The 264,205-nt window shown below is 40.6% G+C and overlaps 22 protein-coding genes across 33 annotated transcripts; 13 read left to right on the forward strand and 9 right to left on the reverse strand.

Moving 5' to 3' along the window:
• Nucleotides 1–52,221: 52,221 nt before the first annotated feature.
• Nucleotides 52,222–57,475, reverse strand: prkab1b (protein kinase, AMP-activated, beta 1 non-catalytic subunit, b). The gene is made up of 8 exons (XM_031743672.2): nucleotides 57,058–57,475; nucleotides 56,728–56,890; nucleotides 55,231–55,400; nucleotides 55,049–55,142; nucleotides 54,804–54,918; nucleotides 53,273–53,406; nucleotides 53,103–53,171; nucleotides 52,222–52,960 (listed from the first exon to the last, which is right to left on the reverse strand). The coding sequence occupies exons 2-8, from the start codon at nucleotides 56,872–56,874 to the stop codon at nucleotides 52,883–52,885; spliced, it is 807 nt and encodes a 268-aa protein (XP_031599532.1). The 5' UTR covers nucleotides 56,875–56,890; nucleotides 57,058–57,475; the 3' UTR covers nucleotides 52,222–52,882.
• A 2,426-nt stretch (nucleotides 57,476–59,901) lies between these two features.
• Nucleotides 59,902–61,860, reverse strand: LOC116323352 (transmembrane protein 233). The gene is made up of 3 exons (XM_031743675.2): nucleotides 61,654–61,860; nucleotides 60,581–60,715; nucleotides 59,902–60,500 (listed from the first exon to the last, which is right to left on the reverse strand). The coding sequence occupies exons 1-3, from the start codon at nucleotides 61,810–61,812 to the stop codon at nucleotides 60,489–60,491; spliced, it is 306 nt and encodes a 101-aa protein (XP_031599535.1). The 5' UTR covers nucleotides 61,813–61,860; the 3' UTR covers nucleotides 59,902–60,488.
• Nucleotides 61,861–63,558: 1,698 nt separating this feature from the next.
• msi1b (musashi RNA binding protein 1b) lies at nucleotides 63,559–81,678 on the reverse strand. 5 transcript variants are annotated; one of them, XR_005615009.1, is made up of 15 exons: nucleotides 81,338–81,678; nucleotides 80,969–81,009; nucleotides 80,373–80,454; nucleotides 80,148–80,232; nucleotides 75,390–75,431; nucleotides 73,993–74,085; nucleotides 70,906–70,954; nucleotides 70,327–70,409; nucleotides 70,124–70,241; nucleotides 68,902–68,982; nucleotides 67,935–68,031; nucleotides 67,583–67,642; nucleotides 67,026–67,180; nucleotides 65,431–65,476; nucleotides 63,559–65,325 (listed from the first exon to the last, which is right to left on the reverse strand). XR_005615009.1 is itself a non-coding variant. In XM_039620332.1 (15 exons), exons 1-14 carry the CDS (start codon nucleotides 81,394–81,396, stop codon nucleotides 65,435–65,437), a joined length of 1,047 nt encoding a protein of 348 aa, XP_039476266.1. In that variant the 5' UTR covers nucleotides 81,397–81,678; the 3' UTR covers nucleotides 63,559–65,325; nucleotides 65,431–65,434. The 5 variants fall into 5 exon arrangements, 3 of the variants coding, with proteins under 3 accessions (XP_039476266.1, XP_031599541.1, XP_031599542.1); XR_005615008.1 differs by having other exon boundaries at nucleotides 63,559–65,330; XM_039620332.1 differs by having other exon boundaries at nucleotides 67,975–68,031.
• Nucleotides 81,679–89,362: 7,684 nt separating this feature from the next.
• hnf1a (HNF1 homeobox a) lies at nucleotides 89,363–95,640 on the forward strand. Its single transcript, XM_031743641.2, has 10 exons — nucleotides 89,363–90,343; nucleotides 91,371–91,570; nucleotides 91,685–91,865; nucleotides 92,146–92,348; nucleotides 92,554–92,696; nucleotides 92,778–92,919; nucleotides 92,999–93,187; nucleotides 93,268–93,374; nucleotides 93,454–93,538; nucleotides 94,785–95,640. The coding sequence occupies exons 1-10, from the start codon at nucleotides 90,045–90,047 to the stop codon at nucleotides 94,913–94,915; spliced, it is 1,680 nt and encodes a 559-aa protein (XP_031599501.1). The 5' UTR covers nucleotides 89,363–90,044; the 3' UTR covers nucleotides 94,916–95,640.
• c12h12orf43 (chromosome 12 C12orf43 homolog) lies at nucleotides 95,432–98,696 on the reverse strand. Its single transcript, XM_031743642.2, has 6 exons — nucleotides 98,538–98,696; nucleotides 98,203–98,233; nucleotides 96,483–96,581; nucleotides 96,303–96,388; nucleotides 96,130–96,217; nucleotides 95,432–96,036 (listed from the first exon to the last, which is right to left on the reverse strand). The coding sequence occupies exons 1-6, from the start codon at nucleotides 98,665–98,667 to the stop codon at nucleotides 95,685–95,687; spliced, it is 786 nt and encodes a 261-aa protein (XP_031599502.1). The 5' UTR covers nucleotides 98,668–98,696; the 3' UTR covers nucleotides 95,432–95,684.
• A 973-nt stretch (nucleotides 98,697–99,669) lies between these two features.
• Nucleotides 99,670–105,537, reverse strand: unc119.1 (unc-119 homolog 1). Its single transcript, XM_031743648.2, has 5 exons — nucleotides 105,273–105,537; nucleotides 102,719–102,832; nucleotides 102,102–102,210; nucleotides 101,836–102,008; nucleotides 99,670–101,749 (listed from the first exon to the last, which is right to left on the reverse strand). Exons 1-5 carry the CDS (start codon nucleotides 105,505–105,507, stop codon nucleotides 101,637–101,639), a joined length of 744 nt encoding a protein of 247 aa, XP_031599508.1. The 5' UTR covers nucleotides 105,508–105,537; the 3' UTR covers nucleotides 99,670–101,636.
• A 233-nt stretch (nucleotides 105,538–105,770) lies between these two features.
• Nucleotides 105,771–109,307, forward strand: pop5 (POP5 homolog, ribonuclease P/MRP subunit). The gene is made up of 5 exons (XM_031743649.2): nucleotides 105,771–106,015; nucleotides 106,093–106,235; nucleotides 106,487–106,636; nucleotides 108,408–108,491; nucleotides 108,748–109,307. The coding sequence occupies exons 1-5, from the start codon at nucleotides 105,996–105,998 to the stop codon at nucleotides 108,855–108,857; spliced, it is 507 nt and encodes a 168-aa protein (XP_031599509.1). The 5' UTR covers nucleotides 105,771–105,995; the 3' UTR covers nucleotides 108,858–109,307.
• Nucleotides 109,308–110,880: 1,573 nt separating this feature from the next.
• On the forward strand, nucleotides 110,881–118,123 carry rnf10 (ring finger protein 10). Of its 2 annotated transcripts, none has more exons than XM_031743626.2 (17): nucleotides 110,881–111,445; nucleotides 112,080–112,264; nucleotides 112,378–112,583; nucleotides 112,666–112,756; nucleotides 112,861–113,045; nucleotides 113,334–113,470; nucleotides 113,590–113,744; nucleotides 114,064–114,189; nucleotides 114,313–114,553; nucleotides 114,662–114,795; nucleotides 114,898–115,015; nucleotides 115,097–115,198; nucleotides 115,282–115,419; nucleotides 115,554–115,639; nucleotides 115,726–115,792; nucleotides 116,365–116,529; nucleotides 116,649–118,123. In XM_031743626.2, exons 1-17 carry the CDS (start codon nucleotides 111,283–111,285, stop codon nucleotides 116,720–116,722), a joined length of 2,373 nt encoding a protein of 790 aa, XP_031599486.1. In that variant the 5' UTR covers nucleotides 110,881–111,282; the 3' UTR covers nucleotides 116,723–118,123. The 2 variants fall into 2 exon arrangements, with proteins under 2 accessions (XP_031599486.1, XP_031599487.1); XM_031743627.2 differs by having other exon boundaries at nucleotides 115,726–115,783.
• A 432-nt stretch (nucleotides 118,124–118,555) lies between these two features.
• si:ch73-138n13.1 (calponin homology domain-containing protein DDB_G0272472) lies at nucleotides 118,556–147,279 on the forward strand. 2 transcript variants are annotated; one of them, XM_031743635.2, is made up of 13 exons: nucleotides 118,556–118,781; nucleotides 120,668–120,761; nucleotides 122,751–124,099; nucleotides 124,194–124,278; nucleotides 126,228–129,614; nucleotides 131,315–131,440; nucleotides 142,152–142,261; nucleotides 143,855–144,020; nucleotides 144,183–144,345; nucleotides 145,040–145,173; nucleotides 145,309–145,451; nucleotides 145,533–145,620; nucleotides 145,718–147,279. In XM_031743635.2, the coding sequence occupies exons 3-12, from the start codon at nucleotides 122,766–122,768 to the stop codon at nucleotides 145,606–145,608; spliced, it is 5,724 nt and encodes a 1,907-aa protein (XP_031599495.2). In that variant the 5' UTR covers nucleotides 118,556–118,781; nucleotides 120,668–120,761; nucleotides 122,751–122,765; the 3' UTR covers nucleotides 145,609–145,620; nucleotides 145,718–147,279. The 2 variants fall into 2 exon arrangements, with proteins under 2 accessions (XP_031599495.2, XP_031599494.2); XM_031743634.2 differs by having other exon boundaries at nucleotides 118,557–118,781; nucleotides 142,146–142,261.
• Nucleotides 147,280–147,376: 97 nt separating this feature from the next.
• LOC116323345 (beta-crystallin B3-like) lies at nucleotides 147,377–149,945 on the forward strand. Its single transcript, XM_031743665.2, has 5 exons — nucleotides 147,377–148,128; nucleotides 148,384–148,502; nucleotides 148,609–148,741; nucleotides 148,952–149,094; nucleotides 149,195–149,945. Exons 1-5 carry the CDS (start codon nucleotides 147,994–147,996, stop codon nucleotides 149,436–149,438), a joined length of 774 nt encoding a protein of 257 aa, XP_031599525.1. The 5' UTR covers nucleotides 147,377–147,993; the 3' UTR covers nucleotides 149,439–149,945.
• Nucleotides 149,946–151,886: 1,941 nt separating this feature from the next.
• On the forward strand, nucleotides 151,887–154,800 carry crybb2 (crystallin, beta B2). Its single transcript, XM_031743680.2, has 6 exons — nucleotides 151,887–151,939; nucleotides 153,375–153,458; nucleotides 153,609–153,727; nucleotides 153,908–154,040; nucleotides 154,142–154,284; nucleotides 154,397–154,800. The coding sequence occupies exons 1-6, from the start codon at nucleotides 151,910–151,912 to the stop codon at nucleotides 154,563–154,565; spliced, it is 678 nt and encodes a 225-aa protein (XP_031599540.2). The 5' UTR covers nucleotides 151,887–151,909; the 3' UTR covers nucleotides 154,566–154,800.
• Nucleotides 154,801–154,905: 105 nt separating this feature from the next.
• Nucleotides 154,906–157,153, forward strand: ctu1 (cytosolic thiouridylase subunit 1 homolog (S. pombe)). The gene is made up of 3 exons (XM_031743657.2): nucleotides 154,906–155,092; nucleotides 155,654–156,154; nucleotides 156,270–157,153. The coding sequence occupies exons 2-3, from the start codon at nucleotides 155,659–155,661 to the stop codon at nucleotides 156,803–156,805; spliced, it is 1,032 nt and encodes a 343-aa protein (XP_031599517.1). The 5' UTR covers nucleotides 154,906–155,092; nucleotides 155,654–155,658; the 3' UTR covers nucleotides 156,806–157,153.
• A 246-nt stretch (nucleotides 157,154–157,399) lies between these two features.
• On the forward strand, nucleotides 157,400–179,543 carry LOC116323353 (paxillin-like). Its single transcript, XM_031743676.2, has 11 exons — nucleotides 157,400–157,579; nucleotides 171,219–171,427; nucleotides 171,562–171,647; nucleotides 171,753–171,892; nucleotides 171,968–172,148; nucleotides 173,125–173,239; nucleotides 176,437–176,598; nucleotides 176,696–176,869; nucleotides 176,949–177,030; nucleotides 177,126–177,274; nucleotides 177,376–179,543. Exons 1-11 carry the CDS (start codon nucleotides 157,567–157,569, stop codon nucleotides 177,640–177,642), a joined length of 1,578 nt encoding a protein of 525 aa, XP_031599536.1. The 5' UTR covers nucleotides 157,400–157,566; the 3' UTR covers nucleotides 177,643–179,543.
• On the forward strand, nucleotides 173,266–176,427 carry LOC120443106 (formin-like protein 20). The gene is made up of 3 exons (XM_039621027.1): nucleotides 173,266–174,649; nucleotides 175,513–175,779; nucleotides 175,902–176,427. Exons 1-3 carry the CDS (start codon nucleotides 173,462–173,464, stop codon nucleotides 176,313–176,315), a joined length of 1,869 nt encoding a protein of 622 aa, XP_039476961.1. The 5' UTR covers nucleotides 173,266–173,461; the 3' UTR covers nucleotides 176,316–176,427.
• Nucleotides 179,544–180,393: 850 nt separating the features above from the next.
• rnf181 (ring finger protein 181) lies at nucleotides 180,394–182,702 on the forward strand. 2 transcript variants are annotated; one of them, XM_031743647.2, is made up of 7 exons: nucleotides 180,394–180,479; nucleotides 181,177–181,278; nucleotides 181,362–181,498; nucleotides 181,634–181,749; nucleotides 181,850–181,924; nucleotides 182,022–182,103; nucleotides 182,452–182,702. In XM_031743647.2, the coding sequence occupies exons 1-6, from the start codon at nucleotides 180,451–180,453 to the stop codon at nucleotides 182,079–182,081; spliced, it is 519 nt and encodes a 172-aa protein (XP_031599507.1). In that variant the 5' UTR covers nucleotides 180,394–180,450; the 3' UTR covers nucleotides 182,082–182,103; nucleotides 182,452–182,702. The 2 variants fall into 2 exon arrangements, with proteins under 2 accessions (XP_031599507.1, XP_031599506.1); XM_031743646.2 differs by having other exon boundaries at nucleotides 180,395–180,479; nucleotides 182,022–182,702.
• A 603-nt stretch (nucleotides 182,703–183,305) lies between these two features.
• LOC116323343 (transmembrane protein 150A) lies at nucleotides 183,306–193,017 on the reverse strand. Of its 3 annotated transcripts, none has more exons than XM_031743663.2 (8): nucleotides 192,924–193,017; nucleotides 190,954–191,225; nucleotides 190,747–190,794; nucleotides 190,531–190,617; nucleotides 189,665–189,732; nucleotides 187,969–188,096; nucleotides 186,783–186,960; nucleotides 183,306–185,891 (listed from the first exon to the last, which is right to left on the reverse strand). In XM_031743663.2, exons 2-8 carry the CDS (start codon nucleotides 191,016–191,018, stop codon nucleotides 185,593–185,595), a joined length of 873 nt encoding a protein of 290 aa, XP_031599523.1. In that variant the 5' UTR covers nucleotides 191,019–191,225; nucleotides 192,924–193,017; the 3' UTR covers nucleotides 183,306–185,592. The 3 variants fall into 3 exon arrangements, with proteins under 3 accessions (XP_031599523.1, XP_039477029.1, XP_039477030.1); XM_039621095.1 differs by lacking the exon at nucleotides 192,924–193,017 and adding an exon at nucleotides 192,652–192,876; XM_039621096.1 differs by lacking the exon at nucleotides 192,924–193,017 and adding an exon at nucleotides 192,473–192,541.
• Nucleotides 193,018–197,243: 4,226 nt separating this feature from the next.
• LOC116323354 (potassium voltage-gated channel subfamily V member 2-like) lies at nucleotides 197,244–201,480 on the forward strand. The gene is made up of 2 exons (XM_031743677.2): nucleotides 197,244–198,597; nucleotides 200,180–201,480. The coding sequence occupies exons 1-2, from the start codon at nucleotides 197,263–197,265 to the stop codon at nucleotides 200,444–200,446; spliced, it is 1,602 nt and encodes a 533-aa protein (XP_031599537.1). The 5' UTR covers nucleotides 197,244–197,262; the 3' UTR covers nucleotides 200,447–201,480.
• A 2,589-nt stretch (nucleotides 201,481–204,069) lies between these two features.
• On the forward strand, nucleotides 204,070–207,095 carry atp5meb (ATP synthase membrane subunit eb). Its single transcript, XM_031743658.2, has 4 exons — nucleotides 204,070–204,225; nucleotides 205,892–205,946; nucleotides 206,131–206,229; nucleotides 206,340–207,095. The coding sequence occupies exons 1-4, from the start codon at nucleotides 204,190–204,192 to the stop codon at nucleotides 206,363–206,365; spliced, it is 216 nt and encodes a 71-aa protein (XP_031599518.1). The 5' UTR covers nucleotides 204,070–204,189; the 3' UTR covers nucleotides 206,366–207,095.
• Nucleotides 207,096–209,446: 2,351 nt separating this feature from the next.
• On the forward strand, nucleotides 209,447–211,265 carry LOC116323350 (purpurin-like). Its single transcript, XM_031743674.2, has 6 exons — nucleotides 209,447–209,539; nucleotides 209,737–209,851; nucleotides 210,218–210,354; nucleotides 210,446–210,558; nucleotides 210,641–210,853; nucleotides 210,963–211,265. Exons 2-6 carry the CDS (start codon nucleotides 209,738–209,740, stop codon nucleotides 210,971–210,973), a joined length of 588 nt encoding a protein of 195 aa, XP_031599534.1. The 5' UTR covers nucleotides 209,447–209,539; nucleotide 209,737; the 3' UTR covers nucleotides 210,974–211,265.
• An 816-nt stretch (nucleotides 211,266–212,081) lies between these two features.
• idua (alpha-L-iduronidase) lies at nucleotides 212,082–219,060 on the reverse strand. 2 transcript variants are annotated; one of them, XM_039620408.1, is made up of 15 exons: nucleotides 218,918–218,988; nucleotides 218,656–218,713; nucleotides 217,590–217,730; nucleotides 217,342–217,424; nucleotides 216,545–216,652; nucleotides 215,939–216,034; nucleotides 215,367–215,569; nucleotides 215,000–215,179; nucleotides 214,389–214,605; nucleotides 214,078–214,287; nucleotides 213,853–213,974; nucleotides 212,988–213,113; nucleotides 212,612–212,688; nucleotides 212,388–212,488; nucleotides 212,082–212,295 (listed from the first exon to the last, which is right to left on the reverse strand). In XM_039620408.1, the coding sequence occupies exons 3-15, from the start codon at nucleotides 217,610–217,612 to the stop codon at nucleotides 212,195–212,197; spliced, it is 1,647 nt and encodes a 548-aa protein (XP_039476342.1). In that variant the 5' UTR covers nucleotides 217,613–217,730; nucleotides 218,656–218,713; nucleotides 218,918–218,988; the 3' UTR covers nucleotides 212,082–212,194. The 2 variants fall into 2 exon arrangements, with proteins under 2 accessions (XP_039476342.1, XP_031599524.1); XM_031743664.2 differs by having other exon boundaries at nucleotides 218,656–219,060.
• Nucleotides 219,061–219,310: 250 nt separating this feature from the next.
• LOC116323322 (poly [ADP-ribose] polymerase tankyrase-1) lies at nucleotides 219,311–232,677 on the reverse strand. Of its 2 annotated transcripts, XM_031743632.2 has the most exons (28): nucleotides 232,162–232,677; nucleotides 231,384–231,608; nucleotides 230,122–230,217; nucleotides 229,956–229,992; nucleotides 229,647–229,722; nucleotides 228,089–228,109; nucleotides 226,458–226,552; nucleotides 226,312–226,378; nucleotides 225,873–226,059; nucleotides 225,621–225,742; nucleotides 225,384–225,475; nucleotides 225,001–225,079; nucleotides 224,739–224,910; nucleotides 224,553–224,632; nucleotides 224,221–224,366; nucleotides 223,898–224,063; nucleotides 223,573–223,792; nucleotides 223,139–223,248; nucleotides 222,743–222,931; nucleotides 222,347–222,593; nucleotides 222,093–222,175; nucleotides 221,837–221,957; nucleotides 221,629–221,726; nucleotides 221,417–221,491; nucleotides 221,104–221,209; nucleotides 220,811–220,997; nucleotides 220,561–220,717; nucleotides 219,311–220,475 (listed from the first exon to the last, which is right to left on the reverse strand). In XM_031743632.2, the coding sequence occupies exons 1-28, from the start codon at nucleotides 232,610–232,612 to the stop codon at nucleotides 220,389–220,391; spliced, it is 3,792 nt and encodes a 1,263-aa protein (XP_031599492.1). In that variant the 5' UTR covers nucleotides 232,613–232,677; the 3' UTR covers nucleotides 219,311–220,388. The 2 variants fall into 2 exon arrangements, with proteins under 2 accessions (XP_031599492.1, XP_031599493.1); XM_031743633.2 differs by lacking the exon at nucleotides 228,089–228,109 and having other exon boundaries at nucleotides 220,334–220,475.
• A 9,376-nt stretch (nucleotides 232,678–242,053) lies between these two features.
• piwil2 (piwi-like RNA-mediated gene silencing 2) lies at nucleotides 242,054–258,621 on the reverse strand. The gene is made up of 24 exons (XM_031743644.2): nucleotides 258,476–258,621; nucleotides 256,114–256,560; nucleotides 255,920–256,025; nucleotides 255,615–255,729; nucleotides 253,957–254,132; nucleotides 253,519–253,609; nucleotides 253,053–253,163; nucleotides 252,251–252,368; nucleotides 252,021–252,145; nucleotides 251,754–251,834; nucleotides 251,552–251,665; nucleotides 251,114–251,302; nucleotides 250,857–250,941; nucleotides 249,307–249,399; nucleotides 248,735–248,875; nucleotides 248,307–248,420; nucleotides 247,315–247,503; nucleotides 246,317–246,418; nucleotides 246,057–246,173; nucleotides 244,634–244,722; nucleotides 244,150–244,255; nucleotides 243,723–243,976; nucleotides 243,061–243,168; nucleotides 242,054–242,573 (listed from the first exon to the last, which is right to left on the reverse strand). The coding sequence occupies exons 2-24, from the start codon at nucleotides 256,534–256,536 to the stop codon at nucleotides 242,417–242,419; spliced, it is 3,204 nt and encodes a 1,067-aa protein (XP_031599504.1). The 5' UTR covers nucleotides 256,537–256,560; nucleotides 258,476–258,621; the 3' UTR covers nucleotides 242,054–242,416.
• Nucleotides 258,622–264,205: the final 5,584 nt, after the last annotated feature.

Genomic DNA, 264,205 nt, shown 5'->3' on the forward strand with positions numbered 1-264,205 from the left:
ACACACCATCACCTGACCTCCTGCCTGATCTGGAGACCATCACCATGCTGCCACACTACACACCTCTGAGACCATCAATGATGACTCATACTGAGGAAACTGTATTTCCTGTCAGAGATGCTCAGTGATCCTCAGAGCAGAGAGAGGTATGATTCTTTATCTTTGATTAAAAAATGTCAGTGCTTTTAATTCATTTAATTAATTTAAATCCTGTTTATTGCATAAAGAATTACACACTCAAATGATTATACTTGTTAACACTTTTGAGTTTTAATTCACATTATGGATTACAAATCTATGCTTTTTCTACTCTGTCTCTCTGTGCAGGTATTGCTGTCTTCTGAGTTCTTCACTGTCCCAACTGAAACATTCAAACCTCATTGCAGAGCTCATGTCTTTCCTCACCATCATGTGAGTGTGAGATTGCTCTGGATTCTGGTTATGTGGCCTGCAGCACCTATAAGGTATTTCAACATTGTTCATTTTATAACTTATTTCTAGTTAACACAAATAAAATGTTCCTTTTTCTGTATTTTTTAGAACAAGCTCGTACAGTGTGCCTGCATTCCAGCTTCTTAGACTCTACGCAAGTGGACAGAGTATCAGTGCTTGGCCACCCTTACAGACACCGACTTCTGTCAACTCACTGCTACTGATCAGGCACCTCACCCAGGAAGACAGAGGGCTGCAAGCCTGTTATCGCTTTCCAGTGTGGCTTTGTATTCTTGGGGTAGCATCAGATTTTTCCCACAAATATTCAAAGGTAACACTTATTTTAAGCTTAGTTATTAAATCAAAAGTCTTCCCTTGTGTTAATTGTTTTATTTTTTATTTTTATTTTTCTTTTACATTTATATGCAGTTATCAGATGTGGTGGAGCTTTGTGAACTGTGTGGAAAACATCTGTTTGTGATGATATTTACAATGAGGTTTTAAGGTGACAGTTTCCAAGTGATTTCAATCATTTGACTAAGCAAAAACATGTTTGCAATTAACATATTTTTTTCAGTTTTGTCTTTTGGATTTAACATTCCTCTGTGACAGGAAATACTAAACTGGTCCAAGTAACCAGCATATCATTGGTCAAAGACAAAAAGGACCACATGTCACGCTAGCAATGAATTTTTGACTGTGTTTGTGTCACCAGATTTAACAAACAATATCAGACATATGAAACTGAACTCTGGATTAATGTCTAGATGTTTTTGTGTGTTTTTTTTTATTGTTGAATAATTATTTTGTAGGACAAACCCATTTATTTACCCAAACAAGTTACATTGTTTGGGTAAATAGTGGATTAATATATCTAAGTCTATAAGTATAGCAAGCTGAATTCATACAAACACACAGCTCTAAATCTTGAATTGTAGGATGTACAAAAATGATCATGTGATTATTATGGACATTTAAATAACTATATCTATTGAACCATTACACATATTCTTTATAGAAATTACACAATCTCAAAATGTGAAAAAAAGAAAATGTTTAAGAGAATAAATAATGTGTGTTTGTATGAATCCTGCCTTAGTATGGGGTGTCAGTAACTACATTAGTATAGAGTAGGTCTAACAGTGGTTTTCCACATCTGCTCTAATATATATAGATAATGGGTCAGACATATAAAGTCATTTTGAAAAGTTCATAAAGGTCACATCCATTTATATGTGTTCCTCTTTATCATTTTATATCAGGTCACACAGCTGACTTGAGTTTTGATCAGAGTAGAACCATAACATTCATGCTAATGGTTCTACTGTTTACAGTTACTTTATGATGGATTTCATCCTGGTCACAGCACTATGAGAAAAGCTGTTAAAGGTAAAGTTAACCCAATTAATACCTCATCATAAGTCACTCTATAACGCAAAGCAGTGATTATTTTCACTGTAATTTATTCCACAATAATGTTCTTTATTTGATCCCTGTTTCTTTAAATATGCACATCGATTGTTCAGCTGTGTGACTCTCTACACCTCAAATATATCACAATGTGGACTTCATTTTTCGACAGTATTTTGTAGATTGGTACCACATTTATCATAAAATCAGGAAACTGTAAACTAATTGAAAAATGAAGCTTATGAAAATTTTTAATGTGGCATTGGAACATGTTGTTTATCCTTGCCAAATGGTATTTACACAAAACTCCAGCAAATCAGAGGATATATTTTTGTCTCTCACTTGCGTATATGCGCATATGTGTATATTTTGCAGTTAATAGCCTATCATGTGTCTGCGCATCTTAGGGCCATAAACATAAACATGGCAAACAAGGATATGTTCACAATTCCAACAGATGCTTCAATTGTTTGTATAGATGTTAGATTCATTTGATTTGCATTTTCTATTAATATTTTCTGTTTATCCCAAATGGGATTTTTATTTCTGTTTGCCATTATTGTAATCATTGGAAACAACTGAATAAATATTTTGTATCATATGTTTCTAAAAGTATTTGAATGTTCTACTTTTCTACTACTGGTTTTCTACTTTCTAAACTTTCTTCCACTCTTTGGCATTTCAATAACATTATTTTTGGGTGTTTTTATCTCTGACCGCAGCATCTTGTGCATTTATTACCTAAATGTTGTTTGTGTGGGTTTTCTTTTTTGGTTTTTGGTTTTTTTTGCCATTTTTAGATTTCACCAGCTGTGTAAACTCTGCAATTTTACCTTGGTTTTGTTCCACATCAGTTTATCTGCTGGCTGATTTTCTTCCTTTTCTAGTGTTTCTGGTAATTTTAACAGTTAAAAAGTAACTTTGAGGTTACTTCAGCCTTTTCAGCTGTTATCTGTTGACAGTTTTGCCTAATTATTACATTTCTGCAAAATTATAGCAGTTCTGATAACTTGTAATATTTCTGCTAAGTTTTTAATTTTCTACTAAATTATATTATTTTTGCTAGGTTACACTACTTTTGTTTGTTATGTTATGTTATGTTATGTTATTCTAAATTATTACATTTCTGCTAAGTTGTAGCTTCTGGTAAACTACAACATTTCTGCTGAATTGTGATGTTTCTTCTAAGTTATTGCATTTCTTCTAAGTTATTACATTTTTGTTTACTTGATGTTGTTCTGCAACGTTATTAAATTTCAACAACTTTTAAACACTGACTTTGATTTCTTCAGCTTCTTCAGCTATTTTCAACTATTTTCAGCAGACAGCTTCAGCTTTAAAGCATCCACACTGCATTTTCGCAGGAAATGCAAATTTTTCTAGTTATTATTCTAGTTATGCGTTCCGTACACTTTTGGCACTTAACTACTTCCACAATTTTCAGCCGATTTTCACCGTTCAAATTTTAAACTATTCTGCTATTTCTGCTAATGTACGCTATATCTTTTGATATTTTTAACTGTTATACTTTTTAAAATATTACACTTTTTCCTTTAATTTGTCCCATTGAAATGAATGGGAAACTTCCGCAATTCTGCTAAAACTTGCTTGTTTTTGAAACTTAACTACTTTTTCCTACTTTCACGTAGAACAACCATTCAAACTTTAAAATGTTCTCAAATTATTGGGCTATTCAGGAATAAATCAGCTTTTTCAAATCTTTTACCGTTTTATTTTTATCCTCTTAAAGTTTTGAGTTGCAAAATTGTGATTTTCACAAAATACATGCGTTGTTATGGTTGCTATGCACTTGGCTTCCAGTGTGCCACTGTAGGTTTCGCGGTCTTCTCTTCATGTCCGAACAACTTCTTGCTACTTGCTCAATTTTCACTCAACTTCCACAAATTATACATCAAAACGTAGGCATTTTTGCTGGCTTTCAGAAAATGTCACTATCATGGTTGTGAGATTTATAGAATTTTGGCAAATCTCCTCAGACCAACACAAAGTCTGAAAACTCTCCATAGAAAGTCAATGGAGAGTTTGTTCAAAATCACTGCTTGATTTCTGTAATGAGAGGCATATTCGAATCGTCATATCTCCTTAACGAAGTGAAGTTAAGACATGAGGCTTGTCCCGGTATATCTTCAGACACTCCTGACGCTCACAATTCAAGAATTTCTTTCTCACCTATTACCATTTGGCCATGAATTGGGTTTGTTTGAGGGTAGGAAATTCGTCCCTCGCTCAGATGTCTTCAGATTTCAAACTCTGGAAATGAGGCACTTTTTTCTCTCGTCATATCTTTTTGATGGATTTCCACACAGACCTGAAAATTTCCATGACTGTTCGCCAAAGCCTGCTGTCTCTTACGGTGAAAGAATGATATCGATACTCCAAATAGATTTAGAGTTAGAAAGCATTGTTTGAGGGCAAGTCAAGGCAGTTTTGCTTTGCCTCTACTCAGTTACAGTGTATTACAAGTCATATATCTTCAATAATTTATATTTTATCGCTGAATTATGAAGACCTGCAGATTCCCCCATCTCTTCTGAACAAAACGGTGTCAGAATGAGCATTCTAGCCCCTACGGTTAGGAAATTATGGCCATTTGTTCGAGGGGAGTCCTGAATGTGAGAAATACACTGAAGAAAACCCATAGCTCTCTCTGTGTCTGTCTGTGTAAGTGCTGATTACAGCAGGTGCAGCCAATTTAGCTGACCTAGATATGCCAAGCTCAGACTCTCAACAGCCTCTGCACACTTTGCTCTCTGTGTATGTGTGTGTGTATCAATATTTCTCCCATGTTAAAGTATTACTCCTCCATAATAGTATTTGTGCTAAATCAAAGTACTTCTACTACATCTTAGTACTTCTGCTCAATCATAGTATTTCTGCTGAATCATAGTATTTTTGCCATATCATGGTATTTGTGATAAAGCATTGTATTTCCACAAAATAACAGTATTATGTACTGTTATATTATTACTGCTCATAGTATTTCTGCCAAATCATAATATAACTGCAAAATAAAGATTTTTGAGCCAAATCATAGTGTTTGTGCTAAATCCTAGTAAATCTGCTCAGTGATATAACTTCTGCTATGCTGTAGTGCTTTTTGCTAGATTATAGAATTTCTTCTAAATCAAAGTATTTCATGTAAATCATAGAGCAGTTTTTACAGTCATCTTACTGTTAAGCCATAAATTACGTTTGTTTGAGGGGTGGAAATCTGTCCTCCTCTGACTTTTCAAACTCTGAAAATGAAGCCGTTTCTTCTCTCTTCATATCTCCGTGACGGAGGTAAAAGGAGCAATGAAAATCGCAGTGAAAGTTCAGCAAAGTCTGCTGATTCACCCAGTACAAGAATTGTGCTTCTATCCCACCTAGTTTTGGAGTTACATGACGTTTTGTAACTCCAAAAATCGGCGTTTTACGCCTCTCACCGCGATCTAAATCTGACAGTTCATCTCCCCGTTTTCCAAATCGCTGCTCTCTTTCCCAGTGGCACAGTTGGTAATGACGCCGGTCGGCAGCCTAAAGATCACGGGTTCAATTCCACCTTGGTCAAAATTTTTTTTTCCCCTAGAAATTAATACACTATCACAGACAAGTAATTCATATTCATCATTTATTACAATTCTGCAAAGTTTTATGATTTTAGCAGCTTTTCTAATATGGACCTCAGATTCTTCTTAACACTCCATGGCACAAATACTGTTCCCTTTAGGCTCTGTGTATCTGTGTGTGTATCAGTATTTTCCCATTTTAAAGTATTACTCCTCCATAATTGCATTTCTGTTAAATCAAAGTACTTTTACTACATCTTAGTACTTCTGCTCAATCATAGTATTTCTGCTGAATCATAGTATTTTTGCCATATCATGGCATTTGTGATAAAGCATTGTATTTCCACAAAATAACAGTATTATGTACTGTTATATTATTACTGCTCATAGTATTTCTGCCAAATCATAATATAACTGCAAAATAAAGATTTTTGAGCCAAATCATAGTGTTTGTGCTAAATCCTAGTAAATCTGCTCAGTGATATAACTTCTGCTATGCTGTAGTGCTTTTTGCTAGATTATAGAATTTCTTCTAAATCAAAGTATTTCATGTAAATCATAGAGCAGTTTTTACAGTCATCTTACTGTTAAGCCATAAATTACGTTTGTTTGAGGGGTGGAAATCTGTCCTCCTCTGACTTTTCAAACTCTGAAAATGAAGCCGTTTCTTCTCTCATCACATCTCCGTGACGGAGGTAAAAGGAGCAATGAAAATCGCAGTGAAAGTTCAGCAAAGTCTGCTGATTCACCCAGTACAAGAATTGTGCTTCTATCCCACCTAGTTTTGGAGTTACATGACGTTTTGTAACTCCAAAAATCGGCGTTTTACGCCTCTCACCGCGATCTAAATCTGACAGTTCATCTCCCCGTTTTCCAAACCGCTGCTCTGTTTCCCAGTGGCACAGTTGGTAATGACGCCGGATTTCAGCACAAATCCCAGCTTTTTCAGGTGTTTTCAACAGAAATCGCTTTTATTTCTGATTGCTGATGTCTTTGTTTTTCAGCTGCCCGCCCTCTTTCCAGGTGGCGCAATCAGTAATGACACGGCTCTGCAGCTCTAAGGTCGTGGGTTCAATCCCACCTTGGTCAACAACATTTTTTTCACTACAAATTTATACACTTTCACAGACCTGTAATTTATATTGCTAATTTTTTTCACTACAAATGAGTAGTGCAAAAACATACTATGTCTGCAACATCATAGTATTACTACTAAATCACAGTATTTCTGCCAATTCAAGGAGGCTGACTGTTACTAAGTGCATCAGTGTACATAGGTCATCTGTTGTGTTGGAGTGCCCTCTTGTGGCGCCTTTTGGGTAGTGCCTTAGTAAACATGAACGCTGCAAAGAAGTGGTATCAGACTGGTTTGTAGTGGAGGAATTTGGTGCCAGTTTCTTTCATCTTTAATCCGTATTCAAGTTGTAATGTGGTAACTTTTGTGGCACAAATACCACAATATGGCAGAAATACTATGTTTTGGCGCAAATACTTTGATTTGGTATACTTTAGCTTCTTCACCCCTTTTCAACAAAATTTTCATTTTTTTCACCCCTTTTCACCACAAATCCCAGCTTTTTCAGGTGTTTTCAACGGAAATCGCTTTTATTTCTGATTGCTGATGTCTTTGTGTTTCAGCCGCCTGCACCCTTTCCAGGTGGCGCAATCAGTAATGACACGGCTCTGCAGCTCAAAGGTCGTGGGTTCAATCCCACCTTGGTCAACATTTTTTTTTCACTACAAATTTATACACTTTCACAGACCTGTAATTTATATTGCTAATTTTTTTCACTACAAATGAGTAGTGCAAAAACATACTATGTCTGCAACATCATAGTATTACTACTAAATCACAGTATTTCTGCCAATTCAAGGAGGCTGACTGTTACTAAGTGCATCAGTGTACATAGGTCATCTCTTGTGTTGGAGTGCCCTCTTGTGGCGCCTTTTGGGTAGTGCCTTAGTAAACGTGAACACTGCAAAGAAGTGGTATCAGACTGGTTTGTAGTGGAGGAATTTGGTGCCAGTTTCTTTCGTCTTTAATCCGTATTCATGTTGTAATGTAGTAGTACCACAATATGGCAGAAACACTATGTTTTGGCACAAATACGTAAAAACGGCTGCACCTGTTTTGGCGGGAAAAAGTACACAGCCTCTCTGATTGGTGGATTCAAATTCAGCAGCTCCCAGGCTGCTTGACTGACCTAGAAAGTTTCTTCTCTCTCCTCTGTGTGTGTGTGTGTGTGTGTGTGTGTGTGTGTGTGTGTGTGTGTGTGTGAGAGAGAGAGAGAGAGAGAGAAGGCTTTTATGGGATGATCTCATTGTAAGATTCAAATTCAATATATTTAGACTGGTTGACTGAATTGGATCTTGTGTGTGTGTGTGTGTGTGTGTGTGTGTGTGTGTGTGTGTGTGTGTGAGAGAGAGAGAGAGAGAGAGAGAGAGAGAGAGAAGCCTTTTATGGGATGATCTCATTGTAAGATTCAAATTCAATATATTTAGACTGGTTGACTGAATTGGATCTTGTGTGTGTGTGTGTGTGTGTTTTAAATTCAATATATTTAGACTGGTTGACTGAATTTGATCCTGTGTGTGTCTGTCTGTGCATGTGTGTTACCATATGTGTACATATTTGTGGTTGTGTGACTGTTATACTTTTTTTTGCTGGTTTTTTTTTATTTAACAATTACATTTGAGGGACCCTTAGCATGTTCAGGATTTTTCAGCTGTCCATTTTGCTTTTCCAATTTTTCTTTTAGGTTATTACTATTGAGCTAAGTCATAGCATTTCTGCTGCTTTCCAGTATTTGTGCTAAATACAGCATTTCTGCTAAATCATACTATTTCTTCTATTTCATCAGATTTGTGCTAAATATAGTGTTTCTGCTACAAAATAGTATTTCTGCCAAATATAGTATTTCTGATTAATTATAGTTTTTCTACCAAATCATAGTACAGTTTTACTGCTTTTTATATGGCTTCTAAGACAACCAATCATATCCGAGGGCTTGCACATTCAAATTTGCATATTGTTGCCTTCATGGCTTCCCAGCCAGCCAATCATATCTTAGGCCTTGCACATTCAAATTTGCATATTGGGGCAATCATGGCTTCTAAGACAACCAATCATCTATGTCATATATCTATGATATTTCATATTTTTATTTTAAATGGTCAACATTTCAAGATTCTCCCATGTCTTCTGAACACAACGGTCTAAGAATGACCGTTTTAGCCCCTACGGTTAGGAATTTATGGCTGTTTGTTTGAGGAGAGTCCTCACTATGAGAAATAGACTGCAAAAATCCTGTCTCTCTCTGTGCTGTAAAAGCCTGCACTTGGTGCACCAGTTTTGGCAGGAAAAAGCACACAGCCCTCTGATTGGTGGATTCAAATTGAGAATCTCACAGCTGTTTGACTGACCTAGAAACATGCTGTTAACAGCCCCTGTTCACTTGCTGATGCTATGTGTGTGTGTGTGTGTGTGTGTGTGTGAGCCTGAGTGTGGGTGTGAGTGTTTGAGTGTGTGTGTGTGTGTGTGTGTGTGTGTGTGTGTGTGTGTGTGAGAGAGAGAGAGAGAGAGAGAGAAAGACACACACAAAGCCCTTTTTAGGGCAGCATCTCATTGTTGGATAAAAATATAATATATTCAGACTGGTTGACTGGCATAGACCCTGTGTGTGTGTCTCTCTCTGTACATTTGTGTATCCATATTTGATTTTGTGTGTATTTGTTGATTTGTGTATCCATATTTGATTTTGTGTGTATTTGTTGATTTGTGTATCCATATTTAATTTTGTGTATATCTGTTGGCTGTTCTTATTTGTATTTCTAAATGTATTTTTATTTTATTTTTTCACAGGTGAACAAAAATTAGTTTTGAGCAAACTTAACCATGTTCCTTTTTATTCAGCTTGTCATTTTACCTTTCCAATATTTTCACTTAAGTTATTACTATTCTGCTCAATCATAGTATCTGTTCTAAATCATTGTTATTGAGCTATATTGTAGGATTTCTGCTAAATCATAGTATTTCTACTATATTATATTTTTCTTCTAAATATATCATTTCTGCTATTAAGTAGTATTTCTGTAATGTTTAAGAATGTTTGGCTAAATATATTCTTTCTGTTATCTTATACTATTTCTCCAAAATTCTTGTATTTTGGGGAAGTTATCGTGTTTCTGGTAAGTTACAATATTTCTGCTAAGTTCTGCTATGCTATTGTATTTCTGCCAAGTATTATGTTTCCTCTAAGATATTACAGTTCTGCTAAGTCACTACATTTTAGCAAAGTTCCTTTGCTTCTGCAAAGTTTTTACAATTTCTGCAACTTTTCAGCTTTTTCAGCTAGTTTCAGCTGACAGCTTCAGCGTTCCAGCATCCACACTGCATTTTCGCAGGAAATGCAAATTTTTCTAGTTGTGTGGATGCTTTAAGCATCCACACTATTGAGTTCCTGTTTCTCTTTATTCTTTATACTTTATTATTATTATTCTAGTTGCCACTTTTTCACTTTTTTTGGCACTTAACTACTTCCACAATTTTCAGCCGATTTTCACCGTTCAAATTTTAAACTATTCTGCTATTTCTGCTAATGATCGCTATATCTTTTGGTGTTTATTACTGTTATACTTTTTAAAATATTCCACTTTTTTCCTTTAATTTGTCCCATTGAAATGAATGGGAAACTTCTGCAATTCTGCTAAATTTTGCTTGTTTTTGAAACTTAACTACTTTTTCCTACTTTCACGTAGAACAACCATTCAAACTTTAAAATGTTCTCAAATTATTGGGCTATTCAGGAATAAATCAGATTTTTCAAATCTTTTACCGTTTTATTTTTATGCCTCTTAAAGTTTTGAGTTGGAAAATTGTGATTTTTCACAAAATACATGCGTTGTTATGGTTGCTATGCACTTGGCTTCCAGTGTGCCACTGTAGGTTTCGCAGTCTTCTCTTCATGTCCGAACAACTTCTTGCTACTTGCTCAATTTTCACTCAACTTCCACACATTATACATCAAAACGTAGGTATTTTTGCTGGCTTTCCGAAAATGTCACCATCATTGTTGTGAGACTTATAGAATTTTGGCAAATCTCCTCAGAGCAACACAAAGTCTGAAAACTCTCCATAGAAAGTCAATGGAGAGTTTGTTCAAAATCACCGCTTGATTTCTGTAATGAGAGGCATATTCGAATCGTCATATCTCCTTAACGAAGCGAAGTTAAAACATGAGGCTTGTCCCAGTATATCTTCAGACACTCCTGACGCTCACAATTCAAGAATTTTTTTCTCACCTATTACCGTTCTGAGATGAGTTACACTTGTTTGAGCGTAGGAAATTCGTCCTTCGCTCAGATTTCTTCAGATTTCAAACTCTGAAATGAACCACTTTTTCTCGTCATAACTTTTTGTTGTTGATTTCCACAGAGACCTGAAAATTTCCATGATTGTTCACCAAAGCCTGCTGTCTCTTACGGTGAAAAAATGATATTGATACTCCAAATAGATTTAGAGTTAGAAAGCGTTGTTTGAGGGCAAGTCAAGGCAGTTTTTGCTTTGCTCTACTCAGTTATGGTGCATTAGAAGTCAAATATCTTTAATAATTCATATTTTAATGATACATTGTCAACACTTTAAGATTCCCCATCTCTTCTGAACAAAACGGTGTAAGAATGACCGTTCTAGCCCCTATAGTTAGGAAATTATGGTCATTTGTTTGAGGGGAGTCGTCATTATGAGAAATAGACTGCAAAAATCCTGTGTCTCTGTGTGCTGCATGCACCTGTTTTGTTTTGGGGGAAAAGTGCACAGGCTCTCTGATTGGTGGATTCAAATTCAGCAGCTCCCAGGCTGCTTGACTGAGCTAGAAACTTACTTCTCTCTCCCTGTGTGTGTGTGTGTGTGTGTGTGTGTGTGTGTGTGTGTGTGACAGAGAGAGAGAAAGAGAGGGCGAGAGAGAGTTTTTATGGGAGCATCTTATTGTATGATTTAAATTCAATATATTTAGACTGGTTGACTGAATTTGATCCTGTGTGTGTCTCTCTGTGCATGTGTGTTTCCATATGTTTCCATATTTCTGATTGTGTGACTGTTACACTTTTTTTTTGCTCAGTTTTTTTCATTTAACAAGTACATTTGAAGGACCCTTAGCATGTTCAGCATTTTTTCAGCTGTCCATTTTGCTTTTCCAGTTTTTCTGTTTAAGTTATTACTATTGTGCTGAATCATACTATTTCTGCTATTTTATAAGATTTGTGCTAAATATAGTATTTCTGCCCAGTATAGTATTTCTGATTAATTATAGTTTTTCTACCAAATCATATTACAGTATTTTTGCTTTTTATACCATTTTATAGGATTTTTATATTGCTTAATATAGTATTTCTGCTTTTTATAGGATTTGTGCTTTATAGTATTTCTGCTTTTATATAGATTTGTGCTTAATACAGTATTTCTGCTAAATGTAGTATTTATGCTTAATCACACTATTACTATATATTTCTGCCAGCTTCCCAGCCAGCCAATCATATCTGAGGTCTGCAGTTTCTTCTCTCGTCATATCTCAGCGACGGATGTACAAAGAGTAATGAAAATCGCAGTCAAAGTACACCAAAGTCCGCTGATTCACCCAGTACAAGAATTATGCTCCTAGTCCACCTAGTTTTGGAGTTACACGACGTTTTGTAACTCCAAAAACGGCGCTCTTTGCCTCACACCGCGATCTAATTCTGACTGCTCATCACCCTGTTTCCCAAGTGCTCACTGTCTTTCCCAGTGGCGCAGCTGGTAATGACACAGGTCTGCAACCCAAAAGTCGTGGGTTCAACTCCACCTTGGACAACATGTTTTTGCCCTACAAATTAATACACTATCACAGACCACTAATTCATATTCATCATTTATTACAATTCTGAAAACTTTTTACCAGCTTTTCTAATATGGACCTCACATTCTTCTTAACACTCCATGGCACAAATACTCTTCCCTTTAGGCTCTGTGAATGTGTGTGTGTATCAATATTTCTCCCATTTTAAAGTATTACTCCTCCATAATTGGTTTCTCTTAAATCAAAGTACTTTTACTACATCTTAGTACTTCTGCTCAATCATAGTATTTCTGCTAAATCATGGTTTTTGTGCCAAGTCATCAGAATCATGTTTATTGGCCAAGTATATGTGCATACAAATACAAGGAATTTGGTTCCGTAGATGGTGGCTCTCGAGCACAGCAATGTAAATCTCACACACACACACACACACACACACACACACACACACACACACACACACACACACACACACACACACACGCACCACACACACATATCTATATATACATTACACATGCATACACATACATACACAAAGCTGTGCAAACCAACTATAAATAACTAATCTAAACGTATATACATAAAATACAGAAATGAAATGAGGTGGAATGAATACTACAGAATGTACATAAGGTGCAGTTGCAGTCTGGCAGTGGGAGCAGTGTGACAGTTCAACTGTTTAGAAGGGAGATGGCGAGGGAAAGAAACTGTTCCTGTGTCGGGTGGTCCTGGTCTGCAGGCTTCTGTACCGTCTGCCAGAGGGCAGCAGATCAAAAAGTCTGTGTCCAGGGTGTGAGGGGTCTGTGATGATTTTCCCTGCCCGTTTCCTGGTTCTTGAGAGGTACAGATCCTGGATGGAGGGCAGGGGCGCCGATGATCCTTTCTGCTGCCCGTACAGTCCGCTGCAGTCTGCACCTGTCCTGTTTAGTGGCTGCACCATACCAGACTGTGATGGAGGAGCACAGGACAGACTCAATGACTGCAGTGTAGAACTGGATCAGCAGCTCCTGTGGAAGACTGTACTTCCCCAGTTGTCTCAGGAAGTACATCCTCTGCTGGGTCTTTTTGAGGATGGAGTTGATGTTGGTCTCCCACTTCAGGTCCTGGGAGATGGTGGTACCCAGCAACTTGAAGATCTCCACAGTCGACACAGGGCTGTCTGATATGATGAGGGGGGGCAGAGTTGAGGGATGTCTCCTGAAGTCCACTGTCATCTCTACAGTTTTAAGAGTGTTCAGCTCCAGATTGTGCTGACTGCACCAGAGTACCAGCCGCTCAACTCATCATAACATTTGTGTTATGTTATAGTATTACTACTAAGTGGAGGAATTTCTGTCATGTTACAGTATATGTGCTGATTACAGTATTTCTGCCAAATATAGTATTTCTGATTAATTATAGTTTTTCTACCAAATCATATTACAGTATTTTTGCTTTTTATAGGATTTTATAGGATATTTATATTGCTTAATATAGTATTTCTGCTTTTTATAGGATTTGTGCTTAATATAGTATTTCTGCTTTTTATAGGATTTGTGCTTAATACAGTATTTCTGCTAAATGTAGTATTTATGCTTAATCACACTATTACTATATATTTCTGCCAGCTTCCCAGCCAGCCAATCATATCTGAGGTCTGCCGCTTTCTTCTCTCATCATATCTCAGCGACGGATGTACAAAGAGTAATGAAAATCGCAGACAAAGTACACCAAAGTCCGCTGATTCACCCAGTACAAGAATTATGCTTCTAGTCCATCTAGTTTTGGAGTTACACGACGTTTTGTAACTCAAAAAACGGCGCTCTTTGCCTCTCACCGCGATCTAATTCTGACTGCTCATCACCCCTGTTTCCCAAGAGCTCACTGTCTTTCCCAGTGGCGCAGCTGGTAAGGAAATTATAGCCATTTGTTTGAGAGGAGTCCTCACTATGAAAAATAGACTGCACAAATCCTGTCTCTGTGTTGCGTGTGTAAAAACAGGTGCACCTGTTTTGGCGGAAAAAGTACATAGCCTTTCTGATTGGTGGATTCAAATTAAGCAGCTCCAAGCTTTTTGACCCACCTAGAAACATACAGGAAACACTGTATGTACAGCCCCTGTTTGTTCACTTGCTTCTGCTGCTGCTGTGTGTGTGTGTGTGTGTGTGTGTGTGTGTGTGTGTGTGTGTGTGTGTGTGTGTGTGTGTCTGTAGAGAGAGAGAGAGAGAGAGAGCCTTTTATGGGTGTATCTTATTGTGTGATTTAAAATCAATATATTTACACTGGTTGATTGAATTGGATCCTGTGTGTGTCTCTGTGCATGTGTGTTTCCATATATGGGGCGATCGTGGCTCAAAAGTTGGGAGTTCGCCTTGTAATCGGAAGGTTACCGGTCCGAGGCCCGGCTCGGACAGTCTCGGTCGTTGTGTCTTTGGGCAAGACACTTCACTCGTTGTCTACTGGTGGTGGTCAGAGGGCCCGGTGGCGCCAGTGTCCAGCAGCCTCGCCTCTGTCAGTGCGCCCCAGGGTGGCTGTGGCTACAACGTAGCTTGCCATCACCAGTGTGTGAATGGGTGAATGACTGGATATGTAAAGAGCTTTGGGGTCCTTAGGGACCATAAAAGCGCTATATAAATACAGGCCATTTACCATGTCCATATTTGTAATTGTGCAAGATATTACTATTATGCTAAATTACAGTATTTCTGCTACTTTTCGGTGTTTGTGCTAAATACAGTATTTCTGCTAAATCTTAGTATTATTGCTTAATCATATTATTTGAGCAAAATCATAGTATTTGAGCATATTCTTTCTATTTGTGCCATAGCATAATATATTTGCTGAATTACAGCATTTCTGCTATGTTGTAGTATTTGTCCTAAATCACAGTATTTGTGCAATGTTTAGGTATTTTTGTTTAAATAAAGTATCTATGTAATCTTGTACCATGTTTGCTAAAATCCTGTATTTCTGAAAAGTTATCTTGTTTCTGCTAAGTTACAATATTTATTCTAATTTCTGCTGCTAAGTTCTGCTATGTTATTGTATTTCTGCCAAGTATTATGTTTTCTTTACGTTATTGCAGTTCTGCTAAGTAATTACATTTTTGCTAAGTTCTTATGCTTCTGCAAAGTTATTACAATTTTTTGCAAAGGTTTTACAACTTCTGCAACTTTTCAGCTTTTTCAGCTAGTTTCAGCTGACAGCTTCAGCTTTACAGCATCCACACTGCATTTTCGCAGGAAATGCAAATTTTTCTAGTTATTATTATTCTAGTTGCCACTTTTTATTCTTTATTTATTATTATTATTCACTTTTTTTTACACTTTAACTACTTCCACAATTTTCAGCCGATTTTCACCGTTCAAATTTTAAACTATTCTGCTATTTCTGCTAATGATCGCTATATCTTTTGGTATTTATTACTGTTATACTTTTTAAAATATTCCACTTTTTCCTTTAATTTGTCCCATTGAAATGAATGGGAAACTTCTGCAATTCTGCTAAAACTTGCTTGTTTTTGAAACTTAACTACTTTTTCCTACTTTCACGTAGAACAACCATTCAAACTTTAAAATGTTCTCAAATTATTGGGCTATTCAGGAATAAATCAGATTTTTCAAATCTTTTACCGTTTTATTTTTATGCCTCTTAAAGTTTTGAGTTGCAAAATTGTGATTTTTCAGAAAATACATGCGTTGTTATGGTTGCTATGCACTTGGCTTCCAGTGTGCCACTGTAGGTTTCGCAGTCTTCTCTTCATGTCCGAACAACTTCTTGCTACTTGCTCAATTTTCACTCAACTTCCACAAATTATACATCAAAACGTAGGTATTTTGCTGGCTTTCCGAAAATGTCACCATCATTGTTGTGAGACTTATAGAATTTTGGCAAATCTCCTCAGACCAACACAAAGTCTCAAAACTCTCCATAGAAAGTCAATGGAGAGCTTGTTCAAAATCACAGCTTGATTTCTGTAATGAGAGGCATATTCGAATCGTCATATCTCCTTCACGAAGCGAAGTTAAAACATGAGGCTTGTCCCAGTATATCTTCAGACACTCCTGACGCTCACAATTCAAGAATTTCTTTCTCACCTATTACCGTTCTGAAATGAGTTAGACTTGTTTGAGGGTAGGAAATTCGTCCTTCGCTCAGATTTCTTCAGATTTCAAACTCTGGAAATGATCCACTTTTTTCTCGTCATATCTTTTTGATAGATTTCCACAGAGACCTGAAAATTTCCATGACTGTTCACCAAAGCCTGCTGTCTCTTACGGTGAAAGAATGATATCGATACTCCAAATAGATTTAGAGTTAGAAAGCGTTGTTTGAGGGCAAGTCAAGGCAGATTTCGCTTGCCTCTACTCAGTTATGGTGCATTAGAAGTCAAATATCTTCAATAATTCATATTTTAATGATAAATTGTCAACACTTTAAGATTCCCCATCTCTTCTGAACAAAACGGTGTAAGAATGACTGTTCTAGCCCCTACGGTTAGGAAATTATGGCCATTTGTTTGAGGGGAATCCTCACTATGAGAAATTCACTGCAGAAATCCTGTCTCTGTGCTCTGTGTGTGTAAAAACGGCTGCACCTGTTTTGGCGGGAAAAAGTACACAGCCTCTCTGATTGGTGGATTCAAATTTAGCAGCTCCCAGGCTGCTTGACTGACCTAGAAACTTGATTTTCTCTCCTGTGTGTGTGTGTGTGTGTGTGTGTGTGTGTGTGTGTGTGTGTGTGTGTGTGTGAGAGAGAGAGAGAGAGAGAGAGAGAGAGAGAGAGAGTTTTTATGGGAGCATCTTATTATATGATTTAAATTCAATATATTTAGACTGGTTGACTGAATTTGATCCTGTGTGTATCTCTCTGTGCTTGTGGGACTTTTTGCAGCTGTCCATTTTGCTTTTCCAATTTTTCTATTTAAGTTATTACTATTGTGCTAAGTCATAGCATTTGTGCTGCTTTTCAGTATTTGTGCTAAATACAGCATTTCTGCTAAATCATACTATTTCTGCTATTTTATAAGATTTGTGCTAAATACAGCATTTGTGCTAAATCATACTATTTCTGCTATTTTATAGGATTTGTACTTAATATAATATTTATGCTTAATTATAGTATTTCTGCCATTTTATAATATTTGTGCTAAAACATAGTATTTCTACTAAACGCAGTATTTCTGGGTAATCATAGTATTTCTATGTATTCCTGCCAGCTCCTCAGGAAGCCAATCCTCTGTGAGGACTGTAATTTTCAAATTGACATATCAAGTCATGCACGGCTTCCCAGCCAGCCAATCATATCTGAGTCCTGGCACATTCAAATTTGCATATTGGGACCTTCATGGCTTCCCAGCCAGCCAATCATATCTGAGTCCTGGCACATTTAAATTTGCATATTGGGACCTTCATGGCTTCTAAGACAACCAATCATCTATGTCATATATCTCTAATATTTCATATTTTTATTTTAAATGGTCAGCATTTCAAGATTCCCCATGTCTTCTGAATAAAATGGTCTAAGAATGACTGTTTTAGCCCCTCACGGTTAGAAATTTATGGCTGTTTGTTTGAGGGGATTTCTCACTATGAGAAATAGACTGCAAAATCCTGTCTGTCTCTCTGTGCTGCTGTGTGTAAAAGCCTGCACTTAGTGCACCAGTTTTGGCGGGAAAAAAGTACACAGCCTCTCTGATTGGTGGATTCAAATTTAGCAGCTCCCAGGCTGCTTGACTGACCTAGAACTTGATTTTCTCTCCTGTGTGTGTGTGTGTGTGTGTGTGTGTGTGTGTGTGTGTGTGTGTGTGTGTGTGTGTGAGAGAGAGAGAGAGAGAGAGGAGAGAGAGAGAGAGAGTTTTATGGGAGCATCTTATTGTATGATTTAAATTCAATATATTTAGACTGGTTGACTGAATTTGATCCTGTGTGTGTCTCTCTGTGCTTGTGGGACTTTTGCAGCTGTCCATTTTGCTTTTCCAATTTTTTCTATTTAAGTTATTACTATTGTGCTAAGTCATAGCATGTGTGCTGCTTTTCAGTATTTGTGCTAAATACAGCATTTCTGCTAAATCATACTATTTCTGCTATTTTATAGGATTTGTACTTAATATAATATTTATGCTTAATTATAGTATTTCTGCCATTTTATAGTATTTGTGCTAAAACATAGTATTTCTACTAAATGCAGTATTTCTGGGTAATCATTGTATTTCTATATATTTCTGCCAGGTCCCCAGGGAGTCAGTCCTCTCTCTGTAAGGACTGTAATTTTCAAATTGACATATCAAGTCATGCACGGCTTCCCAGCCAGCCAATCATATCTGAGTCCTGGCACATTCAAATTTGCATATTGGGGCATTCATGGCTTCCCAGCCAGCCAATCATATCTGAGTCCTGGCACATTCAAATTTGCATATTGTTACCTTCATGGCTTCCCAGCCAGCCAATCATATCTGAGTCCTGGCACATTCAAATTTGCATATTGTTGCCTTCATGGCTTCCCAGCCAGCCAATCATATCTGAGTCCTGGCACATTTAAATTTGCATATTGGGACCTTCAGGCTTCTAAGCCCACCAATCATCTATGTCATATATCTCTAATATTTCATATTTTTATTTTAAACGGTCAGCATTTCAAGATTCCCCTATGTCTTCTGAATTAAATGGTCTAAGAATGACTGTTTTAGCCCCTACGGTTAGGAATTTATGGCTGTTTGTTTGAGGGGAGTCCTCACTATGAGAAATAGACTGCAAAATCCTGTCTCTCTCTGTGCTGCATGTGTAAAAGCCTGCACTTGGTGCACCAGTTTTGGCGGGAAAAAGCACACAACCTCTCTGATTGGTGGATTCAAATTGAGAAGCTCACAGCTGTTTGACTGACCTAGAAACATGCTGTTAACAGCCCCTGTTCACTTGCTGCTGCTGCTGTGTGTGTGTGTGTGTGTGTGTGTGTGTGTGTGTGTGTGTGTGTGTGTGTGTGAGAGAGAGAGAGAGAGAGAGAGAGAGAGACAGAGAGAGAGAAAGAAACACACACAAAGACCTTTTTTTTAGGGCAGCATCTCATTGGTGGATAAAAATATAATATATTCAGACTGGTTGACTGGCATAAACCCTGTTTGTGTGTGTCTCTCACTGTACATTTGTGTATCCATATTTGATTTTTGTGTATTTGGTGATTTGTGTATCCATATTTGATTTTGTGTATCTGTTGGCTGTTCTTTTTTTTTTTTCTAAATGTATTTTTATTTTATTTTTTTTCACAGGTGAACAAAAATTAGTTTTGAGCGAACTTAACCATGTTCCTTTTATTCAGCTTATCATTTTACCTTTCCAGTATTTTCACTTAAGTTATTACTATTCTGCTCAATCATAGTATCTGTTCTAAATCATTGTTATTAAGCTATATTGTAGGATTTCAGCTAAATCATAGTATTTCTACTATATTATATTTTTCTTTCTAAATATAGCATTTCTGCTATAGAATAGTGTTTCTGCTATATTATAATATTTGTGCTAAAATGGAGTATTTTTGCTAAAACATAGTATTTATATAAAATTACAATATTCATAGTATATTACAGTGTCTCTGGTAAATCACAGCATTTCTGCTATGTTGTACTGTTTTTCTAAATCATAGTATTTCTGTAATGTTTAAGAATGTTTAGCTAAATATATTCTTTCTGTTATCTTATACTATTTCTCCTAAATTCTTGTATTTTTGAGAAGTTATCATGTTTCTGGTAAGTTACAATATTTCTGCTAAGTTCTGCTATGCTATTGTATTTCTGCCAAGTATTATGTTTCCTCTAAGATATTACAGTTCTGCTAAGTTAATACATTTTAGCAAAGTTCCTTTGCTTCTGCAAAGTTTTTACAATTTCTGCAACTTTTCAGCTTTTTCAGCTATTTTCAGCAGATAGCTTCAGCTTTAAGCATCCACACTGCATTTTCAAGCAAAATGCAAATTTTCTAGTTATTCTAGTTGCCACTTTTTCACTTTTTTTTGGCACTTAACTACTTCCACAATTTTCAGCCGATTTTCACCGCTCAAATTTTAAACTATTCTGCTATTTCTGCTAATGATCGCTATATCTTTTGGTGTTTATTACTGTTATACTTTTTAAAATATTCCACTTTTTTCCTTTAATTTGTCCCATTGAAATGAATGGGAAACTTCTGCAATTCTGCTAAATTTTGCTTGTTTTTGAAACTTAACTACTTTTTCCTACTTTCACGTAGAACAACCATTCAAACTTTAAAATGTTCTCAAATTATTGGGCTATTCAGGAATAAATCAGATTTTTCAAATCTTTTACCGTTTTATTTTTTATGCCTCTTAAAGTTTTGAGTTGCAAAATTGTGATTTTTCAGAAAATACATGCGTTGTTATGGTTGCTATGCACTTGGCTTCCAGTGTGCCACTGTAGGTTTCGCAGTCTTCTCTTCATGTCCGAACAACTTCTTGCTACTTGCTCAATTTTCACTCAACTTCCACAAATTATACATCAAAACGTAGGTATTTTTGCTGGCTTTCCGAAAATGTCACCATCATTGTTGTGAGACTTATAGAATTTTGGCAAATCTCCTCAGAGCAACACAAAGTCTGAAAACTCTCCATAGAAAGTCAATGGAGAGTTTGTTCAAAATCACCGCTTGATTTCTGTAATGAGAGGCATATTCGAATCGTCATATCTCCTTAACGAAGCGAAGTTAAAACATGAGGCTTGTCCCAGTATATCTTCAGACACTCCTGACGCTCACAATTCAAGAATTTTTTCTCACCTATTACCGTTCTGAGATGAGTTACACTTGTTTGAGCGTAGGAAATTAGTCCTTCGCTCAGATTTCTTCAGATTTCAAACTCTGGAAATGAACCACTTTTTTCTCTCGTCATAACTTTTTGTTGGATTTCCACAAAGACCTGAAAATTTCCATGATTGTTCACCAAAGCCTGCTGTCTCTTACGGTGAAAAATGATATTGATACTCCAAATAGATTTAGAGTTAGAAAGCGTTGTTTGAGGGCAAGTCAAGGCAGTTTTTGCTTTGCTCTACTCAGTTATGGTGCATTAGAAGTCAAATATCTTTAATAATTCATATTTTAATGATACATTGTCAACACTTTAAGATTCCCCATCTCTTCTGAACAAAACGGTGTAAGAATGACCGTTCTAGCCCCTATAGTTAGGAAATTATGGTCATTTGTTTGAGGGGAGTCGTCATTATGAGAAATAGACTGCAAAAATCCTGTGTCTCTCTGTGCTGCATGCACCTGTTTTGGCGGGAAAAAGTGCACAGGCTCTCTGATTGGTGGATTCAAATTCAGCAGCTCCCAGGCTGCTTGACTGAGCTAGAAACTTACTTCTCTCTCCCTGTGTGTGTGTGTGTGTGTGTGTGTGTGTGTGTGTGTGTGTGAGAGAGAGAGAGAGAGAGAGAGGGCGAGACAGAGTTTTTATGGGAGCATCTTATTGTATGATTTAAATTCAATATATTTAGACTGGTTGACTGAATTTGATCCTGTGTGTGTCTCTCTGTGCATGTGTGTTTCCATATGTTTCCATATTTCTGATTGTGTGACTGTTACACTTTTTTTGCTCAGTTTTTTTTTTCATTTAACAAGTACATTTGAAGGACCCTTAGCATGTTCAGCATTTTTTCAGCTGTCCATTTTGCTTTTCCAGTTTTTCTGTTTAAGTTATTACTATTGTGCTGAATCATACTATTTCTGCTATTTTATAAGATTTGTGCTCAATATATTATTTCTACCCAGTATAGTATTTCTGATTAATTATAGTTTTCTACCAAATCATCATATTACAGTATTTTTGCTTTTATACCATTTTTATAGGATTTTATATTGCTTAATATAGTATTTCTGCTTTTTATAGGATTTGTGCTTAATACAGTATTTCTGCTAAATGTAGTATTTATGCTTAATCACACTATTACTATATATTTCTGCCAGCTTCCCAGCCAGCCAATCATATCTGAGGTCTGCAGTTTCTTCTCTCGTCATATCTCAGCGACGGATGTACAAAGAGTAATGAACATCGCAGTCAAAGTACACCAAAGTCCGCTGATTCACCCAGTACAAGAATTATGCTCCTAGTCCACCTAGTTTTGGAGTTACACGACGTTTTGTAACTCCAAAAACGGCGCTCTTTGCCTCACACCGCGATCTAATTCTGACTGCTCATCACCCTGTTTCCCAAGTGCTCACTGTCTTTCCCAGTGGCGCAGCTGGTAATGACACAGGTCTGCAACCCAAAAGTCGTGGGTTCAACTCCACCTTGGACAACATGTTTTTTGCCCTACAAATTAATACACTATCACAGACCACTAATTCATATTCATCATTTATTACAATTCTCAAAACTTTTTACCAGCTTTTCTAATATGGACCTCAGATTCTTCTTAACACTCCATGGCACAAATACTCTTCCCTTTAGGCTCTGTGAATGTGTGTGTGTATCAATATTTCTCCCATTTTAAAGTATTACTCCTCCATAATTGATTTCTCTTAAATCAAAGTACTTTTACTACATCTTAGTACTTCTGCTCAATCATAGTATTTCTGCTAAATCATGGTTTTTGTGCCAAGTCATCAGAATCATGTTTATTGGCCAAGTATATGTGCATACAAATACAAGGAATTTGGTTCCGTAGATGGTGGCTCTCGAGCACAGCAATGTAAATCACACACACACACACACACACACACACACACACACACACACACACACACACACACACACGTCTATATATACATTACACATGCATACACATACATACACAAAGCTGTGTAAACCAACTATAAATAACTAATCTAAACGTATATACATAAAATACAGAAATGAAATGAGGTGGAATGAATACTACAGAATGTACATAAGGTGCAGTTGCAGTCTGGCAGTGGGAGCAGTGTGACAGTTCAACTGTTTAGAAGGGAGATGGTGAGGGAAAGAAACTGTTCCTGTGTCGGGTGGTCCTGGTCTGCAGGCTTCTGTACCGCCTGCCAGAGGGCAGCAGATCAAAAAGTCTGTGTCCAGGGTGTGAGGGGTCTGTGATGATTTTCCCTGCCCGTTTCCTGGTTCTTGAGAGGTACAGATCCTGGATGGAGGGCAGGGGGCGCCGATGATCCTTTCTGCTGCCCGTACAGTCCGCTGCAGTCTGCACCTGTCCTGTTTAGTGGCTGCACCATACCAGACTGTGATGGAGGAGCACAGGACAGACTCAATGACTGCAGTGTAGAACTGGATCAGCAGCTCCTGTGGAAGACTGTACTTCCCAGTTGTCTCAGGAAGTACATCCTCTGCTGGGTCTTTTTGAGGATGGAGTTGATGTTGGTCTCCCACTTCAGGTCCTGGGAGATGGTGGTACCCAGCAACTTGAAGATCTCCACAGTCGACACAGGGCTGTCTGATATGATGAGGGGGGGCAGAGTTGAGGGATGTCTCCTGAAGTCCACTGTCATCTCTACAGTTTTAAGAGTGTTCAGCTCCAGATTGTGCTGACTGCACCAGAGTACCAGCCAGCTCAACTCATCATAACATTTGTGTTATGTTATAGTATTACTACTAAGTGGAGGAATTTCTGTCATGTTACAGTATATGTGCTGATTACAGTATTTCTGCCAAATATAGTATTTCTGATTAATTATAGTTTTTCTACCAAATCATATTACAGTATTTTTGCTTTTTATACCATTTTATAGGATTTTATATTGCTTAATATAGTATTTCTGCTTTTTATAGGATTTGTGCTTAATATAGTATTTCTGCTTTTTATAGGATTTGTGCTTAATACAGTATTTCTGCTAAATGTAGTATTTATGCTTAATCACACTATTACTATATATTTCTGCCAGCTTCCCAGCCAGCCAATCATATCTGAGGTCTGCCGTTTTCTCTCTCGTCATATCTCAGCGACGGATGTACAAAGAGTAATGAAAATCGCAGACAAAGTACACCAAAGTCCGCTGATTCACCCAGTACAAGAATTATGCTTCTAGTCCACCTAGTTTTGGAGTTGCACGACGTTTTGTAACTCCAAAAAACGGCGCTCTTTGCCTCTCACCGCGATCTAATTCTGACTGCTCATCACCCCGTTTCCCAAGAGCTCACTGTCTTTCCCAGTGGCGCAGCTGGTAAGGAAATTATAGCCATTTGTTTGAGAGGAGTCCTCACTATGAAAAATAGACTGCACAAATCCTGTCTCTGTGCTGCGTGTGTAAAAACAGGTGCACCTGTTTTGGCGCGGGAAAAAAGTACATAGCCTTTCTGATTGGTGGATTCAAATTAAGCAGCTCCAGGCTTTTTGACCCACCTAGAAACATACAGAAAACACTGTATGTACAGCCCCTGTTTGTTCACTTGCTTCTGCTGCTGCTGCGTGTGTGTGTGTGTGTGTGTGTGTGTGTGTGTCTGTATGACAGAGAGAGAGAGAGAGAGAGCCTTTTTATGGGTGTATCTTATTGTGTGATTTAAAATCAATATATTTACACTGGTTGATTGAATTGGATCCTGTGTGTGTCTCTGTGCATGTGTGTTTCCATATATGGGGGCGATCGTGGCTCAAAAGTTGGGAGTTCGCCTTGTAATCGGAAGGTTACCGGTTCGAGGCCCGGCTCGGACATTCTCGGTCGTTGTGTCTTTGGGCAAGACACTTCACTCGTTGTCTACTGGTGGTGGTCAGAGGGCCCGGTGGCGCCAGTGTCCAGCAGCCTCGCCTCTGTCAGTGCGCCCCAGGGTGGCTGTGGCTACAACGTAGCTTGCCATCACCAGTGTGTGAATGGGTGAATGACTGGATATGTAAAGAGCTTTGGGGTCCTTAGGGACCATAAAAGCGCTATATAAATACAGGCCATTTACCATGTCCATATTTGTAATTGTGCAAGATATTACTATTATGCTAAATTACAGTATTTCTGCTACTTTTCGGTGTTTGTGCTAAATACAGTATTTCTGCTAAATCTTAGTATTATTGCTTAATCATATTATTTGAGCAAAATCATAGTATTTGAGCATATTCTTTCTATTTGTGCCATAGCATAATATATTTGCTGAATTACAGCATTTCTGCTATGTTGTAGTATTTGTCCTAAATCACAGTATTTGTGCAATGTTTAGGTATTTTGTTTAAATAAAGTATCTATGTAATCTTGTACCATGTTTGCTAAAATCCTGTATTTCTGAAAAGTTATCTTGTTTCTGCTAAGTTACAATATTTATTCTAATTTCTGCTGCTAAGTTCTGCTATGTTATTGTATTTCTGCCAAGTATTATGTTTTCTTTACTCAAAGGAGTTTGCAAACCTTCACAGACATATGTTTTCTTTACGTTATTGCAGTTCTGCTAAGTAATTACATTTTTGCTAAGTTCTTATGCTTCTGCAAAGTTATTACAATTTTTTGCAAAGGTTTTACAACTTCTGCAACTTTTCAGCTTTTTCAGCTAGTTTCAGCTGACAGCTTCAGCTTTACAGCATCCACACTGCATTTTCGCAGGAAATGCAAATTTTTCTAGTTATTAGTGTGAATGCTTGTAAAAGCATTCACAGTATTGTTGTTGTAATCTTTCTTATTAGTGTGAATGCTTGTAAAAGCATTCACAGTATTGTTGTTGTAATCTTTCTTATTATCTATTATTCCATATTCCGTACGTTTTTTGGCATCTAACTCCTTCAAAACCGTTCAACTTAGAAAAACCATTCAAACACCGTTAGATTCCTCTTCTTTTGGACATGACTGCTTCTATTTTTCTCATTTATAAAATTTATATTTTAAAATTATTCAACTTTTTCAACAAAAATTTCCCATGTATTTCAATGGGGAGACCCTTCAAATTCTTCTTCAACTTACTCCTCTTTAAGCTGTATCTACTTCCACATACATTGACGTAGAGCCACCATTCAAACTTTAAAACGAAGACAAGACATTCAACCATTCAACTTGTATTTATCTTTTCAATATCTATTATACTTTTCTTCAGTTCCACTTTAAATTTCATGATGTTTTTCACCCGTTTCAGATTTTATAATGGGTGTGTATGGGACGGAATGTTGGGGCTAGAGTGAGACAGCTCAACTGCTAGAGTGAGAGGAGCAAAAAAATTAATCTTAAAATATTTTTTAAAACTGCTGCTGTGTCCGCAGCGTTTGCTCTACAGGTATAATTTTACCCTCAAAACGTAGCCATCGCTGTCCTCTTTCATCCAATGTGTTTACTATTGTACTAGGTGTTATGGTTCTTTCATAAATGTCACCAATGCACAGCCTCCTCCTCCAACTCCTCCATAGACTCTAATGTTAAAATGGCTCAGAAGGTTCGTTTGAAAACCAGAAGTACAGGCTGTCTTTACACTGTCACCACGTCCATATAATAAACTCCACAAGCATGAAAACTGAGAATTAGGTAGACTGGACATTGCTGTCGCTCACGGTGAAAGAATTCTGTCAATAGGACCTGTACTTTTCATTTGGGAGCGATTTGTTTCGACCTGACTTTTCTGTTCATTTTAAGCAGCAAAAGTGAGGTGCATGTCTGTGCGCGTGTGTGTATGGAGCCAGTGGGTGCAGTCACTATAGCAACCAGGCTCACACCTGCCTGCCTAACGAGCTCTGTCTCTCACTGTGCCAAGATTCATCTTAAACACTTCTCTTTCAACTGCTGCTGTGTCCACAGTGTTTGCTCTACAGCCATCATTTTACCCTCAAAACGAAGCCATCGTTGTTCTCTTTCCAACAGCATGTCTTTCAAAGCTCAGAGATGTAAACCTTTAAAAGTGTGTGGATCCAAGTGGAGGGATTACACTTTAGTCATTCAGTGATTCAAAGAATATGAACTTTTAATATTCATTCAGATGTTTTCTGACTCTAAATTTTCTGTTCTCATTTCTTAGGTTTTCCAAATTTTAATTTAAAAACTTTTCAGCTATTTTCCAACTTCTTCTGTGTGAACATCAGCTTTCAAAAGTTCTGCACTTTTGTTTTCAGGTTAAAAACTCTGTATTTTCCAGCTCATTCAACATTTTTATTTTTAACTTAAAATTCAGCAATTAATTCATTTCAGTGCATACATTCAGATTCAAGCATTCACACTGCAGTTTCTTCAGAAAATGCACTTTCTAGTTATTATAGATTCCGTACGTTTTTTGTACTCCTACTCCTTCAAAACCGTTCAACTTAGAAAAACCATTCAAACACTGTTAGATTCCTCTTCTTTAGGACATGACTGCTTCTATTTTTCTCATTTTTAACATGTATATTTTTAATTTTATTTAACTTTTTTCAACAAAAATTTCCCATGTATTTCAATGGGGAGACCCTTCAAATCCTCATTCAACTTACTCATTTTCAAACTGTATCTACTTCAACATACGTTGACATAGAGCCACCATTCAAACTTTAAAACGAAGACAAGACATTCAACTATTCAACTTGTATTTATCTTTTCAATATCTGTTATACTTTTTCTTCAGTTCCAGTTTAAGTTTCATGATGTTTTTCAGCCGTTTCAGAGTTTATAATGGGTGTGTATGGGACGGAATGTTGGGGCTAGAGTGAGACAGCTCAACTGCTAGAGTGAGAGGAGCGAAAAATTAATCTGAAAATCTTTTTTAAACTGCTGCTGTGTCCGCAGCGTTTGCTCTACAGGTATGATTTTACCCTCAAAACATAGCCATCGCTGTCCTCTTTCATCCAATGTGTTTACTATTGTACTAGGTGTTATGGTTCTTTCATAAATGTCACCAAAGCACAGCCTCCGCCCTCCAACTCCTCCATAGACTCCAATGTTAAAATGGCTCAGAAAGTTCCTTTGAAAATCAGAAGAGCAGGCTGTCTTTACACTGTCACCACGTCCATATAATAAACTCCACAGGCATGAAAACTGAGAATTAGGTAGACTAGACATTGCTGCCGCTCACGGTGAAAGAATTTTGTCAATACGACATGTACTTTTCATTTGGGAGCGATTTGTTTCGGCCTGACTTTTCTGTTCATTTTAAGCAGCAAAAGTGAGGTGCATGTCTGTGTGCGTGTGTACTGAGCCATTGGGTGCAGTCACTATAGCAACCAGGCTCACACCTGCCTGCCTAATTAGCTCTCTCTCACTGTGCCAAGATTCATCTCAAACACGTCTCTTTCAACTGCTGCTGTGTCCACAGTGTTTGCTCTACAGCCATCATTTTACCCTCAAAACGAAGACATCGATGTTCTCTTTCCAACACCGTGTCTTTCAAAGCTCAGAGATGTAAACCTTTAAAACTGTGTGGATCCAAGTGGAGGGTTTACATTTTAGTCATTCAGTTATTCAACGAATATGAACTTTTAATATTCATTCAGAGGTTTTTGACTCTAAATTTTCTTTTCTCATTTCTTAGGTTTTCCAAATTTTAATTTAAAACTTTTCAGCTATCTTCCAACTCATTCTGTGTGAACATCAGCTTTCAAAAGTTCTGCACTTTTGTTTTCAGGTTAAAAACTCTGTATTTTCAGGCTCATTCAACATTTTTATTTTTAACTTAAAATTCAGCAATTAATTCATTTCAGTGCATACATTCAGATTCAAGCATTCACACTGCAGTTTCTTCAGAAAATGCACTTTCTAGTTATCTATTATTCCATATTCCGTACGTTTTTTGGCATCTAACTCCTTCAAAACCGTTCAACTTAGAAAAACCATTCAAACACCGTTAGATTCCTCTTCTTTAGGACATGACTGCTTCTATTTTTCTCATTTATAACATTTATATTTTTAATTTTATTCAACTTTTTTCAACAAAAATTTCCCATGTATTTCAATGGGGAGACCCTTCAAATCCTCATTCAACTTAGTCATTTTTAAACTGTATCTACTTCCACATACGTTAACATAGAACCACCATTCAAACTTTAAAACGAAGACAAGACATTCAATTATTCAACTTGTATTTATCTTTTCAATATCTGTTATACTTTTCTTCAGTTCCAGTTTAAGTTTCATGATGTTTTTCAGCCGTTTCAGAGTTTATAATGGGTGTGTATGGGACGGAATGTTGGGGCTAGAGTGAGACAGCTCAACTGCTAGAGTGAGAGGAGCAAAAAAAATTAATCTTAAATTTTTTTTTTAAAACTGCTGCTGTGTCAGCGGTGTTTGATCTACAGGTATAATTTTACCCTCAAAACGTAGCCATCGCTGTCCTCTTTCATCCAATGTGTTTACTATTGTCCTAGGTGTTATGGTTCTTTCATAAATGTCACCAATGCACAGCCTCCCCCCTCCAACTCTTCCATAGACTCTAATGTTAAAATGTCTCAGAAGGTTCGTTTGAAAATCAGAAGAGCATGGTGTCTTTCCACTGTCACCACGTCCATATAATAAACTCCACAGGCATGAAAACTGAGAATTAGGTAGACTGGACATTGCTGCCGCTCACGGTGAAAGAATTTCGTCAATAGGACCTGTACTTTTCATTTGGGAAGGATTTGTTTGGGCCTGACTTTTCTGTTCATTTTAAGCAGCAAAAGTGAGGTGCATGTCTGTGCGTGTGTATGGAGCCAGTGGGTGCAGTCACTATAGCAACCAGGCTCACACCTGCCTGCCTAATGAGCTCTCTCTCTCTCACTGTGCCAAGATTCATCTTAAACACTTCTCTTTCAACTGCTGCTGTGTCCACAGTGTTTGCTCTACAGCCATCATTTTACCCTCAAAACGTTGCCATCGTTCTTCTCTTTCCAACACTGTGTCTTTCAAAGCTCAGAGATGTAAAGCTTTAAAACTGTGTGGATCCAAGTGGAGGGATCACATTTTAGTCATTCAGTGATTCAAAGAATATGAACTTTTAATATTCATTCAGATGTTTTCTGACTCTAAATTTTCTTTTCTCATTACTTAGGTTTTTCTAATTTACATTTAAAACATTTTCAGCTATTTTCCAACTTCTTCTCTGTGCTTGTCAGCTTTTAGCAGTTCAGCACTTTGGTTTTCAGGTGCAAATTTCTGTATTTTTCATCTCATTCAACATTTTTAACTTAAAATTCAGCAATTAATTCTTTTCAGTGCATATATTCAGATTCAAGCATTCACACTGCAGTTTCTTCAGAAAATGCACTTTCTAGTCTTTATTATTATATATTCCGTACGTTTTTTGGCATCTAACTCCTTCAAAACCGCTCAACTTAGAAAAACCATTCAAACACCGTTAGATTCCTCTTCTTTTGGACATGACTGCTTGTATTTTTCTCATTCATAACATTTATATTTTTAAAATTATTCAACTTTTTTCAACAAAAATTTCCCATGTATTTCAATGGGGAGACCCTTCAAATTCTCATTCAACTTACTCCTCTTTAAACTGTATCTACTTCCACATACATTGACATAGAACCACCATTCAAACTTTAAAACGAAGACAAGACATTCAACTATTCAACTTGTATTCATCTTTTCAATATCTATTATACTTTTTCTTCAGTTCCAGTTTAAGTTTCATGATGTTTTTTCAGCCGTTTCAGAGTTTATAATGGGTGTGTATGGGACGGAATGTTGGAGGTTAGAGTGAGAGCTTCAACCGCTAGAGTGAGAGGAGCGAAAAAATTAATCTTAAAATATTTTTTAAAACTGCTGCTGTGTCCGCAGCGTTTGCTCTACAGGTATGATTTTACCCTCAAAACATAGCCATCGCTGTCCTCTTTCATCCAATGTGTTTACTATTGTACTAGATGTTATGGTTCTTTCATAAATGTCACCAAAGCACAGCCTCCTCCCTCCAACTCCTCCATAGACTCTAATGTTAAAATGGCTCAGAAGGTTCGTTTGAAAATCAGAAGAGCATGGTGTTTTTACACTGTCACCACGTCCATATAATAAACTCCACAGGCATGAAAACTGAGAATTAGGTAGACTGGACATTGCTGCCGCTCACGGTGAAAGAATTTCGTCAATAGGACCTGTACTTTTCATTTGGGAACGATTTGTTTCGGCCTAACTTTTCTGTTCATTTTAAGCAGCAAAAGTGAGGTGCATGTCTGTGTGCGTGTGTATGGAGCCAATGGGTGCAGTCACTATAGCAACCAGGCTCACACCTGCCTGCCTAACGAGCTCTGTCTCTCACTGTGCCAAGAATCATCTTAAACACTTCTCTTTCAACTGCTGCTGTGTCCACAGTGTTTGGTCTACAGCCATCATTTTACCCTCAAAACGTCGCCATCGTTCTTCTCTTTACAACACAGTGTCTTTCAAAGCTCAGAGATTTAAACTTTTTAAACTGTGTGGATCCAAGTGGAGGGATCACATTCTAGTCATTCAGTGATTCAAAGAATATGAACTTTTAATATTCATTCAGATATTTTCTGACTCTAATTTTCTTTTCTCATTACTTAGGTTTTTCTAATTTACATTTAAAACATTTTCAGCTATTTTCCAACTTCTTCTGTGTGAACATAAGCTTTCAAAAGTTCTGCACTTTTGTTTTCAGGTTAAAAACTCTGTATTTTCCAGCTCATTCAACTTTTTTGGCTTAATATTCAGCAATTAATTCATTTCAGTGCATACATTCAGATTCAAGCATTCACACTGCAGTTTCTTCAGAAAATGCACTTTCTAGTTAGTGTGAATGCTTGTAAAGCATTCACAGTATTGTTGTTGTAATCTTTATTATTATTATATATTCCGTGACGTTTTTGGCATCTATCTCCTTCAAAACCGTTCAACTTAGAAAAACCATTCAAACACCGTTAGATTCCTCTTCTTTTGGACATGACTGCTTCTACTTTTCTCATTTATAACATTTATATTTTTAAAATTATTCAACTTTTTTCAACAAAAATTTCCCATGTATTTCAATGGGGAGACCCTTCAAATTCTCCTTCAACTTACTCATTTTTAAACTCTTATTACTTCCACATACGTTGACATAGAGCCACCATTCAAACTTTAAAACGAAGACAAGACATTCAACTATTCAACTTGTATTTATCTTTTCAATATCTGTTATACTTTTTCTTCAGTTCCAGTTTAAGTTTCATGATGTTTTTCAGCCGTTTCAGAGTTTATAATGGGTGTGTATGGGACGGAATGTTGGGGCTAGAGTGAGACAGCTGAACTGCTAGAGTGAGAGGAGCAAAAAATAAATCTTAAAATATTTTTTAAAAACTGCTGCTGTGTCCACGGTGTTTGGTCTACAGGTATGATTTTACCCTCAAAACGTAGCCATCGCTGTCCTCTTTCATCCAATGTGTTTACTATTGTACTAGGTGTTATGGTTCTTTCATAAATGTCACCAAAGCAGCCTCCTCCCTCCAACTCCTCCATAGACTCTAATGTTAAAATGGCTCAGAAGGTTCGTTTGAAAATCAGAAGAGCATGGTGTTTTTACACTGTCACCACGTCCATATAATAAACTCCACAGGCATGAAAACTGAGAATTAGGTAGACTGGACATTGCTGCCGCTCACGGTGAAAGAATTTCGTCAATAGGACCTGTACTTTTCATTTGGGAAGGATTTGTTTGGGCCTGACTTTTCTGTTCATTTTAAGCAGCAAAAGTGAGGTGCATGTCTGTGCGTGTGTATGGAGCCATTGGGTGCAGTCACTATAGCAACCAGGCTCACACCTGCCTGCCTAACGAGCTCTCTCTCTCTCACTGTGCCAAGATTCATCTTAAACACTTCTCTTTCAACTGCTGCTGTGTCCACAGTGTTTGCTCTACAGCCATCATTTTACCCTCAAAACGAAGCCATCGTTCTTCTCTTTCCAACAGCGTGTCTTTCAAAGCTCAGCGATGTAAACCTTTAAAACTGTGTGGATCCAAGTGGAGGGATCACATTTTAGTCATTCAGTGATTCAAAGAATATGAACTTTTAATATTCATTCAGATGTTTTCTGACTCTAATTTTCTTTTCTCATTTCTTAGGTTTTTCTAATATACATTTAAAACATTTTCAGCTATTTTCCAGCTTCTTCTGTGTGAACATAAGCTTTCAAAAGTTCTGCACTTTTGTTTTCAGGTAAAAAACTCTGTATTTTCCAGCTCATTCAATATTTTTGGCTTAATATTCAGCAATTAATTCATTTCAGTGCATACATTCAGATTCAAGCATTCACACTGCAGTTTCTTCAGAAAATGCACTTTCTAGTTATTATATCATATTCCGTACGTTTTTTGGCATCTATCTCCTTCAAAACCGTTCAACTTAGAAAAACCATTCAAACACCATTAGATTCCTCTTCTTTTGGACATGACTGCTTCTACTTTTCTCATTTATAACATTTATATTTTTAAAATTATTCAACTTTTTCAACAAAAATTTCCCATGTATTTCAATGGGAGACCCTTCAAATCCTCATTCAACTTACTCATTTTCAAACTGTATCTACTTCAACATACGTTGACATAGAGCTACCATTCAAACTTTAAAACGAAGACAAGACATTCAACTATTCAACTTGTATTTATCTTTTCAATATCTGTTATACTTTTTCTTCAGTTCCAGTTTAAGTTTCATGATGTTTTTTCAGCCGTTTCAGAGTTTATAATGGGTGTGTATGGGACGGAATGTTGGGGCTAGAGTGAGACAGCTGAACTGCTAGAGTGAGAGGAGCGAAAAATTAATCTTAAAATCTTTTTAAAACTGCTGCTGTGTCCGCAGCGTTTGCTCTACAGCCATGATTTTACCCTCAAAACGTAGCCATCGCTGTCCTCTTTCATCCAATGTGTTTACTATTGTGCTAGGTGTTATGGTTCTTTCATAAATGTCACCAAAGCACAGCCTCCTCCCTCCAACTCCTCCATAGACTCTAATGTTAAAATGGCTCAGAAGGTTCGTTTGAAAATCAGAAGAGCAGGCTGTTTTTACACTGTCACCACGTCCATATAATAAACTCCACAGGCATGAAAACTGAGAATTAGGTAGACTGGACATTGCTGCCGCTCACGGTGAAGGAATTTCGTCAATAGGACCTGTACTTTTCATTTGGGAACGATTTGTTTCGGCCTAACTTTTCTGTTCATTTTAAGCAGCAAAAGTGAGGTGCATGTCTGTGTGCGTGTGTATGGAGCCCCTGGCTCAGTCACTATAGCAACCAGGCTCACACCTGCCTGCCTAACGAGCTCTCTCTCACTCTGCCAAGATTCATCTTGAACACTTCTCTTTCAACTGCTGCTGTGTCCACAGTATTTGCCCTACAGCCATCATTTTACCCTCAAAATGAAGCCATCGTTCTTCTCTTTCCAACAGCATGTCTTTCAAAGCTCAGAGATGTAAACCTTTAAAAGTGTGTGGTTCCAAGTGGAGGGATTACACTTTAGTCATTCAGTGATTCAAAGAATATGAACTTTTAATATTCATTCAGATGTTTTCTGACTCTAAATTTTCTGTTCTCATTTCTTAGGTTTTCCAAATTTTAATTTAAAAACTTTTCAGCTATTTTCCAACTTCTTCTGTGTGAACATCAGCTTTCAAAAGTTCTGCACTTTTGTTTTCAGGTTAAAAACTCTGTATTTTCCAGCTCATTCAACATTTTTATTTTTAACTTAAAATTCAGCAATTAATTCATTTCAGTGCATACATTCAGATTCAAGCATTCACACTGCAGTTTCTTCAGAAAATGCACTTTCTAGTTTTTAATGTATTTACATTATTATGTAAATAACAAAATAACTTAAAGCAAAAATTGGGAAACGTAAAGTCCGAAGTCTTTATATTAAGGGCCATCAGTCAAACAATACTGTTTGGTCTGGGTCTAAACAGCGCGTTGTGTGTGACATCTTCTTTTGCGCATAGAATAGAATAGAATGCCTTTATTAGTGTGAATGCTTGTAAAAGCATTCACAGTATTGTTCTTCTAATCTTTATTAGTGTGAATGCTTGTAAAAGCATTCACAGTATTGTTCTTCTAATCTTTATTATTAGTGTGAATGCTTGTAAAAGCATTCACAGTATTGTTCTTCTAATCTTTATTATTATTATTATTATTATATTTTATTATATATTCCGTACGTTTTTTGTACTGTATCTCCTTCAAAACCGTTCAACTTAGAAAAACCATTCAAACACCGTTAGATTCCTCTTCTTTTGGACATGACTGCTTCTACTTTTCTCATTTATAACATTTATATTTTTAAAATTATTCAACTTTTTTCAACAAAAATTTCCCATGTATTTCAATGGAGAGACCCTTCAAATCCTCATTGAACTTACTCATTTTCAAACTGTATCTACTTCAACATACGTTGACATAGAGCTACCATTCAAACTTTAAAACGAAGACAAGACATTCAACTATTCAACTTGTATTTATCTTTGCAATATCTGTTATACTTTTCTTCAGTTCCAGTTTAAGTTTCATGATGTTTTTTCAGCCGTTTCAGAGTTTATAATGGGTGTGTATGGGACGGAATGTTGGGGCTAGAGTGAGACAGCTGAACTGCTAGAGTGAGAGGAGCGAAAAAATTAATCTTAAAATCTTTTTAAAACTGCTGCTGTGTCCACAGCGTTTGATCTACAGGTATGATTTTACCCTCAAAACGTAGCCATCGCTGTCCTCTTTCATCCAATGTGTTTACTATTGTACTAGGTGTTATGGTTCTTTCATAAATGTCACCAAAGCACAGCCTCCTCCTCCAACTCCTCCATAGACTCCAATGTTAAAGTGGCTCAGAAAGTTCCTTTGAAAATCAGAAGAGCAGGCTGTCTTTACACTGTCACCACGTCCATATAATAAACTCCACAGGCATGAAAACTGAGAATTAGGTAGACTAGACATTGCTGCCGCTCACGGTGAAAGAATTTTGTCAATACGACATGTACTTTTCATTTGGGAAGGATTTGTTTGGGGCTGACTTTTCTGTTCATTTTAAGCAGCAAAAGTGAGGTGCATGTCTGTGTGCGTGTGTATGGAGCCCTGGCTCAGTCACTATAGCAACCAGGCTCACACCTGCCTGCCTAACGAGCTCTCTCTCACTCTGCCAAGATTCATCTTGAACACTTCTCTTTCAACAGCTGCTGTGTCCACAGTGTTTGCTCTACAGCCATCATTTTACCCTCAAAATGAAGCCATCGTTCTTCTCTTTCCAACAGCGTGTCTTTCAAAGCTCAGAGATGTAAACCTTTAAAACTGTGTGGATCCAAGTGAAGGGACCGTATTTTAGTCATTCAGTGATTCAAAGAATATGAACTTTTAATATTCATTCAGATGTTTTCTGACTCTAAATAGTCTTTTCTCATTTTTTAGGTTTTTCTAATTTACATTTAAAACATTTTCAGCTGTTTTCTAACTTCTTCTCTGTGGATGGCAGCTTTTAGCAGTTCAGCTTTTTTGTTTTCAGGTGAAAATTTCTGTATTTTTCATCTCATTCAACATTTTAACTTAAAATTCAGCAATTAATTCATTTCAGCGCATATATTCAGATTCAAGCATTCACACTGCAGTTTCTTCAGAAAATGCACTTTCTAGTTATTATTATTATTATATTTTATTATATATTCCGACGTTTTTTTGTAGTCTATCTCCTTCAAAACCGTTCAACTTAGAAAAACCATTCAAACACCGTTAGATTCCTCTTCTTTTGGACATGACTGCTTCTATTTTTCTCATTTTTAACATTTATATTTTAATTTTATTCAACTTTTTCAACAAAAATTTCCCATGTATTTCAATGGGGAGACCCTTCAAATCCTCATTCAACTTACTCATTTTCAAACTGTATCTACTTCAACATAGGTTGACATAGAGCCACCATTCAAACTTTAAAACGAAGACAAGACATTCAACTATTCAACTTGTATTTATCTTTTCAATATCTGTTATACTTTTCTTCAGTTCCAGTTTAAGTTTCATGATGTTTTTCAGCCGTTTCAGAGTTTATAATGGGTGTGTATGGGACGGAATGTTGGGGCTAGAGTGAGACAGCTCAACTGCTAGAGTGAGAGGAGCAAAAAATTAATCTTAAAATTTTTTTTAAAACTGCTGCTGTGTCCGCAGCGTTTGCTCTACAGCCATCATTTTACCCTCAAAACGTAGCCATCGCTGTCCTCTTTCATCCAATGTGTTTACTATTGTACTAGGTGTTATGGTTCTTTCATAAATGTCACCAATGCACAGCCTCGTCCCTCCAACTCTTCCATAGACTCTAATGTTAAAATGGCTCAGAAGGTTCGTTTGAAAATCAGAAGAGCATGGTGTTTTTACACTGTCACCACGTCCATATAATAAACTCCACAGGCATGAAAACTGAGAATTAGGTAGACTGGACATTGCTGCCGCTCACGGTGAAGGAATTTCGTCAATAGGACCTGTACTTTTCATTTGGGAGCGATTTGTTTGGGCCTGACTTTTCTGTTCATTTTAAGCAGCAAAAGTGAGGTGCATGTCTGTGCGTGTGTATGGAGCCATTGGGTGCAGTCACTATAGCAACCAGGCTCACACCTGCCTGCCTAATGAGCTCTCTCTCTCTCACTGTGCCAAGATTCATCTTAAACACTTCTCTTTCAACTGCTGCTGTGTCCACAGTGTTTGCTCTACAGCCATCATTTTACCCTCAAAACGTCGCCATCGTTCTTCTCTTTCCAACACTGTGTCTTTCAAAGCTCAGAGATGTAAAGCTTTAAAACTGTGTGGATCCAAGTGGAGGGATCACATTTTAGTCATTCAGTGATTCAAAGAATATGAACTTTTAATATTCATTCAGATGTTTTCTGACTCTAAATTTTCTTTTCTCATTTCTTAGGTTTTTCTAATTTACATTTAAAACATTTTCAGCTCTTTTCCAACTACTTCTCTGTGGATGTCAGCTTTTAGCAGTTCAGCTTTTTTGTTTTCAGGTGCAAATTTCTGTATTTTTCATCTCATTCAACATTTTTAACTTAAAATTCAGCAATTAATTCATTTCAGTGCATACATTCAGATTCAAGCATTCACACTGCAGTTTCTTCAGAAAATGCACTTTCTAGTTGTCACTATACAGTTGTACAATGAGATGCAGAGCATCTCCTACTCAGTGTAAACATGCTGGGGGGGGGGGTACAGTTCTCCAGCGCTATGTACATATGGGCAGTATTAACATAGGGGAAAAGATATATATATATATATATATATATATAAAATGTACAATATACAAGCCGTATTTTTAAAAAAGAAAAAAAAGTAATATGTAATAAATACTGTTATGTATATACAGTTGAGTTATTGCACATAGAATTGGTATTGCACCGTGGTGGTCCATAGAGGAAGTGGGAAGTGGGGGGCTGTGTTATCGGTGCATGTGTGAGTTCAGGGTGGTTATCGCTTTGGGGAAGAAACTGTTTTTGAGTCTGTGGGTTTTGTGCTGATGCACCTGTAGCGCTTCCCTGAGGGAAGCAGGCTGAACATGTTGAAACCAGGGTGGGAGCTGTCCTTGATAATGTTTGCTGCTCTGCTGAGGCAGCGGGAGGAATAACTGTCCATCAGGGAGGGGAGAGGGCAGCCGATGATCTTTTGTGCTGTCTTGACCACACTCTGAAGCCTCACTTTATCCGCCTTGGTGCAGCTGCCGTACCATACCGTAATGCAGTAGGTTAGCAGGCTCTCAATGGACGAGCGGTAGAAGGTCAGCAGCAGGTTGGAGTTCAGCTTGTACTTCCTGAGGACTCTCAGGAAGTGCAGCCACTGTTGGGCCTTCTTGACGACCGCTGAGATGTTTTCTGTCCAGGAAATGTCAGCAGAGATGAGGACACCAAGGAACCGGAAGGTGTGGACCCTCTCCACACACTCCCCGTTGATGTGGAGGGGGGCCAAGTCGGTGCTGTGTCTCCTGAAGTCAACAATGAGCTCTTTGGTTTGCGGGCCACTTTGAGCGTTCACACTAGAGCGCGTTTGCTGTCACATTTTATTTGTAGTGTGAACAAGCAGACAAAAAAATCGGATTTGATCAAAAAATCAGAATTGAGCATTAAGACCTGCAGTGTGAACGTAGCCGACTTTCCGGCTCGTTGAAACGTTGCGGCAAAATGTTGAGGAAAAGCACCAAGTTTTTTAAATGGACTAACAATGAGGTGGAGTTGTTGCTGCGAGTAACACAAAAGTACAAGGTTGCAAAAGCGAGTGAGAGTTAAAGAATTTGAAGAAAAGCTATCTGGAGCATGTACAAACTGATATTAATCTTTAATAGGGCTGTAAAATTGACCGCAAACAAAACAACTGCTGTATAATGCCCTCCGCTATCTTAGTTTAATTGGTCACATGACTGCATCATATGACTAACATGCATCATCTTTTCAGAAAGTCTGCATTTTCGCTGTTCACACTGCCACTCGAAATGTTTTCAAATGTATGCCTTTTCGAGAGTGTTTTGAAAACGCTGCGTTCTCCATCAGGGAAAACGCCGCCTCAGTGTGGACGGGAGGCCAAAACGGAGAGAAAACGATGCGTTTTCAAACGAAAACGCATTGATGTAGCCTTAGTCTCCACTTGTGTGTTTCCTTGTCTTGGTTTCTCTGTGCTTCCTATTGTTTCCTGGATGCATTCCCTGGGTTTCCTTTATTATTATTCCTACTGTTTCCTTGTTATTTGCATTTCCTGGCTCCACTGTTTTTTGGATCATGTTTATCTTTGAACTATTCAGCATTAAAGGCTTGCCATATTTTTACTTCTGTCTGCTGTGTTCTGCATTTGGCACCACAATAAAACTATCCTCATGCTACGCAGCTGATTGTGACAAAAATAGGACTGAAATCTGCAATTTTAAATGTCAGGGGCTAAAAAAAAAAAAAACATAGTTCATAACATGGCAGCATATCAAAAATGTATTTTTAAAGCAACAGGAGTTCTTTGAAATGAAGCTTCTTAGATCCTTACACATTGTGTGTCTCATTAATTAACATGACTTTGTTACTGAAACAATGCCTGTTCATCCTATTGAATTGTATCTTGGTTAATCAAGTAAATCTGAAGACAGTTCCCCCCAGCATGCTTGATGCCGGCCCTGTGAAACTTTTGTTTTGCTACAGTATGCCTTGGTCTTAGAACTTATCAGCTCATTGTTGTCTTTCAGATGCTTAATTTCTTCTTGTCACCAACACTTCCATGTGACCACACCCCGCCCACTAGTTTTTGTTCCCTCCCAAGTGGTTCTTGGTCATCTTGCCCTCCCACTCTCTGAATCTGTTACTAATACTCTGACACATCCTTGCAACGAACTCTCGGAACAAAGAAGTGTGATTTCTTAATATTATTTTAATGTGCCTTGTGCAATTATTTGATGGGTTGTTTTGTCATTTTTAACATCACATTACTTTGGATTGACGATAACTTTGGTAAATCTGAGGGTTTTTTTGTTCAGTGCACTTTTTTGGTCTTTATTTGGAACCACCAAGATTGAAATACTGCTGCTCTCCATGTTTCAGAACTTTACCTAGAGACGTCTCCATGTTGTGCTGTAGTTGAAATCTGACAGAAGACACTTGCTGACTATTTACGGAGTGTCTCATTCATCTATCTGTATTCACTGCACACTTTAAGGGACAGAAGTTCAGTGACTGCTGACACAAGAAGGTTTTTTTTCATATTAACGTATTTTTTATGTTATAAAATGTCTTTTATGCCTACAAATATAAGTTCAGTCTGGCTCATCACTAACTTTTGTGACTTGAGAGAAGAAAACTGTTCTGATTAACAATGTTAACAATAGTATAAAAAGATTGGGATTGGGATCCCAATCTTTTTATACTGGAACCCCCAGAATTCAGCTTCAGAACGGCACAAACTAGTCAGGCATTAATTGTCTGCTCCCAAGCCAGAAACCTCGCTCCACTGGCCTAAAGACAACTTTTGCTGTGGTAAGTTCAATTATTGTGAGAATCTGGTGAAAACTGACACTTTTAAAGGTGTTTTTAATCAATAAAAACACCTTTAAAAGTGTTTTTTTCACACCTGCATAGAACAAAATCTAACTGTTTTTTTTCTATGTAGGTGTGATTGCAAGTAGACTGAAGATTGAACACTACAAGTGTCAGCAGGTATTAATAATAATGGATTGCATTTATATAACGCTTTTCAAGGCACCCAAAGCGCTTTACAATGCCACTATTCATTCACTCTCACATTCACACACTGGTGGAGGCAAGCTACGGTTGTAGCCACAGCTGTCCTGGGGCAGACTGACAGAAGCGAGGCTGCCATATCGCGCCATCGGCCCCTAGGGCCAACACCAGTAGGCAGTAGGGTAAAGTGTCTTGCCCAAGGACACAATGACCAGGACAGAAAGCCCGGGGATCAAACCGGCAACCTTCCGGTTACAGATGAGCTTCCCAACCCCCGGAACCACGGTCGCCCCTATTGAATCTATTAGTCTCAGTGCAGGGGTGGAGATAAATTTGCACACCTCAAACAAAGAGAAGAATATTGGGTTTTGGTCCTAAGACCACCGGGACCCTACACCAGGCAGCTTGTTCAACAAACTGAGTTTAAAAATAAACTCTGAGTCTTGTGTCTGACTCATGTCCGAGTCCACCGTGCAAGCAAACCTGGACACAGTCCAGCCTATGACATCTTTAAGTGATTCTGGTTCTGGGTCGAGCCAATGGGACTGATTTAGGCGACTTTCAGTGAAAAAGATGTTGAAGTTCAGACTCTGACTGACTGAATCTCAGTCTGTGAAGACATTTCAATATCAAATGTAATCAGATTACAGTCAGACTGTCTGCAGCTGCTCTGCTTCCATTAGTGTGACCACTTATAATGGAACAAATGATTATTGATCAGTGCGTAACACACAGTACACACACACTCTCTCCCTCCCTTTATTTGTCTTCCCTCCCTATATCTCTATTAGTACGTACCCGTATGTGCTTTAATTTGTCCCACCCTCCCTCCATCACTATCTCCTTACTTCCTATCCTCTCCTATCCGATCCCCCTCCCTGTATTTACCCCTCGCCCACTTCCTCCAACTTTCTCCATCCCTATTTACCTGCATTTATTCCTCCCTCCATCCTATCTCCTCCCTGTATTTACCTCTCCCTTGATCCTCCTCCCTTCCTTCATTCCATATCTTCCTCATTCTCTCCTCCCTCTACTCATGTGTTATCTCTTTCCTCCCTTCCCATATTTCTATCTCCCTCCTACTCTTTTCCCTCCTTCCTCCAATCTTTATCCCTTTTTTCCTCTGTCCTTCATTTCCTTAATCCCTCCCTATTTCCCTTTCTTCACAGCATCTTCCCACTCTATCTTCCTACCTTTTCTCCCTCTCAGGCTCCCTCCCTTCATTTCCACTTCACTCACTAGTTTCCTATCTCCCTTCTCTCCCTTTCTTCCCACCATCTATTTAATTTTAACCTTGAGCTTAAAACTTTCCCTTTTGATACTAAAGGCTCACTCTGCTGATGGACTTGTGATGATGCAGTGAGTACTTCCAATGTGTTTATACTACTACTGCATGTCATTAACCTTTATCTTTTATCTCCCACACTGTGCTTTTTGTTCTGTCTCTATGCTCTCTTCTCTTTCCCCTTACCCCCAAACCAGTCACGGCAGATGACGACCCTACCAGAGGTTGCTTCCTATTAAAAGGGAGTTTTTCCTCCCCCACTGTGCTCATAGGGTATCATTTGATTGTTTGGGTTTTCTCTCTAATACTGTAGGGTCTATATCACATACTGTACCTTGACAATTACTGTTGTCAATTAGATTTATATAAATAAAAGTTTGAATTGAATTGATTATAAACTCTAACTAAACCCAGTCATTTAACACAGCACAGTAAAACACACGAGAATCAACCAAAAACTGAATTAAGGACTGGTTATCTAAAAGTTTCTTTGCTGATTATATTTTTTTTATTTAAGTGATGGTGGACTACAACTTGTTCATTTGACTACAGTAATAATATCATTTTGAAAAGTATTTTTGCACAGAACATGGTCTTCATAGCTTTTTTCCATCACAAATATTAATTTGCACGACCATCATGTTGGTATTTCATGTTTCCTTCTTTTCTCATCCAGGACTAAATGTGACAGTTTATCATTGTTCTGGAGTGACAGAAAATCCCCAGTAACACACACACACACACACACACACACACAAATGGGGCTTTTCAAAACTTAAAATTGCCTGTAAATTGTGGTGATCCTATATAGTTTGTCTGACAGGAGACATCAGTGATTTTCCTAAACTTCAGTGATCAGCCTCCACAAAGCCCTGAAACTACTAGGTTGCTGTTGTGATCAACTAAATCAGCCTCCTTAATTTAAAAAAGAAAGCCTTGGGTTGTTTAACCTCGTTTCAAAAGTTCAGTTTTGTTGCTGTGTCTGTAGAAGACCCCACATAGATTATAGACAGGATTCAATTCAAATCCTCAAGAGGACCAACATCTCCACCCAGCTGTAAAATTCATTGACAGTGCACATAACTCCATGAGAGTAAAGATGACAGTGTTAGTGGGATGACCCAAATCCCTTTGTTTCAGCTTTTTATTACCCCACCATTATACCACCGCTGTTTCAACTTGAGAACTACTGCTAACTAAATAAAATACTCATAAACGCATGCCTTATCATCTACACCAGAATTCCCTAAAAATCTGAAATCTGCAGCCTCTTATTACAACTTGCAGTTACGCACCAAGCCTACTGTCAGTGACATCCTACAGTAGGAAGGCTTCAGTATAGAGCGTTTGTTTGCTTTGCAGCTGATGAAGCAGCAGCTGCAATTGGGTGACAGAGAAGAACAGCCACATTTGAGTGGAAAGATCAATGCTAAGCTGACCGTCATTCACTGAATTAGAAGATGGTCCATGAATTTAAATGCTTGCGAGAATCACTGGAGTTCAGCCAGCAGCAGGTGGAAACGCTCGCTGCTGAAAATGCCACGCTAAGGGAGTCGGTGAAATGTCTCACAGACAATGTTACTGAGCTAAATAGAGAAAATAAAAAAATAAAAGAAACAGTTATTGATCTACAAGCTCGTAGCATGCGTGATAATCTGGTATTTTCTGGTATTCCAGAAGCCGCTGGAGAGGACGTGGAGACCACGGTAAAAAGCTTCATCAAAACCCACCTAAAGCTGCCGGAGGACACGGTGAAGAACATCGTCTTCGATAGGGTGCATCGCCTCGGCCCTATTCGACCTGCGGCTGGGAGACCACGTCCTATTGTGGCCAAATTCGGCCACTTCAAACAAAAGGAACATGTGAAAAGCCGCGGCAGGGAATTAAAAGGAACGGACTTCAGCGTGAACGACCAGTTCCCCAAAGAGATCCTGGAACGACGCAGGGTCCTCTTCCCAATCCGACGCGGCTTCATCCAGAAGGGCTCCCGCGCTGTCATCGCTGTGGACCGGCTGTACGTGGACGGACAGCTCCACCGCGACCCCGACACCACTCCGTGGCTGTATTAACTTCACACCAGATAAGAATCCGCTACAACCTTTCCCCATCCACTCACACTAATTTGCATTAACATCTGTCTAACTTAGTAGTATTAAATCGCATCTTAAGTGTGATATCATAGCAGAATTAACACCGTCACTCTCCGTCAATGGTTTAATTGGAATGTTTCCGTTTTTTGTTTCTTTTTTTCCCCCTCTCGTTTTTTCCTCTCTCTTTTCCCCCTCTTGTTTTTATGCTGCTCACCCTTGTCCTTGGTTTCTTTCTTTCTTTCTTTATTTCACTGCTTCGATCACCTGCTTCCACACTCATTCACAAACAACATCCTTTATTTCGACACATGCACAGCACGATCACGCACAGTCATGCGCGCAACGGCAGCACATTTACATCAGTCAGACAGCGCACACAGTCGTATAGGATACACACACTTAAACCAAGCATACTCATATTAGTAATTATGCAAACACATAGTCAGACTAAGGGAGCATCTCGCCACATATTCTTTCTCTCTCTCCCTCTCTTTATTTATGAACAAGTGATGTTTTCTCTCCACCTGTCTAAGCAACACACACAGCATACACCCCTAGTTATACACAGACATCTATGGGTGCACTAAGATTCGTCTCATGGAATGTAAATGGAGCTGGCTCCAGAGAAAAGAGGTTAAAAATATTTAACCAACTCAAAAAACTACAGGCAGATGTTGTCCTTTTACAAGAGACCCACAGACCTCTTAGAGGTTCGAATGAACTTAAAACACCTGAGTTTCCTAATGTGTTCTCAGCTTGTTATAATTCTAGACAAAGGGGAGTAGCGATTTTAATCCATAAAAAAATTAATTTCACAGTACTCGATACAGTTATAGATCCAGAGGGCAGATTCTTAATCATTAAACTATCTATACTTGATAAAAAGCTATGTATTGTGTATATGGTCCAAATGTTGATGATCCCTCATTCTTTCACGGTTTTTTCAGTGCACTCTCTGAACACTTAGATGGCACACTTGTTCTTGGAGGCGACCTCAACCTGGGACTAAATGAAGAAGTGGATAGGCTCAATACAGCAGGAACTCAGCGTAATTGGCAGTCCACAAATATAATCAAACAGTATATGAGCGACTTTGGTCTTTGCGATGCATGGCGCTCCCTTCACCCCAACAGTAAGGAATATACTTTCTTCTCACATGTTCATCACTCCTACTCTCGTCTGGATTATTTTTTGGTCAGCAGCTCACTGCTGAGTGACATTTCAGACACTGAGATTCACCCTATAGCTGTCAGCGACCATGCTCCTGTATCTTTAACACTAATGCAGAAGAATAATACCACACCAAGTAAAAACTGGAGATTTAATACATCACTGCTTAAAGATGAAGACTTTATTAAATATTTTAAAAAAGAGTGGACTTCATATTTAGACTTTAATGACACTCCCGAACATCAGCTTCTGTTTTATGGGAAGCAGGAAAGCTGTGATGAGAGGTAAAATAATTTCTTTCTCATCACATAAAAAGAAAAAAGAAAACAGAAATATTCAGGAATTAGAAAAAACCATCAAATCACTAGAAGAAGCCTACGCGTCTGACCAAGATCAGGAAACATTGAACAAAATATGCAAAACAAAACTAGAATTAAATGAGATAATTGATAAAAAAACAAAATTCTTAGTACAAAGACTACGCTTACAAAATTATGAACATAGTAATAAATCCGGTCAATTTCTAGCAAACCAGCTAAAAATAAATAAAGAAAAAACAACTATATGTGCTGTTCAAGATTCATCTGGGAACACAGTATATGAACCGAAACAAATAAACAACATTTTCAGGGATTTCTATAAAACGTTGTATTCACCACAAATAAACCCATCTAAAAAGGAAATTGATCAGTTTTTAGACAACATAACTCTCCTAAAATTATCAGACTCTCAAGCAATTGCACTGGATTCGCCACTGACATCAGGTGAACTCCAGGAAGCCCTGATAAGTATGCCCAATAATAAGGCTCCAGGTCCAGACGGCTTTCCTGCAGAATTCTACAAAGAATTCTGGACGATTCTAACACCAGTTTTTACAGAACGTTGTTGGAAATCAAAGAAAATGGCAGACTTCCATCAAATATGAATTCTGCAAACATTAATCTCCTGCTAAAACTAGGCAAAGACCCTGTATATCCCTCAAGCTATCGTCCAATATCCCTTATAAATGTAGACCTCAAAATTATCTGCAAAGCTCTCTCGAAGAGACTAGAGAAAATAACCCCCCTCTTAATTCATCCTGACCAAACTGGTTTCATAAAAGGTAGGCACTCATCAACAAATACACGTAGATTACTTAATTTGATAGACTACTCATACAGTAAAAACCTTGAAACTACAATATTATCTTTAGATGCAGAAAAAGCGTTTGACAGAGTTAACTGGAAATTTCTATTTACAACTTTAAACAAATTTGGTGTTGGATCTTCTTTCATCAACTGGTTAAAAATATTATATAATTCCCCAACAGCGTGTATCAGAACGAATGACCAGACATCCTCCAGCTTCTGTCTCCTGAGGGGCACCAGGCAGGGATGCCCACTCTCCCCTTCACTGTTTGCGATTTTTATCGAACCACTAGCAGCAGCAATTAGACAGAATTCAGTAATTAAGGGCATAAAATGCAAGAATGTGGAACATAAAATCAGCCTTTATGCGGATGATGTGTTACTGTATCTCCAAAATTCACAAACCAATATCTCTGGGGTGATTGAATTGATAAACTCGTTTTCAAAAATTTCAGATTACTCAATTAACTGGTCAAAATCTAACTAAATTAAACCATATCCCACTTTGTAGAAGGTGATCTGACTAGGTGGAAATGTCTACCCATATCACTCATGGGAAGGGTTGCCACTATAAAAATGATGGTCCTACCAAAAATAAATTATTTATTCTTAATGATCCCAACTAAACCGCCACAAGATTGGTTCAGATCTCTAGATTCATATATGTCCAAATTCCTTTGGAAAAATAAGCCACCACGTATAAGCTTAAAAACATTACAAAAGACCAAGGATAAAGGAGGATTAGAGCTACCTAACTTTCAGCATTACTTCTTAGCCAACAGGCTTCAGTTTATCTCAGGATGGCTAAAACATACCCTCTTAGATGAACCTTGGCTAGATGTAGAGCAAGCACTTTGCAATAATCTAGAGATTTCAGATCTACCATTTATCAGCTCAAACATCCAAAGACACGAATGCTTCAAAAGCATCAACATCAGCTCTTCTCTGACAGCATGGTGGGAGTTTCTGAAGTTGACAGAGTCTTCATTAATCCCATGCAAACGTACACCTATCTGGAACAACCCTGACATATTACAAAACAATAATATGATAAACTTTACAGATTGGAGTGGTAAAGGAATCAAATATTTAGAACATATACTAGAAGGAACAGAATTTATTTCATTTGACAGTCTAGTTACACAATATGGGATCAACAAGAAAAGATTTTTAGAGTATCAACAAATTAAATCCATAGTAAAAAAGAAATTTAAACCAGGTCAAGTTGAACTACAAACACCACCAAGTGTGGTTCAATTTCTTACTCTTAAAACCCCCAAATTACTGTCCAAAATATACAGAATGCTTTCTAAAACAGATGAATCAATATCACTTCCTATTGCAAAATGGGAAGCGGATTTATCAGTTAACTTAGACCAAAACTTCTGGTCTCAGATCTGCTTAAAAACCTTTCATCTAATTAGAAATCCCAGTCTTCAATTAATTCAATACAAAATACTACATAGAGTGCACTATACAGGTCATCGGATGTTCAAGATGGGCTTTACGTCTACCAACAACTGCTCACACTGCCAAACCAACTCACCGGACAATTATATCCACGCTCTTTGGCTCTGTCCACCAGTTCAGAAGTTTTGGCGCGAGATATGTGAAGACTTGTCAAAGTGTCTGAAATGTAACATTCCAACTTCCCCTTTAGTGTGTTTGTTGGACAGCTTAGATAATGTCACTACAGAAAAGAATATAGCCCATATGGTTTTCACTGCCCTATGCATAGCCAAGAAAACAGTCCTCATGAACTGGAAAAATAAAATAATCTTAATTCTAACCAATATAGAAATTATCTATTAGATTACATTAGTCTTGATACAGCCTCTGCCACCACATCAGATCAATTGCTCTGGGCTACTTTGATCAGCTCCATCACCTAGTGGGGGTGGGGGGTCATAGTTTGGTCCCGCCTTCACTGTTGTGATTGGTGTGGGGGTAGGGACGGGCTTAGGGCATTGGGGGGTTCCCCGGGAGCATCTTCCGGGGGGGGGCTCAACCCGGGTAGCGGTCATGGCCAATTGGGGCTCTGTTGGCTCTTAGGTGGCGCTTTCCTCGTGGCTGCGTGCAGCGGAGCTAGAGGAGGGTCTGTGCTGATGGACGTGGGTTACTGACCTGGTAGCCTGGCTGCCCCTGGGTGGGTCCGGGACGGGCGTGAGGTTCTGGGGGCACTCTGTCTCTGGGCTGGGACCCTAGCCGGGCCTCAGGGGCTTGGGTCCTGGTTGGTGTGTTGCCGGGGTTGTGGGCGGGTGGGTGTATGGGGGCCCGGCTCTGGCGCAGGGTACCGCTGGTGCATCGAGCCACCTTGGGGGGCTCTTCAACTGGTGGGGGAGGTTGTTACACCTCGCAGGAGCTTTCCTCTCTTCAGGAACTCTCTGCAGGAGGGGGAGATACAGGAGAGGTGGACGAAGATCTCAGCCTGGACGTCTTTTGTCTTGTGTAGTCTGGAAGATGAGTGGATGATGGGGTGGGTACAGTTTTCTCTGTGGTGGGGTCAGGTGGACTGTCCCGGGCTCTGTGGGGCCGGGCTGCGCTGCTGCACTGGGCCCCGGTCCGGATGTGCCTGGGCCCCCTTTCCCTGGCGGGTTGTGGAACATGAGGGTGCCTACTGGGGTTAGCGGGGGAGCTGGTCTCAGGGAGGGGTCACTTGCCCCTCCCTTCCTTCCCTCCCCATCTCCAGCTGCCTCCCTCTTCCCGCTCCACCACAATCACCCACACATGCAGGGCCTTGGGGTGGGGGTGATTCACCAGGGTGCAGAGGAGGCATCCCCCCCCTCTGTCCCCTTCTGGCTGCCTCTACCTCAATTTTATCCCACAACTTAGACATTCACATTACTCACACTCTCATTACATATACATATAGGATCTTGGGGGTGGGCACGCTATATGGAATCCAAATCACCATCAGGGTGTACACCTCACCCCTGGCGTCGTTGCCCACCTCTCAATTTTAACTACACGTAGACATTGAGGGCTAGCAGGAGGGGCTATGCGCTTACCTGCTGCTCTCTGGCAGGTAGCTCCATGCCCTCCTGGGTTTTAAATGCACCTTAGAACAAACATACACCAACACTACATATGAGCGGGTGGAGGAAGGTTTGGAGTCTTCTCACACCCCCGTTCTCTGCGGCCTGTTGGAGCGGGGGGGGGGCCAGGAGGAGGAGGAGTTGGCCGTCCGACTGGGGTCTGGTATGTGGGGCCTCCCTGCCGCTGCGGAGTCGGGGCGGTCTGCTTCTCCCCACCTCAGGGAAAAAGGTAACACCACCTGGGTCTGGGTGCAATTTCCTCCTCCAGGGGCAAGGGTACCTAGACCCGGTTCTTAGAGTACGCTTGGGGAGTGTGATTGTGTGTACAGCGTCTCTTTATGTCGGTCTCCATGTTGGTTGAGTGTGGAGTAATTGTTTATGAGAGCATGAGGGTGGGAATGGATGTTTGTATCTGTGTGTGCCTGTATGTCTGTGTCTATATGTCAGGTTGGGTATCAGACGCCACCTCTCTGGGAACATCTCAGGCCCTCCAAGGTTTGGAGGCCTATCTCCCCCCACCACTTCCCCTGCCGGTGGCAGACGCCCTCAGACATCGGTGCGTTGGTGGTTCTTTGTGTCTGGGGATGGGCGCCCATGCACACACCGGCTCACTCCTTGGCGGCTGCTCATTGGGGCCTGGAGCCTGGGGCTCGCTCGGGCCACTTCGGAGGCGGGTGCCCTCGGCCTCGGCCTGGGGCTCGGTCACTCAGGCACAGCTGGCTGCCGGCGGAGCCCACGGGCGCGTCACTGCAACCCCCTGGCTTCTGCTCGCGCTGCTGCTGAGTGACGCCTCATCTGGGACTCTCCTCAGCTCTTTCGGGGATAGTGGCGCTGCTGCCCTCTGTTGGTCTTCCTTGGTCTCTTGTGTTCTGGGGGCCCCTGGATGTCTGGAGTTTCGATCTCCTCCATACCTGCTTCATGCCCTGGAGGATGGGGCAGTGGCCCCCCACACCCTCTAGCAGATCATTACATGAAGGAACCTTTTAAAAAAAACAAGCGCGTCCATGCTCTCAGGTGTACACATGGGTGATCACACACACAAACTACACCCTTTTTGGCTCCTACCTCAAAGCACACTGTGCGCTGTCGATCTTACGTGCTGCACAATAATGTTTAACATTTAGTATTTACTGCCATATTCCCATATATTGTTGTGATGTTGTTTATCCTATTACTCTCGTTTTCTTCTGCTTGTTTTCTTTTTTCTTTTTCAACAGGTGATCCAGGTGATCGATATATGTATTTTTTTGTCTGCTTGCTCTGTTGGTTTTTGTTTTTTGCCCTTTTTCCCCCGTCCCTCTTCTCAGCTGTTTTTCTTTCCCCGTTTCTTTCTCCCAGTAAAGTCTGTCCCGTATTCAGCAAATGAAAATAAAATAAACAATAAAAGGTGAATCAAATGGACCATTACGGCAAGGCTGGGATGGTCAGTTTGGTAAAGTAAATCCGTTGGGCATCTTTCTTTGCCTTTAGACAATAATTCTGATGGCAAAAGAGCCAAAAAAAAAAGAAGATGGTCCATGATTGGAGGGGGGGGAATTAATTGCCTTGTATTGGCATATTTTGGGAAATGATACCGCTATATGGGGATACTAAATGCTGCATAACAGTTTTCACCTAAATATGTCATTTTTGCTCTCTTTTACATTTCACATGTGCCTTTCTTTCAAGTTGACCCCAAAATGTGTTCTGTCAGGTGTCAAGAGCTACCTAGTTGATTAGAAATATAGTGTAATATAACATTCTGTAATATGTCCATTTTATCCATTACCTACATGTTTGTGCAATAGAAGTAAACATCTGTCATGCTACCCTTACCTGATTTTCACTCTGCTAAACTTGCTTTATGGGTACAAACAACAGGACCAAAAAAAAAAAAAAAAAAAAAAAAAGATTTAAAATATATAATTGAAGAATTTTCAGTTTTTGCTTTTCATCATGTCTATTTTACAAGCAATAATTTGATTATGTGAATGTTTACCTGGGTGTAAATACAGTAGGTGCAGTGAATGCTTATGCTTAGAGTCAACATACCGTTGAGTATGTTGACTCTAATCATTCAAAACAAAAAAAACCAAACAAAAAACAAAGAACAGCTGCACAGGTGGACACTGATGCTCATCTCATTCTAAACTAAAAATAAATTGTGTACTCATGCAATTCACAACAAACAAGAACCTGGTTTCTAAAGCTCAGTGTGTGCACTGAATCATACAACCTCAAAAAAAAAAAAAATTAAAGTAAAATAAAAACCCACGCACAAACGCAGAAAGGAAAACTCATAGCACTAATGGATTTTTGCAGTCAACTTTTTTTTTTTTTTTTTTTTGAAATGAAAACTTCGTTCTATTTCTGATTTATAATGTGTCATGTGAAAAACATTGTATTTGGAAAAAAACAAAAAACAAAAACAAAAACCAACAACAACAAAGGAATCGTATGAAATACATAACATGTTACATTTCCACCTCTTAGTGTCTTTGTGTCCATTTCCTCGTGTAAGGAGAGCCGATGCAGCTGTGCTAGCCTCCTGGGTAGTAAAACTAACATTTTTCAAGTCTCAGTTTCAGGCAATTCCAGGTCACTTCAATACAAAGGTCAAAATTGAGGCTTGGCGTCAGAGTTCAACAATTACAGATCTCCCCCGTCCTCATCATTTTGGTCTCCATAAACCACACTTGTATTAATTAATTAATCAAGGTCAAGTGAAGTTGGAATGAAGTCATTTAAAACACCGGCCTGCTCATAACATACCACGTATTTGCAAACATTGAACATTTCAACATTTTCAAATTCTGAGATCATAGAACAGTTCAAAATCAATAACTTTATCAAATGTTTTAAACTGATATCAGGAAGATACTTTAGGTCCAGTTTCAGCAAAGCAGTCCAGTTAGCAGCTGTGTACAACAACAGATTGATTTCAAAAGAGGAGGAGGGAGCGCACCTCCGTGGATTATATCGGCTTGTACAGAAGAGTGGTCACGTACTTTTTCTTGTATCGGTGTGTTGCACTGAGAACCATCACCCCATCCTTTAAAAACAAACAGAAAGCAACCCACAATCACATGATGGCATGACATTTTGACACAGCACCGTAAGAACTGACAATCAAAATCTGAACTACAACATTAACAATTTGGGGGGCAAAAAAAAAAGTCTATTCAAGTTGTTACCTTGATGGAGAGGGCATACAGATGATTTAGCATCACATGGTTAGGCTCTGGAAGCAGTGTCGGGTCGCACTGTGGAAAATTCACAGCAGGATGAAGCAAACAAAATTAAACATATGCATATAAATAATTATATAATTAAATGTATATAACAGCTTCAAGCCTGGACTTACAGAAATTCCAGTGTCCTTGTTGAGCAGCACTTGCAGCAGGTGGGGAGGTAAGAAAGGAGGATGTTTGAGCTTGTCATCTGGCTTGGTTACATATGCGTCCTGTAGGTAGGGGCCAGGAGGAGAACTGGACAAGTCTGGGAAAGTGATCAAATGTAAAAATAAATAAATAATTTTGCCTTAATAAAGCCTTACAGAGAGATACGGCAGAGAGAATTATTCAAGGACCCTTTGTAAACAAATGCCAGTGAAAAAAAACCCAATATGCAATATTGAAATAAAAACCAGACTCCTCAAAAGTGTTGCAGCTGCAGTCTGCATATTTTTGGACACTGACACTACTTAAGTTATTTTACCTGTTTCAGCGCATGTAGACCATTATTTTCTGGGACAAGCGATTCAAAGGCTTTTCCATCAATAATCTTTATTAATCAGGCAGCTATAAAGTTTGGACTCTATTCCAATTATTCATCCACAGTCAGCAGCCACATTATTAGGTTAAAAACTGCTAGTACCCCTGTTGCCTTCATAATTGCTGTAATTCTTTGCTGCATAGACTCAACAAGGTACCGAAACATTCCTCAGATTTTGGTCCACATTGATATGACATCATCACAGTTGCTGTAGATTTGACAGTTGCACACCCATGATATGAATTCTTGTGTTGCACCACATCCCAAAGTGCTCTTTGGATTGACAATGGCCATTTGAGAGCAGTGAACCAACTCTCATATTAAAAAACAAAACAACAAAAACCAGTTTGAGATAATCTGAGTCATCTCAAACAGCAGCAATATTCAGGGTAGACTGTGGTGTTGCTCACTTTATTACACCATCAGCAGCCTGTACTGATACAAGGATTATGTTGTTTACATAATGGGGAGCCCACAGAAATTAGCTTCAGTTTCCTGTTCTTAGCTCGGTGTGGTCTTCTGCTGCTGTAGTCCATCTGCTTCAAGGTTCGATGTGTTGTGTGTTCAGAGATGTTCTGCTGTATACCTTAATTGTAACGAGGTGTTCGTGAGTTTCTAGTGTCTTCCTGTCAGCTTCAAGGAGTCTGGCCATTGTTCTCTGACTTGACATCAATGAGGCATTTTCTCCCAGAGAAAAGCCACTCGCTGGATATTTTCCCCCCCCTCCTCTCCTCCTTTAGCTAGAGACGCTAGAGGTGGTTTTGTGGGGAAAAAATCCCAGCAGATCAGCCATTTCTAAAATAGTCAGACCAGTGTGTGGCAAACCACCATGCCAAAGTCACGTAAAATCACTTTTATTCTCCATTCTGCATTTTTGTTTGAACCTCAGCTTCATGCCTAAATGTACCATGTTGTTACCATGTGATTGATATTTGTGTTAACAACAAGCTGAATGGGTGTACCTAACAAACTGGCTGGTAAGGGTACTATCATCAAAGCAATAATCAGCCAAATATCCAAAATTGTCAGCATACAAAGAAATATGGCCTAAGTCTGAACATGCTTTGGAGTTACAGAACCACCTCAAAGTTTTAGAGTTACAAATAAACAAGTTTCAGTACCTGAGATGTCAGCTGACTCCTGAGAGTCAATCCTGAGGGCATCAAAGACTTCAAAGTCTGTTCTTTTCACCTGTATGACATTATTGACTGTTCCAGTTTTAGACGTTACCACGGCCTGGGTGAGAGCATAAAAAATTATAAATCTTTAAAAAGGTAATGTAATGATACATACTTCCAAGTGTAAACCACTAATAAGAGTAAACTAGTGACACTTTTTACCTCCAAAATGTAAAACCTCCACTCACCCCAGCCGGATCCAAGATCCACTGACCATCCACACAAAACTTGTATTGGTGCTCTCCCTCAGGCAAGTCCACAATGGCCACGAAGTTATTCCGACTGGGTTTGAGAAACAACCGCTTGTTACTTTTTAATAAGTTTAAATAGTGAAGCATCTCTGAGGCTGCTTTCCCCTGACTCAAACTACCTTTTGTTGAGTGGGATCTTGGTAGACCAGTTGTTAAAAGAGCCAGACACAAAGACGTCTTTGGCTGCACCCGCCCACCTGAACACAGTCGGTCTGGCCTGTGCTAGATTTTTAGCGTCGCTGACCAGGTCCTGCTGCCAGGCCAAAAACTCCTGTAATTCCTGTGGAGACTGAGAAGCATGATATCACTGCATTACTGCCATGTTAGCAAGAGCACCTGCAGTCTTTAACCAGACTGAATGGCAAACTTAGAAAAACACTAAAGGACACAGAAAAGTGCTTTTTGTATGTGTAACCTCTTAAACATATCTTTAGCTTATGATATGTTCTTTGATGTTACCCTCCAATCAGATACAAAAAGTAAAGACAATTTACCTTTATCAGGAATTTGAGATAGGTCAGATAAATCAAACTGCTGGACAAATCTTTGTTTTAACATTTGACTTATGTACACATCACTAACAGAATATATAGCCTTCCTTGCATCCATTACACACAGTTTGCACATCCTGAACAGACCATATTTTACTGCTTTGACACATTACTGACACTTTGCACCAACTATTTTACAAGACACTAAGCTCTTTGGATTTATCTCCCTCCTCCAACATGTTGCCTCAGCATTAATTAAACTGGTTATCCTGCCTCTTGTTTTCCATTACACTGCACTCTGATCAGCCGTAAAAATAAAACCTTCTGGTTAATAATTCTAGTGTAGGCCCCTCTTTTACTGCCAATATCTGCAAAAATAAAAAATAAAATCCATGTGAATGCCAAGACCCAGTGTTTCCTAGGAGAACTTGGCATTGCAATCAGGTGATCAGTGTTATTCACATCACCTGTTAGTGGTTGTATTGTGGTGGCTAATCAGTGTAACTGTGCACTGCACAAAGATGGCACCATTTTGGGTACCAGACTGCTTAAAGGCTTTATGGTTGGCTGTTTAATACTTGACATTTGTATTCCAAATCATTTTTCAAAAAAAACTGCAAAGAATCTTTGTTTTATAGGGAAAATAAAAACGATCCAAACCATAAAAGGTTTAAGAATGATGTTTATGATCTGAATATTTACCATTTCATACATATCAGTGTAAAAACCATATATAAAAGAGGATTTGATTCAATTTTATTTATATAGCGTCAATTCACAACAACAGTTACCTGTTACAAGGTGCTTTATATCATCACGTAAGGACCATACAATAGAGAGAATATCCCAGCAATCACACAGTCCTGCTCTGAGCAAGCACGTGGTGACATAACTCCCTTTTAACAGGAAGAAACCTCAACCAGAAGAACCAGGCTCAGGGACTGGCCGCCAATCACGGCGACCAGTTCTGGTTGAGGGGAAATTGATTAATAGTACAATAATTGGTACCAACTCATTTAACAACAAATTTACGTGCAAAAACCTGCATGGCACTTGCTATCCAGTGCAATGGGACAGAGCAGAAAGCTTTATTTAAGAGTTCCTGGTGTAAACTTGCTCTAATACCTTTTGATCTTCTCTCTGGAAAAGGTCTGCATCATCTGCGCTGTCCATCATGATGTTAGAACGAGCCTCCTTCCCTCCATGATGTCCCTCTCTGTATGACCTCTCACCATGACTTCCACTGGATCGGTCACTGCTGCTGTTCCCCATCCTGATGCTTCAAACACTGCAAGAGAAAACACATTAAGTCAGCAGAGTATACCGGGAGCCCCGCAGTTGTCCCTACAATGACCACCAGGGGCCCTTAGCGATACAATTCACATATCCACTAATAACAACAGCAGCAGCAATGATTGCTGGACTCTAGCCAGCTAACAACTACAACTAACCCACCAAAAAACCTCCCAGTGGCGCCTCGGCTTGCTGCAGGCAAGATGAGCACCTTGGTCGGGGTGTTTTTATTCTTGTGTCCTTATCGTGGCTTTTTCCGTCTCCTGAAAGTTTTCCTCTGCCTGAAAACACCAGAGCTGAGCGGCGTCCTCCGTCCCCGCGGACTAACACAAAACAGCAGTCAAGTTTTCTCCAGGGCTTTCTTTCCTTCGTTTTTTACCTTCCGCTGCCCTTATTTTAGTTTTATTCCGTCTTAGTCAGCCGTACTCTGATGACTTTCGCCGTTTAGCAGAAACTTCAGCGTCTGGCGTTGAAGGCCTGCTGAAAACACACCTCTTCCGCCTCCTGTGCTCGTTTTCAAAGACGGTTTAACTGTTTGCTGCCCTGTCGTCACTGACCCGACCTTTTCGTTTACTGCGGCGGACTCATTAAACCTCTTTTTATAGGTCGTGTCCCGCCACGGGCGCGTTGAAAACAAGCTAATAACTCAAATACTCAGCTGCAGGTCTAAACGTGAAGCTAGCTTTAGGTTTCTAATATGAAATCATTGACATGCCCAAAGAAAAGGAGACATGGACGTTATCATATAGTCACAGTTTTTAAGGTTTTAAAGGTTTTCGAATGCATTTAGAAGAAAATGCACAACATAGTGTATGTATTCAAACTTTGAATCTTTTGGACTCAAACTATATGTGCCTATTTCCTCTTTTCTGCATGTTTTATTGTCAGTTCAATTTTATTTATATAGTGCCAAACAGTCACCTCAAGTTGCTTTATATCAGAAATTAATACGGAGAAATCCAAAACCATAAAAAAAACTCTATTAGCAAGCACTTGGTGACAGTGGGGAGGAAAAAACGCTTTAATCAGGAAGGAACCTCCAGCAGGGAGGGGCAGAGATCTGCCATGGCCGGTTGAGGGGAACGGGACGAAAACAGGACAAAAGACACACTGTGGGAGAGATTAATAATAAATAGTGATTAGTTGCAGAGCCTATAAACACAGAGCTTGAAAAGAAATGAGCGAAGATTAAATACTCAGTACATCATGGGAAGCCCCCGAGCAGCCTTGTGCAATTGCAATGTAACTAAGAGAGGGTTCAGAGTCACCTGATCCAGTCCTAACTCTAAACTTTATCAAAAAGTAAAGTTTTAAGCCAATCTTAAAAGTAGAGAGGGTGTTTGTCTCCTGAACCCAAAGTGGGAGCTGGTTCCACAGAACAGGCTGGAAACTGAAGGCTCTGCCTCCCAGTCTACTTTTAAATACCCATAGGAGCCACAGGTAAGCCCACAGTCTTAGGACAAACTGTTCTTTTGGAGTGATACAGTATTATGAGGTCTTTAAGCGAAGATGGGTTCTAATTATTTAATACCTTATATGTGGCGAAAAGGATTTAAAATTTAATTCTGGATTTAGTTGTAAATAGAGTCAAATTTTGTTAATTTGCATGGTTATAACTGCTAACAGCCTGCCAGGGACTGGAGATTAAAATTATTTATATGGCTAAATATGGAATTTTTAAATGATGGATCTAAGTGCTCATGTTAATTAATGTGCATTATCCCTGCTAAATAAAATAGTTATCGCCTTTTCTTTACTGACCTACTGCAAGTTTTTCTGTGTTACGATCACAGATCCATAGATTTCTGCAGCTCAGCACTCACATCTGATTCCTCTGAGACATTCTCACACCTCTCCGGTTTCATGTAATCCATATATCCGGGTGTTACTGTATGCACTCAAAATAAAAACAAAACAGAGTCATCAGTATTTAATAAAATCCATCTCTTTTTTTCTGTCTGGATTAGCAGAGAGAGAGCTACTGTACATGTAAATACAATCACACTGTTTGACAGAATGCATTTTAACGTGTATCAGCTTGTTCCAGCTCCCTGAATCAATATGATGTCCCGTTTTTAATGCTATTCCAAAAAATGAATATTTGATAGATGTTTTGAAAAGAATCCAAATGTAGCATAATAAATTTAAACATCCTACCATTTTATTTGAAATAAAATTCAGTGGGTCACAATGTTACAGTTTTAAGATTCAAAAAGAAAATCTTAAACAAAAAGCATTAACATTAGCAGTCGTTTCCACAGTGGTCATTTTTATTTTAGACTGTGTTGGAGAAAAAAAATCAGCAGCTTATTGTATTTCCACGGATATTCTCTATAAAATTTCAGTGCTTCATGTGCAAACAGATTACTTTCCAGTGTTGCAGCATTGGAAACTTGGTCCAAAGCACAAAAATCAAAATAATTCAAAAGATTTTAGCTATGGTTCATTTTCACCAACCAAGGTTTACAACCAGAGATGTAGTTCCTTCTTTTCTCTCTTGGGGATTTATATGGATTTGGAAAAGGGACTTCAAAGGGAAAACCAAGTCGAGATGACCTCCTTCTTCCACTGCTGTACAGAGTTTATGATCAGCCAAGAGGCATGGCACTCATGTTTTATGAGGTTCTGCCAATGGAAAATGCCAAAATCAGAGGTTAACATGGTTCACAATCAAAACCTCTTCATTAAGATACTTCTGGGTTCACGGCAATGTGCCAGCAGATTCACTGCTATAAGCTGGTGATTAGACTTTTCTTTTCTTTTTAATTAGCACAGTGATTAAACTGTAAAAATTGCATGCTGTATTTTTAGCCCTGTAATAGCGTTAATGTAACCTCTCAGATTACAACTACTCATACACGTAGTCAACAGCTTGCAGCAGGTGTCAAAGAAGGTGAAATGAGGCCAAAAGGCAAAGTAGACTGAGTATTGTGAAATCAACCTACTATAGTGTGGCAATATTGTTGCCAGATCATAATCATAGTATTGATTGTAAGGAGATCAAATGAGTTGAGTCCCTGTTTGAAATATAGATTTTGGTATTGGTTTAAGCTATGCCATCTGCACTTCTAAACTCGTTTTTATTCTGCATGACAGGAAATATGAATATTGTGTAATTTCCATTTTGTTTAACTGGCCATTTTTTTGAACAAAACGTTTAATGTTATATTTTTAAGCTCACATCATGTACAGTAAGATTGCAAACACAAGTTAACAATTATCAGTGGCTTCTTCAAACAATAAGATGTTTTCTGTTGATGTTATCAAGCAGATGTTGTCTGTTATCTGATAGCAGTTCATAATTTAGCCCTTTAGTTAAGAAAAAAAAAACCCTGGTCATTGATAGTACAGGAAAGGCTCCTTTTTTACCTTACATTCACATAGCCTATGAAAATGTAGTTACAATATCATTTACATAATAACTTCAGTCAGGATGTATGGTACATTAAAATTAGGTCCACCAGATCTTTTAAAAACCTCCAAAGCTGCTGATGACAGAAGCCAAACAGAGCTCCTTTCCACCACATGGTGCTCATCTCTCCATAACAGTTTCACCTTTTCGCCTCTTCCATCTCCTCTTTTCCCTCAAGAGGTCACACCTCATGCTGTAATGGAAAAAAAACAGATTGCTGAAATGTCTCGCTCTTTCTTTTTTAAACATCTCTTATATCTGGTGCATTCATACCGTGGTAAAGTGTATAATGATGTACGCAGTGATGATGACAGCACCGATGACAAACGAGGCGATCCCCAAGTGGAGAGCTTTCCGACCCAGCCGTCTGGAGCCATCATAGTCCTCGTGGGTATAGCTCTTCTGGGCCTTTGGGACAATTACGGACATTATCGTACATGCTCACACTGTGTGTGTAATGTTTTGTGGGCAAACATGTGCTGTGAGGAAAAGACTAGTTCCACTTTCCCAATAATAATAATCCTTATAGTGACACACAGCCTCGCCACGTGGCTTTCATGGGAATCTGCACCGAACATTTAGGAAATGATTATTAACTCCCTTCGTGCGTTACATCTGCACCTGCCTTTCATGTTGTCTCTAATTCATATTTGTATTGTAGCCAATGTCCTAAGCAGTGGTAACCACACGTTGCTAAGCCTGCATGCCTCATCTTATTACTCACGGCTACAGCAATGCAGCAGCTGCTGTTGGCACTCACGCCGTCTCATCTGACAACTCAAAGACTTGACATCAGTCTAAATGCATCTTTGCTATCTAATTCTTCAACTTTGTGCCACCCTGGCTGGTAATGGATGTTCTTTCCTGAGCTTTATCCACATCCTCGTCTGATAGCATCGTTGTATGGAGCATTACTGTAAGCGGTCCAGGGTGTGGTTGGGTGCTTGGAAAGACCATAAACAGGAGGTATATTTCATCTTAGCAAACATCAGCGGCAGCGTTAATGTTAGGCCACTCAGAAAAGTTAAGAGGGTTGGAATAACTTTACACAGTAAAGATGCAAATTTCTCACTTGACTTATGTTTACTCCATATTTAACAACTATTACCATCACCCCACATGGTCTGTAGAGTTTTTCCCAGCAGTGGCACTTTTCCCTCTAAAATATGCATTTATGCAGGATAACATATGCTTTGATTTTTTACATTTATTTGTTTTTTGGGGGGGTTTTTTGGACTGCCAGCAAACCTCTTAAAAACATTACACATTCTAACCCACAGCTATTAATTAAACTAAAAAAAAGACAGGATTCAGAAACTTCACATTTCCAGCTTTGAGCAACTTACCAGGACAGAGAAAACCAGCGCCACAATATTGATGGGCCACGCAGGACAGAAACAGGTGAACATGGTGAGCCAGAGGTAGCTCCTCATAGGGGGAATCTCCCGAGCCTCCTCGTTCTTCACAAACTCAGAGCTCCCATCCAGCGAGGGCTTGGTGTTCATGACTGGCTTCAACGCCCGCCGAGACAGTAGAAAGCAGAGAGGCGAAACAACAGCACTGAGACACTGGGAGACACTGGGAGACTGGAGGTGGAAGCAGGGGAGGGGAGGCAGTGGAGCAGTGATGATGGAAGATAGAAATCAGCCAGCAGAGATTATGAGAGAGATGCAGAGGAAGAGAGGCAAGAAGCCTGAGCAGATACATTTATAATGCTTTACTTCAGACTTGTAATCATGCATTTTTTTTGTAATAAATTATTTATTATCACCTATATAAAAGGGGGAAGTGAAAAAAGGAAGGAAAGGTACCATTAGCTTTGTCTCAAAAGTGACAGAGCAAAATAAGACACCAAAAAGTCCACCCTACACGTTTTCCTCCAACCTCATGTACCCCCATACTCAGAACCCAGATGGTATACGTTAATGTGGTCGGAGAGAGACAGAGAGTATATCAAAAAAGGAATACATAATGGATACATAAATAAAACATTAATTTTTAATAAACACATTAAAACTACGCATGCCTCTGTGCTCCATCCCCTACTGCTCATGTATCATGTGGTCATTACAGGCATGAACTAAAAAAGCTCAAGCACAAAAAGGAAAACAGACTTAAAACAATACATACATATTTCAAGTAATTTATCTAGTAGCCTATTACATTCATAGCAATGTGTTACCTGTAATTTATTATTATTGATGGCAATGAAATGCACATTTAAAGCAATAATAAATATAGCACTGTGCAAAAGCCTTGAGCCAGCCCTCATTTTAAGGTGATCTTGTGAGTTATTTTCCCAGGTTTTCTCAAGGTTTATTTGGACATTGGCTACTTTTTCACTCTTTTTCAGTCTAGTCCTTGTACCTGACCATTGTAGAAGGAATGTTTTTCTTTTGCAAGCCACTTACCACCGACCCCATCAATCATTCAAGCACAGAAAAGGCACCTATCTCAAGGGATGAACCAGTGTTGTTTCTACACGAACAGCTTCTTTGTTACTAGACACCAGGTCACAAAAACGCGTAATTTTTTTAGTCAAGTGTATGAAAAATGCCAAATACAACACAGTTTGAGTTATAAAATAGTATTTTCACCACCAAGGTGACTCCCAAAACGATTGGGTACATCTCAGCATGGTGTGCAGTGTGTCCTTAAAAAATTCAGAGGAAAGTGGTTAAGTGAAGGATAAAATTCTTGTCAGTGATGGATTATCCTCCTCAGAGCCTGGACCTCAACGTTATTGAAGCAGCGTGGGATTATCTTGACAGAGAACAGAACAAAAGGCAGAAGAGCTTTGAATGTCCTCCAAGAAGCCTGGACAACTATTCCTGAAGACTACTTCAAGAAATTAGAAGACATCTGCCTCAGATAGTTTAGACTGTGTTGAAGAATAAAGGTAGTCATACCAAATATTCGTTTTCAAGCTTATTGGGATCCTACAAACTCCATTTATGTACTTTTGTTTTTGCACATTTCAATACATCAATGAATCTATTTCTTATATTCCAATAACATATAAAGAAATGTTGGGTGGCTCAAGACTTTTGCACAGTGCTGTTTTTATGTAGTGCATTCTACAAATGAATTTTGTGCAAATTTAAAGCAATGTGGAGTAAAGCTGGTTCTCCTTTAGAGCATATAATAGTAAACAAACTTATAGTTTGTAATAGTAGTTTTAAATTAAAAAAAAAAACAAAAAACAAGTCCGTGTAGGAAATCAAGAAAAACTCAAACAGGACTCAAAAAAGTGGAATGTTTTAAAATAATTTATTAGGAATAAAAGTTAAAAAGTTTTGCTTTCCTCCAAAGGAATAAACATGAGAAAAATGAAAATCAGAAAATGTTACAGTGTTGACAAGATTGTTATAATGCAGTGAAATCAGCATCAGAGTTTGAAATATCGTGGTAGCCCGCAGCAGACAGAGCGAGTGTATCAAAATGTTTAAAAACCTGGTATTTTGTAGATGGGGAGTGCTTTTTTATTTTATCGTGACCGGCCAGTGCAAAATCCTAGTAGCTCTGAAAATAAGTGTTTTGGTCTAAAAAACAAACAAACAAAAAAAAACACAAACAAAAAAAGCAGTCACATTGCTACAGTCTGTGACCTCCAGTGGATATGCAGCGATGGATGGCTGTGGGGTGGGTATGACAGGTAAACAAGAGTTAATAAGACCCCACCTTTCTAAAAGGTTCAACCACCCACACTTTTATATCAATGTTAATGTAATAATAATAATAATAATTAAAAAAAGGGTCAGATTAAAATTTCACATTTGCAGCAGAGGTACCCCCCCCCCCAAAAAAAACAAAACAAAACAAAACAAAACAAAACAAAACGTGGCACATTGGAAACCAATGTGAATAAGACCAAATGACACGCAAACATCAACTCATCTTGCAGAGGAAATCAGTCAGAACGCAAACTGTGCACGACTGCTCCATTGTAACAGTCCTTCATTTGCCTTCACAATCATCACGTATTTAAAAATCACAGTTAAAACAACAATATGATAAAGTAAGAAGTCGTGTTTTTCCTCTCCCGACAGGAGCGCTTCCACACCCTTCGTCTCCAAACAGTAGCAAGTGTCGCTCAGTACGCAGCCCCTCGCCCGCTCAACTCAAAGTAAAACTCTGAGGCAGCTCCTCAATGTCGTAAGACTCACGTGACGCATCATTTATAAACGCCTGGAGAGAAATACAGTAACAGACAGACAAACTGAAATGTTCTCGACCTTCATGTGAAACTATCAGTCAAGATTGATAAAAGAGATCGTACCATTTCTCCAAAACGCCCCCGCCTCCCTGACGCAAATTTTGCAGAACCCTCTCACCTGCTAACCAGCCGTATTTACAAAATTTTACAAAATTGTACACCTCATGAAGGCTATTACGTAACAGTGACTAATGACCTTTGTCGTCTGACCATTATTAGTAACGAGTCATTGTTAAAAAAAAAAAAAAAAACCTACCAAGATATACACTTTGTGACACATTTGAGAAAAAGTATTAATCCCCAATGTTAAAATTCAGTATGAACTAGTGACAAATATACAGCTTTCCAGTACATTTTACATCTCCTGACCTTCAAACAGCCATCACCTGGAGATTAAACTCCTCCCATCTCAGAGAGATCAGATTAAAGAGGTCAAAGAAACCAATGAATCACAGCCAAAACAGATCATGAAATAACACAGCCATCACAAAAACATATCAGAGGAAAAAAACAAAGAAATACAGCATCTGAATGTGTTGCTATTACATGTAGTGATAAACGTTTTTGCTCCTTTTGAGAAGGTTTTTTTTTCTTTTAAGTCCCCCCCCCCCCCCAAAAAAAAAAATAAAATAAAATTGTGGTGGAGTTTAGTGTGGTGTCAGTAGGGTCAACTGGATGTAGCTGACACCAGGGCGGGTTGGCTACAGGTTAGGCCACCCCAGCCGGAGACGTGGACTGGACAGAGACAGGCCAGATCAGCTCCAAAGCAGCTTCAACTCCTTCCAGCTCTCAGTCTACAGCTCTGCACTGACACACAAACCGGCAGGATTACTCACAGGTTAGGCAGCATGAAGCACTCGTATGTGTTACACTTAAAGGATGACAGCTAGCAGGAGGACTGACTCACACTCTCAGTGATAGCCGTTAGTGAAGGCCGTGGCAATCAAAGGGCCCTGTGGGAGCAAGCATGCAAGGTCAGTATGATTTCATATAGCCCAAGAGCTACGCTGACTACTTTTGCCGTCTTGGCTAAAGGTGATAATAACTGGAGTTGGAAATCTACACACACCAAAATAAGCTGTTAAATGAGGGCCAGATTTATTTTTTTTAAAACACCAAACTGTAGTGTTGCTGAATCTGCTTCTAATGTTTATTTTTGTGATATTCACTAAACATGTTCATTTAATCACTCAACATTTTAAGAAAAGCACTTATTCGCATTCTTGTAGTGGCACATAAGATCAATACCACTCCTGCATCTGTCCATTCAACAGGAAGCAATTCCCACAGTTAGCTTAGCACAAAGGCTAAACCAGAAACCACCATTGCTAACCAGCATGTCTAAACTATTTTTGATTGCTTCAATGAAAACGGTTTAAAAAACCCTTCTGTATAAAAAGAATAACATTTTTAATGCTGTTTAGAGGTTCCAGTCTCAAGCTAAGCTAGCATGGTGATATATACAGCCGTATAGACTGTATACAAAAGACGGAAGCAGCATCCATGATGTCACTCAAAAAGTGACACTTAGTACCAAGTACCACTTTTAAGCCTCAAGATGAACCTTTTAGCCATGACAGTCTTAGATTTGGGTAAAAGGTTGTCAATCATAAATCATTAGTTAAGGAGTGGAGCCTGCTTTACACTCGTTTCCAACCCTGATCATAATTCACTAAATTAACTTACAGGAAAAGCAAAATGTAGAATAAAGTGACACAGGAGTCATGCCCTGCTTGCTTTTACTGGGAATGTGGATTTAAGGCACTTGCACATTCAGTAGAGCAGGGCCAATATTGGATTTTTAAGACCGTTATCAAGATGTTATTTTTGTGGTGGACTTCTTGCTGTGTGGCAACAGTGCTAACTGCTAACCACTGCGTCACTTATATCAGGATGTAGATACCATTTTTTGGATACACAAAACCCAAACAGATTAACTTAGCATTTGTTATGCACCCTGACCGACTCTTCTTGGATCAGCTGGTTGTTGTATTTGTGGGGTCCCAAAAGCGTATTACATAAAGGGAATTTGCATTTCTCTCTGGTGGCCAGACTATGCAACCACACAACTCATTTATCAGCCATTATAAATGCAGATGCAGATAAATTAGCAAATAGCTAATATTGGCCAACAATACTGGCCTGCAGATAAATCAAGTCAGATGAACCGGTTTTTAGAGACGGATGCTATGCCCATCTTCTATATACAGTCTCTGTATTTAATGGACAGACAAGAGTGTGATATTGACGTTTTACATAATATCTCAGCCTAAATTAATATGATAATTAAAATATTAGAAGACAAACAGTAGGATAATGCAGTGATGTACCAGTGTTAAGTAAGCGTTGCAGATGCTGCCTGCCTTCACCGGGAAATTAGCTTGTATGTCAGTTTTTTTTAAATTAGGACCAACACACTTGTTACAGCTTTAGTGATACTAAGGGTCAGACACGACTCAAATCAAAAACTGGAACACATAATTAATGGCAACAGTAACTTACCCCCAGACTATGGCTGAATCCAGTGCTTGGTGCAGGGCTGGCAGCGCTGAGGTAACTGCTGACGGCCGATTCCTGACTGGCTGTTCCATAAAGGTCTGCCATCGGACCTGGGCTGCTTGTACCTAAAAATCCAGCAGAACGAGACGGGGTGGAGCCTGAAAGTAAAAAATAATGACGTCACAATAACGGAGACATCAACCTGTCTAAACTATCATTTTAGTGCCAAGGTTAAGCGAGCAGAGGTTAGATTAATGAAGAGGACTTAACACAGATTAAAATGTAAATCTTCTAACCTACAGGGAGAGAAAGTAATTTCTCTGTCTCACACTGAATGAGAAAAATCTCATTTTTAGACACACTAGCAGCACGGTTCATTGATTAGCATTAACAATCAGGTGATTCACCACTTATGCCCACACTGACACTTGCAGTTTTGACTAAAACTTGATAATAATTTGATTGCTGATATTTTTTAAATTGACGATAAGTGCAGCTGAGGAGGGTGAGAATAGTATTTTGACCAGATGATGGATGTTGTGTTTACTGTCATTTGGTACCTCTGACTACTGCCGCTGCTGCCGCCGCCGCCATTGGTCCATATGCTGTGAGAGGAATGGCTAACAAGGCAGAGAAGAAAAGATTAAGTTAAAACATATGATAGAGCAAATGTTAGATGTAAAAGGAAGCTAACAACTTTCAATAAAGAACTGCAGATTCTAGGATCATTTAACTTAAAGCAGGGTCCATTGAGGTCACCAGAAGAGCCCTTTAAACCAAACACCTACTCCTTCCCCCACTACTGTCAGCAATCAGCCTACAGCTAGAAACCAAGGAGGACCGACAAACACAAACATGCAAACCAAAGAGTGATCATGTGTTGGTGCTATTGTGGGCGTGTAGCAGACTGACAACGTGCTGCTTGTAAAGTCCAGAGGAGGGACTGACTGACCTGTGAGCTCAGGGGGGTGGGGTGAAGTCAGAAGGGGAGTCCTCTCTAAGTGGAACTCTAAAACAGAAACATCAGAGTGCTGTTGAGACACACCACCACTGCCAGCAAGGACAACACACACATATACACGCACACACGAAGCCAAGGGGAGGGGCAAATCACAGGTGAGAGGAAGTACACGCACAGGGCAGGTAAATGCAAACAGGAATTAAAGGACGGAAAGATGTTTTACAGTCTAAGAAGTGGAGTTAAATGATACACAGTAATCCTGCTGAGACAGCAAAACAATAGAGCAAGAGTTACAGTTTGGTCGTCCAGGCGGATCATTTCAAATCATTCAGAAGAAAGCGTCGCATTTTCTTTTACTGGAATCGTTTCCGCATCACTAAAGTTCAATGTCATGCTAGCATGCACGCGCACACACTCAAGCAAAGCAGATGCAATTCCACTCCTTGATATTTACAAGCAGCCATTTAAACTCACTGTGTTTTATATGCTTCCATGGAAACATGTTTGTATTTGTGACAGTGTGTCTACTGGCTGTTCAACATGACACTACTCCAGCTACTGACTTCATTCAGTTGACTCACTGACACAACACTCCACCTCATTATTCAATACCTCCTATGGAACGTGCGATTTCACACAAACTGGGACCTTTGTGTGAAATTCCCCCCAGCAGAAGGCTGCTGGGAGCAAACTGTGCAAATCAGTTTGGATTATTTACCTGATGTGTCCATTATTTGTTTTATTAAACATGACCCTGAGCCACAGTCTTAAAAAGAGCCGTTTAGTGGGCACCAGGCACTTCCAAAGGATGAAAATCGACTAAAGATGGCTGTATCTTTATTCCCAGAAATAGGATTTACAAAAAAAAAAAAAAAAAAGTCCTGAGGGTATAAGGAGCATAAAGTGTATTGCGATTACCAGGAAACTGGTAGGTGTATCCAGGAGTGATGCCAGCATAGCTCCGACTGGTGTAGGTGGCAGTCTGAAAGCCTGGATAACCTGTGGGAAGAAAACTGGCGTTAATATGCGAACTTAGGTGTACATGGGATGTATCCCGAGTGAGGACAATTGTGTGGTGAAATGTGGTGAAATACTGAACACGAAATAGATAAACAGGAATGTATGCGTGTGTGTTGTTTTGCTGCCCCCTAACAGTGAAGCTTTGTACAATCTGTGACATGCAGGTGTGTGATATCCTACACCTGTGATCTGGATTTCCTCGCAAGGACGGGACTGGGCGGATTTCTGTCATTGTCTTCACTTACACTCTCAGCGGTGCTCATTACTCAGGGAATTTCTTTGTAATGCAACCTGACACCTGAAGAACCCACCTCAGGAGAACATTCAGGGGAATAACAATAATGTTATCCAGCATTAGCGCAACAGGATAACAAAAGTAAACTTTTTTTTTTAACCCCCACCTCAAAGAAAGAATTTGCCACTAAATCCTTTCTATGCACTGGATAATTAAAGAACTGAAACTGAAGAAAGTAGTTCTCAGATTGAACAGCAGGTGGTAGCACCAGCATGGTTGTCAGTACAAGGGTAAAGGGTGTATTGTACAGGATAATGTTCACAGTAATGGAGGTTTGAGACCTTTTTTAAAAAAAAGAAAAAGAAAAAAAAGGGCCATTTCACTCATTTTACAACCCAAGGATCGACTGGAAAAACCACTGGAAATATTGTCTTTAGCTGTGTGAGGATCCTCCCCAGCTGGTGAAGTTACAGGGATGTTGGCTTTAGTTCCAGTCCACAAAAACGTGACTACAGGTGCTACAAATCGGAGGAAACAGTGATTAAAAGGTGCTATTTGGTGGCATAAATGTAAGTGTATTTCAGCCACGTTACTGCTCTCCTTTACTGTATCCCTCGTGAGTTTCTAAACTGTACAGAAGTGTGGTATTCAAGCTTTAATATGTAAAGTTAACACATGTATTAAAGTGCCCAACAGGTCACAGCTTTAATGAGCAGCTTGGGGGAGAATTATAAGCCGAGGCGAGCAGCCGGCTGCAGTGGTCAGCCTTCTCCCCGCGAGGCGCCGCGTGACCTTTGAGGAAGCTGGGCCTTTAATGCTGGAGCAGTTACCGTTGGGTTCATGTGTGCCGCCACATCCTTCCTGTCCTGATCGATACCAACTTACCCAGCATACCGATGCCCAGCATGAAGGCGTCCATCCCATACGGCATCACCCGAGAGCGCCCCCTGGCCGAGCCGGTGGGGGACATCACCTCCTTGGGCTGCGCTTTCTTGCACTCCACCTGTTTTCCAGAAGAGAGGAGAATAATCACACCTTAGTTTCTATGTGTCGTGCTGATGCAAGAGTGGCAAATGTGGCCCTCGTACCATTTTGTTGTTGATCTCGTGGAAGTGGATCTCGCACACTTTCTCCACCACGTCTTCATTCTCAAATGTTACAAAGCCGAATCCTGACGAGCAGAAGGCACGTTTGTGAGTTAAAAAAAACAATAGATCATAATAATTCACACAACATGCTGGAACTAGACAATAGGCCTTTCTGTACAGTAGTACAGCTAATAGTCTGGAGTAATTAGTGCTGTAATAGCCGCTTAACACATTGCCCCCCTCCTTCTTTCAATGCTCCTTTTTCTGCACTCATCCTTCCTTCCCTCCCTTCCTGGCCAGAAGGCCCAGGCAAAGCTGGTAGGCTGTCATAATCGATCAATCCCAGGGTGGGGAGGAGGTGCTTAAGGAGGCTTTATCCTGATCCCGATTAACGGACTGGCTAATTAGACTAGCCCCGTTCGTCTCCTTGCAGCTCAGCCCACAGGAAGGAGGACGATGGGGGGTGTGGAGGGGTTGGAGAGGGATCAATAGACAACCAGAAATGGGTGGGGGAAGAGGAGAGGGAAAAAAAAAAAGGAGGAAGAGTTGGAGAGGAAAGGCGGGGTCAGTCCATCTCACCTCTGTGTCTGTTGGTGGTCTTGTCGAACATGAGCATGGCATCGTCGACCTGAGGGGCGACAAACAACACAGTTTTTTACTCAGAGCTCGCTCTCTCGCTCTCTCTTTCTCTCTCTCACCACGCGGCATATTGCCTGACCTCAGCCCTTCTCAAGTTCTGCAGGGAGGCTCAGCAACAGATGGACAGAAAGCGGGAGGAGTGGAGGGGGGAGGCAGAGGGAGGGCTGCAGACGAGCGACAGGTTACAAAGAGGAGGCCGAGGGGACAAAAACAGGAAGATATGTTGAAAAACTCCACAACAAGCTCACGTACGTAACGGGCCATACAAAAAGTTGGAAACTGCACTAGCTCCTTCTTACACAGAGAGCTAATAATCCACCCACCCACCCTCCGACCCCCTTATAAGAAAAAAAAGGGGGAAAAGAAAAAGAAAGGAAAGTTCAAGCCCAACATCAAATATGCTTTATGAATGGTGGGAGAGTGCCAATGACACAAAGAGGACCGCAAAGAGAGAAACACTGACACACACACACGGAAAAGTAGCGAGTCATAAGCAGAAAGGTGAATCCATCGGGCAGGTGGCGACTCGATGAGAGGGGAGAGCTGATAGTGAGAGGAATAGCGACAGGTGGAGATGTGGTGAAAGAGAGCACAGAGAGTCCTGTAAGAGGGAGAAAGGGGGGAAAAAAGGAAAAAAGAGTGGGTCAAAGTGGAAAGGGAGGAAAAAGAGGAGACAAAGGGAGAGGGAGAGGGAGAACAAAGAGGCCTGGAGGCTTTGTTTGTTGGCACAGTCAGCCATAATTCCTCCTCCTCTTCTCCCTTTGACCTCTCCCTCTGGCCCGGCCTCCCTTTATAGAGCAAAGACACAGGTGTCTGTTCCACACACACACACACACACACACACACACACACACACACACACACACACACACACACACACACACACACACACACACACACACACAGCTTCTTTTGTCAAAGTTGACCTACTCTTTAGCTCAGTCTCTGCTTTTATTTCTCTCGCTCTCAGTCTCTTTTGACATGTTTATACTTCAGAGCTCCACAAAAACATTTGGTAAGTAAATCCGTGCTCTCGGTCTATAATAAGTTTACTGGAGACAGTCCACCAAGTAATTTGTCATAGTGACATTGGAGTGTCAGTCCTTGCCCAGTGTCTGTGTATGTGCGTGCATGTGTGTGAGAACCCACAAGGGCAATTTGCCTACAGAAAGGTCAAAGGTGAGTGAGGAGTGTCAGTGTGCCTCTCAAGTCACTGCTTACTTCCAGCCTGACATTTACTCACTGCCTACAAGTCTCCATCTCTACACACAAAAAAGCAGCCTTTATTCTGGACACCAGTGGGAGAAACAGCCCAAAGTTACTACAAAGTCAAGCAGAGGAAAGGGTCGGAGTGCAGACTGGAGCAAGTGATCGATGATCAGACTAAAGCAAACAGAAAACCGACGTGGGCTCAAACCGCACACGTCGGCCTTTGGGATGCTATAAAAAAGATCAAAACAATATTTAATGGCGGAAACAGAATTAACTGCACAATATTTCAAACACTGAGCATTTTCATAGAGTACTGCCAAACAATATTCCCTCTCATCCTCCCCCCCCCCCACCACCTCTCATCTTCCCTGTTATCCCCTGCCCATCCCTCTCCGCACTCCTTTGTCCTCACCAGGACGGGACACAAAAGGTCCAGTGAGGCAGTCTAATCAGGAACTTCCATGGATGGCTGAAGCCTACATTTCACCGTCCATCCCTGGATATATCTCTCGGCAAAAATTCATCTAGACGCTATGATTGAGGAGGGAGCAACAGAGGAACTCGAGGCCAAACCTTTCGGCGCTGGAAATGAAGCGGCGCGCGGTCAGAAACGCTGCACCTCAGACCGAGTCTTTGCACCTTTGCCTTTAAAACATTTTAAAGGGCTTGAGGTGCAGATTGAAATCTGCTGGGAAAAAAAAAGTCTGAATGATAACTTTGCACAAGATCCCCGAAAAACTGAAAGAACTGAGTGTGTGAACGTAAACCACACGTATTACATGCTGTCAGTTTCACATCAGAAGACACACTGGATTGTAATTAATCCAGAAACAACCAGTATGCAGATAACTTCAGAACAAACTAGCAAAATATTTGCCCAGCTTTATACAGCAGTATAATGGTCCCCCCCCCCAACAGTGCACACACATACCCCACTTTGACCCAGTTCCCTCTCTTACCCCTCTGCAAACCTCCCTCAGTAAGGCCCTCCCTCCCTTGACGATGCCTTTGTCAGCCCACGGTCTATTTTTCAGCCTCCACGCCTTTCAGAATCTTGTAAAACACAAAACATCTTAAAAAAAAAAACTTTCAAAGTTTTCAAACATAATTCTTAAAAACACAGACGTACGAAACTTAAGGAAGAACGCCAAGTTTACAAGCTTTTTTACAACGACTCAACTTCTATTTATTGTTCCCAAACTCGTGAGTTGGACCCCCCCACACCCTCCACAACCAACACACTTATGCTAACGCCGCCTCATCCCTCCTCCCGCAGAACAAAACCCCCTTACCCGCAGAATTACTTGGGGACAATGGACAAGCCGGGTCACCACGGTAACAGGCCAGGAGGGGGTTGTGGGTAGGAGCAGCTGTTACATCAGATTAATTCAGATTCTGATAATCCCTCCTCCTTCCTCTCCATCACCACACACTCACCACAAAACTTTTCTCCCCCTTCCTCACACAACCTCCTCCTCCACTCCCCCCCCCCCCACCCCTCGCTCCATCTTCCAGTCCCCCTAAACTTCGCCTGCTGCTCCCAGACCCTCCTAGCTTCGTTATTTTTTTCTGTCCTCGTTGAGTCTTTTTTTCTCGCCCCCCCGCTCCCCCTCCTCGCAGTAACTCCTTCACTCCCAGTCAAGTCGCTTGATTCAAAGTGAAGTTTTTCTCTGAGAATCTGCTGTGAATCTGAACCTGCCGAGCTTGTGGGATGTGGTACTACGGGTTTTCTGAGCTGCTGATTTGTTTCTGCACCGGCAAACTTATGCAAGGACTGGCTGGTTTGAGTCCGAACTGCGTGGACCCACAACTCACCTTCCCAAACTGGTCGAAGTACTGCTTGACGTCCTCGATAGTCGTGTTCACCGACAGGCCTCCCACAAAGATTTTCTTGGTTCGAGTGACCAACTGGACAAAAGAAGGAGGGAAGAAAGGGCGGCACTCATGAGCCAGTTTCATTAGAAATGCATGCACATGGAGTTCAGTGTGAGGTACATTTGATTATATAGCTGTGTCACTAAAGCTGATCATATGAAGTCATGAAGTGTAATGGCAGAATTATCATCCATACGTTTTCTTTAGGCCGTTTAAGTACACAATACAAACTGCTGCCAGGCTTTACAAGAGCGCATGCCACATGTGAAAGTGTCTCACTGACTAGCCGTAATAACACTAAACAAGAATGCAACACTCTGTTTTAAAGGCTGTGAATGACTTTGCTCCTCTAAGTTTGATGTCCTCAAGCTGTGAAGATTTAAAAGAACAAAGCAATAAAAAGCCCTGATTTTTCAAAGATTCGCATGCTAAGGATTCAGCTTCTCGCGTGTTATTCGCTGACCAGCAATTCACAAAATCTTTTAATAAAAAGCAGGACTTCCTGCGTTCCTCCAATCGTGTGCACAGGAAGCATCAGACACCTGTTATTATTTATTTGGGCTTTTTCGTTTCACTTCCTCGCAGTTTTTTGCAGTTTGTCTGATGCCAGTGAGCGAAGTGAGTGAGTGAGTGATGCTGTATGACGTATTGCTGGCTTTCCATTAGTGAATATATATAATTTATTCTTAGCAGTCAGTGAGAGAAAACCAAAAGAATAAACAGGTTTGTTCAATTTCTGTAACTATAACACTACAAATGACTCACTAACATACAAATATGGGCAGTGTTATTGCTGTTTTTAATCTGTTCCAGCAGTCCAAAAGGAAAACCGCATTTTTTTACTAAACTGAGCCATCAAACATTCAGAGCAGAGAGATTGGACTCATCAAATTTTGGGTCCTTTGTTTTTTTAAAGACCTAAAAAAACTAACTGATTGCCAGAATTGCCGACTCATTTTATATACTTCAACTAACTGATTAATTAGACTAATCATTTGAACAGCGCTGGACACCAACTTAAGTCAGGGTTGGACTTTGGAGTACAACAGTAAATGCAATTTTTAAAAAGAAAAAGATCAGTAAAACTGAAATTCCAGCTATTTGTCAAAGCACAGCTACAAATTGTACATCATACAAAAGGAATACATTTGTTTTGATCATTATTATATCATTGCTTTGAAATGTAACACCGACATTCGGGCGAGGGTCTAAAAAGTTTTGAGGGTTTTGTTAACCTGTGCTCACATCAGCATTATGAGGCACTGTCCCAGACACGTGACAGAAAACACTCGACGCACGCTAAACCGCTACAAGCACGAGGAGGCCGCTCGACTCACCTTGGGCTGGGCTCTGCGAGGAAATGCGACCTTTGGATCGATCTAAAAGAAAGGATATAGAGAAAAGAGGACCTGGTTAGTGATGCACTGCTATAACCCGCCGCCTTCCCCTGGTGTATTCTGATATCAGACCCTCATCTTTCATTCTTTAGCAAGTCAGCAGAGAAGGTAGAACACATCCAGGTTATCCTGTCATGCCTAGCACACGTGTTCACTAATACCACACATCACTGATGTCTAAGAAACCTGTTTTTCACATCAAACTTGGGCCTCGCTGTACTAGAAAACGTGACGACACCACAACGAAAAATCTACAGATTTCTCTTTAAATCAGAAATCCGAATGCAGACTTTGGCCACTCAAGTGTCGAGTCTTCCAGGTGTGTGATGTCAGTGTGTGTGTTTACGTGTATCAACACTGATGTAGTAATTGCTTCTTATTTTTTACTGATCAGCTATTTGGCCACACCTCCAGCACCATCAAGTGTATAATAATCTGTACCAGACTCCAGCGAGCATCTCTTAATAAAGTACTTACAAATTGTTGATCATTTTCCATCAACCAAGACAAAACGGAAAAAAACTATGCCTGAAAAGGCCGACTGAATCGAAGTGAGCGCATGCTCTACATTCTTCTGCTTAAGCCACACATTGTCAGTGCGTGTGCAGCATGTGTGAGGGTGTGCTACTAGTTTGTGTTTTTTTATTTTGCATGGATTTGCCTGTGTGGTGCAGGCACATGCATCTCTGGCTTGATCCATCGTGTAAATCTCCGTGCATGCATGTGTGTGTGTGTGTGTGTGTGTGTGTGTGTGTGTGTGTGTGTGTGTGTGTGTGTGTGTGTGTGTGTGTGTGTGTGTGTGTGTGTGTGCAGGTGGAATGCCTGGGAATGTCCGGCGAACCCCGGGCCTCTCTCGTCACCACCATGTGACATGTGATCTCCTGGAATCTCACACGGACACCACAATCACAAACACACCTCACCTCAGCGAGGAAGGAGAGCCGGAGACGGAGGTCAAGTGTGTCAGAAAGACAGCAGGAGAAAACGAGGAAGGAGAGGAAGACAAAGAGCTGTCAATCACATCGCGCTGACAGCGGACACACCAAGTTCGTTTGCTTGTTTGTTTGTTTTTCGCCTCCTTGTGACGCAAGCGATGACAACAATAGAAACCATTCGACCTGTGTGCTTTTAGGTGATCTGGCTGGTCTCCCCTGCAGTCCCTCATCTTTACTTCCAGAAAAATAGAAGTACGACAAGACAAGACTTTTTTTTTTAGCTGAGTAACTCTTTTCAGATTAATACAACTCCAAAAAAACAACAACAACAAAAAAAAACCAAATTGATATGGACTAACCCCCCTGAATGTCACCAAGGTTAAGATTGGAGAGAGAGCCAAACCACACCATGAAGATGCAATCATAGACAGGCTGTAAAATTGGAATTTGAGACCTCTATATTAGTCTATACGATCTAATAGAGCTAGAGAACAACTAGACTACGCCACACTGTACTGCTGTTACACTAACAGATGGTGAGACAGTACAGCGCTAAGATTAGTCCGTAACCATGAGAGGGTAGAATTGAACTACAGTAGAGAGCTAGAGCCTCTATGGTAAACCGTGTGCATTTACCAGAGTTTTCTAATGAGAGTCGACATCACCAACGCAAGTTTCTGTCTCTTATTTATTTATTTCACTTTCGTTCTAGAGAGCAGAGTGAGAAGACTATAGGCTAACACTGGAGGATCAGATGCAGAGTCTACTGTTTAGTTTCTATGGTGGCTAGACTACTCTGATAGTCACCTCCGGTCACCAACCCTCCCGATGTCCAAAACTCCTGTGTACATTCAAACAAACAAGACACACACACACACACACAAAATCAAACACATGGCAGCACACGGCACATCCGTGGTGAGGAAATTGTGAACATTAAGCACATGAAGTGGCCGTGTTTATCGGACTCGTCACGTTACCTCAGGTGTTCAGAGTGTGACATAGAAGACCAGCTTCGCTTTCAGCTGCTGAGCGTTTCTTTCTACTTACTTAAAAACTGACCTTACATGCAAGAAGTGAACTTTACTGGGAAATTCCCAATACAGATATATACTGACTGGACTTTTATGAGGCTGGCGCATCTTGTTCTCAATGATTAACGTCTCTAAACAAATTAGTTTTGTTGGATTTTTTTGGGTGGGGGATGGCTTTAATTTTTAAAACTTTCACTCATGAGATTTTTATATTTAAAAAAAAAAAAACCCAAACATAAACATACGGGACAGAAATATCATGAATACATGTGAGGCCTCAGAGATGTAGTTTAGAGAGGAGTCTAACCTCACCGGACTCAAGGTAACAGGGAAGAAGCTGAACGTAATTCCAAGAGAGGTTTATGAAATCAGGGTAATCCCCTTTGACCGGCTACATCCCAGCTATGCAACAGTTGGCCGAGTGCGCTGCCTGTCACAGCCTGAGCTGGGAACACAGTTAAAGCAACGCGCCGATTGGGCCGCACTCAACATCTCAGAGGAACAACTCAAGCTTGTTGACTCCAATCCTATTAGTCAGGAGAGCCACAGTAATCACAGACAGGGTTATCCTGCCCCCACCACCACCTCAGTCTTTCCACTCATCTCAGTATGGAAATGGTTAAGGGGGGGGCGGATAACCCCTAATGCAACTCTAACTAAAAGGCTGTGTGACTTTGTTGTAAAACTCTCCACAGTTGCACCTTGGAGCTGCAGCTGAATGGACACTTTGTCCCACAAAAGGTGCCGTTTGCTTCGGCCGTCACTAACTTTACAGACAGTGGGAAGCCGGGAGGACACCCAGAGGGGCAGCTAGCAGAGCAGCAGTTGCATAAATCACAGTAAGGCCTGCTGCAGCACACTGGTCAAAACCGGACAGCATCTGTCCTTCAAACACAATAAGTACCAATAAATTCCTCTGCAGCACTGTATTCGCTCCTCAGCCTCGCGGCCGTGCAAAGCTGTGTTAATTCCAGTGCTGGAGCGGTTCAGTCGGTCACAGCATGGCACATTCTTTCTGTTGCCACTGGAGAACTTTTCTCTCTCTCCCCTCTCTAACAGGATAACCTGTCTGCATGAGAGAGGAGAGAGGGGGGCAGGGAGAGCAGCGGTCTAAAAGGGCTACTCTACTCACCATCCAACCCCTGTGGCTGATCACTGAGCCCTTTCCACACCAAACACACACACACACACACACACACGCTGCCACAGCACCCCTACCAAAACACCACAGACACTCCCCAAGTGCCAGCCACAAGGGGCCCCTCCATGGCTCGTGAGGCCGCACTGATGCACGAGCTGGGGTGGGGTGGGGGGGGTGTCAAATTAAAGACAAGGAATCATTATCGGTGGAGCCAGCGATGAATTAACTTAATAAGTTGCTTATCTGGAGGATAAACCGTCGGTGTCATGACCTCTTCTCTCTACACCTGCAACTGTTTGCGCAGTCTTGATTTCTGGTATCCAAGAAATGATTGTAAATGATGTGCATTGTTATCTTCTTTCTTTTGTGACAGAGCCATTCTTCAACTGTGAAGAAAGGGGGGGGGGGGTCACTATGGAAACAAACCCCATGGTGAGTTAGTGGCGTCCAACCATGATGGCGCTACTTGTCATAGCTGTTGTGCCTGCAAGTGACACTATAGCAGTCGGGCACTTGGGAAACCAACAAACTACGAAGAGCTGAATTCGGCTTAACTTCTGTATCAAACACCCCAACACACATCTCCAAAACTGTCAATTTTGAAGTCATAATAACAGAAATTTCTTATTTCTGTAACTTTCTACAGTGATCAACCATTTTTTTCCCTTCTTCATCTTCTCCTCCTCCATTTCCTTCTACACCACCTCCACTTATCTCCCAGAGAAGGTGAATCGTGCAGAGCACAAAAGAGGGGAAAGAAGAAATAGGCTTCCCTCATTTCAATACAGTCAGTAACCCGCAGCCATTACCACTCCCACTGAGGAGAGAGGCGGGGGCAGCGGTCCCTATGGCGACCAACGGGCCACATTGTTCCCAGGCCGGCCCACATTCATTACTGACAAAGACACACACGCACACACACACACACAGACACACACACTCACTCTGCAACACAGGCGATTAATACATTTGAAGTTAGAATTCACGCAGGTGAAAAAGGCCTGAATGTGCGACTTTCTCAAGGCTACATTCACAGTTTTTCCGAGATCAACAGGAAGCTCACGGGAGTCTGATTGTTGCCGCATTCACACCTTGATGGTTTCAGGTTGCATTTTCTCGTTCCATTGAGAAAGTTTTTTTCGGGGTCAATTCGACCCCTTAGGGGCAGGAGGAGAAGAAGGGGGGGAAAAAAACCAACAGCAGAAAAGAAAGTCTTGCTTTCCTCTTCCTAGAGGCCAAATCAAAGATTGGCAGTGAATTCAACCCTGTCCAGTCGCCCCCCCTTGTTTCTATGGAAATTGACACTGGGTAACATTTTGCCTGTTTGTCTGAAGAGAGCGAGAGAGAGGAGAGAAAGAGCACTTTTTTTTCCTCCCATGTGTCTCCAGTAATATCTTTGAGATGAACAGGTTCACATGTAAGGTGTGGCGGCGGGCAGACTCGAGCGACACCAACATGGTGGAACGATAGTAAACACACCAAAAATGGAGCAATGTTACACCTCTGTAGCGGATTATTGGAAAATCCACTAATCAAACAGTGAGCAATGGGATTATCCGGTGGTGGGAAGTAAATACAGAGAACTCACTGTTTTGGAGTCCAACTCGTGCCTGGTTTGAGCCAAAACTTTATCCACGCCAGCCTGATCGACAAAGGTGACGAATCCGAACCCTCTGTGGGCACCGGGGTGGGGGGAGGTGGGAGGGGGAGGGAGGGAAAGCATTACTGACACATGTTGATATGACACATTACGAGGAGCAAGAAAATCGCAGAAATCAGACAAACTTCCAAGCTCCGGGAACAGCTCCCTCACCTCGAGCGCTTAGTAACTGGATCTCGCATCACCATACACTCCTTCACCTCGCCGTACTTGCAGAAGTACTCCTTCAGACCCTCTGGGAGTCAAAGAAGGGAGGATAGAAGACACAGGAAACAAGTGGTCAACAAGCAATAAGTACTATAATATCAAAAAGTTAACCAAAGGGGTTGGGATGGGGGGGGGGGTTGATTTGCCTGCTGAGATTTGTTTCGTCAAACTTCCTGCATTTTTAGATTAAAAGTGACAAAACATAAAACGTGTTCACGTGTCAAAGGAAAATTCAGATCGCAAAAATCATTTCCAATCTCAAGAATTTAACACCTCCCCACCACCCCTTTAATGAGCTTAAAAAAAATCCACTATGGTATACGTGAATGGGGGCATTCATTCTGAGCGTGTTTGCCACTTAAAAACTAAAAAAAAAAAGGAGACAACAAATAAAAACAAGCCGAGTTCATCCCAACAGACACCGTAACAGACACAGCTTTTCCAATACGTTTCGTTTGGTTCCCTGTGATCCAAGCCAGGATTTTTAACGACATGGTGGCATTTCAGGAGAGCTAGTGTTGGAAAAAAAAAAAAAGATTTACCTTGTGTTGTTTGCCAGCTGAGTCCACCTATGAACATTTTGCTGCGGAAAAACAGAGAAAATATTTCTATTTAGGCTACACAGTCATAGCAGGAGTTTCTTTTAAAACCTCCGGTGAAATTAATGCGGCTACTCAGAAATGACAAAGTTGAGACTTGGAAAGTTTAACCGTGGAGCTTTTTTTTTTTTTTTTTTTTAAAAAGGTGGATGTTCAGGGAGAATCACCTCTGATTTTACACGAGAGCTGTGGAGGTGTGCGTGTGCGTGGGAGTCCTCTCGCAGGATAGCAGGTTTGTTTCAGAGGTGTGTGTGTGTGTGTGTGATCAGAGCTGCGAAAGAAAGTTTAAAAAACAAAGTTTTCTTCCATTACCAGGGGTCATGCAGGGAGTCCGCGGTGGACAGGCTGCTCTGGCTCCCTTCCGTCTCCATTCCGTGTCCTCGCGCCGTGTGTGAGTGGGTGCTCTGTGTGTGTGTGTCCGGGCCGAGCCGTGCGGGAAAACAGGCGGAGAGTGAGTGAGAGGAGCTGGGCGGGTTTGGCCCGGGGTGACAGAGAGGGGAGCGGGCCAGATGCAGGCTGGGACAGACTCCTCCTCCCCCCTCCAGTCAGTCCTCGCTGTTGTCTCTCACTCACGCTCTCTCTCTCTCTCTCATCCCACCACCGAGACACGCGGCTACGGAGTCAAAGCTGCTGCCATCACTACCACCGCTTCCGGGAATGCCTTTAAAAATAAAAGCATTGACTTGGTAACACCTGTACCGTTTTTACCGAGAAAAGTGTTTAGGTCTTTAAAAAACAAAACAAAACAAACAAAAACAGACGGATTGAAAGAAAAAAATCAAACAAGCATGCTCTTTTCTTCCTGCGCTAAAATCAGCTGATTTCAGTTTTTATGCAGGGAGGAGAGAAATGGTGCAGTGGTCTACAGCTTTTGAGGAGGGGAGATATCGACATTACCTTTATTTTTTTGCATGAAAGGACAAGAGTGTGATGATAAAATCCAAACTGTGTTCAGGACAGAAACAACTGCATTATCCTGCTAAAACAACATCAGACGGTATAGATAGCATGCTAAGTCAAAGCGAGCCAAGAAGTAAGTGGAAGCAGTCTTTGAGTCAAACTATTTGTCAAGAACTACAAATTCTTTTAACCTTGCACACATTTACTCTACTGTGTAGCGTGATACCTGTATCTACAACCACAGATAGCACATTTAAGGTTTCGGTATCCCTCATCAGTCCTATAATTAAGTTAATTAGCAGACATTTACACAGCGAAAAATTTGTTTCTTTGATTGAGTTCATTTCACATATCACACTACACTGCATTCAAAATTATGGAACATATTTGGTTTACACTGTTTTGACGCTGATTTATAGAAGTTGCATGAATTATTAATTTTTTTCCACCCATCCATCTTCTTCCGCTTATCCGGGGCCGGGTCGCGGGGACAGCAGCCCAAGGAGAGAAGCCCAGACCTCCCTCTTCCCCACCACCTCCTCCAGCTTGTCTGGGGGAACACCAAGGAGTTCCCAGGCCAGCCGAGAGTTATAATCTCTCCAGCGTGTCTTGGGCCAGATTTTTTTTTTTTCCCCTAGCTTTTTGAGTTATGTGTCAACTAGTACAGTCCTTGCTGGTTTGAGCAAAGAGGAGGCTCAGGGTGGAAATGGTTGAAATGCAAAGGCCACCCACATGGACTGAACCATCTGCTGTAACAGCATGAAGTTCTCATTACCTCCACCAAAGAGGTTAGCATTTGCATGCATGCGTATCATTCTGTCTGAAACAGGATACCTTGAAAAGTTTTGAATGATTTCTGATAAAAAATTGTAGGGTCTAGAGTGGGGTCATGTTAACAATTTATTCAAATTTAGTGTTTAAAGCCAACTCAAAGATTTATTGGTCAAAATCTGACAAAAAGCCTCATAACTTACAAGTGTGGTGTGTACTGTCAACGTATAGAAAGTACTGCACAAAGATTTAAAATATCATGTTACATTTGACTTCTGACCTCTCCTTCAAGGTCAATAGAATAATAAAGTCAAAGTAATAATAATGCTATGTAGAGGTATTTAAAACTGTTTCTTACTGCCTTTGTTTGTTTTGACAACAAATGGGGAATGAAATATGAGGATTGTAAATATCATGTTATTTTATCTTGTTATGTACATAACAGTAATATATTTTCTATATTATATTAATTATATATTAGAACTGTTTAAATGCACAATAATTTGAATACATGTACAATGTTCCTTAATAAGTTGAGGGTTTTTTGGACAACAAACTAAAAAAACCAAAACTTTTTGCTAAACATTTAAATGAATTTTAGTAAAGAATGAAATGCATGCTACACATGTACTATATCCATGTGAATAAGAAAAATAATTTAAAAAATGATCATAATCAGTATTATGGCAAGTACTTTAAAACAGGTAAATCACTAATCCTTGCACTTTGTACTTGTTTTAAGTGCCCTACAAATCTCTTAAAGTAGATTTAAAAAGGTGTAAATGAATATCTAGAAACTAAAATACTCCTGTTCCTTTAAACGTTAATACTTCACAGACAGTAAGCTACTGGTTCACTCCTTTAGTGTATCTGCTGAGTTCTCTAATTTGGTTAGATTAGTTTGATGAGTTAGTCTTTTTTGTTAAGTAGTGTTTTTGAGTAACGTTCTATTTTGACCTTTTTCAAGGTCCCACTTTTTTTGTTTTAATAACTTACTTTCATTGTTTTGTATTTTTGGACATTTTGGTCAAATTAAACCCGCTTTTTGAAAATTATACCTTTGCTTGTATTTTCATGTGGTCAGTCCCTTAAATGTAGCAATGCATGCATCGCATCAGCACATCAAGAACAGGAGAGCATTTCTGGGGGCAAAAATGGCATCGGATAGTTAAAATGAATGTATACATCTCACCCTTTGAGCCTCTAGAGGATGATTCTGGCTTATTTCACACCCATGGTCTAAACTAATTGTAGTTGTAGATTATATAAAAATGTAGCAGCTTGCAATAAATCAACTGGGATGCCAGACAAAAGTTGAAAAACATGTTTTATTGGAGACTCTGGTGCATTAAGGAAAGTGTTAAGTTACGCACGCCCTGCATCTATGGCAGCTGATTCACCATCTGCACTGACTTTTTAAAGATAGTGGGGTTTATCACTATACGGGTTGCTGCTGATAGGGGTAACACTTCTGACACACCCACACACAAAAAAGAAAGCTTACCTTAAAGCCCCATTGCCAACCATTGTGCCTTTTCAGTAAAGCAGTTTGCTGTTTGTCCCTGAAAGCACAGCAAATGGTTGTGCACGTGTTTCAGATCGAAAGTAGCCCCGGTTCCTCCAAGAGCCACTCTGCAGCTCAAGCACCACTTCTGTCAGTCAAATGGAGCAGGTGGTGTGGCTGGATGAAAAGGTAGGGGAAGGAATCAGCCAGAAACTCACAGGGAGACTTCATTTTGTTTCTGTTATTCTGCCTAAATAATCTACATGTCTATTTTTACTTAATACCATTTAATAAGAGGTGAGCCTATACAGATAAGCACCTCAATTAAGCTTGCTGCCTCGAGGAGAATATCAAAGCAGCTAAAATTACAGCGTGGCTAGAAAAGGAAAATGTATGCATGTAGTTTAATATTGCAAAATGTTATTTACTTATTTTAAAGTATTATTATTAATAGGACTGGTCAGCGATTAATAAGAATAGCTTACACTCATATTCCCTACCCATATAACCCCTGATTATATCCAACTAGTGCAATTTTTCATCAGGTAGCCAATTACAGCCCCATGGAAATAAAGAAATTGCCCTTTTAATACTCTAAATTGATTAACAGAGCCATGATTAGTGTTTTAGTAGTAGGCAATCTCCACTCTGACTGCATGTGTTAAAAAAAATTCTTACATTCATATTTTGGAATACAGTGTAGTGAAAAAGCATTCGCCCACCCTTTATGACTTATTAGGTTTTTGCATATTTGTTGCACTTACATGTTTCAGATCATAAAACAAATTTTAATATTAGATGAAGTAAATAGAAAATTCAGTTTTGAAATGATGATTTCATTTCTTACAGGAAAAAAGTTATCCAAACCTACCTGGTCCTGTGTGAAAAAGTAAATCATAAATTTACTGTGATTAACCACCGAGTTCAGTTTCACGAGCCACACCCAGCCCTTATTATTGTCAGACCTGTTGAATAAGGAAAATATTCTGTGAATTGATGACTCAAACTTTTTGGAAGGTTTTAGTCCAGTTACATGTGGTGTAAAACTTACACAGCATTTCAGAAAAAGATCATAGGAGCAGTCAAACATGGGGGTGGTAGTGTGATGGTCTGAGGCTGCTTTGCTGCTTCAGGACCTGGACCACTAATTGAACCATGAATTCTGCTCTCTACTAGAAAATCCTGAGGCTGTCAGTTCGTGCCCTGAAGCTGAAGTGTATTTGGGTTATGCAGCAGGACAGTGACCCAAAATAAACCCAACTTTTGATGAATCAATAGAAACAAAGTGAAGAAAATATGTGGCTCATGTTTGAAAACCCTCTAATGTGGTTCAGTTGAAACAATTCTGCAAAGAGGAGTGGGCCAAAATTCCTCCACAGTGATGTGAAAGACTCATTGTCGGTTATCATAAATGCTTGATTGCAGTTCTTGCTGCCAAGGGTGGCACAACCAGTTATTAGGTTTAGGGGGTAATTACCTTTTCACACAGGCCCATGTAGGTTTGGATAACTTTTCCCCTTAATAAATGAAATGATCATTTTAAAACTGCATTTTGTATTTACTCGTATAATCTTTGTCTAAAAGTAAAATTAGTTTGATGATCTGAAACATTTAAATGTGACAAATATGCAAAAAGAAGTCAGGAAGGGTGCAAATACTTTTTCACTGCACTGTAATTTCATGCATCAGAATTATTTACCACCATAGTTGGAGACTAGATGTGTATTTTGGAAATAACAGAATAAGTAATAAAGACACTCATTTAGGAGTATCACACTCCAACCATGTTATGTTACAGTCAAATCAGAATAAACCAAGTGTATTAGACTGCAGACCTTTAGTCTACCTCCTTTTTCTGAGTTGTGAATGTTAAACTTTTATTATGAAGGAAGAGTTTCAACTTCCTGTCACAGTCTGGCTAAGTGTGACTGACTTGTCGAAATTTCCACAGTTGGGAACTTATCTGCTGTGTTCTCTGTCTGGTTTAGCGTGGTTCTAAAAAGGTCCAAACATCAGATATGACAGGTGATAGACTAAAATAAAGTCTCCCAGAACGCTGTGAGTCATTTCATCTGTTCCACAACACATGTACATACTTTTGTCTTCAGGAAATGAACTTTGTGTGCTATTAATACAATCAATACCATACAGTATTCCTGATCTTGCTTCATCTAATAACTGTGGATTCATTAGCCTTTCATAGTCATGAATATGTCTGTGGAAATTTGATGCGTCTCAGTGTCCTTATTTGCAGGTAGAGTTAAAAATGTGTTTGTCTATCTTGATGCACCTTCCAGGCTGTAAACTGGCTTATGCAACGGGGTATAACAGGAGGTTTCTGTGCTGTGTGCTCATTCATTGCTGGGGTTTAAGTATTTAATTAGTACCAAAGCCAGCTCTGGCTAATCTTCTCAACACTGACTCAACATGTGACCTGGTGACTAATGTTAAGGCCAATCAACAGCCTGAGCAATTCAAACAAAGACAATGTCAGCTTTGACTCGCAGTAGGTATACATGGATGCGGTCCTATGCAATTGTTATGGTTTGAAGCAAAGTTTCTAGGTGGTTTCTACTAGCATGGTCTCTGTTGGTTTCTACCAAACTGCTTTAAAACAAGCAAAAACACAGCCTCCAGATCATGCCTCCACAGTGTTCCCATTCCTTATAGAAACACTTCATGCCCAGAGCGCGCAACCCAGCGCACATCCTGTGTTACACAGACACTGATTTAGATTTGCGATTGTCCTCTCCAGCACAGTTTATCCTCATTGAGTGCTGCAGTCAGTGTCCTGCCTGCAAACAGGCCTACTCTACACTCTGCAGATGAACAGATGAAGCTCTGGAAGTGGGACAGGGGCTATTTGGACAGGAATTAAGGGGTGTGTTAAATTTCTGCATGCATGATCAATGGGGTTGAATGGTGGGGTTGGGGGTGGGTGGGGGCTAACGCTAGGCAGAGGCAGAAACAGAGGGAGAGAGAGAGAGCTAGCGAGCAATGGCTCACTAATGAGAGATGGACAGCGTGGATTGTATCTCATTACCAATCAACATAGCTTTGAGTTCTCCAGAGAGGGAAAATGCAAGCTCTAATGTGTGCTGCATGTGTTCCTTTTTGATAAACCCAGCTTGTGTGGTGGGGTATTAGTCACAGCGGTATCTGAGCTGCTGGAAATCCACACACAACTGCCCTCTGTCCGTTTTGGTGAGGAGTTTCCTCTGAATAGTACAATGGGACTTAATTACAGGTCACTGGCATGTCTCAGGGAGATAGAGGCAGCTCTGTTACCCTTCCAAATACAGTATAATGCCATCTTCCCAAGGGTGGGGTGGGGTAACAGGAGCTCAACACAAAAAGGTGCTGATAGGCCGAACCTGAGAATAGTATTAGGTGATCCAGGCAGAGAAAGTGAGCATTTTACAGTGTAAAGAGAAAAGAGGAAAGATAAAAGACTACATTAACTCTCAAAGGTTTTCTCCCATTCAGTTTGCCCTCTTTCCTTTCCAGTTCAGTTCCAACTTAGTCTTCCTGCCAACTTATGTTGTCAAAAAACAAGAGGGTGGATTAAAAAAAGAGAGGGAGAGAGCGGGGGAGACAGGGAGAGGGGGGGAGAGAGGGGGAGAAGAAAATCTATGGAAACAATAATATTATTTGAATTCAACAGCCGAACAGTTTAAAGTTTAAACATTAGAGATGGGAATGGTGAACCACTTTCACGTTGTCCAGTTTACTAGAATCATATTTCTCTAAGCATATCAATTTCTTTGTCAACGCACGGATGTCAAACTCAGCAGAGTGATTTGCAAGCCTTTGTCCATCTATAATTTCCACAAAGAAAACTGATCAAGAATTAATAAGGGACTAAATAAAGAATCAGATCTATAGTCAAAAATCAATAAGACTGTATTCATATCAGAAATGCAAAATGCAGAATTTGCATAGGCACTGCACAGACCTACTGCTGTATTTTAAAAAGAAAATGTTTTGCATGCTTTGCATAGAATTTCAGCTCTCCAGCTGATGTCCACGTTTTCTTTGTTTCATTTCATAATGTGCTAAATATGCAAGCAGCCTGGTTTAGCAGCACCCTGCAGATGTGCAGGGTTGCACTGTCCTGCTGAAATAACCACGATGGCAGCAGTTGATGCTCTAAAACCTGTACTAATGTATACATCGTTCAGCATTAATGGTGCCCTCACAGGTGCTCTTAGTTACCTCATGCCATGTGCAGTCATGCGCTCCCTGTACTGAACTGCATGCTGAAAACACACCAGGTGGTCTCTCTCCTCAGTTTTGAATTTCGCAGCCCACAGGAAAGTTTTCCACTTCACTTGAGTCTGTCTTAAAAGCAGTAAGGCCCAGAGAAGGCAGCAGTCTTGTTTTTAGATGCATGGCAGAGTTGAACTTTTATTTGTGGATGCATGATGACTGTGTTCACTGGCGGTGGTTTTCAGAAGTGTTTCTGAGCCCATGCAGTGATTTTTTTTTCACTACATAATTATGTCTATTTTAATCACAGACACTCGACATCAGTTTTTGTCCTTATGCACAAAGAATGCAGAGATTTTTCCCAATTTCTCTGAAGAGTTTAAAGTAAGTTAGATTATTACATAGTTAAAACAAGGAATAAAATACACGTGGTCTAAACCCCTTCCCATATTTACTTCTACAAGATTAATCACTGGGGTGCTCTTTGGAAATTTTGCTAAGTAACCTAATTAAATGTAAGATATTAAAACAGGCGTCTGGAGCTTTTTGCATTATACAACTCCTATTTCTTGTTGCGCTTTTCTCAGCTCTTTCTGAGATGTGCTGCTGGAATCAGATTAAAAATAAGCACATATTTTTCAAACGAGGAAAAAAAGAGAAAATCTTGCTCCTTTTTTAAAAGTTTCATTTGTGAAATAGTCACAAGTAGTCAATAATGTCCAAAGTGTTTAACTTGTGCACATTGATAAAAAAAAAAGAGAGAGAGAGAGAAATGCACAGTGTTAGAGGTCGACCTCAAAGCACTCTTTCAATAAATGTGGAAATGTTTTAGGAAATTGATGTGCCAACATATTCCTTTCTTGTCTTGAACTCATGTTCAAGACAGAGAACACTCCACCAAGTCCCCTAACATGAAGCAACTTCCTGAAAGTCTAATGTAAAGATAACACAGCAGCGCCCTCTCCTGGCAGAAAAGACAAATCAAACTTTGTTCCTGCTTAGCTGATCTACTGCGCATCTGTACATTATTGACTTATTTATTTCTCTATTTTTTTTTACATATGCATTAACAAATAAAATGTGTATGTATAAGAAAGAATAAGAAAAAATAAGAAAGAAAAAAGCCCAAAACTATTTTTCCAAAATGTCCTTTCCATGTGAGAAAAAGCTATACGTAAAAAGCTCCCAACTTTCCAAGTCATGTTTTCCCCCCACTGTCTTATCAGTTTTCTGCTCTGACAAGTAGACTGTGGACTCTGCCAGTGCAACACCCCTCATTTTTATTTATTGTTTTTAAGATGAACTTTGGTCCCTGCTGAGGACTGAGGGAGAAGGGACAAAGTTCACAGGGCGCACGTAAGGAGGAGGGGGTGAATAGGAGGAAGGTTAGATTAAAACAAAATTGACCTTTGAAAGCAAAAACAACAAGTGAAAAGCTAAAACCGGACAGCTCTGGACACATCGGGAGGATTCGGCAAAGGAAAATGAAAGTTTACTTTCTCTTGAGCTGAAGAGGGACTGCAGATATAAAATAATGGGGCCTGGCACTGGCTGTGTGGCTGTCGTTTGAGCGTGGTAGTGCACATGAGAGCAGTGTTTGTTTGCGAGGCAGTAGTGAGGTAAGACATAAGACTAATGGAGGGAGAGGAGAGGGCTGAGGCAGCCAAAGCGGGGCCGAGCCGTTTGACGGCCCTGCAGGAGCAGCTGATCTGGGCCCTGCTGGAATCTGGACTGTCCCGGGAGGTTCTGATCCAAGCCATGGGGGAACTGGAACGAAACAAGGCAAGTGCTGGCAACGAGAGGGGAGAAAGAGGGGATGGAGAGAGCTCAGAGGAGGGAGAAATGGATTTCCCACCACCTATATTCCGAGAACTGGAGAAGCTCCTGCCAGAGGAGGCGTCCAAACTGAGGACTGAAGTCGATCACCTACTGCAGTAAGTAGATCCTGGCACTTCTCTGGAAGCTTAATGGCAACAGCGAAAATCATCCTAATGTCTCGGTAACTGCTATTCTCACTCAGCAGCTTTTCCAGTAGGACCCGGTCGGATAAATTCTGAAAATTGACGACATCCTCGCCACCGTTTCTGATTCTCCTCCTCTTTGTGTTACCTCCCGTGTGTCAAAAGCACACACTTGAGAGTCGAAGCAACACTTTACGCATTTACCTGTTAACACCACTATTCCTATTGTCTTCTTACACTCTGTCCCCATGTCTTTACCAAATCCTCCCTCCTTGCCATGCTTCTCTGACTCTCTCTCTGCAGTCTGGCTCTTGGGCGAATATAAAGAGGGTTCCTCCTTTGCTAGTTACTAATTACCCACCCTCATCATTATTCCCTGACCATTTCTTAATAAATAAGCCACAAGCCTGAGGTGAAGATTAATAGAGCAGAGCTGGTCATGTGAGACTGTGTTTGCGCAACGCATGAGTGATTTTTGTCCGTTCAGTTTTAAGACCTGATTCTGAAAATATGGAACACAGACATACAAACATTGGACATTATATCATAAACATTAAATGTTAAAAAAAGGGGGGGGGGAAGCTCTCTCTAAATAGGATTGTTAAAAAAACACAACTAATTTTTGCCCGATACCTGTACCAAAATGTTTGGAAGCTGACTGAGACTTTCAAAATAATTTGGTGTGCCTTTAACGACGTTTCCAACTTGATAATTAGGAAGTGTTAAATTAGGCTTCATAAATCTTTTACATGTTTTCCATTCCAGTGATCTGAAAGGGCTGGACTTTGTTCCCCCGTGCTCTCTCTTATCTCTGTCTGTCAACAAACCTCTCTTTACTTCCCACTGTGTGGTCATATTTTACGTCTCTACTGATGTGACAAACTGCCTGGTTAGCACTTCTACATATACTGGTATCTGTTAAGGAAAAGTCCACTAAATAAAAATGCACAAAACTAAAAGGTGGGCAGTTTTTAAGCTCGGGTGTCTGTCTGTCTGACAGTGAGGATCCCTGGCATGTTGCAAAAATGGTAAAAAGCTACATGCAGCAGCATAACCTACCTCAGCGGGAGGTGGTGGAGTCCACGGGACTCAACCAGTCTCACCTCTCCCAGCACCTCAACAAAGGCACGCCCATGAAGAACCAAAAAAGAGCTGCTTTGTACACCTGGTATGTCAAGAAGCAGTGCGAGATCAGCCAGCGTGAGTACACAAGCCGTGCAGGAGCTCCAAGAGCGCAAAAATAAGAGAAAAATGCGAGGTGTTTAAAAAACAACAACAACAACAAAAAAAATAATGCTAACTTTTTAAATGCAGAATTTACCAATGCCAAACATGGGCTTGCAACTGTGAAGGACCAAGGGGAGGACACCAAGAAAGGACGGAGGAACAGGTTCAAGTGGGGTCCAGCATCCCTGCAGATCCTCTTCCACGCCTACGAACGACAGAAGAACCCGAGCAAGGAGGAAAGAGAGGGGCTGGTGGAGGAGTGCAACAGGTGAGACAGGATTTTGATTTTGTTTTTATAGGGTTGCTGTGACACTTAACCAGACCCAAACTATTTGTGAGAAACTTTAACATGATTGCATCTTCTAAATTCTTGGCATCTGATCATATGTTTTTATAGATTCATAACAATTAACACTTCATTTAGCTATACAGCTTTCATAAATAATATTTATCTTGTTACTGGATCCAAGACTGCTGGATGGAGATAGAACATTTTCATGTAAAATCCTTTGATTGTAATAAAGAGATGTGTACTTTTCCTCTTTCAGGGCAGAATGCCTCCAGAGGGGCGTGTCTCCCTCCCAGCTTGCTGGCCTCGGCTCTAACCTGGTCACTGAAGTCCGAGTGTACAACTGGTTCGCTAACCGTCGTAAAGAGGAGGCTTTCCGCCACAAACTGGCCCTCGACACGCCTTTCACCAGTCAGACTGCCTCATCCTCCAACGCCAACCTTCCACCCAGTCCCGAGCACGGTAATAACCCATTCTCATGCATGGAAATTTGAGAGGGAAATCAGAATGGCTTAGAGACATGACTCTACTGGTTGTGCTGGTGGATGCTCATATTTCCCTTTATTCTATTTAGACTTGGAGCAATCGACCAAAGTCAGCTGTGATGGTGTAAACCACAAACCTTATAAATGTTCTGGGACTGACTAGATGATTGTTGTTTCCCCAGGTGTGAAATACAGCCAGCAAATCCCATGCGACACTGTGAGCTCAGCCAGAGGCAGCGGAGGGGAGAGAGTGGGGCGTCTCATGGTGAGTCCAGTCCAACTGGAGCCAAGCCACACACTCCTCGAGACCCATAACCCCAAACTGGTGAGAGCTCATGTCCGGATCCCTCGTGATTCAATACGCTAAATTACCAGCTGCCCTAAAAATGCCATCCTCTGGTTTCAGGTGTCCAGCGGTGGGCCACTACCCCCAGTAAGCACTCTAACCTCCCTGCACAGTCTGTCTGCCTCACCTGCATCCTCACAGAGCCTCATCATGGCCTCAGTGCCCAGCGTCATGAGTCTGGGGGAGTCCTCCCTTCTCATTGGTAACATTGGCTCCCTTTTTTTCCCCCATTTTGTAATAAGGTGAAAACTTGTCAGACCAACGTCAGTGCTGTTTCACAGGTTTAGCCTCCACGCAACCTCAGACTGTGCCTGTCATAAACAACATGGGAGGCGGTTTCACAACCTTGCAGCCCATCTCATTCCAGCAGCAGCTTCACGCCTCTCCCCAGCCGCCAATACCACAGCAGCTTCAGAGTCACATGGCTGCCAGTCCGTTCATGGCAACCATGGCACAGCTGCCATGTCACAGTAAGACTGCAGTAGCATGAAGACAAGAGCTCAACATGTCATTCCCGAGTAAAGATTCATTCATCTGTTTGTCATTCCAGTGTACAGCAAATCGGATTCGCCCCAGTACCACCCGTCCAGTTTGCTCTCTCAAGCCATGGTCATCGCAGACAGCAGCAGCCTGGCCAGCCTCACTGCTGTCAGACAGGTACTGGGACTGACCAGAGCTTAGTCTGTTCACAGCATCTAGTTTTAAAACCTAAATCATTGATTTTTGTTTCGGGCAGATTCTGACCACAGACCCTGATGAGCAGGAAGACGCACCTTTACAGGAAGACTCTCTAAACATGCAACCACACTCACCTGCACCAGGTACCTTCCTCATTCCCATCACAATGTGATGCACAGTTTGCACTTCATTTGGTGGTTTTAATAAGGCACAGCTTAACACGCTGAACATTTAAAACATATTCATCCAGCAGAATAAAACATGCTGCGAATAAAAGCATCAGTGAAAATGTGAAACCAAAACTTAAAACATAACCGGCTCCTGTCAGTTTGAGTTTTATTCCTTCAGCTGGAGACTGGGTGCCGTTTACAGCTTGAGTAAAGACTAAATATAAAAATAGAATTCAACCTTAGTGCAAATTTGATATGAGGTCTTGAAAAAATAAAATGGTTGTAAAATTGTTTAGCGCCGACAGGAATAAAGTTGCATCTAAAAATCTATATTATTTATTCATTATTACTGATGTTCGTGCATGGAGATCTGCCTGATTCCAGGGATACTGATGCTATTTTTCGGAGATTTGGTTGGTCAGGCGGTCCAGGTAAGGTTCACAGCGTAAGATTAGATTAGATGAAATTTTATTAATCCCTCGGGTGGGTTCCTCCGGGAAATTCAGTTTCCAGTAGCACAGCACCGACAGAAGTTGCATGTTACAGATACAATAAAGGGGAATGAGAGTAAGGATAAAAGCATAAGTTACCATGGCAAGAAGTGAACCACATGCAGTACAGAACATCCAGAGTTAACCCTGAAGTTATCTGGGTAAGCCAAAATCTGGCTTCATAGTACAGGCCTCAGGTGGAAGCAAACCAAAGCCATGAGTATTGGAGGTGGATTCAAGATGTTCTACCGTGCTGTAGACAGGAAGAGAAATGGATTAGGGGTGATCCTGAAGGAAGATTATGTGAAGAGTGTCAGACAGGCTCACGAGTTTGAAGCTGGAAATCAAAGGGGTGATGCTAATGCTTTGGAGAAGATGGTTTTGACAAAATAACAGGAGGCCGAATTGGTGTTAAGATTTTCATTGGGAGTGAGCAGGATGGACAAGATTAGACGCTGATTAGATGTTGAAGATGGAGCAGCCAGGGAGGAGGAACAGACAAAGAGCACAAAGAAGGTTCATGGATGTAGTGAAGGAGGACGTGCAGAGGGTTGGTGTGACAGTGGAGGGTGCTAGAGGTGAGATGGAGGCAGATGATCTGCTGTAGCAACCCAAAGATGATAGACTCTCAGATGCCTTTGTAGCCTGATCCTCACAAATGTCCCAACACAAACACTGTTTTCAAACAATCTGAAGCCTTTTTTTTTTTTGCTTTTTTAAATTAACAGTTTCGTCCGAGAGCCTCGAGCTGTATCCTTCCTCTCAGGCGACAGAAAGCCATCAATCTCACCTCCTCTCACCGTCCCCGACAGAAATCAGCTCCTACATCCCTGCACAAATGGTTTCCACAGCACAGTAAAAGTCTCCTGACTGTCAGCTGGATTCAGGAGTGTATCGGGTTGTATGCCATGTAAGCTTGGAGCCGGTACTACAAAGCAAGTTCAAAATATCCAAAATACTGGCTTCATCCACCCCAAGATCAGCACTCAGAATAAGCAGTCACCCGAAAGCTGTTATGAACTTGATACGTCAAGCCAGGGTCTTTCCAATCTAGATCTGACCAATCAGAAATGTGGACAAGCAGTGCAACTAATTTTACAAAAGAAGATAAAACTACAGTAACAGAAATACGAGCAGGTAAGGTCTGCATAGGTTACCATGAAGATGTACCCAAGTAAGAAGCGAGTCGCCTTTGTAACACTGAAAACCCAGCGTTGCGCCTGAAGTTACCTGAAGAGTCCGAATCCTGCTTTGTAGCGCAGGCCTCTGGAGTCAGAGCTTTGATCTTTCAAATACTGTTTGACTCAAACGTCATCAAACTGTCACTGAAACGAGGACACAGAAAATTCACTCGACACAGAAAATCAACGGAAGATTAACACCAACATGTATTTTTTATTCAAATGTTTGTAAATGTTTTAGAATTTAAACAAAATGTAAACTGATCTGAAACTTGTCAACAGTATGTCATCTGCATTTTTTTTTAACTCACTTTGAAATATTTTCACTTTTTTTTTTTACAGCATTAATGACAAAGTAAAGACTAATTCCAGCTTTGGAATAAAAATATTTTAAATCTTTGAATCCTCCGTGGCAGAAAGTCATTTAAAAAAAAAAAAAAAAAAAAATCAGTGCAATGCTTCTTCCTCTGCGTTTTCTTCTCGCCTCTTCTTCTTCTTTTTCCGTTTTACTTTGACTTGCATGTGTTCCTGCTCTGAGTTTGTGAGCTCACCATTGCTCTGAGCATCAGGAGTAGAACCTGAGTCCACCTGTTCCCCGTCCTCCTGATTCTTCTTCTTCTTTTTCTTCTTCTTCACAACGTGGCTCTCTTCTCCCTCTGTATCTTTCTTCTTTGTCTTTGTCATTTTTTCCAAGCAAGGAGGCTCCATCAAAGGGGGTGAGAGTGCTAACGAGGGTAACAGATCTTTGACAGACACCGCTGCCTCTTTCAGCCTCATTTCCATCTCATCATCGCTGTCGCTGAAACCGGCAGAGAGAGAAAGAATGTCATACAGAGGGAAATAAAAATGAATCAATAACACAAGGAAGAAAACATTAATAAAGATGAAGAACCTTGAGCTTGGAGCAGGCCGTCGCCTTATGGGGGCGGGAGGATCTTCAGCTTTCTTTCCTGGGACAGATGTAGAAAACAGACGAAATCCTAGAAGAAGAAAACTTTCAGGTTTACAGAGATGAACACAAGTTCCCATTGAAACAAAATCTTCTTAAAGAGCCGGAAACTTTACCTTCATCCTCCTCCTCATCATCATCTTTGTTACATTTAGCTGATTCTAAACAGGATGAAGTTTGAGGCTTTATCTCTGAAATACAACTGACAAGCAAATATAATGGTCAATAAGATAATCTTATGACTATCAATCATTATAAACAAAAGGTTTTTTTCTTTTTGTAGTCAGAGCCGTTACCTGTCAAGAAAGTGTCCTAACTTTCTGGCAACATGCGTCTGGAATCCTGGCGTGACCTGGAGCTCGTTGCCATCATGTTCATGGTCAGCGACAACGAGACTGTTGTACAAAAGAACGTTATGAAGCTCACTTCATTTCTGACATTGATATATTTAAAAAAAAAAAAAAAAAAAAAAAAAAAAACAGAAAGCAGATTACCTCTGTACTTGCCTACTGAGATAAAGGATCTACAGCTTTTGCAAAAGCCTCTGACTCTGAACTCTCTTAGGTAGCTTTTTTTTGTCATTTCCTTCAGTAGTCTGCAGGAATAGTTCTCCAGGCTTCTTGAAAGACATTTAAAGTTCTTTGGATGCTTCTGCAAGATTATCTCACACTGTTTCAGTAATGTTAAGGTCTGAGCTCTGAGGAGGCCAATCTATGACTGGTAGTGTCCCATTGTGTGTTTTCTGTGTGTAAGATTTTACTACATTGCCAGTTTTGACAAGATCCCCAACACCACTGGCTGAAACCCCCAAATCCTCTGTGTAGACACTCACTGCTGTACCTCTCTCCTGACCTCCTCCGTACATATTAACAATGATTTGAACAATAAAATTCAAATTTGGACTCTTCCCTCCATCAGATCTGTTGCCACTGATTTTCAGTCCAGTTCTTGTGTAATTTAGCATGGATTCTTGACAGCCGCACTTCCACTGAGACCATTTGTGATAAGGCTTCATGAACAACAGATGGATCAGCAGAAAAGCCAGATGCATCACTCAGATCAGGTCTTTGCTAAACGTTTTCCTATTTTTTAAGGGCATAATTTTCAGATACTGTTCATCTGTTGTAGATATTTTTAGTCCTCCATTTGTTTCATCTACTCATTTTTTTTAAAGACACACTATGAACCATGCCAAGTTTTTGGCTAATACCTTTTTATTAATCACTTTGTTGGTGGAAAAATGTTATTTTGTGCCTGCCAAACTGTGTTTTCTTGGGGATTTTTCATAGTTTCAACTAAAGAAATGGTAACAAGTAATTTGTTTTTGTGACAGGCTGCTATTAAAGTGACAATGAAGACACAATGTTGTGTTAATCAGTGTTAAGTGGCTCAACAAACAAACAAACAAGGAAAGACAACATTCCTCTGAAAATGATCAGGTACAATGACTGAACTGAAAGTGAGTGAAAAAGTAGCCAATGTCCAAAGAAACACTGAAAGACCTTCTGAAAAGCCTGAAGAACTATTGCTCAAGACTACTTTAAACAATTCTAAGCAAAATATAAAGAAATGAGGGCTGGTTCGAGTTAAAAACATTAACTTGAACCAACAAATTATTATTACGCAATGCGAGATTCATTTGCAGAACAGATGGATAGTCATAGCTTACAAAAACTAACTAATTTTAAGTACATCTGGGTTTTTTTTTCCATATTAATTGAATCTAATATCATTACAGTTTACTGCTCATATTGGAAAGACACAAAACTTCACATAGAGAGCTTTTGTGCGTGAAACAACAACAGCATGTTACATCTTTGTGGGTCAAACAACGTATCCAAATCTGCAAATACTCTAAACCTTCCATACATTTTCCCTCCTGTGCAGTAGTGAAAGGAACAACAATGTATTTTGTTGGAAAACTGAAGTAGTGAAAAGCTTCACAGCAGTTTTCACACTTGGACGCATATTTAACACTACAAGAAGTAAAATGATATTTTAAAAGGTAACACTTACCGCTTTGACTCTTTCACACTGGCATCCCCATCTTAAAACACAGAGAGTTAGTGTCTTTAACAGAGCTACACTGCAGCTGATGAAACTCACACACTGTGTTGATTTAGCAAGCTCAGGGGCTAGCTAACGGTGCGCTATGCTCTTAGAGTCTTACCGTAATGTTTATTTGTAACCAATTAAATAAATTTCATTAGAAAATGTTATTAACCGACAACTCTTTATGCATGGACTATAAATATTAGTGGAAACTTCTCCGGGGAACCTGTTGGGAACGACTAGCGGTGCACGTATGCTAGCTTGGCCCCTCGGTTCAAACAGAAGAGGCAAACACTAACCTTTGCTTTTGACAGCCTTCGTTTCCCAAACCGCCTCCTGACATCTTTTAAGTACTTCGTCGTCACTGCTGCTGGAGTCGTCCGAAACCCCAACCATCTTTTTAGCGGGGGCCGCCATGATGAAACACATGTGCAGCTACTAGTGTTATGTTTTCAGCTGAGGATTCTGGGTAATGTATTTTGTTACCCAGGTGAGAAAAAACACCAAAGCGTTCTCAGACTCATCACTACTTTCATTCCGTTTTAAGAAACGGTGGTAAATCAGGGTTAAATATTATTTATTATTCAAATGGAAATCAGAGTTACATTTCTGGGTCCTGTTTTCTTCCTTTTTCCTGCAGTCACTATCAAAACTATTCAGTGGGTCCTGGCATGTTTGGGGTTTTATGTGTGTTTATTTTTGTCTCAATATTTGGGAATTCTGTGCAGACCCACATTAAGTAGGACTCATGGCCACTCTAACTTGGACAGGTCTCACAAGCAGATCGCCTTGTATGCTTTTTGTTCAGCAAACTTACAATGTGATATTCAAGTTTCAAGGTGGAAAAACAACATCCCTTATAACTCATTTATATTGAGACTACCGTAAGAAGGAGACTAGTCACACCTCAGTAGAAAGGTGAAAACATCACTTTACCCTGCAGGTTGCATATAATTTAATCATGTGTCATGTAGTGGATAAATAGACAACATGATACAGAGAGTTTACCGCAATTTAGACAAAGTTGCACCTTTAATTTCACAAGTGCATTTAACACGACTCAGAAAGAGAAGCTCCAGGAAATGTCAGTAGGCATATCCACCATCAGTAATCTAGCATGGATTAGTGATGATCTGACAAGAGAGGCTGTGATATGTGAGACTGGGCAGTGCTGTGTCTGATTTGGTGATGTGCAGTATAAGAGCTCCACAGAGGACTGTGTCATCCTCTGTGCACGGGCACTTTCTCTAACAGACTGATTCAGCTCTGCTGCCAAGAGGACAGAAACAGTTAAACTTTCCCACCGCATCTCTTGTAACACAATACATCTGTCTGGCAGAGAGACATCTGTCACATATTATTAAAATATTAATTTGAAAGAATTTCCAAAACATAGGATAAATAAAGTACTTTCCATCTCATTCATTCAGCCATTTTTTTTTTTATTTATTTACAACAAATTGGATAAGACAAACATTTGCAAAATTAGCCAATATAAAAACTGGTGACCATGCAACAGGTGACAGAAAGAGTCCATGAAGTCCAACATAGAAAAAAAAAAGGGCACAGTTGACAAAAGGGTGCCTAATGTGATATCCCATTTGTTGTGGGTATTAACGGACTGCATAATATGTTGTCACCGACTCTTTCTCACTATATTCATCCTGTTTTATAGAAGGTAATGCTACAAGAATACAGAAAAAGAACATCAGGATGCAATTTTACATCCCTTCAGCTTACTGTCACAAGTGGACAGGAAAAGGAGACTTCCGCACATTAAAGGTGAAAAAAACAAAAAAAACTGATTCAAGGCACATAGAGTCAATAACAGTACAGTAGGAAGAAGCCCTGATGTGTGTATGCACGACTGAAATGCACATTAACAAATACACTTTAAACAACCATTTACAAGGTGTCATTATTATCTCCTGCCTTGCAGGTGTTCATTTCAGTAACCTAAATTTAAAAAAAAAACCAACTATGAAGTTATATCCACGTTTCACCTGGAAATCACTCTGCAAGTGGAGCCCAATTTCAAACTCTTAACTGCTGACGTTTTGAATAAATTATGGACAACTTTTCAGCATAATACAATTCAGAGCATCACAGTAAGTAAGGTGTTCCTTCTAGCAGGACTGGCATCACATGAAATTGTGCACACTGGAAACTGGTGACATGATTCGTATACAGATGGGTTAAAATTTGCAGTCACCAGTATCATCGATCAAACAGGTCAACGACTGCATCTACCCTAGTGCCTCATTAAAAATAGATCCAACTACCAAGTTACCTCCCTCTGTACTGTCAAGTTGTGTGCTACTGTGGTATTTCATTAGTAAACTGAGAAGGCAATCTCAAAGGAGAAGAGCATACTCCCAGTTCAATAGGTATACCACATGTTTGGCCAAACTCAGCTGCTAAAGAGTGGGATTCACAGCACTGCTGTGACAAATAAACAAAGGATGAAAGAACTATGCAATTGCACAAAGAAGGCAGAAAAACACTTCTAAACATGGGCGGCACATAAAAGAAAAACATTTAAAGTCTAGTAACTAGCTCTATCCCAGAGTTTTCATAGAACAAAGACACGGGAAAACTTTTGTTATAACAATCTAACCGATTGTAGCAGAAAGAATATCACACCTGGAATTATTTGTTTTAAAAAAAAAATCAAACAAACAAAAACAAAACAGGAAAAGGGAGAAGACCATTTTCGAATTAAGGGATATTCTACCAAAGAAGAAACTGGTCATCTTGTACTTCATAAAACAGACACCAAGCTTAAATATCTGACAAACAGTAGCAACTGCTCTCAACTTACATCTGAGGAAGAATCGAACTCAAACAAACACTAATGCTACATCTATTAATAAAACAATACCGAAACACCAACATAATGCTCGTTTTTCCATAAAGGAAACACAATTGTCACTTGCAAAAGGTAGTTCAACTCAAAAATAAACAAACTTATTACATCTGTAATTAAATGAAAGAAAACTAACGTAGTCTACACACGTTGCCACTATAGATGTGTTACTCAAAATTGTCCCTTTCCAGCAGAGACAGCAGGAAATTAAGGCAAAAGTGTTCAAGCAGTTACATTACACATGTATGACAATCCAAAAGGAGAACAGAAAGGTTTCAGTCAGATATAACAGCGAAATACTGAATTAAACATTCTCTCGGAGTGCCAGAAACTGAGCTCTGTTAGGTACTGATGAATTGATCCATGATTTCATATGAAGGCAGATATGGTTGGGTTTTTTACTGTTTCTGTTCTTTTTTTTAAACTATGGTGCTTTTTTTCTGCTAAAGAGTGAATACTTCTGTCTCTGCCCCCTTTATTGAGGGGCACAATCCAGAAAATCGGTCTCCTGGGAGCTACTGCATCCTTTTTATTACAGACCACCATTGTAGGCATAGTCTGCTTTGTTGTGCATGATGAGTTTATTATCCACAAAGTAGAAACTGTCTGATCTGGTCTCGTAAGGGTGTGCCACCATTTGACGAACTAGAAAAAGAGAAGGGGAAATCATCAACTAAGAAATAAAGATATATACAGATCTGGTAATATGAACAAAACAGAGTAGAACTTACTGAGGTCGTCAGGAAGCTGCGGGAACTCGTAAATGTGTTCACATGTGTTGCGGCTGTTAGGAATGCAAAAACCGAAGTCAAAGTCAAAATTCTTCAGAAGGCGTCCCTGGAAGTAATGCCGCTCAATCATACGGAAGCTGTTAATGGGTCGGTCACCCACTGTGAACTCCACTCTGCAGAGAGGGGAAAAGAGACAAATTAAAAAACTAAAAAGACACCCGAGGCTGATCGTGATGCAGTCACACCGTTGTAGTCCATTTACTCACGTCGCACCAACCGTGCGGAGTTTTAGGAAGGCTGGTGTAAACTGGTATCTGACAAAACGCCCCGCACTCGTGTCTGGATCGCCACCCTCCTCTTCACTCTCCACGGGTCCTGATACAGAAGACTAATTCAGCTGACTGGCATACATGCTTTACTGTAGTGCTTGAAATATACATAGGGTGTCTCTTTTCAAGTTATGATCATCCATCAAAAGGTTGTGATACAACTGAATGAGCACAGTTTGAGATGGTGGTGTCAAATCAAATCGGCATGTTAAAGAAACAAACAAAAAATCTAAATACATGCAGAGGGTGCGTTACTAGTGAAAAAGGGAAGCAATAGTGCTTAATCATGGGCCCTTCCTTTTAGAACTCATGTTTTTTTTATATATTTAGATTTGAGATAAAAGTAAGGATACCAATGCACAGCACACCCGCCCAGCTAGGCTGCGGCTCTCGTGCTTGGTGACAATTCATCTTTTTAAATGCATGATAACTAAACAGCTTTAACATTTTTGCATGGATGTGTGATCATTTCTGTTTTTCATTCAGGTCTGTTCTATATTTTTAGCAATTTTAAGCTTGGTAATATGCAGGCAAATTTTGAGTGTATCACTTACCGCTGTTAGGAGGTTTGGCGATTTCAAAGAGCACCGTTCCTGTCTCAAGATCTCTGATTTTGAAGCGTGTGAAGTCAATGTTGTAGATATTATCTTCAGGTCTGCAAAGATAGTCTGGAATGTGGAAGGAAAAAAGCAAGCTAAGCCAAGACAATCAACTTATATAGTAGATGTGAGGAGTTTAACCCTCTGCGGTCAAAGTCATTGTGTTTAGTAACACTGATGTTAACTTTACCCCACTCTGGAACAAGGCAAAACAGACTTTTGGGGAAAAAATGTAAATAGTTTTTGATGTGTGACAGTTTGAATGGTTTTTTTATCTGATTTCTGATTGCCACGATTTGGTGAAAAATTTAATGAGAAAAAAAAAGCACATTCTCATCGCCTAGAATTAAGATTAGTGTTATCACCGTTCGTAATCTTAGACATCAGATAGTTACCTGACAGGAAGCAAGCAACTACTAGAAAATAGAGGTCCCATTATTTAAATTCTTCTGTATTGAGGTTTCTCATTTGATGTCATGTTCACATTTTAAGAGATTTATCCACCTCATTGGATGTGATTACAAGCTCTGTTTGCTACATTGGATGCAAAGAAGGTGCACCAAAAACCTCCTAGTGATTGCTTTGGTTGCTAGCAGACTGCCATAGCTGCCTGACGTTTTTCATATTTGTCTGCAAACACTTGCAAACTACTAGCAAAGCAGTAGTAAAAGTATGACGCAAATGGAAATGGAGACGATTGGCATTCAAAGTAAAAGCTGTGGCTCTGAAGGCAATTTGGATTGCACTTTTTTCAGTTTTACTACATCTCAGAGAGAATCCGACCGTTACTTGCAAGGCCTCAATGACCAATCTCTTGGTATGTGTGACTGGGGCTTTAGTAATTACTTACTCAGCTACTACCACCAACCTCCAGCAACAGATCAGGGAATACTAATTTTTCTCATCATGACTGGAGTCTGCATTGTCACCATGATTGTCACACATAGTGAACACGCTAACGACATGTGGTTGCGCATCTGAAAAAACCTCATTATAACAACTTTGTGAAAGTCACACAACTGTTTGGAGCACAAACACTGACCTTTACTTAGAGAACTGAGACAGCACTTAAGGAGCAGTCAGGGTTTCAGTATCTGTTGCTCTGGCTCCTGCAAACTGCAGTAATGGTGACTAATGCAATAGAAAAAGGTTCTAGTGTTCAAACAATGGCAGTGAGATAGAGCAGAAGTAATGTCATTGTTGTCTGGGCGAGAAAAAGGCCAAAAAACAACTTAGTTCATTAGTCACTAGCTGCAGCTGTAGTCAACTGGGTGTCCGATGACAAACCATGGGATAGGGACGCAGAGGGTTCAAGCAGGTTACTACACGGGTGAAGGTGATGACGGTTAGGGGAGAAAATGAAAGAAGCCAGCAATCCAAATGAATGAATTACTCATTAAATAACTGTGTGGGAAGTTGGTCCACTATATTGATGAACACACAACAGGCACCATAACATTCAGAATTTATTCCAAATAAGACATGACCTGAGAGAGGAATCCTTATGTTTAGGAAGCCGGTAGTAAGGACTAATGTAAAATATCACAGCATTACAGTGTGTGGAACAACTGCACAGACAAACAAGTTTGTTCAAAACAACAAACTGCATGAATATAGGAAACGCTCCTCTCAGTGATTGAGTTGTCTCCTTATGTTCTAATGAAGCCTTGTCTTAATTTTCTTTTTTTAAAATCAAGGCAGGTAACCCAAGCTGAATGTATTCAGTAAGATTCTCCTTTTTGTGAAAAAGGACTACATCCAGAGAAATGTAAACTTCTACCTACCTACTGCTGTTCAGGTACAGTATCTACATTATATGTAGAATTTAAAATTATTTCATATCGTTTTTACATACTGTACATGAAGCCAAAGCATTGTAATTACACTTCCCATTGTTTTCACTGGACTTTGTTTTTGTTTTCTTGATATGAAATCATCCACTTGTGTATGCTTTACACATAATAAACTAAAACCAAACACAAAGGATCAACTGATCATTCACTAACAGCCGTGTCGGAACCGAAACTGTGTGCTTTATGATAACTTATAATAAACTAATGAACGTGGGTGAATAGAAGATTCTAAACCTAAAAGTTTAGTCCCTACACCTCCAGCTGTGAAGAAATGAGAAGAAACATAACTCTACATGTATCTGCCAAACACACTTACTAAAACAAGTTGTTAAAATAATAATAGGCTTTTAGCTGTTTGACCTCCCCAAGCCAGCGTGGGGTGCCCTAAATAATGCGCGCTTTGGGGCTCCAAAGTCCTACTTGCACCCTTGCAAATAGTTTCGCCCAAACCCCAATGAACCGTGTTCTCGCTGAATCACCAAAGTAACACATGTAGTATTTACCTTATGAACACATTTAGTAAACGTACCCTTTGGTCGACTGCTCTCAAACTTCTTTTCTTAACGTTAGCCACAATTAGCATAGTGCGTAGCTAGTTAGGCGACGCAATTTCGCAGCTTTTAGCAATGCGCAACTGTAAGTTGCCAAAGCATTACCTTCCGTAACAGCCCGGAGCCCGAGGACATGGTCCGGGGTAATATCTCTTCCTAGAGCCCGGAGTTCATCCTCTGTGACCACAGGCCACTTCTCCGTTTGGCTGCGCCTCGACTTCAGCTTCTTCAGCATTCCTCCGCCACTCTTTCTATCCCTGTGGTTGCTCTCCGTGCCGGTGTCTGCGTCCGTCGGACCCTTGCTGACTGTTTGTAACGGTTTGTTTCGGGAACCGTTCATTTCGGACAGCGCGGCAACAATGAAATGAGGAGCGGAGCCTATGAATTTGGGAGCGACTTAACAAACTAGGTAATCTCAAGATGGCGTGAAACGTGTTAGGGAGATGGGCAACGCGAGGTTGTGATTGGCTAAGATCGATGGAGGTTGTCATAGTTACCCCAGGGGTGTGAATGGTTTAATTCCCGGGCCTTTCCGTTTCCTTATGAGCTCCTTGCGTTGTTTAGCTTCTAACACACAGGAGTGATCTGATTTGACGACCGTTTTATCTTTTCTGAAAGCCACCTATCTACCAGGTCTTCCGCTTTTGAAATATATTACCCTTTATTTTTTTTTTGGTCGGATGTGTTGTTGGACTGGTATCTGTAAATCCTTGCTGCCCCCATGTAAGTGTCGAATATACATTACATACTTCTTTCCAGCGTGTGGCGCTAGTGCGCTTGTCCGAGTTTTGTTGACGGAAGTTCCGACGGAAGTAGAGTAAAGCAGCGATGGTGCGGCTGAAGTCGAGGTAAAATGTGCTATTCGTATACTGTTTCCTCTAGCATGTGTGGCCATAGTTTCTGACGCTACATATTCTGTCGGCAGGTATTTACTATGCGAAGTCAACGTGTCGGACAGGAGCCAGCTGTTGCTGCTGGACGACCGAGCAATTATGGTGGCAGTGAAGGCAGCGGTGGCCCGCACACATGGGGACTATGGGGCCGCTATGTGTAGCATTAGATTTTGTGGTAAGAAATGTTTAGATACTTTCCAAGGATCAAGCGCCAACACTTGAATACCCATAAGCACTAAAGTTAATTTTAAAATGTATTTAGCTGTTCGTAATGTTTGCCTGTGGAAGCTGGTCAAGTAAAATTAAACGAAATTATAATAGTCCCAGCCCTTTGGCTTCAGGGGTGACGACACTCTTTTGGCATCGTGCTAATGTAGAATGTTGTTTGACTTTTTTTTTTTTTTTTGTCTTTTTCCCCCCTTTTAGTTAAATATCTGAACGCTCACACTGGAATAGTATTTCTACGTTTTCCCAAAAGGTGTTACAAACTCCTGTGGTCTGCATTGCCTTTCATTACCAGTATTGAAACTCGTGGGCAAAAAATTCCCTGCTTTTTAAACTGTTTGCATGTAGGAGGTAAGAAAAAACTGTAAACTAATATTTCAGAATGAAAAATACATACAGCACTGTGCAAAGGTGTTGAGCCACTCATATATTTCTTCATTGCTAGAAAAATCTGAAAAAGGTACACTGATTTATTGAAACGTGTGCAATCATAAATTTAAATACTGTAAATAAGGCAAAAACAGAGTTTGTACAATTTAAATGAGTTTGAAAATCAATACAGGGTTTGACCACCTTTATTATTCAACACAGTCTGAACTATCTAATGTCATTTCATTACGTAGTCTTCAGGAATAGTTCTCCAGGCTTCTTCAAGCACATCCAAAGCTGTTCTTTGGTTGTTGGCTGCCTTTTTTCCCTTTCTGTGTCAAGGTGATCCCACACTGCTTCAGTGGTGTTGACTGGAGGTCAGTCCATGACTCTTTTTTTTTTTTTTTTTTAAATCTAGGTATGCTTTTACTGCGCCAGCAATGTGTTTGAGATCGTTGGTCACGAGGAAGACACTTTCCAGATGGTATTGCATGGTTTATCAAAATCTAATGCTTAATCTCCTGTGTTCAAAAGATCCCTCAAACCACAAACTACGACACAGCCTCCATCATGTTTTACAGATGGCTGTAGACACTCACTGTTGTACCCCTCTCCTAACCTCCTCTGTACTTACTGGAGACAGTTTGGGGGAAAAAAAAATCAACATTTGAGTCATTACTCCATAAGACCTGTTGCCACTGACTTTCAGTTCGTGTGTAATTTGACAGACTTCTGGTTGTTTCCCTTCCTTAAGAACGGCTTCTTGACAGCCACTCTTCCACTTAGATCATTTCTAATGAAGCAGTGATCAGCTGAAGGTTCAGATGCATCTTTCAGATTCTGTGTGAGGTCTTTGCTGGATTTTTTTTTACTATTTCTTAAGGACATGACTTTCATATACTGCAGATAGTTCATCTGCTGTAGATAGTCTTTTAGGTGTGCCACTTCCTCTTTTGTCATCCACTTCTCCAGTTTTCTGAATTTTTTTAACAATGGACTGCAGACCATGCTGAGATAAACCAAATTTCCATCTTACAATTCTTTGGGAATCGTCTTGTTAGTGGAAAAAAAATACTATTTTACACCCGTCACACTGTGTTATCTTTGGTATTTTTTCACAGATTAAACAGAAGAAGTGGAAGCAAATTATGTACAGTTTAAAACTGGTTCTTTGCTAAGTTAACATTTATGTGTACACCACTGATTCATACCTTGAGTTAAGTGCTGTGGTGTGAATGAGACACGGCGGGTCCAGAGATCACAGTTTTGAGCCATTTTATTTATTTCAACTCTCGGCTGTCAGCCGTACATGCATCACACCACAAAAACTCACAACAAACCCCAATTCCCCGTGTTTTAACTCACCGGGCATGATTGCGGATGCCGTGCAGGTGCATCTGCACAGCCCCGCAGACCACGCCCCACCACAAGTGCTTTTTTTAATACTTGAATGAATCATCAGTCAGTGTTAAGAGGGTTAAGAAACAAATAAGCATTGCTCTGAAAATGGTCAGGTAGAAAGACTGAATTCACAATAAGTGAAAAAGCAACCAAGAAAAGCCAAGAACAAAAAACTTTGAAAGACCTTCAGAAAGCCTGGAAAATTATTGCTCAAGATGATTTTAAACAATTATAAGGAGGTCTGGCTCCTTGGAAGGAAAATAGAAAGAAATTAGGGGTTGCTCAAGACCTTTGCACAGAACCATACATTTTAACTACATATAATTTAAGGTGGGTTTTTTGTTTGTTTCAGGGACAATTAGAACATGTCAGAAGTTTCTGATCCGATACAACACCCAGCAGCTCCATCGAATGCTTCCTAAATGTAAAAGCGAAGGTAAAGAATTGATTTGAACACTAAATTTTGCAGTTTTGGCGAGTGTGTTTCTTAACACTACACTAATATTATCCTCATAAAGTTGTAATGTTCTACATTTCAACTTTCATCTTAAATTATATAGGATGTGACCAAGCTCTTCAGTTGTAAATCTTGTAGTTCACTGAAGACAACAAACATTGGATCTTGGGACAATAAACACATAGTGAACAAAGAAAAATGCAGTTTGACTGATTTCTCCTCTTTTCATTTGCAGAAGAAAAACAGCAGGTTCGCAAAGCCATTCTAAGTTGTTCCCTAACAGAAAGCAAGGAAGCATTTGAAGAGGATTCAGAGAGTGAGGGGGAAGAGGAAGAAGAGGAGTGACTTGACCTCATGCTGGGGCCTCTGCTCAGGTTCAAGTAGGATGCCTGGTTGTGCTTGTTTTTTGTTGTGACTGAAAGAGAAGTCTGTATGAAGCATTTGAAGAAATGCTTTAACAACTGCAAGAATACCTTGTAGCAGGTTCTCAGTGCGTTTGTTACTTTAAACCCCGCCACCTCCTTCTTTCGATTATTCTCTGCACTGGAGGGACAGTTTACATGAATAACTTGGGGTTGCAGAGTTGTCTGATGGACTGTCTGAGTGTCTTTCATCAGCAAAGTCATGTGTTTGATCACATGATCATAAGTTAGTTAAATAAAACTGCATTTACACAGTGCAACACAGTACTATGCTCTCCTTCTGAAGAGTCAGACATTTAATTTTGTGTATTTTATTTGTATTGGTTCCTTTTTTGTCATAATATTTGTAAATTAAAGCCATGCTTTGAAGATACTGTGTTTGTGATGCTGTCCCAACACTTTTTTACTTCACATGCTCACATAGACCATCTAGATCATATAGGCAATCAAATAGGCACTTTCATAATTTTATTAAGAATATACCATTCATTATATAGAAAGATGTTCTGTAGTATGTATACAAAATTATGGATACTGATACATACAGCAGGCTGTATGTAAATCATGACATCACCCACTGGTTAGTGACGTCCAGAAAGATCTACTACAAAAGTTCAACACAGCCAGGCTTGCTTTGCATTAGCTGGGTTAACAAAAAAACCCGCAGTGGAAGAGATCGGGTATCACAATGATGGTTATCAGCTTTCTCGGTTAAGGTGAGTTTTCTGCCTTGGGCTCTGTGCATGCTTAAACAAAAAGGGGCATGCGATGTGTCGTGACGGTGCACAAAATGATCCCTATGAGTGCCGCCTATTCTAAAAAGAGATGTAGTCAGATGATGATAGGAAAAAAATTGTGATAAAAATGTAAAAGAACATGAAAAATACGGTAAAATACAAAACTTGCAAAAACAATGAGCTTAATGCTGCAGAAAATTGTTAGTCTTGAAATTTAGTGTGCAGAGAGGTAGATTAAACATTTTCATTTGAGTTAATTATTTTGATCCTGAGTACGCTCTCTGCCCTGCTGTTTATTTCAAAGGTGACGGCTGCAAGTTAGAGCTCTGAAGCTTAAAACTGGATCTATTTAAAAATAAAAGTTTTCATTGCCTGATGAAGAAAACATGAAGACGAGATTGAACGGGTATTCTTGGTGTGTGTTCTGTGTTCTAGTAGCTGCAATTTCAGCAGCGTAAAGGTCATCTTAGTGTTTTGAAGAGCGAAGGCTGGGGCTGAATGGAAACTGTGGACAGAGGATGCTGTTAGGCTAATGCCTTGTAACTGGTAAGTCATTAACCAGTGAACAAGCCTGGGCTAAATATCTACCTCAAGCTTGACCATGACTTATAAAATGAACTTAGTTTCCTAAATCTTAGTTTCTACATTTATGGTCTTATGAGGTGAGACCCCCGCTTTTACCCCTGTGCAGTATCCAAGCTGCATACTTAGATTTGCAGACAAGGTCTTCTTGTGATCCCATGTACCCATCTGAAAACTAGTAGGGTTTTGTACATTGAAAATCTTAATGTCAAAACTTTGTGGCATTAAAAACTTGTAATGTTTCTGGATTCTGGTTTATTTTACTTGGTTCATGTGTCTTCATTTTAAAATGTTACTTTTTTGGAGAGGAGCAGCCATTCAGAAACAAAGGCTATGGCTAGTTTGAGGCCCTAGTTAAATTGAGAGTCTGCACCAAGGCCCAGTATAAAGGTAACACCAATTATTTATGCCATCCGGGCACAGCTACTCCAGTTGACTCCATCAAAAAAAAGAACCCAAAACAAACAAACTATTAAAAAAAAACATAAAGTATGAAGAAAACAAAAGTATACTACACTTATTTTATCACCCTAAATCCAATAAACTAATCCTAATCTGACATGGTCGTTATTACTACGTCTCCCATGATCCCTCGCAGGGCCTATTCAAACAAATCGGCAGGCAGCACAAGAAACATCCGGGTCTCTCAGGTTCCTGTCTGGCGACCTGTCGCCATTAGTGCAAGCTCGTTTTGAAGGATATATTTTTTTGGCTAAAATCTCCGAACTTTTAGGTTTTCCAGCTCTTGGAAAACATTTATCGCCTTGTTAAGGGCATATTGTTTTCCTTAGCGAGTAAAAATCCTAAATTCGGGGGGTCTTGGCCCCGCGTGACGATTTTTCGTCCTCACTTCCAACTGCTCCGATAACTTGAGACGCCGAAACCGTGTCTCTTATTTTTTCTCGTGTTTGTTTTATGGTCAAGATGTCGCCGTGATGGGGTCTCCGCGTTTGACAGAAATGAATCAGGGCCTTCGTCGCCTGACCCGCACTCACTGCAGCCCGCTTTCCTTCTCCGTTTTTCCTTTTTATGCTAGAGAGCTCGGCGGCTCTCTGCCCGGAGCTCGGCCTCAACACCGCTCACTTCACGGAGACAAACATGGAGAAAAACCCCAACAACAGCAGCAGCACCAAGGTTCCGCCCCGTTCCAGCTCCACAGGCCCGGCACCGGGCGAATCTAAACCCAAAACAGGTGAACACATATCAGGAAACTGCATAAATATCACATGAGGTTGCCAAACACATTGTGTGCTCTTGCAGCTAAACACCCATTGCCCTGTGGCCTGTTGGGGCCTAGCCGTACTGCAGAGGTTGTTTACCTTGTATGGCTAAGGACCTGACGTAGCTGTCAAAACATTTGACCCACCAGCTGTCACAAAAGTACCCGATATTTCCATCCAGCATTGTTTTACTTATTTTTTATGACATGGTGACACATTTCCGCTACCAATCAAAAGCTACTCATGTGCTTAAATAAATATTTAGTTGTATAGTTTTCACAAAACGCGTATGTTTTCAGATGCATGAAAACTGGTATTTTGTTTGCTAAATCCTGAAAAAAAAATGCACTGAAAATCCATAACACACAAATTAAGATGTGCTCTAAACAAACACCACTGAGCTCTGTAAGAAACTGCATTTGCACTTTGTTCTTTATATGGGGTGGAAATGTGCATAAGGCTTAGTTTTTGCCTACAGACCCAATTAAAGGAGACTTAATCTACTGTTTTTAGACGTTGGGTCCTTCACATTACAAATCAGCTTGAATTGTGATGTTTATAAGTGTTTCCCCCCTAACACTTTTTTTTTTAAAATTTGGATTTCAGAAGGTAAAAATAATGGAGGCTCCAAGCGTTACAGCCGCAAGCGTGAGCCCTCCTTTCCTAAAGCCGACAGTTTCCCCGGCTCTCGCCGCACCAATTCACAGAAAAGCAAGAATTTTGACAAGAGACCCCCTCAGAGAGGTGGAGGACGACAGTATGGAGTTACAGGTGGAGGACGACGTGAGGAGGTGCGTGTTTCCAAAGGCTGATGTTCTACTGACCTCATTTAGCGGTGAAAAAACTTCAGCAATTGCTTGTTGACATGCATTTGGTCAAATGCGATCGATCCCCGTGTCTCCAGGTAGCAGAGACGCGCCGGGCCGAGTTCAGCCCGGCTCAGTTGGCAGGACCGAAAAAAATAAGCCTGAACCACCTGCTGAATTTCACTTTTGAACCCCGTGGAGGTAACGGTGGCGTTGGAGACGGAGGCCACTCCTGTTGGGGCCGTCGAAACAAATGGGGCCACAAGCACAAGCCCTTCAACAAGGAGCTTTTTCTGCAGGCCAAGTAAGCAGCCTCCCAAACGAAAATGATCCTGAATGCAGAGACTCGATGTTTGGGATTTGTCTCACCTTTGTGTGTGTTGCAGTTGTCAGTTTGTGGTGACTGATGACCAGGATTACAAGGCTCACTTCACTGATCCAGACACTCTGGTCAACTGGGACTGTGTGCAACAAGTGGTGAGTTATCCTCCATGTTTTGATGGGGAAGTGTTTACTTAACTACCTATATTTAATCAAATGAAAGTATGTCTCTTGACAAACCATTTCTGCACATTCTGCAGCGCATCTATAGCCATGAGGTGCCATCGTGCCCCATCTGCCTATACCCTCCTGTGGCAGCCCGCATCACCCGGTGTGGACACATCTTCTGCTGGCCGTGCATGCTGCACTACCTGTCTCTTAGTGACAAGACCTGGTCCAAGTGCCCCATCTGCTATGAGGCAGTGCACACAGCTGACCTGAAGAGGTAAATAAGAAGGAAGCAAAACATTGCCTAAAGGAGAAGAGGAGTTACTTACTTTTTTTTTTTTTTTTTGCCCATGGCTCATTTAGACATGATTAATCTTAGTATATACAAATGAGTTCTTTGCTGCTTGCTTACAAACAGCCGCCTGTCCCCGTCTTGCACCTGTGAGCCCTGCGCCCTCACAAGTTCTCCTGCTACATGGAGATATTAAAACAGGTTAATTTAGTTTGCGCAGGGTTTTTTGGTTTGGTTGTTTGGTTTTTTAATCACTTGCTTGTGTTGTTGCAGTGTGGTTGCTATGGAGACCAGACAGTATGTGGCTGGTGACAAGATCACCATGCGCTTGATGCGAAGAGAGAAGGGGGCTCTGGTGGCCCTGCCTAGCTCTCAGTGGGTGAAGGTGGAGGAGCCTGTCCGTTTTGGAGGCAAGTCTGTGCCAGTTTTACATAAAAGATCATTTTTCAGTTTTAAATTCGTATAAGACTTCATATACTTCATATAAGTTTAAAAGTATTTTTAAACTCTGTTCACATTTATTTTATAGATGCATGTTTGAGTCCATATTCCAAGCTGCTGCTGACCTCCCCGGCACAGGTCCTGAACCTGGTGGCAGAGGAGAAAGGAATTCTTCAGGCTCAGCTTAGCCAGGAAGAGGACGCTCAAGGGTGCTTCATCCAGAGCGCCCTTTGTCTTTTACAGGTAGAGCTACGTGCACATTTTTGGCAACTAAGACATAACAACATAGACATAAATAATGCAATAGACAAATTAAAGTGAAGACCAAATGCAAGTAAAGTGAAAGAAGCGCATTTAATTTGTATGAATAAACATGCAAAAGCATAAATATGCTAAATTGTTGGTTTGTTTTTGTTTGGGTTTTTTTTGCTATGCTGCTAAATCCATTTTCTCTTGGGTGTTTTGTTTTGTTTTTTTCTTTGATTTTTTTTTTTTTTTTGTCTAAGGAAGCCAAATAAGCAGTTAACTGATGATGTCTTTATCTGTATGTGTTTGTGATTAGGAACAAGAGGAAAAGCTTCTGGAGCAGCAGAAGGAGAATGCAGACAGCCTCAACTTGTCCTCTCTGACTATGAAAGAACCTTCTTCTCCTGTGGAAGAAGGGGTGACTAACATCAGCAGTGCCAAGGTGAGTCTAAACCTTCTTTACTCTTTTTCACATTGTTGTATCTCTGGTAATGGGATCAAATGTATCCTATTTGCGTGCTCCTGGTTATGGTTTTTTGTCACCTCTGTTTTGTTTCATCTTTAGCCTGTGCTGCAGTACGCCTCAGCATTTGATGACGAGGTGGCAGAGTTTCCGGAAGATGCTGATGCAGAACTGCCAGGCTTTCCCGAAGCCATTCTGGAGAGTGTGCTGGAGGAACCTCCTGCAGCTACAGGGGATTCCACCTCAGAGCTCCAGCTTGAAGAGGAGAGCCCGGCCATCCAGGCAGAGTCAGGCCGGCCCTCAGCCAGTGTGGTGCCCGGACCTTATTACTATTTCTACCAAGGTTGGTGATCCTCTGCTCCACCCATCTACCCAGGATAAAAATCATGCCGTAATATGTAAAATTTCCTCATCCCTATTTTTCTCCTGCTTTCCATTTTTCTCCATCAAGCTGACGACTGCCAGCAGATGTTCCTGCATCCCGTGAACGTGCGCTGCCTGTTACGTGAATACGGCAGCTTGGAGGCCAGTCCTGAATCCATCACCGCCACAGTGGTGGAGATAGTGGGGCAGACAGTCACAGAGGTCAGCGAACAAAGAAACAAAAGTCTGACGTCGTGTTGTTTAATGTAGTTTTAACTTAAGTCAACACATTTAATTTATTTATCCCCCACGTCCCTTTTGCAGGAGATCCGCCGCCGGCATCGCTATCTGGCTCATCTGCCACTCACGTGCGAATTCAGCATCTGTGAGCTAGCACTGCAACCACCAGTCCTGTCCCAGGAAACTCTGGACATGTTTGCAGGTTAGAACACTTAAAACTTTTTTTTAAGGGTTTTACTTTAAGGGTTTCTCAGATCAAATAAATTGTCCTTTAAACCTTTAGATGACTTGGAGAAAAGAAAACGCCTGAGGCAGAAGAAGGCAAGAGATGAGAAACGCAGAGAGAAGCGAATTGAGATTGAGGAGAACAAGAAGCAGGGTAAATGTAAGTATACCTGAAAATTACACCTTTTATGTACCTCATATTTTCAGATTGAGGTCTGTAGTACTTGCATTTTCATTCCCCAGATCCTGAGGTGCATATTGGACTGGAGAACCTTCAGCATTTCCCAGCATTCGGCTCTCCACCTCACAACAGCAGCCCCCCGATCCAACCTGACTTCACCTTTGCGCCTCCTTCGCCCCTCAGCAGCAGCCCTTCCTCTGGTAAGATCACCCCTTCCATCTGCCATTTATTGATAAGAGTTTCCTCCTGTCAGCTGCCTGCCTGGCTTTTGGTGATAAACGCCATGGCATAATCTAATTTTTTTTTTTTTTTTTTTAAACTTCTGTCATTTCAGATGGAATGAAATTCTCAAGTCTGAATACGCCGTCACCTGTCGTGGGTAGTGTGGAGGATGAGTCCCACTGCATGTCCTTTGCACAGGTGTGTGTAGGAACAGTATTCTTTGTGACTTAAGGAAGTGGTAGGCATAGCTCAGCAGTGCTTTAATTAGACTGTTTCCTGTGTAGATGCTAAGAGATGGGAAAGCAAGAGCTGATGCTGGGCCCAGGATCACTCCAAAGAAAGGTAATGCAGGTGTGTAGATACTGTGGTGCCTTGTTTGTTACAGTTAGGCTGCAGATGGGAATAATGAGAAATCTCACAGTTAAAATGGCAACTCCTGTTAAAATGAAATTGATTAGAGGTGCCTGGTTGGCTCGTGATAGTAGCTACAGCAGTAAGCTTGTAATTATGGGGAGAAGTTTTAGTCTGCTTTATAAACTGGTAATACTTGAGCAAAGAGCCAGATAATATACCCATGTTGTCATCAAAGGGTTTGTCTGCTTACATCTGCTTACAAGGTGGAATAACAGAGTCACACAGTTATTGCTAATTTATTCAAACCCAACTTGTCATAGGAATAAAATTCTGATATATTGAACCTTGGCTCAGAATAAAACCCCAGCCTCATCAAGGATACATTTCTATGTTTGTGCTTCCTGTCTATGTGGTTATATCAGTTGTTACAAATTGCACGTACCGAGTGGGTGTGTGGGTGAAAATAAGCAGAGCTTTGTGTGTTATTGTGCATTTCTGGTAAAACCAGTTTTTGGAACTGCAACACCCAGAGGCTTCCTGAACTCAATGTTGTGCCTTGTACCATGCAGATAAGCTGCTCGCTCCCCCAGCAGCGGACAGCGATGGTGAGAGCGACGGCTCAGACCGTGTCCCAGTGCCCAACTTTCAGAACTCCTTCAGTCAGGCTTTAGGGAAGGCACTTATGCAGTTGGACAGTGGTCCAGTTTCTTCTCCACAACCTGTGGTTGAACCAGGTCAGGAATCTCTGATCCCTCACATCTACTTAGCTGAAGCCTGATATTTCTGACTAGCCTCATTGTTTGTTCAGAGACGATCACACGCTCACTCCCGTCTGGGACTTTTTCTCTTTCAGATGAAAAAGGAGGAAAAAAGAAGAAGAAAAAGCAGAAGCTTCTGTTCAGCACATCCATGGTTCACACAAAGTAGACAACACTGAAGTTCATTTAATCATATTGTTTCTCCCCCACTGCTTGTGTTTTCACTTTCACGCAGATCTTTCTGGAACTATAAGCTATGGAAAAGGATTTGAGTTCATGCTGCTTCAAACATTGTTCCACTGGCTTCATCCCCTGTTCGAGCTGTTTGAGTGTCTTTCCATCAGTTTAACTTGCATACATTTCTGTTGTACAACAAGGCCAAAGCTTTGCACCATCATGCTCGTGTCACAATGAAAGCCTTATGAGTCAATTTTAGTTAACATTCTAAGTATTACACGTGCTTCAGGCTAATGTAACTTCCATGTACCTGAGTTCATCATGGGGTCTATTGTAGGAAACTGCCCCAGAGTGTTGCGTCTTGGGCCCTGTTCATGGCATTAACATGCGTTTTTGGTGATCCAATCACAAGTTGGCTGCCTGAGTATGTGTGTTCACAAATGCGGTGCTAAGAGTGCAACGTGTACCCAAGATGTATGTGCAAGACATTAGACCCATTAGTAATATAGACAGGGTAATTTGAGGGTGCTTTATACTAGAATAGCAGTCAGCCAGCTGCAGGTACGTTACACCTTTAAAACTTTCCAGGATACTCAGCACCCACACATTATCAGTCTGGAACTTAAATACAGAAGGAAGCAAGTGAGTAAATCTTTCAGTGTTTATCACAGGTCAAGTCTTGGGCTAGCTCTTCATATGTATAGATCTGGTGGATTGCCAGAGTCAAAGCCCTAGTATTTGGTAATGCCAACATTATGCCTACACATTAAGTTCTAATGTCAGGAAGTGAAAACACAGTATTGTGTGAAGTAGTTCTGTAGGTTCATCAGGACTCTTGATATATTCTGCCTGGATAAACATGAATAGCACTTTCTTGTCATTCACTTTCTTCTTAATTTCATCTTCTGTTGTAGAATGTTTACTCACTTTTAACATTATTTCCCCAAGTTTTATTTCAGTGTTGGAAATTTGTGAAGTTAAGAGAATTACTGGCTTAATGAGTGCTGGTGAAATGAGAACAAGTGGATTTGATTTTTTTTTTTTTTTTTTTTGGGAGGGCTCTTTAATTCACCTTTAATTTTGTGCAAGTTTATAGACTGGTAAGCATAACTAGTCTGTTGCAAATAATAATAAAAAAAAGATGCACAATCAAAGAACGGGCTGTTTGCTACACTTCTTTACCCATGTCTGGCAAAGTGAAACTCAAATTAGGTCAGTTCACACGATCTTATTAAAGCAGCGCCTTTTTTCTCCACAAGAGGGCAGTCTTAGTCCACCTGAGCTGTGTAATAAAATTTAAGTTATTTCAGACACTGTTTTGTATACTGACTGTGCAGTCAAAGCTTGGTTAAGAGTGTAGTCTGAGATGAAATAAATCCATAATGCCTCTGAAGTGCATGAATTATGCAGATTTCTTTATTGAAATAGGTGTCGGCATTCAAACAGAAAATAACCAGTCAGCCTTTTTTTAAACTGATGATTTGTGCTTTTTAACATGGGAATGGGTAATTAATGCCATAAAGTTGGGATGGAATAATTTTTGCCCGAGCACATCCTATACTCAGGTTCGTATCCAGTTAAAGGACAGTAAGTTATCCACATTCATCCCGGAAGTCGAAGTAATGCATATATATGCGTTACACCTGATGAGTTGTGCTATATACCAAAAATGATTCCTTTGTGCATACAGTATACAAACACTAACTGTGTCATTATCTCTTACTAGAACGACACAAGTTTATGTAGCAAAATCCTATTTTATGTTTTAGTTGCACTTTATTTTGAAAGCAATAGCCGGAAGTGCTATGTGGAGCTGGATTGTGCTGAAAGTACTCAGGCGGCTAGTTGCCTGTCTAGTCTATCCCTGTCAACAATACTGCAACCTGAGACGGGATAGCCAGCCAGCCAGTTGGCTAGCTAAGTAAACCAGCTAAGTTAGCTGCTCTGCTAACCAACTGTCACGACTCGTAATTTTTCCCTTAAGTTGGCGGGATACACTGTGTTAGAAGTTGTTTCGACAAGCGTGGAGGGAAAGCTGACTTTACGGTTTGGTAAGTTGTCTGCAGTTGGGATCAAACAGGCAGCGAAAGACAGGTTCAGTCAGTGTTTCCATTTTGTCAGTCCAGCTTCTTGAGTTGTTAGCTTACGGTTGCTAGCCAGCGAGCTGCTTAAGCGTTTGTCTTCCCTCTTGTTTGAAGTCTGTGGGAATTCCCAAACAACTGAATGCAACACGCTCGTTCAATGCGTCTGCACACTTCCTTTTTTTTCTTTTTCCTTCTGTACGTTAAATGTGCCCCCCTGCTGTTGGGAGCAAGCCAACTCTTATCTGTCGCTAAACTGGACCGGGCACTGTCGAGGTAATTTAGGTGAGCAGACACGACATGAGGAAGCACTAACACTTGTTGCTGAGATGGAAAACTACCAAACTTATAAAGCTCATTTATTAGCATTGTTGTTTAGATTTATTTGTATCATTACTTGTGTGTGTGTGTGTGTGTGTGTGTGTGTGTGTGTGTGTGTGTGTGTGTGTGTGTGGTTGGGATGCTTGGTTTTCTGTAGCATCCAGTAGGTCCACATTAAATCTGGATTATGGTTTACTGTGATATAAAACTGTGGTTACCTGCTTCACTGTTGTAGATTGCTTTTAAATGTCAAGATCACCTAAAAACCTGAGACTACTACATTATGCCCATAATAATACAGCAAAATATAACAGCCAGGCTAAACTCAATATAAAAATTCTTCTTAGATAACAGTATCACATATTTAACTGTTAAAGTCCAAGCCTGTGGATTTTGATTTATATTTTATGTTACTTTACCATAGGTGAGAACTAAATTTGGGTAATGCTCATCTTCTTTTACTTGTTTTGCTGTCTACGTAAGGAAATTTCCTCTGCATAACTGGCTTAGCCGGGTTATTGACTCATTGTCTTTAAAAAGTTAAAGACAGTAAGTGAGTCAGGGCTAAAACAAAACAAAACAAAACAAAACAAAACAAAATGCCTCTATGCCCTGTGCCCTACTGTCCTGCATGTATACTCTGAAATATGTCTCTAACATTCGCAGCATCTCTTCAAAGTTGACTATTTAACATCTCAGGCTTGAAGAAATGCTCTTTTCGATTGTTATGTGAGGCTTGCAGTAATGAGTCGGGCGTAGGATACTCGGTGGTGTGTCTAAGCCTATATAAGGCAGACGGCTCCTTAATCCCCCTGTGCTGCTCGTCCCACCATCACAGTGGATGTTTGGCATTCCATCTCAGCAAAGGTGTTTCCTGCCACTATCTAAAGTTCACGTTTTCAGCATTTTCAACAGTCTCTGTTAGTCAACCGCCTTCGTGGCTCTGCTTCCTTGTCTGTCCAGTTTTTATGTTTGTATGTTATTTTTTTTTCTCTTTTATGAATCATGGACTTGCCCACTGAGTATTTGGAGCTTATCAGCTGATGTGCTTGATAAGACACACAACGACAGGGGTGATCATGTAAAGACGTGACTGGCACAGAAAAGGACACCAAACAGCAGTGTTTATACTTCCAACATTTGCTGATTGAAGGCATTTAGATGCAGTAGTGTGAGGACTGCATTGGCGATGGCGTGCTTGTACTGCTCGAGGACATAATGCAAATATAAGTACGGGAAATCGCAAGCATATACGAGAGCAGAGTTGATGACTTTTGTTGTGCAAGTTGTTATATGTCTGGACTTAAGCCACTAGCACTAAATATATATGGGTGTGCCTGTGTTTACTGAAGTCTGTGTCAGTGTAAACATATCATCTATTTGCTGCTTTTTGAAGGCGTGAGAACACCACAGCAACGCATTTGGACTGCCCTGTTGTAGCCCTGCTGTGATTTCTCTACTGTGGCCTTCAGCACGACAGTCTTAACTAGTGAACAGCCTGTCTGCTTTGATGACGCGAAGTGTCTATCTCTTAGGCTCTTTCGACTCCTTCCTCCCGTGTGATATGACATCACGACTCGGTTACAAGAGAAGCTCGAGCTCAACAGCAGACGGTTGACATCTGGTCAGGTAGGATATTATATTCAGGATTTTGATCAAGCGTGCTATTATTTATATAAAAAGAAAATTCAGTTTCTGCATAGCAGAGTAACTCAGCACAACACGTGGAAAACATTATCAGCTGTGAAGAAGGAGTTTCTTAAAGGGCTAACACAAAAGCCTTTGTGTTCTTTTCTATCTTCATTATCGCTTTATAACAACAGATAAAGCTGTTTACCAGCATACTGTGTCAGAAATTAGTAAGTTGATCTTTAGTGATCTCATATTTATCACTAAACCTCCTTTAGACTGAATAAGCATTTCAAAATAGGCATTCAGAAGTTCATTAGGGGTGGAGCTGAATGTTTGATGGATGGTGGTCTGGTGTGAGTTTGCACTGGAATCTCCCATTTACTGTCTAAGAATGATGTGCATGTGTTAAAGCCTGAAGCAAAAAACAATGGCATTGTACAGTTGTCCGGTTCCTCCTTGTGTCAGTTGCCACATCAAAAGTATGCAGTCCTGATCACCACTACACCAGTATCTCAATTTAGTCACACACATTTTACAAGCTAGTTTGATTGCACTGATAACGACAGCCAAGGAGATAATGTTAACGTCAGTTATTAGAGTCGACCAACAGGTCAAACAAAGGCAACAATTGTCCAGGTTACAGGTTTTAAGTACAAGTAACATTAAAACATTTAAATCAAAACTTTAAGTAGCTAAACTAATGTTTAATGTGTCTTAAACTACAACAAAACACATTTAAATAGACATTGGAAATGTGTTGTAACTTTTCGCTGACACAGCTGCTGCTTTTTTCACATCAGGCATTTTCATACGTTTCATATGTTTCATATGTCACTGCATAAAAAGCACAGGCATAGTAACATGGCTTTTAGGCTCATGGAAGCATGAATGTTCAATGCATCATAATCAGAGTAAATGTTATCAGTCCCACCTGTGCTGCTGTGTGCTAAGCCATTATTAAATTCATAACTCAGACCTGTGTCACGTGAATGTACAAGACAAACACTCACCTTTTATTGGTGTCCGCTCTTATTTAGCACTAAATATGTCCCGCTTTAACCTAACAATCAATAACCTTTGGCAAAATAATATACAGTACTGTGCAAAAGTCTTGAGCCACTCACCAATTCTTTAGATTTTGCTTGCAAGGAGTTAGACTTTATTTATTTTTTTATTATTTTTAAAGCAGTAGTTTTCGTTGAAGGTATTTCAAAGTTGTTCTTTGGACATTTGCTTTTTCACAAATTTTCAGTCTAGTGCTTTGTATTTTCCAAAGAATGATTTCTTCAATTTTTTTTTCTTAGCACTTAGACACTTAGCACTGACCTATGAATCCTTTAAGAGTAACAAAAGCTGCCTGTAACTCATATGAACCAGTTTTGTGTTTTCACATTTCAAACAACTTGGCATCGAACCTGATTTTCCGCATGATAGTGATCCCAAACACACCGCTTATGCGCTTACACCTTACATGGATAGTGTTCTACTTTGGGTTTTTCTATCAGTCATGCATTGGCCTCCCCAGAGCCCAGACTTCAACATTATTGAAGCAGTGTCAAATCCTCTCGATAGAGAACAGAACAAAATGCAGCCAGCATCCAAAGACGAGCTTTGAATGTCCTTCAAGAAACCTGGAGAACTGTTTCTGAAGATTTATAAGAAATTACAAGAAAGCTTGGCTGAGAGAGTTCTGCGTGTGTTGTGTTTTTTTTTTTTTTTTTTTTTTTTTTCACATTTCAATAAATGACTTCAATTTTTTTCTTAGAAAAATATAAATAAATGAGATGGCTCAAGACTTTTGCACAATAAACTTGTGATGTAATATCAGACGCTCCCAAGTTTACAGTAACGGTTAGATGGGTGGATTTTTTAAATCCTTAAATTTTTAGATTTTGTGCAGGTACTTCTTTGTTGAGGATCTCAATAAGAAATATTAGTTTTTATTTTCTCTCTGATGGGATATTTTATCTTTATGCTTAACAAAAGGTGCCGTTCAAAAGGATGGCTGCTCAGGTGGAGGTTCACACTACGGAGGTAGGAAGGACAGTAGCAGGAGGACGACATCACCTGACTCCCCTCACAGACTCCAGCAATAAGAGCCTCATTGACATCCCGTCTGTCAATCAGCCGCATGTCATCGCAGCTGAACCAAACAAACCTGCCCCAAGCGCCAAGCCACGGCTTACTCCCAAACCTTTTTCTGTGGAGAAAAATCCTACAATTAAGCCCATACTCGCCCCAAAGCCTCAAACCAAACCCCGACCTGAGTCCACTCGCCTTGTTGGATACAAACCAGAGTTTCCAAGCAATCCAAAACCACAGCAGCCGGTTTCCAGCAGCAAACCCAGACCACTTTTAACCAACCCCAACCGTCCTGCCTCTACCTCCTTTCGATCACCCACTAAGTTGAACACTGGACAGACAACAAAGCCAGTAGCCCAGCCATTTAAACCAGCTCCTCCTCATGACACTGGAGACCCTAACAGACCCACCCCTCCTCCTGTGCCAGCACAGAGGCAGAAACCCTCAGCATCAAGCTTGGCCTACTCAAAGAGCTTTAAAAAACTTCCAGCAGCAGAGTGGTCTGGAACCACTAAAAAAGAAGATGAAAAAGGCCACGATGCACAAGGTAAAGTTGGTACCTCCCTTACTAGAGCAAAGTCCATGGGCTTTCTTCTTGATGCAGGGCAAGAAAATGAAGGAAAAGAAAAGGCTCAGCCTGAAACACCTGTGCCTCTGCGACCACATCCTAGAGGCACCAAGCCCAGACCTGTATCAGCCATTTTCCCCGGCAGTCCAACAAAGATGGAGAACCCGGTTCCTGCTCCTCGCTGGGCTGGGAGACGACCCCTTTCAGCTGATCTCACTTCCAAATTTGAGTCTATTGGTCTTTCACTGCACCGCAAAGTTCCTGAAGCAAATACAGTAGACAACACTCCAGAGGGAAAAGCACTACCACAAAGCAAAGAGGAAGATAAAACCTTTATGAGTACCACACCACAAAGTACTGATGATGTATGTAATCCCATCCTCTCAGACCAAAGCAACAAAAACAAAGAAGAAATGGCTGGGAAAGAGACCGATGAAGACAAGCGCAGGGTTAGCGTCAAGTCGCGAATAAGTCTTTTGCTCGATTTGCCGTCTTCTCCTGGGGTAGCTGCCACCGGCCATGGTTCAGATCTTCACTCTCCATTGCAGCCAACCCCTGAAGGTGAACCAGCAGTGGGTGTTAAACAGCTCATCAAGCAGCTGACAGAGGACACAACACCGACTCAGAGCCCTGTCCTTAAACCAGCACTGAAGCCCCGTCCCTTGCCCCTTGACCTAACCAAAAGGTAAGAGCTGCTCACACTGTCCATGTGCTTTGTTTTTTGTTCTGTGTTCCACTGTCATGCATGGCTTTTGTCTTGTGTGATATATGTCCAATAGGTTTTCAGCTGAGAGGTCACCTGACCCTGTTTCCCTCACTGAGACAGAGGACCATCATTACATCAGCAAAGATCCTCAGAAGAGGGTAAGAGAGGGCGTGAGCTTTGTAGGAACTGGTTTCTGTTGGGCTCAGTCTGTGTTTAACAGGCAAATGAGGGTAACAATGAGAAACTGTGTCACCGCGTGGTGCTTGGAAAGTTTTTCACATGGTGTTGCTCAGCTCAGTTTGATTTTAGTGTGTTTGTTACCATTTCCTGTTTGATTGAAACCCATGCAATATAACATAAAGACGGAAAATACAAAAGAAGCATAGGAGAATGGGCAGTGTGCAAATAGAGGTGAAGCCTCTGACGCAGTTTAAACTAGAAGTGAAGTAGGGAGACACACAAATTCAACTCATGCTTTAGAGCTATAGTTACTCTATATCTGTATACACAACTGGAAATTCATCTTTATTTACCTGTTGAAAAGCACTTGCATTTCCAGTGGACCAAAGCGCCTTTGCATTCATGAAGACATTTCTTTCAAAGAAATAGGACATTACAGTAAAATGAATTGCTGCCATAGACATGCAAAGCTGTGAAACCTAATACTGCTGAGACATTAAACATCCCCAGTGACTGCCAGTTATGAAACACACAAAGAAGAGATCAAATAGGAAAGGTCAATTCTGAGAGACTTTGATTACCACCTCTGCACCACACCCACTGTTATGAGCCCTACGTAGAACGAGAGGATACTGTTTGTGCCCTTCCAAATTGTTCTCTTGAACTGCTCTGTGTGCTGTATTGTTCCATGTTCCATTGCCAAGTCCCATTTATTCTTACTCATGGTTTTATAGCAGTAAATGGTACCTAAATTCATAACTTTTTTAAAAAACTTTTATTTCTTTCAGAAGATTCCAGCTGAAAGAAATTCTGTAATAGCTTATCACCAGTGTTGGTCAAGTTACTTGAAAAAAGTAATCAGTAACTAATTACTGATTACTTCCCCCCAAAAAGTAATCCCGTTACTTTACTGATTACTTATTTTCAAAAGTAATTAATTACCTAGTTACTTAGTTACTTTTTAAAAACACGATTTACAACCTGAATAGGTGATAAAGCGATAGATCTTTCAGCCCAGTTCTACTTTTTCTGCATAATCCATCATACAAAATGTAATCAAATGGAAAAGTCTCTTTTTAAAACTTGTTTTATTAGTTTTAATCTTTTAACTTTATGCATCAAGCAAAAATTAAATTATATACAACATTCTCTGACTGGAAGAAATTTGTTTAACATTTAAACCTATTTTCTGCACATTCCAGCACATAAAATAAAATATTTTTTTGTGTTTACACTCAGTCTTTCAAATAAATGCAAGTGAAACACAGCAGAAAATAAATAAAATCAAAGACTCAGCAGTCCTGTTGCTCTATTTTTACCTGTATAGCAGGCGGATGTTTGCCCTGGTGCAGGTGCCGCAGCGGTCAGTGGAAGAATCCGCGAGTTTCTCTGTGAATTTCCCATTCCGTGGTAGCGTACTCGGCGCTTGCTCCGAAGTTAAGGGTTTTTTTCGCTGTAAAAAGAAGTTTTCTTCCCACGCAGCGAACAGCGGACGCTAATGTTTTTGTCACTTTTTATGGAATCAGACTCAAAGTAAGGTCAGTACTTCCACGCTTTTTAACGCTGGACGCTCATACTCTCTCCCGCACTCTATATATTATCCATTGTTGATCTGCACACAGCTGTTGCCACGAACGTCGCGCTCGCTTACGTCATTGTCGTGAGACACTCTCGCAAAAAAAATCACGGTTTTAGTAATGCAGTAACGCAGCGTGCTTACGGGAAAGTAACAGTAATCTAATTACCGTTTTTGCAATAGTAGTCCCTTACTTTACTCGTTACTTGAAAAAAGTAATCGGATTACAGTAACACGTTACAAGTAACGCGTTACTGCCCATCTCTGCTTATCACCTCCACAACTAGGCAATAAGTTGCGAGCATGCTTCTGCAACTTAAGAATTCTCAGTATATCTCTTAATTTTCCCAGGCTGAAGAGTCGGCTATCACTCCCAGTGACCAGAAGACATTTTTGGATTTAAAAGATTCCCAAGAGCAGCTCAAAAAGGTCTCCACGCCTGAAGGGCCTGAAGCAGGACAGACGTTTGGTGCTGTTTCCAAGGAAATTGGTGCAGGCAGTGGAGTCCAAACGGTGCGAGCATCCTTGTTTGATAATGTCGTGGAGAGGCACAGCGTGGTGTTGATGGATGATGGCTCATCTGTTGACACGGCCAAGGATTTGCTCAGCAGCACGTCTCCATTTGATAGAACAGTTACTGAAAATAACGGGGCTCCAGTCACAGCTAACTACAGCCAGCCTTTATCGCCATCATGTCTTCAGCCCGTATTACATGCCTTTGACACAGTGCAGGCTGTCGAAGAGAGTCGGGCAGTGAGTGAGAGCGTCCCATCAGCTCAGTGGGAGGATAAGGCCATGACCCTCCGTTCCAGACGCTCAGAAGGGAGCAGGCCTCTACCAGAATGGACCAGTCCTGCACAAGAACAGCCACCTTTGGCACCTTTGATGCCTCAAACACAGCCACGATATCTGAGGATAGGAGCCTTACAGAAGTGGACAACTTCAGGTCTCGACCAAGACGTAGATATGGAAACGGGGATGCTAAAGGAATCACAAAGGGAGGGACAAGTGACTTTAGATAAAGACAAGGAGAGACAAAGAGTGGCAGAACAAGAAGAAGTGGCGGCAGCACCTAAACGCTTGAAGATGCTGCAGGCAGACGAAATGGCAAAACCCAAGGCAACCTACTTTGCTTTAACCGGACAAATACAGGAGCCAGTTTCTCTCGGGGGTGCAGGGACAAACACTGGGGACATGACTAGCCCCTCTGATGATTTCTTAGGGATTTCTCTCCTGAGTGGCCCTCAAGGGAAGAGTCTTCCAGTAAGGGGGAGCCAGTCTTTAAATGATGATCCTTTTGGAAAAACAACTCCATCGCAAGAGCAAGTTGAAGATTTGATGATAAGAAGCCACAAGTCACCCAGGGAGAGCAGTTTAGCCTTAGATGGACAGAGTAAAGAGGAAAGGCTAGAAGCTGAAAAGAAAAGGGAGCAAAGGAAGGAGAAAGAAAGGCACAGGACTAAGATAAAAGAAATTGAAAGGGAAAAACAGACACAGCTGGAAATGGAGAAACTAGCACATTTAGAATTTACACGAATGAAGGAGAGGGAGATGCAAAGAGAATTTGAAAGGCAAAGACAGAAGTCATTTGAAAAGGAGAAACAAGAATTTGAGGAGAAACAGCGTGCCCTGGAAAGGCAGAAACAGACTGAGCTTGAGAAAGTGCAAGAATTGGAGGAGAAACAGAGACTTGAAAGAGAGAAGCAGAGGAAACTTGAGAAAGAAAAAAGGCGAGAACTAGAGAGACAAAGGGAGAGAGAGCAACACCAAAAACAAAAGGAGGAAGCGCGGCTAAAACAGTTAGAGAGACTGCAGCTCTTAGACCTTCAAAGACAGAAGCAGAAAGAAAAGGAAATCCAGCAGCTAAAAGAAAAAAAGGAAAAAGAAGAGGCAGACAAGATGAGACAGATCGCATTAGAGCAAGAAATGTTAAGAGTAAAAGAGCTTGAAAAAGAGCGGGAAAGAGAAAAGGAGATGGAGAAGGAGCGTCAGAAAGAGATACAGAGGGAGCTGGAGAAACGGAGACAACAAGATTTAGAAAGGGAGAGACAGAGGCAGCTAGACATTGAGCAACAGGAACTGGAGAAGGAAAGGAAGAGGAAGGAGGATGTAGAGAGACTTAAAGAGCTGGAGAGATTACAGCTCTTGGAGTTTGAAAAGCAAAAACAGGCAGAGAGGGAGAGACAACAAATTCAGGAGCTCGAAAAACAGAGGCAACTAGACATTGAGCGACAGAAATTAGAAAACCAGAGGCTGAGACAACAGGAACTGGAGAAGGAAAGGAAGAGGAAGGAGGATGTAGAGAGACTTAAAGAGCTTGAGAGATTACAGCTCTTGGAGTTTGAAAAGCAAAAACAGGCAGAGAGTAAGACACAACAAATTCAGGAGCTCGAAAAACAGAGGCAACTAGACATTGAGCGACAGAAATTAGAAAACCAGAGGCTGAGACAACAGGAACTGGAGAAGGAAAGGAAGAGGAAGGAGGATGTAGACAGACTTAAAGAGCTTGAGAGATTACAGCTCCTGGAGTTTGAAAAGCAAAAGCAGGTAGAGAGGGAAAGACAACAATTTCAGGAGCTTGAGAAACAGAGGCAACTAGACATTGAGCGACAGGAATTAGAAAACCAGAGGCTGAGACAACAGGAACTGGAGAAGGAAAGGAAGAGGAAGGAGGATGTTGAGAGACTTAAAGAGCTGGAGAGATTACAGCTCCTGGAGTTTGAAAAGCAAAAACAGGCAGAGAGGGAGAGACAACAAATTCAGGAGCTCGAAAAACAGAGGCAACTAGACATTGAGCGACAGAAATTAGAAAACCAGAGGCTGAGACAACAGGAACTGGAGAAGGAAAGGAAGAGGAAGGAGGATGTTGAGAGACTTAAAGAGCTTGAGAGATTACAGCTCTTGGAGTACGAAAAGCAAAAGCAGGCAGAGAGGGAAAGACAACAAATTGCGGAGTTTGAGAAACACAGACTGAGGGAAAAGATGGAAAGGGAGGAGGCAGAACGGATGCGAGTCATAGCCAAGCAACAAGAAGCAGAGAGACAGCGACTAAAAGAGAAGCAGAAAAAAGAGGAGCAAGAGAGGCTAAAGTTGGAGCCATCACCTCTGAAACCCAAAGTTCTTGATCTGGACTCTGTGCTCAGAAATGAACCAATGTCTAAGTCTACTTCTCAACGCAGCGATGCTGCAACCCGCTGGAAGGAGCCTTACAAGCCTACCATTCTTGACATAGACTCCTTTACATCTCAAGCTCAGCTCTCCTCTAATAATGACTTGTTTCCTTCATTGGGAATGCAGGGACTAAATGCTGACTTTGGGGGTAAATTACAGCCTACACCTGAAAGTGACTTTAGCTGGAAGATACCACCACAGACTTCAGTAGGTTTCTCAAACCCAGTATGGACGACGCCTCCTCAGGACCCCTGGGAGCTGCAGTCAGTTGAGATGTCTGTGGACCAGCCTAAGACTGAATCTAGAAAACACGCCAACAAACACAGTCCAGAACAGCTCCTTCTCGATCATGGGGAACGCATCCCAACTCGACAAAGGCCTTGGTCTGCTTTCCTGGATGAGTCACCCCCTTTGGGCCCTTTTCCTGGTTCAGAGGTTAAACGTGTGAACTCCCCAGGTGGACTCCCCACCATCACTCCTGCAGAGCAGATCTGGTTGCCTAGAGAGCTACAGCCACAGAAGATCAGGGGAGAAGCACAGGGCCAGAGGAGATCACAGGGGTCCAAGGTGAGTGACATAAATCAATTAATCAGTTCCAAAGATGCCAATGAACTACCCCCTTCCCACCACACTTTATTTTGTGATTATTGTAGAAATCAAGTTGGCATTTTCTTAGCTTGTCAGTGCAGATGGAGTCAGATTATCTATCTATCAATCAATCAATCAATCTTTATTTATAAAGCACTTTTCATACATAAAATGTAGCACAAAGTGCTTTACATGGTTAAAAGCAGCCCACCCCACCCTCCCACTCACTCCCCACACTCTCATTAACATAAACGATCATGACATATCACACAGAGACATGCAGACTTGTGAAAATACAGGACATTTTGTGATATCTTACAGAACAATCTGTTCTTGTAGACATGGAAAAGTACAAATCATCTAAAACATAAATATAGCTTCTCATGATGTAGGTTGTATCACATATTTTCCACCCTGTCATTTTAAATGCTCACCAAGTTCCCAAAGCAAAAGCATACACACAAAAAATATATATTTTTTTGATTTTTAGTGTGCATTATTCTGTGTGCCATCATTCCCTGATTAAATTGGTTGGAGAAAAGAGGCTCTAGCTGAGTTGCCATATTCTGGTTGAGCTAGGTGACATAGTGGCTAAATTAGTCTAATTCTTGCTTCTTAATAACTACAACAGGCTGTGTCACCATCAACCAAAATGCGAATAAAATTCAAGTGAAAATAGGAATATTGATTCAGCACTGCTGCTTCTCTTTCATCATTCCTTAGTATTATCTTCATGTCTGCAAGATACCTAATGAGTAGTTATATTTGATATAAAGTATTTACAACTATAATGTAGTTGGATGCCTCTTGCATCCAGTTAGATTGCAGTGTATATGTGTCTGTTCAGACTCGTATAATACATATAGTGAAGACTTTGAAGTAATTTAAGAAAACACATTAGGTGTATTTGTTTGACTGGTAAGGTGAGGTCTGATAGAGAAGAAAGTCAGAGCCATGACAGCAGTCATGTTTCAAATGTGGGTGTTACTGCAAATAATCTAGAAAATTAAACCAAAGATTCCTTACAGACAAAAGAAATTTATACAGAATGATGTAGTCTCACTTTAAAGTTCAGCTTTAACTCTTTGTCATTTTATCCTTTTAGACATTTTTGTATAGTAAATATATTGTTGAGTTATAAACAAAAAGGGATTCGTGACTTTGGGAGCAACAGTTAACCTTTCACCACTGAATTATTATCACTTCCATTTCTTAAGTCCCATATTTTAGGTGCTCCTGAGATACTCTGTTCACAAGAATGGGTTAAAGCAAAAAAGCTGATATCTCAGGCCATGTCTAGATCATAATGATGTTAATGACATGCATGCTAATTATTACATTATAAACCATAACATGTTTTGTTTTAGAAACAAAAATCAATTTGTTGTTAGTTCCACTTAGCCACACTCCTGTTACCTTGAGGAATTGTGCTTCTGTTTGAGCAAGTGGCGTTGCATTGCTGGGGGTAATAGATAGACCAACATTACAAAAACGTGGCCAAATTACAGTCACACTTCACAAGAAAGCAACAAACTGACACCTAAGCAGTGTTTAAACGTGAGTGGACTGAAGTTCACTTTATTCTGTCTAGCTTCCAGCATGACAGTGAGCAGCTTTTTACTGTTATGAGGTGATGCAGTTGGATTGTGGTGTTCACTTTGGTCCTTTATGCTGCTCAGGAGTTGAACAGGTTGCGGTCTCGGAGTGTGTCACGACGATCGGCTCCTGCAGGTAGTGCCATGGATGGAAGCCTTTCCAGGATGAGGAGTCGCAGCGCCCACAGAGAACAGGACCTGCAGAGCAGGGTGAGTCAGGCTGCTGCTCATTTTCTGCAGCATTTTATTACAAATCACTGTTTTCACTCAGCTCTGTGGAAACAGAGAAGCAGGGCTTTAAGTGAGAATGTGTGTAACTCTGGGTATTTGTATGCGTGCCTCATGCACTGAAGACTGTATTGGAATGCAGCTTGCTCACTTGACGTGAAAATGCTGCTGGGCTCACATAGTAAAGAGCTGGTGACTAATGTTGAAAGCATGGACGTCCTAGACTCACCTCTGCCCATCCCACATTACATTCTAGGGAAGTGGTGCTCAAACACCTTCTCAGGCCTGTACATCAGGATTGGATCAGACAAATGATTAAGTAAAGGTTTTCACTGCTGATTTATCAGAAACCTGACAGCAGGGCTCAGAGAAACCTGTGAAGTGAAATGGCATGTAATGATTATGTGTTCTGCAGGTATTTGTGTAACCTTGCTACTTGATTTTGATTGGTTAGAAGTTATATTTTGCGATAAACTTTTAGTTCACCTCTGTGAATGGAATAGCCTTTGCTGGGAGCGATAATGCTGTCTGTATATGTAGTTGATATTTCTTGGAAGACTTGATGGGATTTGTTCAAAAACAAAAGTTTATTTAGTTTCAGGGATGCACTTATTGTGATTTTGGTGATCAAAGGTCTCTGCGACCTCATAAAACACCTTTTTGGCCATAACTCTAGAAATTTTGCCTAATTTGTATGCTAAATTTACAAAAATGTCTATTAAGACAAAATGTTTTGCTTCCAAAAGATTGGTGGTGAAATGTGGACAGACATCAATGTAAGCTGCTGCTTGACTGGTTGGTGGAGGCAACTTCGAGGTGGTAATTCCGGTTCTATATTTTTAAACATGTAAACAAATGTGTCTGCATGTTATCAACTCTACAAATTACATGCACATTCATATTATTATTACATTAAAGGGTGGACAGTGTTTATTAACGATACAGGGTTGGGTTCAGGTTGCGCTTTGTCATGATACTGTAATTGTAGGCTCAGGTTGAAGTACAGTCTGTTGTGCCTTACCATTACACACGGAGATCAGATTAACCACAAGGGTCAAGGTCATTACCACCATCTAGTGGTTGTGTTTTAGTTTGCAAGAGTCAAGTGTTTCGGGTATCTGAACTATTCCTTGTAGTGCTTCCAGTGCTTGTTTGGAAAAAAGCTTTTCAAATGACCCTATGTAAATAAAAAGGTGCACAGTTTTACATTTCAGCTCAGACAACTTTACACATAGTAGAAGAACCACTGGATTAGATTAGATTTTTAAATTGTTAAAAATAGTTCTAAAGACAAACTAAGTTAAAACGATGAGACATTGAATGTTGTAATCGTACAGTTTGAATGCATTTGTCTCCGTCAGTAGGCCACAGACACTACACAAACATGCTGCTTATGTTAATACAGATTTCTAACTAATAATGAGAATATTTGCCCTCTGTTGCTGCTCAATTTGGCAATGAATTGGTGTAAAAGTAAAGCTTTCCAAAAGTAATGAAACAGAGTATTACACTGGAATAAGGCTGCAGCTAACAATGTATTCATCATTATTGGCTCTAAAACCCAGTGTCATCCAGTTTAATTTCACTTTAGACAAAACAGCATCAAATCAAAAGCTCTGTCATTTTCTTCTTACTCAAAAGTAAGAAAATAATGATAAAATTACACAATTGCTCAGTTCTGGATCATTTTGTCTGTTTGTTAATAAATTCAATATTTCTACTCAATAGTGATATTTTATTCATGGTAGCAAGAATTCAACATCAGAATATAAGCAGAGCATCATTAACACAAATACTGAGGCTTATATGCAGGAACATGACTTTTTTTTTTTTTTTTTGGATGTATTTAGTAATGATTAAAAAAAAACCATAGGCAGATTCTTAAATCTAGTTAAGATGTTTAGCATATGTAAAATATCACAGATAGTGTTTAAAGCCAAATATGTGGGTGTTGCTGGATATCTGAAATGACTACTTTCCTCAAATTGTATTCACCATAGACTCAGAGACATGAGATAATAGTAGGGTGGTGACATCACTGGTTTAAGTGTGAGGGTCTGAGGCTGGTGAGTGCAGCAGAGCGGAGATGGGCACCGGGCAGAGAGCTGTGTTGTACATGTGGTCATGTTGTCTCACTCCTTACTGCCTCTGGGTAAGTGACAGCACCACTCATGCTGAATGTTTCTCCATCAGCCATGCGCGTCCTCTCGTATAGGGCTGTAGGAACTGTTGGTTCATATCATATACAGTTGACTGTATGTACATTAGCCGCATCCTATTTCACCTTCTTCCTGTTGTTGCTGGTTGGGTTCCTGGCTGAGTAAAGACTGATGAGGTCAGAAGAGGGGAAGAGATGAGTCACTTCCTAGCAGATCGTGTTCAGTGCTACGATGAGGAATATTTGGTCAAAAAGACATCAATAATATGTTGATTGTTAGACGTTTCATGTTTTATTATATCACTTCCTTGTCTTTAAATCTTTCTTTTAAAACTAATAGTCTGAATAATATCAGTCAAAGAAGCTTCAACTATTAGTTGGCTCTGTGTGTTTTTCATTATAAATTTGCTGGTATGGCCAAAATACTTAATGTAATACTTTATCTTGGAGAAATGTATATAAAAACTATAAATATTATCTGCTATTGCTGTTAAATAAATAGGAGATAAAACTACTGATCACTTATAACTGTAATACTTAATTACTTCAATATCAAGAGAATATTGACTATTAATATTTACACACTTAACTAGTAGCAATTGCGGAAAATAACAAAGTGCAAATACTTTGTTACAGTACTTAAGTAGAATTTTTAGGATTATCTGTACTTGACTAAAGTTGTCTGTTATTTTTCTGACAACGTTTTGCTTTTTACTTTATACTCCTTACACTTTCAAAACAGGCTCATTAGTTTAAGGCAAAGTCACTGCATGTCCTCCCGACATTAAACTGATTTGAACATAAATAGAGGGAAAAATAACACATAGAAGCCAACCTTTATGTATCCACCACTGGTGATTATCGTACATGACGAGAGGCAAGGATTTTGCATTATTTGTAAACAATACAAGCGACAACAAATAGAGCTGGTTTTTGTTTTTTATTCCCTTTGGTTTCCTCTGCTTGTTTTCTACGTAACAGATGCTTGAGGTGAGTTGATTTATTAGAAATAAAATTTTGATTGAACTGAAGTTTTTATTCCTGTGTATTATCATTATTTTAGTAATGAGGTCAGTTTCCTTTGCACATACGTAGCTGGTAGAAATGTTCTCCAAAGAGCTACTTTTTTACATTGAATATATTTCAGAGCGGGTACTTTTTCACTCTTACTTAAGTAAAGTTGAATTGGTGCTTTCACCAGAGTATTTTTAACACTATTAGTAGAAGTATTTGTACTTCTACTTAAGCCACCCTTGATTAGCCGCTCGTTATCATTAAGTAGCAGGTAGTGGCTACAGCTAATAGTAAAAAGAAAATGGTACTCAGTATTGAGTATTTTCCTTAGTTGCACATGTAATTTTGACGATATGATAATTAAGGTGTGAGGACTAAATATTAATAAAGTATTAAAGGAGATAGAAGGTTAAAGTTTTCTTTGATGAAATACTCGTGTGTGGCAGTAAATTGGGGGGGAAAGGTATGTGAGGGTTTATATGCTATGAAAATCTTTAGCTGAGCACTTCAAAGAATTATTAATCAGATTACCTGTAGGGGGAACATGTGGACAGAGATCCAGATTTTATGAACCCTGCCTCAGTTTGCTCCGAGGTTAAGTCTCTGAAGTGTGTCAGAGTGGCCCACTGTGTCTTTATTTAAGGTACAAGTTCACTGGAAGAAGGTGGCTGAAGTTAAAAGCATGTGTCAGGAAGTGTTATTCTTTCCTTGTCTGTTGTGATGTTTGCATGAGTCTGACTCTGGGTGAGATTTAAACAAACACTGAGTTGCCTGTTGTGATTGGTGCTTTTGGCCACGTTGCGCAGACAAACTGGTTGATGTGCATACAGTGCAGTCCCACTTGCCTGGAGCCACACCTGTCTTTTGTCTTGTCTCTTTTGTGCCCGTCCAATTTATCTACTGATAGCTTTCTCTTAATGTAATACATACAGTTGTCCTCATTCCTATCTGATTGTGTCACAAACCTCACTTTCTCTGCAGCTTTCTCTTTCTGCTCACATACACAACCTCGTCTCTGTTTTTTCTTTCCTTCTACATGTTGTCTACATGCTTGCTGTCCTGGCTGTGTCACTCCACTTATGTTTCCTGCAGCTGAATCAAGCTCGAACGACAGAGCACCGCAGAACATATATCACCCTCCCCTCTTCCCCCCCCGTGCTCTGAATCACGGACCTCCCATTCTCTCTCTTTGCCTCGCTCTTGCTCTCTGTCTCGCTCTCTTTGGCTCTGTCCCACACTCCCTCTCTCCACCCAGTTTCTCCTTGACGGTGAGTCCTGTAACACTCAATATAGAGAGCAGCTTGGCTGACGCATTTTCTCCTACCTGCCCATACCTGCAGAAAAAGGCGAGGGGAGGGAAGAAAAAATAAATTCTGTTCTCTGGATCTGACCTCTCTACCACAGCACTCTCTTCAGTTTCCTCTTTGCGGCGGTGCATTGGTTGCCCTCTGGTTTTCCTCATGGAATACGAATGACTACAGCAGCTTTCTTTTTGCCACCAGCTGCCCTGCACCATTTCTGCTCGCAGCTTTTTGCCAGAAGATACAATAGTTGTGTGCAGTATGAAGATGTAGCCTTGTTGGAAGGGTGGGTGGCTTTAGCAACTTTTAATCAGAGCCATGTTTCGGGAGAAAAAGATCAACGTCAGCTGCGAGAGTGTGCGTCAGGTCGGCTATAATTTAGGCTCACATGAGGACAGAGAGGCTCTCACCCGGTGAATTGGCAGAGGTCTCGCAGAGCACTGAGATAAGTGAACGTCTGGCCAAACAGAGTATATTGAGGTGATTTTATAATTACTGCTGGTCATTTCTGTACTTGACTATTTTTAGTAGTGCTTTATGTTCTTTAGGCTAGAGAACCTGTTGGAAGACAGTGTAGCAGTGTTTCAGTAAAACTTATATTAAGTAGTGACCTTTCCTAACCTTTATATGCCCACTTGGGTGTTGTGCTAGGAATATCACAGCAGACATATCTTGTAAGCATCGAAATAGACATTAGAAAGCTTCACAATCCACTTAATACCGACAGCCTGGAGCCTTGAAACAAGAGTCCTGACATCTAAAGTGGGACTGCACTGCAGAAAGGACACTGAGTAAAGAAACTGGGTAGATTTTCTCTCCTGTAACATTCAGACATCATCTGTGCTGCAGTGTTGTAAGCAGCAGATACCACCAGCATCTCAGCTCCGTCATTTTCTCTGTCACCTTATACACTGCTGCAGTACTGACCCTGCAACATGCGTCACTGAATACATAGGCCACCATCCCTGGACTGCCATCTCTCCAGCATAACTAGACTCTAATGATTCCCTGCTGCTGCTCCTGCTGCAACAACAAGAGTCGCAGCTTAGTTCACGGGCTCCGTTCAGACACAGCAGGTCCCGCCATTGGTTGGTTGTGATGGAGTATCTCGGGGGCAAGCTGTCAGTAGCTCAATCTCAGGTGTCAGGATGGGTGGGAAATGTCCGTCGCTCCCTTCACGGGGCACTCAGCTTTTTGTCCACCTCGGCGGAGAGGGGAGGCAGGGGAGAGGACGGTACCGGGGACTTCAAGAGAACCAACTCCCTGCGCTCCCTGGCCTCTCGCAGCAGGGAGTCCTTCCGCAGGTTTTCGCTGCGCAGCCAGCAACGCCTGTCCTTACGCAGACGCACGGCACCCAACACCCCTACTGCTGTAAGACGCCACACATACACACACACACTTTAAGTACAGAAACACAGCAGGGAAGCACTAATTCCAACTTTTATCGCTGATGGTTTTGCAAACAGTGAATCGGTGTATCTAGAGATGAGGCACTAATGTGACTCATAAGTTTTACTTTTACATCTGTTGGTGATAAATAAAGCACAAGTGGAATTCAAGTCATTTCATAGCTATGTCCATGTCACTGTATTAACTGCTGCTCCTTCATCAAGTATTTGGTCTCTAGCCAAACATGTGAAGAACTTAACCACATGCTGCCTGATGCACAGCCCTGCTGCTTCTCATCTTTTTGTGGTTTATTCTCATCTCCATCTTGTTTTCTTTGGAACAGCGTAGTCTTTGTCTCTCTTTGATTAGCAAATCCGTTGTGCTACCTGTTCTTCAAGTGATATAATTAGACACAAGGACTGAGAAAAGGGCTAGAAGGGTGATAAACACTGAAATTGTAAAATATGTCTGTATTTTGTAATATATATATTGTTTATTTATTTGTACATAATTTCTGTCCCTTGTAAGCTGGTCTATGTGAAGGACACATTTAAAAGTCCCTGAGGGACGTGTGCCTTGCAGTGAAGTTGTTCCTATATTCATGTCGACGCCTGTTTGCTCAACTGCTGTCCAACACCTCATGAGTCACAGCACCTAAAGATAAGAGGTGTTTTCATGAGATCTGTGTTGCTATTAGTTGTGTTACCATGTCTAAAGTTAGTTCTACACATCAGCAACTGTTTTTGTGGTCTGTGGGAGTAGCGTCCGCTCCCACTGACTCAGTAAGTACTTGTATGACAGTAAATGATCCCTAATGATTGAAAGCCATTACCACTTGCACATCTAGACACAAGGCTTTAGTTTCGTGCGCTATTCAAGCTCTCGCTGCTGATTGTGACCACAGCCACGTTTTTGGTCCGTTGTCTCAGGTGTAAGCTGCATATTACAGTTATATGTAATTATTGTTTTGATCTATTTATTTATTTTTGCCAAGTCAAATCAATAGCATAAATGATAGTAGTATAATGTTTATTGTTTATATACTCATCCAGAAAACCGGTCAACTGGTTAATCAGAAAGTAAAGTGTTTATTTATTCACTTAGTTATTTATTTATTTATTTTAAACTTTTCATTCTCCTATTTTGACAGTGATTTCTTTGCAGGTCTCATTATAAGGAGTTGAATCAGTGCTCCATGATTTTCAGTATAGCTGTGGTAGTATAAACAAATGGTTCTGCTCTGACATCTCGTACCCAGAAGTCACTTGTAATCTCAGATGACTTTCCAAGATGATAGGTTTCCAAACTCCTGACTAAGTACTCTGATATGCAATTTCTGTTATAACAGATTTTATGTAAATATAATCTCCTCTGAGTTAAAATTGTGATTTGTGAAAACATATCAAAAGTGGTACGAAATATGTGGCCAGCATAGACTGTAATTGGAGAGTTGAATTATGACATTATGGTGTTTTCCGTGTAGGTGTTTAGGAGCCTGAAGTGACCATCTAATGAGTTATCACTCACTAACTAAGGCTGGTTACCAATAGAGTGTGACCAGTTTATTTATTTTTATAATCAGAATAGTGGATTTTTAATCCAACATCTGTCCTTATCTGTCATGCTGTAGTTAGCAAGAACTGCACCGTAATAGATACATGGAAATTAGTGCCAGAATTTCAATCACTTCAATCGCTTGCGTGGGCTGTTGGTTCAGTTAACTGCTTAATAAGCAACATTTTTTATTTATTGACTGCAATAAAATTGCTCTAAAAAGCCAACGTCTTTGAGACGACCAGTTCAGTGACTCATAATGTCTCAGGTGACTCTTGGCAGACAGCTAGCAGCGCTAACTGAATCTGTTGGCACCCACCTGTCACTCAGAGTAGCCACACCTATAATAATGCAACCTTTAAGCAGTAATAAAGTTTGAAAGGGTGAAATATAAAAAAAGTACATTAACACTTCAAGTACAATTTTCACAAAGGAAGAAAGTTGTTTTTTTTGTTTTGTTTGTTTTTTGTATAATATGGGGAGGATGCTCTTTAAGAGGCAGCCATAAAGGGCTCTTCAGGAAATTTTAGGCACTTCTGTGTTGGCTTTATTTTTCAGCATGTTTATAGCAGTTTATGTAATTTACAAGATGTAACCACGCATACACGATGAAGTGAAACACATTTGAGCTCAAACAATCTTCCTGTTTGCAAACCAGAAAAACAAACCCCAGACTGAAAGTAATCCTCTAAGTCAGGTTCAGCACACTCTGAGCTGAAATCTTAAGCCAAGTCAGGTTTCTTACATTCTTCTCTCTGTTCTTACGAACTGCTTTGTACGCCGGCAAGACCTTGTCTGTATGCAACACTTGTGTAATGAAAACACAGCACTGTTCGGTTTTCCTTGTAAGGTTTGTCGTAATGTAAAACTTCTGACATGTGGCTAGAAAGCCCATTTGCTGGCATGAGATTAGTGCTCACGGGAGCAGTTGTTTTGAATATCTTTTAGGATATTGATATTGATTGCTGGAGTGCACGCTGAGCATATTTTCCCACTCCACCAAGGCCAGAGGGATTGAAGCAGATGAGAATGGAGCGGTGAGTGCTGTAAGTGTGATTGAATGTGTTTTTAGGGCTTTTATTATCCTTGACATACATAAGATGGACAATGATAGTCATCCTGAAATACACATACACATTCCTCGATAGCATCAAATTGTGGTACAAGCTTGTATCTTAGACACTGTTTATGTAAACAGAATGACTGTATTGAAAGATCTCTGCCCCTGCTGTCAGACAATGAGGTAACAGAGCCCTTCCCTTTTCAAGAAACAGCACTGCAGCTACTCGCCTTTCAGTTAACTGCTGAGAACGTAACAGTCACTGCTGCAATCGGCAGTCAGTGCATTATCAAAAAGTTTCCAAGGCCCTGCTCCAGCCTCTTCCTCCGCAGATTGTCAGTCAGACATATTTAGTGATCAGCCTTTTCTTTCCTTCATCCATCCATTCATCCGGGCTTTGTTATGTTGTTTCCCCTGACACACCCTTCCTGTCCAGGGGAAGTGGGCTATTGCTAATGTTATTAAGGAAAAGCCTTCCTCCTGAGAGCTATAGCTGCTGGACCTGTCAGTTCAGTAGGTTTCCTTCATCTTTTCCACGATTACTGCAAAGGTTGCACCTGTGACTGTCCATTCAGCAAAGGTAATTAACAGCCATAGTGGATATTGTTTTCTTTTTCCCTTTTTTTAATATGTGGCATTGTTTGTTTTGGGTGTTTAACCAGTACATCTGTCTAACCTGGTATTGTCTGTTGATTGATGGAGACTTAAGTCAGAAAAAGACACAGAAAGATTCCAGCTAAAGTTCAGTTACCAAGGCTGGTTGAAAGCTGCTATTGTACTGAATAATAAAAGGTAAGAGATTATGAATGAGCCTCTAAACAGCTTTACAACCTCTGCTTTGAGCACCCTGCCATAAGTACCTGTGTAAAGACTGCTCACTACAACATGTTCCAGCAAAGGCACTGATCTGCTGAGGGAGTGTTCTGGGCGTGTTTAGGTTGAATAGCACACATGTACACATTGGATTGGAATTTTTATCACCAGAACTTTACAAGGCCTATTTGCCTGCAGTGATTGCACTGTACAGCAACATGTGAGGGTAAAACTGATAGATAATATCAGCAAGTGTAGCTGGAAGCTTTCACAATCAAAACTCCAGAATCTCCATATTTGTAGCTTTACATGCTGGATTATGATCATTGTAGACCAGAGAAGTGAAACATTTTTACTGGCTCTGCCCAGACGGTGTGTGCGTTTTTTATCTTTGCTTCTGTAACAGAGTCACTCGGGACTCAGATATGCCGTTTTTAAGGTTAAGTGTTGGTGCTGTAAGTCCTTGAGAAGAGGTTAAGCTGAAGTACCAAGTGCTTTCTCAGATGCAGGGAGTATTGTTGAATGCCATTCTGGCTGTTTTCACTTTTCCTGTTGGGAAGGGCTTCACTGATGAATGATGTCCTGTGTTTTTTCCCTCACTCTCACACTTTCTTCAGCTGTTTTGTTTTCCCTCAATCAGAATTTCACACAGTCACACTCTTCCTCATGTGCTCATTCTTACACCTGTTTTGCAGCACCCCTGGGTCTCTGCTCTTATATACACAAAGAAAACATTCACAAAGCTTCAAGTACGAGTGCTCTAATCTGCTCTCCGTGCTCATATAAGCACAACTACTGAGCTGCTCTCGCTGTTAAGGGCCCTGGGCAATTACAGAGCCAGGTGTATCAGATTTCTTTGTCCAGCCCTTAGGCAACATCTGAGGACAGAACGATTTTCTATTGTTTTGTTCTATATAGGCCAGGCTTATCAGTTCTTTTGCCTCTGTGAGCTCCGTGTGGGTTTGAGACAGTATGTCCTCTGTGCCCGCCTCATTAAAAGAGGCATGGTTCAGTAGGCAGAAAAAACACACTCGATCACCCACCCGCCCACCACCATCTCTGTCCCCACTCTGGTTCTGTCTCCATTAACTCATCCCTTCACCTTCCATTACCCGTCTTACCACTGGTGGCTGCTCAAGCTCAGCAGCATGCTGCTCTATCAGCAACACTGTGTGCTCTTCAGTAGTAATTTTAGTTATGATGTCAATTAACTAGTATTACACTTTATCATTCATTAATGTTTTGTTGCTTGGCTTCCTATCAGGGATGTGAATGGTCCACAGATATTAAAGGCTTGTTCACTGCACCCCACTGATTTTTAAGCTATTCATGTCTCTGAATAGCTAGTCAAGCTAGTTGTCATCATTCATTGCTCTTCTCTTCCCCCCCCCCCCCAAGGTACAGCAGAAGCAAAGTGTCAGTGGTGAAGAGGAGGGGAAGGGCTCAGAAACACCAGTCCGTGAGACTGACAGCCAGTATGGGACCTGGGAGACGGGACTACGCACTGATGATAGGTAAATATACAATAAAAATGACATGCAAATACAACTAAACTAGGTCAATTAAAAATGTCTAGGCTACTTTGAAACAACTAACTTAGAACAGGGGCCAGGGTTGGGCTGGCCAACACTTCTGCCCCACTACACAGCTTTGGAAAATGTGAAGGAAGACATACATTTTGAACTTTTAACTGCATTATTATATCACTATTTTATTATAGAAATTTCTGTTTTTACAATGGATACACACATTTTTTTTAGAAATGACATTTTCTGTGATGAGCTACCAGAACATTTCTTACAATTGAAGTCATTCAGATGAATTTCTTTTGTTTCCTACATCAGCATTACTTTATCATGTACAAAACACTGAGATGTCCTGCTGAAATTGCACTTGTTCTTCTCATATTAAGGTATCTGAAGGGGTAAATGTGTACATGACGTCCCTGATTTTAAAAAAAAACAAAAACAAAACTTAAGAAATGGCAGAATACTTATACGACTGTGTGAGACTGCAGTGTAAAATGTTAATTCAAAATACTTTGGAAGCAGTGAAATGGGAAAGATGATTTTTATAAACAGACATGTGCTTTAAGATCAGCATCAGACAAAAGTGAGTTTTATTTTAATTATTAATAATCCTACATTAAAATCTGAGGGAAAAGTGCAAAAACCAGGAGTCAAGAGTTCATGCAGCAATAGAGTGATGACCAATCAAGTTTCTACAGGCATAAGTTTTATCCACACCTGAAAAGGTGTGGCCTTTTAAGACACTGAAGCCCACACACCACCCAAAGACAAACAGCTGCCATTGCGAGACCAGGGGATTTGAATGAAAGGCAGAGTGATTGTTTTTTAAACCCTGCCGCATTAATGTCTTCATATGTTTGCTGACATTGCACAGCCTCAGCTGAGATGTTTAATAAGTCAAAATCTATAAAATGTTCGACTCCCAAAGCTGACAAATCAGTGTCATTTTGATTTTTGTTGTTGTGGTTGTTTTGTTTATAAATGCTTAAAGCCTGATGAAAGAAGAACTTTAGTTGGCATAATAGCACAATAAAAAGTTTTGTAAAGATCTTAAATAAAATCAAACAAGTTGATCCAAAATGATTGAATACTATGGTGATAATGTGTGAAGAAGACCAGAAAATCAGCGACTCATTCAACAACACAAAAGATCATTTACCTTAAAAAAGACGGAATCCAAACATGATGTAATCCAATAAATATTCCCTATGTAGCAACAGCATGCAGGAGTGATATGTTTGTAAAGGATTTTTAGAAACCCACAGCGGAGCTGAAATAACTTCAGGTGGAACAACAGATTGTTCTTCTCACTTCATTGCATTACTTTGCGATCCATTACTGACCTCATGTGGTCAGAACATAACATCACAACAATACTGAGCACTGATGATAATAACAAAGGAGAGTAAGTTCTTTTACAGTGATTTAAAAGTCTGAACGCACACACTACACAGTTCACTTTACTAGGGTTCACTGTTGTCATGGTTTTAATGAAATGATGAGATCCTGTGGTTACTTAATCCACACAGCTGTTTTCAGACATGTTTCAAAACTCTTGTTTATGCTAATCATCTGCAGTCTGACACCTGCGACTCCCAGCTCAGAAAGCAATCTCAGTCCTTCACCGAAGAAGCCCACTCCAGCACACACACCAGGTGATGTTGCTTCACCATTTGAAAGCAACACTCTGGATGGCCTCCCTCCCTCATCCCCACCTGAGAGCCAGCCGCTCTCTTTCCCTGACGTAAGTGCTAAACACGGCTTAATTCTTTTGAACATCACCAAATGAGCCGGTATCAGTCAGTAAAGTCTGCTCTGTCTTCACTCTGGTGACACGCATCTTCTTTATTATGCTGTGTTTACACATTTTGTCTCATGTGTTTTCTTTTCGTGTTTTGATATCCAGGCTCCGACCACCCTGTTAGATACCAGCGTGCTCCGCTCTAGAGCCCAGCTGGGGAAGAAACGAGCGCCGCGGACACGACCCACCAGGGCTACACGTCAGAGTGCTGCACAAGCAGAGGGGGAGGGAGGAACCACTGAGGACTGGCTCTACAGAGACTCCACAGGTTAATACTCCTTACTGCTCCATAAGCCTTTGTATTTACTTTTTAGAGAGCTAAAACATGAATAAGGTTCTAGATATGCAGACTCCAAACTGTAGTTCTGTTGTCCATACATGCCTTTAATCTAGAGTCTCTCAAAAGTTCACCTCCCTCCCTGCACTCTCTTAACTGGCTCCCCAATGACACGAAGAACTTTTCCAACCACAGCAACTTTTCCCAGGGAATAGAAGGCTTATGATGTTCCCCTAAATGCAATTTTTCCCGATAAACCATGGACTGAATTCAGTTCCAGGAACATCAATTTCATTTATTCCAGGAATCTGATTCATAAGTCCTCACTGGATAGTTGAAATTTCAGGAAGTTTCAGTTTGAAACAGGAACCATTTAAAATTTCTGCCAGCATTTCAGTGCAAGTTGGTTTCCTTGTATTTTGTGGTGGAAATACTCGGGCTAATAAATTATGCAACCGGGGTTTGGTCATTTTTGTTGGGAACAATAATCAAAGGGAATTTTAGATCTTTACTTGTTTTCTCTGAATTAATTTGCTTAAACCTCCCAAAGCTGAACCCCTGTTGTGGAAATGCAAATTTAAAAATCCCTGGAGGAGCTTCTACACTTCGTGCACATAAACTCTAAGGGGAGATTACAGGACATTTGGTGGAAAGTACCTGTTAATATGTGCTCTCCATTGGACAGAGGCAAAGGCTGAGAGTAAAGACGATGACTCAGACTCTGAGGAGAAGCCCAGAGGAGCTGATGCTGCACCGGCTGTTGCGTCGCAGCCACAGAGGGTCGCCCTGTTCCCTGGCATGGACCCTTCAGCTTTAAAGGTGAGCCAGGAACTGTGCGTTCACCTCCTGGCATTGTTTGTCATGTTGCAGTTTTATTTCACAGAGCGTTCTCTTATTTTACACTCGCACTGACTTTGTAGCAAACTCTTTGTAATGCATGGCTTTTTCTGTCAGGCACAGCTGAAGAAGAGGGGGGACTCTGACAATCAAACTGATGGACCTGCTCCCTCTCCCTCCCAGCTGTCTCGCTCTCCCAAATCCCCTTTTCTCCCCAGGGCAGCGCGTGTGCTGCCCCCCTCTGGCGGGAAAGAAAATGGGTAAGCAACATCAGCTGAACACAAAACGTTTATTTTATACTTGAGAGAATTTGTCCACTCATCGTTTAACTTATTTTGTAGCCAGGAGGATTCACCCCAGTGGTTGAAAGAGCTGAAATCCAAGAAACGCCTGAGTCAGTATGAAAGTGAGAGCTAAGTAAATAATAAGGTGAGCTAGGTTTTTTGGCTCTTCTGTGTGTGTCTTCTTGTTATGTAACAAATAAACAGCAGCGGTTCTCATACTTATCTCTGTCTGTCTCCTGAAGGTTGCCTTAACAGATGAATCTGTGTGAAACAGAAGCCTTAACGTTTGACCCAGAGAGTAGGAGGAGGTTGAATCTACAGCTGCTGATGTTTTTGGTTTTTTTTAAATTCCCCCACTTCTTCTCTTTTTTTTTTCTCTCTCTCCCTCTCTCTCTTCTCATCTGGGTCGGTAAATGTGCATGGTGCCTTTTTTTGGGGGGAAGTCTCTGTCTGGAAAAAGGAAAAACAAGCATGGAGGAAAAACATCAGGCTTCTCTGCTTCGTCCATTTCATGCTTGAACCCAGGGGCTCCAAAACGAACTTCACACAAACACTTTAAAGAGGGACCAGGAGGAGTCGGGAAAACGGAGACACAGCACCTCCTTTTCCTGGACAAGCTTCATCGCATGCTGGAGGACAATCCAGCCAGTCCTTTGCATCAAGTTTCCTTTACTCAGTTAATGTACAGGCTAGCCATGTATGTGTTATCTGTAGAGGTTGCTGATTGGAGTCACACAAACTTTGCCATAGGATGACATTTCAGACACTAATGATTTCTGCGTATTGAGAACAAACCTCCACGGTCTTGATCGTCCATGGGGGTGCTGCTCATGTTAGTATCTGTAATCAGGAGATGTTATATTTGTATCCTCATTGATTTAACAAAGGTGGAGAACTCATTTTGGAAAGGATGTATCACTACAGCAGAGCTGTTCACTTTGATACAGTCACACAGCCTAACAGGGGTGCAGTTGCTGCATACTGTGTATATATTTTTTTGTGATTTATCTTTTTGTCAATGTGTAAGAGGGATGGGACAAACAGCTTTGTATCTCTCAATCATGCACACTCCTAATCAGCACAAACACACTCCTCAGTCTTTTATAAAAACACTAATCAGCCTGTCATCCCCTTCCTTGGTAGATTGTAGCTGCGAGCATCTGATTTAAGCCATACTCACATACTTCTCGATCATGTCCTGACAATACTTTTTTAAATTTCCCGGTATGTGCAATTTCCCTTTCATTTTTGTCACTCATTATCCATGCATGTACAATCTTTGCTGTCACATCAGGCTTGGCTCTCGCTGACTGGTTCAGAGGACCTAGATGTTGACTTACACTACTCCGGGGAAGGGGATGGTTCATTCACTACAATGTAAACATGTCCTGTAATGCACCAAACTAATGTGAACATTTGAACCTCATCTCTGTCTTCCTCTCCACATTTGCCATCTAACTACTTACTCCACGCTTCAGCAAAGCACTTTGTCACTTGACGCACTACAGCACGAACACCCACCCACCACCACCCCTTCCCCTCTGGTCTCATCTTCTGTATCGTCGGCCTGCTCGTGCAATGCAAGTGAATGTGTTGATCGAGACTTCAGAGTGATTGTCCCTGGTGTGTATGTACATGGATGTTTTACTTTGACATAAAATTCAAGGGTTAATTTTTATGCCCCTTTTTTTTTTTTTTTTTTTTTTTTTTTTTTAAATTCAAAAGGAAAGGTCTATATTGCACTGTGTTGTACTGGCCAGTGTCATAAAGTGAATAAATTCTTAATAAAATATACTTGACTTGCGTCACAGCCTCAAGTTACTTATTTTCAGTACACAAAAAAGGCACGAGGAACTCTTGTGTAGTTGAGATTGGGTGAATGAGTGTGTGTGTGTGTGTGTGTTTATGCTGAGCATGGCCGTTTGCTGAATCCTCTTGGCTCTCTCTCTGTGTGCCCACACACAACGCCCGCTGGCAGCCAGGCGGATAGGCAGGGCAGCGTGTGCCAACACAGCTGCCTATTGAGAGGCAGCGTTACGGACACAATGTGAGCGACAGACTTGCTGTATCAACAGCTCCCCCTTTTCTGCTGTTGTGGCCAGAAATAAACCATAAATACCCCCCCCACCATCCCTGCGGTCTAATGGCTCAACCCCACCAAACACCAAGTGGCAGCGAAAAAAGAGGGACACTACCGCTTCCTAGCAGGCATACTCAGGTAAAAGCCTCCTACTGGACACGTACTTATCAATCACCGTGGTGTAATAATGCCATTGCAAAGGAGTTAAGTGGTGCTGCACTGGGGAAGACTCAGGTTTGGTGGAGTTTGTTATTAAGTATTGTATGTGATGAAGAAATTGTGTGTTCATACTCAAAAAACACACTCTTATCAGGTAAATTATTACTGCTGAGGTTTAAAAGGAAAAGTCCTCCTGTTCGAGGATGCATTCTAAAATTGTAGCTTAGACATTAAGCGTCTCTCCTGTGTGTGTGTGCGTGTGCCCATGCCCTGTGACGGATGGTGCTTTTTGTGTGTGTGTGCTGCTGCCAAAAAGTGGAGGAGCAGTGGATCAGGAGGATGTCGGAGCAGCAAAGTGCCCCGGAGCAGCTAGCTGCTGGGAAGAGCCAGGGTGGAGCTGGAGCCACATACAAGGTACTGGAACAACTTGATTTGCTCATAGAAGAACTGCTCCCAGGGTTCACCTTTATACAGGTGTATTTTGCTGTCCAGCTATTGGTCACAGATGTACCTGCATCATCTGCTGGACCTGACAGTTTGAGTTATTTTTAAGCTCAGCCTATGTCATGTCTAAATTCTATATGGAGGCTGTTATCTTAAGCTACCAGGGAAAACTGAAAGGAGTCTGTGTTAGTTTATGGAATGCCTTTTGTTTCTGTCTGTTTCCAGGTGGTGCTGTTTGAGTTTGAAAATTTCCAGGGCTGCAAGGCAGAGTTTTCTGCAGAGTGTAAAGATGTGACAGAGAAGGGACTGCAGAAGGTCAGCTCTGTGATTGTTGAGTCAGGACCGTAAGTAATGTCGCATGTGAGATTATTCATATAAGAAAATTTAGAAGATAACTTGTTAGGCAAGCTTGTCATGCTGGTAAACTCAAATCTTCTCTTTCCCCCTCAGCTGGGTGGGTTATGATCGGCATGGGTTCACAGGGGAGCAGTTTATTCTGGAGAAAGGAGAGTATCCACGCTGGGACACCTGGACCAACAGTCAGAACAGCTACTCCCTCTTGTCTCTAAGGCCACTCAAAGTGGTGCGTGACTAGTTTGCATACAAAGCTCATGATGCAGTCACACAGATATGTGAAGAATATTTGACATGAGCTGTTTACATGTAACTTTTGCCCGTTGTATTTTTACCTCCTGACACATTTTAAATTATTGTTTTACTGAATCAGTGTCTACAAACACACGCACACATTCAGACTACACCCTGGTGACATTTGTGTATTTTTTGTATGCAGGATGGTGCTGAACACAAGCTGCACCTGTATGAAAATCCTAGTTTTACTGGCAGAAAGATGGAGATCGTTGACGATGATGTGCCCAGTTTGTGGGGCCATGGTTTTCAGGACCGTGTAGCAAGCATCAAAGCTCTCAATGGAACGTAAGATCGTCAGCGCACCCTTATCTAAACCACATCGCACTGCCTTCTGGGTGTTTTTCTGCGACACATCTCACATTTTGTCTGTTTCTCCTTCCTCCAGATGGGTTGGCTACATGTACCCAGGCTACAGAGGTCGCCAGTTTGTCTTTGAGCGAGGAGATTTCAAGCATTGGAATGACTGGGAGGCCCCCGCTCCCCAGATTCAGTCTGTCCGACGTGTGCGAGACATGCAGTGGCACAAGAGGGGCTGTTTCATCGTTCCCGACCCAGCTCCGGCTCCCGGCCCCGATCCCGACCCTGCCCCAGCACCTCCTGCCCCTCCTGCTACAGCTGGAGCCAGCTGAGCAGGACCCTCGCCTGCCTCCCAAACCCCTCCCACAGCCTTCCCCACGCTGCCGACAGTGCCTGCCCTCTGCCTTAACCTAACCACGGCAAACGCTGCTTGTGCCCAGTGAGGAGTGCCATGTATGTATCAGTGGCGAATAAAAGTTGTTTGACCTGGAGTTTATTGGTGATGTTGTACTTCAAGTCAAGGTCGAGATGGCTTTAACTAAAGGTTTGGAAAAAAAAATAAAAACACTATCAGAGATGTCACACTGGCATCTATGTGGAGATAATGTAGCCTACATCTGGCAGATATTTTTCCTCGAGATAAGCTGCAGATGTGTGCCGCTCTCATTGCATGTGTTTTCCTATTCTAGTCAGACAGCTGAAAACCTCATCGAGCATTAGGAACACATGACTTATTCAATGCATATGTGGATACGCGTTTGCCTAACAGAAATGGAAATGATGTCATGCTGTATGTATGCTTGCTATTAAAACAGAGTGCGCTGCATTCCCTTCCCTTAGTCTTCATTGTGCATTTGATGGTTAATGGTCACAAGGTGAACACTGAGAGCATGCAGTTACTCCAGTGTACCTATTTAACACTATTATACTAGTGTTAAGTTCAGGTTTAGCATAATAAGAGAAAAAAAATCTGTCCAAATGTAAAAGCACACATGCATGCTGTTTTTAAAACAAAACACACTTTTCCCTCACAACACTGAGCGGAGCATTTTCTCTATTTTTCTACAAAGTGCAAAGTCTTAATCATGTAAAAGAGGGAGAGCAGAGATAAGAGACACAGACCTGCAGTTTATGCATAATACTTGCAGAAAACATGCAGCTGATCATCAATAACTCCATCATACGCGATCATGAGAAGATTCTGGCAATTTCTGTCTCAGCATCGTTTCCCTGGACTAGAATTTTCACCTAAACATGAGGCTTTCAAACACATACACAAAAAAAACACATCTGAAATGAGCCACAAACAACCTCACTTTTGTCAGAAAGCAAGCAATTTTACTCAAGGATTTCTCAATCCTGTGAGCGTGCAACCGGATATTGAGCCCAGATTTCCTCCCCGTAATCGCATGAAAAACAAATTAACTATTGATTAGTCATACAATCATTTCCTGAGTGTACTGGATTACATCAAGTGTAGTCAAGTGAACATAACATCCCAACAAAACAGTCGCAGTCAGCATGTCTTTAATCGACAAAGTCCTTGATTGTTTCTCAGACGGACCATCTGGCTCATAAAAGCAGCCAGTCAGTGGATTTGACTGCAGGACTCATTCGGTTCTAATGATTGGATGTAACTTTGTTACATTATTTGACTGTGTAATGTGTTCCCTGAAAAAGTTGTGTTTGTGATTTGGAAATACAAGTCGTATACAATATGTTCAAGGGTACAACATACATCTTTATTGACTTTGAATATATTCCATCCACTTTGTGCAATGCACCAGTACCACTGACAGCAGAGTCATGCTGTACCACAGGATGATGCTATCACCATGCTTGACATTTGGTAGAGCGTTTGAAAGACTGACCTTTGCTCCCATAACCATACCTTTTGTTATTGTGGCAAAATAGCTCTCTGTCTTTGTCTTGACTGACCATAAAACTTCCAGAAGGCATTTAGTTTGTACATTTGGGCAGCTGCAAATTACAGTTGAGCTTGATGGTGTTGATTTTGGAGCAGGGGCTTCTTCTTTGGTTGTAACCACTCAGTCCATGGCGAGGTAAAACTGGCTTTGCTGTAGACAGTGATGCTGGGGTTTCAGCAGTTCATGTTCACAGTCTTCCAGTTCATGACAGATTTGAGCCTTTGTGGTTTCTGAATTGTTCTAGGCCATTGTGAACAATTTAGGTGTTCTTTCAGACCTTGGCAAAGTGGTGTCACACTCGATTAACTGTTAGCTCTAAGAGATCTTCCCAGCTTGTGTAAATCTAGCTTTCTTTCTTAGATCTTCACTGAGCTCCTTGGACTTTTCCATTGTTCTGAGTATTGTCATAATCCTTTTTATGTTGGCAAAGACAATCTGCATACAGATGAGGACAAAATTACTTGCCACACAGTACAGAAAAAGTCTGGCAGAAGTAAGAACCAAACAATTTCAAAGAATCTGGAAAGAAAACTAACAAAGATGTGCCTAAAAACCCCAGAACAAATGCCAAGACTCTAGTAAATGACTTAGCCAAACCAGCAATTGCACTCTGAAAGAGGGCAATCACTAGAAGCCTGCACAGGAATGGACTGCAAGGTTATGGACCAAGAAAAACTCCACATATAGGGTCAAAGTTCCCAAGTCCCAATGGGAGACACCATCAAAGCTGGTTGAGAACAACAGGGCTAAGGTCCTGTGGGACCAGCAGCTGCTGGTCAACCAACCAGAAACGGTGGTTGTTAATAAAAAGCAGAAGACTGCAGCTGTGATAGATGTTGCAATCCCAGCAGACAAAAACATCAGGAAGAAGGAGCATGAGGGAGCAACTGGAGCAGAATTGGAAGGTAAATTCTAAAATGGTCCAAAATGGTCCTGGTAACAGGAGCATTGGGAGCTGTAACAACAATACTAAAAGAGTGACTTCAACAGATTTCACGCACAACAACAGAGGTCTCTGTCAGTAGGGAACTTATTATAAGCAATTCAAATTCCATTTCTTCTTCTTTATCCTTGGACACTAACTTGAACTTGAACTTGGCTTAGTTCAAAATAATCCTTATTTATCATATACTGGGTCTTGGTTCAGCCTCATATGTCCCTTTAAGGTCCCTGAAAAGCTGCAGCTTGGTATTGTAATTCTGTAAAGGCTCTTGGCCACCACTGAAACAGACCATCATGCTACACCACAAAACCTCAAACCCAAAAATCTCAGCTCCAGTTCATCTGTTGTCCATGGTGATGCATGCACATTATGACCTCATTCAAATGTTTTCTTTTAGCAACACTAACAATAAAAAGATCACCTTGATGGCATGATGCTTCATTTCAAGCATTTTTTGTAGGAAATCACTCTAGTTTCATCTGAATCACTGTGAACAATACAAAGTAGCAAAAACCTAGATGTAAAAAATACGAGTGTAATATAGAAGTGTCTAAAAACTTTGTCCCAAAGTATAAAAATGTTAAAGATGGATTGTTATGGAACTCTTTTTTTGCTCCCAGGTCAACAGGTTTAAGTCATAAATCCATTCTTTAGAGCTACTGTCTTTCTTTGCAGCCAGCAGCATTACCATCTGACTTTATTTGATTTGATTTTTTAACACCATACAGTAAAAAAATAAAATAAAATCAACTTAAACATATGGAAATGTTCAGCAGCATCTCTTCTGTTATTCACATCCCTCCAGCACGGTAAAACCCATCTTTTACAGTCCTTCTCTCTCTCGCTCTCCCTGCTCATTGTAGGTGTGGGACTCTTGGCACTGTTTGTGCTGAATCATGGGGATATCAAACAATGACTGGCTGGACAAAACTGACAACTAATGAAATAACTTTGTGGGAGTGTGACACTCCGGGGTGGGGTGGGGTTGGGTGGGGGTGCACAGTGACCCCTGATTTCATTCTGCTGGGCCTATGGCAGGCCGATCTGCTGGCCAGCTTGGACACTCTCGGTGCTGTTGGCAAAGTTTCCACCCCTGGGCGTCCCGTATATATTGAGCTCATTGTGCCATCACAAACACACTGGCACAGACAGGTACTGGTAAGGGGATCATATCCGTCACGCTGTATTTTATAATGTTTTTTTTTTATATATATATATTTATCAGTATTTGTCTTCTTTTTACCACTGTAATTTAGGTTAAATCTTAGAAACTTAGAACAATAACAGCAAAAAAATACAATCAACAGCGTCTCAGATTTTAGAAAAATCTAAAAAGAAAAAAATACAGAAATACCTCAAAATGATTCAGAATTATACTTTTGCCTGTTTCTTTTCAGCATCATCCTTATCCATTCAATATGGCCACAGACCACCAGAGTCCTGCATCCAAGCAGCAGCAGCCAGGCACCAGTGCGTTTAAGGTGAGGGAGGACAGGCACACACTGGCCGCGAGACCAGTTCACATAAGTTCACATAAAATCTGTGCACTCCCTATTTGCAATTGTTTATCTTCCAAAAAAACATAACTCCTTTCATGAGCTAAAAAAAAAGAAATTTTTCCTCTCTTCCAGCTGGTTATCTATGAGCAGGAAAACTTCCAGGGACGCTGCCATGAGCTGACTGGTCCCTGTAACAACCTCCAGGAAGCAGACGTGGAGAAAGTGGGCTCCATACTGGTGCTGTGTGGACCGTGAGTGTGGGTCAGAGACAGACAGAGAAAACTAGCAAATGACCAAAAAAAGAGGGAATGGCATACAAAAAGCAATCAAATTTAATGTGTGATACACAGACAACCAGCCATCTTTCCAGCTGAGCCCCTGCACCAATCACAACCCCGTTTTTTGTTTGTTGTTTTTTTCTGTCTTCTCAGATGGGTGGGATATGAGCAGGCCAACTGTAAGGGGGAGCAGTATGTGTTTGAGAAGGGCGAGTATCCTCGCTGGGATTCCTGGACCAACAGCAGGCGTAGTGACACCATTGTTGCATTCCGCCCCATTAAAGTGGTAAGAGAGATTTACAAATTTATACCTCCATCATCCATCCCATAGTCAGCTGCTTCACAACTCACCCTTGGGTTGATTTTTTTTTTCTTCTGCTTTCTCAGGACAGCCAGGAGCACAAGATTGTCCTTTACGAAAACCCCAGCTTTGCAGGGAAGAAGATAGAAATCATAGATGATGATGTCCCCAGCTTTCACGCACACGGCTACCAGGAGAAGGTCTCTTCTGTTCGGGTCCAGAGTGGCACGTGAGTCCATCCTCTCAGCAGGTGCTGTATATCATAGAAATAGCTGCCACATGCCCTTTGACCTCTAACTGGCTAACATTTGTTTCCCCTCTCTTTGCTTGTGGTGCACCAGCTGGGTGGGCTACCAGTATCCAGGCTACAGAGGCTATCAGTACCTGTTTGAGAAGGGGGAGTACAAGGAAACCACTGATTTCGGAGCCCAGATTCCTCAGATCCAATCAGTCCGGCGCATCAGAGACATGCAGTGGCATCAGAGGGGTGCCTTTCATCCCGTCAACTAAGCTTGTGACTCTCTCCTGTCAGGAATCCTGACCTCGGCATCCTCTGCTCCCTTTCTGGCAACAAACCCCTTGACCTTCATTTACCACCACCATGCAGCATTTTGATATCAGCTGAGGCAGTAGTGACAATCTTTGAAGCAAACTAATAAATCCTCATTGCTTACATTTGACTCGGTCATGGGATTTTCTTCTGTTTTTCCCCTCCACACAAGTCCTTCAGACTGCAACACCTAAAAAAGAGACACCACCAATGCATCTAAACTGTGCTTAAACCACCAGAGTATATGAGAGTAGGGTTATTGTATTATGAAGCCATTACATGGGTTGGTTTTTGCATTGGCCCACTCCGACCAATAGGCTGCGCTGTAGGGTGTTTACTGGAGACGTCACTTCCTGTTGTCCCAGTAAAGAAGAGGCAACATTACAAGATGAAAAACTATTCTCCTGCTTTAGCGTGCTAACGGTTTAATTTTTAAAAGCTATTATAGTAACTGCATATATTATCCCCACATTTCCCGGATACTTTGGTAAGAAAATGTTACCCAGTGTACAGCTCACGAGTTAGCTTAGCTTGGCTAGCTAATGTTAGACCACGTTTAGATTTTGTATGTGTTGTGTTGTACTACTCTTAAATTTGGCATGTCTTGAAAATATAGCCTGATAATCCACTGATATGACTGAAGTTGTGACTAAATTATCCGCTTATTTCTATGATTAAAGTAACTGGATGTTGTATCGACCTTTATATCGAAAAAAGTGAAGCTAATGTAGTAAGAATCCAGCGTATGAAGTGAAGTTTCTTATTCTTCAGGGCTTACATCTCATGTACCTAGCTATGTAAGGAGCTGTAAAAGTGTTTTTTAAAGCACTTACTAGACTATTAGACTAAAGCCAAACTTTAAATCGGGATTTTCAGGTTACAAAACAAACATGATAAAGATCACTTTAAGGAGGTCAGCAGTGAAAAGCATCAGCAACGAGGAAATTGGGCTTTGTAGATTTGTAAGGCTTTGACATGAAATATTTAAAGTATTTGTTATATTAATTTTGGACATTGTTGTTCTTTTAATAAACCACCTTTCCAACAGTCAAGATGCCTGTCCAGTGTAGCAGCTGCTCTGAAAAGCGTGCTGTGCTTAAACGTCCAAAAACCGGCCACTCTCTGTGTAAGGAGTGCTTCTTCTGGACCTTTGAAGAGGAGATTCATCAGACCATAGTGTCAGCAAAGCTGTTCAAACCCGGGGAGTCTGTGGGAATCGCTGCCTCCGGGGGAAAAGATTCCACTGTGCTTGCACATGTAATGAAGGTCCTGAATGAGCGATACAGCTACGGCCTTGAGCTCATGCTTCTCTCTGTGGACGAGGGAATCACAGGTTATCGGGATGACTCCTTGGAGACGGTGAAGAGGAACCAGCAACAGTATGAGCTGCCTCTGAAGATTGTGTCCTATGAGGAGCTGTATGGCTGGACAATGGATGCTATAGTGAAGCAGGTTGGGCTGAAAAATAACTGCACCTTCTGTGGCGTGTTCAGGAGGCAGGCGTTGGACAGAGGAGCCATCTTGCTTAAAGTGGACAAGATATGTACAGGTAGATTCAAAGGATTGTGAAAATGTGAGCAGTGTTAGCTTTAATGTGTTGTTTTGAGTAACGAGATTGTCTCTGTTTTGTTTTCTTCTTTCTTTTTTTTCCCCCCTCTGCACAGGTCACAATGCTGATGATGTGGCAGAAACTGTTTTGATGAACGTCTTGCGAGGGGACATAGCTCGGCTGCGCCGCTGCACCGCCATCTCAACGGACAGCGAGAACGAAGGGGTCGTGCCGCGCTGCAAGCCACTCAAATACGCTTATGAAAAAGAGATTGTGCTGTATGCTTACTTCAAGAAATTAGACTACTTTTCTACTGAGTGTATCTACTCTCCTAATGCTTACCGTGGCTATGCAAGAACCTATTTAAAGGATCTGGAGAGTGTGAGGCCCAGTTCAATCATGGACGTTATTCACTCCGGTGAGAACCTGTCTGTGCGCGAGGGGGTAAAGATGCCTGTCCAGGGAACCTGCAGCCGCTGTGGCTACATCTCCAGTCAGAAACTGTGTAAGGCATGTGTGCTGCTGGAGGGGCTGAACCGTGGTCTGCCAAAGCTGGGAATAGGCAAACACCACCGCTTCCATGATAAAATCCTCTCCCAGCAGCCGCTTACAGAGGAGGAGGAGAGAAAGCTGAAAGCAGTAGACTTTTGACTATCAGAAATAATGATTTTTTTCTTTAGAATAAATGAGATTTGTTGTCTTTTATATGCGAGAGATCAAATCTTATCTTTACATTTGATATCATTTAAGTATTTATTGACTGTTTATATGGAATTTTAATTTGAAATGGAAATGCTATGTAGACTTTTTACACTTTATACAAAAGTGTGTGACCAGCTGCTTTTGTTGTCATTTGCCATCTAAAAAAGACACATTTGAAGGTGCATTTTCTTTATTTTTGTATGTCCCAGTGTTGGTCACACCAGTTATGGTCATACTTCAAAGTATTTTATGAACTATAATAAATGCATTGATCTTTATCTTCAAACTTGTCCCATAGACTTGAGTATCAGTCTGATTTGTTGTGCCTTTCATGATTCTAATGGTATAATGTTGATTCTTTTCTGAGGTTATGTTAACAGATATGCACTACATGATCTAGAAGGTTTATAAAAAATCGCGGTTGCTTATACAGCCATGACATTATTTGGGTATTTGGAGATATTTATTTTAAACGTGTAATTCCGGTGTTTGGCCGCTAGATGTCCGTCATCACCGCCATTCAGTCGGCGCGCGCCCTGGAAAAGTACACACACACACAAACTGCCGCGCGTTCACGAGAGCCATCCTGACTGACCAACTTCCAGGGCAGCAGTGCTGGTGAAGTTTGAAGGGGAAAAGTCTGATTTCGCAAACCCTCCGCAGGCTCGCCAAACAAAAACACTGACGCAGTCCACAACTAGACAGCAGCTATGGACGATTTAGGTAAGTTATGAGGGTTTTAAAAAAAAAAAAAAAAAAAATGTGGGTTTTCTTCCCCCAGTTTGGAGCGGATAGCTGGGTGGAGGGGTAGTCAACGTTACGAAGAGATTTTATGTTGGCTGTTTGTGTCCATTGTAGCTTTCTTATCCAGGGAAAGCTTGATAATACCTGACAGAAATGTTACAGTGACGAGCGAAAGAGTGAATGTTGTACCCAGTTGACTTTCTCCTCACGTTGTTGTAAAATAAGCAGCATAGTAGGTTAGCAGCTGGACATCGCTAGCCTTTAACTCTACCTACTTTTTAACTCTCCCTCTCTGAGGTAAAGCGAACGTCTCTGGCAATACCACGCTGCCCTGCTCATCTAAATCAAGGTCTTTTTTTTTTATCAGTATGTGTGCCGGAGGGAGGAGTTATTTAATGACATTTTGACATTAAGCCTTAACGTTACCTCCTCAACTTTTGCCCCACGGCTACTCATTCCAGCTTTGAAGTGGTAGAGTCAACAGGCCTCCCTGTACAATGTGTGCTCAGCCCTGGCTTGGCTGACTTCTAGTGATCCTCCAGTGTGACAAACTTAACTTGCAGGGATGTATAATTACTTGGTATACAGTCCACTTTATCATTTTATATGAAAAACTAAAAACTGAAGTATGGGAAGCGGAAAGATCAGGTCTGAAAACTGTTTGATTAGACATGTGCAAGTTGAGAAATGCTGTAAGAGTTGGACATCAGTAGATCTTTAGGGATCTCCTGATTGGGAAATTCTGTGCTGATACTGTTAATGAGCTCATATTCAAACATGTGTTTATTTATCTAGCAAAGAAACCTTCATCATAAGAAATAACTCGGTGCTGATGGAGACTTTAAACTGTCTTTAAACATTTGTCACACACCAGATAAAAACTGGCCTCTACCATTAGGCCGATATCTTGATGTATCCCTGACAATTTTGTACAGGAAAATATACTACATGTTTGTTAATGGCCGAATGTCATTTTCTCTTACCTGCTTCACATGTCTGTTATGACTCTTTGTGCATTTTCTTTTTTTGTTTTATGTTGGGAGACACTGTCTCTTAATAGAGACTGTAACTTGTAGCGGAGGCTTTTTTCAGTGTCTGTTAATATAACTGTTATTTCTGGATTGGTGTGGCATCCCCATGTATTACTAATTTGATCATCACAAGTCATGAAAAAACAGTGATGTCATCAAATAACTTGTGGATGACTTTAACTGGTTAATTTTATTTCTTTTAATAAGTTAATCAGTTTGACAAATCCTTTGATCAGTACTACAGGTTTTATCTGCCTTTTATCAATGCCAGTTCTTCTGATGTTACCAGCTTCATCTTTTTTTTCTTCTTCTACTTTGGCCCCACTTATAACCTTTGACACGCAACGTCTGAGTTTCTAATTATGTTACACTTTTAGCAGCTGGTCAGGCTTCTATATTTACATTACTAATTCAGTACTTGTGAAAAACTTGTTTCGCCAGTCAAATATCTGTAGGAATCTTCTGATCTCTTAAAGTAGACCAGCAGTGAAATGGATTTGTGAATTGTTTAAGTGGAGAGATGATGGGCCGCATTTCCCATTTGTCTGTTGTGAGAATACCTCAAGGAGCCATTAGACGCTCTCGCTGCCTTAGGAGGCTGAAAGGATTGATTGTTGGTTGAGAGGGAGCCTGTAGGCTCGCTGAAGGGCTGACGGAGGGGGCGAGGCTGCTGAGGAATTTCGAACATCACTTTCTGACAGGGTCCAAGGCCAAAAACTCTCTGGGTCACGACTCGCCTCCTGTCGCTACTATCTGAGAGAGGGATGTTGGTTTCACACGTGTCTCATTAGAACATGGGTACCCTAGTAATTGCAGCCACTGTTTAAAAAAATTTGACCTTTGGGGTGGGGTTGCTTAACAATCGCAGTCATCCACATCCTCCCTAAATACACAAAAACAAATCAGTGTAAATATTTGTAAATATCACATCACTGAGGTTTACTCTACTGCCATTTACCTGCACCTGCAGGTCCTGATATTCAGGGTCGCTGTTTGAATACTGTGTTTGTGTATAGTGATCTGGTGTTGCTCACTGCTCGAGGTAAGGAATTCCATCAGCAGATTGTAAGCATTCTTCCCATTTGTTCCTCTGAGTCAGATTTTTCCAGAGGACCTGCTTGATCAGTCAGTTAGCACAGATCATACAGCACAAACTAGAGATGGGATCACACCAACCATGAGGCCAAAGATTTCCCGGACTACACCCATAATGGAAAATATTGTTTATACACCAGATGTAGATCCTTAAGGGGAGTTACAAATACATTAACAATGCAAAAGGCTGTGTGACGGTGGCATAAACACACATAAACACCTGCTAGGGTGTTCATAGCCATCTCGGTTGTAATTACTGCTGGAGTAGGTGAATCAGGGGCCGTGTTTGGCCATGATAACAGACAAACACAGTCATACTGTTGTGGCTGGTAACCAGGTGGCAGCCAGGCTTAGCCTTCACTTCTGATGTGGCCAAGGGGGCGACTCCTCATGCAGATGTGGCTCTTAAACCACATGTGACGTAGTGTCCTCTCTGTTGGCCCGTGCTGCATTTCATGTTTGTGGGGTGTGTGTGCAGCTAACATTCAGCTCTCTGTGAATTCCTGACGATTGTGTGACATTCAGGCAGACTGACCTCACTCAGTGAGCTGAAAACCCCCTGTTCCACCTCTGCATGTTAAGAATGAGCATACTGACCTAATACACATACATGCAGTACGCTCAATGGTCACAAACAAAGTGAGAATAATATTGAGTAACAGAATGTACTTTTTGGTTGCAGTTTCCCGTTGAATTGTCTCTTTGTTAATTACTAGGGAATCAAACTGAAAGATTAGTGACTGGACACAGAAGGGAACTTCTCCTATTTACTGCATTCTTGTTAAATATATTATTTTAACGTACAATAGAAACTATAATTCCAAGGGCCTAAAGGCAGCTTCTTTATTTTTAGACTTTGGGGAGTGACCCTAGATTTTGCAAAACAAAGTTGGTAGTAGTCAACATAGCTTTTTTGAATATATATCCACTCACTCAAATTGAAACCAAACTAATGTCGGCAACCAGGATCACTAGGAGTCCTTTTGTTTGTTCGTCCACAGATAATGTCAGTATGTGTACACTCCCATATAAAACCTTGTTTTCTTAATCCAGGGCTGACCAAGTAAAACATTGACGCAGTTTCTTATGATTCTAATTTTCATTTACAGGTCCTTCTAGTAAAGCTTAATAATATTTAACTTTAAAAAAACAACACTTTTTTTTCTTTTTAAATTTCAGAGAGACCACTTCATCCCCTATGTAAAGCTTTTCAATTCAGTTTTACTTATTTGTATAACGCCAAGTTACAACAGCAGTCACCTCAAGGAGCTTTATATTGTAAGGTGAAGACCTACGGTGATACAAAGAAAACCCCAAATATCAAATGACTCCCTATGAGCAAGCGATGGGTGACAGAGGGACAAACACTTTTTTTAACCGGAAGAAACCTCCAGCAGAACCAGGCGCTGGGAGGGGCAGCCATGTGCCGCGACCGGTTCGTGGTGACGGGAAGAAGACAGGACCAAAGACAGACTTCTTGAGGCATCGCATCCTGAAATCCCAGCTTGCACTGATTGATCAGTTCAGTCCTTGGAAAAACTGCAAGACTGGTTACATAATGTATAAGTATTGAGGTTTTGTAGACATGACAAATAAAATTGTGATGTTACGTTGTCTGCCATTTTCATATGTAAGATCATGTGAAGAAGGCCCCAGTCACACAGTCCACAACTGGTCAGTAGGTACAGGATTCCTCTGAAGTGATTGATTGAATGACTGATTAATAATAGACAACTGAAATAGGCAGCTGTAGAAACCAGGGATGAGTTGTTGCTTCAATTATATTTCTCTGAAATCCACCAAAAATAAAGTCACTGTTTGTAACAAGCCAAAGAGAAACTTATGAGAGAAGTTTCTATGTTACACAGTGCACAACACTTTCTTGCAACGATGTTACTATTTTTGAAACTGCTTACTTCAATCCTCCACAAATTTGAGAACCAAGTTGAACTTTTTTAACCTTCCTGTGGCGGTTGAGCAGTTTTCTTTGTTTTTGTGTGTGGTTTATTTTTTATTTTTTATTTTTTTTTAAATGCACAGTAACCATGTAGCTTAAGGTAATGCTAAAAAAAAGGTAGCTGTGGTGAGGGTACCACTACTGTACTGAAGGTGACATGAAAATACAGGAACATACATCTAGTCCTTGCTTCACATTTTTCTCAATTACTCTGTGACCTCAGTAAACACTTTCCTGATGTCTTTATGCCCTAATTGCCAGTTTCAGGTCATGTTGAATAAAATAAAAGAAGCCTAATGTGTTCATGATTAAAGTAAGAAAGGAGAATTATGCAGGATGTGCTTATTGGCTCAGTGTGTGAGTTACATGTCCGTTCCCAATGAGCATGTGGTTTCACTGTCGGATCCAAGTCATCACAACCTATTTCAAAACACACAAGACAGAGCTGACGAAAACACTCATTCAGAGGCTTCATAACAGGACTTGACTAACCATCAAGTGACTGTTGACTTGTCTTCATTGGCACCCCGTATAATCCAGAATCAAATTGGGAGGGAAGAAAAGAAGGATTTTCAATGTCGCCAAGTGCTTGCTCATAGGGGGTCGTCCAATTGTTGGGGTTTTCTCTATATAATCGTAGGGTCTTAACCTTCAAATGTAAAGTGACTTGAGGTTACCGTTGTTGTGATTTGGGGCTGTATAAAAAAATAGAATTGAATAAGTCATGGAAAGAGAGCAGTTTTCTATAGGAAAACAAAGCTTTGGGTTTTGTTACTTTGAAGATCGTCTACATGCGTGAAAAGCCATGTGAAAACTTAAATGAAAGGGGAAAGCCCTCAGAGCATTATATGGCCACTTTAAAGAAAGGATAAACATTGCCTATCTTTGCGAAGAATCTGAAAAGAAGCTGCAGAGGAGAGGTGCTCTTTATTGCTTAAAGGCAGACTTTAAAACAGTGGGAGCCACTCGGCTTCGTTTTGCAGACATAATGAGGGCCATGTGGTTGCTCTGTGGAATGAAACACAGCGACACCTTATAAGAATGTCTTTGGTAAACACACAGTAGTCCTGTAAGATTTAGTGTAACAGTAACTGTTGATCACCTTGAAGAGGAACGCCTTATTCTTGAGACAATCATAGGAGTTGGCTGAGATGTGAGGCAGCTGTCTTAAATGTTTACAGTGTTTACGCAGCATACCAAAAACTCTTAGAAGGTCTTTAGTGGTTTCTGTGTCCTAGTAATTCCACAGCAGAGTTAGTGTTACCAGACTAGCTATCATCACCCCTTGAGAGCTGCAAGGTTGGTGCATACCATCCCTAACCAGTGGGCTTGCCTGCTAGGCTAGAGAGAAGCTCCCGACTGTAAATCAGCCTTGTTCCCGAGCTCCACACCCATCCTGTTCTGGGTCTGGGGAAGAGCTGCGTGGCTGACCTCATCGCTTAGGCAACAGAGCCTGCCCCACATCCTCAGGAAACAGAGGAGAAAAACAGTGAGCAGAGTCAGCACTGGGGGCAGCTGGGGGGCCTTCAGTCTGTGATCCTGCTGCTAGAACAGCCTTTCCACTATTAAATGCTGTTGTGCGATACTGTTCTTTCCACTCACAGCAGCCTTCAGTCTCTTCCTCTTCCCTCCCTGCCATACTGTTTCCATGCCTTCACTGTTCCCTGCTCTTGTAACTTCTCTCGGAGAATAGTGCTGATTATTTTCCTAACAGGTCTGGGTAATGTAGTAGGAATCTGAGTCGCTGCTGTATTCTTCCAACAGTACTCAAGCCGGGGACCTCCGGGGCATATTGGGGGGGTTACCTGGCTTTGAAAAAAATGGGCCTTTTGGGGGTGGCAGTGCACCTAGGAATATTTGATCTGTCTATAGTAAAGGCAAAGAGCTTCTACTGCCTTATGTAAGGGAAGTGGGTGCGTTTTTCTGTTATTCCTGCCTATTTGATAAACAAAAATGTATTTTCTACTTAGGTAAATTAAATCCCAGCTAAAAAAATATTACTGTCCTGTTGTTATTCCTTTGGGGGCAATAAGCTTGTTTATTCAGGGGTCAGCTGTCAGTAGGTCTCTGGAGAGGGGAATGTGTGTCCTTAAGCGGAGCAGGGAATCTCACTTCTTTTCTAAAGAGTAATTGTGCTGTCATTAAGTTTTGTTTTAGTCCATGTTTTGTTACTAAGACTGGGTAACAAACACTGATACTCTGACAGTGACAAAATGATTTCCAGCTTTCTTGGTTCCAAACCAAGGGCTGCAGTCTGTAGTAAACATGCTGCCTTCAGTTAATGTCGACACATGAGTTTGAGAGCTGCCCAAACCTGATGAAGTGATGAGGTGTTGGCAAAGAAGGAAAAGACGACGTGTAGCATAATAATAACGATGATGATGATAATCATGGCAGCACGGTGGTTAGCACTGTTGCCGCACAGCAAGAAGGTCCTGAGTTCAATTCCACCATCAGGCCGGGGTCTTTCTGTGTGGAGTTTGCATGTTCTCCCCGTGTTTGTGTGGGTTCCCTCCGGGTACTCCGGCTTCCTCCCACCATCCAAAGACATGCAGTTTGAGGGGATAGGTTAATTGGATAATCCAAATTGTCACTAGGTGTGAATGTGTGAGTGAATGTGAGCATGAATGGTTGTCTGTCCCTGTGTGTTGGCCCTGCGACAGACTGGCGACCTGTCCAGGGTGTACCCCGCCTTTCGCCCTATGACAGCTGGGATAGGCTCCAGCGCCCCCCGCGACCCTGGAAAGGATAAGCGGAAGCGAATGGATGGATGATAATCATTTTGGGTTCTATAGATGCTGTGTCATTTATATACAAGCTTTTCTTGTGTGAACTGATAAGATTATCAGTAAATTGTAGTCAATTTTTTTTTTTTTGTATCTCTGCTGGGACTCTTTCGTTTGAACTTCTGCTATTTTTCTCCATTCGGTAGTTTTTCTTTAGTTCCTGATTTAAAACCTGATCTTTTTTTTACACATTTCCGTTTTTCTCCACTTCTCCAGTGAGTGTCTGAGTTTCATGGTTTCATCGTCATCAGGGTTTTCCCTGCATGCAAAATCTGCACAATTGTATAGTTTGAAAACATCAACCTCTGTATGCACAGTTTTATGAATATGGTCCCAGATCAGGTGATGTGGAAACGCTTCACCTACTGAAGCTTAAACCAGAGTGTGTCAGAGTTTCACTAGTGTTTGTGATTTTAAAAAACTGATATTATGAAGTTCAGCCCAACAGTTCTGTCTCTGTCTCACATAGACGTTTAAAGTGAAGTACAAGATAACATTTAGAGTAACTTTACTGCTGTAATTATTACTTTTACAGCTAATGTTATTAAAAAACTAGTGTTAATGAAACAGTAATGGGATTATATTCATAACAAAAGCTGATGTGCAACTACAACTTGATTATATGGGAAGATGAGAAAACCACCAAGTGTACATATGAGTTTAAAGTAATATAATAATTACTTATTCACAAAAATTCAGTTGGAACAGGTGGTACACTTTCCATATTTAAATAATTTTTCACATTATGACACTTTCTTTTGTCCTAACTGTATGTTCTTAGTGTTTAACTCAAAGCATTAAGCCCTGTTAGTTTGAAGCTTGGGTGACTGGTTTCAGTCGGTGTTTAAGAGGGACAAGACGGTCTTTCTTTGACCGTTCTTCTCATCCTACCCAATTACACTCTTATAGCACAAAAGGCTGCTCACTGACATGCAATTTATCTACATTCATGGCTATGAATGTGTCCTCAGTGACTGGGGTGTTACATCAGTCTCCACACGGTGCCATGTCATCTGATTTACTGGTCTGTGGGGAAGTTCTTTTATTTTGGTTTGGCGTTCCCTCCAAGAGGAGTGTCATCTTTCGGATATGGGATTGCTTGGCAGGATATTTTTAGATAGTAATCACTCTACAATGCTTTAGTCATTCTGATCCATTCATTCATCCATTGTCTGTTTGGCATTGTGTGTTGTACTGTATAGACAGGGTGCAAGACCCCTACAAGGTTTGACCTTTATTTTTCCCCTGGTCCACTATTTAATCAAGTTTGCTTTTGGTCCATTTTCTTTCATTCTCAGCCACATTCCCGCTCTGTGGTTTCTACACAGCCTTCCTTGTCTGTCTCGCTGGCATCTAACCCTCCACCCCCTCTCCGTGGCCCCTGCCTGTCTTGTTTGATATAAATATCATGTTGGGTTGGCCTGATGGGGTAGGGTTTCAGCCTGGGATTGTGGCCAGTTCTGCTCTTTTGCTCCCTGGCTATAAACAGGTGAGCTGTAGACCTCAGTGGCCCATCACCATTGCCCACATGTTAATAGAAAACATTAGGCAGCCTTGGTTTCCACCCTGCACAGTGCTCTGTACTCTGTGGGTAATGGGCAGTACAAATTTTGACATCTCCCTTATCCTGGAATTCAAGGCATGCTGCAGTTAGTGGAATCCATCCTGTAATTGTCAACACATTATTTTCATTTTCTGTACTGACAGATGGTGTTTTGTATTGGAGCACATTCTTCACAGGCCCACTACCTAGGATCCCGCAGCATTGAAGGAATGTCCTGCTTAAGTAGCTTTGATCACAAAGCGTCATTTAGATTCCAGTTGAGACAGGTTGGGTTTTTAGAATGAGTTTTCATTGGATTAGGGTGACTGTATGCTCCTGTTCCTGAGCCACCTTCCCTGCCTGCGTCCCTGCCTAATCTGCTTGCTTTTTGCCAAGTGGACAGAGGAATGTGTGGAATTCCCCATGTACCTTCACTCCCATCTGATAAACACAGCAGGACGATGGCATGGCTTTGGGTGGGTGGATAGGGGTGCAGACAAGACTGTACATGCACCCACTGCCACAAGAATGTGTACAGTGTCCACATGACTTCAGTTGTTTGTTGAACATAATAAAGATTAGTTGGCACAGTGTGGCCGCAGTTGAATCCCCTGAAAGCGCTGCTGTTGGTTTAAATCAGCACATTGTTCGAGTGAAGCAGTTGGTGCACTTTACACCTCTGTCCTGCTTTCTTTTCAGGTTGCACACTGGTGTATCGCTGCTTTAATCATTCCCATCTATTCAGAGACTTAAAGCAGGCAAACCTAATACCTGCAGAATAACATGTAAAATGCGATATGCTGTATAATAAATCGCCTGAGTCTCTTTCTTCTCCATCTTCTTTGTGAGAGAGGAGTAATGACATGGTTTAATCTTTAAACTGTTGGATGTCGAACCTGTTTCTGTATTCACTGTGAAACACAGCATTTAAATCATAGCTCACGACTTTTGCAGACACCCTTCTCGATGACAGCTTCATTCCTCCAGATCTTGCACAATGGACCATTGAGTCAGGATGCTGTTAGAGCAGAATTGGACTTTGTCCATTGTGGCTCCTACCCCCTGTCTGGAATGGAAAAGATTAGCCTGTTGCTTGGCTTACAGTGCATGTTTGGATTCTCGGTGTTTCTAACTCTTTGTGGACTTAACTTTTCTGAGGCTGGCGAAGGCTTGTTGTCTGTCCTCATGACAGTCAATGCTGCCCTCGTCAGGGAAATGAGGAGCAGCAAGCAAATTTAACTCCCCTTTTCATTCTTTCTCCTTTTATGAGCTGGAGTAAAAGACATCAGAGATGTGCTTACGGGCCACCCACTGAGAATAGTGTGTGTGGATTACAGGCTGCTTAGTCAAAAGCCACAAAAGGATGTGTGATGGAAATTTTGGATTTTCTTTCCTAATGTCCTATTTTCACTGTCAGAACAAATTTAAGGTACTTTTCTTTTCCTCAGACATACTTTCTACTTCTACTCTGCAACATGTCAGATGGAAATATTGTTTACTTCACTAGAATTATCTCACATCTATTGTTACTTATTGTTTACAAATTCAAGTTTTTAACCTAAAGCACATAAATATTTTGCGTCAAAAAGTCCTCTCTAGCAGTTTATACAACCTGTCAGCTGTGTTTTTGTAAATGCTTAAATTACCTGCATCAGAATATTTACAAACCAAACAATGGATTAAAAGAGAAGATAAATAGTTGAGATTATTCTATAATATAAATAATTGTTAACTTGAATCTACAACAGAATCATTCTGTCAGTCAGTTTCCTAGGCAATCATTTTTGCTCTGGTTTCTGGCTATACTGGTTTCACAGCATAACATATTATGAAAATTTGACCGGCATAATAAAATGTACATTTACCTTTAAGTACAGCTGCATGGAGGTTCTTACCTGCATAACTCCATTCCCCTAGTGACTATCTGTTGGACTGTTTCCCTGGCTATGCACACAAACACATATGCAATGGAGAAAACATCAGACAGAAGTGATATGAAAACACTGGTCTCTGTCCATGGCCAAAAAGAAGAAAAAATGTGATTTATAGGGACTGATTCCTTGAGGATGTGTATAATAAATAAATAAACTTCTTCTTCTTCTTTTTTTTTTAAAATAACCATCATGAATTGTACTATCCAGAAAGTGTCTACATTATGGCAATGGCTATATCTATATTGTCTGACAGTTTGGTAACCTGTGACCTACATGCAACCGCACACATGCGCTGAACCCTGTGATATGAAAGAAACACAAACTTATCAGATGTAGAGTAGCTATAATAAGTTGCATATATGGATAGGAGCAGTCTAGCTGAGCTGCTGTGCCTATTTTTCATTTACGGGTGTAACAAGTTTGGAACTGGGACCAAAATGACAACACGAGAAGCATGCTACTCAGGTGAATACATTTAGCATAACCCCAGTTCTTTGAAAAGCAAATGAGGGTTGAAAGAGAACTGTGTATCGTTAAGGCCCATATATCAAAATAATGGAGTTTATTTGTTATCCAGTCTGTGACTAATGGATAGGTTTTTTTAATTGAATGCTCCCTTGTAAAGAGCAATAGAGGTATTAACCAGCCTCAGGTTTTAGAGAATCATTATACCCTGTAGTTTCCTGAAAAGATACTACTGTACTGATCATTGAACTAGTGTCACATTCAGAAAACAAACTCAGAAACTGATGTATCAATATTGGCTTGTCACAGTAAAATGTACTAAAATGTATTTCCTATTATGGATGCACTGGCTTGTGTACCTGGATACTCTGTGTATATTTATCCTGGAGATCATGGTCCTGTGTCAGACATACATGTGTAGTATCACCAGCTGGGAGAAGGAATAATAAGTGCAGAGTTGCTGTGAAAGGAGTTGTCTTATAAACTTGGCTCAGAGGGCCTGAGGCAGCATAGCTGCCCTGTCTGTCAAGGCTGTGAAGAACTTTCTAGGAATACATGGCCATAATTAGTAACCTAAGGCATTTATTTATTAATTTATTTTGATTTGAAAGGCTCTAAGCTGATGCTTCATGAGAAATGTAAATCAGTACCTAAATGCACTATATTTCACAGGACTCACCTTTGCCCCAAAACACAGTTGTGGTATTTTTTTTTTTTTAATCTAGCGGCTTTGTTTCATGAGTGACAAAGTCAACTTCAGTGAGACCTTGCTCAGCATGTCAGCACCAGGTGCAGATTATTTTGGGCTGGTCATGATATTTCAGCACATTTGCACAGACATGGGCTACTCACAGAGCTTCCAGCTTTAAATAGATTTGAGCTCCCATGTGGTTTATGTCAAACTTTTCAGGGCTTGTGGCAGTGTCTGTGGATTGAGGGCTGTGATGAAGCGTCGAGACTGAATATATATGAAATTTGAAAGATGGAGACAGGTGTGAGTTTTTCTTTTTCAGATATAGCCCGGTCTGTCGCTAGAAGATGTACAAGATTCAAACTTTTTTCACACATTATTCTTGCTCTTAACCAAACACCTCTGAAGCTCAGATCTGTTGGTCATATTTTGTTAATGCATTCTCTCTCTCAAATTTACAAGTTCATTTCAGCGTTTGTGTTGAGATAAGAGGGCACTGAGAGGATACCGTTTGGCCCTTAAACCACTCCCCCATTAGACTGGCAGCCTGTTATCGCTTCACGCTGCTCACACTCACACATTGGCACCCACACAGTCACAATCCTTCATCAAGGATATTACAGATACAGGTGGAAAGAATGTAAGTACAGATACTGAACTTTCTCAGGATTTCAAAACTAGATGGTTGTGTTGCATGTATGTGTTTCTCTGTGTGTTTGTGTATTTTATGCTGGAGTTGTCTCCATTGACTTCATTAAGGATGAAGTTGAGATTTAGTGGTGGAATATTTTGAGAATTTGAATTATTTTGTAAAATATACAATTTTATGAAGTTGTCCAGAATGATATGTAATCAGATGAATCTTGTTTCTTAACTTATTTAACTTTTTTTTTTTTTTTTTAACTTGTCAGCTCTCAAATACTTTAGAGTTAGCTATTTTCCCTTTGGTTGCTCTAAACAGGCCCATATCTCACCAGTGACTTGGTTTGATGTTAAGAGATTAAAATATTAACTCCCAGAAGAGGCAGGAAATAAAACTTAACAAATCCAAATCTAGAGAGCCAGTCTGTGCTAGACAGACAGGTGGTAAGAGCTCCCTGTTTCTTGGATATTTGGACAGTTTTCCATCCTGCCTTTCAAAGATATTATTCTTTGTAACAGGGCCAAGCCACTGTAGTGTAACACTATGCAGCCAGTGATTGCGGTCTATTCTAGACATGCTGCAGATGGATGGATTGTGTGATGTAAGAGTCTATTTTGTTCCTGCGTTCCACCAAACACTCATCAGGGTAACACTGTACCCCCTCAACCCTGGGCCGGATTCAGAAACATTTTCTGTCTCTCTCTGCTTCTTTGTTTTATCAGTCTGTCTCGCGAAGTTCACACTCATGCTCTTGAAACTAAGACTAATCATAGACATGAACTGAATGCATGGCATACTGAGCTGACAGATCAAATGCATGGTTGCTCTCATTGACTTCACGTTTGTATCTTAATGTGGACTGTTGGAAAAACATATTGCCAGTTTCTGGGGGATGTTTTATAGTTTTATGATTTAGGTATAGTGTTGTTGTAGTGTGCCATGCTGTGGTGGTCACATTTGGCCATGTACCCACCACAGCATGGATGACCTGCTCTGAGGAGAAACCAGTTTTGTTGACAGGCTGGAATGAAGGGCTCAGACTCGCTGGCATTGTCTGTTACAGCCTGACGCCAACATCAGTAGTGACCTCAGGGCGCCCATCCATCCGTCTGTCCACCCATTTTGTTAACTAGTTATTCAGCAAGAGCTGCGAGGGCTTACAAGGATAACACACTATATCATCCAAAGCTAAGGCCAGTATAAAATCACAGGTTACTCTGATATTCTTTGAGCTGTGGGGGGAAACCTACACAGACACAGGGAGATTATGCTTGCTCTTCACACAGAAGGGATATCCCACTGAAGGTGTGATTGGTTTTCATGTTCGCAGGCTAAAACATCTTGGAAAAAGACCTTTAGAATTTGTTTACTTTAGACAAATAGATCTATTCTGATTGATTGTTGTTTTGGTTGGAGAGATCATTTTTTATGTTGTCACTGTGCCTTGAAACATGAATGAATTCAATCTTTCAGACGCGTTACTGGCAGACCTGGAATCTACTACATCCCACATCTCAAAGCGACCAGTATTCTTGCCCGACGAGACGCCCTACTCCATCCCTACAGGAGGACAGCCCTACCAAGATGTTACACTTCCACCTCCGGTCCCTCCTCCACCTTCAGCTGAAGCTCTGAATGGGTCCCTGAGAGATCAGCCTGATTCCCACCACTCCTCTCAGCAGGTAGATCTCTGCAATGTTTGTGATCTCATCTCACTTAGTTAATCAGACTCTTCAAATGAGAAACAGTAAATTTTACATTAATTAAAAAAAAAACCCAAAACCTCAGCAATGACTGGTTGGTGTATTCTCTGCAGTCACTGGGTTCGGCACAGAAGAGCTCATGGTCAAGGGACAGTAGCAGTTCTCCATTATCTCACATTGAAGAGGACCACGTTTACAGGTAACTTCCACACGCTCAGGATGTTGTGTATATAAACCTGACTATGTCATCTGGCATTTTCTTTAACTTTTAGTTTCTTTCAGTAAGTTATCTCTGTCTCTTTAGTTTCCCAAACAAACAGAAGACATCAGACTCCTCTACAACAGCCATGACTTCTGCCTTGGGCAGTAATCTGTCAGAGCTTGACAGGCTTCTCCTGGAACTTAACGCTGTGCAACAGAGCTCCCCTTCATTTCCCACTACAGGTAGAGATAAAGGCTTTAGTTTTATCAATTCTAATGGGATTGAGCATCATTAGTTTCAATGTTATGTGTCCACAGAGGAGGCAGCTCCTCCCTTGCCATCCTGCAGCATCACTCACTATGAGAACGGCGGCACACCTGACATCTTGGTAAGCCCACCACCTCAGGAGAAACCAAAGAGGAATGGGAGGATGGAGGACGCCCGGCCTACTGTGGAAAGTCTGCTGGATGAGCTGGAAGGCTCGGTGCCTTCACCCAGGTATCTCCACTACAGCTGGGTTCTAACTTGGCATTAAAGTCCCCTCTAATCAGTGTTGCAGACTTTGTTCCTTTTTGTTTTGTGTTTGATTCACTATACTTTGCAAAAAGTTCAGATTTAGACACTAAAAGCAGTCTTTATATTCTTCAGCAGAAAGTTTCTGAGACCGACAGAGTAGACCTGTCATGTTCATTTGCAGTGCTGTATTTTTATCCCTAGAGTCTACTAGAATAGCTTTGCATGATTTGCAGATTAAATTAATCCTAATATATCTGATACAGAGTCTTTGTGTAGCCCCTTCAGTTCATCCACTGTCCCAAGATATTTTAGTTCAAGCCACCCTCCCTTTAGTCAACTTTCTTCTGATGCGCTGACCCTCTCAAACAAATGATATGAGCAGCAGATGTGTGGGGCTTCTGCGGTCACAGAGCTTTATAACCGAGATGACCATGTTACGGATATTTGCTCATTTTTTCATCGCGTAGAACTTAAGAGTAGAAGAAATATTTGCAGATGTTGGGCTAAATATCTTTTTTTTTTTTTTTTTTTTTGGTGCAATTTCTCCCCTCATGTGACCTTATTGAAAAGTATTCCAGAAAAGTTCCACACAGGGAGGTATATATATTTAAAATGTATGTGAGAGTGTTGATATTGGATCTGGTATGAGCAAATGCAAATATTTGAGGTTTCTGAATGTGTATTAGCATTTACATCTTCTTAACAAATACATGCATACATGCATTTCCCACACGCAGTAAAAGATTGTTTAAATAAGTTTACAGCAGCAATAAATGGTAGCTGTATTGCTTTGTGTGTGACAGCTGCTGTGAGGAGACTGAGACATTGTGGAGCAACACAGCACCTGTTTTGCTTTGATAATTAGAAATCATCAACTTACACAATTTTGAGCTTCACTGATAAAATAAATGTCAGTGTTTGCATGTATTTAATAATCACAATGACTTGTGTTTTCCAGCCCCTCCACACGCCACAGTGACTTGGACACATCCTCTCAACAGCAGGCCAGAATTTCAGCTTCCTGTGCCACCAGAGAGCTCGATGAGTTGATGGCCTCTTTGTCTGACTTTAAGGTACAGAGCCCCATGAGGGAGCATTGGAAAGGCTTTATTTAAACAACAAATCCCGAGCTTCTCCTGTCATTTTCTTCATGATTGCTTTCTTCTTCTTCTTCTTCTTCTTCTCTTACTTGTGCTTCTCTGTTCCTCTAGCCTAGCTCTTTAGGCTCTCTGCTAGAACCAGCAGGAGCATCTTCCAGCTCTCGCCACACTCCAGTGTCCTCTTCCATTTCCCCCATGGCTTCTCCTTCCTTGAGTCTGTCCCATCCATCTGCCTGTGCCTCTCCTCTCTTCTCTTTACCTGCTGGGCTAGAGCTACATATAGATGAGGATGGAGGAGATGGTGGCATGTTGAGACCCCACCCAAGCCGTCTCTCTCCACACAGTCCTACATCCTCATATTCTGCAACCAGTGAACTAGACCTGGACTCTGTCATAGATGTCTCTGCCACCATGCTATCATCTCAAACCAAGTCTCTGCTAGTCCTCTCTCAGTCTGCTTCCTCTAACTCCAACCTGCTAAGAAATAGCCCAAGTCCTTCCAATACCACTACCCCCTCCCTTACCTCAGTTATCACTGTCCTGGACCACAAGTCCTCCAAGTCCCCAAGTCCATCTGTAGAACGGGTCTCACCCTCAGCTTCTGGAGGTAAATCCTCTTGTGCTCCTGAGAGTGTAAGCAAGGGTTCTCCTTGTTTTTATGATCTCGATGTCAGTTTCTCCTCTTCGTCTTTACTTACTACCCAGAACCTCACCCCTCAGGTCTCAGCCCCCTCACCCCTCCCCGTTTTTGTCTCTCTGTCCCCACCTTCAAAAACATCTTCACCGTCTCCAGTCTCGCCACTAATAGTCTCTTCTCCAATGGCCTTTAATAACCACAACAGACAATTGCTGGAGTCAGCACCCGCAACCCATACAACCACCACCTTCACTGTACAGCAACCGCCTGTGGTAGAGCCATCCCTGGATGAGGCACTAGACAAGCTTCTAGCAATGAGTTTTTCACAAAATCACACAATGGCGAATGTGGATGGACCTCAGCTGAAGAATGATGCAGAGTGTCTAGGCAGAGGAATGCAGGAGGTGCACGAGGAGCTTATCCTGCCCTTGGACAGAAGCAGTGTCCAGCCAGACACTTTCACCCACACTTTTACAGACGATTCAGTGGACGGAGGAACAGACGGGAACGGAGACCTGGACTGGGCAGACGAAGAGCTGTCCATGTCCTTACATGACGGTCTGGATGGCACCATGACCCCTTACACTGAGAGGCTCTATACAGATGGCAGCATGACCCCACTGACAGAGGCCAGTTGGATGGATGAGTCCATGACCCCATCGTCATGCCCCGGGACCCCTGACGTCACCCTGGACCTGCCCCTGCTTCAGACACCCACTATAGACAGAGTCTCAGCATCTGGACATGTACGCTTCGCCAGGCCTGCCTGATTTTAAAATAGGCTTGTTTTGCTAGCTAATGAGACTGATGCTCCTATGAATCCCAGCCTCTGCTGCAAGGGTTTATCTTGCATGTTTCTTGAAAAACTAAAACATGGCATCTAATATTTTATCTGCTATTTTGACCACTACTATGATCCTTACATCAGATACAATTATGATTGATTTGTTAGCTTTCAGTATCATCAGGGCTGTGATTGGCCAAAGTCTTGAGCTCGATTCTTTTCATCCCTGTAAACAGACCTTGGAGGAGATGCGTGATTTGAGATCCTGTCAGACAATTTCATTAATAATATGGTGCCCAGTTACTCCAAAAATATATTGCTTACCCCCAATTTAGCCAGGCAAATAAACCAGGCGGAAAAACGCAATATGTTTAAGCTTTGATCGATATATAGAAACTACATGTATTTATTTAGAAGAAAATGCCTTGTAAGTAAGAGGCTGAAGGAGCTGAAGCAAGCTAATTAATAGGTTTTGCTTGGAAACTACACTTACAACTAACCTGCTGTTTGGTAGCACCAGCACTCTGCATGGCACCACTGCATTTGTGTGAAGGACCAAACTGAGAGCTGATGTTTATGTGGCTGCTTGAGAAACTGAAGGATGAGAGTTAGATCATCGATAGCAGTGGCTTCTGATGAAAGCATGCATAAAGTTCCTAATATGGGACTCTGAGCTCAGTGACCACTGCTTTGCCGGCATGTCAGTGACTTGAAAACGGCTGGTGTGACTGACCTGCTGCCTCAGTGCTCTGCTGTAAGTGCTTGAGCTTGTAAATTGGAGTGGACATATGATAAGGTGTTCACTCCCTCCCTCCCTGCTCTTAGATAAAATCAGTTATTAGGCGCACTAAGGAGACTCCCAATGTGCACCCCATGTACCGAGAGGCTCACCTGCGCAGGAAGATGGGACCCATCATTGTAAACAAGAACTCTTCCCAGGACCGTCTCATAGAGGAGCTTCAGGGTAAGCTTGGGATCGGCCGCTCAGAACGGCGGCGCAAACAGTCCGATGATTGGCTGACGGAGGGTGTCATCATCACGTCCAAACCTCAGCGATATCGTCCCGATGGGGCGGCCAGTGAGGTCGACAAGGTTGGCTTCAGTGTGCTTGCCAGTTTCCACAAATTCTCCTTTTGCAATTGTTTCACTTTTGTTTTCCTTTTCTGCACATTTCCTGTCTCCTTCCTTCCTTCTGTTTTTCCTCTTTTCTTCAGATCATAATTCCCCCCGAGTCGCCTGTCCCTGTGAGGAAGGTGCTCCCACCTCCCTCTCCCCCTACCCCTCGTCGCCCCCCTGTCATAGAAGAACCTAAGCGACCCCTCCCAGTACAGCACCCCCCTGTCCCAATACCACCCCCACCTCCTCCACCTCCTTCACCACCTCCACAACGTACCCACCACATTCACGAACCAGTTCCCGCTCCACCTCGGCAGTTCATAAAACCCTCACCTCCACCGGCTCCAGTCCAGAACCCTTCTACGCCTAAACCAGAGCCGCCTCCTCCTGTCCTAAAAACCCCAACCCAGCCACCAACAGTGGACTTGGTTCCCCCAGTTGCACCCAAAGTCCTGGTCTCTGTAGGCTGCCAAACTGAGTATGACCCCATCTTCCCTCCAATGCAGGCATGAACCCCTCCCTCTTTTATTCCTTCTGTTTTTCACGCTTATTTTAAAGTTTAGTATCCCAAAACTTAAATAGTTTTGTTACATTTCAACAGTAAATAACTATTTTCATACTGAACCATTTCAGATTATGGCCCAAGGGAAGGGTGGTGTCTCCGGTGGGCCCCCGACACAGGTCAACAAGCTGGACAACATGCTTGGCAGCCTGCAGTCTGACCTCAACAAACTGGGCGTGCAGACAGTAGCTAAAGGAGTTTGCGGAGCCTGCTGTAAGCCGATTGTGGGACAGGTGAGATGGTTCGGTTAAGGTAATCTTTTGTCTGTAACATAAATAGATGTTTGCTAACCATGCTTCGGTTATCTGTTTTTTGTCGTTTATTTTTTAGGTGGTGACCGCCATGGGCCGCACATGGCACCCCGAACACTTTGTGTGCACACACTGTCAAGAGGAAATCGGCTCCAGGAACTTTTTTGAACGTGAAGGACAGCCCTACTGTGAGAAAGATTACCACAATCTGTTCTCTCCGCGGTGCTACTACTGCAACGGGCCCATCCTGGATGTGAGTCACTGCTCTCCACACATGTGGTCTCTGCTGTAGACGTGTCAGCCAATAATAAATGTCTTCAATGTCCATTCAGAAAGTTGTGACGGCGCTGGATAGGACATGGCATCCCGAACACTTCTTCTGCGCTCAGTGTGGCTCTTTCTTTGGCCCTGAGGGTAAAGTGATACAAGTATATTTTTTTAATCATACTGCTTAGCAGTTTCTCTCTACTTCAGAGTGGATATAATCTCTTGTCTCTTTCTACTTTCAGGTTTTCATGAAAAGGATGGAAAGGCCTACTGCAGGAAAGATTACTTTGACATGTTTGCACCGAAATGCGGCGGCTGTGCCAGAGCCATTCTGGAAAATTACATCTCAGCTCTGAACTGTCTTTGGCATCCCGAGTGTTTTGTTTGCAGGGTTAGTGTTATGCTTAAGTCAGGAACTTTTCCTTAATAGTTTGCACGCCTTGTAAGAAAAAGAGTACTAAAATAATAATGTGTGTGTGTGTGTTTCTGCAGGAGTGCTTCACCCCGTTTGTGAATGGAAGCTTTTTTGAGCATGACGGCCAACCCTACTGTGAAGTGCACTACCACGAGCGCCGCGGCTCCCTCTGCTCCGGCTGCCAGAAGCCCATCACGGGGCGCTGCATCACAGCCATGTCCAAGAAGTTTCACCCAGAGCATTTTGTCTGTGCCTTCTGCCTGAAACTGCTCAACAAAGGCACCTTTAAAGAGCAAAACGATAAACCCTACTGCCACGGCTGCTTCATCAAGCTGTTCAGTTAGAGAGTTAGGGGGAATGTTTAACACTGGCACACTTGGGTCAGGGCTAAAATGAGAGTCTGAAGCATTTCTAGCACAGGGAGAGTGAGAACGGGTTTAGTTTGTATCACAGGAAGCTGTCTCTGGATGATGGCGTTGGAAGTGTGTATGGGCTAAGTATGTGCATGTGGTTGAAGCGGTGTGCTGCTTCTGCCAGACTAAATGTTTTTCATGTCATTCAGATTTATTTTTTTTTTTAGATTGACAGCAGTTTATTTGTGAAGCTTTTTATGTGTTGTGAGCGGGTGACTATATCGGATGAGGGTGTATTTGGTCTTTAAAGGAAAATCCCCCCCCCCTCCAAATCAGCAACTTTTCTCCCAGTCTACTTAGATGTGCTGAAACAAACAGCTGTCTCTGTTTTGTTTGTTTGTTTGTTTTGAGAGTGTGTGTGTGTGTGTGTGTGTGTGTGTGTGTGTGTGTGTGTGTGTGTGTGTGTGTGTGTGTGTGTGTGTGTGTAATCCTCAAATCATTTTATTTTTTATCTTTTTAGAAGGTGATAAATTGTTACTAAGCACACTGAAACTCTGATCTATGAAACGCTCGGTGTGTGGTGAAGTTACTCACTGGTTGAGTGCGTCATTTTAGAAATCAAAAAAATGAACATATGGCAGGGAACAGGTGACCTGTTGTTTTTACACAATATAAACACTTCTTTTTTAAACAAATGATCAGGATAAAAGGCTTTTTACGTTCTCCCTTCCCTAGTCTAAAGTCAGATAAGGCACATCTTTATATAACTGATAAAGTTGTGTTTTATGGTGAAATGCATCTTTAGTGTCCCTTGACCAAAAACCCCTTTCTAGTATGTCATATTTTAATTAAAGATGCATACTGTGTTACAAAGCAGTCAAGGGCAAACTGAGCATGGATTAATATTTGACTCAACAGTCACTGCGGTGTTCACTCTTCATTACACGTGCTGCCAAATCATTCCTTTTGATTCCTCTGAATTAAAGTGAGTCTAAAAGCAGTTTGTTGGATTTGCGTCACCTAAAGTGAAACTGCACAGAGATATTGGGAGTACGGTGTTTTTGCGCTACACTACCATTACTGTTTCTGAGTACATCCTGAGAAGTTTTTGTTGTTGTTTTTTGTACATATCCAATGCAGCTACATTGTAAGCATGTACATGTGTTTAATAACCACTCGTTAAAAGAAGGAAAGGGCTGCTGGGAAGGCATAGCGGAGATATTTGGATGTCTTTGCTGATATTACTGTATCGAGAAGCTGATGAATGTTTGTTTTTGAGAGAATGCAAACCGTACACACAATTTGCCTGTGATATTCCGATAACTATGCAACTGTGGATTAACAGCTTTGTATTTCAGCATCAGCATCTATTTCTTAGGCTGTCTGTGCCATTGTATCATGTCTAATAACACTGGCAAATTCAGCAAAAAATACTGAGAGCAGGTCAAGAGTCCGCTGTTCTGTTTTCATGTTATTAGTCTGTGAGTTTGTAAAAAATGAGAGCCTGGTGGTCTGCTAGAATAACTCGTAGGACTAGGATGACTCGTCTCCCTCAGCGTCTGAGGAGCATCTACTGTATGACCACCAGGTTGGGGTTCTGTACAAGGTTATTCATACACAGCAGACAGATTTGGCCTTTTGTCTTGTTCAGGGAATTCTAGAGCCTTAATTCTTTTTTTTTTCTCACTGTATTTAAGATATCCTGTAACAGTCATCTTTTCAAAATGACTTTCATAGAGGTTATTTAACCAAAGCCATACCTTCTTTCAGTTTTTCTTGTCTGTTCACTTTGTTTTTTCTTTTCACTTTGAATGTCAATAGATACAAATAGTGAGATTACTCTGTTCTAGCCTGATTATGCCAATAAATTCAGTTTTGGTATCAAAATGTCATCCAAGGGTCTAATTTATGCTAAGCTTTTACTTTGTGTGTAGCTGTTACCCTTAAGCTTTGCAATTTCTTAGCTTCTAGAGAAGCTTTGCATGATTCACAGGTAAAAATGACCCTTATTTATCTTGGTACAGTCTTACACAAGCTGTTTTAGCTTTCTAGTCCTTCCCTTTAAGCTAGCCATCTTCTGATTGACTGAATAGTGCAGACAAAAGGTTTAAAGAGAAGATGAGTGTAGCTTTATTAAGGATACCTGCTCTCACGGAAATCATCAAAAACACTCACAGAGATTGCTTGTACACGCGACGACTTCATTATGTAAAGTTTAATTCATCACAGTTAAATAGATAATAATCATCATAGGTCCACTTTAATCAGACATTAGTCCAGCTGTATAGCACCTCTTTCAGGACGAGGTAAGAGCCCTCTTCTTCTGCTTATCCACTTCAGGGTCACAGCTGGGTGATAGGCAGAGTACACCCTGGAGAGGTCATAGAGCTAATGCATAGATTATTCATGCTCACACCTTTACACCTTTAGTTAATTTAAAATCCCCAGTGGGGATCAAGACATGCAGGAACATAGGATTCAAACCCACAACCTTCACAGCACCCTGCTGTCCCTACTCACTATGATAAGTTAGCCCTGTTTATTTAAGCAATTCTACAAAATCTAGGCAGAAGGTCCGTATTATTCATAACCTATAGATTAGAAAAATAATAAATAAATGATTCGTTTCCGTACAGAAACCCTTTGAAAGTTCAGTGTTTGGGAACGTCTTTCACCGATTGTGGGCGCTAGTGAGACATTTTGCGCGCTTACGTAGACAAACAAAACAGAAGACGAGGAAAACCAAACCTCTACTGTGATTGGACGAGGAGTCACGTGGCTATCTTCCTACCCGGAAAGATGACAAATGTTTCTTTGCAAGATTTCAGGTGAGTCGACCAAATTTATCAGGTCGGGAATAGTTTTAAGACAATAAATTCTTTTTGTATTTTATGATTGGACAAAGCTCGTGTAAGGGTTGGTGTTTCCGGTAGTTCAGTGTGGAGGCTATTTGTAATGTGGAAGAGCCTTTGAGCCATTGTTGGTCGTTAACGTCGAAGCGGCTGGCTCACTGTTTACACAGTTCGGCTGGAAAACGCTTTTTGCGATGTTCTCAGTTTTATATTTTGAAGTTTTATTTATCTCCTTAATACGTGAACAGAATTTGCTAAGTTGAGCGCTTTTCTCTTTTGTTTTCACGTAATAAAGCAAATAGCCCAGGTTGATGGTATCTCTGCGCTGACTCGTGTTTTTGTTGTTATCTGCCCCCCTCCCCCTCTATTGTGATCGAGTCCCCAAGGAAAGCCTTTATTGTAAAACATGACCGGACTGTGTTTCAGATCCCCATCACACTCTCTTTGAATGTTTATCCTGAACAAAACTGAAGTTACAGAACAACATCAGTCCCTGCCATCAAGGCACATATATCTGCTTTCCAGTATGATTGGCATAGCTGTGTTTCTCGTACTTTCCTGCACGGTGCTCACTCATCAATCGCATTCCTCAGCTTTTCATTTTCACTGTCTGTTGTAGAGCCAAGCTTTAATGAAAGCATGTCTCATGCCTGATTTCTGTTGTTGTGAACAGGACATACTGGGCGGAAATGGCATCCTACTTTGATGAACACAACTGCGAGCCCACCGACCCCGAGGAGCAGTACCGCCAGAATGCTCTCCTTGAGATGGCCAGGTGAGGGCGAGCAAACAAAGAGGCTTTATTCTCATGTGTGCAGCGCTCTGACTGACTGTTGGTGTCTGCGTTGGTGTTTACAGGTATTTGATACAGGGCTTGGACTGGATCGACGCACGCTATGCTGGCATGTCAAGCTGGGACCAGAGGCTTCCTCCTCCAGCTGCCAAAACTGCTGTTCAGACCCTCACTGTGATCGTTATAACTGCTGAACAAGCAGGTAGACAGAAGCACGAGAATTAACTGCGCTGACATTTAGATTGATGATCAGCCCATTAAGAAAGGGCAGAAAATCTACGTAAGCGTGCATAGTACCTGAGATTTTGATGTGGCTTTTTGTTTTTCATTCTCACAGGCAGAGGTCTCAAGTGTCCTGTGTGTCTGCTGGAGTTCGAGGAGCAGCAAACGGCTCGAGAAATGCCTTGCAAACACCTTTTCCACTCAGGATGTATACTCCCATGGTTGGACAAGGTAACGCTCCCGTGTTTGTGCTTCTCTTTGAAATAGAAAACACACAATCGTGACCTCTTACAAATCCTTTTTTTTTTTCTTTGTCGTCTTTAAACTTTAGACCAACTCCTGTCCGCTCTGCCGACTTGAATTACCCACCGATAATGCAGACTATGAGCAGTTTAAAAAAGACAAGGTGGGTGTGTTTGAGTGTGTCCTGTCCTCACGTTTAACGGTACATTTATCGTGGCATTAGCTGAATATTGTTATTTATTTATTTTTCTGATCTGCAGGAGAGAAGGAAACAGAGCGAGCATCGGCTGGAGGGCCTGCATGGAGCCATGTACACATGACGCTGCAGTGCTGTTGGGCAAGGTTGTGGCACATTGACATTTTAGTTTAATGAAAGCTTGAGAAGTGCATAAAGCTGCATTCGCACACCATTTCACACAGAGTGTAGTTTCACGCTCAGGGATGGGGAAACAGTGTGAAATATTTGGCAAAATATCAGCAATAAAATTGTAATAATGAAAAAATGGACCACAGTAAAATAAAAACAACACATCGGTTTATCTGGAATGACTTTATGTTGGGCAGTCGGGATGACTGTCGAGGATTAGTGTGAACAGGCTCCTGGTCTCTCGACTCTGTTGACGTGGTGTGAATGCAGTGTAAGCAACAAGGTCATTAAACATTTAAAATGCTCTTTTTCTCACTAACTAGGACCATTATACTTCCACATCCTGTTGCCAGCAGAGCGCTCTCAGACACAGCAGCTGCTTTTTCTTTTCCTCTAAAAAAAAAAAAAACCCAACAAAAAACCAACTTTGTAGGCTATAAATGGACAAAATCTGTTCGTCTGTATTTGTTCAACAACTATGAAGTAATTATGATTTGTAATTTATGATTTTAACCTCTGTCTGCTGCTGTTCTTACTTCTTCATAAAATAAAATAAAAATAAATTAAAAAATGATTTTATTTTGGTTGTTTTTTTTTTTAATCAAAAGCTTAATTTTAAAAGAATCGCCAACAAGCTTAGCGGAAGTCAAATTCTGGGTTGCCCGTTGTTCACTGAAAGATGCGGGCATTTATCCAACTCCATGTTCCCAGTAGAGAACGGGCTTTTTTTTGTACATTTGCAGTCTCAAATTTTTCTGTCTGTTCCTCATGCTGAGTAATTTGATCTGTAACTGGGAAGATTTGTGGAGTTCCCCTTCAGCTGGTCCCATGATGTTGTTTTTAATTTTAGAGAAAACACTAGCTGTCCTGTAGCCCATCTGGAGTGAATATTAAGAACACAATCTGCACAGAATTGGTTTTGATGCTCCTGAATCATATGACAATCTTCAAACTCCGTCCACGTCACAGTGGTCGTTTATATAACGTTGTAGTTTACACATTCACTGAGTGTTTTTGAGAGCCCAGGAGCCCCGGTCTGAATTCCTTCGGGGTTGCGTCAGGAGGGGCATCCCACACAGAAGAAAATAATCTAAATCGAAGACACAGCAGCTGAAAGTAACGTTGAGGAAACAAAGGGAATTCTGTGCGTTTAAAATAGTCCATGAAAGCCACATGCTAATAATTTATCATTTTTATTTCATATTTGAATATAAATCTCTGTCAAATGAAAATACCTAAATGATAGACAAAAATCATACATATTTACAGAATTTATAAAAAACACAATTTGTGTTGACTTGATTTCAGGGATTTGTCAGACTCGTGATTACCATTCCTTTACATACTCTTCAAATTCAAAAGAAAAATAGGATCAGTAAAGTTTTTCTGTGTTGTTAAAGTTCAAGACGTACAGTTCAGGCGGCTTTTTGTAATACAGTGTTCTTACACAAACAACCTAATGATCTGACTGCATATTGAAGTGTACATTTGGATAGAAAGAAAAAAATAATAATGAAATCCACTTTAATTTAATATTTGGCGTGTGGAAGATGGCATTATGGTATAGATGCTGTAACAGAATAATCCCAGCCCCAATGTGAGGACTCAAACAAGCTGCCATTGGGAGTCAAACTGCGTGACTCAGTTACAGTATAGCAAAACAGGTTACAGGTGAACACATGAGAAGAAGGGGGAAAAAAAAGAAAAGAAAAAAAAAAAAAGTACAATAAAAGATGTAATGGTAAAACAGAAAAGACACAAAAAAATTTTTAACTCAACCTGGAGTAGATTTTAGTCTTTTTGGCAAGTTTTGCAGGACAAACAGGATTGACAAAACAGACACATGATTGCGCATCCTGTGTAACAGTGCATCCACTGTGCTGTTACACAGGATGCTGACACTTCTTAGGACAGATACTTGCAGACAGAGCCGCAGACTGCCGACTCGCCATAACATTAAATACCTCAAACGCTGCGAGATGGAAAAGGTTTCACAACTGTATTCTGTACTAGAAGCTTTCACCTTCTGGTAACATCCAACTGACAAACGATAGAGGTAGGTGACCTTTTAAAAAAAGAAGAAAAAAAAAAAAAGTATTGCTGGCATCCAGTGTTTCAGACAGTTTAAAATGACTCAACACTATACAGAGGGCAGAATACTGTGCATCTGTGAAACACACCTCATTCACTCCAACAAAGAAATGTAACAGGCAGCATTAGCCAGCTGCTGTTTGACCAGTGGTGATGTGTGGCAGTCTGGTGTTGAGCTACTACAAAGATAACAACTTAAGAGAAATTGGCAACAACACAATTAAAAACCAAACAAAAACGCATTACATAAAGCACTTTGACATCAGTCTACAGCCTGTATCATATGTACCTCTCCTGTGAATAAATCACACTACCTTGGGCTTCACATCCCTTCATACTGAAACAAAACGTTGGTCGATGAACTCAAATAAGGCTTCCAAGGGTCCAGCTTGGAATCACATCAATGTGCAAACAAGAACTGCGTTATTCTCAAATGCCAAAGTAGATTCTTGTTTTAACTCACATGCGAACTTGTTTTATCATAACATGGGCTTTAAATGTCAGTCAGAACCAAAGAGAAGGTTTGCATTAAACTCATTATCACATGACTGATGGCAGTTATTGCGTGGACATCGGTGAAATAAAGGGTAACATGAAATGTTAGCATTCCAAAGAAACTGACTACAAATTAATGGAACGACATAAAGGAGATGACAATTATCATTGATTCATTTCCATGCTGCTCGCACACGAGGGACGCAGGCCCAAGATACACATTTACACGTTTTTAAAAAAATTATTTAAAAAGTACCTTGACCATCTGAATTCAAATTATCTGTGCAACCAAACCAAAGGCAGGTGCAATAATTAATTTATGCTTGATTGATTAAAAAAAGCCTGTGTGCTCTCAAACTGTAAAACATAACGGAACTATTCATTTCTCAGACATTCAGTGGTTCCTACCTACTACACAAACTCGGAAATCAAACATGAAATGCTCTTCTGTTAAAAGAAAAAGATAGAAAGAAAAGTGTGCCGTGCAGAGAGAAGCAAAACGCCGAAGCAGGTCAGCCACACAAAAGTTTTGGGTAGGAGTCTGGGGAGAAGGAGAAAACCATCAAGGGACCAGCTATGCAGAGTAAAAAAAACAAAAAACAAACTACTCTCCCGGTCAGGCAACACCCTACCTAATGCAGAAGTGCCCAGATCAAAAGCCACCGAGGAACATTCATGGCTCCAAACTTTCAACAACACTACAGGAAACAACTGTAGCAGGTCATGCCAACAGTGGAGATTTAAAAACAAAAAACAGGTTGAGGATATCCAAACGCCTCCTCTTCCTCCATGTGCTGCTTCTGTCAGCTTGGCTTCCTGTGGGAGCCCGTGAAGCACCTCTGCGGTGATGTTTCAGACCTTTCGGCTGGGCTGCACAGCTACAACATGGCTGTGCTCTCTGGGGTACAGTTGAGATGTGTCGATGTGCTGCTTCCCCCAGGGGACTTGAGGCCTTTGGTTGCCCCTCCTAATGTTGAGCCCTGGCCCCTGGAACCCATGATCACGCCTGAGCCGTGGTGGCTCTGCTGCAAGCCTGCCATCATGGTCTCACTGGTGACGGTGCCAAACTCATAGGTGAAGGTGCCGTAGAAAACCAGGATGTCCACCGTGAAGACCCACTCGCAGATGGCTGCGGCGTGCTGCAGGGTGAAGCTCTCGTGAATGAAGAAGATGCCGCCTTGGAGGACAAGTTAAGGATGACAAACGGCTCTTGTAGAGAGAACACAGGGCATTTATCCTCACTGAAGCAGACAGAACATTCAAATCTATACATAAAGCAGCAGCTTCACCTCAGGCTGTCACACATGAATTCCGGAGGTTTCTTCCTGTTAAAAGGGAGTTTTTCCTTCTCACTGTCACCAAAGTGCTTGCTCATAGGGGGTCATATGATTGTTGGGTTTTTCTCTGTATGTATCATTCTAGGGTCTACCTTACAATATAAAGCGCCTTGAGGCGACTGTTGTTGTGATTTGGCATTGTATAAATAAAACTGAATTGAATTGAATGATCTGATTTAACTGCAATTGGGTCCTGAGCTCTACCAAACAGATGGACTTACAGTATTTAGTGACTGGTGTCTTAATTTTTTCTTCACCCACAATAGGCTTATTTATAATGAGGACAGAGCTGTACAGTTCTAATTTCTGTTGCCAATCAGCCAATGAATAGGCAGGCAGAAATAAAATGATATTAATTGAGCACTGAAGGGGAAACACCGATTGCTAACTTGCAGAGAAGAGCAGGCACCATAGAAACTAAAGTCTACAACTCTATTCAGTTTGACATGAAACGTCAAAGGCTATTTTGCTTATTTAGTTCATAGATTGTTCCTGTCCCAGGTGAGGTGGCGAGAAAAGCAGGTTACACCCTGCTTAGGTCACCAGACCATCACGAGGCCCAACTATACTATACTGGAGCAAAAGCATGCAAGGAGCACACAGAAAGGCCCTGTCTAGGTTTGAACCCAGGATGGTCTTACTGTAAGGCCAACCACAGAGCCACCATGCCTTTAAATGACAAAATCATCACTGTGGCTTTAAAGGATCTCAGTCCAGTAAGGAAAGGATACTGAAGACGAGGGAGATCATGGCTCCCAGTGCCAGAGCCACTCGGAAATGAGCCATCCAGTAGTCGAGGGCCGTCACAGCCAGACGGTAGGTCAGCACACACTGCAGGCACACAAACAGCAGCCCTGCTGGAAAGGCCACACCCGCTCCCACATAGTGAAGAGATTTGGCGTGATCAACCTGCCAGATGGAAACAATGTCAGAAGAGCCGTTTGAACTGTGACATCCACGAGAAGGTCTTCACTTATTGTGTGCAGCATCACTATAAAATACAAATAAAAATAGAGTGCAATGATTTGCAAGTCTCATAAGCTCATTTTATTCACAAAACAACACTGAAACATCAAATGTTTAAACTGAGAAAATGTATCATTTTATAAATTAAGGTCATTTTAAATTTGATGGCAGCAACATGTGAGACATAGCCGCCTTCTCTGGCTAAAGATAATATAAAATTGACCCTGGTAACAAAAAATGCTCTGTGGTCAGACAAACTGACGACAATCCAGCTTATCATCAGCGCTCAGTTCAAAAGTCTGCACCTAGATTGTATTGAGGCACATCAGTGCCTGTGAAATTAACAGCTTGCACAAACAGAAAGATCCCATCAATACCAAATGATATATACACTGGTTTTAGAGAAACTTATCCTCCCATTCAGGCGATGGCTTTTGTTTTGTTTATTTTAAAAGAGAAGGCCATGCAAATTTGAGCGAGACTGTGTTAAACCACCGACTGCAGCCATTATTACATCAGAACAGAAGAATGTAGGTGCTGAACTGGCCGGCTTGCAGTCCAGACCCTTCAACTAAAAACATCCGATGGATCATGAAACAGAAAAAAAAAAAAAAAAAATCTATTTCAGACAAGAATGAGACAATACTGCTGTTCAAGTTCAGCAGCTGGTCTCCTCAGTTCTCAGATGTTTACAGACTATCGCAAAAAAAAAAAAAAAAAAAAAAAGGCACTTTTGTGCGCCACATTCAAATGAGCAAATATGGGTTTTTTCTTAAAAGTGGTACATTTTTACAATTTAAACATTAGAAGGGTTTCTATTGTGGATAAAAGACAGGTTTATGATATCTGCCAATCATTACATTCCCTTTTTTTCCTTTAAATTTTCGCAGTACCCCAAACTTTTTGGAATTGGTTATGTATTAATTCAGCGTTTTTTCTGTCGACACTTACCTGAAAGTTGCCCACCATGACAAGACCAATGGCATTGGTGCAGCCAGACACCAGAGCGCTGGTGTTGACCCAGCATCTGTGGCTGTGTTCGATCACTTGGGCGTAGCGCAAAAAGCACACCATCACAACTGTTGGAAACAAATTTAACAAGTATTAATAATCTATAATAATCTTTTTGATTTGAATGTGGAAGGAATCAGTCTTAGTATGAAAAGTATGCTTTTGTTTTCCTAATTTTTAAAATAAACTTGAACGCCTGAAATTTGGACACTTGCTGTTCTGCATCATAAGAAAGGCAGCTAGGAAGTGGCTTCACGCATTCTTCCAAAGGTTAGACTATGTGATTCATGTAACTGCCGCCTTAGACAGGATGCTGGTTTTCAAATACTGACATCTCTGCTTGCATAAGGGTCAATTTTCTCAGTAGGCTTAAAAACCCAGGTTGCAAGTCAGTAAAACAGAGCCCAACATCGAAAGCTACCAACAGGAAGGAATTCGAGGGTCTAAAACGGCTTCTGGTCTACCGAAGAATTACAGAAATGCATTATTTACTAAAAATCCAAGGGAACACACACACACACACACACACACAAAAAAAAAACAAAACCCAAAAACATGACAGCTGGAATATATAGGAAAGACATATGAGAGGTAAAGGTGACGTGAATAATGAAGTAGAGCTGCAGGAGAGAAGCAATCAAGCAGCTGGGGGAAACTGGGACAGAAGTGAGTGACGAAAAAACAAGAGAGGGGGAGGAGAAGGAATGGAGGAAAGCCACAGAAGGTGAATGCAGGGGAAGGGACAGAGGGGGAAGGAAAGCTGTATTCATTATTGATTAGGGAGCACAGGCTATTTCCAGCCCCTGCATAACTCTTAGAGGCTTGTGGCTAACATCAGTGCCTGTGGGAAACTGTGGAGAATTAATAAAATAGACAGAGTGGACTGTGGAGACTGTGTTGAGATGAAAGGTGTCTACTGCCTAATTTTGTTTGCATAACAAACAGAAGCCAACAGGCTTTTCACTTAAGTGTTGGTAATGAATATAGAGACAGATTAGAGATTTAACCAATCCACCTTTTATTCCTTATGAAATTACCCCACACCCTTCTTCTATGTGTCATTTAAGATGCTCTTAAATGTTTTAAGACCCTAAAGACGAAAAATAAATAAAATAAATAAACAAACAAACAAATAATAATACACCAAGGTATACTTTGGTCATCATTCACAGACGGTATCATTCTTGCTAGTCAAATATGATGTTCTCACAGATGATCATCTCAGTTTAACATTAAGACTTGAAACAGAAAGTAGCTTAAAATGATTATGTAATCAGTACAACAAGAAAAAAAGGAAGTGTTAAAATGTCAACTGGTAGTTCTACAGGAAGTTATTAACCAAAACTTAGTTTCTCTGAGTACAGTCGCTTCCTGGTGTCTTCACCAGGAAATTGGTGATACATTAGCTAACACTAGTACATAAACACTAAAACCCTGTCGTTTTATTTTTAACTAAGATTTAAAGGTGTTGCTAAAACTTAACATAACAACAGAACATAAAACATAATGAGGAACAGATTTTCCCATAGTTTACAGACTACATGTCGCACTAAGCCAACTCACTGCAAGCTACATCGACATCTATACACACTGTAAAGACATGCATGCATGCATGTACTGCGTTTAGTTGGCTTACCCATGAAGGCTCCAACATTGCCTATCAGGCTGAACAGACAGCTTTCAGGAGGGTAGGAGCCACATTTACTGTGAAGACATGAAAACAAGATGCAGTCAGTATTTACAAAGACACACAGCACACACACACCAGAAATGACATAAATGATTCTAATTTCTGAAACACCAAAGATGGCAGCTCTCCTGCCTCTACCCTTAAAGAGCAAACCAACAATCTAATGAACTGAAAAACATGAGTCAATCATGTTGTTGTAGTGTCACATACGGAGATTCAAAACTAAACCGTTCTGAAACCACTCGATATACTAAAAACATGGAAAAGTGTACTTATTTTTTTTGTTAACTGCATCCATTTGTTCAATGATCTGGTGTGAGAAGCAGGAAACACTGTCTTAAGCAGTTATTTATAAGACTAACCATGGCTCCTTCCCATTCATTTAGATAGGATCTTTAAGATAAATGCCCAATTAACTTCCCAGAGGTGATGATAAGATGGCTGCTGAATAGTGAGACTTACTTTAAAAGGACTACGCATGTATTTTACCTGACACTGTTTAACAGTATGCTTCTGCCAAGGGAAGCTTCTCTAATAAATTCAAGTATGACACCAAATGTCGGCTTACGCAGCCTGAAACTTAGATGAGAAATCATCTAAGCGTACGGACTGCAAAAACTTGTTTGGAGGGATTAGTTTTTACAAGAGCGCTATTGTACTCGCCTGTGGTAAGTGGCGTATTTGCAAATTAAGCAAATGCAATTTATGCAAAGCGATGACATAACAAGATGATAATTCATGCCTCGAGGCCTTTGCTAACACAAAATAGCTTTTGTACTCTGAAACAAAGACATTAAGTGTAGCAAAGGGACCTGATGAGGGGGATGTCCTGGATGGTGCAGCATGACTTCGGGAAGCCTGGCCGGGGCAGCTCCTCTATGCATGTTACATTGTAAAACCTGTAGGAGTGACACAAAAAGCTCTGTTTATTCCCTGCTCATAGCTATGGAGTTAGGTTACAAAAATAAGCCAGAGCTATTAGATATTTTAGCCCATTTCATCACCTTCATAAAAGAAAAATCACATACCAGTTCTCCACAGGACACACATGGTGATTCATCACAGCCATGGCATACCTGTAGAGTAAAAAAACCCACCATAATTTAAAGAAATACAAATCCCTAATGACAAAAGCCCATTTGCCCCGTCCTTTCCCACAACCCCTTCAAGTAATCTACCCATCATGTAACACATTTAAATGTGACAGCATACAAGACCCAGGCACTGTGACTCACACTATCCATATTCCTGTGATGGAGAAGGCAGACAAGCTGACAGGTAGTACAATCCAGGCAGTCATTGGGCTGGCAGTGAGCAACCTTTGTCCCAAGCATGGGGTGAGAGGGTGACTTTGGGCTGGAGCGGCAACGGATCAGGTTGGGGGTGGGTGGGGGTGTGGGGGCACTAACACACAGGGAGACACACGGGGGAAAGGGGGGCATGAGAGGGCAAAAGGGGGAATGGCACAGCTCTTCTGCTCCACACGTTCCTGCAAACAGCAGCAACCCTAAAGAAGGTGAGGAGTAGAAGGACAATTTTATTAAACAGATGAAGCATTCAGAGAGTTTTTTTTTTTTTTTTTTTTTTTTTTAAAACAGGCACATCTTCGGTGTTATATCATCTGGAAACATCTTGCCTTGGCATTCATATCACAGAAAAAAAAGAGTTCAGTTGCCTCACACGCTCTGTTAATGGTTGCATTTTAAGACATAAATGCAAGCGGCCAACTGTTAAGCACATACACACTGTACTTGTGTGGCATGAGGGACAAAATAAGCAGTGACTGTGTGTACTCTTATAGTAAATTGAAGATCCCCAGCATGCTGACAAAAAAAAAAAAAGACAAAAAAACAAAAAACAAAAAAACCACAAAACAAAGGAGGATGGCCAACCTATCAAACTCTCTTAGGGACTCTTAGATTCTTGATGAACCTCAGCACAAAGTCATGTTTACATGCAAGACTGTTCCATTTACTGTAAACAAAACACATTCAGCAATAAAACCTCACTGCAGTCGCTAAATATCTTCCGTAAGACTGCCCTATGTCACCATTACTAATGTCCATTTGTATTGGCATCTGTTCCCCACATGATGCAAAAACTGACTGCACCTCTAGAAAAGAAATGAGCAGCAACATGAAGCTGTTAAACTGTCTGGGCAAGGTGTACCCTTTTGAGAATGTAGACTTGGCCAAGGTCAGCTGTGTGGTGGAGGAAAGCATGCCCCAACACAGAGGTGTATCACTTTACACAGGGTACAGTTACAAGTGTGCCCTTGGTTCAGAGGGAATATACAGTGGCATTAGATTGAGCAGAAGCTCTTGTACCCAAAGAAGGGTTGAACCCACAAATGAAGCAGTGTTAAAATTATTGTTCTTTTTCTACTCTGTAATGTAACAATAATAATAATAATAATAATAATAATAATAATGATGATGATGATGATAAAACTTCCCACAGTGACTACACCCTACTAAAATGTGATTTGCAATTACAAACCTCTACAACTAAAAATAAAATTAAAAAAAAATCCCAAATCACTCATTTAGGTCTTGTATCTTTTAGCATTTGCCAAACGTAACTTGCCTGTTTGTTTAACGTGGCAACCAGTTAGCTTCACAACATACTTACTTACTCATACAAGTAATTTTAATTATGAAAAACTACTCAAAGTTAGCATTTGTAAATGTAAGATGGTAAAATATGCTGTGATGAAGAGGATGACGAGGATGACTGGCCTTTTATTATTCTTACCTCGCCTCTACGGAGAAGGACTTTAACATACTGAACAGAACCATCTGTGTAAAGGGGGGCATAAATGCCCCCCCTCTTACCGCCCGCAGCCACTCACAGCAAATATTCGCCACTGTACTTATAAAAGGCAAAATACAAACGTGACAGTATGTTTTTTACGAAATGCCAACAACACTAACTTTTCCACCGTCTACTCCGGCCAACCAAAGGCAGTAAGATCCCGGAGCTCCGCAGCCTTCTTTGCAAACCGCGGAAACCCAACCGTTAGCCTCGCTAGCTTCAGCCTAGCTAGCTAGTTAGCTCGCACTTTACCAGTTCGTTTGACTTGACACCTGCACGCATCTCGGTTTCCGCTAACCCCAGCGATAAGCTCCGAAACAAGAAAAAATTCAAGACCGAGAACATCTGTGGTAACTGGACAGCTATAGTGCAAAAATTAGTTTACACCTACCTTCCACCTGCTATGCCCACAACAGACCTCAACAACCTTGGTTTCCCTTTAAAAACAGCGTTTTCTTAGCAAACGAGGTAATTGCTTAAACAAGTTCCGGTTAGGCGTTTCAAAATAAAATATAGTAGCCGTTGCTGTTAGAGTTTCTTTAAGAATAAATAAATAATCAAATAATTTTAGTTTATCTTTATAACAATAACTATTTCATTGGTAATAAAATACAGAAGATGCTCTGCACCGCTAATAAAATAAAAAATATATATATAAAAATCACCACCTCCGTTTAATGCCCATCTCCTCAGTTTGCCATCCAATCAAGCCCGGAAGTCACACCTTTGGGGCCAGCCGACAGAAACCATTTTACATGTAAGCCGATTTTGCATAAAAATAATAATTAGACCTTCAGTCCATCCGTGATTTTTTTTTTTTTTTGTCTGCAAAAAATCCATCTCCTGACGTCTTCCCTGGGAATCTGTCAAATACTCATAAAACACTTTTATTTTCTTACAATCATATAATCTTTTATTCTAGTGTAACTAACTTGACAGAGCTCACAGTGCTGTCAGGCCCCACTGTGCGACCCCGCTGTAGTTTTTGGTGAGGCGGTTAAGTAAGAAACGTGATTTCAATGTGTTCAGAAACGTAAGCTGATCAAAGTTTATGTGTGTTTTGTTTCTAAAATAATATTGACTCACTGTAGTTTCTTCTTCTTCTTCTCTTTTTCAAAGTTTCTACCACAGGAACTCATCTCTAACAAGTGATGGAGTTGGCCATTAGGGGAAAGGGAATACCATAAATGATGAGTTGCCAGCCTGATACAGAACACGCTGAAACTTAAGCACATAAATGGTGTTCAAGCTACATGTCAGGACAGCCCTCCAATTATCAGTCAACAACCCTGGCAATATAAGAGCAGTGTAATTCACTTGTATGTCTCAGCAGCAAAAGCACACATGTAATTAATAAGCAGAATTAGCTCTGAAAAGCTGTCTTGAGAAGATGGAAGTAGTATTTTGAGGAGCTGATGAATGAAGAAAATGAGAGGACAGATGGAGAAAAATTAGTGAATCAGGAAGTTTCACACATGTCAGGACAAAGCAGTTGGCCCACATGACATATCTGTGGAGATAGTGAGATGCAATCAGATCTCAAAATCGAAGCGCAATTAATTCAATTATTCCGTTTCCTATTGTGATGTGTAATGAGCCTATCTAAATCCCAGTAACGAGTAACGCGTTCCTGGTTTTGGCATAATAACTAGTTACCGTGCTCGTTACCACAATAATAACGTAGTTACTGTAACGCGTTACTTAATAACGCGTTAGTCCCAACACTGGTTAAATTGTCTCTGAAAATGATGTATTGTTGGGAATCATTGCAATAATTCTTTAAAGGCTTCAAACCAGAAAATAACAATATCTGAAATATCTCCAAAGCTACTTTATGAATATTAGAGGTAAAATAACCTGTGCACAGCGGAGGCGGGAGAAGCCAGTCATCTAAATGTAAAAATAAAAATTCTTAATGAAAAGTAACATTTAGCAGAGCACTCTGCCCCCTTCCCCCATACTACACAATGTAAAACAGATTGGTAAACAAATATTTTGATGGGTTTTTGCTGTTGTTCTGTTTTGTTTTGTTTTTTTTATTTGAGGCAGCAACAAAATCTAACTGTTTTTAACAAACTGGAATATGAACATGTGTACAATTCACACATGCAAGTAGTGAGAAAATACGATTAGGCTGTTGTATCTCACTGTACCTAAAAAAAATATTGACACCAAAACTGACACTGCACAAAGGTCGGGGGCTTTATGGTATAATCTGCTGTGGAGTTTGCAGATTGCAAAGTTGTTCACTTTGAAATTATATAATAACACCTTCAAAGGTCAAACGCCAACATTTACTGTGGCTGAACAATCTGTGTTTGAATTTAAATAACAAGGAATGTATATGACCGGAGGCTTTAAAAAAGCTACAGGGCAGATTAAAACCTGCGTTCTTGTTCTGCTAAGCAGCTTTAAAGGGACTAAATTTGATCTTGTGGACATTTGTGATTGACAACAAAGCATAGGCTTTGGGGTGTGGGGGGGTCATATTAATCCCCAGAGATGCAAGTAAAAAAGTTATGGTACAAAATTATTTTGTTTTATGATCTTGCATCATGAACTGGATCAATAGGGAGATTCAGTTGTAAATGAAAAGTACAAAGAAGTTTGACCGATTATGTTTGCTAGCTATGTTTGTCACCATGTTGGACTACTTTAATTTAAATCCTTTCCATATGGTTTTTGGATCTTTCTAACATTTATTCTGAAATATTAAATTCTATGACAATCCATCATTTTTTAATCACCACATTGTAAGTTAGAAATTTCAGCAATACCGTAAAAGAGGACTCACTATGGCCACAAGTGATATTTACAGGAAAGACATTCGGATTTATTCAGCAGACAGTTGCATAAATGGTTTTGTGATAAAATCACTGAAAGGTATATATATGTATATATGACTCGGTCTGTAGGTAGGTAATGTTTGTCACCATGTCAGAGTAAAGGTCATAGTAAAAATAAACCACATTATTTTCTCCTTAAAAGGCAAGAGCTGCCTCTCATTTCCTTATGTTTTGCTGGGAAAATGAGAAAGAGGTGCAGGGATTTATTGAAACATGCAAACACACATCAAAATACAGCATAAGACAAAAACAGTTTCTGGAATTCTAACAAGCTTGAAAGTCAATATTTGGCATGGCCACCTTTATTCTTCAACACAGCCTGAACTCTTCTATGAAAGCTTTCTTATAGTTTCTTTAAGTACTCTTTAGGGATAGTTCTCCAGGCTTCTTAAAGGATGTTAAAAATGTTCTTCCTTGGATGTTGGTTGCCTTTTGTTCTCTTCTTTCTCAAGATGATCCCAACACAATGAAATCAGCCTCAAATCATGACAGAGCTGTGTTTTACAGATTCCTGTTGACACTCACTGTTGTACCTCTCTCCTGAACTGCACTGTACATACTGACAACAATTTGCACCAAGGACATGACTTTCAGATAATGTTAATCAATGTTCAACAAATTATGTGGTTTTGAAACAATTTAAAATGAGTTTTCTGTTGAGTTGTCTCGTATGTGTAGACACATTATTGGTTTATCCCTCGAATTGGGTGCCTTTCATATTCTTAAATGATTCACAGGTCAGTGTGAAGTGGCTTAACAAACAACAAAAAACATTCTTCTGAAACTGTATATTATGGAAAATGTTCTTTTCCTTTCTCTTCCACATGATCTGACCCTACAGTTTGCATCGTCATCCCAGTTTACCCCCTGTTCTACTGACACCTTATACTAATAAGACTATCTTAAGTCTGAAAGTGGTATTTAAGTGTCACTGATTTAATGACTTCAGTCCTTAACTGATTTAACCCTCACGTGGTGGTTGGCAGCAGGAAGGTAAATAAAGGGTTGACATACTTTATGGCTCTTGTAATAAGCCAATAGTCTTGCAGAATGCCATCATTGGTCAGCCTGGGCTGTTAATCAGCAGGACAATAATCTGATATCCAATAAGAGGATTCAATGGGAATCAAAGTCATGTTGGAGACACTTGTTTCTTCTGAGTAGAAATTTCCATCTGATTAAAGCAAGCCTGCTAATTGCTTATGTGAATGTGTCACAGCGTTGCTGCTGATGCTTGTCTGCTGCTTTAACATTAAAACCACATGTTTTAATGTTAAAGGCATGCAACCTTGATTCACTTCATTTCTGAGGAACCCCCCCACCCCCTTCCAGTCAGGAAGTAGGCTAATGCTTAAAGCCTTTATCCTCTTTTATGTATGCACTAGCCTTCCTTTGTTTCCCTTTGCTATAGGAAACCAATACAAAAACATCTCACAAATAATTTGAAGTGAACTTTTAACAACTGTTCTACTAGAAATCTACAGTTTATCCTGTATTAAAGTATTAAGTAGTGTAGTTTTATTCAGACAGCATGCAAGTAACAAAGGTATACAGTAGTATTTCCCACACATAGCCTTCAGGTATAACTTCTTGAGTAAGGGATTTCAAAACACATTTTATATAAAACGAGATGTATTCTTATTGGTCATCTGTTCAGATATTCTACACAGCCACCGTCATGTCACCAGGCAGCTCAGCAGAGGATAATGGTATTTATATGTCCTGTAAGCACGCGGATCCTCTCAGTCAGCAACATTAACAGGGCCATGAGGCATCCTGCTTGTGTCCTCCACTCTTAGGTAAAGGGGGTATTAGACTCCAGTAATGCTAGTCAGTCTGGCTGCTCTGTTTGTTGTGTAGTTTTTGAGGGTGGAGCACAGGAAGATGGGGAGCACCAGGAAGGTGGACAGCATACTGAACAGGAGACAGAGTCTTTTCCCCAACTACAAAGTCACAGATTCTGATATTAATCGAAGACCTTCTGAGATTGTTTACCCACTAGCAAAGGAAAGCTGCGTGAAAACATGGAACTCTCTGCAGGAGCTCAGCAGGGACATCTACGACATTTATGCAGAATATGAGGACGAAGAGGATGACAGTACTCCATACGGCTTCGCCAAGCACATTTCCCCCTCCAAGAAGAACTATGTGATCAATATTAATGTAGGAGGGAAGCCCTACAAGATAGCCTACAAGATGGCAGCGAAGTACCCCAAGACCAGGATAGGGAGACTGGCCACCTACACAGACCACAACATGAAGCTGGACCTGTGTGATGACTACATAGTGACCAGCAATGAGTACTTCTTTGACAGGGACCCAGATGTCTTTCACAGCATCTTCAACTTCTACAGGACGGGAGTGCTCTGGATCAAGGACGAGCTGTGTCCCCGCAACTTTCTGGAGGAGATCAACTACTGGGGCGTGAGAATCAAGACCACCCACCGCTGCTGCCGCATCGCCTTCGAGGAGAGGCAGGACGAGCTCAACGACCAGCTGAAAATCCAGAGGGAGCTGGAGGCAGAGGTAGAGATCGAGGAGAACGAGGAGCTGTTCCACGACATGTTCATGGGCCACACGCGGCGAGCCATCTGGAACTTGATGGAGAAGCCTTTTTCATCTGTGCAGGCCAAGCTGATGGCTGTGGCCTCCAGTTTGTTTGTCCTGATCTCCCTGGTGGCCATGACCCTCAACACAGTAGAGGAGATGCAGTACAGAACTGCTTCAGGTCACCTCAGCGGCAAGACATACTGGGAGTACGTGGAGTCCATGTGCATCACCTTCTTCACCATGGAATACCTGCTGCGTCTCTTATCCACACCTGACCTCAGTTCCTTCAGCAGGAGTGTGCTCAACACCGTGGACCTAATCGCAATCCTGCCCCAGTATCTGCAGTGCATTCTGGAGATCTTTGACAGCCAGGATAATTACATGAAGCATGAGGCTGACATGCAGGCGGTGGGGCAGGTGGGAAAGCTGGGGCAAGTGTTGAGGATCATGAGACTGATGCGGATCTTTCGGATCTTGAAGCTGGCGCGTCACTCCACGGGTCTGAGGGCGTTTGGCTTCACCCTGCGACAGTGCTACCAGCAAGTGGGCTGCCTCTTCCTCTTCATCGCCATGGGCATTTTCAGCTTTTCTGCTATGGTTTATACCGTGGAGCACGATATGCCACACACAAACTTCACCAGCATTCCTCATGCATGGTGGTGGGCGGCTGTAAGTGCATGTTTGTATTGAGGGGTATAAGGAAGAATGACTACAGTCTGAAAAAATAACAGAAAGGGTAGCAAATATAAACTTTATCATAAAATAAGTATTAATGTGTCCTGTCCTTGAGTAACTCGTGTCTCAGTGCAACATTATTAGATTACACTGGGCAATACCCACCTTACAAAACAAATGAGGTCAGCTCTGATTAAGGACATGTCTCCCTGCGCTTCCTAGGAATTGTGTATTGAATATTTTCTGATTAAATAGGGGCACCTTGTCAAGTTTTAGAGGGTGGAACAGCCATAACTCCAGTAGTGTCTGTGCTGGAGTTTAAGAGGTTAACATCTTGATTCACAGAGTCTGCTGTTGCCATGAATAAACCATTAACAGATCCTTTCCCTCCCTCCCCTAAACCAGGTGGTAGAATCTTACATCTAATCCAAAGGAAAGAAACAATAATCCTCTGAATGATAGTCGTGTTTATGGAACTCTGAAACCTGCTCAAGGCTACCGACTCCAGTTGCATTATTGTGAATTCACATACAGTGAGTCATCGAACCACCTACTTCTAAGGCAGTTTACCTGCAGTCTGTTGGCAGGATACCTTATGAAAACTGAACTGGTGTCTGACAAAAGTGCTCATGGATCAAGGGGCAGTGTGGGTGCTTTCTAACTAAAAGTCTGAATGTATTTACACAATACAGCCTGACCGTGAGTCTGTCAGCAGGAGGGGAAAAGCAGTGAAATTCAGCCAAACTGAACCACTCTAGGGCAAGATTTATAACTACTACAAAGGTGGTTTGCTAGTCAGTGCATGTCCTGATGTGAAACAAATTGTCATGTGTCATCTCACCGTAAGTAGTTGTGTAGCAGTGATTATTATTAATATCTAATAATAAGATCTAATAAGTAGTGGCATGGTGTGTTAACACTGCGATGGGCTGGGGACTTGTCCAGGGTGTACCCCCTCCTTTGCCCCATGGCAGATGGGATAGGCTCTAGCCTGGAAACAACCTGGAATTGGAGAAGTGGTGGAAAATAGATGGATGAACATTTGCATTTTTTGAACATAATTATTTTTAGCATACCTACAATTTGCAGCACTGAGATATACAGAAGCATTTACAAACTCTTGTTCGTGGACGCTGCACTCTAAAGAGGAGGCCAGGCTTGTTGTTAGGACGGTTAAGAGAGTTAAAAAAGTTCTCTTAACACTGACCATAAGCTGTATATAAAAGTTGGCTGTAATGTACATTCTATCTTATGGCCAACAGGGGGCGTCTTGTGTTTAGAAGTGAGTGTGAATATGAGCATGCTGCTCACTTCATTCATAACCTCAGTAAACACTTTCCTGTCTTTTAGGCTGCTAGTTAGCTACCGAGAACACGCTAACCTGCTAACACTTTCCTGGTGGCCTCAGTCATTCGTTTGAAGGCTTATTTAATACAATGTGATTTAGATTACAATAGGCAGGAAAAGCAGAGACAGCTTTAGGCCAGTTTAGCTGGGCCCTGGCTAAACCTGCCTACTGTTTATTTCTGGGATGTTTTTTCCATCAGCACTGACCGCTCTCCTGTCTTCGCTGCAGGTCAGCATCTCCACTGTGGGCTACGGAGACGTCTATCCAGAGACCATACTAGGCCGTATTTTTGCCTTCATCTGCATTGCTTTTGGAATCATCCTCAACGGCCTGCCCATATCCATCCTCTTCAACAAGTTCTCTGACTACTACTCCAAACTCAAGTCCAACCAGTACACCGCCTCCCTAAAGAACCGAGGGAAGGTGAGATTTGCCAAGAGGACGGTGAAAACCCTGGAACACTGCTTTGGAAACCACCAATGTCATGCACACTGATTGTTTTTTCTTTATAGAACAAACTAATATGCTTCACTGTGAAACTGGAATAGGGACAAAAAAAAGAAAAGAAAGAAACCACTCAGTTTACTGGAGTGGGGTGCTCCAGCTAGTTGGCAGCTTTTGTAAGGGAAGCATATGGCTGTCTACACCCTCCAGACTAGTTAGCTATTAAACTGAGTTCAGAGTGAAAATCTGGCACACAGTGTGCCGAGAAGAAGGGGAAAACTGGTCCCTTTAAATTTTCTTACAGGAAATTATATTTTTATTAAGGGATATTCAAGCATTAAAAGCATAATTTAGAAATATTTGTTTAAAGAATACCACAAATGTAAACATTCTTCAAATCTAAACAATATTTTGTCAACTATGCACTATATCAAAAGAGAGACAAAGAGAAACTTTTGTGGCCAACATTTATTAAATTGTGCACATCTACAGTATTTACCCTTGGTGCAAAAATGGGAATAATTCTCTCCATAAAAGCATCTAGTATGTAAAAAATATGTTTACATATGATCGTTTTATCCATGCTGTGAAGATGTTGTTGTTTTTTAACTTAAAGTCAAGTTTTTAAGTGAAATGTTTTAAAAGCAGTACTCTTAATTTCCCAGAGTGAAAATCTGTAATCTCATCAACATCTAAATGTTTGGATAAAGAGGTCAGAGTTCACCTGCTCGTTCTGGATATCTATAGCATGAATGAAAATCCTTTAATCCTTTTCTCTCGGGCATAGGCAGGGCATAGGTCCTCATGCATATCTACAGTGTAGCTCTGTGAAATTTAGGAAGAGACACTTTTAAGAGGCAGCTGAACAAAGTTTCCTTTCCTTTGCATCTGAAGTGCTTTAAATCAGTGTTCACACGGGTGATCTGTTTACTTGGTGAACTTTGTAGAGCAGTGCTGCTTTTCATGTGTTTGCAGTATTCGGTCATTTTGTAAATCTGCATGCAAAGCAAATAAATCATTCCGCCAAAGTACGCAGTATGATTCATTGGCTTTGCCCGCAGCAACATATGCTGTCTCAAACACTGTTTTCAATAAATGCTGTTTTCCTCATAGAGAGAGTCTCCTCAGTGACTGATTGTAAACAAGTAGAGTTTATTTAAACTGCACTTTTCAAGAACAAACATCACAGGGCTTTGCAGTACAAAATAGGATACAAAAGTTAAAACTATAAATGGATAAAACTAATTAAAGCAAATCTCACACATGTGGGTTTTAAGGGTATAAAAAAAAAAAAAAAAAAAAAAAGGTATCACAGTCCAATCAATGGAAGCGAGTTTCACAACTTGGGAGCCACAAGCTCAAAATCCCAGTCTCCTGTTGTCTTTAACCTGGATCTAGGAATAGGCAAAAAGAAATGGTCGGATTACCTCAGAGTCCTAGCAGTTACTTATACAGCTGTAGTCAGAAGTTCACATGTACCGGTACTCAAGATGGGCATGAACATCATGGTAATTTTGGGCTTTTAATGATTTCTTTGAACTGTTCTTTTTCCAGGGTCTAATGATTGGACAGCAAACATCTTTAATGACTTCTGGATTTTCCCTAACACACACAGGGTCAAAATATACATGCAGACTCAAATATATACACATGTTCACTTAAATCTTTTAATAATTGGTGCTGAAGGCTCCACACTGTCTTTTAACCTGACAAGGCCTTTTAACGTCTTAGTGATCATGACTGACCACAGCTTGTAGGTTTTCCTTGGAATTACCAACACTCAGAACAATGGGAAATTTCAAGGAACTTGGTGTCTAATCTAAGAACAGAAATTGTAGATTTACACAGGGTGGGAAGGTCTCTTTCTATACGTAGGTACATGCTGTTCAGATGTGGCATCACTTTGCTAAATTCTTGAAAAAACTCCTGAACTATCAACATCAGATGAGTGGAAATTGGTTAGGATGTTCAGGAACAAGTCAGGAACCACCAAGACTCAAACTGCTGGAACACCAGCATCACTGTCCACAGTCAAGTCAGTTTTATATTACCATGGACTGAGAGGGTGCTGACCGAGAAAGAAGTCCCTGCTTTAAAATCCACATCGAGCCAAATCGAGCCTTCTAACAAATGTTTTATGATAAACATGAACAAATATCAAGTGATTCTGCAACAATGACAAGAGGTATGTTTGGAGGAGTAAAGGTGAGGCTGTCAAAACTAATACTGTACCAGCTGTCAAGCATGGTGGTGGTAGCATCATGTTCTGGGGCTGTTTTGCTGCCAGTGGTTGTTACATTGCACAAAGTTGATGGAATAAGAAGGAAGAATACCTTCAAATTCTTCAACTTCACCTCAACACAACAGCTAGAAGGTTGAAACTTAGACACAGTTGGGTGTTCAAACAGGACAATGATCCCAAACCGAAATTAAAACTGGTCTAAAATAAACAAATCAAGCTAATGCTAAGCTTCTGGAATGGTTTTCCCAAAGACGACAGATTTTGTGTAACATGGGTCCTTTTAGAGGACCAGGTGAGCAGCCTCACAGGAGCATTCTGAGCTATTTGCAAGTGATCCAGGAAAAGGAATAATGAATTGCAATGGTCAAGGCATGATATAACAATAGCTTGTATGATTGTCTTAGTTTGAGACAGAGACTTTAAAACTTTATAACTGCATACCTGATTAAAAGTTACCCCCAGATTTCTCACACCTGGGTAAACTGAACATGAAGTGTGTCCAAGGTTCTCAGCTATCCTGGGGATCTTCAAAGATTCTTTACTGATCTCTGCAGGAAGACATTTGCTACTGCAATGTCATGTCGGTGTATATAAAGCCACAGTTTTTAGATCTCTGGTTGAATATTATGACAAAGAGAAAAAGTATTACTGACATATTTAGTAATGGGCTGGTTTTCCTGCTGCTGTTATGATTTTCCATTTAGCTCATAGACCTTATTTCTGTGGAGAAGGTGGATTATGAATTATTATTATTATCATTATTATTATTATCATTGCTGGATGGCAGCATTAGTAAGGGAATTAACCCAGTGTTACGTCTGAAGAAGAGTTTCTACATTATTTTCAGATGTAGACAAACTCTATGACTGAATATAAACAGATAAAAGAAGATAAAATGTTTGCATTTAATTAGAAAAACAGTCCACAGGGTGGCACAGCACTGTTACATGGAGGCATGGTTGAGGAAGTTGAGTACTATAGTACATATCACAGCACAAAACAGCATTTGCAATGCTAAAGACATTTCACATCAACTTTATTTTTGTTTTATTGTATTCGGTACAGAGTTGATTGCTTTTTATAGTTTTTATCAACTACACTCTTCAAAAAACCTAAACACATTAGGTCTAAATGGGAAAAAGATATCATGCTCATATCTGTACAGTTACGGACAGAGTGATGTGTTTGGAACAAGAGGATGGGTTAGTCCATTTTGCTGAATTTTCATTGCAGTAACTCAAAATAGTACTCAGTAGTTTGTATGCATACGTGAAAATGTCGGGGCATGTTCCTAATGCGATGACGGATGGTGTCCTGGGGGATCTCCATCCAGATCTGGACAAGGGGATCACTGAGCTCTTGGACAGCCTCAGCTGCAGACTAGATCAGGTGTGGGGAACTCCAGGCCTCAAGGCTGAAGAGGACCATTTGTTCCAGGAGGTGGCAGCAGTTCCCCAGCGGCAGTAAGACCTAAAGAAGAAGACGCCTCTGCTCTTCCTCCTACTGGTGCTAAAGTGACCTCTGCTGCTAATCGTAAGCCTGCCGTGAAACTATGGTTCCTCCGGTTCCAGTGTCACCTCTGATTAAGGTTTGCATTGACACACATTTTGTTATAAACATTTACTAGTGTTTTATTGTCAGACGGCACAAACCGCTGTCTTTTAGGCTGCTAGTTAGCTACCGAGAACACGCTAATCTGCTAACTTTTAGCAAGGGCATGCTAGCTGTCAGCTGTGTCACTAAAACTATGAATGAGCAGCTGCAGCCTGAGCTGTACTGTTGTTTGTTTGTGCCGTACAGCTCAGCTTGCACTGACCGTACATGTGTGCAGGAGAACAGTGACTGTGTTACGGAACATCACGCTTGATTTGACTGATAGTTAAAACAAGCTGCCTTCATTTAAACGCCGAATCGCTAACTGGCTCGTAAAGTGGAGTCACCGGAAATAACTAATGACTAATTCTAAAAATGTGTTGTTTTTGTAATTGTCTCTGCATCAAACAAGTTTAGCTGCTGTTCGCTTTCTACTTCAGTTGTCAGCTGTCAGAAAACTCTTGTTTTGGAGCGAAGCTGTTGCCCCCTACTGGTCATACTGTGAATGACCGGTGGATAAGGTCACTGTAAACTAGATATTTTTTACTGTAACAGTAACTCTTTGTGCCCTGTCGTTAATGCCCTTTAAATCCTCAGTCAAATGTATGTTTTGTACTAATGAAAGCTCACCAGGTGTAGCGGCTGGTGTTAGAGAAAACAGCCTCCAAATGATAAATACTTTAATCCCACAAGGGAAGTTTTTGTGTTACAGCAGCAGGATAAAGAATACAAATAGTACAGTCTTTAATAAACATTAAACAAGTTAAAGTAAAGTTAAAGTAAAAATGCTGCAGGCGCCTACTAAGGGCATTATTCTATGAGAACACAAAAATGTATATATACTACAGACTGACATTGTGTAAGAGAATAATGCATAATGCATCAATAAATAATATACACTATAAATCTACAAAAAAAAAGCTGTGTGACGGTATAATACATAATATCAGAATATTTCAATAAATTTGCCATAATTGAAATGTGAATCTATTAAAACAAGGTGCATTATAGTGCAATAGTAGAGACACAGCAGAAGTTAAACATACTACAAAAGTAGCCTAGACAGTTTTTTTTCCTCTGGAAGCCTTAAGTATAACTGCTTAACACTTTAGTTATTGTTGAACTAAAGTGTGAACTTAACCCTGTAACCCTTCAGGAACTGCACCATGCTGTCATACAATAAAACTGAAAAATATTTTCTGTCTTGGATCAAGCTTTTTGCAGCCTTGTTTTTCCACCATGTGATCACATCAGTAATTTCCATCCACCGTTTGCCCTTCCTGTCATACGGAGCGCAGTCAGCGAGTTCTCCAGCGATGCTCAGTGGAGTCATTTTACATTTGGGCCGCACAACACCAGCCGCTAGTATCTCCCTCTTTATGGCAAGGTTTTACTCGGTGGTGTGTTTTTGCCTCAAGTGGTGAAACACCTTTTGTTGTTTCCACTTTTACTGGGAACATTTTTCCTCCTGTGTTTTGTTGGAGGATTTTTGAAGTAGCTCGCTTTTTAGGTACCAAATGGTCATCAGAGGCTGATGCATGGCTCTCACCGTCAGACATAAGTCATTTATCATTTACAATTATATCATATTTTTTCTTTTGCATCTCAGCTGGCTCATTATGGAGTTTTTGGCACTAACATGTACACATTTTCTATTCCAGACAGCCAGGTACTCAGCTTTGATTGCTGGGATCATATATGGCAAAAGGAGATATGGTAAGTTGTTACTAGAACTGTCCTTTACTGCAGCTGTGTAGTGTAATGCGGTCAAACACTTCCATTCATTGGGCAGAGCTTCTTATATACTACGTGCTGTGTAAGACAATAGTTGTATCTCATAAATCAGGAAACTGTGTCTTTTTCTTCCACCTCAGCTTAATAAATGTTCTAATTTGCTCAGATCACCTGAAGCCTATTGCAGCAGAAGAGAGGAAGATTGAGGAGGAGGAGAAGAAGGTCCGTGAAGAGCAGGAGCGCATCGCCAAGCAGCTAGCAGAAGGTACCTTGTTCACGCAGACATACTGTACAGCTCACATTTGGACTCAGTAATGTGGACGTCTCCCTCACGACTGCGTCCTCAAATCTCATATTTTGCTCTCGTCCTCACAGCAAATGAAGACACCATTCTGAAGTAAAGCCTTGGAGTGCTGTTTGAGGATGTCCTCGTCCATGTGCAATTTCCAATCTCTTCCTCCTTTTTCTGGAGTAGCAAAGGCAAAATGGGGTCACTGCCACTCAAAAACACTCCCATTATGTGGACATTTTCACCGTTACCTTTAATAATACAGCAGCCCTTTGGATTTCCAGATATTGTGATTTAATGTTAGTCAAGGATTATGGAGTAAAGCTTTTGAACTCTTAATGCCATATATGCACTGTGGTCTTTGTTCTCCTTCAGTCAGTTGAATTCTTGATTGCTTTTGCAGTCAACACTTTTTCTCATTAAATGGTGAAATATATAATTTATTTACAGTTACCTTTTTTTACTGCCAACACCTTTTTGGATCACTGGTTTCCATTTACAACACCGACTTCAAAATTTGCAGAATTGTCTGGGAACCATTTACAAAGGGGTGCTGGTTAGTTTAGTAAATGTCTCGTTTCTTCTTAAGAAATGCTGATGAAACACGGAGTGTACTGATTTATTTTTTTTTTCCTCCACTTTCGTGCACCTCCGTAATGCTTCTCAGGTCCTGTGTAAGTTGATGATGAAAGCACTGTTCCCTCCAACCTCACTCCAGAGCACAGGTTGTCAATTCATTTATACAAATCCTGTTCAATCCAAGGAGCTTTTGAGGTATTATGTCCACTTTCTCCAGCCTTCACTTTAAGCTTTTCAATAAAGACATAAGAAGTAAAACTCTGTGTGCGTGTGAACCACTTTTTGAAAAATAATTTAGCAGGTGGTGACACGTCGGCCTGTGAATATGCCACCATGATGGTGGGTTATGATATGAGTTCTGAAACTTTACGGGTGTGGCAGTGAAATGGCAGTGATCGGTCGAGGTCTGACAACTGGCAACATGGCTGAGGTGATCTCTAGTTTTTGTTACAGTGGAATGACTTATCCTCTTAAATCCTTTTGCCAGGCATTCAAAATCTTTTCTTTGAAACCCTGAAAGAGCCTTTTAGATGTTGGCACGGTGACATGCCACCAGGCCCTTGATGTCAGTTTTAAATAACACAGCCTGGAACACTTTATTTTATAGATTTAAAGGTAAAAATGTACTTATTTTGTGGCTGATCTTTAATTTATATTTACTTTTTTAAATGCATAAATATGCAAAGTTTATGAGTCATACGCTCTTTATTTGTAGCTCCTTTAAATAGATTCACATGCCTGTCACTCTGCTCAGTCCTGCTGTATTTTTGAACCTGTGGAAAAGTTAATACTTAATGTCTAAACTTCCCATTTAATTAAGATTACAGTTCATGTGGAAATTCATTTTCACTTTTAGTGTGACCCACATTGGTTGGTAAGTGTTAAAACAATATTAACATACAGCAACCTCTTATTTTTTGTTTAATTGCATTGCCTAAAAATAATTTCTATTGTTTCCTAATGTTCAGGATTATGTCATTAATTATTTACACAAACCTACAAAAAGATAGTATTGTGAAAAGAAAATTTAACTGGGAGAAACGTGAATGGCTAGATGAGTATCAAAACAGTTACTGCAGCTTATGATTGAATAAGATGGACGCATATATTCTTACATCCATTCTGGACATTCAGCTGCTTGTTATACAACTTGAGCCAGTCATCAGCCAGTGACCTGACTTGGCTCTGGTCCAGATCTGATCAACCTGAGCTCACTTCCAGTTAAGCAAGTGTGCGTCTGTAACAGGATCATTTAAACCTGTCGTTTGTTTTCAGATTAGAGATGCAGAGTTAACACTGCTGACACGTGACTGGCCACATCAGCGTCGAAGATTTGACTGCATTTAAAAAGGTGTGGACATGGGGCACAAAGGTCTTATCTAATATCTTCAGGACAGGTTATTGTTAGAACGACAACAATGACAGGGCTGCCAAAAAAATACAGCCGGATTTACTGGCACACTACTTGTCTTAAATTTCCTTCCTTAACTTACAAAAATATCTCCAGAGAGCTGTTAGGGGGATTACAGTGATCTGGTTACGTTTGGGACACAAAAACAGAAACAGACTCCAAAATGTGTAAAATCAAAAGAAGACCTTTTTTTTTGTAAGCAAACCATGTAGACAGTGTATAATATCTTATAGTGGAATATAACTTAACCTTGATACCTGTGAAACACAAGCGTGTGCATTTTTAGACCTCTGCACATGCAGGATGCATAAGTGGTGTAAACTTTCTATAATGCAGCTCAGCTGTTTCCTGTGTGACACATTGCAGGGTGAAGCTGAAGAAGAGACAGATTACTTAACTGAGCAAGTGGCAGCAGCCAGGAACACCTGAGCCTGTGCTGACCTAACATGACCCAGCATTCACCCAACATCCAGTATATATATATCATTTTTTTGCAGTTTTATCAGTTGTGCATCTGTACTGCTTCCCGAAGATAGAAAACAGATTTTTGATTTTTCCATTGGTTGTTAAAGTTCAAGACCTCACAAAATACATAGTTTTACATTAAAAACATCCTGAACAAAACAGAGCAGACAAAAAGGCTAAACAGACGGAGCTGTAATCCTAATCTACAAATAGACTTGGCAGAACAAATCACTAAGTTAATTAGTGTAGGATTTTTTTATTATGTTAAATTAATAATACTACTAATAATAAAGAGAATGTCAAAAGAACAAAAAACATTAATGCTCTTGGAAAAACTGTCCCTGTTCAGGGTTTTGGGAATATTTTGAACACATTTAAAGGAAACTCATAGATGCAGTAGAAAAATGGTCAGTTCAGAATCTTTCTTGAAATCTGCATCTTTCTCAAACCCTAACCTGCCACGACAAAAATACACTTTATACATTTTCATGTATCCTCGGGGCTAAAAATACATTTGCTTGCTCATGTAAACACCTTCGCTGTGCATACGTGACCTGAGGCTCAGCCAGCCTTATCCTGCCCGGGCATCTGTTATCTTGTATTCCGTTATGTAGCCCTGCAGTGAATTACATAAAGCCTGCTGAATCTGGGGGTTCATCAGCTTACACCGGCGGATTTTGTTAACTGGATAAGCCGTAGATTTAAAATCTGAAAATAAGCAGTGAGTCTGTGCGTTGGGTATAAAAGGCTCACACAGCGTCTTCTCACCACAGTTCACTGCAACAACTCTGCACTGAAAACATCTTGTGGCTTCTTCATTCCCTGCTTCAGGTAAGGAGTTGCTGCTTTTAAGGGACTTGCTCAACTTTTTACAAATAAATATGGAGCTCAAAGAACAACCTTTTGTTATTCTTAACCATGTGAAGATTGTGAGGATTTTACAAGAGTGTCAAAATGATTTAGGAATGCTGACTTTACACCTTTATATAAACAAATAATAATACATAATAATTTGGGTTTTGCCTTAGAATGGATTTTCAAATCTTTGCTCTGGTGATGATGTTCCTGGCCTGTGTGGAGCACAGCCTGGCCTCCTGTGTGGTGGACAGCTTCACAGTCAAACAGGACTTTGACCCCAAAAGAGTGAGTATGCAAATGTGTCTTTTAAGGATACTTCTTAACCCTTTCATTAAGAGATCAAAAATTAAAATATATTCTAAGACTTTTTCTGTGTATTTTTGAACTTTCTGTAATCTGAATTAGCTTGACTGTATTTATAGTAACACTGCTGTATAATAAGTAGTGAAAAAATAACCGAAACAGGAACAAAATGATCAATGTGGCTCATGTATAAACCAGAACATCATCGGCATACAATCACACATATAAACTTATGAACTATGTGCTACTTACTGTCATATTCACACATTTCAGTGTGTATATCCATAGTGTACTATAGACATGCCAATCAAAATAAAGCTCATCTTTGCCCTTTCTTCCCCACAACAGTATGCAGGAAAGTGGTATGCTCTGCAGAAGAAAGATCCCGAGGGTTTGTTCCTGCAGGACAACATCTCTGCTGAGTACACTGTTGGCGATGATGGCTCTATGGTGGCCTCCTCCAGAGGCAGAGTCACTCTCTTTGGGTGGGTATTTGCAACATACTTGGTAGCAGCTTCAATGTGAGATCATGAATACGCTTGCATTTGCTACACATTTTCTCTCCTCTGTATTCAGGTTCTGGGTTGTCTGTGCTGACATGGCTGCTCAGTACACAGTCCCTGACCCTGGCAACCCTGGCAAAATGTTTATGGACTACCAGGGCCTGGCCAGTTATCTGTCCAGTGGCGGTAAGCCTGCTCATCATGTTCTCTTTATCACTCTGTCTTTCCTTCATGGAGCTGAGACTAATTTCTCATTCCTGACTTCTAGGTGACAATTACTGGGTCATTGATACAGACTATGACAACTATGCCATCACCTATGCCTGCCGCACCCTGAAGGATGATGGAACCTGCGAGGATGGCTATGCTCTAGTCTTCTCCCGCAACCCCCGTGGCCTCCCCCCTGCCATCCAGAGAGTGGTCCGCCAGAAGCAGGAGGAAATCTGCATGGCCGGACAGTTCCAGCCTGTGCTGCAGTCCGGTATGTAAAACAGGGACTTGTGTCGAGGGTTGTTTAGCTTAAGCTCTGATGCAGAGAAAGCCTTTTAACACTTAATCTGACACTTGTTCCTCCTCTCTGTTTTCAACAGGAGCTTGCTAAACAAGTGCTAATCTGGGGCATGTTGAGCAACCCTACATTAAAGTGGATCCAGGAGAATAAGCCTGTCACATTCCAACTACGTGGCCAACATCAGATAAATCCAATCCAATCCAATCCATAACCCTGTGAAAACTTTAAACCTGCCACGACAAAAATACAATTTAAATCCACTGGAAACTATTAGCGATGGAGTGGATATCATCAAATGACCAGCTGTATCATACTGTCACACTGGTGGGTAACATCTGCACTGTGCCATTCTGTATCGGTGACAATAAATTTTGTAAAGAAACTTGTGGTGGCTCTTTATTTCCCTTAACTGCACTTCATATCTACCGTTCACTTATTTATCCAATCCCTACGAACTTAAAAACGTACAACAACTTCATAAATAAATGTATGAGCGATGATAATGCTTTCTAATGGCACTTTTATTCACGTTTATTCACTCTTTTAAAGTGATTCGCTTGAAAAATTAGAAAACTAACTAACTAACAGAAAATGTTCCCTCCAAGGCAGAGGAGAAAGAAAAGGGATGCATTTAAAGAAATGTCCTAAAACTTGTGATTATCTCAACTGAGCCTTAATCAAATCAGCAAAGATGTACAGGAAAGAGGTTCAAACACCAACCAGGCAGAAATAGAACAACATTGTCGTCCCATGACTTCCCCCTGCACTTCAGATGTAGCAACACCCTCAGACAGAAACTGGTTTATCTCAATGCACTCCCAAACACAAGCTGAATAACAGAATGTATGTTGTGCGGTGCGGTGAGTAGTGCTCGGACTCTAAATAGGAGAAACCAAACAGCCGACGTAGAAGAGCCACCTCAACATGACAACATCTGCACCTAAACGATAAAGGTCACTCTTTCAAGGATGCAAATGTTCACACCTTGGACCGAGAAGACAGATGTTTTCAAAGAGCAATAAAGGAGACGATCTGTGTCCACCATCTTTGAACAGACACCAGATATTAGAAACCAACAATGCAGTCTAGAGATCCCTTCCCTAGCGTCTCAAACCTCACTTACACCTTGCCTCAGGTGACCTCAACATAATGGGGTGGGGCAAGGTTTCGCAGTGATTTCACACCTTGACTCACATGATTACAGCTGACCATACAATGCTTTATTAAATACAAAATTTACATTTACAATAATTTACATTATATAAAACAATAACAAAACGTAACATAATAGCCAGCAGACTAGATCTCGGACTAATGCTCCTCTGAATATCTCTCTGGCAGCGAGTACTCGCCGGGCCTTCCCCAGTAGTCCACAGCTCGAACTCTGTACAGACCGTCGACCTCCTGGTCCACTACAGAACACAACAGAGAGCATGATATTATTTCTCTGTACAGTCTCTAAATCACAGTCTCAGGTTTAGAAGAATTTAGTGTGAATTCTTACCTGGTGAATAAACATAAGAAGTAAAAATAGTGTCCTGGGTAGTAATTTTGCTGAATGTCTTGCCGCCTGTGGATAATTCCACTTCATATGTTTTGATGCATCTGCAAAGCATAACATAATAAAAGTGGTATTAGCCTTAATAATGTTGTCCAACCTTTAAAGGATAAAGATGCATATAATGCATTTTAAAGCAGAGTGAAATGAAATGGATGAGAAACACCTACTTTGAATTGACACAGTGGTCAGACCAGATAATAAGGACTTGACCTTTAGTGATCCTAATGAAGCGTAACCCGTTGACCTGAAGAAGGTCAAATATAATGCAGTGTAAAAATATAAATCTGTGATTAATTTTATAGACAACAGATCATTTAAGACATACATTTATTATGAATTTAGCAATTAGACCTACTCATAAAGACTCGCCTTGGCTCTACAGACTTCTTTCTAGCTTAAAATTAAAAATATAATTAATTAAAACATTTTAAAGCCGCTTCAGCTTTCTTATTATTTTCTAATATTGTCTTTCAGAATCATTTATGCCACAAATGTAATATAAGATATTTTACCTTCACACCATTGTGTTGTGTTGGTACTAACCTGGTCTGGTACACCTTTCGGTCGGGCACATACGTGGATGAGGAGGACGGACGGCACCGGCAATTTGGCTTTCAGAATCAGACTGTCTCCTGCAGGAACGTCCCAGGGTCCGTCAGTGTGGGGGCCCTGAGACAATGACACATCAGCACCGGGTCAAAGCGTGTCTCAGTGCACTTGAGAGAGCGGGAAAAGGCCAAAGTAATCTGTCAAATCAGTTCAAGTCTTAAAGACTCACAAAAAAAAATGATGCCACAGCCATCAACTAGATAAGAAAAAAAGATGAGAGTTCACACTGGGAGGAAATCCACAGTCTCACAGTGTGGTGTGCAGAAAACATCATCAAAAAAAACAATAAAAGCAGAGAACCCTGTTTAACTCGGTGGAGCTGGGGTGCAGATTTAGGAATCAATAGCATGACATAATGTGTGCCACCGCCTTTCAAGGCTCTTTCATGCCTGTCACGTGTGCTCACTGACAACCTGCTCCCTTCTGTAAAGAGTAAAGGGCACCAGTAGCAAACCTGTCTGTTCTGCTGATCTCTTGGGAATGCCAATCAAGCTGCAAGGTCCTGGCCTGTGACCATAGATGCCGCTAAAGAATATCAGGACCACATGCAATCCTGAGGAAGTCCGATTTTGGCAGTATGCTCAGAAAATGGACATTAATAACTCGCTCGAGGTCATTTTTTTTAACTGACATGTGGTGATGATCAGGTCTTCCCCTAATTTTTTCTGAATAGTGTATGAAATAGGATAAATAACTTTTTGCTTTTTTTTTTTTTTTTGCTGTACACTATTTGAAAAACATACATACAAAAGCATATTGCAGAAAACTAGAATCTATACTGTTCAGCTGTCCTGTTTACCTCCACACTCCTGAGGCGTCTGAACTGCTCTGCTGTGGGGTAGTCAGGGCTCCCCATGTTCTGCCACAGCTGGTAAGGGTTGGTTACATTATTGTCCAAGTAATATGTGACATACATTAGACCTGGATAACAAATAGATAGCAAAGAGGAGTAAAATGAACCAAACAGACTTACAGAAATCATCTCAGATAAACAGAAACACTCCAAATCCCCTGACAGTGTTACCATTTTGTGCAGGCAGTCCTTTCAGTGAGACGGTGACATCGTCGGTGATGGTGGAGGTGCTGTTGTCCTCACTGTTGTACACCAACACTGCTGCCTGCCAGCTGTCTGAGCCACCGGGCATTACGGGTTTGTGGCTACTGGCGAGAACTCCCAGTGTGCCGTTGTGGCTTCCTGATGAGTTCACAACCTGAGCCAGAAGCTGGGTCTCTCCTAAAATGTGAATCACAGGGACACATACGAATTAAATCATGTTTAAATGATTCATCCCCTTTTCCCCTGAGGGAACATGTGTTCTAGAGTAAAGATGTCACCTAGCAAAGCCAACAGGCCCATGACTGTGAGGACAGGCTTCCTGATGAGCTGAACATGAGGGGGCTGAGTGTTGTTGACCTGGAAGCGGGCGGTCAGTGTGCGCTGGGTGAAGGGGTGTGGGTGGTAGCTGAGGAAGGCATTGTCGTTGCTCAGTAAGGTGTAGTTGATGGTGCTGTTTGGGTTTGCCATCAACACATCCTGGTGCTGGTTTATAACCTTTTGGAAGGTGGACAGCAGAGGATTTGATCAGGGTGATTTAGCTGGCAGAGAGAAGCTCCTCGTAAAACACGGACAACAAATTAGTTCTTTTATCCCATACCCACATTTAGACTGGTCTGATGAATACATATTATGCAGTTGTTGGGGTCATTTCTATGGGAAGAAGATCATACACAAAATATGGAGGCATTTGCTGATCCCTCCATTACCGATTAAAGTTTGCTGGCCCGGCAATTTAGAGCTGCCGTGCTCGCATCAGCTATTTGGTACCGCCCTTTTCAGGTCTAAATGAAATATACTGTTCTAGACTGGACACTTATAACAAACATAAATTCCCACGTGAAATCATTTTTTTCCACCCATGCTGTTCATTTGAATGTCTTCGCCTCACCTTTACCACCATTGCAGCATAGGTCACATCAGCCCTCCACTCCTGAGGCCTGGACCACCCTACCAGAGGATCAGCCTCGTCATTGTAAACAGGCAGGCTGCGAAACTTAGGGAAACGCTCTTGGATCTCTCCTACAGTCTGGATCTCCTGCTGGAGGATGGGGAAGGAGTAGCCTCCTCCCTGAAAGATCGAAAACAGGAAGTCAGCCTGGAATTAAGTAAGTTTGTGTATTAATAACTATAGTTTTTCCTAAAACAGCTGAGTCTATTAACATAATGATAATTATATTTTTTAGGCAACTATAAGCACAAATCTAATGCATAATCAAGACTGCTTTAGTTTTCTATTTGCTAAGAAAAGAAAACACCTTTTTGTGCAGGGCTATATAGTCCAGTCTGACCCCAGTCTCTCCAGTGAAGTAGTTGGTGCCGTTGTAGCAATGCTGCAGCATGGCCCAGCAGTACGGGGAGTGTGGAGGGGGGTGACAAGAGTCTCCTGGACCTCCAAACTTCAGGAAAGTACTGGCAGTGCGCAGACCCTCCGAACAGGCGTCATAGTAGTTTAGAAACCCTTGAGAAAAAATGATAATCCACAGCACAGCACTGTCATACTGTCTGGTGAGAACATTTTAATGAACAATAACAAGAACAATAATAATAATAATAATAATGATGAAAGAAGCGCCAGAAGAATTGTGTTTTTCAGTTTAGGTTTAGTGCTTTTAGGCAAAACCCATTAAAGCAGCTCTTAGACCATAACTGCATAACTTAATATAAAGTGTGTGCCCGTTTACATTCGCATTAAATGACGCTATTATAAACACAAGCTCCAGATCTATAAGAGAAGATGACATTTAGGGGAAAAAATGGTAACAGTTTACACACACAAACATATATACACACCTAAATAAAAGCCATGCACAATGTCTCATAGGTTTACCTTGAATTGAAATAGTAACATTATCAAAGTCATGGTTGTTGGGCTCATTCCATGTTTCAAAGTTCCATTGAGAAACACTTCCCAGGCCATATTTGTCTGAAATTTACAACAAGCAAAAACAGTCATCACAAAATGCATGAGCAGGGTGACACAGTGCAGATTAAGCCATTTAGTTCCAGCTAAATCACATGTTTAAATGCAAGTCCGATGATTGTTTCCGTCACAGTACATTTTCTGAATACTTCCATCAGGATCATTTTAGTCAAAAAATGACTGTTATTCATTATTTTAATGCACAGTAATTTGTTATGGCTCTATTGTTGGACCTCACTGTTCTTTTAATGTGCATACATAGAAAGTAAAACAGCAGCAATGAGAATTAGAATTTGGTAGACCATTAGCATTAATGGTCTACCAAAACTAACACTATGCACACTTTATTTAAAAGAAAAAAAGCCCCACATAAAGGTTTAAATAAATGGCAAGAACTATATAAGATATTCTATATCAACTTCTGTTTTTTCCTTTTTAAAATTCTTATTGATTATGCAAAAAGGTACAAAACAAAAAACTAAACTCTAACGATGACTGCTCCCACTCACTCACCGATGTACCTCTTGGCTATGAGATAAACCAGATTTCTCCACTTGACCACTTGTGATTTATCCTCAAAATCAGTGAAGTAATTAGAGACACTTCCCATCAGTTCAAATCCTGCAACAGAGAACAGGAAAACCCCATTACGTTTTCTGATATACAAATTTCTGATGTTTAGCTAACAAATTAACTAAATGGTAAATGGACTGATTCTTATATAGCGCTTTTCTACTCTCCTGGAGCACTCAAAGCACTTTATACAACATGCCACATTCACCTATTCACACAAGCACTTTCTTCTATGCTTTTTCAGTGCTTCTTAAGCTAACATTCACACTCCGATGGATGCATCGGAGAGCAACTTGGGGTTAGTGTCTTGCCCAAGGATACTTGGCACACAAACTGGAGGAGCCAGGGACCGAACCACTAAGCAGATGACCTGCTCTGCCTCCTGAGCTACAGCCACCCCAAGCAGGCTAGGCAAGGCAAACTAGGCTTTAGATTTTGATGCAAGAGAATGGGGAACAAGGATTCAGTACTATTCACTTAACCACAGCTGTAATTGCACTAATAAATCAAAGACTGCATGTCCGTCTATTCTTGCTTTTCTCAACAAGTTGTAATCTGACCTACTTCAAAAATGGCTCATGTATTACTCGAGTAAGTGCAGGGTCAACTTTGTGGTAGTCGTGACCTCAGAAAGGATGTTATACTCGTCCATGACCTCATAACAAACAATAAAAAGGTAAGAAAACAGATGACAAATTTACATCAGGAACAAATATAGCGGGATTGTAGTACAGTACCTGGTTGAAGGCCATTCACCCACAATAGCTCTATCAGTCGGTCCAGTCTAGTGAAGTTATATTGAGATTTTCCTCCAATATCTCTAAAATAACAAAGTTAGATGAGACCACTCTTAGTAATGCTGTAAGTTATAACCTACAAGAAAACCTTTCAAAAAGCTTGTCTTCAATCACGAGTGTATTATAACAAACACGACCAACCACATGTCATGCTATTTGCTACCCACTTGTTCATTTACTTCACTTACTGTGGAGTCACCAGCTCCAGCATCCAGTGTATCCTGACCTGCTGGATCCCTCCATGAGGGACAGAGCCCACATAGGCCAAATTCAGCTGCTGGTCAATGCTCAGGTCATACTCATGGGCCTGGGTGTGAGGGAGTGGGGGGCTGGACACAAAACACAGACAAACATTTAGCTTTGGGCTATATCTACACACACACACTCACTGGACATTTTATTAGGTATACCAGATTGGACCCCCTTTTGCCCTAAACTGACTTAATTCTTCATGACACAGATTCAACAATGTACTAGAAAACCATCTTCAGAGACTTTGATCTCTAGTGACATGATAGCATAACATAGCTGATGCAGATTTATCAGTGGACTGGTGAATATGGAGGCTATTTGAGTACAGTGAATTTTCAAGAAACCAGTTTGGGATGATTTGAGCTTTGTGGCATTGTGTGTGATGCTGGTGCTGGAAGCAGCCATCAGAAGACAGATGTGATCATAAAAGGATGAAGATGGCCAGCAACAATGCTCAGGTAGGCTGTGTCGTTCAAATGATTCTTAACTTTTAGTAAGGGACCTAAAGTGTGCCAAGAAAATATCTCCCACACCATGACGCCACCAGCAGCCTGAAGTGCATATACCAGGCAGGGCCCTCATGTTGTTCATGCCAAACACTGAATGTAGTGGCAGACACTGAGACTCATCAGAGCATGCAACATGTTTCCAGTCTTCTGTGTTGATGAGCCTGTGTGAAATGTGTTCTTAGTTGACAGAAGTGTGGTCTGCTGCTGCTGTAGTTCATCTACTTCCAGATTTGATGTCTTGTGTGTTCAGAGACGCCCTTCTGCATACCTTGGGATCAACTTACTCTATAGTCCTACGTGTTCCTAGTAAATGCATTGTTTTTAAACACTTCCTGTGAAGTACTCTGCTACAGTGAATATAAAAGTAAACCCACAGTCAGTGTCCCATTCCAGTGAAATCTCTGCTTTCTGGCTGACACTCACTGTTCGGCGCTCACACGGTGCGTTTTGCTGGACTAACGGTGAAAAGGGGAAAAGTTAAAACTGGACCTACCAGAAACCAGTGCTTCTCCAGAAGTGTTTAAGATCTCCTGTCGGCCTTTGCACGTCAACTGTGATAACATAGGAAGTGCTTGAAGTTTCGGAAATGTAAAGGAGCAAAGCTAGAAATATAAAAGTTTTCCACACCATCATGTTTGCGACCCGCTAGCTTAAACGGCTACAATAAAAACAGGGTGTGTTATAAAGAGAGTGGGGAAGTGTGCCTTAAACGTCGTCAGTGAGTAAACACGAGAGAAAGTTCTGCCATAGCTCACCTAGATACACATAAAACACCAACAAAAATGTTTCTAACAAACTAGCGAAGTGCGACTGCAGTCACGTGAACATGACAACGTAGATTACACGCGACAGTGTTGTAGTCTTTTAAGGAAGTGAGCTGTGCGTCAGTTGCATGAATACAAAACCCCTGCACATTCAATTAAGGAAACAATTAGACAGCACATTCTGCAGAGTAAATGATTACTGCACATTTACCAGAACCATATAAAAGACGTAGCTTATTATTAGATTATCGATTAGATGTGGTTTATTTGACTACAAATGGAATCATACTGGTTTAGTTGTGCATCAAGCTACATTAAATCCCCAATTTTGACTCTACATATATAAAAGAAATAGATAATAAATCAGACGCTCAAAATACAAGGAGCTGTTAATGGGACATTTATTAAAAAACAAAACAAAAACAAAAAAAACCATAGGAGAATCAGAAGGCATTAAAGGAAAAATACAGATGTCATTTACAGTTTAACTCAAAGATTGTTAAACAGCAAGTTATACACAAACATTTACACAACCTGTACAAATATTTTTCCTCCGCAAACTTGCAAGTTAAATTTCAAAATAACTTAAATAGTTTTCTACGTAAAAGTGCAAATCCATATGGGTGTGATGTCTGTGAGTAAGACCATGGCGACAGAAAGGGTGCTTTGAGCTCACTGGCTGTAGGATGTCCATTCGTAAGGCAACACAAACACATTTAGCTGCGTAGTTATAATGCCTTGCACAGCAAATCAGTACTGTAATGTCCTAAACAGTCCCAAACTCTGTGACGCCCTTTCTTAATGAATTGTGCCCAACCCTAAATAAAGCCACTATTAAACATTGCAGTTCAGTCTTTGTAGTGTTCTCGGATTCAAAGTTTGGAACGTCAGCATTACAGTATAGCAATGACAACCTGTTACATGTATGGTAGTGTTATAGGTTAGCATTAAAGTCACAGTTAACCACAGACCATTCTATACAGTCTTGAACCCAAACACGACAGGGTTGTAGTAGTCCACAGGTTTCAGGTTTCGACAACAAGTGTGAGTAGAGGTGAGGCGAAGGCGGCTGCTGATTCTCCACAGTCACAAGGCATGAAGCGACAAAGAGTGGCAAACTGTTAATGCTGAAACTTCAAAGTCTCTACAGGCATCCTCCTCACTGGTGAGGAGGGGAGACATATTGAAAGAACTAACCCACACACACTATTGGGCTTTACATGCTTCTGTAAAATCATGCAGCCGAGTCCAAAAACAGAAAAAAGGAAAAAAAGAAAAAATCACCATGAGTATTACAGCATATCTGCTCAAGAAGCACTGGTCACCATGGGCTCTACTGGACATAAAACTGGAAATGTGTTTGGTAAATAAAAACGGTGTTTAGGCATTTGCAATACAAATGGAAAAAAAAAAGAAGAAGCAAGCATAGAGTCTTTGTGTGAGTTTGTGTAACATGAAGTAACTACGACTTCTGCTCGGCTCCTGCTGCAGACTGCGCTGCGCTCTCAGGCTTAAGGATCTGGTAGGTGATGAGGTACTCCGGGTAGGCCTAAAGAAAACAGAGCAGGATGTCAGCCAACATTACACAGCAAGTGTTGCTTTTTGCTAACGCTATGGCCCGAGTTCTTAATTACCTGCTCTCCTCTGTAGATGACATACTCGGCGTAAGCTAGGCCGTTAACGCTGGGCCGCCCGATTACTGAATGATGTCCTGGGGGAGCGTGAGCCATCTTCATGGCACTGAACTGTAGGAATGACTTCCCCAAAGTCACTCGGCAGAAAAGCATTTGCCTGAGAAGTCACAACATATGAACTGAATACAGGAACAAAACTTTGCTACAACATCTTTGTGCTGCAGTTTAACGGGTGACAGCCAAAAGTTACCTGTGGCACAGGTAGCAGGATCGGTCTTTGTGTGTCGGGCAGCCAGTGCCTCCACCGATGCCGTAGACGTATTGATTGCTTTTTGAGGAGTTCTCTGCAAAATAGATACCTGCTCCAAACATCCCTCCTATGTAGGCGTGACGCTCATCAAAGCCTTTGTGAATGATGGCATTGATAAATGGGGAACCTGTAGGAAATTGTGGCAGGATGAAGTTACACAGTAGTCAAGTTTTCTGTTATGTCTGCTGCAGACACACAGAGCACACAGATGGTGTGACAGTGGGTGTGGTTACCGTGAAACAACATCCGCTCATTGTGATGGTTGTGGTTCTCATCTGCGATCTCCTTCTGCCTGTGGGTGTAACGTTCCCTCAGCTTCTTGTTTACCACCTTTTGAATCTGTGTGACACAGTATGGTACATTTCAAACAGGATGCAGGGAGTTGTGTTTGTTTTACACCAAAAACTAATGACTCCTCTCAAACTGCTGTAATATTGAGGTTTCTAACCCAAAAAATACATTAAATAAAGATTTTAAAAATAGCCAAAACTTGGTCGGTATTTTGCTGATAATCAAAACAGGCAAGTAAAGAGTCAGCGTTCAGACCTTAATGATGTTGTATCTGCTGAAGACACCACCAGCATTGCCTCCATCTCTGTGCTCTCTGATGGTGCTCTGCATCTGTGTGACACACATGAACAGCAAGATTTGTTATAAGGCACTCTGTCCAGCTATCGCTATATACTAATTTACCAGGTATTTAAAACAGCTGCATAAAAAAAGAAGCTATTTTGGGTAAATGCAGCTTCTCAGCTCACCTCCTCCTCCACTGACTGGTACTCCTTGTCCTCTGGGGCGAGGTCTATAAGAATGGTTCCCTGGCTGGCACAGTGGAATGTCAGGTATGGGTTGCCACCTGAGAAGTGATCAAGATTCAAAGTGTAAAGATGCGCAATCTCTATCAAAGTAGCAGTATCAAAAAAAACCACCAAAGCAAAACAAAAAAGCCACTGGGTTACACCTTACCTTGTTGGCCGCCCAGCAGCCTCTCAACTCCCTTGATGAGCTTGTGTCGGTGGCCGTATGCGTTAATCCCGATCTCCTTCAGCTCCTCGTGGCCCATGTCAGCCAGCACATCCAGTGTGATCTGAGAAAAAAAAAAAGAACCCCACAACAAACTGAGACCTTTAATAATCTAATATTGGTCAAACGTATATCCAGCGGGTTACATAAGCCAAGTTCAGCATAAAGTGTGTGCTTGATAGAAAAAGCAGTTACTGACCTGCTCTCTTTCAAAGATGTCCCTGAGGTGCTCCAGGCCCAGGCTCTTCAGGAATTGACTTATGTTCATGTCCAGCATTGCCACTATGGGAAAAACAAACAAACAAAACAAAAAAATAAAAAACCCCAGCAGATTTAATAAAACATAATTCTTAACAGAAGCTCCCCAATCTCTTCTATGTCCATTTTTTTCTGCTTGACCAGATTTTATAAACTGACCAGTGTTTGATATAAGGACCGCAACAACAAACTTACTTTCCCCTTCCTTGCGGTCAGTGCCAGTGGCTCCATCTGCTACCCCAGAGGTCCCTGTAGCAGCGGCAGCAGCCAGCTCAGTGAGGGGCCCAGCGAGGTTGTCTATGCTGCTGGCAGCTGAGAGACAAGAAGGCGTGGAGGCAGGGGAGATGACAGAGGCGCTGACCACTGTGGCCTGAGGCTTAAAGCAGCTGGGCAGGGCATCCGGTGGCATGGCATCCATCAGCAGGGCTCGGATGTCATCAGCCTGCAAGAATATAGAAGTTTAAAAAAAAAAAAAAAAAATCACCAAAGGGAACAGTTTGAGCCTTTCAAAAAGCAAATGTATTAAAGTACAGAGTTTCCTTTGATGGTGCCTTTAATATCACAGTTATTCTTTCAGACGGAAGCCATTACCGTAGCCAGATCCAGAGCAGTCTGCCCCTCCTGGTTCTTCATGGTGGGGTCGGCTCCATGAGCCAGCAGCAATGCACAGAGCTGTGTGCGACCTTTCTGAGCTGCTTCATGGAGGGGTGTGAACGCCCATTTGTCTGTGGCATTCACACACGTGTTGTATTTGATCAGAAGGGCTGCAATATCCACATGCTGCAAGGAAGAGAGAGGGAACAGACCACAAATTAAACCCTGACCTTTAAGTTAAATGAAATAACACAGTTAATGACACTGTGTTTCCAAGAGCTGATGGCAAGTTCATCAGCTCAAGTATCTTTTCATCTAAAATGTTTACACTTTACATGTATCTACAGCTACAAAACCCACAAAAATGTTTCTGTTTAAGTAGCTGAGACTGACCCCGTAAGAGGCAGCATTATGAAGAGGGATAAGGCCTCCTTTGTCCTGTGCGTTGACGTCGGCCCCATGTTCTAATAGATACTCTGCCACCTCAAGGTTGTTGTAGCCAGCTGAGGAAAAAAAACAAAACAAAACAAAACAAAAAAAACAGAGTCAGTGCAACTTCCCTCATATGAACACACTTCAAATAGTCTTTTAATATATATTTAATTAGATGAGATTAGTCTCATTGAGCTCCACTCCTTTTAAAGATAGACGTGAATAAAATGCAAAGGAAATACTGTGTAAATACAAACAACAAATGCACAAAACACATAAGACCAACAGTCAGAAAAACAGGACAAATTATGTTCCAAGTTTTAATGTCAAACAGTGTGTGAATTAGTATTTTTACTCAGTAAAAAAGAATAAAAACACATCAGAAGAGCTTGTACCTGCGAGGTGAAGTGGTGTGGAGTTGCGCCCCTGTGTGTCTCTGCAGTTGATATTCTCCGGTGAGCAGAGCTTCTGGACCCGGGCCAGGCAGCCCTTCTTGGCAGCATCCAGCAGGGCGGCATCGCCCCTCAGCAGGTCCTGGATGTCCGTGTCGCCATCTTTCACCATGTCCAGCGGCATGTTCCCATCACGGTTCTTCTTGCTTGGGTCGGCTCCATGCTGAACAGAAAAGTTTATAAAAATATTTGTTACACATGACACTGAGTGACTATTCAGGCCAAAGTGATTTGTTTTCCTGTCAGGATCATGAAGGTGGGTGCTTACTTTGAGTAACAGCTTGCAGATTTCATATTTTCCTTTGGCCGCAGCCTCATGAAGAGGGGTGAACTTCCAAAGGTCGGCCACGTTCACTGAAGCTCCATGTCTGACCAGCAGCTCGGCCACTTCATAGTGACCATAGGAGCATGCATTGTGGAGGGGAACAAGACCACTGAAGGAGGAAAACCAGCAGAAAAAATGATCACATTTAAGAAGGAAGAAAATTTAAAGTACTGATATTTACGGCTTAAAAGGCTTTAACCATAATAACTTTTGATTTCTTTTATGACATTTTTAGTGAACCAACAGATGGTAGTTTACAAACTCACCCCTTGTCTTTGGCATGAACGTCAGCTCCGTGGTGTAGCAGGTATTCAACAACAGCCACTCGATTGTAACCGGCCGCAAAGTGCAGAGGAGTGGAGTGGCGGCCCTCCAAGTCCCGACAGTTTACATTCTGGGGGGTGCAAAGTTGCTGCCAAACATACATTTTATAATTAGCCAAGTTTACAGGACATTACATTTTATATCACTGCTACTAGTGAGCATGTGGAACTGATGTGCTACAAACTTTACAAGTGTACAATAAACATTTTATCACAGTAATACGTCTCTGTGAAACTCATCATAAATGATCAGGCCGAAGAGTCAGTGAACTTACTTGCACTGTATCCAGATCTCCTGCTTTGGCCGCCTCCAGAAACCTGTAGTCCACATCAGAGTTACGTGTGGGAACATTTTCTGGAAAAGAGAAAGAAAAAAAAGCTGTCAAAGATGACTCACATACACCACGTGATGATCAAGAAAACAGAGTGATTTTTCATTTTCTTTAAAGTGTGATAATCACCGTTGAGAATCTGTTGCACAGCCTCGTTGCCCATCTGAGCGGCGGTGAAGCCCTGCAGAGACACGATGGAGGGGTCGGCCCCGTAACTCAGCAGCAGCTTGCAGGTCTGGATGTGACCAGCCAGCGCCGCTCTGTGAAGAGCTGTCTGACCCAGAGTGTCCACAGCATTGACCTGGAGTCAGAGCAAAAGAAGTTTTTAAGTTTCATACCAACAACTCTCCCAAAGACCACATTTTTTCAGAAAGAAAATGCAAAAGCAAACCTTTGCTCCATGTTTCTGCAGCACCTCAAGGATATCATTGTGAGCTCTCTCGGCAGCGACGTGCAACGGGGTCATGAAGCTAAAAGACGTCACAGATGAGAAGATGTCACCATTATCACTCTTTAGGGCTGAATCAGCAGCATTTCATTTTTTTTATGTTCTACATAACGGTTTCATGTCTTTGTGGCACTTAATGTGTTTTTACTTGCAACACATTTTTCTGCAGTTATGATGTCACATCTTAGACCACAGAGATTGTGTGCTTAATTTAGAATAAAATGCTTATTATTATTTCGTTCATTCCTTTTAAGATGAACTCCTACAAGTTTACTTGCTCCTGACTTTTAAAAATAAAATCTAAAAACTTTTTGTTGTTGACTCACTCTTTGTTCTTCTCATTGATGTTGGCACCTTTACGCAGTAACAACTCGGTCACCTGCTTTCTCTTAGGGTGGGGTGAAGCCACAGCACAGTGCTGAAATACACATTAACATTATATTAGTGCCGAGCTTAATCTTCATTATGCAGAATTATGCAAAGAACTGTTGGTAGCATAATGAAAGAGAGAGGCAGGCATGTTAAGAGAAACTACTGGCAAGCTCCATAGACTTGATTCTTACCAGAGCTGTTTCGTTGGTCTGAGGATGTTTGAAGCTGATAATTTCCAGAGCCAGCGTCTTCTTCACTTTGGCCACGTCAGCCTCCCTAGCTGCCTGCAGCAATGAGTGACCTTTGAACTCATCTAAAAAGAAATGTTGAAATGATAAATTAGGTATGGTCTAATGATTTGGGTTTCTAAGTACATGAAAGCTAATCTTTGTGGAAAAAATGGCTGCTGATCAAGCCTCTTATGTGGCTTAGCAAGAACTCACAGGTGAGCCTTTCTTTCAGCTCTGGAGTCGGAGCCATGTCCACAGCGCTCTTGCTGTGGCAGTTTAGGAGGGTGGGGTCGGCCCCGTGGCTTAGCAGCAAGGAACAAACCTCCACTCGGTTCTTGGAGGCTGCCTCGTGGAGGGGAGTGAACTGCCACAGGTCCATGGCATTCACACAGGCTCCATGCTGCAGAGAGAAACAGCACAAAATGTGTACAGAAGAAAGAACAAACATTTGTTTCATCACATCAGTATCTGACATTATAACAAATTGTAATTAGTGTCTGATTATAATTCCTAGCACTATATTATTTCCTAGTTATAACTCATGATTTTACAAAGCAAAACGAGTTACACCTACACGGTCAAGTTTGACTTTGCTGCAATCAAAAAACCTAAAAGCACAAGCTCATCAAATAAGAAATCTTATGTGTCTTACTTTAAGCAGAAGCTCAGTGACCTCGTAGTGACCGTAGGAGCAGGCATTGTGAAGAGGAACCAGACCACTGCGGGACAACACACTCTGGTTAGTGTCGTGACTTATACTTAAAAGGACAAAGAGAGAAAAAAAAAAAAAAGCCTCACCCTTTGTCCTTGGCGTGAACATCAGCCCCATGCTGAAGGAGGAGCTGAACGATGCGGACCCGGTTGTAGCCGGCAGCCAGGTGCAGCGGTGTAGACTGCAAGAGAAAGAAAGTCTGTTAGCATCGTTCGCGGGCCGGGTTGGTGCATACTGCCTTTGATGGCCACATGAGCAAGCAGCTGATTAAGGCCATAAGCAATTGTGCTAGAGCAGGCTATGCTCGGTGAGTTGCAGATGAATGGCGGACATCATGATGCAGTCAGTGAGTTTGTGGGGAAAATCCAACAACAAAATTCAGTTGCTGTCGTTACTATGTCTGACCTGAGCGATGACGAGCAACTTTAACCTCACTAGTCATCTAACTCGATTTCCAATTGATAAGATCACAAAAAATAAATAAAAATAAATCCATCTTTTAGGTCTTAGTACTTCAAAAATAGGTTTGATGCAGTAAGCTGAGGAGTAGGAGTAGTAAAGTCCAAAAGGCTGCTTGTGAATTATGGTTAGGATACAATACCCGACTTACTTTCCACTTCCAGTTATAAAAAATAAACAAATAAATAAAAAGAAGAGAGAAAAAAAATGATAGAAACACAAAAATGCTTCCCAATAATTAAATTCTTAAGAATTTCTATTAATTTTTCAATTACCTGTGTATAAAAACATAATCATTCAATACTAGATATTGAGTAAATAAAATTCTATTGAATCCCAACCATAATAGGATGCAGTGAAGCTACAATAAGCAGGTTGAGGGGAAAAAAAAAAAAAAAAAAAAAAAAAAAAAATCAAATAGCCTAATTTCAGCCAAGAAAAATGAGAATTAGTATAAGCAAAGCTGCAAATCCCATTTCAATTGCATTTGTTCACTGTTCAAAAATCTGGCTCAATCCATTTCAATCCATGCAGTGATGTTAATATAAAAATGCAGAAATGTAAGACTATTAAGTCACAGTGAAAAAAATAAACTCTGAATAATGAGAGCTAAATAATGGAGGCTTCATTCAGTTTGGGATGACACAAGCAATTTAGAAGCAATCAACATGGAGGACAGAGCATAGCACTAGAATGGCAGGTTAAGTGTAGTCCATTCAATACTGCATACCAACTAATCCAGGGAGATGTGAAGTATACACAAGTTACAATGACACAAATCCAAGATTCAATTGACAAAAAAGTGCGGAGGGGCAGGCCTTCAGGCATGCATGAATTATCACCATCATCAAAAACAAATAAAATAAATGAAAAGCCAAATCAGACACTGATTTATGAGCAAGTGATCGAAAGTTGGAGAAGTGTGGGTGAGTGTGCAGAGGAGAGAGGACAGATGATGAAGTAGGCAGGCAGTGGGCATTTTGTGCTCCTCTCATAATTCCAAAAAGATGAGTCGTCACCATGACACCAACCCAGTTCAGTCGCTCACTCACATTCACGCACACACAACAGAGGAGCATCAGGGTAGGATAAATGAGTGACCCGTACACCCAGGTCCATGATGTGCAATTAACAAGTGACAGCCAGCTTATTGGTCAAATAAAAACGATGGATTAAAAATAAAAGAATAAAAACAAAACAAACAAAAAAAGATCACAACAGTGCATCAATTAAGTGGCCGTTATCAAGGTCAACTTACCAGCATTTTTTGTGATGTTGACTGATCGACAAATGTTGCCAGAGTCACACGGAAAACAAAATGAAACAAAAATTACAAAATGACAGTGTCTTTTCACAGCAATTTTCTCTCTCTCTCTCTCTCCCTTAAAGTCAGTGAAACATAAAGCGCAGTAAGACAATAATCACTGTTTGATCCGTCAAAGACGGTGTGAGATTAAATGTGACAAGGGGCCAGAGAGGGTAAGTAGCTGGAGGATGCAGTGGAGACTGCTCCTCCTCTTCTCAGGTCTGCTTAAATTCCAGACCACATCTCCAAAGTGGCTTACAGACCTAGATCATGCAAACATCAATTCTACTGCAAAGACGTAACACTTTAATTTGTGATGAAGAAAATATGGTTAGAAGTGAATGAAATGTGCTGAAAAACTGTTAGCAACAATGAGTTTTCATGGAATAATGGAGGTAGTGGTTATGTTTTGCTTCAAGTTGTTTACAGAAATAAACACATTTATTCAGGATAAAAAGCTAATCCTTCAATATTTCCAAATAATGCATGAGGGACCAAGCCCACCTCCCTCCCTCCCAAAGAAAAGACTTTTTTTTTTTAAAAAATACACAAAAACAACCTGTTCATATGGATGCAATGGAAACAAAATCCCTCACCTAAATCAGCCATGATAAACAGTGTGTAAAGTCTAAAAGAGGAGTGTCAGCTGTGTTTGTACCATTACACATCTAGTTCCCTCAACCACAGAGAGGAAGACAAAAAACAAAAAGAACAAAAAACAAACAAAATTAACACGAGGAAACCTGCATGGTGATCTAAACACTGCTTACAGTGTAATCAAGTCCCACTAACAAAGACTAAGAACTAAAAATTACACAGAAATAAACTGTGCAGAATACGTTAAGTCTAGTTCTTTGATCTGACCAGATGTGCTTTCACAGAAAATAGATTTCAAAACTGATGCGTGACAATAAGAAAGAAGAGACAGCACTGCCATCAAGACACTGGGTCCCAACATGCTGGAAAAATATAGTTTTGGGTTATATATATATGTATATATATATATATATATATATATATATATATATATATATAGATTTAGTTTGGGGTTTGTCGTGTAAATTTATGTCTACTTTACCTTCAAGAGAATGTATACAGAATCAACTAGCCTGATTAACTGGGTTGAAATAGTGCTTTTTAGTGGTTTTCCTTGAAAAAGACTGAACAATTAAAAGCCGAGTTGAAGAAAAATGATGCTGTTAAAATGAGGATGATTTCACAGCAGCAAATGGATTTTGTGGATGGTCTGACGAGAGTCACGCATGCATGATTAGAGAATGAGAAATGTCTAAACCAGGTATTCCCAAATTAAGGTGGCCCCAACATAAATCCTTTATAGAAACGCCATTCAAACTAATTCAGACTCCTTTACACACATGCTGACTGACTTAAAAAAAAACAAAAAACAAAAAAACAACAACATATTTTTCCCCTCAAAATCTGAAGTTTTGGAAAAACACTGGTAAATGTGTATGTATTTGGTGTAATGTGCTACTTGTGGCTCATTTACCTTGCGACCATCGCTGGCGTGACAGTTGACATTTAATGGAGTCAGCAATGCCATCAGTTTTTCTTCATTTCCACTCCTGTAATTACATGGTTGAAAAGACTCAGATGTTGTTAAATCAAAATAACTTGAAAATAGTAACTAAGAAGAGGTCAATTAAAGTCAGATTAAAAGGATATCATGTGCAATCACTTGTCCTCCTTCATATGTTTTAACTCTTAAATGTGCTTAGAGAATCACAGGACACACCAGCATCGTTTCTAACTGCAGTTTACCCAACAACTTCATGTCATCAACTATTGACACACTCACCTTGCTGCTTCCAAAAGCTCATCCTTCTTGTATTCACCTGGAAGAAGAAAATCCCTCAGATTAGAGAAACGTGTGAAACGCTTCCCATAAATATTGGTATGTGACCTAACTTTACATAGCATTTATTGCTTATGTTTGTTTGGGACATTAACCGTGAGTGACTGACCAGTGAGAACCGCCTTGGCTGACGGGTCAGCCAGATCCAGAGCAGACTTGCCATCGGTGTTGCGGATGTTAGGATCAGCTCCGTGCTGTAGTAACACTGCAAGAGATAAGTTGAGATAAACAAAAAAGAAAAGCTTGCATTTTAACGTTCCTCATTTGTGTTACCCAGAATGCTGAGCATATTAATAAAGAGGAAGGCTGGTTAAACAGCATAGATAATAATAGAAGAAACAAAGTTGAAAACAGTGTTAAAACTGTGACCACCTCTATATTTTAAAGAGCCCCAGGGGAGAACGCCACCTCACACAATGAATGAACAAGCTCATCGGGCGTCTGCACATACACTAAAAAAACTAGAATGACATCAGTCTTGTATTCATCTGGATGAAAATGAGCGCTTAGATTAGAGCCTGGCATGCAAAACACTTCACATAAATGTTTGCAGTGGATATAACTTTCCATGGGCAATTACAGTCTGTTTGTTTGGCAAGTTAAGTGCTGAGAAGGAACCCGGTTGATTTATCCAGTAGAACCTTAGTTATTTCCACACAGGCCCAATTTATACAAATAATCCATATGAGTCAAATGCTGAGGCTTAGGATGGCTCATAATGCCAGTTTAAACTGTTTTTTGTACTCTTGGGTCTGTCAAACAGAGGAAAAAATCCTTAAGTTTATCTCAGGCAAACCCGGCTGCTTTTCAAATCTTCTGTTTGCAAAGGGCAGACAATCAGAAGAAATTTGTCTTAAAGGGAGAGGAGCTAAAACAACTTCAGACAGTAGATGAACTAAGAAACGGCATCAAGGCCCAGTAAAAGATAAATAAGGATTTATTTAAACTGTGAATTCTCCAAAGCTAATAGACTAAATCTATAAAATTAGTGGGATGAAAATGAGCATAACTGGTCCCTTTAAACCATCAATCGAGATAATATTAAAAAGGGTTCTATTAAAAAAAAAAAAAGCTAATTACAAAAGAGTCCTCAAGATGTACTTCTACATGGCAGCCATCCCTGCATAGGCAAATGTTCATGTAAATTAACAAATAAAAGGGTTATATAGCCTACCTACAGCAATTTGATAGGAGAAAAAAAACATTAAGGCATTTGTTTGTGTGTCACCCCAATGTAAGTAATGTTTTTAGCCTGTTCTAGCTCTACTCCTCTGTCTCACACACATATTTATTAAGTTTTTCACTCCCACACACACGCAAACACATTTCCATATTTGCCTAACCGTAGATATAAACGGCTAGCATCCTTACCAATGCACACATCTATCTTTCCCTTAATGGCAGCCTCATGTAACGGAGTGTAGTTCCAGTTGTCTCTGGCATTTGGATCTGCGCCTTGACACAAGAGGAGGCTGACGACTTCTGCGTGTCCAAAAGAGCAGGCATTATGCAGGGGGATGAGACCTCCATCATCCCTGGCGTGAACATTGGCCCCAGTCTGCAGAAGGTGCTCCACAACATCTTTTCTACCAAAGCCTGAAAGAAGGTTAAAATGCACGTGAATTAAGTTTTTCCATCTATATTACATTAAGCGTTTTGCATATGTATCCTGCTAACATTAATAGCTTTTAGCCATTCATAGGAAATATCCCAACAAAAACAAACATCTATAACTATATTATAATATAAATACTCCTTATACGCTTAAGCACCCGTATAGATACACACACATCTTACCTACAATAAATGCAGAGGTGCTGTATTTAATTTAGAGCTTGGGAACTTAGCAAACAACATACACGTAGCATAATGTTAGTTTTTGTTGCAGTTCATGCTAATGTACGGTTATCCTAACTAAAAGAGAGGACGGTTTGCGTTTCCTAGCTGAATGTTATTAGCGGCACAGCTTATAAAATAGTTCGACAGCTTAAAATTATAGTTACCTTTTAAGGAATATATAAGAAAGATAAATGTAAATAAAAGGTTAGCGCTAGCAGTAAACAAGTTAAGCAAAACACATTATCTAGCTAGCCGCCCACAGTATGTTAGCTAATAACAAGATGCTGTTGCTACTTCATTAGCTCCTTACCCGCAGCGAAATGAAGGGGGGTTGATTTTCGACCAGCCATGTCCTTCGCGTTTACATTCACCGAATCCACAAGTCTCTTTACTCTGGATACGTCTCCATTACGACAGGCCTCGAACAACTCCCTGAACGCCCCGCCGATGCCGCTACTGCCGTCGGTGGGACTGGGAGCTCCAGAGCCAGGGCTCGAAACGCTGCTGCTACCTCCGCCAGAGGTTGTCGTGGTGGAGCTCGCACTGCTCGCTAAGGCCGGGGCTGGTAGGTCTGGGGAGGCCAGAGCCATTTCAATCCCTCCGCTGCACTCCCTCTCATTCTCCGAAGGTCCGACGGCCGAGGTCAGCAAAGCCATCGGCGGAGAGCCCGGAGGAGCGCCAGAAAGAGAGCTGTTTCTCGGCGGAGACTGTAAAGTATTTTGCTGTTGTTGCTGCTGCGATGAGCGTCGAGACACCGCCATTACAGCAGCTCTCAGGCGATAATAAAAGCAGTTCCTCCTTCTTTCCGGTGAAAGTGGTCGTGTTTCCTGTCAGCTGTTTTCTTAGTGGAGCCTGGCAGTGGAAAACCCCCCGACTTAAACTTACTATAATGCATTGCAAAACACATTAAAAAATATCGTCTCTAGGCATTACATTGTTTTATGTTCTACCTTATTTAATTAATTAAAAAGAACGTACTGAAAGACTGAAAAGAGGTTTGTGAGATTTGGGGGGAGAAATTCACAACAAATGTTAGAGTTCATGCTGGTGATCAATGAATTGGGCCCGACAACTTAAAAATGAGAAACTTCGTGTCATATGTTACAATATTACGTGTTTTTTTTTTTATAATTGTTTTTTATATGATACATGAATCATCACTCACAGTGCAATAAATAATTAATAATAAAAAATAATAAATGAACTTTTAAAAAAAAATTAATTGCTTTGGGGGCCCCCCAGTGGTGACGTTTAACATTTTTTTTTATTTATGATAACAACAACAACAATAATAAGTTTTGCCAGTCTTAGAGATAATTCATATATTATAAAAGTTTTATTAAAAAAGCCCACAATATTATGTAAACACAGCATTGTTGGTGTAGTGACTCATACTGCCTCTCTGCTCAGTGCTCAGAGCTCAACCGATAATGTGTGCAACCAGGTGTACAGTACGAAATGTAAAGGCATGTAAAGAGCAGGTTGAATCAAGATTGACTTAAGGACCATATAACCACATGACAAGAGACTAGATAATTAAAAAAATTCTCAAGTCACTTTCAATTGTTCCACTGGCAGACTTCTTTTCCTTACAATAAACCGCAAAAAAAGAAAGAAAAAAAACTGGAGTAAGGGTTTTCATAATGTTCAAGTATAATATGACATCAGATATGGCAGCTTTTTTTTCTTGATGTTTGTTTTTCGATCTTTGGTTCATTTGTGTTGTAAAGTTCATCTACGTTGACCCGGAGGACCGCGTCAACACAGGTTCACTGCACTGTGAGCTTTTCCAAAAATAGATCAATTAAAAAAAACTACCACAGACCTTCCACGGCACATGAAAGACTGAGTGGACTGGCAGTAATTAGTGTTAACAACAAAGTTGGCCACCAGATTTCTTGCAGTGATGTAATAAATGATTTTCCTTCTAGAAAAGCTGGAAAACAAATGTGTTGAGAAGAGGATGGAGTATTGAGGACAAACAAAAAAGTCAAATGCTTGGATTCCAATCATTCATTTTCAAATGTAGTTCTTCCTATTTTTTACCAAAGTGTTTATACATGTTTACGTAGTTTTCTGAACAGATTATTCAACTTTGGAATTATACATCTTGTTCCCTTATTTCACCTGCCTCTATGAATTTACAATACTGAAGTATTTCTCTGATATATTTTTTATTATATTTAGTAGTTAGAACTTATTAACCAGGGACTGTTTAATTCAAGGGATTTTAATTGTATTTTTATTTTTCATGGCACTTTGTTGTTGCACATTGCTCTTACACTTTATTTAAAACTAGAAATAATAAAGCAGTTGACGTGTTTCAGCCTGTGACTTTTAGTATCTGTTGGTACTTCATCACTTTGAATAAGTGTAAGTCAACACCAGGCCACACTTTCACCACTTTCAGTCGTTCCATTTCCATCTTTCCTTTCAAAACACATGAACAACAGTCCATTATTTTCACCGTTAAACAATAAAATATTCTTCTTAACTTTTTTTAATAAAAAACTTAAATGACAGCCAGCATCCCAGTTATTTCAAGCTTTAAAAAAAAATCTCCATCCCCGTGTTGAAAAGTTTCACCTTTGCTAACTGCATGCTAAGGTTCCTTGTCTGCCAAAAGCCTGGTTCAGCTTTAGATGTGGTGAAGATAACCATATTGCTGCTCGATGTCTGAATGAACCTAACCAGACACTAGTCTGTCAGAAAAATGCTGAGTTAAAGGAAAAGCAAGAAAGGCTCCAAGCCCAACAGGTTACTGAACCTTTTACTTTAAACTTGTAGCAGCTCTTGTTGTGGGATTGATGCTGAGACCAGCATCAATCCCGCCCCATTTGACCAAAGCATTCATTTTCAGAGCAAAATAAAAACCCAGACAATGGTTCAAGATTTTGATTCCAAATCTCGCTTGCCACCCGGTCTGATAGATCCTCATTGTGCAGCTTCTGTTTTGCGTGAGGATGTGCAATGCAATTCCATGATAGATTGTGGTTCACAAGTCACTACAATGTCCCAATTGTTTCAGAGATAAACTTGCACATCTCCCCATTCAGCCAATTGAAGCATTGCTTGAGATTGAGGGAGCAGGTGAACAGCATGTCCCCTACCTTGGTTATGTTGGTTACATGGTCATTGAAAGCATCCCAGTTCTGTGAGCATAGCAGCCACCTAGTCAAACTCTAGAAAACTAGAATTTTCTTTTCCTCCCATCAATCTGATTAGGAGCATGCTGTTCTCTTAAACACTTCATGTTGTAAGCTAATGATAGTTATATAAGAGCAGATGCATGCTGGTGCAATAAGCTGTCGACTAATTGCAAAAATAATTGATGACTAGTTGACTATCAAAATAATCCTTTGTGGCAGCCCTAGTTTCAACATTTCTTCATTCATACGTAAAATGCATTCTTATCTTTTTTTGGTGAGAGGGCCTTTCATGTTTCTCTTTGGATCATCCTTCCTTCCATCCGTCCATTTCTTCTGCTTTTCCGATTCAAGGTTGGAGCCATCCCAGCTGTTATGGAGCCAGAGGTGGGGCAAAACCTGGACAGGTGGCCAGTCTAACACAGAGAAACAGACAACCATTCACACTCACATTCAACCTAACTGCATCGCTCTGGACTGTGGGAAGAAGCTGGAGTACCTGGAGGGAACCACAAAGGCTCGAGGACTCTCTTGCTCTGAGATCACTGCTGTTCACGCTGCTCTGAAGACCCTCAGTTGTCTTTGGAACAAATAACACCAAATGAGAGTGAATCACATCAGAACAACAGGAACACTCCTGGTTATTGTGAGCAAACGTCATAACAAGATGAATATATTTACCATTTTAATGAGGGAAAATCTTCTGTGTGGTGTTTCTTCGCAGCGTGACTCTTTTTCCTGACTTTTAGAAACAAGAGGCAGAAAAGAAAGAATAAAAGTTAAAACCTTGACGATTTTCAATATTGTAGGACAGAATTTTAGAAACAACCTTAAACACTATTTACTACTTACCACTTTGTTCAGGCTTGCTGGTGTTCGACATGCTTCACTGTATATTAAATTCTGAAGCGCTTCCTCAGTGGAGTCGGGCTCCGGATGCTGTTCTCTTCCTCCGGAGCCTTCCTCTTAGCACCCTTTGCCGACGTCTTCAGAAAACGGCAGAGCACCGACATGAGAACTCTGCCGTCTGCGCTGTAGTCTGTTACTCTCCAGCGGTTCGTCATCTCAGTGTCCACTGTTCGGTAAACAGTGGAGATGACTCTGGTGACGGGGAGGCCGTCGACAGTCAGGGTGCGGACACAGTTCCTCCGGTCTGCCTTCAGCACAGCAAGATCCGCTTTCTCTGGAAGAACTGGTGTCAGGAAGCGTGGATGAGAACTGGAGCCCGCAGGCGGCAGCATCATCCCAGCTGGTGAGTCCGTAGGAGGAGAAGGAGTGGTGTTTTCTCTCTGGCTCAGCCTCATATGGACAAATGGTGTGGTCACCTGGTCCCGGTGGAACAATCCTTTAAACAGTATGTGAGGAAAGTCCTTGGACCCCATCACCAGGTTATGGTAAAGAGTGAGGACCAGGTGGGACATGGAGTCCAGATGGCTGTTGGCCAGTTGACGGTTCCTCAAGTTAATGACGACCATCTGACGTGAAATGGTTGGACTCACCAGCTCAGCTACGAGAAAACAAAGCGTGCGTCTACATTAATCATGTGATCACACAAATTAAAGCCTGAATTTAAATTGTCAAGACATGGCTTTACATCATCATGTGTTATTCCACACACAAACACTAAGAAGCTCCCAGCAGAACTCATTGTTTATGAAAGCTTTCACATTTTTCACGTGGTAGATGGTAAAAGTTTTCATGTGGTGTAGGGCTGCATGGACTCTCATTGAGGTTTTAATACGCATTCACATTAAAGACTAATATTTTCATATTAGTTGAGCATCAATCTGTTGAGAATAAAGCAGCTACATTTAGGTGAGAAACCTCACACCTCCTTATTACAGGCACACACTATTTCAAGCAGCAGTCTGACATATTATATCATACCTGATGTATATGGTAACGCTATGGTAAGTACCTGCTGTACTTACCATAGCGTTGATCTTTCACACGCTCAATGAAAAGGGAGAGCAGGTGCATCTAGTGATCTAAGTCGGTAGAAGTCATTTTGGAATTCCTGCGTTTCTTGAAGTGTTCGGAAAATCCGAGTTTTCACAGCACTAGTGGGAAAAAGCTCCTCTTTGCGCTGAAATGTGAAACCTGAATTCCAATTTTGCCTTCTGCTTTTTAGATCTGTTGCTCAAACACGCCATCCTCATCACCATGACTCCCAGTGTCACCTAAAACCAATTTTATTTATTCAAAAGAAATATCCTCTAATTATCACATTTAAAAAAAATTATTTTTCTCATTTAATTTTACTGTTTCATGTTCTTTTTTTTTGCCAATCTTTGTGGTTTTCTATGCTTTAAAAAAAAATTAATTCACCACTTTATAAAAAATAATAACTGAAATTCATAATGACTATTCAGACTATTTATAATGGACTTTTGGATTAAAGTATAGTTTTTCCATGTGCTTACACTGCTATCAGAGCCGATGTTGTGCCAAAAGGTGTGCAATACTCAGAGACATGGCCAAGGTAAGAAAGGCTGAAAGACGACCACCACTGAACAAGACACACAAGCTGAAACGTCAAGACTGGGCCAAGAAATATCTCAAGACTGATTTTTCTAAGGTTTTATGGACTGATGAAATGAGAGTGAGTCTTGATGGGCCAGATGGATGGGCCCGTGGCTGGATTGGTAAAGGGCAGAGAGCTCCAGTCCGACTCAGACGCCAGCAAGGTGGAGGTGGAGTACTGGTTTGGGCTGGTATCATCAAAGATGAGCTTGTGGGGCCTTTTCGGGTTGAGGATGGAGTCAAGCTCAACTCCCAGTCCTACTGCCAGTTTCTGGAAGACACCTTCTTCAAGCAGTGGTACAGGAAGAAGTCTGCATCCTTCAAGAAAAACATGAGTTTCATGCAGGACAATGCTCCATCACACGCGTCCAAGTACTCCACAGCGTGGCTGGCAAGAAAGGGTATAAAAGAAGAAAAACTAATGACATGGCCTCCTTGTTCACCTGATCTGAACCCCATTGAGAACCTGTGGTCCATCATCAAATGTGAGATTTACAATGAGGGAAAACAGTACACCTCTCTGAACAGTGTCTGGGAGGCTGTGGTTGCTGCTGCACGCAATGTTGATGGTGAACAGATCAAAACACTGACAGAATCCATGGATGGCAGGCTTTTGAGTGTCCTTGCAAAGAAAGGTGGCTATATTGGTCGCTGATTTGTTTTTGAATGTCAGAAATGTATATTTGTGAATGTGGAGATGTTATATTGGTTTCACTGGTGAAAATAAATAATTGAAATGGGTATATATTTGTTTTTTGTTAAGTTGCCTAATAATTATGCACAGTAATAGTCACCTGCACACACAGATATCCCCTAAAATAGCTAAAACTAAAAACAAACTAAAAACTACTTCCAAAAACATTCAGCTTTGATATTAATGAGTTTTTTGGGTTCATTGAGAACATGGTTGTTGTTCAATAATAAAATTATTCCTCAAAAATACAACTTGCCTAATAATTCTGCACTCCCTGTATTAGCAGGCTGGATAGCTGACTGTTAGCGAGCTAGCAGCTAAGCAAGCCTGGTTACTGTCTTAATATGGCGGCTGGTACAAGGTCAAATACAGAGTTGATGTTTTTATGCCTAAGAAAGTTGAACAGCGTTTGTTTTATTTTATTTTTTTACATGAACAAGCCTGTATATTTTTTTTTTATGATATTAAGACTGCTAGATGAGCTGTTAGTGACATTGACACTGAGTTAGTGATACTGGAAGTCATGAACATGCTTTGGTTAATGCTCCAGCATCCTGGTGTGTGTAGGCTGGTTTTTCCTTTGGTATCCTGTTCCTACTGGATGAACCGCTTTATGATGTTCCTCATCTGATGACTCTGCTGAACCATCCTGCCTGGTAGATGGTTGTTGCTGCAGGTGGGTGCTTCTGCTTGCTGGATGCTGTTACTGGATACTACACCGTTCCAGGAGAGCACTGGGAAAAAATTGGAGGGCCCCAACGTTGCACTTTACCTTTCCTGAGCTCAGGTGTTTGTTTGTTTTGTGGCCAAAGGACCTTGAAAAGATTCGTTTTGTTTTTTTGGGAACACTAAGTGGAAAGACAGTTGTTTTAATAAATGTGTTTATGTTAAGTGAGTGTGGTGTTCGTTGTGTGCTGGAGGTCTTACTCTTCCTACGGTGGAGCAGCTACTACCAATCTCCTTTACGAAACTAGCCTCTGATGGGATCCAGATATTTGGGACACATTTCAATTCTTGTAACCTCTTTCCAGAGAAACTGTGATTTTTTTCTTCTTCTTTTTTTTTGGGGGGGGGGGCCTAAAACATTGTGGTGAAATTGATGATACAGACACTTAGTGAATTGCCCAAGGTCAGCAGTCCTGATTTCCAAGCATTAAAGCTTTGATGTAAGTACAGATTGCACAGATAAGCAGCACTGATCTGTGTTTTCGTTTTAGCAGGTTGAGATGTTAGGATATGTAATAGCAGCAGCAGGAAACATGCCATGTCACTGTCCCACTCTGAAAGAAGCCAGACAAAAAAAAAAAAGTTAAGACTGGCTGTGTCCTCCTTTTCTCCCCCGAGACATTTACCTTTAGTTTGGGTTAAGACACTAAGTATGGTGACTGACCTGATGAATAAAATACTATTACCTGGCTGACAGACCAATGATTGACCAGTCTGATTTCTGGCAGACCTCAGCAAACTCTGGAGCTCAGTGGTGTTTGTAAGGCTCTCTGCTTCTCGAACCACTACAGAGCCATTTACATAAATTTTTAAGATGATCACATTGTGTACAACAGCTGCAAAGTTTCAAAGAAAGACATAAACACATACCAAGCCTTTTATGTCAAGAAATCTTGGAAACATGGAATGCGTGTTGTGCGATTCATATGGGTTGTGGATGACGATGTCTGTATTCAAAAGTCTCCTTCATCTTCTGAAATATGCTTTCTTGATCATTGGTGTGGTTCATTAAGGATACAGCCTCTTCACAACAGTCCTAATCCAAGTGATAATTAGTCTGATGCAGCTCCCTCTCCTGTCTTGGACATGAAGAAATGAAACATGGTCTCCATTTATAGACTCATTAGAAACCTGATTTAGCCTGTGATCGAATCCCACAACCGTGGGGGGTTTGAAAACGATGTGCGGGGAGTTCGCTGTTATCGCCCCAGCTACCATCGATCTGGTGTGTAACAGACGTCTCCGAAAACGTCGGACTTTTGCAAATATGTGATATCTTGATAAACTGAGCAGATATTTGAAGTTTACACAGCTACATTCTCGCCTGAAAATATCTTAAAACTTTATTTTGTGACCCAGAAAGAGTAATATGAGTAATATTAAAACTTAGTAGCGCCCACAGTTGTTAGAAACTGGAATTGGCTGGGCCGTGGTATGAACTCTGGGATATGGTGGGCCACGAAATATACACCCGACCCATGCTTCACATTCGGGGAAAAGGAGGATGCATTTGTCGGTTGCATTTGGAGGAGTCTACGAATTTGGACAGCCTTTGTCGCATCACTGTGACGTAATCGGCCTACCAGTGCGGCCTCAGGAGGATGCAGCGTATGAATTTGGACACCCCCAACATCTTTCTGTGTACTTAAGTCCTCTGTCCTCCTTTGTTCGGTGTCAGGTCGTCTGTTGTTTCTTGTCATGTTCTTTTATATCACGATAACGATATATATCACGATATACCACCTGACCTGTGGTCATCTGGAAAGTATGCAGTCTGTAAACAGCGAGTGGAGAGGGTGCAGTCTTTGTTTTGAGTTACCGTAAAGCATGTCGCAAATCCGGGTGCACGTAAAGCAGCACCATGTCGCAAAATCACAAGACGGAGTTTCTTTGCGAAAAATAACTTTTTTTTATACTTTTAACTTTATGCAAGAGAAAATAAAGTATGTATAGTGAGAAGACAACACTAATATATTTGCCACAGGCTATTTAACCCTTTAAGACCTACCATAGAACCATGTCCGCCAGAACTTATCTTTACATTTTACATGCTGTAGTGCCATTTGTGGGAGCATTTCAAGTTGCTATACATCAATACAACCGTTATAGCCCAAATTTTAATAATATGTATGCATTAAGTCCATAGTAACTACATAAATTGCAAAAAAGTGCAATAAACTACAAAAAAAAAATTTAAAATCGGTTTTTTGTTTTTTTCACATATATTTCTAGTTAGAGAAATTTAAGAGGCTTATCCCTCAAAACTGTAAATACAAAAAAGTTGCACAAAATAGTTTCCAACCACAAGAAATTTATTTTGAGTGTCTTCATAGTTTTATTTTTGAGATACACTAATTTTTATATACTACAGGAAAAATGAAAATAAATATTATAATGCAAATTTGCAAAAAAACAGCATGTGCATCAAAATAAACTATTTCCAACAGTGTAATTTGACTTCTAAGCCTCCCAGAAACGATACAGAAAAGCATAAAGTCAAACATGACTTTTAAAAACTACATTTGACATCACTTCCAGTTTCGGACAGGTAATGGCGGACATGCCATAGTTCGCGCTGACTTATATTCCAACGTAGGAAGTGTTATGAACAGCTGATCGGATCGGCAAAGCGTGTTTCTGGAATATTGTTTTTGTTGCTGCAAGTCTGGAATATTATGTTTTTGTTGCTGGAAGTACTTTTTATGCAATTTTTGCAAACCTATATGTGGAAGGAAACCGTGACTTAGGACAAGCTAATGGAATAAGATGTAAGTACAATTCCTACGGTTTCATATGCAAAAAAATTATTGCGCTACCTTACCTTACCTGGTCCCAGTTCTACAGGGATTTAAAAATAGTTAGGCAAAACGGAGTGTGCCTGCTCCGACCGGTTGTAAAGGGTTAATGATATATTTTATGTAATAATTTATAAAATTAGGGTTAGAAACGATAGAAGACAAATGGCAACGATAGACACTTTTCTATCGTCCACACGATATATATCGTCATATCGCCCAGCACTAGTGGGAGTGATGGGGGGCGTGTGGCTCCTATGTCTACCAGCAGACAGTTTTGTAAGTGAAGCATTAAAGGCTCAAATAAAACACCGATCATGATAATGACAGAACCACACAAAACAGGCTTCTGTTTTATTTAAAGATTTGAAATACTACAAACTACAAATCTGTACAGCTGAAAGCTGGATTGGTGTGAACATTAAGAACACTGCTGCATTATTGAACGTAATTACTAAAAGAAAAATGTCAAAAACCAGTAAAACTTCCTAAACCTAAACCACTTTTCTTTCTTTTTTTTATAACTGACCTTGAAATTAAAAAACTCTTAAAATAACACTGATGATTATAATTATAATATGTGTGCAACTATATTCTAGGTTATTAATGAATCCCTCATTAAAGTAAATGAGTTGTCATTAAAAACAGGTAACTGCCGTCTGCATCAAGGCAAAGAATAACTCAAAGGAAGAATAGCCTGTCTGAGAGCTGGATGGCCGGCTCTGAGTGGAGGTACTGGCCAGACAGGAAAGCCAGTTTGTGGGCATATTTGCAGGGTGCTGGAACACGAATGGTGCCGGGCCAGTTCCAGTACAAATGGCACATCTTGAAAGTCAACCTGGCAAGAAACCAAAGTGTTTTTGAACTGACCAAACATTCACAATAAATCACAATTTGTCTGGAAGATACACAAAAAAGAAATCACAGCAATACTTAGGAAAACAATAGACCCGAGGTAAATACCAGTAAGGCTTATGTTAACAACTTTAATGTTAAATCGTATTCAGGAAACACTAACTGGAGATTATGATCATGAAATGTAATATATTTAAAGAAAATGTAAAAAAACAAAAAAAACAAGCAGCTTATGGGAGAGGATATATTTACAAACCAAATGGAGTAAGCTTGTGAGTACTTTTGTGTTTTTTCCCCTTTAGACAGAAGGAAGACTGCCACAAAGGTTTTCAATACTCTGTTTTAGTGGTTTGAGAAAGGCTCTTTTTCTTACAGCTACAGTGATGACCTAAAAAAGCAACCTCATAATTCTTGTAATTATCAAATATTAAATCCAGATATTGCTTAGTGGAAACGAAACTGGATCATACCTTTGCAAATGGTCTGGTGTGAGGTTTGCCGTGTTGTATAAAGAGATGTAGTGTGTCGGAAGTCCGCAGCCCTGACGAATGTGATGTGCCATCAGGTAGAAGTCCACCCTGAGCATGGGGAAAACAATCACTTCAGTTTGGGAAACTTTATAGAATCGAATCATTTCCTCATCAAAGTACACATCTGCTACAGCTGCCAGTACATTCTGTCATAGCAGTTTTGCTGTGCACATGTTTAAATTAGCATTTCTCTCTCATGTATTTTTACAAGATATTTTCATGAAATGCTGTTTACTAGTGCAGCTTCTGGAACAGCACCGAGATTCACATTAGCAACATCGCCTTTAAACTGAGCTGCCAGTGTAGACTATTAAAGCAGGTCACCTGTGCCCTAAGGCTGGACTCCGACTAAAAAAAAACAAACAACAAAACACACACACACACACACACACACACACACACACACACACACACACACACACACACACACACAAAGCAGAAGGCAGGCCTCTCATCTTTAACAGCAGCACTGTGTTTACATTAACGCATTTTGTAATCATTTCTCACATTTATAAAATGCTGCCTCAGAAACAAACTGACACCCTACAATCCTTCCAATTGGAATCAGACCACTTGTTGTTATCCGCCCGCCCTGGACTAACCAATCTTTCTGAGTGAGGGTGTGATCCACGACAGTTCCAGGAGGGGGAGTGCCAAAGCTGTTTGCAGCCCAGGAGTACAGAGTTGTGCTAATGCGCTTTTGTACCACGATGAAGACCAGCTTGGGCTCGTAGCTGGGGAAAGTCTCAAAGCACTTGATCAACTGTGGGATCTCGTACTGCTCCACCATTTTAAGCTGGCCGTCTGAGACACCATCTCTGTACACCACAATCTTTTCTGGCAAGTTGTGGTTCACCTGTTAGACATGGGTAATCAAAGTAAAGTTATACAAATTTAATTCAGTAAATGAAAAGTGCATTAAACCCAGAAACAAACTAAACTGTTATTTTTATGACAATGCATTCACTGATAGGTGAGAATTAGGTGTGGTTTACAGAATCACAACACATTTCTGAAATGCATTTGTACCTCATAGTACTTCTGCAGTGCAGCCAGTAAGCAAACCCTGAAGCCACGGATCAGTTCCTCATTGGGGGTCTGGAAAATTACTCTGGAGTACCAGCGGGTCAATGAGCTGGAAGGGGGACAACACACTGCTGGTAGGACTCATGCATTGTGCATCTCACCAATTCAAGGTCAAATAATTTCTCATTTGTGCACTCATATACAAAGACATGAAAAGCTTTATTTGTCAAGGTGATGCAAAAATGTTTGAAAAAAGTGAGTCACAGCATTGCTTTGCATTGTCTAGTAATGTGAAGTCAGTGTTTTCTGCACACTAACACTTTTTGTGTGTTAAATATATATATATATATATATATATATATATATATATATATATATATATATATATATATATATATATATATATATATATATATATTAATAACTATGGAGAAAATATGAAATCTAAAGAACCACTAGACAAAAACTGGGAAAAAGCGAAGTTTACCTGTTCACGCTCGCGACAAACCCCATAACTGACTGATGAGACTTGCTGGGGTCGTGGTGGACATCAACTCCAACTACCATCAGGTTTTTCTGTTCAGGGGAGACAGGTTTATCATGTTCCCATGTTAAAAATTCTGATTTCCACAAACCAAAACAGCTCTGTAATGATGTTACGATGGTACTTCTCAATTAAAATCAATATGGCAGGGCAATCACAGACAACACATGATGCCACAATCTAAAGGAACTCAAGAACAAATGACATAGACGTTGACATCGATCAGACTGGGTTACAAGGCCATTTCTAATATTTCAGGACTCTAATTAAACATGCTGAATGTAAATATGTCAATATACAAATACATAAAAATTGGAAGAGTGATGAACCTTCACAGGAGAGGCCAGCCTACAAAAATTACTCCATAAGCACATCAACAACCTGTCCAGTGGATCACAAAAAACAAAAACAAAAAACCCAGAACATCATCCAAAGAACTGCAAGCCTCAGTTAAAAATCAGTGTTCTGATTCAGTTTCAATTTGCAGGGATCATAAAAACTGGACTCTGGAACAATTTTTCAAAAGTCATGTCTCAGATTTAACCTGCTCATAGTGATAGGCCCATCAGGGTGAGAAGAGCGTTAGATGAAGTGATCCCATCACTCCCGTTCACTGAAGCCTTTGGGCTTTGATTCTTTTTTGGGTAAAGCCACCTTGAGTCCCTTGAACAGGTATTGTATGAATCTAAGATATTGCCATTATTATGACTAAAGCCCACCATACAACCCCGTGAGAAAAGCATTGTGACCTGGTGTTGCTTCAGCTGGTAAGATACAAATTCAGCAACATTGTGTGCCTGAAAACTGAGGTCACCTGAACGAGACATCATTTTCACACGTGGATACTTCACCAGAGTCCAAACTTTAAGCCCACTGAGAATTCAAACAGTATAAATGCCATGTATATCTTGGTCTAGTAGAGTACACGCAACAGCAATCATGGGAAAGACTGCTGATCTGACAGATGTTACTGACATGCTGCACAAGGAGATTAAGCCACAGGAGGTCACTGCTAAAAAAGGCTCGCTTTTGTGCTGACACGACCGAAACCTCACAGAGAATCTATAGGGTATTGTCAAGAAGATGATGAGAAACACCCAATCCAAAAATAGAGAGGAGCTGAAAACCACTGTCAAAGTAACCTGGGCCTCAATAAGGCCCATGAGCTCCAAGCCACACCACAACACTGATGCAGTGATTCATGGTAAAGGAGCCCCAACCAAGTATTGGGTGTATAAATGAAAACTATATCTCTGTTATAAATAATTTTTTAATTGATCTGAGGAAATATTATAATAATCCAAATTACTCCACTTCTAATATGAAGCTGTTCGGCTACTGTCATCTTGTGCGTCACGACACTTACCAGAGGAACATTGACAGTCCACAGCTCTCCTCCTAACTTGCTGTTCATCTGCAGAAGTATCTTCTGGGCCACACTCTTCAACTTCTGTTGCTGGGAAATTGTGCGGACGTTGATGGCCTAATGACAAATAGGTGAGAGTGAAACAAACTTTCTTTTTTGGAAGAAAATATTTTCAAAATTACTAGGTTATTCATTTGTGAAGTTCTAAACATTTCATTCCTTTCCTCTAATGCTGAAAGAAGAGCACAAACATCACAAACCTGGGATGGGATGGGATTTTTAACACAGCACAGCTTCTTGATGGCACTGTAGAGATCATCTCTGTTGCCAAATATGATGCAAACTACAAGCTGCAAATTGGGCTGCACACAGAAGTGAAAAGCTTGAGTATAGTCATGTAAGACAACATCCACCAAACATCTCACCATTCACTGGTAATGACAAAGAGGTAAAAATACATCAGACACGGCATTGTTCTCTTTGATAAATTTTAACGTTTTAAGGTAGAAGCAGTCATCAAAAGATGGGTGCAGGATGGTCATTAAGGGATGAGAATGAAATGATTCTCAGATGGAAAGTAGTCCGAACTGTGCAAAGAAAATATCCACCATCTCTATTAACAGGTGACACCAGACATGAGGGATTCATGCTGTGCTTTTGCCAAATTTGGACCCTACCATTACAATGTTGCAGCAGAAACTGATAACAGGCAACATTTTTCCAATCTTCTGTCTTCCAATTTTGGTAAGCCTGTGCAAACTGTAGCTCAGATTCTTAGCAGACAGGAGTGGGACCCAATGTGGTCTCCGGTTGCTGCAGCCCATCTACTACAGAGTTCAAAATGTTGTGCATTCAAAAATGCTCTTCTGCACAGCTTGGTTGTAACAAATGGTTATTTAAGTGACTTCTGCATTTTTATCAGCTAGAACCAGTCAGACAATTCTCCTCTGGCATTCACTCAGAGAACTGCTGCTCACTGGATATTTTCTCTTCTTCAGACCATTCTCTATAAACACTTGAGATGGTTGTGTGGGAAAATCCTGATAGATCAACAGTTTCACAAATATTCAGACAAGTCTGTCTGGCGCCAACAACAACAACAACAACTTTACCATGGTCAAAGTCCCTTAAGTTACCTTTCTTCCGCATTCTAGAACTTCAGTTTGAACTTCAGTAGGCCATTTGAGTATGCAGAGATGATCAAAATGACCATGGACTCAGGTGCTGCCATGTGATTGGCTTATTTTCTACATCATACCTGACTCGTGAGGTGTGAGTGGATGGTCTTGACATAAGTCTCGGTCCGATCATCCCTCAGCTCCACACAAATGGGTCGACCCATCTGCACCCCAATAGGTGTGGCCACCTTGTTAAGGGTGGAAACAAGCTCTTCAGCCTGTGCTGTACAGCGTCGAGGGTAGAAGACGGCCCAGGTTTTCAAGGGAATCTAAGAGTAATATGGATTGGTTAATGAAAGAAACCAGTGGTATAACTCTGCCATATTTGTATTATGGTAGAGTAACATGTTCACACAATACACTGCTTCCTAAAGTGTCAGTAAGTGTGTACGCTGTTTTATTCTTTAACTACTTTTCAGTTGTTTTGAGGTTTAGTCTCTTTAGATTTTTTTCATCTATTTCTTATTCCCCAAGTGTCTCCATTTCTCCCCAATCAGCTGTCTGTGTATAAACAGTCCCATCTTTCTCTTGTCTGCTGTGCATTCAGTGACAAAGGACAACCAGAAGTAGGACTTCATAAACTTTAGCAAACTACTGTCGCTGTTTAACTGTACAAAGAATATTGCACTGTTCATAAGGCATCCTTAGCCTTATCACATTATGTGGGTACGCAACTCTTAGCAAGCACACTTAAAACAAGCAGGCAGAACTACAGATAAAACATCGCCGTATCCTCAGTCTGAATTCTTTTTAGTTTACATTCTAAGGGACATTTTCATGTCATATTTTAAAAACACAGTGATAACAAAATGACTCCCTCATGATTTCCAATGTTTCAAATTCAGTTCCCAACTGAATGTAGCTTTTTTATTTCCAAATTTTCATCACAAAGAGGAGGAGAACTAACAAAGTTTCACCCAACAGTTATATGTCATTATGCTTAAACATTAATGGTTTACAGTTGTTTAATTGTTTAGCTGACTAAACATCTCTGGTAACCACCAGACAAGATCTGGGATATGAAACAGCACATTTATATAAGGCTCTACAGATAAGCATTCATAACACTTACAGAGCTGATTGAAGCATCCCTCACAACCTCTCTGGACCAAGACACATCAGCACCAGTGGCAAAGGATGAAGACTGCAGGCAGATGGTTTCAAAGGGAAGAGTTCTACCTTTGATCTGCAAAAGAGAAAAATATTCATACTATATTGGGAAAAATAGAGAAAAAGGGCAAACAAGGAAGGAAAACAAAAGGACAAGCTCTTATTTCCACTTCAAAAAGAACTGTTTTTGTATGCATTATGTTTACTAACCAAAGAAATGGAACATGGCCTCAAGTCAGTCAGAATTTAGTACCGACATACTGAAAGGCTGTAGCATGCCACTGGTTTAACTGTGCATTTCTCAGACAACTCTTGAGGAGAAAATAGCCCACGGGCACTCTGCATCACTGCTTTGAATGAAGGAGTTTTCAAAAGTGACAAAATTCCTACCATCAAGATTTCTGTGCCAAACTCCAGTCCCCAACCACCAAGCTCATTCAGACTTTCAGGATTGGTGTTGATGTTCTTCAGAAGTTGCTTTATCGAGTGAGTATGCTGCTCACCACTCACATTAATGTGCATAGTCAAGTCCTAGAACATGTTAAAAAGAGCAATATTCTCTTTGAGCAGTCAGGTTTCCACAAGTTATTTTATTCATTACCAATTACTTTCATGAAGGTTTTCAGACCAGAATTTGTTCTTGGAAATTTCCATTACTGACAATAATCATAAAACACCTTTGTTCTGACAGTTATGTTAGCAAAGCACTGCACTACCGTGTCGTTGTCAATGTTTGAAATTGTCAGTCTCGTTCTCTGCTGTGTAGAAATTAAGTGTTTACACTTAAAGTTTAAACTAGCAAAATTTGAACATTTTAATATTGAACACTCTTAAGAAAACAGATTTTTAAAATGCTATATGTTCTGTTTTCAACCAACATACACATTGTGTATTAAGACTAACAATAAGTTAGATGGGCAGCTCCTAAGTGTAAGGAAAGTATACTGACACATTAAACTTACTTTCATAGCTCTGAAGTCCTTCCTCATTTTCTCAGGAATTCCTGTCATGAAGGAAAGCTCTGGGACTAAAAGGATCTCACCAGTGATGATTTGCTGCAACAAATGAATAATTAGTTGTTATAAAATCTTTTCAACTAAGTTTTTTACATCTTCGGTACAACAAAGCAAAGAGTGCATACAGCTGTGTACAGCTCTGCTTGACATGCATGTATTAAGATAAAGTTTTTATTTATATTTTTATTGGTTTTCACTTAGTTAGCTTCATCCCATGTCACACAGATGTTGAGTCTTACATGATAACCAGTCATCCAGGTTGACTAACCTCTAGGGTTGGGCGATATGTAAAAATTTTCCAACAAACAATTGTCAGTCAAATAATCGACGATGGGCGATATTATTCACACATGCGCAGGCTTTTTGATGGGTGGAGCAATGTAATCATGCACGGACTGATTTGCGCATTTACAACACAGAAGAAGTCCAAACATGGACGAACTAATTTCCAAAAAAACCCATTAGGGCTGTCAGCGTTAACGCGGTCATCATGAGTAACGTGATTAAAATTTTTAACGTGCTCAACCCATCTGGAGCGCAGAATGAACAAACTTTGGACAAACTGCCCGAAATGTGTTTAAAGAGACATTTCAGGGATTTTGACTCAGTCTGCGCTCCAGATGGGTTAATTGTTAATCGCATTAGTCATGATGACGGCGCGTTAATGCTGACAGCACTAAAAAAAATATAGTCGCCAATTTGGGATGAAAGAGGTAAACCTAAGGATGTAACCAAAGCAGTGTGCCAGTTATGCAGACGTATAGTGCGAGCAAAGTACTCAAACACGACTAACTTGCATGAGCATGTACGTGTCCACCATCCAGCTGAATATGCTGGGCTATCACCAGCTTCTGCAGCTCCATCAACAACCATTTGGGTGCACTCTGAGGAGGGTGCATTTGCTCGTAGATGAAAGAGACACTATTTTTTTTTCCTGTTGACTGCTTATGTTAGCTCCATCATTATTAGCAAACTTACTCATGGGCAAATAAATAAATAAATCGCCCTTGTAAAAATGATCGCCGATGGGCTCAGCCTATCATCGATAGTCAATATATTCATCCAATCACCCAACCCTACTAACCTCTGGTAACTATTTGGACAAACATAAATTAAATCAACGTGAACATGAATGTGAAGTGGCATTTTTAGAAAAACATGTCAGATGACTGATCTACTTTATCGAGCCCGCATAAACATCTGTCTGTGTGTCTTGAGCTTTTATTAATACTAGCGTTAGGCATGTGGAAATCTTCATTCCATATTCAGTACCGACTTTAACAATATCTCCCAGGGACACAAACTGTGTTGTTGCACTGAACTGTTGAATAAAGCTAAAAACTAAAAACAAACAAAAAAAATAGGTGTTAACTGTTTGTGCAAAGTTCATACAGACATATACATATGCTGTGATAATTAAAATAACAGAAGAAAATTTAATAAAAAAAATAAAAATAAAAAATGATATGAGCCAACTGATGCTGAAGAATTTTTACTTTCCCGCCTTGTCTGGACCTCTCCTTTGGCCGATGCAGGAGTAAAGGCTGGTCCATCTCTTTGATTGTAATGCCATAGTTTTTGCTGTTAAACAAAAAACAAACATGCAATGCGATCACATGAGCACTGGAGAAAACCAATTGATCTTTTCATTGTTGGGTTGGTATGAAGACCGAACTGCTGATATTTCACTGCACAAACACACAAAAAAAAACAGTTTGCTGTAGTTTTGCTGTGCAGGAAAAAGCAGTCTAACCTGTAATAGTCCACAAAGGTAGTTACAGTGCCATCCATCAAAGTGAAGGTGTCTTTGGGTGATTTGTTCCACTCAATGGCATCGATGCGGTAGGTGCGGTTGTTGTAGCGGGTGATGACAATGCTGCCGATGAGTTCTTTGGTGCATTCATCTTGAAAGTTTTCCTTGCTCTGTTGGTACAATGTGTTCCTGGCAGACAGCCCAACACAAGTACATATTTTTCTTTTTTCACACTATGGAACGGCACCTTTATTAGACTGTTCTGCTCAAGCCTAACAGGGAAAGCTTGGTCAAAGTTAATAATGCTCGATAATGACTAAAGGCCATTAAGAAATGTTGCAACATCATCTGTGGCTGGAGATACATTCACAGACATAAATCTATATCCAGCAGCTCAAGCATGTTTGTATGCTGATGCTTTTTTTTGTGTAAACTCACATGACATCCAGCACAGAGTCATTCCGCAAGACTTTGTGAGAGACATCAATACACAGGTACAGCCCTCCATCTGTGCGCTTGATACCAGTTGAGTAGCCTGGCCAAACCTGGAGTCTAGAAAAACAGATAGACTAGTGAATGAAACTGCGCTGCCTGACTTTAGCAGGGATCCTTTGATGCTACAACAAAGCTCACGACATACCGGTGTTTTCCAAGAATGACTGCGCTTTCTGGATCATAATGGTTTCTGCCTACCACCTTTAGTCCAATGATTTTCATCACCCTTGAAAAAACGAGATGAACACTGTGTCATATCCTGTAATTTAAACTTCCTTTATAACAGAGAAGGCACAAGGTGGAAAACAATCATTGCTGGTTAGGACTAAATGAACACAAAGAACTCTTAACAGCAGTTTGGCTTATTGTGCAAAATAGAAAGGATATATTGTGTCTCTGACATAAGAAATACCTCCTGAGCACCACATTGTAGAAGGGAATGCACAGATCTGAGCTTGGTGGTAAAATCTTCGTCATTTGAATTTTGATTTGTATTTCCTGATTATCGGTCCGTCTCAAACTCTTGAGAACAACCACCTGCGCAAAAATCGATATATTATATATATATATATATTTTATTTTTAAAAAGAGTGTATTAGGTTTTAAATTTAGCACGGTGACTGTAACAACTGTGATACTCACGTCTTTCAGTTTAACAGGAAGGTACAGTATTGAACCGTCAAATGCCACAACTTCACCTGTGGTTGGACGGTGGTCTTTCATCATGCCAAAACGCATCGTCATTGATTCAACATTAGGACTGGGTAAGAAATTCACATCACAAAATACACATTAGATATTAACACGGGTAACGATACTGAATGAACAAATTTCAAATTTCTCTGTGGTTCTTCAGTGTAATTTCAGCTGATTCTACATTTTCATTGTTGTCTGGCAAACGTAAACATTAAGATTTTCCCAAAATACCTGCATAATTTTATAGACATGGGAAGTATTGTTGGTAACAGGGGCTCTCTGGAAAGTACTAGACTAAAATCTGTTAAGGACCATGGACAGAGAATTAGTCCAAATATCACTTTAGTGTAATTTTCAGTTAGTTTGTTCAGACAGGAAACTTTAGGCTGGATGTTGAACTGGAAACAATGCACTTTTTGTATGTCAAGAATAACAATACACTGAAAATCAAGTATTTATGATCTTTTGCTCCTGTAATTTTAATTCTACTGTATGTATGAGGCAGCTTTGACTGTATGCAGGTAAACCATCTTTATAGTGAACAAAACAGAGCATCTTCTGTAAAAAAATGTCTACTGCCCGTCTGTGTAGGCAGTGACCCATCTACCAGTGCCTACATTGTATTAGAACCAATCCCTGTATTACATGAAACTATGATTAAAGCTTTCCAACATTTCCTCCAGTTTTTAGACATAAACTTTGTTTCCTTGTATGCAACAAGTGGTCTTCAATGTTAAATGATACTTACGTAAATGTAACATGGTACTGATACACCGCTTCATTCTTGCATTGAATTGGGATGTGGTTTGACCCAATATTTATAGGAGCTCCTTTGGTTCCAGCCTTATTTAGTGGCTCACTGACGAGTGGAGAACATACACGGACAAAAAGATCAGTTTATGACAAGTAAAACAAATGATCAGTTACTGACCTGAATAAAAGCTCTGCCCTGCAAAATGTTAGATTTGATCAACACGGAACTAATACCACACTCTGAGCTAGATGACCCTTAATAAAATACACCATTATGTGCTCATAAGAGACAATGAGAATGTCAGAAGACATGGATAAGTCAGAGCTAATGATGTTTTAGAATGAACAGCTAACACCAGAACACTCTCTCTGACCATTAAAAAGCCCCCAAACCACAACACACCTCATGTTGGTTCGTTACGACTCACTAAGGTAAAGGAAATAGAGAAAAACACACTCACCGAACTGCCTCCATTGTCAGCTCACTCTTTGCAGCTGGAGCAGTGGAAAGGTCGGTGGCTTCTTGAGTGGTGTGCACAGGGGACACCGTTCCTTTACAGTATTACGCATGTCATTACACAAAATGCATGTCCCCCCCCCATAAATTAATTAAATTTAAAAAAAAAAACAAAAAAAAAAACAAAACACAATTAAGATTGTATTAGAAACATGCAAAAGAAGACGCACATAACAGTTTACTTGGGGTTCCTACACATTTCTTCCCTTTCAAAATCACATTCTTCTCTAGACTCAAGTATTCAAGACAGTTTTCAAATCTAAAATCTAGAATTCCTGCACAGGAATCCCCATCATGCTTCTTTTTTTTCTTTTAAAAAGAGGATTAAAAAAAAATTAAGGTGGTAAACTCTCAGTTTTCAGTCCCTTTAAAATTTCATTACCTGTCAGAGAGGGCTGAGAGTATTCCGTTTGTGGTTCAGACACTGGGGAAACAGACACGTCTTGACCTGCAGGAAATGAAGGAAGCAAAGCACGGCCTCTGCCAACTCCAAGCTGAGGCATAGCTGCTCTTCCGAGGCCCACCATTTTCTGAGGGGACAAACCTTGGCCAAGGAAACTGAAAAAGGCAAAATCCACAGTAGGAAGAGTCAAATAATGGTTGTTCAATGCAGATAAAGTAAGTAAGTGTAATTTGGCATTGGCACTACTTTTTCCATCCCTACCTGGATTAAGTCATACCTTCACAAAAGTTAGAACATGTACTTTGTGCTTAACCTATGTACAATGATTTAACTTAATGGCCATTAGGTATTATATAAGGATTTTCTTTTTAATTGTCAAAAGTTAGGTGCGACAAAAAACATAATCCAGCAAATAATTTAATTTCCCCCCTGCTCTCTCATTGCTATATGTGGAATTAAATTCCGTGCGCATAAATTCAACAACCTGCGTGTGTAAAACTCTGCAGCCACACAAGCGTGAGAGTCTGATTTGCAGGCATTGCTGCAGTTTCACACTCTTGCGCGTGGCTCTCTGTGCTCACAGCTGAATCCTGGCTTTTGACGAAGGATTTAATAGTGTTCATAAAGCAAGAACAATGTTAAAGAGCTGTTCCTGGGAGGTACTTCGATCTTTGATTATTAGTAAAGTTATTTTTTACTGTTTCAGTGAACAAATGATTTGATCAAATGTGATTATCAGCTTTTTACAGTTGTGGAAGAAGTGCCTATCCCTAAATCCTACACATATATAAAAGTAATAATACTACAGTATATGTACAGTCTGTAAATATGAACTTTTACTGACATAAAAGTACAAATGTTATACATTAAGGTATATTTAAAACTCTATAGAACTGATGAGTTATTAAAGTGTACGCTTCACAAAGTCATTAAAGCTACTAATTCACTGTAGCTAAAATCACACCACAATTTATGAGTTAACTTATATTTCATATATAAATCTAATTCTGCTAAATATGATTACAGCTTTAAATGTAGGGTATGTGCAGTTACATGTTTGCTGCAGACTAAGCAACTTTTTATTGGCAGATTTAAACGTCTGTATTTTGGTTATAAATGTACACTTCCTTTCCTGATTCTCATGAGTCAGGTTTTTTGTTTTTAATTTTTCAATAACGGTATGGAATATTGTACAACAATATGGGACCGTAGTGAAGAAGCTTCAGAACGCTCTGGTTTTAAAGATTTCTTCATCAGTAAGGTAATTTAGTGACAGCTGTCAGTATTTCCACTGCTACACAGGAAACAGCAACTGTTGATAATTAACTCAGCAGAATTAATTAACAAATATGGTTTAAAACAGCGCCTACGTTGCTGCCACAGTATAACTCGATTTAAGTAAAAGAAACTGTCCATCAAAAGTGACCAATCACATTAGGACCCCTCTTCAAACAGTCAAAAGTCAGTTGATTCAAGCGAGCAGGATTCAGCAGCGAGCACAGAAACTGCAGCAGCACGCACAAAGCAGGCTCTCATTTAGTCTACTGCAGGTTTCATAAACTACATCAGGCTGAATGAAAAGATCTCAGAAACCTGTTAGTCGAAACACAACACAGTGTCACTCCCGTGCTGCTTACCTGCCGCCTCTGCCCATCATTTCTCCAGATGGGCCGATACTCTGTGGTGTACTGATGACACCTGGTGGGGCATCTCGCAGTTTCATCTCTCCCACATCCCCAGCTGCTCCCATCCCTGAAACAAAATGTAACATGAATCCATATGATTCTTCATCATATACATAAACACCAAATGAACCCAGATCACGCCACTCTGTGACTTAAAGTTTTGAGCAGTCTCTATGCCCCTGAACACACAATGTGTTGTGCTTAGGGGCACAGAGACTGTTTTCAGTATCTCATGATTTCTTAGAATAAATACAGACCCAGTGGTGCTGCTCCTCTTCCCAGTGAAGTCGCTGATGGTTCAATGCCCATTCCTCTAAACATTGAGACCAGTGTTGATCCTTTAACATGGGGTGGCTTGCCAATCTGTCAGAAGAAAGCAAACCTGTGCAACTCTGTGTGGCAATTTTACCATCAAAATTAAAACATAATGTATTGCATTTCTGGTTCGCACCTCTTCTTTTGTCAAAGTAGGGCTTTCTCCCATTAGAGCTGGCATCATTGTTTCACTTGGAGGTGTGGGTCCTTCCTGTGGCTCCAGTCTAGGTACGCCTGCACTTCTCGCCACTCCTACCTTTGATTCAACAGCTGGGACGAGCAGCCCTCTGGCTCGGCCAACTACTATATCCTGTTGCGCCAACAGCGCTCTACCTCTTCCTACCACAGGTTCAGTAATGGGGAGAGCTCCACTTAGTCCCAGTGAGTTATCACTAAAAGTAGGGAAAGCCCTGCCTCGTCCTACAGCAGGTTCTTCTGTAGAGAGCAGCAGCCCTCTACTACGTCCTACAGCAGACTCCCCAAGCTGTAGTCCTCTTCCTCGTCCCAGGCAATGGGCACCCATCCTCACAGGGAGATCAGAAGGCTTGTCTGGATCCATCTGATCAACTTTTACTACTATCAACTGTTAACAGCAGAGGAAAAAAGCCAAATAATAAAGTTTGTAGCACATTTCAATCACACAGCAATAAAGGAAAGGTATGGCCAGGTTTAAATACACTTCAACTATCCTTAATACTGAAATAGCACTTCAGTTAAACTTTGTGAGTGTCTGTTTAATTCAAATGATCCTGTTATTTCAGGTTTTTTTTTTCCTGCTGCAAAATGAAATTATTATGCAAATCAGTACCGTCACTGTTGTCAGTCTGCTTTCCCACTGCGACTGAATGGGGTCAAGTTGGCAATGACATGTAATACATTTTTGAAAATACAGCAAATAACTGTGACAACGGTTGAAAAATCACATATCTGTTACTGTCTGCATACACAGAAATTTACATTTAGCTATTACATTTGCAGTTAGCAATCTTCTGCTCAAAATGACTGGAATACAAGTGGCAGCCAGTTAAGCAGCGTTCTCTCACAGGCTACGTCCACACGTACCCGGGTATTTTTGAAAACGCAGATTTTTCTATGCGTTTGCACCTTTCGTCCACACGTAAACGGCGTTTTCGGTCACTGAAAACGGAGATTTTTAAAAACGCCTGCCAGGGTGGATATTTTCGAAAACTCCGTTTTCGCATTTACGTGTGGACGAGGAAAACGGAGAAAACGCAGCGTCAAAGGTGTGCGCCTTTTTTGACGTCACACTGTGCGCCACCTTATTGTTTCGGTGAAATGAATTTCTACAATACTGTTACTGTTAATTGTACTCTCTGCAGTGTTTAAATGCTTACATATACACACACAGTTACTGTCCCTCCACACATACGACTCGGTTCTGCTTCTATACCCCATCTTTGTTTACCATTTCCCACCGAGGCTTCTAGACTTCTGATTGGCCAACATTTCTACACGGTTAGGAATATATCGCCACCTGTTGCTTTGGCATGTTCCTAGCAGAGTTTTCCTTCATGTCTGCGTTTACGTGTGGACAGGATTATTTTTTAAAACGAAAACGGAAAATCTCCGTTTTCAAAAATACCCGTGTACATAGCCACAGTTTATATCTCATTGACAAAGACTCTTCACACTGACAGACAGCAATTATTTTCAATCTCTCTGAGAGTCAGGGAACTTTGCAACACTCTTGTTGAAAGTATTTTAATGTATTTAATGAAAAATAAGTAATTGGTGTCGCCATAGAAAATACAATGATCTATCGGATTTCCCGCCACTCATACTACAGAGAGATTTCAGTGATAAATAATGCTTAATGGCACAAACACCTTCATACAATACTGTACTTCATACGCTTTGCAACGTGCAACGCTGTTGCAAGTAGAGTTAGTTTTAACACCAACGTCCACCATAGCTTTATTTAGAAATCCCCACACTATCAGAAACTATAGGCGCGCGATATTTGCCTCCTGCACGTGTACTTGTTCTGCCCGTGGACATCGTTTTTAGAGATAGACAACGCTGACAATGTTCAACTCACAATGTGTAACGACACCTTTAATATAATTTATTTTGGGTGTGTGCTAAATTTATCGAGCCAAAAATAATGGCGCCTCATTTCACGTGCTTGCTTTCAAAAGCAGCACAGGCGCTTATATTATATTATATCATCTGCCTACTCATTTGCTACCAAACTTAGCTGGCAGTGGCTTGAACTGTGTAATTGTTTTTTGAGAGTCATAATATAAACATTTACCTACGCGTTCCTACAATATTATTGTGTAAAAAAACCCCCCAAACCCCCAAAGCTAATAGCTGCTAGCTAGCTTAAACACGTGTTTAAAACAAGTGCACAGCTGTCAACTACTAAAAAACTAAATAAGATAAAAAAATTATCCCAGAAACCCCCCGTTGTATTTCAGTTTCGTAATAAACGGAAAGACAGTCTTAGCTCTTAAATTTACAGCAGGAAAACTTACATTTAATCGACGAAAATACTCCAATCCTCCCTCACGTATCAAATCTAATTAACAGTCCGACTGAATCCACCGCGTGACCAGTGGTGTCCGCCCTGGAGCATCCTGATTGGATAGTTAGTGTAGTCCGGGGCAGGGCATTGGTTTATTGATCCTGTCAATCTTTTATCGAAAGGCGACATCATGCCGACAATTAGTCTTTTCCTCCCCCCAGTGGTTACTATCGGGGCAGACATCTTTCCAAAGTCAGACTTACACTCATTGGCTGTGAAAGCATGAGCTGTCATTAAGGGTCGAAAAACCAGCTTCTACTGCAACTACGCTATGTGCAACAGGCAAAAGTATCAATAACCACACACTAACAAAAAAAGCATATTTCAGCACATATGACGTAAACTACACCAAAGAAAAGGAAATACAGCTCAATAAATTTCTTACAACCTTACAACATTGTGTGAGACTAATAAAAGGAAATTCTCTGAGTTTTTCTCAGCTGTTTTTCAGGTTTGTTGTATTCACCTAGAGAGGGAAGGGGAAATTCTATGAAAATAATACTGCGTTACTTTTGCAGTATTTGTGCTGAGACATGCATAATTTTACATTTATTTATTAATGATTATTATTTGTTGTATTTATTATTTATTTATTTATTTTTTTATTTTTATTTTTTTTTTTTTACAAAAGTCTAGCTTGTAATTTAGTTAACTGAAATATTGTTCTTTCCATCTAGTTTTAGCTCTGAGTTTAGTTTTAGTCAACTTTTTTCAGACAGTAACACAATTTTATCTCTAAGTTACAGAATCTGGGATCAAATTCTCACACTTCTACAGTTACCACAAACACCAGGATATTGGCATCTTTCACCCCATTCCTGTTTTCTTATTTGAAAATATTTGTTTGTTTTTTTTTTATCATCACGTCATATTTAATTAAGGTTAAGACTCTGTTGTAAACATTAAGAATCAGGAAATAAGTAATAATAATAATAAACCAGAAATACCTGAGACAAAGATAATAAATACTTTTTTTGCGGTTAAACAGAACTGTCTTTTACAAACTAGACATTTAATTTTAGATTTAAAAGGCACATTTAAAAAAGGCGGTTAAGCAGCCCTAAATATATAAAAGCCCACAGAGGTTTGGGTTTTCAGGTCACTGGTTAAACATATTGGCAATTAGTCTTAAACTAAATTGAAATAATAATAAAAAATGCTCCCAGAGCGTGTGAGGTGATGACTTTGTGCTCACACAAATTATTCAGCGTTATAGAAAGTAGCAAGTTTTTCTGCTCCTTATATTTGCTGCTATAATTTCGAAGTAGATAATCACATAAACAGAAATAACACATCTTTAGGTTTTAAAGGATGTGATGCCATCTATCGACGAATGTAGGAAACTGCAACAGAGAAGAAAAGAAGTGACCTTCCCTCATGAATGTAAAAACCCAGCTCCCAGCACTTCCTCCTGTAGGCCAAACTGACAGCTGAATGTAGCAAATCTGACAGCAGGAATTCTCAGAGTGTCTGTAATGTTGCAAACATTGCAAAGTAAATGAATAAATAAATAAATAAATAAATGCAACATTCACAGTGCGTGCTGCATATTTACTCACCTTTTCACTGTGTGCCTCTGAAAAAGAGGCTCAGGAAAATGTCAGCGTGAAAAGAGTGGCGCTTATAGCAGTAAGAGGGCTTTGTTATGTTCTAATTAGAGCAATTCGGCCTCTGATGTGGGCTAATCCGTAATTGCTGGCCTTTTGAGAGGAAACTCTCCAACCCAGAGGAGTTTGAGGTATTTTTGGGATTGTATTCACACTCAGGAGTTATTATTACTTGATCTACTTTAATTAGATGCACTAAGCAAGCCATTTTCCCTTTTAGCTGTTTAAGAAGTCATCACCAGAAGCATGTTGTGGATTGTGGTGTTGCCCAGAAAATAGTACAGATAAAACTTAGGAAAGCTTTCTGCCACGTCCCAGGTGTGGACAAACTCTTATTTTTGCTTGATATTTGTTTTGATTTTTGTAAAACAGTAAATTTCCAGAATAATCTAAAAAGCCATTGTGCAAAATAATCAAGGACAGCTGTACTTTTTACTTGATCTGGTCGCAGACCAACTGGTTGCAGCAGATGTCCACCCCTGCCTGAGTCAGGTGTCTTCCTGTTAAAATGGATTTTTTCCTTTCCACTTTCACCAAGTTCTTGCTAAAAGGGGTCGTTTAATCGTTGGCGTTTTCTCTGTATTGTTGTAAAGCCTTTATCTTACAGTATAAAATGACTTGAGGTGGCTGTTGTTGTGATTTGGTGCTAAATACATAAAACTGAACTGAATTAATGTGTGACACTTTTAATGCAGACACAAAAATTGAGCAGAAGTGAATAGCGAGAGCGTGTCAGGTGTGTTTTGAGTGTTTCTGTACTAGTGCAGATATACATTTCTGTCTTTTTAAAATAGTCAATATAATTTAATCAGCAGTTAATCCTTTTTTAAAGCCTCACTGTTTTTTCCCTAAGGTTTATTGCTTTCCTAACTATTAGTGTAATTTCCTTTTTGGATGTCTTCAAGACATATTGGGATTTATTATGAATGTTTACATACATACCTGAATTCAGCCTGCAAGAAGTTTCTTACTGTTAAAAGTGAGTTTTTCCTCCCCGCTGTTGCCAAGTGCCCTTCAATAGGGGTGATTTGATTGTTGGGGTAGGGTCTTTAACTTATAATATAAAGCTCCTTGTGGTGACTGCTGTTCTGATTGGGCACTTTGTAAATAAAACTGAATTGAATTGAACTGCTATGAACTGGTCAGCTGTTACAAGCTGTTTCACAAGAAGGTCAGGTGTGATAACCTTCAACCACTCTCTGATGCTAGAAGGATCAGCAGGTAATAAATGGGAAAAAGAAGATGTAACTCTAACCTACAAACATGTAGGTTTGTCATGTCAAAAAAAAAAGGGGATCCAGGTGTATGCTGGCACAGAGTTGCATGCTGATTTGCCAGCAATCAATTCCCAGAGACTCCCAACAGCATTGGCTGCAGATTTGCGCTAGAATGAGGAGTAACTTAGACTGATTTTTCACCGCTGAGAATGAATGTCAGGTCATGAACCTTTTTTTGTAACTCTCCTTGAGTTATTTTTAAAAATGACTCGCGGAGTAAGCTGCTAATAGCAGCTGAGAGTAAAGGCTGCGTTTGAAGAGCAGAACACAAACCCAAGAAGCTCCGATTTTTGTTTGTTCAGATGATTATGTATCAAAGCAGTGATTTTGTTTAATGGGCTTTTTAGGATGCTGCTGCAACTCCCTTTTCTCTCTTTGACTGAAATATGCTCTTAAATGCTTATTCTTGCTTTCTAGTAGTGACCTAGATTAGATCCAGATCACAACACACACTGTGAGTGAAGTTCTTTTAGCCACTCAAATGCTGCTTGCAGTGTTGATCAGTTTTTATGCTTTACTATTTAAATTATTCAGATATAAACATAGACTGAATGATGCTGCTTCATTACTGAGATGACACAGAAACTCACATGCATGTAACAGAGCGGTGCTCACATGTGTGGCCTGCTCAGCAATAAGGACACTCTGTTGTTTGTTGGTAATTCTTTTGGCCTTATTTCTCAAACAAATGTGTTTTCCTGCTCTGCTCCTCACTTACATTTTCTTGTCGTGATGAAATTACCCGCTTCTTGCCCGCTTTCTGCCCGATTGTCTCAATTTATTAAGGTCATGGTCGCAAATCTTCAATTTGCTGCCAGGAAAACCAAGACAAACAATGTCTGACTGATGAAGAGGGACAATCTCCACCTGTCTGCCTTCAGCCATAATCTACATCTGAAGAACAGATGTTGAGCTGACTGGCTGATAGCATTATGCTTGTGCATTTCAGAGGCACAGGTGAACGCCAAGTGCAGTGCGCTTGGACGAGATCAGCGGGGTTGCTTTTGGCAGCATGATTTTAAAAATAACTGGCGAGCCGGTGAAATTACAGGTTAAAGTGTAAAAACCTGATGGGCCGCCCAGATTTTTGCCGTGAAAGGAGCATGCTTTCTTAATGTTTTGGTTTCATTAAGGTTCTTACAGCTCGGCTAGAAGGGATTCAGCAAAAGTCACATGAGCTCACACGGGGGGTTGTTTATCGGACAGAGCCTTAGTAATCTGACATCCAAACAGGCCACAGGGGGATTGTTGTCAGGACGAGAAATCAAAGCAAGTTTTGCATTTCAAAGTCACCTTCCATAACTGGTGCAAATTATACCTTTGCTTTTGCACTTTGAGCTGTTTTAATGTTTTATCCTGTTGCACCAGGTTTACTCTGGACCTCAATAGACGTTCAGTTGTTGGAAGTGAAGCAGATTTATCCATGCACATAGACTGATGCATGGATCCTTTATTGAAGAAAAACACCAGACCAAACCTTGTTTGGAAACGGCTGTAAATGTTTCTTGTTGGATAGTGAACTGAGCAACTACAAAGTGACAAAAGAAATAAAAAATAAAAAATAAATAACAACCCCTCTCAGTGCAGGACCTTGAGAGGGGTTCAGACAAACAGTGACACATTGACAGCATGCCTTGCATAAGCTGGAAACCCTGACATCTGCACTAATGTCCTAGGCACAAATGGGCCAAATTTCCCTGACAGCAAGAGGTCTAGCAGAAACTGCCAGTGGTCACTGCCAATAATCTGGTGTGACAATCATTACTGACCTGTCACTCAGGTAATGGTGAGTAAAAGGCCAAGGCTGCGGTGGTCTGCACTAGGCATGAAAGTGGTTGTGGGGAGGGGACGGCTATGACAGCACAGGCCCCTGGACAGCCAGAGGGGACAAACATACCACAGCTGCTCCTGCTGCCCGGACGGTGATGCAAGCAAGCGGCCAAAAGTCCTGGGAAGCTTTCCCACTTCCCCCCAGTGTCTCCCAGCGTCATCAGAATTGCTGGATTTTCTCTTTTGATTTGTCTTTAGTGCAGATGCTTTTCTCAAAGCCATGGCAACCAAGAAAAGCATCAGCACAAAAGCACACTGGGAGAAAATGTACCTTTTGTTAAGTGGTTTTGCATTTTGAGTGTCTAATGCGTCCTACTATTAGAAAACATATTTTTTTTGTTTTGTTTTTTTTTGCATGTCGGAGGCACTGGAAGAATGCCCTTAAGTTCATTTCCTGTTTCTTTTTCAGATTTAACAGACATGTGGGGATATCTGTCATGCAAAATTTACTGCAGGTTTTTTTTCTCCCTCCATGAAAGACTGGACCGTAAAGAGCTTCAAAATAAGCAGCTGAGTTTCAAGTCAGCTCTTTCTGAAAGCAATATTGTTTAGAAGAAAGTAAGGTTGCATTGTTTTCCAAATACGAACTCAAACATATTCTCTTCATAACATTTGTACATCATGTCTTTTTGAGGGGGAGCCCTGTGGCTAGATGCACCAACATGCACATCACTAATAAAGGTTTTTCACGTTCTAACCTCTCCCAACCCACCGCGAAACCACTTCTGTAGGCTTATGTCCATATGCGTCAAGTTCTTAGGCTGTCTCTGCGTCCTAGCACATGCGTCACATTGATAGGTGCGGTTTGCGCATCGCAACTCCCCAAAGAGGCAAGTCCATATTTGTCGAGGTGATGCACTGAGCAGCAGGCATTTCTGGAGTAGCTATATTTAAATTCTGCAACTTTTTTCTGCTCCCTTCCTGATTGATCATTTTGGAGAAGTTATATTTCCCTATAGGGATGTA

Source organism: Oreochromis aureus, linkage group 12 (assembly GCF_013358895.1).
Source record: "Oreochromis aureus strain Israel breed Guangdong linkage group 12, ZZ_aureus, whole genome shotgun sequence".
NCBI classification, from domain to species: Eukaryota; Metazoa; Chordata; class Actinopteri; order Cichliformes; family Cichlidae; genus Oreochromis; species Oreochromis aureus.

Bases quoted from the DNA above. Each gene is read 5' to 3' on its own strand.
- rnf10 (XM_031743626.2), top strand. From the start codon at position 111,283: ATGCTAGAGAGCTCGGCGGCTCTCTGCCCGGAGCTCGGCCTCAACACC. The intron at 115,199-115,281 runs GTAAGTATACCT...TTCATTCCCCAG, and splicing joins GAACAAGAAGCAGGGTAAAT to ATCCTGAGGTGCATATTGGA. The intron at 116,530-116,648 runs GTCAGGAATCTC...TTTCTCTTTCAG, and splicing joins ACAACCTGTGGTTGAACCAG to ATGAAAAAGGAGGAAAAAAG.
- ctu1 (XM_031743657.2), top strand. From the start codon at position 155,659: ATGCCTGTCCAGTGTAGCAGCTGCTCTGAAAAGCGTGCTGTGCTTAAA. The intron at 156,155-156,269 runs GTAGATTCAAAG...CCCTCTGCACAG, and splicing joins AGTGGACAAGATATGTACAG to GTCACAATGCTGATGATGTG.
- LOC116323350 (XM_031743674.2), top strand. From the start codon at position 209,738: ATGGATTTTCAAATCTTTGCTCTGGTGATGATGTTCCTGGCCTGTGTG. The intron at 210,355-210,445 runs GTGGGTATTTGC...CTCTGTATTCAG, and splicing joins GGCAGAGTCACTCTCTTTGG to GTTCTGGGTTGTCTGTGCTG. The intron at 210,559-210,640 runs GTAAGCCTGCTC...CCTGACTTCTAG, and splicing joins CAGTTATCTGTCCAGTGGCG to GTGACAATTACTGGGTCATT.
- pop5 (XM_031743649.2), top strand. From the start codon at position 105,996: ATGGTGCGGCTGAAGTCGAG. The intron at 106,637-108,407 runs GTAAGAAAAAAC...TGTTTGTTTCAG, and splicing joins AAACTGTTTGCATGTAGGAG to GGACAATTAGAACATGTCAG. The intron at 108,492-108,747 runs GTAAAGAATTGA...TTTCATTTGCAG, and splicing joins TCCTAAATGTAAAAGCGAAG to AAGAAAAACAGCAGGTTCGC.
- prkab1b (XM_031743672.2), bottom strand. From the start codon at position 56,874: ATGGGGAACAGCAGCAGTGACCGATCCAGTGGAAGTCATGGTGAGAGG. The intron at 54,919-55,048 runs GTGAGTGGAGGT...GCTCTCACCCAG, and splicing joins GGATCTTGGATCCGGCTGGG to GCCGTGGTAACGTCTAAAAC. The intron at 53,407-54,803 runs GTACTGAAACTT...TCACTTTCCCAG, and splicing joins GGAGTCAGCTGACATCTCAG to ACTTGTCCAGTTCTCCTCCT.
- LOC116323353 (XM_031743676.2), top strand. The intron at 171,428-171,561 runs GTAGATCTCTGC...TATTCTCTGCAG, and splicing joins CCCACCACTCCTCTCAGCAG to TCACTGGGTTCGGCACAGAA. The intron at 176,870-176,948 runs GTGAGTCACTGC...ATGTCCATTCAG, and splicing joins GCAACGGGCCCATCCTGGAT to AAAGTTGTGACGGCGCTGGA.
- crybb2 (XM_031743680.2), top strand. From the start codon at position 151,910: ATGAGGGAGCAACTGGAGCAGAATTGGAAG. The intron at 154,041-154,141 runs GTAAGAGAGATT...CTGCTTTCTCAG, and splicing joins CATTCCGCCCCATTAAAGTG to GACAGCCAGGAGCACAAGAT. The intron at 154,285-154,396 runs GTGAGTCCATCC...GTGGTGCACCAG, and splicing joins GTTCGGGTCCAGAGTGGCAC to CTGGGTGGGCTACCAGTATC.
- piwil2 (XM_031743644.2), bottom strand. From the start codon at position 256,536: ATGGATCCAGACAAGCCTTCTGATCTCCCTGTGAGGATGGGTGCCCAT. The intron at 246,419-247,314 runs GTATGATGTAGA...TTCTGTGTGCAG, and splicing joins ACTCACACCTCACGAGTCAG to CCCAATTTGCAGCTTGTAGT. The intron at 242,574-243,060 runs GTATGATCCAGT...GTTTCTTGCCAG, and splicing joins ACACCAGACCATTTGCAAAG to GTTGACTTTCAAGATGTGCC.
- LOC116323352 (XM_031743675.2), bottom strand. From the start codon at position 61,812: ATGAACACCAAGCCCTCGCTGGATGGGAGCTCTGAGTTTGTGAAGAAC. The intron at 60,716-61,653 runs GTAAGTTGCTCA...ATTGTCCCAAAG, and splicing joins CGCTGGTTTTCTCTGTCCTG to GCCCAGAAGAGCTATACCCA.
- unc119.1 (XM_031743648.2), bottom strand. From the start codon at position 105,507: ATGAACGGTTCCCGAAACAAACCGTTACAAACAGTCAGCAAGGGTCCG. The intron at 102,009-102,101 runs GTGAGTAAATGG...CCCTCTCTGCAG, and splicing joins CTCCGCACGGTTGGTGCGAC to AGTGGAGTTCACAGTGGGTG. The intron at 101,750-101,835 runs GTAAGTTCTACT...CTCTTTTTCTAG, and splicing joins GCAGCTTCCTGACGACCTCA to TTCGTCAAATGGTGGCACAC.
- LOC116323354 (XM_031743677.2), top strand. From the start codon at position 197,263: ATGGGGAGCACCAGGAAGGTGGACAGCATACTGAACAGGAGACAGAGT. The intron at 198,598-200,179 runs GTAAGTGCATGT...TCTTCGCTGCAG, and splicing joins ATGCATGGTGGTGGGCGGCT to GTCAGCATCTCCACTGTGGG.
- LOC116323345 (XM_031743665.2), top strand. From the start codon at position 147,994: ATGGTGCTTTTTGTGTGTGTGTGCTGCTGCCAAAAAGTGGAGGAGCAG. The intron at 148,129-148,383 runs GTACTGGAACAA...GTCTGTTTCCAG, and splicing joins GAGCTGGAGCCACATACAAG to GTGGTGCTGTTTGAGTTTGA. The intron at 149,095-149,194 runs GTAAGATCGTCA...TCCTTCCTCCAG, and splicing joins ATCAAAGCTCTCAATGGAAC to ATGGGTTGGCTACATGTACC.
- hnf1a (XM_031743641.2), top strand. From the start codon at position 90,045: ATGGAGGGAGAGGAGAGGGCTGAGGCAGCCAAAGCGGGGCCGAGCCGT. The intron at 91,571-91,684 runs GTGAGTACACAA...TTTTAAATGCAG, and splicing joins GCAGTGCGAGATCAGCCAGC to AATTTACCAATGCCAAACAT. The intron at 93,539-94,784 runs GTACCTTCCTCA...TTAAATTAACAG, and splicing joins ACCACACTCACCTGCACCAG to TTTCGTCCGAGAGCCTCGAG.
- rnf181 (XM_031743647.2), top strand. From the start codon at position 180,451: ATGACAAATGTTTCTTTGCAAGATTTCAG. The intron at 180,480-181,176 runs GTGAGTCGACCA...TGTTGTGAACAG, and splicing joins GTTTCTTTGCAAGATTTCAG to GACATACTGGGCGGAAATGG. The intron at 181,750-181,849 runs GTAACGCTCCCG...TTTAAACTTTAG, and splicing joins TACTCCCATGGTTGGACAAG to ACCAACTCCTGTCCGCTCTG.
- idua (XM_031743664.2), bottom strand. From the start codon at position 218,795: ATGATGGTGTGGAAAACTTTTATATTTCTAGCTTTGCTCCTTTACATT. The intron at 217,425-217,589 runs GTAAGTGAAGTA...TTGTTATTTTAG, and splicing joins CTGGAGCTGGTGACTCCACA to AGATATTGGAGGAAAATCTC. The intron at 216,035-216,544 runs GTGAGTGAGTGG...TGTAAATTTCAG, and splicing joins CATAGCCAAGAGGTACATCG to ACAAATATGGCCTGGGAAGT.
- LOC116323322 (XM_031743632.2), bottom strand. From the start codon at position 232,612: ATGGCGGTGTCTCGACGCTCATCGCAGCAGCAACAACAGCAAAATACT. The intron at 225,080-225,383 runs GTGAGTCAACAA...GACGTCTTTTAG, and splicing joins ATCAATGAGAAGAACAAAGA to CTTCATGACCCCGTTGCACG. The intron at 223,249-223,572 runs GTACAAGCTCTT...TTTTTTCCTCAG, and splicing joins CACACCACTTCACCTCGCAG to CTGGCTACAACAACCTTGAG.
- c12h12orf43 (XM_031743642.2), bottom strand. From the start codon at position 98,667: ATGTGTTTCATCATGGCGGCCCCCGCTAAAAAGATGGTTGGGGTTTCG. The intron at 96,389-96,482 runs GTAACGGCTCTG...TTTGCTTGTCAG, and splicing joins TTAGGACACTTTCTTGACAG to TTGTATTTCAGAGATAAAGC. The intron at 96,037-96,129 runs GTTCTTCATCTT...TGCCGGTTTCAG, and splicing joins CGGCCTGCTCCAAGCTCAAG to CGACAGCGATGATGAGATGG.
- LOC116323343 (XM_031743663.2), bottom strand. From the start codon at position 191,018: ATGACTGCCTGGATTGTACTACCTGTCAGCTTGTCTGCCTTCTCCATC. The intron at 190,795-190,953 runs GTGAGTCACAGT...TTTACTCTACAG, and splicing joins ATCACAGGAATATGGATAGT to GTATGCCATGGCTGTGATGA. The intron at 185,892-186,782 runs GTATCCTTTCCT...TTGTCCTCCAAG, and splicing joins CATGATCTCCCTCGTCTTCA to GCGGCATCTTCTTCATTCAC.
- si:ch73-138n13.1 (XM_031743634.2), top strand. From the start codon at position 122,766: ATGGCTGCTCAGGTGGAGGTTCACACTACGGAGGTAGGAAGGACAGTA. The intron at 131,441-142,145 runs GTGAGTCAGGCT...CCCCCCCCCAAG, and splicing joins AACAGGACCTGCAGAGCAGG to GTACAGCAGAAGCAAAGTGT. The intron at 145,452-145,532 runs GTAAGCAACATC...CTTATTTTGTAG, and splicing joins TCTGGCGGGAAAGAAAATGG to CCAGGAGGATTCACCCCAGT.
- atp5meb (XM_031743658.2), top strand. From the start codon at position 204,190: ATGGTTCCTCCGGTTCCAGTGTCACCTCTGATTAAG. The intron at 205,947-206,130 runs GTAAGTTGTTAC...TAATTTGCTCAG, and splicing joins ATATGGCAAAAGGAGATATG to ATCACCTGAAGCCTATTGCA. The intron at 206,230-206,339 runs GTACCTTGTTCA...TCGTCCTCACAG, and splicing joins CGCCAAGCAGCTAGCAGAAG to CAAATGAAGACACCATTCTG.
- msi1b (XM_039620332.1), bottom strand. From the start codon at position 81,396: ATGGAGACGGAAGGGAGCCAGAGCAGCCTGTCCACCGCGGACTCCCTG. The intron at 75,432-80,147 runs GTGAGTTCTCTG...CCTTTCTTTTAG, and splicing joins ACGAGTTGGACTCCAAAACA to ATCGATCCAAAGGTCGCATT. The intron at 70,955-73,992 runs GTGAGTTGTGGG...GTCGCCCCTCAG, and splicing joins ACTTCGACCAGTTTGGGAAG to GTCGACGATGCCATGCTCAT.
- LOC120443106 (XM_039621027.1), top strand. From the start codon at position 173,462: ATGGCTTCTCCTTCCTTGAGTCTGTCCCATCCATCTGCCTGTGCCTCT. The intron at 174,650-175,512 runs GTACGCTTCGCC...CCCTGCTCTTAG, and splicing joins GAGTCTCAGCATCTGGACAT to ATAAAATCAGTTATTAGGCG. The intron at 175,780-175,901 runs GTTGGCTTCAGT...TCTTTTCTTCAG, and splicing joins CGGCCAGTGAGGTCGACAAG to ATCATAATTCCCCCCGAGTC.